Consider the following 239,577-nt stretch of genomic DNA (forward strand, 5'->3'; position numbering starts at 1 on the left):
CATTTTTAAAAATGTTGTAAGCTGCCATGAACATGGTTTGAAGTGTGGAGCCGATGAAAGAAACCTGTTTGTCAGAAGCAACCTAGCAATAAAACCCAATTAACAGAGGCAATAATTCAATCTTGGTTTCAGATTATTACAGCTACAGAACTAAAAAAAACTTGGTTCACTCCATGGGAAGGTGTTGTAAGGCCATAATTAAAACTAAAGGTTACTCAACTAAGTATTGTATATCTCATTTTTTCTATGTGTTTCACGTTTTTTTCTTTATGGCTGCTGTTGTAATAAATAATCCTTCATAAAAGTTATTCCATTACATTCTTCATTAAATTATCTTTCCATTGATATATAATTTTATGGTATTACTCCAAAAAAAGTGGTGTTATGAGCCATCAAACCTCAGAAATACACTTTTCCCAAAAGGTTCCCACAATTTTGGCCACTAGTATATGTATGAATGTACAGATGAAATTATGGGTGCACAAGTAACTAAAAAAAAAGTGAAAGAATTCAAGTTGTTGGGAACATGGATGATGGAATGGGCAGTTAAAGTCTGAACACAACAATGGGGGAACATTGCGGAAGCATTGCAGAACAAATGATAAAGTGAGTTTATGTGTAGGCAATCCAGTATACATCCACTAATACCACACTATTAAGGTATCAACAACATGTTGCTCCACCACTTACCATAAAACAGCAGTCTGAAGCGGCCCTTTCTACATACCATGGGTAATTTTATAGTCTACTTATTCTAAATTAAATATCCCCAAACACCAGAGCTACAAGTGTCCTGAAATCTAACTCAAGTGGGGGCTGCTTGAGTTTTTCAGGGTCTACTTTTAAATTTTTAGTAGAAATGCATGATCTGCTCACATTTTTTTAAATGTACAAATGATATTACTAGCTCTAATTGAATTGTCAGTATCTGTACTTGCATTTTATTTCCCTCAAGAGATGAATGAATGTGTTAGTTTCAGCTCTCTGTTTTTCATTTTTCCATTTTTATTTTTGGTTCACTCTCATTTCCTCATATAACTGCAAACATTTTTAAAGTGTCTACATGACAGTTTGTACACATTTTTGGGTCCTTTTATTTTCTCTTAATACACATATTTTTGTATGCAATTTTGCCTAGAAAATGATTTTTTTACAAGCAATTTCCCCTTCATATAATGCTTTCTTGTACATCCTTTTCACTAATACACTCATCCTATAGGACCCTTTTTACTAATATTGGTTGGCATCCTCTGTCTCGGGAGACAATGGAAGAGTGTGCCTTATATAATTCTATACACATCCTTTGCATAAGGAGTGCACTGCAAAATTCAAATAAGTGCAGTTTTCAAGAGAGCTATGTTTCAGTTCATTTTTGTTTGTTTGTTTGGCACCATGAATTATTAGGTAATTTCACATTTAAAATGCAAACTGAAATAATTTATTTCCCATCCCTATTCAGACCTCACTGTTTATAATCCCACCACCACCAGAGGCAAGTGATGCAAATCTTTTGATAAAAATGAATATTCCCTTTCATCTAGAATGAAGTACTAATAATAGCAGACTAGCAGTTATCGAAGGCTGTACGTGAAGGCAGTGGGAATGACATGTTGTGCCTTAAGTCCCATGCTTGATAGGTATTCCCTTTAAAGGCATCCCATTAAATCCCTTTGATGGGTGTGATGGAATGGCATGCATCACAATTTGTATGTATACACCATTCCTACCTATGTTAATCTGGGCCCTGCTAGGCCTGCAGAGCCCTGGTTGAAGGACCTAATTCACATTGGTGCAATGACCAGGAATTGGCATCGTATGACTTGGCATTGTTTGGATCTCCAGATTAACAACCTAGGTATTTCTTTGCCATGCATTTAGAATTACATGTCCACCAAACAATCCTGAAAGGTCCTTTTTTGCAGCTAATTTCATAGACTTCTGGAATCATAGAATTGTAGAGTTGGAAGGGACCCTGAGAATCAACTAGTCCAACTCCCTGCAGTGCAGGAATATGCAGCTGTCCCGTATGGGGATCGAACCTGCAACCTTGGCATTATCAGCACCATGCTCTAACCAACTGAACTATTCAGGCTTTCCAATTTATTTTTGTTGTTTCTTTTTCCACTCTTGATTTTGCTTTTTCCTCATATTCCATCTCGGCAAGTTCTTAAGGAGCCTTGAGAATTATGAACAGTGCATCCTGCACCAAAACTGTCAAAATGTCTTTGTTCAGCAGGTCCATTAATTCAATCCTAAAGGAGAGCCCAAGGAAAGGATAGGAGCCAATGGGTAGTTGAATCTTCTTTAGCTGATATCATGGCTTCAAAGGTCTACCTTGCCCTGTTTATAATAGCTGTGCTCTCTAAACCAAAATTGCTTCTTCCTTCCTTGGCCTTCTTGAAGACTGGTGACAGTTGTCCGAAAGTCACTAGTAGTTCAACTACTGCAGTGGCTAGAGTACAGAGGCCCTTATAACGTACTTTTATAGAAGGATTGTTTTATTTTTAGAAACACACAGAACCTTTGACCTAAGAATTAAAATTCCAGAAACGTGGGAATCAGAGCTGGAAAAACAGAAGTTGGCATATATTGAGAACCTCACAGCAGGACAACAGTCATATTGTCCTACAGCAATGAGTTTATTATTCAAGAATACAGTCATCACAACTGAATGAAATGCTGCAATCCGTAATGTGTTATCAAAATCTGATGACGTTCTTGGGGAACAAAAGGTGATGATACTACATCAGGGGTCAGCAAGGTTTATCTTGCCTGGACCGGTTCAGTCCCATGGGTGCTGGACCGCGTGTGTGCATGAGCGCGTGCACCCACGATTTTCGGCATCTGCATAGACGCCATTTCCGGCGCAGCGGAAGCAACTCCCTGTGCTGCGCCGGTTTATCACAACATGTGAGTGGGCAGCTCGGTTCGGGGGCGGCTCGGGGGCCAGTCAAACGACCTCTGCGGCCCGCTTCTGGCCCATGGGCCTTAGGTTGGTGACCCCTGTACTACATAATGCAGCACTTCATCCTGTGACCAAACATGTTTTCTGCATGCTGCACAGCTGCATCCATTTCTGAGTTCAGAAGCTCATGCTGTGAGACTCCCATTATTTTCCATAGGAGATTATTTTAAAGACAAATTGAACTTGCGTTACTTCCAGTATCATGTTTTGTTTCCAAGGTTTAGACATCAAAGGGAAGGAATGGGCTGAAGAACTGCCTTTTAACTGAAATCCAGACTATACCTTCCCCAGGAGATACCATAATTTTTAAAAGATTTCAAAGCAGCCACAGGATCCAATTTGGACTGGAGCCATGGCAATGGAGGGGAGAGTTAACCCTCCTCATATCATTTCCCCAATCAAAATCCACACCACTCTACCCTAAAGCTGCTATAAACTGGTTCAGAGAAATCCTCCCCAAAGCAGAAGGGATTACATTTTTTTCACCCCGCCACTAATACGAATTCCACTGCATTCAACTACAACGGTCAGTCTAGTTATTTCAACCCTGAGGCACACTCTATTGTTTCTTGAGAGAGATGGATAACAACTAACTAAAAACCTTGATCTGCCACTCCCATTATATAAATCCTAAGCATGCTAGGAAAACACATCCCTGAATCATGCCAAGTTTCCGCGAAACAAAGGCATTCACTAAGTATCCTGCTGTGAATATAGATCTTCCATCGCTTGTGCTTTGAACAGAAATTTCTGAAATAAGCATGGATCTGATGAGCCCATTTACCGATGGTGGTCTCAGAGTTGTCATACCTGGGCAAATGATAGCACAAATGAAGGCTGGTCAGTTCCAGGCTATGTATTTAGATGGAACCACTTCAGTTTGGTTTTACAGAGAAACTCCTTTGGTTGGCTGGTGGATGAACGGCACTGAGAAATAGGGCAATGTGACTCTGTTTATTCTCCCAGATGTTTCAGTCACCTTTAATATCTTTCCACACCACCAGTCAGGGTTGGCGACTGGAAACCCTCCAACAAGTACTTCCTGCCTAACCAGGGAATTGCAGAAGATAGTGCTGGAAGGATGACTGCTCCACACCTTAGGAATTATCTCATGGGGTGCTACAGAGATTCCTCTTACACTCTGTGCTACTTAACATCTATGTGACGCTGATGGGAGAGATTGTATAGAGATTTGGGTCAGGAATCTACCACGTGCTGATGACACTCAATAGTATCTTGATCTTCTGAGGAAGCTGTGGGTCCCTGAATGTTTGTGTGTTCCTCTGCTTTGAGATGTCTGGGTGATGAGACCTCGATCTTGGACCTCAGCTGTGGCACTCAGCTGGGAATTGAAACCCTGTCAGGTGTCAACCACAATGCCCAGAATTCTTTAAAGGTATACTGGGTCTTGGATGGTGGTATTTGTGTAAGATTCCAGGGACTATTACACAAAGATGACCTTTACAATTATATGACTTCTCAGTTGGATACAGTTAAAATTACATATAATGGACTGACTGGAACAACCCCTTAAGTTAGAAAGGCTGAAGGCCTTTTTTAAAAAAGCAAAGCAAATCATTGGCTGCATCATTGAATCTTCCATGTCTCATAACTCAAGCTGCTGCTACATTGAAGACGATAGTCTGAAGCAAATATGAAACTGTGAGTGACATAAGAAAGACACAGCCACAGACAGGTTGCAAACCAGCATGTTGTGCATTCTTGGCTAACTTATTAATATGCATTTTGGCCCACTTTTAATATTAATCTCCGTACATCTGAAATGCATTGGGCATGCATTTGTGAGTTTCAGGAGGAAGAACATGCACTGGACCCTTAACACAGAGAGCAGAAATATTGTCTAAGAGGCAATGGATAGTGCCCCAGGGCTCCTGCTTCTGCATGTTGAAATTATGGCTGCTTTGCAAGAATGCTTCATTTAGGATTTCACCTTCCTCTCCCTCAAAGTAAAGAGAGAGCGCTTCTAGACTATTTTGGGGTGGGTTTCAATCACATACTTGCAAATTAGGGTCCCACAATTGCAATGGATATGGAGATCCTGTGCTATAATAGGAATGCATTGATAGTTGTCACAGTTGTGTATGAAGGCTTTATGCACACTCCTTGCATTTAATCTTTCAGAAGGGCAGCATTTGCTGTTTCTTTGCAAACTAACAAAAAGTTTGAAAAGTGCGGTATTAAAAACATCACTGCAAAGTCCAACCACAAATTTGCTTGCACGACCCAAAGAGGGAGAATCTTTTTTGTAACTGAAAATGCACCATGTACACATTTATCTGGGAAAGAGATCAATAACTAGCTCAAGTGTTCTAGCTAAATTAATTGGAATGTGGGATCAGATGTGATGATTGCTGCACAATAAGTCTCTCTTGGAAGGCCAAAGAAGCCTGTTGTTGGCTGATAAGACAGCTTGCTTACAACATGCACAGCAGTCTAAAGAAGAGGATCAGACTTAGAAAAACTACAAAGATTTTTTCCATATGGGAAAGTAATCTTTCAAATCAGGGGAATTATAAACTTTAATAATAAGCCAGGAAAATGCCAGGAACCAAACCTGGTACTTTATGTACGCAAAGCATGCACTCTTATCACCAAGGCCCTTCCGCGCAACAAAGGACAGCAAAATAAAAATAGGCTTCCTTTAGTCTGTGTATACATACATTTAAAGCACATTGCTTCCCCCAAGGAATCCTGGGAACTGTAGTTTGCCCCTCACAGAGCTAAAATTATCAGCACTTTTTAAAAAAAACATGAACAGAAGGTAAAATAAATTGAGAAGAGATAAGGGACCAACCTAATGACGATGGTGGAGTGAAAAGAAAAACAGGGGAGAAGAAGCAGGTTTTGAAAGATAGACCTCTGAAAACATATATTCTGCTGCAGTCTAGTAATCCTAGATGCTCACCCAGTGTTCCTTTATGTAGCACTCCCAAGCACACTTCTTACTTACTAACTTTCCTCCCTCAAGTTTAATAGCACAGCAAGGGTGCATCCTGGCTATAATATTACTAGTTCTCAGCTACAGTCAAGTATAAATTCTGGTGACCTGTAAGAACCTCCACAGAATCACTAGTATTGGATTCCAAAGATTTCTTTAATCCCGAAATACAGTTCCTATAGATAAAATCATAACATCAGAAATGTACTACTTGTCTTTGTACCTCAGCCAATCCCTTAAAACCCGATTAGCTGCCTCTTCCACACCACATACTTCATGTAGGCCAGAGGCAGTGCCTGAGATGCCAAGCAAATTATATGGAAGAATCAGAAGCAAACCAATTTGTCTCACCTGTCCCTGTTGACCAAAAATCTGGATACTTCCCAATTTGGGGGAAATGAATACATCTTCCTACCAAGTGGCACCTGTTCTCCCAATGTCTTTGCTGTTTACTCTTAACCTTAACCTAACACTTAGCTTTCTGAGAAGACACGACATGTTCCACTGTGCAATTGTTCTTAAAAATAAGAAGTGCTTCATCTGGTCCTCTGCTGTAACTTGAAGCAACTGCTTCTGATTCCTCTTGGTAAATGATGACTCTTCCCGGTCCCTATGGCAGCTTTCTTTGATACAATTGTTATCATTAGTCATCAGAAAGCCATGGTGTGAGAAATCATCTCAGCTTCTTGAAACAACTATTACTATATCACCATGAAAACCTTTGAATTGAAGGCCCAGTTATAGATACAATTCACTGAAAATAATAATTGAAAATAATAGGCACCGCTTTTTGAATGTGAGATAATTTAAGAAATTAATAAAGGAAAATAAAAACTGCTTCTTGGAAAGAAAGACCATCTTAAAGACCATCTGAAGCCTCAGTCTATACAAACACTCACCTGGGAGTACATTCCATGGAATTAAATAGGACTTATTTCTGACATGCATTAGATTGCACTGCAAGAGTAGTTTTTATTCCACTAGCAAACCAGTGAACAAATTGTTTTTAAAAAAGAATGTTTTGCTCCTTATGATTATTGGGAATGATCCAGCTTTTAAGGATGAATTGGAATGCATTTCAGCTGCCACGGTCTTGGTTTCTTAGTTCATGGATGAAAGCCATAGCAGTTTCACTCTGAAATTGGAAATTCATATACAATCTGTATACTCGCCCCACTTTTGATCCTCCGCAGCTGGTATTTGGAGGCCTACAGCCAATGGAGGTATGACATAGCTATCGTGGCTTGATAGCCTATACAGTGGTACTTCGGGTTACAGACACTTCAGGCTACAGACTCCGCTAATCCAGAAATAGTACCTTGGGTTAAGAACTCCTGCTTCAGGATAGAAATTGTGTGGCGGCAGTGCAGCAGCAGTGGGAGGCCCCATTAGCTAAAGTGGTACCTCAGGTTAAGAACAGTTTCAGTTTAAGAACGGACCTCCAGAATGAATTAAGTTCTTAACCTGAGGTACCACTGAACTCCATTAGCCTAATCCTCTTTCAAGACCATCTAAATTTGTGGACAAGAGTTCCCCTCATCAGATGCAGAACTCTTGCCGAGTGCTACTCAAGCTTTCTGATGTGTTCAACTGGCAATTCTTGCCCCCCAGTGTGCCAGGGACTGGCGCCTTATTTGGTCCCTGAAGTGTCCCATCCAACCTGGACTGCAGTGGAGCCACTGTGGACCAGCAGCCAATGGCTTGTGGACTTGCACTGCTCCATGGATAACCATTTTGAGTATACTTCCAGTCCATGAAAGCTTATGTCCAACAATATCTAATATCAAGCCATTCATTTTCAAACAATAATTCAAGAATACAGTCTCGTCAATTTACAAGGAATGTGATGCAGAACATCTGACTGACCTTTAAAAAGAAAGTAGACTGCTATTGCTAGTGGTGATGTGTTTGAGCTTATTCCATGGTTAGCTTTAAACTTCTGCCTTGCTGGTCTCTAGAAAGGGAGATCAACAAAATGGCTTGGGTTGCTTGGATTCAACACAGATAATGGTAATTTCATCACTTACTTGACACCTGGATTATGGAAGCACTGGACTAGGTAATGCCGATGGTACTTTTGCCTCATCTTTTTGCCTTGTTGTCTCACTGTTCATCATCCCGAAAATTCAACTCACTGATGGAAATGCACCAGTGATGCACCTTACTAAATGCTGGCCAAACTCAATTATTGACAGTATATGGAGAACACTGCCAGGTGTGTCCAAGTGTAAACATGGGAAAATATCAGGTGTTCAACTGATTAAATTATCAAGGCCACATTGCTAGCCTTAAATAATCAGAAATTATATAAAGAAAACAAATACAGGAGGTTGAGACATTAAAAGCTTGCGTGGCTATGTAGACTCAGCTTCCTTTCCTTCCATGCATATTTATGTGAGAAGCAGCATGTCTATCTGTGCCGAAGAGACTTCATTCCTCTGATTTTTACTCAGAAGTGTAGGTGAGTGGTGTTCAACCCAGGGATCAGATCTGAAACCTGGAGGTGCTTATTGAGCCAGGGTTGTCACCAGAAGATCAGGTAGCCTTTGTGGCTTGAAGTACCTTTTGGCCTGGCCATTCCCAAATCGGCTTTGCCTGATAAACCAACTGCAACCATTTGGGAATGGCCAGGCCATAGTTACCCATGCTCTGATAACAACCTCTTTGGACATTTGCAATGAGTTACATGTAAGGTTACCTTTGAAAATGGCTGCAAGATTGCTACCTCAGAGTGAGCATTTCAGTCATATTACACCAGTGCTTAGTCAGATGTTATGGCTCCAAGTCCACTTCTTGTCTTGACCCATTTAAAAAACTTGGCCTTAAAAGTCCTAAAGAGGGTAAGACCATCTTCTACCACAAAAACCAGCCAAATTGTAAGATTTTCTTCAGAAGCCCTACGCCAATGAGCCCCACCAAGCATAGTGAGGTGAATGGCCATGGCCATTATTAGAGGTACTTCAGAGGGCCCTTGCCTCAGGTTTTTCACCAGTGGACTCTGAATATCCTATGCCTTCCTCCTACCTTAAAAAAAAACACACAAAACTTTTATAAACTTGTTTACAGGACAGCTGGGTGCACTGCAAATCACAGTGCTGATGGGACACCCACCATCTTTATTTGCAGAAATCTCAATCCACAACCTGTGTACTAGGCCTGGAAATTTTACATCCAAGTGTGGAACTAGACCACTACAAGTAACTCTGGCGCAGTGTTTCCAACTTTGTAGCTTAACTTTATTTTAGGAAAGTAGGACTCTAGGAAGTTTTTATGGAGCCAGGCCATTGGCCTATCTAACCCTGACTAACAGCAGCTGTCCAAGGTTTGGGACCTTAGGTAGATTCCTGGTCCTACCTTTGTTGAGTTTTGAATCAGGGGCCTTCTGCATGCAACACATAAGCTATGACCCTTCCTTGGTGTGAAACATTGCTTATCTAAATGATAACTCCCCCCAACCTAGAAAATTAAGTTCAGAGCTGAAAACTAACTGCACCAGTGAATGTTACTGGTAAGTGAGGGATTATCCAGTATACCTGAAGGAGCGTCTCCACCCCCATCATTCTGCCCAGACACTGAGGTCCTCCTCCGAGGGCCTTCTGGCGGTTCCTCACTGCAAGAAGCAAAGTTACAGGGAACCAGGCAGAGGACCTTCTCAGTACTGGAACCCTCCCTGTGGAACGCCCTCCTACCAGATGTCAACGGGAAAAACTACCAGAGTTTTAGAAGACATCTGAAGGCAGCCCTGTTTAGGGAAGCTGTTAATATCTGAAGTACTATTGTATTTTAATATTTTGTTGGAAGCCGTCCAGAGTGGCTGGGGAAACCCAGCCAGATGGGCCGGGTATAAATAATAAATTATTATATATTATTATTATTCCAACCTAGAAGCCAAAAAAGGAAAATCCAAAGAAGGCAGCTGCTCAAGAGCTATAATCAATGTGGAAGAGCAACAAAGATCTATTCTGCATGGCTTTCCATAGTTCTGGTGTGTATCTATCTGACAAGAGCATCTAGTGGATTACACACAAAAAAGGACTTATGCCAGGAATGCGATGCTATTGCAAAACAATCAAATGCCATCTTGAGGCTGCAATCATAGAATCGGCCGCAGCATCTTAGTGAAACAAGAAGTGACGGTGCTTCTTTGCTTTGCATTGTTCAGACCACCGCAGGAGAACTTTGTCCTTTCAAGTTGGGTCCTGTGTTTGCTAAAGATACGGGCCACCTGAAGAAGATCCAGAGGAAAGCAATGAAGAGGCAAAAAGGATTAGAGCTGCGATTAAAGGTTCAAGGATCTATCTATCTTTAGCCTAGTGTGACATAGCTGCCATCATATATCACAAGAACTGCTCTTGCAATATATACCAGTGGCTTTATACTATTTGCAGATTATAATACTATTTGAACTATTTGTGGTTTGCTATGGGGGGGGTAGCAGTTATCCCTTGTTTCCCAATGCAGTATACACTCCAACTTTAAAAAAATACTGAAAAAGGAAGAACTATATGTTTATTTGTGGTTGAAAGGACCTATACCGGCTAGGTTTAAAAACTCTGGTCACCTCCACCTCTTGTGTGTAAACCACAGAACCTACCACCCCTGGTGTTGTAAAGGAGGTCGACTGCTGCTATGTATGCATGTACAATTTCCTTTACAGGAACCCTGTCCTACACAAGGTGCCAAGGTAAGGAATGTGTGGCCCTCCAGATATTTGCTGAATTGAAACTCCCCGCATTCCTTGCCACTGGCCATGCTGAATGGGACTGATGGGAATTAGAGTCCAATAGTATTTGAAGGGCCACTGGTAAACCACCATGGGGTAAGTTATCCGTCACATAGTCTTGTCCATCTGGGTGCATGTGGAGAACTGTTGTGTTGTAATGGCTAGAGTGCCAGTTTAAGGCCAGTGAGACCCACCTCTCCACACTTGTGCCAGTCACCATCTTGCAGCCACTGTTGTGAGGATGAAATGGGAATGGGAAGGACCATGTGGGCCACACCTGAACCCCCATGGAGGAAGGTCAGGATAAATGGAATCAATAAACAAGTGTATGTGCAGAGTAGCTGCATCTTCCCTCTTGCTCAGATATTTAACTGCTAGAGACCTAAGGTAGGAAACTAAAATCTGATGAACACTTGTGTACACTGGCAATATTTTCTAAAGGCATTCCAAAAATATTGCTCCCCCGCTGCAAGGGACAAGAGAGATAAAATAAGCAGAGTGGTCTACTAGGAGCAGGGTCAGAAAATAGGAACTATCTCTGGTGAACATGGACTGGTGGGGCATGTTAGTTATGCTCATCCAAGTTCTCTTGAGTGCTGATATGTTCTATGGATGCAGCACTAACCCCACCTTGATTTCCTTTGGAAGGAGGCCACTGGAGGCTTCTTGGTGTTTTGTAATATCTGCATTTATTTCTAAATATACAAGTTGAGCATAGATGGAGGCACAGCTTAAACAACAGGCAGCCCAAGTCCACTGTTTTCCACATCAGATCTCCAATACCCTAAGATGCTTCCAGGATCCAAACTCAATTCTCTGTTTGTTTCCCTCTGTCTCACTCAAACTAGTTTGTTGTTCATTTCATACACAGACACCTAAGACCTCTGCCTGGCTAGACTGTGTATGTGGGGTTTTTTTGGGGGGGTGTCTCTGCAGATTAGTTATCTTTTCTGACCATCACCTAGCCTTTTTAGCTTCCATGGAGACAGAACACTGGGGCAGCATAGGCTATCAACACTCCTCGGTCAAGCCCAGTATTGCCTCATACCAATAGCCCTACTTACAGAAACTGATAGGAGACCCACAACAATCTGAATTAGTATTTGGTAGCTATGCATGAACTGTGCTTCAGGGAAATTTACCTGCTGTTACTAATCTCCTTTGATAAGCTTCCAAGCAACAATGGGGCTTCCCAGAATGCAGTTTGAAAACAACAGACACCTTAAAATTGAATTAGTGGTTGAGATGCAACCTAGACCGCAGCTCATAAAGTCATATATTCTTGACACACAGAAAGGCTTCTGATGGCAGGGGAGCTATGAGCCTGCAGCCACCTGCCAGAGTTTCATTTATTAGTTCTGTAATTGACAAGAGTTTATGGGTGAAAATCTCAAGCATTGCTACTGGGACTGATCATAGTTTGGGTTGATTTAGGATATGAACAATTTGGCAGCACTCAATCATTACTGTTTTTTTCTTTATGCAGGAAGTGGGATAGCAGCTCTGCTCCAAGACTTCTAAAACTCTGTAGCCAAGTGGGCAAGTCCCCTTTCCTCTGCCCCCATTGTAGAAGGGAGTGGTTTTCATTGGGACTGTTGTGTATAGTGAGGAAAGGGTTAAATACTCCCTGCTCTTCACAGCATTCCCGATCATGGTTGTCCCTTTCTACAATGGGGCGGGTATAGAAGCAATGCTATTTGGAAAGGAAAGTGTTAAAGCTTGAAGAAAGCTTCCACTTGGTTCCAATGAGAGAACATTTTCAAGCTAAATTAGTTTCATGTTATTATTACTGAATTTGTATCCCACCCTTCCTCCAAAGGAGCCTAGGGTGGCAAGCATATCAATACTAAAACAATATAATGAAAATGTTTTAAGAAGAGGAGATTGCTGTTGTTGTCTAAATTGCCATGCAGGGCAGGGGACATTTTTGCAGCTGAGAAGGGAAGTGTTAATCCTTCCCTCAAGAATGCATGTGCTTTAAAAAATGTAGATATGTAGGAATGTGTGTGTTTGTGTACAAACAACTGTGTGTGAGGGGGGGAGAGCTTCACCCACATTTTTCATTAGCCCCAGCCAGGGTTTTTTTCTGGGGGGACCCAGGGGGATGCATATCCCTAAACATTTTGTGAATCTAAGTTTGGCCTCATTGAGAGGCAGCATTTCAATACTGAGTAGGAAAATGAGAGTACCCCTAAACATTTTTTCAGAAAAAAGCACTGGCCCTAGCCACCACTGGCACGCATGTCATAAAGCCTTTGTCTCACTGCCCCACAGTCTGGCAGGTGAGGTGGCTCTCAGTTTAATCCCAACGGCATTTTGTGTGTCTCAGTAAAACAACCTCTCTGCTTTCTCCTAAATATTTATCTGCGAGAGTTCGTGCTGTTAGACCCAGGAATGTCTTGAGATGGAAGAGGGATATGGAGCTGGGCCCAGCATTTTTTTCTTCTTCTTCTTCTGGCAGATTACTTCCAAATAAAACATTTGCAGACATAAATATTAGAGAATTGGGAAAGGGAGCCACATCTGTCATCTGCTATACCCAGTTCAGTTTAAAACTCCAAATTATAGAGAGGATTTAAAATAAAAATGAAACAATACAAGAAGCCTGCAAGCTCCAACACAAGCTCAGATCCGCCAGAAAGATGAATGTGAATCACCAAGTAGAAAGATGCTACCTTTTATGGAAGAAAATTTTGCTGTGGTTGGCTTTGTTGAAATGATTTTTTAAAAAAGAAAAGAAAAGAACAACAACTCATATTAGGCCTTTGCTCCTTTGTTAGTGAGCTGGTGGGAAGGTCTCTAGTTGCAAATTACCATAGCTTTGCATTTCCGTCTTCGACCAAAACCACAGTAATGTATGGTGAAGGCTTTCATAGTAGTGCTGGGATTTTCTTTAGATTAAAAAAAAATAACAAGAAAAACTGAAGAAAAAAATTGCCTTGGTAACTTTCAGTTCTGTTTGAAATCACCCTAGCTCATGCTTTTAGTGCTCAGTTTTCAGGCTGAAAGTAGTAGCTCTAAAGAGATTTGGGTTGTTGTTCGGGTTGTTGTTGTTTATCGGAGACTGGATGCTTCTGAGTCATCGGTTTAAATACTGGACAATGGAAAATAACACTGTTATCATTCACTCAAGCAGTTTGTCAGCTGTTTGCAATGCCCTATTAGAGCTCATCCAATTGACCCATATTTTGATGGTATTATGTATCGATTAATTCCACTCGGTCTGAGAGCTTTGCTTGTTGTTCCAGTCTTACCCACTTAAGGGTGGCACCTCAGAAATAAACAGGGTTCACTCAAAACGGCATTAATGCAGAAGGGCACCCATCCCTTTGGTGTTGTCCTCTTTGGGGCAGACATTTCTGGTGTCCCACCACCTGCATCAGGCCTGGGAGAATGTTATGTACTGAGCGGAATAGGATCCAAAATGCAGCAGTCTGATTGGTCCTAGAACAATAGGATTCAGAATGCAGCAGCCTGATTGGTCCTAGAACAATAGGCTCCAGAATGCAGCAGTCTGATTGGTCCACAGGAGCCACCCAATCCAGCTCCAGGTGGAAGTGAATCCACAACCTGATTGGCCTACAGGAGAATCCCGGAATTAGCCAATCACGTGGGACCCATTGTGTAAATAATGTATATAAAGCAGACATTCTGGGGGAACTTCCATTCCTCCTCACCATTATGAGCTGAATAAAGAGCATGAAATCCACTCTCGACTCCGAGTATATTTCAGAGAAATACCACATCGACTCTTAAGATGACTTCAGAGGGGCAGGGTTCTCCCCTCATCCAGCCGTAATAGTGAAATGGAGAGGTTTCATATCACAATGGCAAAGATCAAATACCCCATGCATCACATGTTGCTTCTGAGACATTCATACATTCTTCCTGCTCCTGCCCTTCTATTTGCATCAGTGTTCAAAAGAGCAAGGCTCTCCTGAGTTGCTGCAATGAAGGTTCAATACTTTTGTACTAAAGAAAGTCAAACTGTGGAGTTTGTTTAGGACTCTAGGTCATTGATCAGAATGCTGAGATTACTAGTCAGATAAATTAGTCTGGGAGCAAACTAGAGATTATGTACTAATGAAAACCATCAGCCTGCGTATGCCTCCAGAGAACAGAATAAATATGTTGCTGACAGAGAGTACGGCTAGTGAGTTATGATGGAGATGAAGAAATCACTAAAACTGTTGGCCCAGCTGCAGTAACAAAAGCACAAGCCAGATGTAAAGTATGTTAAAGAAGAAGAGAATAAAAACTGGAGGAGGTTCTGAAAAAGACACCAGAGAACTGACGTCAGTGGGATTCTTCTATTGGCCCTTTCACACATATCAACCAGTTTGTAAAATCCCTCTTCAGAACATTTTTTTTCCAGTTCTAAAAAATAACAGTCAAATATATACATAAATTAACAAAAGTCAGACGTTGAGACACTGGATGGAAGACCTATACAGTGGTACGTCAGGCTACATATGCTTCAGGTTTCAGACGCTTTAGGTTACAGACTCCGCTAACCCAGAAATAGTACCTCAGGTTAAGAACTTTGCTTCAGGATAAGAACAGAAATTGTGCTTCGGCGGCGCAGCAGCAGCGGGAGGCCCCATTAGCTAAAGTGGTGCTTCAGGTTAAGAACAGTTTCATGTTGAGAACGGACCTCCAGAACGAATTAAGTACTTAACCCGAGGTACCACTGTACTCTCTTTGGGAAGGCAAGAGAAGAAGGCAGGAGCACACATCTATAATTTGCTTGTTTCAGGCAGAGCAGGGTGTCGATTGTCTAGAATGACACACCAGGGCATTAATTTGCTCATAGGTCACTATTTCTGTGAGCACATTTGTGCACTTTCACTTGCACATGAACACTTTCAGTTTTAAGTCTCCAGAATCTATCTCAGTGCTTCCCATCCACACTAGTGACCGGCACTTGATGGGATGTTTTCATGTTGTCTGTAGTTGTCCCCATCCCTCAATGATTACTTCCTCACACACCATGAGCTCCAGAAATTTGAGGTCCTTTTAGGTATGCATGTAGCTATTTGTTTGCAGATGTGCACATACCTTTTTTAAAAAAACAATAACCAGCAAACAAATCAGCAGAGTCACTCAATAAAGACTGAATACAGTCTAACCTCATGAATAAAAAAGGTAAAGAACCCCTGACAGTTAAGTCCAACACTGGGGTTGTGGCGCTCATCTTGCTTTACTGGCCAAGGGAGCTGAGGTTTGTCCACAGACAGTTTTTCTGGGTCATGTGGCCAGCATGACTAAGCTGCTTCTGGCAAACCAGAGCAGTGCATGGAAATGCTGTTTACCTTCCCGACGGAGCAGTACCTATTTATCTACTTGCACTTTTTGGTGTGCTTTCAAACTGCTAGGTTGGCAGGAGCAGGGACCGAGCAACGGGAGCTCACCCTGCCACGGGGATTCGAACCGCCAGCCTTCTGATCGGCAAGCCCTAGGCTCTGTGGTTTAGACCACAGTGCCACCCGCGTCCCTATGAAACACAGGTGTTCACAAAATGGTACAGTCATGACTATTTGTGACATCACTAATGATGCCACAGATAATATACAGTAAGTGTCTATGGCCATCCTTCAGACAACAGTGTTCCATACTACAATTGCAATAGCAATGGGTGTGCTGTCTGGAGGAAGCAGTGCTTTTACTACATGCAAAATATAGAAAATATTCTCGAATAATATGTGAATGGTTGCAACAAAAGTATACCCTCAAGGAAATGCATACATACTGCCACTGCACCAAGAAAGCAGCAAGTGCACCTTTGTGGCACTAGAAAGTGATGGTGTAGAAAGCCTCCTATTATTTTTATTGTCACTATCAATTGGCTTTGGACAGCAATTCTGCAGAAAAGCTTCAGACTATTGCAAAAAAGGGGGGGGGGGAGAATAAGCATTAGAGAAGATTTGATCCATTTTCTATTTTGGTTAGAGGTCTTAAGCAAGGCAAACCTTCCGAGCTGGTCATATTGATTCCCACATACCACCTGTCTCTGATTCAGTGGGTACACTCTTCAAAGGATTGTTGTAGTCCCACACAAAATTGCATTCTCTAACCCACATGGCAATTCATTTCATAGCAGAAGCTCAATGGATGACCTACCATGACCCGGGTCAGGTGGAGCATCTCACAGCATAAAGAGATGGGGCCAAATCAGGGCGTGAGATCTTTCCAGATGCATGTCCACAAATAGCCAAAGAGGAAGTCCAGGAAGGCAGCTGGTCCCTGAGTGCCACAGTCCCTGGAGACTTTGGCCATTGGGTCAGAAGACTCAAAGCAGAAGAAGAGTCTTCTATATCCTCCCTGTTTATTGTTCCACCCTAGTCAACTCAGAGTTGCAAAAGTATTCCACTCGCTAGCTTATGGACAGAGAGACAGAGAGACAAAGAGACAGAATAGGTTTGTAACAAGTCACTACAGTTACTACTAAATGAAGATTTTTATTCAACTTAGACCATCCTTCAGGACTATTGGAGGATGAACATCAAAACTAAGATGTTAAGAACAACCAATGAAGAGGGGGGGCTATGGGGGAAGTTGCTTTTTGTAACCATCTGCAAGCCTTCTTTACACGGTTTACACAAAACACTTCTCCTCCGAGCCTGTTACATTAAAAGGGAGCGTGGGCTTTGCCAGAACACCTGGAATGACTCATTATTTAAACAGAGGCATGGCATCTTTTTCAGCATGAAAAGAGTAACATGTCACATCAGGGCATGATTCAGGTCAGAAGGACTTGTGATGCTCAGCTTGGTAAATATTATTGTTATGTGAAGATGAAAAATGTCATTGAAGAAGGGCAAGTTATTATTACAGCCCTGTTTACAAATCCATGAAAAGGACTCTTTCGCTGTGTTTCAAGCCTACAACAGCTTATGCTTTCAAAATGAAAATAAAAGAACGAAGCAAACAAGGAGTAAACAAACAAGGACTCTTTCTTTCTGCTACAGTTGTGCAAAAAGTACAACACTGAATAGCCCCAGAAGGGCATCCAGTGTACATTCCCAGTGCCACATTCGATGACTGGGGCTCAAGACTTTTCTTTTGCTCATGGTGACACTCAGAAGCTGCGTCAGGTTTTTTGGCACTTCCAGTATCCCCCACCAGAGCAAATGGCTCATTTGGCTTAGGGATGACCCTGTACATATCCCACAAAAAATTAGTTTTGCTCATTCCCTCAGCAGAAGAAAGTCCAGGGCAGCTCTCGAGAGGCAATTCCATTGTGAGAACAGAATATTTCCAGAATGTAGTACTTTTGCAATATCAGTGTATGAACAAGCATACAAGTAAAGTAAGCAGGAACGCAGAGTGGAAATGCTAGACCTAACACACCCGCCACCACCAATTAGCCAAAGCCACAGCAACTCCTGGCGGCAGCAGCAGCAGCAGCAGCAGCAGCAGCACCAGACTTTCTTGCTAGCAAGCTCCAGAAACTCACACTTTTTGGCCAAATTAAAACGGTTCCCTTTCTCCGGCTGATCAAATATGATCCTTGGGGTTCTTTTTGCAGACAAACTCAACACCCCTAGTAGCTTGCCCTAGACTTTTTCAAGACCCTGAGAAACCCAGGGTCTGAATGCTTACTTGTGGCCTCCCTTCCTTTGTTTCTTGGTGGGACTGTCCTGTACTGTCAGTGCTGCGATGGGCCCTTCTGTGTGTGAGGCCTGGGGCAACTGCCTCCACTACTTCAAAGGACCTGTAGTGGCTTCTTTTTTTAATTACAAAGTGCAGTTTGATGGCTTGTTACAGACCAGGCCACCCCAAGGCCAAGAAAAGCCACTACAATTATCAAAGAGCATATTTATAACATTGGCAGTCACCATTAATGGTCTGCAATAGTCAGCCGACAGACATGACTGCAAAGACATGAGGGTTCCCTGGACGTTATCGTAAACAAATCTTGAGATAAAGTTGTTGATTCAAGTAAGCACAGGTTAAACAAACTTGATCCAAGGATAATCTCAGCTAGTGGCAGCCATGTGGAAAAGCCAGCTCATGCTGACATTATCACATGGCAGCCTGTGCAGGATTCAGGCCAGCTGGCGCTCACACTGAAAAAAACAAAACCTTGACCCAACTTGATCTGACGTCTTTAGATGCCTGTGGGTTCTTATGGTGTAGCTGATGCATCTGCATGTCCTTGGACCTTGAGTGATTTCTTCCTGTAGCTGCCACAGTTTGAGTTGGTCATCAGAGAAAGACCTTATTCTCAACTACATAGTTCATAGTTAAACATTCAATGTGGTTGGGTTTTTTTTTTACATCTAGATAGAATAGTCAGATTCCACATAGCTCACACCATCCATATAACTTCACCAAACTGCGTATCTGTCTCAAGTGAGGAATTAAAAACTACCAAACTTGCCTTTTTGCTTCCCAGGTGCCAAAGAACACATACATCTATTTGATGCTAGGACTACGCACAACTGCCCTTGGCTCAGAAAGCAGCAGGAAATGGATCTGCGTCACTCTGCACAAGGCAGCTGGTCACTCAGTCCTTCTTCTGCATACAGGGATAGGGAGAAGCAATAATAATCTTTCTGCAGGCCAAGGAAGGGACAGGGAAAGAAATAACATAGAGGGGGGTAAGTATACATTGCAGAGTACATCTGCAAGAAAATGACAAAATAGTGCTGTAATTGCAGTGCGAAGAGATATAATTTTCTCCACCCTGCACCCCTGTTAGTATGTGCTGCACAGCACAGATGTCTCCAAATGGGCCACTTGCCAGCACAGTTTAATTGTGGTAACATCCTGGATGATGGATATCAAATTGGAAGGAATTGATGGCTTTGGTTATAAAAAAATAAATAGATCACAGCTCAAGGATAGCGTTCCTTCTTAGCAAGGAAGATACAGTTTGTTATCTCTTTCATTATCTTCATATAGGGGGCATATTTGAGGAAGGGAACTACAATCTGGATTTCTTTTCAGAGTATAAAATAATAAATCCAAATATTACAAGAAGATAAAGGTTGTGGGGCGAACAGAGGGTTAGCATTCAAGTGGTATTCAGGTGAATATTCTCTTGCTCAGACCCGCAGGAATTCTTGTACTATAGAATAACAGAGAGTTTTGGTTTTTGCTTGTTCTTTAAAAATCCAGTTTCCTTTTTGCCCCTTTAAGTTGTTGTTCCAATGTCTGGGCTGAAAGTTCAGCTTCACTTGGGTTGGAGTCCCCATATTCTCTGGATGAGACTGGGATTTGGAGTTGGAGAAGGAATTGCTCCCAGAGCCAGCTCCAGGAGTAGTAAATGGGAAGCATGTGGGCAAGAGGAGCCCATTGTGCCAGAACCTCTGCAGGTTGAGGAGGTTGTGCTACCTTCCTGTGACTTCAAAGGATCCATCTCAGAAGCCCTACTGGAACCACAGTCTCCCCTACCCTCAGTCAGAGTCAACAAGGCCTAAAGTAAGCAAGACCCCTTTAAATGAAGATGTTTTATTTTTGGAAGACGGAGCTGGTGTCTCAGCGCTGCAGCTGCTACTTAAGGTTCGGTCTGAGAATGCCTCTTGCTGAAACAACATTTGAGCTCTGCTTTTATGTAAATTCTAATTTGAGTCCTGAATGGAGCTGTCCAGGGTACTAACCAAGTCTCGTCTCATCTCCGTATTGAGGCCATTGCTCAAAATGGAACCAAAACTGTCTCCAAGGTGAGAGAGTCCATCAGAAATACACAAGGAGGAACTGTATTTACAAACAAGTGAGCAATTCATATGTGAGGTTATTCCCAGGGAGTTGTTCCAATTAAGGTGATGTAATGCAATTTAATCTGACCTGGATTGTTGTTTATAGGCACTTAATATCAATACAGGTTGGCTTTATGTGACTCCTTGACTAGCACTTTAACACTGGGTAGTCAAGTTTCATGATGGCTGGAGAAGATGGATCAGTCTTATTCCACTTTCTAGCAAGCTAGCCACAAGTGGAAAACAACAGTACCATCTTTGGGAAGACTAGTTGATAACATCCTTTGTGCAAGTTCTTTAAAAGACCTTAAGACCTGTGAGACAGTGAGAGTGAGGCCTTTGTTTTGAAGGCTCTTTGAATTAAGAACATTAGGGGTTCTGGAGATATAATGTAGAATAGTAGATCTGCCTGCTTGTTCAAGTGTCTAAGCTGTGCCTCTACATGTATGCAAGCTGTATATTTAGAAATAAAGTCAAATATTACACAGAGCATCATCAATGTCCAATCAATCAATCTTCTCAACAAAGCCTGCACCCTTGGGGACTTCTTGCTGCTCAGAGAAGAGGGTTGCATGAAACAAAATGTTCATACTAGACTCAGTTGCTATCAGTTCCCTCAAGAGATGACAAAATACAAATAAAAGAGAAAGAGGAATCTTGTGCTTTCTGCAGCTTTCTGTTTTCTGAGGCGTGCTCTGATTATTATCATTCTGCTCAGCTTGTTGATCCAATAAACTTTGCTTTGCCTGGAATCTGTGCAAGGGTTACTGGAATAAGCAGGCAAAAAATAAAACAAATATACAGAAAAATAATGCGCAAGCTCCCTGGAAACCAGACCGAGACATAGTGACCCAAGACTCTTAATGGCAAGGGAACATGGAGGGAAAGGGAAGAGGTGATATATTGTCAGTAGGAAAGATTCTATAAATATTAGGAAAGGCAAAGTACGGAACATAGAGACACAGCATCAAAGATCTTTTGTATCAGGCCCCAGAACTTCGCAAATCACCTCACACAAGTACTCTTAATGAAGCAATTGGTAGAAAAAGCTTCTGCCTGGAAATCCATTTGCTTGACGCAAATGCTTGGAACACAGTTATTGAAAAGGCGTTTGCTACAAGGCCAATCTTTGTGGTGTTGTGTTTTGGAGTTTGTTTTTTAAAAATATTTCCCAAATATGTAGGGTCATGGGAAGATTTACTCAGCTGACTTGAAAAGCACACATCAACATGTTTTCTGCCTATGAAAAAGCAGCTCAGAAAATGCTTCTGGCAAGCACAGAAGAAAAAAAGACGAATAAGAGGGGAATTTTTCATTTAACTATGAGAGCGCCTGCAGATGAGCAAAACTGAATTTTTCTATCTACCTTCTCTAATCACTGAACAACTTGGTGGCCAAGCACTTCATTCTGGTCTGGCTAAAGGCACTGTTATCACCTACAGGTGGAATTGAGTACAAAAGGACACTTTTGGCTGGTGCCTTAATAGTCATGTATGCTAAAAGTGCACTCCATTGCAAAGGCATCCACATACATCCACATTATGAAACAACATCCACCTATAGCATCAGGGGTGCCAACTTGGGCCAGATTGTGGGTGCCCAGTGGCGCATGATGGAATGTGATGGCATGATATCACGTTGCACCGTGATGACATGACGTCACATTGTGTGCGCCACAGTGGTGCCTGGGAACCCCGGAAGTCACATCTGAGCCCCCATGAGACCTCAGACACCTCACAGGGCAAGACACTGGAAGTTGCATTGGAGGCCTCGCAAGGCCTCAGAGCTGGTTTCCGAGGCCTCACAAGCCCTCTGATGTGACTTCCGATGCCACCAGAAGTCACATTGGATGCCCTGTGGTGTGGGTGCTTGGGCCCCCAGGGTTCCCTATAGTTGGTGCCAGTGTATAACATTATACATCACAAATGTAATGATCTCAGACAGGCAAGCAAGCCTCAATAAGAATTAATGACCCTCCAACAGTTTTATGGTACTTTTATTTACAAAAACACATCCAGAGCTCAGCTTCTAGCCTGCTCTCATTGAAGGAGTTGGTCAGTCTCAATCTCCGCCCCTCTCACAGCAGGAAGGACACCAAATTCTGTTGCACTCTGACCTTGTCTAATCTCTGTGACGGGGACTGAGAGGTTGGACTTCCCCCTCCCCACTTCCACTAGACACACTCTCCGTCCTCTGCTGGTTGCCTAGCAACACTCTGACTGCCTCATAACTCTTCCCCTGCTTGAGAGCTATCTGTGTCTGTGACTTCTTCATGAAGGGGGATCGAGCTCCCCCTTCCTGGCTCTGTCAGCCAGCTTTCGTCTGCAGCGCTGGCCTCTCTCTCACTTGGCTCAATTTCTGAGACTGATTCTCCCCTTGCGCTCGGTTGAGCCACATCCCTGAGAACACACATGGCACACAGGTTGGAATCTTGCCAGTTCTCTTCATTGGTCTGGATCTGTAGAACTCCTTGCCAGGGGAGGTCAATTTGCCCTCTCCCCAGACTTTTTCTAATTTAAGGCATTCCCTTCCCAGCAAGCTTTTTCACCTGCCAGTGTGAAGAGTTTTCACTCAACTGCTCTCTTGTTGGCAGCACTTGTATCTCTTCAGTGTTTTAGTAGTTTATTGATTCATGTTTGTGTGCAGGTTGTCTCTATGCGTGTGTATGTGAAGTAGTTTTAAGGCATAATCCTATACTGAAGATACCATAGGATTTTGCACACTCCTGCTGCACTGTTGGAACACTATGTGCCACCATCTTAAAAGATGCTCCAGAAGATCTATTCTGCCATCTCCTGGAGCCTCTTAGCAGATCTCAGGGGGCATGATTTGCAATAGATTTCTTTGTATTCATTTTCTTCAATATGCACAGGTTCTCTTTTCTTGAGACATCCAATATCACTCATGATGTACAGATATAGCCTTTCACCACCATTAGACATGGAGTCTGACAATATGTCATTGTCCCCACCCCCCTAAAAAAAAAGTTCACTTGCAATAAATATGTGGACGAGCCGCCAGTCAAAATGGGCAATGCTGGGCTGGAGAGATAAATAGTCTGCTTTTGTATAAGGCAGCTTAGATGTTCACTTAAGCATGCAAGAGCACAGATGTTTCTTAAGACTTCAAGGAGAAATTAATTTATGAGCATTACCCACAAAGTACAAGTCACCCATTCTACTATGAAAATTATTTTCACAGAATGTTCCTATTTTTTGCAACATTGAACAGAAAAGTACAAAAGTACAGTACATCGTGGGATCAATATGGGAGGCGGGGCATTCAGATTTATTTCCTGCTCTGATTCACAATGGTTTGATGAACAAATACAGCAAAATAGCCAAACAAGTTCCTATACCCGGAACTTGGAGCAGGAAATGTGACAAGTTCTAAACTGAGGACTGACATTTCCTAGCCTGTTGTTGTCGTTGTTTAGTCGTGTCCGACTCTTCGTGACCCCATGGACCAGAGCACGCCAGGCACTCCTGTCTTCCACTGCCTCCCGCAGTTTTCTAGCCTAGCTTTCACCAAACTCACTATTTTTTTCCCAGAGGTTCAAATTCTCCATACCACCAATTTCATGAGGACTTTCCCCAGGAGACTTACTGCTTGATTCTACTGACTATGGGTGCTTCTAGGCAACCTGCTTACTGACCATTCATCCTGATTTGGTTCTAGGGAGAATACACAATGCCAGCTATTTATTGAGCATTCACTCGTATTTATCTGCAGGGAGGTTAGACAACATAGTAGGGGCGCAATCTCCTAGGGGCTGAGCCCCTTTGGGCCCCCCAATATTTTGGGGAGGGGGTCGGGGGGCCCCAAGTCCAAAGGTGGCAGGAAGCAACCCTAGGCCAGTGGCGGCAGCAGCAGCAGCATGGCTTCAAGGGCCGAGCAACCGCGCTTGGCTCCACCCCTGGCTCCTCTGCCAGTGTGGTGTAGTGGTTAAGAGAGGTAGTCTCGTAATCTGGTGAACCGGGTTCGCTTCCCTGCTCCTCCACATGCAGCTGCTGGGTGACCTTGGGCCAGTCACACTTCTCTGAGGTCTCTCAGCCTCACTCACCTCAAAGAGTGTTTGTTGTGGGGGAGGAAGGGAAAGGAGAATGTTAGCCGCTTTGAGACTCCTTCGGGTAGTGATAAAGCAGGATATCAAATCCAAACTCTTCTTCTTCTTCTTCTTCTTCTTCTTCTTCTTCTTCTTCTTCTTCTTCTCCAACGTCCTGACGTCAAGCGCATGACGCCACTCCCTGCACATTGCTGCCCTTCGATTCTTCTTCTGAAGGTGACACCTATGCAACGTTGCATCAGAGCAGGTATTCTCTTACACTTCCCAGTACATGCTTCCTTTACTTTCCTTATTTCAAAAAGAGAAGTGGATTTGTTTTGCAAGACTGCAACTATAATTGCAGGTCCTGAATTTGCTGGTATGTGATTGAATCCCACCTCAGAATAGCAGCAGTCTGTATAAACTACAACTGGGTCTAGGCATATTATGGGTTTCAAAGGTGAGCATGATTTTCATCTCAGAATAAGGCTACAGACCTATGCACATAACCACTGGAATAATACCACTGTATTTAACGAGAATTACTTTTTCGGTGTTGAACTCTTGATCTGTGCAACAAACAGAATTAACATGATCTTTCTCTAACCACTTGAGCTAAAGAAAAATATATAGCTTTTAAACTGATCATGCACAGAGACGACCCTGTACTTCTTCTTTTCTACAGACATGGCAGCATACACACCAGGCAGTTCATTTCTAGTTATTGTCCCATATTACATTTCCTTCTAGCTGAGTCACACTGGATATTTTAAGCAAAGCTCTGTGCTGCAGGCCAACTTGAAAACATTTGAAAAAAAGGCAGTCAGGTCACTCCTGAGGCAGGAGAGCAGCTGGCCCCTTGATGGGAATGGATGTGCAAGAAAGGGATTGTTATGGAAACATCACTTGCACGTTCTGTAACAGCACCAGAGTGATAAAGAGAGAACACATTTTAATTAACTGCCTTCAACATATTCCCGATAACCACTGCTTGTACACACAGTGCAGAACAACATAGCAAGGCTGATGATACTTCAAACTGAGAAACAAAATGTCATAAGATTGGACAAGAAATTAAGTTGTGAGAGGCATCCTTTTCCCAGTGGGCAATCTAGCATCGCACAGGGCACACAACCCCTATGACAGAGCCATGTAGCTGCTCTGGGCATGTGCAGACAATTTGATTCTGCTCTCAGCTGTGCTGGTGTAAATCAGGAGGCATTCAGTGTCTGATGTAGCGTTCCCCATTGTAAATGGATGGGTGTGTGGAGGAATGCATAATGGTAAGGGGGGGGGGAATGACTTCTCTTTTATTTGTTCACACACACACACACACACACATACACACACACACTTTATTGCAACATAATGGTGAAGCATAGGCTCAAATTTAACGAAAGCAATACAGTGAGAAGCTGAAGAAAATGCTGGAAGTGGACAAAATAAATACTTTGTTATAATCCTTTTCAGGTAATTTTACCTGATGGTTTTTTCTGCCCTAGGCTGTGGGGCGGTGTGAAAATAAATGGAACCCAAAGAATTGGGGGCAGGGGCAGGGAAGAGAATTTGGGGGAAATGTTCAGGGCGTTAGAATTTTCCCTCAATAATTTATCGTATGAGGTGGTTAATCTTAGCAAAGTCACTTTACTGAGCAAACCTGAACAAAAGGTGTCTAATTTGAGAAGAAATGTACACAGGTTTGGTTTTGCTTAAGTCGGGTCTTGTACATAGCAGGGAGCAGTTAAACTAACCATACAGGGGGAAAGTTCCCTTAGAACTACACAGCCTATTTAATAAATAAAAGAATAATAAATATTAGGCAATAGAAAACAAGTATGAGGCTGATTTCCACAGATATTAGATTATGCCTGATACAACAAAAGAATACCTTTAGGGTATTATTATTATTATTATTATTATTATTATTATTATTTTATTTCTACCCTACCCATCTGGCTGGGTTTCCCCAGCCACAACTTCTCTCCCTGGCTAATTAACTGATAATGACATGTGTTGGCATGGTAATGCCTTGCATGTTATATGATTTGGTCCTGTTCCAAAGGTACAGTCTTTCAATCATAGGTTAGGCAACCGTCTAAACATGGTCCTGGACATCTCCTTGAGATTTACAGATGCCAAAGTACTATCAAATGATGTCCTAGTCCTTTGGAACTTGACACAGGGACAATATAAGGGCACTCATGGTGGCTACACATCTAGCACTTCAGTACTAGGTCCACCAGCCCCAGCCTCAAATCATACAGTGGGCAGAAGTAATGACTCAGCTAGCAGCCTAGGAGAAGGTGATCTTCTACAAGCACAAGAAAAATGGGACGTTTTCCAATACATAGACACCATATACAGATCTATTTGCATAAGTAAATGAACTTTCGGTTGGTCTGGACCACCAGCTGCATCAGCCATTCCAAATAAATGCACCAAAAATATTGCTTTGTTTTCTTATGTTTTACTTACCTGTATTCCCCTTTGCATTATTTCTCTTCAAAAATCTGTAGAAACCTATAAATAAACAAGTTGCAGGACATTTGTGGGATGGGAAGTCAGCTCCTTTATGCTCCTTCTTTGCTCCCCGCCCCCCCCCCCCCGCTATTCTGGGGTCGTGGAGCCAATTTGGTCAAAGGCAATGTATGTGTTGCTGTTAAGCTCTCTCTGAATGGAGGAATAGAGGTAAATGTGGCAGTGCAAGTTCTTGGCTCAATGGCCCCCAAATTGGTCTAGATCTTTGCAACAGCTGCCTTTGGCACCTGCTAGTGCGAGCCATGCTGTTAACATGTTGTTCTCCCGTTCCAAAACACCATCTTGAATTTTGAGTACTCCCATTCCCTGATGTTTGCTACACAGTGGCGTAGCGTGGGGGTGCAGGGGGGGCGGCTGCACTGGGCGCAACATCTGGGGGGGGCGCGCTCGCACTCGCAGCTCTCTGCCCCTACCTGGCTCACGGGTTAGGGGGCGCAAATTACTTGCCTTGCCCCGGGTGCTGATAACCCACGCTACGCCACTGTTGCTACAGAGTGTGTCTGTAGAGTATTGGGATACAGTTGCTTCTTTCAGGCTGCAAACATACTACGCCTTTAAAGTGCATACAAAACTCATTTCCGCCCCCTCAAAGAATTCTGGGCACAGTAGTTCATCCCTCACAGAGTTACAGTTCCCAGCAACCCTTGACAAACTACAGAGTGCTCATAATTCTTTGATGAAGGAATTGTGCTTCAAACATGCTTTACAATTATGGTGTATATACTTAGGTTCCAAATGAGCTTGCTGTCTTTCCTTTCCTCTTTCTCTCACAGTACCTGGTAAATTTTAAAAATCACTTTTCAGAAGCCTTGCTAACTATAGGAGCAGGATGGCCTGACCACAACTGTCCTATCAGGAGTTTGTCTTTCTGTGCATGGATATCTTGACCTTTTTACATTACACCCAACTGGGGCATCATGACAATGACAGAAAGGATGACTCAGATGCTGTGAAGTGTAGCGTACAATGTACATAACATGTTATGAAAGAACACAGTGTATGTTGTTTCCTTTTACTTCCCTCCCACCTTCAATTTTCTCCTCCTCCCAACCTGTTTGCTTTTGTCTCTGGGAGAGAAGCTGAGTCATTTCCCAGCTGAGCCTCTGCTCACTGATGTGCCTTCTATGATACCAATGCTTTGAATGATGAAGGGCTGAAGGGAAGTATCCAGAGTGTTCTCTCGTCATGTCTCCCATCACAGCTGAAATCAAGCAATTATGTATTCCACCCTTTCTCTGCACAGAAGAAAACGAAAAGCCTGCAGATATCACAGTTTCTGCCTGCAAACGATGTGGGCGTCGAGAAGGAACAAGCAAACAAATCCACATATTGTGGGCAGCGTTATTACAACCGGATCTTTATGCAAGCAAATTATTTCATTGGAAAAACAGATCCTGAACTCTTTTAAGTTTTGGTTCTTTCAAACCCATTCTTAATTGACAAGCAGAAACAGCAATGGGGATGGCAACACATAGGTATGTTTTGATACTCCTCTCTGCAGTTCTACCTTAGGCCAAGAAGCAATGAAAAATTGTTCCCGTACTTTAATGAGCTTCATCAGAAGTAACTTCAGAGAACCAGTTCTTGACAGCGGGGGAAAGTGCTCAACCACAATGAATTGTTGTCTTAAATTTTAGTGCTTAATTAGCAATCTCAGTACAATAATGAAGTCAGGAACTGGAAGCACCTGGGAGGTAAGAGTATTAAGGGTCAAATGACATGTTACATGTGACAATGGATCTCCCATTGTTGTCTGTAAGTGCAAGGAGAGAGTTGTCACCCCTGGATGAGCCATAAGCCTCTGATTCCCAGTTTTCTCTCTTTTTTAAAAAGTCCCTAGCTCTTGCATAGCCTGAGATTTGAGGCAAAGAGTTGCATCCAAAGGACCATTGAGTAACCATCCCGTCACCACAAGTATTTCCACTTGTCCAATGGGACTTTCCCCTTCTTCCTCCCTGTGCCCCCTAAAACCAGTGACGGAGGAGGGGGGGTGCGGTCCGCCCTGGGTGTCATCACTGGGGTATATGTGACAAAATGACAAAAATATGAGTTGTTTTTTTAAAAAAAATTGGGGTTCACGAAACTTTTTAGTTCAGTCAACAAACGTAACGGAGCATGGCTGGCACTGGGCACCACACTGTGGGGGCTGGCACAGCGGGGTCTGCAGTGTGCCCGAGCCACGTGTCTCTCCTGGGAGTGACGTGGCGGCTTGGGTGCCTGCAGGCTCTGTTCTGCTTGAAACGGCAGCATGGGGCTTGCGTCTGCCCACTGCCTCTTCCTCAGCCACCCTACAGCTGAAGGGGAGGCAGCGGAGAGGCTCCAGGCAATGCGCCCCAACCCCATGGCCGGATCACCCTGCCCCCAGCTGCAGGACATGTGTGCCGCACCGGGCAGCTGACCGGCAAGCTACTCCGCTGTCTAAAACTGTTCTAGCAATAGGTGCAGGGGAAGGAGAGGAAATCCTTGCACTGATGGGGCACATTGGTTGGATACCGCCCTAAACATGCAGCTTCTCAGGGGTTGAATAACTCCAAATCCTCCAACATTTCTCCAGTGAAAAGAGGGACAGTGGGACATTCTAGGATCAAATCAGGCCCAGGTGTTTGGTGATTTTTCTCCCTAGTCAGCTGGTAGCTCAAAGTTAAGCATTAAAAGCATTTAAACAACAACAACAGCAGCATATTTCAGAAATTTGGAATAAAGGACTTTTGACGAAGTACATTTCTGCATAAATTGTGTGAAGAGCTTAAATATTGTCTTTCCCTTTTTTTCAGAGAACCAAACCAAATATTTAGAGCTATGATGCCTTGAAGAAGAAGAAAACTATACAGACAAGGGGGGGGGGGCAAGCTAAATAGACTGAATTAAACTTGTTGAAGGAACAGGGCTTCAGCCTTTACATCCCCAGTTGAAATATCTGTGTCGATAGCAGAGGCAAGAAGCTGAGATCAGCATGACTTTATAAACAAGTGTTGTATATTAATCATTCATATAAGTCAGAAGGAGCCTGTTAAAGTTGTAGTGTGATTCAAGTTTTCAGTATTAACTGCCTATATGACACTATTAATGCACAAAGCACTGACGTTTTGCTCATGTTCATATTGGGGGAAAGTAGGAGCTGATGCTTACCCTGCAGGGGGAACAGTGTCAATGTGAACACACACTTCAAAGCACATTTTTAATAAAGCAGCATTTGAAGGTACACTTGTTTCCCCTGACTTTTTAAGAAATTCTCCTTCATTCCTTTCCTGTTACATCGTTTCTTCTTTCCTGTCCTTGTCCGCTAGATGGTAAATCTGACAAAACAATTGCATTGCATTTTAATGATTGCCAGACATCTTGTTTGGGAAATGCTTTGGAAATAACCATTATGGGGATAGTAATGATTAGAATGCCCTGTTGTGCCTTTCTCTGTACCCCAAAGCATTTCAAGTATTACAGGCACGAAGAGAGCATGTCCACTTTCCTCTTCCTGAGCACCTGACTGCCAAGGCATCTCTGTTCCATAAAAATGCATCAAAACCTGGCTTGCCAGGTGAGCTCTAAGTGACATGAACAGCGGGATGTGCTAATAGAAAGTGGATTAAATCCTAAGAAAAAATAATACTGTACTACACTCCCTGCTGCCCCAAAAGAGGAATCCTTTGAGGCACAGGAGCTGCTTTTGTTCCTTTCACCAACTCAGCAAAGGCCCCCTGTGTGTCAGGTAGTTACAAACCAACTCAATTGGCCAATTTATTTCCTCTGAGACTCTGTGGTTTCCATTTGCCATTAAAGAAAATAAAAAGAGAGGGAGGGAATGAGAGAGAGGCAGCGAGCACATGGGGTTGCATGTATGCACTTAAGTGCATAGAGGTATCACATTCTTCACAATCTGCCCCAGAATCTGATGGAGGGATTAAGCTGGTCAGCTGTAAACTCAAGAATGGAGTTTGGATAGACGAACAGGCAAGGTAGAAACAAGTGGATGAAAGAGGGTTCCTATGTCCTGCAACAGGCGTGTGGCACAGGATGGGGGAGAGCTCTTGTGCTCCTCTGGGTTCCCATAGGCATATCTGGCCGCTGTGAGGGCAAGATGTGGGACTAGAGCCAGTGTGGTGTAGTGGTTAAGAGCGGTAGTCTCATAATCTGGGAAACTGGGTTTGCTTCCCTGCTCCTCCACATGCAGCTGCTGGGCCAGTCACACTTCTTTGAAGTCTCTCAGCCCCACTCACCTCACAGAGTGTTTGTTGTGGGAGAAGAAGGAAAAGGATAATGTTAGCGGCTTTGAGACTCCTGAAGGGGGGTGAAAGGCAGGATATCAAATCCAAACTCTTCTTCTTCTTCTTCTAGATGTGCATCCCTCTCTATGAGTTGGGGGCTGAGCTTCTGAAGTGGGGAGGCTGCAAACGCCAGACTAGGACCTGGGAGACCAGAGTCCAAATCTCCACTCAGTTCCCTGAGGGACCTGAGTCTGGTTGCAGTTTCTCAGCCTCACCTACCTCACAGGGTTGCTCTGAGGACAAATTGGGGAGAAGGAGAACCATGTGTGCTACTTGCAGGAAAGGTGGGGTCTAAATGTAGTAATTAAGAAGTAAAAAGATGTAAAGATACAGCTGCAAAGGATCCGTATTTATATCCTGGCAGAGAGCCACTGCTTTCTACAAGATGAGTCAAAACACTTGTCTTGTAGGTGTTTCTTTCCACTTTAAAAAAACCAACTAGAAGCAGAATGTGGTAGTTTGTTTTGTTTTTTACAGTTAATTGCCCTTCCGGAAGACCCGTATTATGTAAACTTGTGTGTACAAATAATGATTAACTGAAGTGTTTACATGTTAACTGTTAATGAAACTTTTAACTGAACATTTCATCACTGGAAGCAAACACTCAAGAGTTGTTTGTCTCTGAAAGCTGCTTTTGCAAAACTGTGCCAAGTGTGAAGGATGCACACGGGAGCCCCCAAAAAACCCAAACACCCCATCTGTTCTGACGGGGTCAGAAAAGGGCAACCAAAATGATCCACAGATGGAGCCATTTCCATGTGGAAATGGTAACAATATTTTTTTACTTAGGCTAAAGGTGGTCAGTGTGTAAGGAGGGGTGTGTGGATCTGAATTTATGATATGGTTTATCTCTGTAGATCATGGCATGAGTATAAGATTGACATAACTCTAACATGACATGAGACCTTCCATGATTAGCTTTGGTGACTATGGAACCATCCAGATCCCAGCCCCCTGCTGGGATATATCCTGAGTTCACCCACATCTGCCCTAAAAGATGAACACATGCAAGTGTAGTTGTCAAGTACAGGATACTCAGCCTCTCAATGGCATCCACCCACACAACGGTAAGGTCATGTAAAGACAAACACAGACAGAGATGGCAGGTTGCTCACTATTGCAAGTCTTTCACCTTTTGTTAAACAAACTGGTTTTGTTAAACTACTGGTATGCCTTGGCAAAATATATAAAAAACCATTAGATGCCAAAGTTAGTTAGCTCTCACACCTCCAACAGGACAGAACTTACCCTCACGGTCCTTCACTTCATCAAATCTTTGAAAAAGGTTTGGACACCACTGCAGTTTAAGGACAGGTACACTTTCTCCCCTCCCCCCTTCTAGTGTAGGTTTCTGGCAAAAGTGTCACGCCCTGCTGCTGTAGGGCTTTCTGAATACATGAGTGCTGGCGGTGCACATGTGAGTCCAAATACACACATCGGGACATGAAAGAGGTATATCAAAATATGCAGAGAAAGATGATAGGGAGGTTCTTCTTTTAATAGCAACAAACTGGGGTTGTCCAATGAAGCTGAATCGTGGAAGATTCAGGGCAGACAAAAGGATGTACTTATTCACACAAAGTTAAGCTACGAAATTTGATACTTCCAAGATGTAGTGATGGCTACAAATTAGGACAGGTTTCAAGGAGGATCAAGCAAACTGAACTACCTTGTGGTTTCCCCCCTACAATCAAGCATTATATACATTTTATTAGATGATAGATAGATGATAGATAGATGATAGATTAGAGATAGAGATAGAGATAGAGATAGAGATAGAGATAGAGATAGAGAGATAGAGAGATAGAGAGATAGAGAGATAGAGAGATAGATAGATAGATAGACAGACAGACAGACAGACAGATAGGTGATGATAGATAGATAGATAGATAGATAGATAGATAGATAGATAGATAGATAGATGATAGATGATAGATAGATAGATAGATAGATAGATAGATGATAGATAGATAGATAGATAGATAGATAGATAGATATAGATATAGATAGATGGGTGAAGAATAAGACTCTCAATGTGTACTAGTCACGATGGACATATATTACTTCTGGGATCAGAGCCAGTATGCCTCTGAATATCTGTTACACAGGTTAGAGTGGGATATGCTTGTGGGCTTCCTATAGGCATCTGCTCTGCTTCTTCTAGGAACAGAATACTGGACTAAATAGGTCTTTAGTCTGATCCAACAGGGCTCTTATGTTCCTATTCACCAAGTCCCAGCTTGCTCGCCTTTATCTGTCAGGTTTGCCAGCCTTAGTATATGGCAAAATGTATTAACCCTCACCCATGTACTACAAGTCCCAGGCTGCAACATGGTAGGGGATAACAGTAAGACTCAGAAGGTCTGAAAAGGTTAAAAACTACTGGATTAGACCCACTCACATGTACAAACATATTGCAAGTCTATGCCTTCCTTTCCCCCAGGCTACTCCCCAAGTGTACATTTATTTGTATGACTTGTGCGAGGCCTAAAATAGCATCTGTACTAAATACCAAAATATGGGGGGGGGGGGGACATACAGTGGTCATGAACGGGTCATCACTTGAGGTAAATCTAGTATGCAAAACCACTGGGAATTATAAGTGCTACTGTTGCAGTTGTTCTCTTTGATTCCAGAGCTTCCAACTGGGAGTGGAAAAAAAGAGTCGAGTTTTCTGGGGAAATTGCTTTGGAATTTCCCATATCTGCTCACAAGACTCACAACAGATATGAACTTACAAGGAGCCTGGGTTTTTTCCCCCTTTACAGTAGAGCCAAACAATTAGGGGAAAACCCAAAACAGTTCCCAAACGTCCCAAATCTTCAAAGTGTGTTAAGATAAAACAAGGAAGGCATTAGTGCAGTGAGTAAATACGGTAGTTCTTCTAACCAGATACAGTGGAACCTCTGTTTTCGAACATAATCCGTTCCAAAACGTTCGGAAACTGAGGCACAAAGAACTGCCAGCAAGTTCAATGGAGAAAATTGAAAAACCCACAGAGAAAGTCATTCGACTTCCGAGGAGCGTTCAAAAATGGAAGCAATTCTGGGTTTTCAGCCTTTGAAAACCAAAATGTTCAGCTTCCAAGACGCTCGAAAACCAAGATTCCACTGTATTGCATCTCAACCACGAATGCTTATATTTCAGGATATTTTAACAGAAGAAACAGCTGGGTTCAAAGAAAATAGCCTCTTCTGTACCATTCCTTATACACCATACATTTCAAAAACATGGATCCTGGGAACTATAACTTACCTCTCACACTGTTTGAGAAACACCCTTTTAACTCCTTAGGTCATTCTCCCTTAATATTTTAGGTTTCATTTCCCCCTCAAGGTTCTGTTTTTCTGGGCTGAACTTTTGAACCTCCTGTAAGCCTTTGAGGTTCTAGGAAGAACAGCCTCAGAAAGCAACCATTTTACAGCACAGGAAAAAAACACAAAATGGCTGGATCGTTTTCATTCCTTGGCAATGATGCATGCTGATAAAGACCAATGATGAATTATGGGAAGAGACATTTTTATCTTTTTGGAGCGTAGTGTGGACTTCAGATAAAGAACTAACTTCCAGCTGATTAGCATGAATGAAAGAACTGGTTGTTCAGAAAATGGAAGCCTGTAACATTTATACGTTAATTGGGAACGGAATAATAAATTATAATTCCTAACCGCAGGATGTTGCGAACAAACTATCCAAAGTCGTTTGCTTGCACTCATTGATAGGCTGACTTAAGAACACACTGAAATAGCAAGGATGTGCTAATGTACGTCTGTCATTCTCACTCAAATATATATACGTAATAACCAGGGCTTTTTTTCCAGCTGGAACTCATTTCCTCTAAGGTGGGTGTGATAGAAAAAGCCAAGGTGAGGGCAGGAGTGGGTTTTTTTATTCCCCCCACAACCCCTGTTTATGAAGCTGCCATCTGTGCACATTTGATAACTGCCCTGAATGTACATGCTATTCTTAAGACTGAAGCAAATGTGGCTTGTTTGTGAAAAAGACTCATCAAACAGCAGTATTCGTTAGGAAACTACAGGATCATATGGATTGTGGCTGACAGCTATGCAAATATGGCTTTAAAAATTGGCAGTGGGAGCACAATGGATGTGGAAGACGCAGTAATGTGAACTTAGTCATGCTCAAACTCTACAGTCTTCTTTGCTCTGTTTCACAGACACACAGAGACCATTCACAACCTCCTTGAGAGGTCCTGTATCAAGGAGCGATCTTTTAACAGCTCCAATGGAGACACATCCCAAGATACTAGCACATCCTAGGATGCCTCCATACATACAGGTGTTTTGGGGTGTTTTGAGGAACCTTGGGGAAGGGCTGTAGCTCAGTGGTAGAGCTTCTATGGTCTGAGCATGCTGAAGGTCCCTGGTTTAACCCTTGGCATCTCCAGGTAGGGCTAGGACAGAACCTGGTCTGAAATCCTGGAAAGTCATTGCTGGTCAGTGACAAATAGGGATGCCAATCATCCGGGTTTCCCCAGACACATCCGGGAATCGGGAGCCTAAAATGGCATCCAGGGGGGATTTTCACAGCCCAGACAAATGTCCAGGAAAACCTGGACATATGGCAACCCCCTTTGGGAAGTAAGTTTTCCCTTCAGAATTGAAGAAAAATGTATTTTTTGCAGATTTTGCTGAAATCGCCGGCTCATCCCCTTTGCCGCCTCCCGCCCACCACACACCGAAACTGCAGCCCACAGCTGCCAATCCCCCACTCCCCCTCCCCCACTCACCCACCGCTGATTGCTGGATCACCAGCCCCACTGCTGATTGCCCCACCAGACAATGACACCTCCTCCACCACCACCTCAGGTCTGGATTTTTCATTTTTAAAATATGGCAACCCTGGTGACTATTCAACCTGGTTTATTCTGCAACATGCAACTGACACAAGGACAGTGCATTAGTGGTAGATTCATACTGAACCACCCACACATCATTCCCCTTGTTTTATGATGCTTCCACAATAACCATGAATGCACATAGAGGTGGTACCCCAGTGTTAGAGCACCTGCTTTGCATACAGAAGGTCTCAGGTTCAATCACCAGGGAGGGCTGGGAAATACTTTCTGTCAATCCGTGTGGGACAATATGGAGCTAGATAGGCCAACTGATCTAATTCAGTATGAGGCAGCTTCCTATGTTCTGAGGTTCCTATTTATGTACAAACAAATATATATATTTGTTGAGAGAGCCAATATGGTGTAGTAGCTACAATTTTGGACTAGGAGCTGGCAAACCAAGGTTCAAAATCCCTGCTCAGCCAGGAAACTCAATGGATGACCTTGGGCCAGTCACTCATTCTCAGGATAACCTACCTCACAGAGTTGTTGTGAGGAGAAAATAGAGAGGAGAACTATGCACACCAGCTTGGAGGAAAGGTGGGGTATAAATGCAATGAATACAGTAAATGAATAATAAAAACGGATGGCTGGATTGGAACTTGTCAGGTTACAAACTCTGCCCAGTTATTGCCTCAGGGAAAGTCACAATGATAGTTCTATTCACACACAAAAACACAACAGCAAAACATGCACTTTGATTATTTGTGAAGCTAATGATGACAGGAATGACTGGAAACAAATATATGACAAGAAAAATACGTGGCTCCAAGCAAACCTCAGTTCCTGGATTTTTATTCCTGGGCTCAGCGTTTCCTACTCTTGCATCTCCTTTTTCTGCTTCCCGTGTCCCTGAGGGAACATGGAGCACAACACAGCTGAAGCCTGTTGTTTCTGAGAAGCATCTACTCTCTGGGCTCTCAGTTCTAAAAAGAACTGGAGAGCAATCCAGGCCTCTTCTGGAAAATGACCTTGGACACTAAACTGGATTAAAATAACTGCTAGCAGTATGCCTGAAATGGAATAAATAGTTTTTTCTTTTCTTCAGAAGTTCCATTAATGGGGTAATGGTGAGCAAAGAAAACCATGTAGAACATTTTAAAAGGACATCAGGAGGCGAGAATAAAAAAGTGAAATGCATTGTTTTGTTTAGTGGAAACTGAACCAGCTGAATAAGTGAGACAAAAGTGTGTTTGTGTGTAGCACCGGGATAGGGGGAACACTTCGGGGATGACAGCTATGCCATGTTTTCAGACCAAGGGAAGTTCAAGGCTGCGGTAACATTTGAACCAGGAACTTTCCATTCTTATCTGCTATGCTTCACCAGCTTTCAAGGTGAGATGAAATAGTTGACTGCAGTAAGCACTTATGTAGCATCAGACAAACCAAACATGCACACGCACACAAAAAGCATTGGTCACATTTCTTTTTCTGCAGAATTCAAAGTATACAGTTAGGACAATCGAAAAATCAATTCCTTGAGCAAGAATGCACAAGTTATGTCTGCTGTCTTGTGCTTCCTACTAACCGAAAACATTAAAATGCCCCATCCTTTGCCTTATTTGGAGTTATTTTCATCTTTTAGCCATGAAGTGGGATTATTTCCCATCATATCAGCATATTACATAATCTCTAACGATCCTTCTTCCCCCAGAAACCTTAGCACCTGTGGAGAAGGGAAGCCTATTGGAGCCCTGGAAGTAATCAGAGACAAATTGAGAGGTAATTTGCTGCACTTATATACACCGCACTACTTATAGTATTATCATATCATCAAGATGTTCCAGCTTGGTAAAAACCAAGTTAGTTGAAGCTGAACAATCTAATTGCAGAATCATCACCACCATCATCAGCCGTCACCATGCAGGTTGGGGTCCCTGCTCTGAAGAGCTAGGAACATATAATTTGACCTAAGAGAAACAACAGGGGAAAGGAACATGTGATTAGGTTTGATTACAGGCTGAGAGCATGTGCCAAATACTTTCCTTTGACACAATAGTATTGCATTAGTGGTAGATTTATTCTGGACCATCCACACACCATTCTGCTTTAACCGTTGATCTTGGATGCTTCCCCGATGTTATAGCATTATTGCCACCTGGAGGGGGAGGAGGAGGAGAAGAAGAAGAAGAAGAGGAGGAGGAGGAGGAGGAGGAGGAGGAGGAGAAAGTTTTGCAGGTACTAAGGAAGGCAGTGGAAGACAGGAGTGCCTGGCATGCTCTGGTCCATGGGGTCACAAAGAGTCGGACACGACTAAACAGCAATAAAGGAAGCCATAGGAACCAAAATGTTTTGGGTATTCTGTGTTAGCAAAATGTTTTGGGTATTCTGTGTTAGCAAAATAGTTGGATATGTGATTTATGGGCACCTTCCTTTTACACCTAAGAAGGGCAGATGAAGAAGTTCAAGGAGAGGGTGGGAGCTCATCCTCAGAGATAGAACTGTTTTTCTGCTTTGCCTTTTCAGTTAAGAACTTTTTAATTTAAGTCTTATTGAGTGCTTTCCTGGAGTGGCCATTAAACCACATAGTCCCCAGGTGTGCCTATCGATTAGGCTCAGTTTACATATTACTTCTTCCACATGTAGGCAATAGGAGAGTCCTTCCTGATAGCAACGCTGCACGCATATAGAGAAATATAGTCACAGCCTCCAGGATGCAATGAAAGCTAAGAGTCCGGGGTGGGGGCTGCTGTCATGGGGCCTGGCACATGTGTACCCCCTGAACCCCTCTGTTGTCAGCCTGGCATGCTGGAATTGAGCATGCAATAAGGCTGGCATGCCTTAAGCATTACTCTCCCTGCGGGTACCCTTGCCATGACTAAGGGCTTTCCTGCGGCCAGTTCTTGGGGTGACTAAACCAGCTCTTTGTGTCTTTGCAGTGAGGCAAGTGCAGTGCAGTGCCATAGTTCCTCAGCAATGGTTTTCTGAGTTCATTGGGGTATCTCTCTGTTTGATAAGGGTGCTTAGGAACAATTTGTTCCCTGGGCAGCAAGTAATTTACTCAGTAATTTAATCAGATAGAAGGTTGCATCTAGAGCTGTTGCAATGGCAACTGTGGCATCATGACCTAGTCACCCCAGAGCAAGATGTTTCTCATAGTAAAGTGTTTTGGTTTTTTTTTCAGAAGGAAGGTGTTACCCCCAAAAGAAAAACAGCTGTCAAAGGCCTGCCAGCCCTGCTTTAGACTTTTTAAAGGCCTTGCATTCTGTCCCCTTCACCCCAAAAAGGCCTCTGTTGACGACAAAGATGAAATTATTTTGCTCCCCAATAATGTAGTTCTTCCCGTCAGACTCATTTACTTTGGTTTCCCTTTGTAGCTTCCTTTTCTCCCGGCTCTGCTTCTTGTCCCTCTTCCTTTGTCCCTATAAATCTTCTCTCGCTTGTCTCCTTTTCTTTGGGGAAGCCACCTGCCTGTCCCCTTTATTACAGGGCTTAAGTAACAGCTGGTGACGCACAGACTCTGCTGCAAAATGGTTCAAACATGCCTTGACTTTTGGAAAATACACAGTAAACAGGGAAATCAACTCCGCACCCCTCCCCGATGTTCTTGTGTTCCTGTTTGTCCAGAACTAGAGCATGAGTCTTTATTACAGTCGTGACTGAGAAACAAATTGCTTGGAGCAGAGCAGGAAAAACGTATTATGCACTCAGCAAGCAAGACTCTGGCAAAGGGATGTTTCTTTTGCTCCAGCTGCTGTATCTTTAGCAATCGTAAACTAGCCAGAATCAACAGGAAAAAAATTAAGTTGGGTCCTGTTTTTTTATGGTGGCGGAAGAAGTTGTGGCCCACTAACATGGCACAGGCATGGCCAAAGGTCTGTGAGGCCATTATCACTAGTTGAGATGCTAGAGAGCAAGAGAAAATTTCAGGTGATGCAGTTTTTCTCATCGGTGCATGAAAACCTGTCCTAACCACTAATTTATTCTGTGTAGTTTTTAAAGGTTCTAGAGGCCAGTCCTGATTTGCATCTGGTCAGAGGTGCCAGCTTGTGAGGGGAACATGATGTTGACATCCCAACATTGCACTTGTATCTTCAGGATGCTGTGAGGAGTTGGGGGAGGGCCAAGTGCAGCCCCCTCCCCCAGCTTCAATGGCCAGCAGTGCCTCCCCCACTGTATATGTGGGGGCTCCCTATGCATCTTGTAAAGAACAGAAACAGGAAGGAGACACCTGCCATCCCAATATCCCCACATCCATCCTTGTATGTTAAATTAACTCCCCCCAATCTCTGAAAAGGGCTAGAAAGAGTGTGTTGAAACCACTTCTATCATACGTACAACGTCTCTCTTTGCCCCTGGGGCATGCATTGACAAATACAGTAAGGACTTGGATTTCTGGTAGAACAATCATACGGAAGAAGTCTGCCTATTGCACTTCTATCTCCAGCCCTTGCCTCAGTCAACAGATCAGTTGACCTCAGTCACTGAGATTATGAAGAATACACACCACAGATCGGGATAACATCCGTGGCCACATACTGATCCATGATAGTCCCCACACCTCCCTGACCCATTATGCTGCCACTCTTCTCTGCCTCTGTCTTGGAAATGCCTTTGCTCCACCAACTGGCTCCTCAAGATTGTTGCCAAAGGTAGATATCTGCCAGGAAACGCATATGGCATTTATTAAATGCCCTCTTTTGTTCCAGTGGTGTTTTTAACCTGTTGAACTGGCCCTCCAGATACATATGCTGGTTCATCCAACTTTCTGAAGATTTTTCAGCATATGGCAAGGTGCATTGTGGTCTAGAATTGCATCAGAGTATGTGCCTCACACACAGACATAAGATGTCAACATGAATGAAATAACTTGAAATGATAAGCACTTTGTACTGACTTAATGTCACAAAACTTGACTGTGTGAATCAGGCCTCAGCCACAACATAATGACTCATGAATATAAACACAAGTGAATAACCTAATGGTGAGTTTGCACACACACACTGCTCACATCATTCACCATGTGGTGAGTCACCAGTGATGGTATATGCGTTCCTTCTGCTAATGTTGCCTTGGCTCCCATTTTGGGTTATTTGCCTCAGGTGGTCAGTGGTGAGTGACTCATCACAAAATTGAGTGATGCTAGTAATTTGAATATGAGTAACTTGGTACAATATTTTTTCATAGGGAAACCACCATGATATTACCCTGTAGCTCTTCCATACTTACGCATGCTTATAAATGTGCACGCAAGTGGAGAAAATAGCCTACAACCATTGGAAAGGTGAGCTTTCAACCTGTGTAGTTGTATGTCAATTTAACATTGCTTATCATTTTCTTTAAACTGACTTAGAGGGAGATGAGAATTGATGATGACATTTGTTATATATTCAGTGGTCTGTGCTTGCCTGACCTTGAGTCTGGACTAAGGATTCTGAACCCCTGTGTTCTGATTCGATACATGATATCCAATCACAGAACATTTCAGGATTCGGCACTTAAACTCTATTGGCTCTTAAACTCTGAGTCATTATTCACAGCTTGGAAGTTTAGACATCCAATCATGTTGGGAGTGGGAGTGGCCCAGGCCTCCAGAAATGTATATAAGCAGTTGCTTTGCCCCTGTTGTCCAGTTATGTTAGTTCAATAAAGGTTCTTGCTGTTATCACTGTGTCTTGCCTCGTGGGAACCCACCTACACTTTAACATTTACCTTTAAAAATTGTTCATTGCAACATGGGAAGCTGTCTTCAACCAAGTCTGACTATTTATGTGATATAACTCAAAATGGCCTGCACCATCTGCCTGCAGTTGATCAGGTGCGGTCTTTTCTAGCTTAACCTACCTCATAGGGTTGTTGCAAGACTAAAATGGAGGAGGAGGAAGTATATACACTACCTTGAGTTCCTAGGAGGAAAGGTTAGATATAGGAAGCAGTCTTATACTGAGACCATTGGTCCATCTAGCTTTCTGCTGTCCACACTGACTGGTAGGGGCTCTCCAGGGTACATTTCTAGCTTTACCTGAAGATGCCAGGGACTGAACCTACCTTCTGCATACATGAAGAATGCCACTTCTTTTCCTTCTTTTCTTTCTGTTCTCCACCATATTTATAACCATACAGCAGAAGATTCATGTCTATTATCCTTTTTTGGTTGTCTTTTAGCAGGAATCTGATGCTGAACTGATGGTTTATGAGCAGGTCTCTTAAGACAAACTGTACAGAGAGCTGTCAGCTCTTAAATAAAGTCACAGGCAGTAAGCTCTCATTCTAAGACACAAGGAGTTTCCTTGCACATACCACTTGCCTCCTGAATTTCACACCCCAGCTAGTAGCTGCAGAAAACAACCCCAGCTATTGATCACTGGTATAATAATAATAATAATAATAATAATAATAATAATAATAATATTCCAAAGATAACATTGAAAAATTTGTCACAAACAAGATGGTCCTGCAGAGAAGTTGCTACACAAACCATTGTCTACTACGACTGTATTTTGGAAACCTTAATAAATATTGTCAATGAATACAAAGGAAGTTAGAAGCAAACTTTCTTTGTCCTTTGACTGACTGCAATGTGAGCGTTAGGCACAGCCGGCATTTAAACTTGCCTGACAGACTGGAGTGATAACGTTCACTCTCAGGTCTGCTGACCAGGCTCTGCCCCCACTGACCCTAATGTCTCAACAAATGAAACTGACCTGTAAAAAATGTTACTTGGGGGGGGGGGGAGACATTGCACATACTTTTGTAAACCAAGAAAATCTTTAATAAAAATACATTAAAAAATAATAATAATTGGGCCATTCAAATTTAGATTATTGGTGAGCTAAACTGCCTGTGAAGTGGCCAGCTGGGAAATTTACCAACTCCTCGTGGCCCTGGAATTGAGGGCAGCTTGCGAGGTGCCTTTAGAAATGGCCTTTAGAAGCAAACCCTTTGGTTAAAAACCGAACAAAGCCCTGAAAACATTTGAAGTATATTTTATGGCAATATTCTGGCATAAAGTCCTTCACAGATTTTAGTTTGTCAACAAAGTCCTGCAAAAAAGCAGACCTTGATGTTATGTCAAGGAAAAAGTCACTTTTTTTGTCCTTGACATGTGGAACAACTCTGAAGAAATGGAAGAACAGAAAAAAAAACAATAAATAAGAATGAGTCATCAAGTGGAAGCCACATATTCCGATGAAAGATAAAGAGCATAGGGACACAAATCTGTTTTCCCAAGTGGAAAAAGTGACAGCAAGCCAACAGGGAAGGACAAATTCAGACTGGAAAAATACTACAGTATTTTGGATAAACTTCCAATGGAACTAGATAGAATATCAACGATGCCGCCATCAAAAGACTGTCATCTTTATCTGTTCCCTTTCTAAAACGAAATCTTGTGACAGAAATGCCATTGGATAATCTCACAAGTGAATCATTGCCAATAAAAATAAGAAGATATAACTTTAACAATAATATAGGTAAAGGTAAAGGTACCCCTGCCCGTACGGGCCAGTCTTGACAGACTCTGGGGTTGTGCACCCATCTCACTCAAGAGGCCAGGGGCCAGCGCTGTCCGGAGACACTTCCGGGTCACGTGGCCAGCGTGACATCGCTGCTCTGGCGAGCCAGAGCCGCACACGGAAACGCCGTTTACCTTCCCGCTGGTAAGCGGTCCCTATTTATCTACTTGCTCCCGGAGGTGCTTTCGAACTGCTAGGTTGGCAGGCGCTGGGACCGAGCAGCGGGAGCGCACCCCGCCGCAGGGATTCGAACCGCCGACCTTTCGATCGGCAAGTCCTAGGCGCTGAGGCTTTAACCCACAGCGCCACCTGCGTCCCTAACAATAATATACACATATACAATAATATATATATTATAATAATATAATATAATAATATAATAATAATATAACTTCTACAATTATCTGAATGTTGTTTGTCATTATGTTTAAGTGTTTGTTTATTTGTTTTTAATTTATCAATATGTGCTATCCACTGCAAGTGAATTCGTTTTCCCCCTTGAAATCTTAGAGCTATAGTATCTTAACATGTTGCTTCTAATGTCAAATACAGGTGGTTGTTTTTTGCCGGGGGGGGCGGGTAAGGACTACATGCATATTTTTACTTCTTTTTTAACCAGGCCTGCTCTTAGTTTGCGTCCTCCTTCTGCTTTGCATCAAAAGCAAATATCTCTTTTGTAAACTTCTTATGCACCAGATTCTTCTTGACCTGGCTCAACCACTCTTTCAGAATGTATTTCATGCTGCATGTCCATCCTGTATCCTTTGCCCCAACAGGTTATAACCCTACCATTTGACCCAGGAGCTCCTGCTCTTGTAACTCATATTGCAATGCCACCATCTCACTCCCCTATAGTTTTTCATCCTTCTTCAAAACAGGCTTCTTCTGCGAATCCAGGCTACTACTGCCCCAATCTTTTTATTTCAGCAAAAGGAATTGTATGTCTCCTATAGTGCTTTGTAATTGCCTGTAACCAATGTCCCTTTGTTCCTTTTTTTGCATCTGTTTTAATGTTTGTCCCTTTTATAAAACAGTAGCCTACAGCTTTGATTTACGTACTTCCTTGGACTCCATCCAGTGGATGATATGTAAGTACCATAAGTAATTTTAAGAATTATGCACCACCTTATGGTGGGGGCTGGTATTGCATTTTGGTGTATTTCTTAGCATTTTCATTTAACTATGGATCACTTCTCGGTAGTGGCACCCACCCTGTGGAACGCCCTTCCAGCAGATGTCAAAGCGATAAACAACTACCTGACATTCAGAAGACATCTTAAGGCAGCCCTGTTCAGGGAAGTTTTTAACGTGTGATATTTTACTGTATTTTTGGTTTTTATGGAAGCCGCCCAGAGTGGCTGGGGAGGCCCAGCCAGATGGGCGGGGTATAAATAATAAATTATTATTATTATTATTATTATTATTATTATTATTATTATTATTATTATTATTATATTACTTCTAATAAATCATATATTATATAGAACTTTTAAACATTGGTGAAGTGCTTTAAAATCTTTACTCTTATAACAATCTTGCAAGCCAGGTCACGTTCACTGTTTTTTTCTTTTTGAAGCTTAGGGCAAGATATAGAGAAGACTGTAGCAATAGAGTGACCTGAACCTACTTATTGATAGTTCTTTCTATTCTTTGGCTCACACTGGCTGTATAATGGCTGTATGCCTTGTTGGGAAAATGCAGGGGAGCAAATCCGTTATAATATAGGACCATGTTTTAGGTTGGAAGTTTAGAATATTTACTTACAGATATGTAATCATTAAGAAAAGGAAATTGACTCTCAGTGTCACCCCCCCCCCATATAATACACTTTCCCAAATTATTCTAGGGCTTATTATACACCCCAGAAATGGAAGCAAGCAACTTCCCCATTTCTCTCAGTTCAAGGTTCTTAATTTATGGAATGTACCAGGTGAAAACGGCCTATGCTCTTAACACAGCAGGAGGGAAACTTTGGCTCCAGAAGTTACTGAACCATAACTCCTATAAGCCCTGGGCATTAGCTATGTTTGCTGAGGCTGATGGGAACTGTACATAGCTGTCAAGCGTCCCTTATTTGGAGGGACAGTCCCTTATCCCAGCGCCATGTCGTGCTGCTGTCCCTTATTGATGGATGTCCCTTAAATTTCCCGGGTTTCAAAGGAAGCAGCTCCTCTCCCTCCCTCCCTGCCGACCAGGGAGGAGGGAAGCTCCAACTGTGTTGCTTGGCTGCCCGCCCCGCCCCCCTCTCACCAGCCTCAGCCCCCGGGAACCCCTCCCCACCGGGACTGGTGGGAGCCTCAGGCCCTTCCACCACCATCCTCCTCGCGGCTCCCGCTCCCGCTAGGCTGTACTGCGGCTATGCCGATGAAGGACCCGAATGAGATGGGCAGCCTGGCATGGTCTATGAATTGATGAGGAGCCTTGAGAGGAGAGCGAGGGCAACCATAGAGAAAGCAGTTCAGAGAGAGGAGGAAGAGGAGGAGGCGGAGGCGCGGGCAAGTTTTCCAAGGGCTACAAGGGAAGGACCGCAAGCGCTTCTCCCATAGATTTGTAGTGGTAGTCTAGCATAGATGGTCTGATCTGCGGGCTTACTTCGGGCGCTATTTCCCCTCCCCCTTCCTCCCGCCCCACCTGATGGAATTGAGAGCTGCAGATGGAGCACGAGAGAAAAGATACAGAACTGCAGCAGCATCTTCATAGCTTGGACTTCGTTTTGCACAAAAAGTGGTTGCTGCTTGTAGTTATTTAATTGCAGTGTTTCATTGGCTGGCGTCTTGAGCAGCAACCTCTGGAAACAAAGGGCTAAAAACCGGCGCTGCCCTCCAAAATTATCTGGTCCCTTTTAACTGGTTGACTAAAATCCCTTATTTTGGCTGCTGGTCCCTTATTTTCAAATCTGTAAGTTGACAGCTATGGAACTGTAGTGTAGCAATGTCCAGATGGCCAAAGGTTTTCCACATCTGCTGTTATGGAATATAGTGAATGTAATGATATAGCTTGTAATTTGTTGACTTTGCAATTTGAGGACTTGCCCTGGAGTCACATGGCCTGGTCAGTTCCTAAGGCCTTGAGTTTCAGTTCTAGCAAAGGGTCTTAGAGGCTCCTTTTAATAAAGCCCCTTTTATAAAACTACTCCTCATTCTTGGTGCCTGTTGTTGGACCCAGAAGCATTACAGTGAAAACTGGGCAGAGTGGGGGATCCAGATAGGGAGCTTAAAGTGTGTTTCCCAGATTATTTTGATTTAGGCAGACTGGTTCCTGTGGTTACAACATTTAGCACAACCATCTGCTGAATTACAGTAATGGTGCCCAAGAGCTCCAGTGCCCACCTTAGAGAGCTTATTTCTAATCTTTTTCACCAGGGCAGGAGGGATGAAATAGCAATGTCTGCTTTCAAATGTGAAATACTTGAACCCAACAAACCCAGCATCCTGCTCTTGAGTGCATCAAGTAAAAAGCGCAGCAGCCAAATGGAAAATGTGAGTCTTCTGGGATTGTGAAAGCAAGGATTATTTTGTTTCTAAACTATAAATCAGGCAATGCACAGAGTGGAGGGGGAAGCAGGCCACTGGAACCATCATCAGGCAGAGTTACAGCTTTCAGTGGTGCTCACTTGAGAGCTTAATGCTGGGTTACGCCTGGATAATGTTCAGTGATGGACACCCAAAAAAATGTAATGGGAAGAAAACTGAATGCTTCACGTGGAATGTGGTTTTTCTCTTATTTCCACCACTGCCCCCCCAGCTGAGTAAGCTATCAGCTCAAAAACAACCCAGCAGAAAATAAAGATTCACTTTTCTGCATAGTAAAATATATAGAATACTTTTCACTAGCAGATCAATGATTGTGAAAACTTGGCTTTGACTCTTATATCTTTTGGTTTCCATACAGATCAATAACAGGAAGTGACATGAATGGCGTGAAGAGGAGATTAACATAAGGTATTTTTTTTTCTTCTTCTTCTTCCATGTAACGTTTTTACAAATCCGTTTCATTTGTTGAGGCATTAGGGGGAGAAGAAAACAGAAAGAAAAAAGAAAGGGGGGTGGGGAGGGGAGAAATGTTCAACTGAATGTTCTTTAATCAGAATACAAAAAATGTTATAATGCTGTTTTGAATGGGTATTTCAGAAACTTATCCAAACTTACCTGAGATATTGGTGCTTAATTTCAGGTTTGTCACTATAATATGCACTTTTCCACCTACAGCCCTCAACTAATTTTCCAGATTAACAGTAGGCCCAACATTGTTTTTCTCCTGTCATCTGGAATTCAAGACCAGACATTCAGGACTTGGATATTCTGTAATTTTGCAAATTCAGATATACCAAATTGGCCCGAATATAAGCCGCACCTGAATATAAGCCACACCTTTAAAGTTCAAGAGTGAAAAAAGACAATACCAGAATATAAGACCTATGAGTGTGTTTAGTATTTGGGAAAGTGGTTCAGGATGAAGTGATTATGGCTATATGAATATCTGACTCCCACACCAAGTAATCTCATCCATGACCCTCACCCTGACTCATCCTTGATGATGTACCATACTTCAGTCCCCACCTGCAGGCGTATACATCCAACTGATGATGCCTACCATTTGTGTCATTCATACCTGGGTATGACTAAACTGAGACCAACTTAGCGGTTGTCACCAAAAGCAGGATTTGAAGCAACTGTCCGAGCTGCATCCTTTGAACGAAACTGGAGCTCAAAATATCAGAGCTCAAATCTCAATAGATCAGTGGTACTGTTATCTTTTCTAACTCCATCAACAATGCTCACCCCATTATACTTCAATACAGATTGACTAGGGGCTTATCCACACACTTACATTTCTTCCACTCTTTCCAGGCACAGTCTGCAATTTAAAGCTCTGTGTCCAAGTGCCTTTATTTTCCTCTTTTAGCTTTCAAGCTTTCCCCATGAAAACCCTCTCTTTAAAGCTCAGTCAGAACAAACTTCAATCCGTGGAAAACTCCAATTGACGTTTGCTCCAATTCAGCTTTAAAGAGTGGGTTTTCATGGGCAAAGCTTGGGACAAAATAAAGCAAAATCCTTGGACATGGAACATTGAAGTGTGGAACTCTGCCTAGAAAGTGCAGAGCAAAGGTACTGGTAAGTGTGGATATGGGTTACTATAATGGGTTACTATAAACCACGGAAAGTGTCTTTGCATGTAGCTAGCAAAGCAGTCAGATGTCTAGGTTTTTGGAGCCAGCTGGCGTTGAGGTGACTTGGGGTTGGTGGAGTGGCACCAAATGTGTGCTGTTGCTTTATGAGGCTTGACGCTGCTTTAAAGACTAGCACTGCCTGTGACGGTGCCTGCTTAATCCCTTCTGTTCAATTTATGGATTTGGAAATAAACAGATGTTACGAAAACACTGTAAGGCGCCAGAACTGTCTCCTTGCAAGGAAACAGAACCCATCAAAGGCAGCCTATGACACTCCCAATTACTCCATGAAATGGGGAGTGCAAAACCAGCCTTTACTGATCTGGTGCAGGGGCTGAATGGAATTTTAGTCCAAAACACATGGAGGGCATCAGGTTGGCAAAGGCTGGCAAAAGAATACAATACTATGCGAAACAAGTTCTTAGGCAGTATGTTTTCGATTGCACCGTGACTTGCTTTTCAATAAACACTTTAGTAAACACACATTTGTGTTAAGTAACTGAACACTAAATAGCAGCATTAATAAGAATTTCACCTTTTCCTGTGGGATGTTCTTTTCAGTCCTGCTTCTCATTTAGCTGAACAACAATTCTATGAATGTAGCATTCTCTCCAGGAGAGCTCAGTAATGGCAAGCCTGTTAGGTATATCAGGATTAGTATTCATTATGATTGTGCCCACCAGGTGGATAGATGCTATGCAAACTACAGGATCAACCATCAGTTCACACCTTAACCCTTAATTACGTATTTTTAAAGCCTACTTGTTAATCTGGAAAGTCACTGGCATCATGGAACAACTTCTTTGTGTAGAACAAAAAGTTTGCATTTTCTAAAGAACAGTAAAATGGAGCTGGGCTGAGGCAACGAGAAACAGTGCGGCCCACCAGGGATGTCTGTGGCCACGGCCATAGCCAGGATTTTTGTTAGGGGGGCAGGACTTTGTTAGGGGCAGGACTTTGTTAGGGGGTGCAGGACTTTTGTTGGGGGGCAGAACTGATGCGATTGGCCTGTTAGTTATTTCTATTGTTGTCCCCCCTGCCTCCCCTTGACTATGCCCATGTCTTTTATGAAAGGATGGTATGCACTGCTGCTAATGCACATCTCTTGATTCTGCCTCAACTACCTTGTGGTTGCCTTTAAAATCATGCCCCAACCCCAAAAACTGGTTAAGAAACCAGCATCTGTTGTCTCTGAAATCTCAGCTTAAATTCACACAACGCAGTAGTGTATTCTTTCTGTCAGAAATGTGATTTTTTAAAAAAAAATATGCTTCTGACAGCACTTCCGATCGTACGTTATGATCCAGCTCTTTCTTCGTCATCTTCTGGCGAACAGGCAGGCACATCTGGTGCAGACTTCTGGCAAGTCAGAGAGCATAGCAGAGAGGCAGTGGATGAGTGCTCAGAGCATATTGGGCATTGCCCAATAGCCATCAATATTTATATGCCTGCTTTTTTTAACAATTGGCAGTTAAAAGCCTCCTCCCAAAAGCCGTGAAGGAACTTCTCTCATGGGAACTGTGTTTTGCTTTGTTTTTAGCTTTCCCACTGGGACGCGGGTGGCACTGTGGTCTAAACCACAGAGCCTAGGGTTGCCGATCAGAAGGTCAGTGGTTCGAAACCCTGCAATGGGGTGAGCTCCTGTTGCTCGGTCCCTGCTCCTGCTAACCTAGCAGTTTGAAAGCACATCAAGTGCAAGTAGATAAATAGGTACCACTCCGGTGGGAAGGTGAACGGTGTTTCCGTGCGCTGCTCTGGTTCGCCAGAAGTGGCTAAGTCATGCTGGCCACATGACCCAGAAAAACTGTCTGTGGACAAACGCTGGCTCCCTCGGCCAGTAAAGCAAGATGAGCGCTGCAACCCCAGAGTCATCCGCGACTGGACCTAACGGTCAGGAGTCCCTTTGCCTTTACCTTTTACTGTGCTAGGTTGTAGGGGTTCCCTACTGCAAAATGTTGCAGTGTGCAGTACTTCAGAAAGTCAGCCAGCCATGCCCTTTCCTAAGATACTCCATCACATTCCCCTCAGTTTTCTACTCCCCTCACCACAGTCTGCATTCTGTACCAACTGAGCATAGTCAATCTTAACTCCTGGTGAATTTTTGTAGAGAAGATCAAGCCAGTTAAGAAACAAATGTTTAGTGTGTGTGGTTTAGTGTCAAATAATGTTAGTTAAAACACAAAATATTAGGTAAAGAAGCTTAAAAATGTTAATCTAGCCACTACAGAATTGCCTTTTATCTTGGGTCTGATGCTGCTGGAACATCTTACTCTTGGCCTTGCCCCCATATCCCATACTGATGAAACCTAAGCATGATTTAAAAAAAGAAAGTTTCAGTCCACAGATTCCCCATGTAGTGCACTATTCAGGGCAGCAGGTGTTTTTTGCAATGCACCTGTTAAACAAACTTGATTTGATTGCCGAGCAGCTTATTCAAGGTCTCTATTTTGAACAACACACCTTTCAATTAACTGGGGAAGGGTTATTCATTCAGTGCACATACCATCACAAGCTCTCTTACCTTTTCCTTTTGTGCTTGTGTAATTTCAGGATCCTGTGTTTTACAGGGTTGCACAATAGCTTCCTAATAGCATTGCCAAGAATGCTAGGTTTCAGAAATTAAAGGCAAGCTGTATCCTCAGAGCCAACGTTACCCTGGATTAAATATCATATACTTGTGTTTCAATGGCAAAATACACAGGCCACACATAAATTGTAAATAGCTGTCTAGCTACATAGATTTCTGTGCATTATATATGTAAACAGGGTGACTGGACCTTATAGGACTATCGGAAGCTTCCTTCTACAAGATAAGACTAGTTGTTCCATCTACTCCAGTACGCTCTACTCTGCCACTAGTTTTCCAGAGCCTTTCCCATCACCTGCTCCCTGACCCCTTTTAACTAGAGTTGCCAAGAACTGAAACTGGGAGCTGAACTGAGTGCATGTCTGAAATTGTGCCCACTTCTACGTACACAAGGCCTTCACATTTGGAAATGGAACCGATTCTGTTTTTCCCCATCAACTCTCTGTAGTCTGATCAGCAAGGCAGGCACATTGTGGTTGTATTCCCCAGGCCAGGTAAAGAGATAACACAATACTCGGTACATGGGTGTGAGTGAAAATAGGTCACAACCTTTTACTGGCTACTGTGTGGTGTAGTGGTTAAGAGCGGTAGATTTGTAATCTGCGGAACCGGGTTCGCGTCTCCGTTCCTCCACAGGCAGCTGCTGGGTGACCTTGGGCCAGTCACACTTCTCTGAAGTCTCTCAGCCCCACTCACCTCACAGAGTGTTTGTTGTGGGGGAGGAAGGGAAAGGAGAATGTTAGACGCTTTGAGACTCCTTCAGGTAATGATAAAGCGGGATATCAAATCCAAACTCTTCTTCTTCTTCTACTGTGAGGAAAGCAGGGTTGCCATGGCATTGAGTCAGGGTCCATTAACCTCCAGTACTTCCTGTCTGAAGCCTGATATGCCATACCAACTGGGGAAAGCCATGGGAGTTGACCAGGGCACAAAGACCCAACGTGGTGCAAACCATGTGACTGGAATCCTGTTGTTCACCTGAGATGAGTTGCACCAGGCCCAGTCCACTCCAAGTTCAGGGCAGGAGCCTGGGCGCCTCTTCAAGGCCCTTCAAGAGGGTTCCCCTATGTGTCAATCCTGCCCAATGCCATTTCCACTCAAGCTGCAACAGTTCCTATGTAGAAGACACCTAACAATCATCTGCTATCAACTGAGAGAGAAAGGCAAAAAAACTCTCAGCGAAAGGCTATGGGTGTCCTTTCAGGCCCTGTCAAATCAGCGGCCACTCAACACCTCAGTGGAAGAATTTAAAACCAAGGGAAGGTTGGGAAAATTCACCTATGAGGTAAGAGAGAAAGAATAGGTATTATTTTCCTCTCTGAATGAAAGGTTTGCGAAGCTGAAAGCTGCAGAAGGGCAGGAACTGAATCATGGCTATTTAAGCAGTACTGTATTCTGTGCCTTAATCATACATCCATATTTGTACCCTTGTAAATAAGCCACAGGGACGCGGGTGGCACTGTAGGGACGCGGGTGGCGCTGTGGGTTAAAGCCTCAGTGCCTAGGACTTGCCGATTGAAAGGTCGGCGGTTCGAATCCCCGCGGCGGGGTGCGCTCCCGTTGTTTGGTCCCAGCGCCTGCCAACCTAGCAGTTCAAAAGCACCTTTGGGTGCAAGTAGATAAATAGGGACCGCTTACCAGCAGGAAGGTAAACGGCGTTCCGTGTGCTGCGCTGGCTCGCCAGATGCAGCTTGTCACGCTGGCCACGTGACCCGGAAGTGTCTGCGGACAGCGCTGGCTCCCGGCCTATAGAGGGAGATGAGCGCACAACCCTAGAGTCTGGCAAGACTGGCCCGTACGGGCAGGGGTACCTTTACCTTTACCTTTACCTTTAAATAAGCCACCACTAAGAGTACATTGGTTTTAAGTTCTCTCTAAGGTTTAGGCCACATTTTTTAAATGACACAACACTATATAATTTGCAGCTGTATTCACAGAATGGTTCTTTTATTATTCAAATGCCAATTTTTCTTCTCAACCTTAATTTTTCACCATCTACTTTTAAAAAATTCTGACCCCGCAATACTGTTCTGGCAGGACTCTTGATTCACAAGACCTTTACTAAACACAGGTCAGTCTATAGCTTTGGTTCCCAGTTTGGTTCCTTGAACTTATGTGGTTTTAAAGGATAGCTTGCCAGTACTGATTTTATTTACCAAAAGATAAAAGTCTTATTGATTTCCTGTTAACTATAACAAATACCTGCCTAATTGGTCTCAAATGTTATAGCCTAGGTTTGCAAACATTTCATCCAGCCTCTGTGGTTCCCTCTTTGATGGCAAGTTTATATGCTGGTGTAACAATGTTATACAGATGTTTCTGCCTCAGCTCTATGTCTGTACAGTTAATATAATGACACTAATGCCACACAGGAACAGTTAAAAAGGACAGGATGAGGTAGAGGCTGCCAATGACTTGGCATACTTCAGAGTGCAGCAGCTATTAAAAATTGAGCAGCAAAATCACTCAGCAGTGGCTGCTTCTTTTCTTTCTTTTTCTTTAAGTATGAAGAAATTGTGTTCTCTTATTACTGAATGTCTCTAGAATTGTGCCAAGGAATATAATCATGCTGCTTGTTCCTGTGCAGCCCTCCTGGAGGATTATGAGCAGTTGAGTTAGGACCTCGTAAAGTTTTCAGCAGCACAATTGCCAGGACCCAGTATCAACAGTAATAGGCAAATAAATAACATCCTCTGAGCCATTTTCAGTAACCCAAGAATCATTTTGCAAGCATGTCGTGCTATCACCTCCCTTTCCTCCTCCACTTTCTCCTTTTTCACTTCCCCCTCAAGAAAGGAACCTTTCTACACAGGTTTTAAGTACAAACAAATAACCTAAGCCTCAAAAATACAAATATTGTGGGAGAGAGAGAGAGAGAGAGAGAGATGATAACCACCCAACTGAAAATAATGCATTATCTAGGAATATTTTAATTTTCTTTGAATCCAGTGTGAAGCCTGCATTTGGGTGAGGGGTGAGAGACTCTGCAGTTGCCATTAGAGGATGGTTGTTTCACCTGAGTTGCCCCACCCTCCAGCCCTCCAGCCCTAGTAACCTTCATAAGGAAGCTGCTGTAATGTGAAAAAAGCCTTCCTCTAGTGGTCAACACACAGCAACTGAAGCAGGGTCTGAACCCACAGTGAAATGGATCTTAATTATCAGTTTCCCCCAGGAATGCCTGCAGCTGCATCACCACAGCCTGAACTCATGCCCCCAGCAGCTAGCTTTCATCAGCCATGGATTTTACTATTTACTACTGAACTGTGGGGGACGCGGGTGTGGGTTAAACCACAGAGCCTAGGACTTGCTGCTCAGAAGGTCGGCGGTGCGAATCCCTGCGACAGGGTGAGTGCCCATTGTTCGGTCCCTGCTCCTGCCAACCTAGCAGTTTGAAAGCACGTCAAAGTGCAAGTAGATAAATAGGTACCGTTCCGGGGGGAAGGTAAACGGTGTTTCCGTGCACTCCTCTGGTTCGCCAGAAGTGGCTTAGTCATGCTGGCCACATGACCCGGAAGCTATCCGCTGGCTCCCTCGGCCAATAAAGCGAGATGAGTGCAGCAACCCCAGAGTCGGTCACAACTGGACCTAATGGTCAGGGGTCCCTTTACCTTTACCTTTACTGAACTGTAATGCCTCAGAACTGTGAGTGGAAAACAACTTCAAACCACAGACTAGGCCAAGAAGTATGGATTATCTCAGCGTCCATAACGAAGCCAAAGATTGCTGTATTACCTCTGGAGCTGTATATTAATTCCTATAGCACTACAGGGTTAAGAACTTAATTTGTTCCGGAGGTCCATTCTTAACCTGAAACTGTTCTTAACCTGAAGCACCACTTTAGCTAATAGGGCCTCCCGCTGCCACTGCGCGATTTCTATTCTTATCGTAAAGCAAAGTTCTTAACCCGAGCTACTATTTCTGGGCTAGTGGAGTCTGTAACCTGAAGCGTCTGTAACCTGAAGTGTTTGTAACCTGAGGTACCACTGTATCTGTACTCAGGGTATTTTAAGAGTTGACATAAAACAGATCCCTTCAAAAAGCTTTCAATTGAAACTGCTACTTGGAAGATGAACAATGAGAAGGGAGAGTATAGAAAACAAAGGCATGTGGGTATAAATCTGTAATATGAATATACTAAGTGAATTTATACCAATATTCCCATACACAGCACCCACAATTAAGTTCAACTTCTCATCCACATCAAGCATTTAACAACAAATAATAACCTCTAAGATACTTGTGAAATGGAGCCTCTTGTGGGTATGCTTTGTCTGAGAGGGAGGGTCAATGCCAGTTTTGACATTTGAGATCGAGATTGAATTGTATATGAAAATCCTCATTGCTCTGCTGATGCCTAAAGGCACCAGTTGTGAACTGGTGGCTCTCCAGATATAAGACTCCCAACTCCTATCAGTCTCAGCCAGCAAGTCCAATTGCCAGGGGTAGATACAGGTATCAGCATGCCTTCCCAGTACAAATGTGCTAATATTCCTGATCAGATTAGCATATCAAAGTGTTTTTCCTAGGGATCATAGCTTAGTGGTAGAGCATCTTCTCTGCATGCAGAAAATCTCTGGTTCAATCCCTGCCATGAAGGCAATTTCCCCCTGCTCTTCAACCAAACAGGCTCTCACAACAACTTACAGAACAATACCAATCAAAATGACCTCTGTACTCAGGCTTATAATCTAAGAGACAAAACAAAAAAGTGGGAGGGAGAGGTGAGGGAGGAAAAAGCAGCAAAGGTAGGTCTTCTCTCTGAGGAAGCAGGGCATTTCAGATCTGCTATCCAGCTTCCACCTACTTTTAATTTCATTACAAGTTTGCATTCTGTTGTATACTATTAAATATTTCCACCTGTTTGTATCCCCTCCCTCCATGGTAGCATTTAGAAAATGGACACAAATATCAGCATAAATGAATTAGGGGAAGAAATAGGCAAACAAATTTGGTGAGTGCAATTATTTCTTTTAAACAAACATGAAGAATCTGGACAATTGTAGCCAGTTACCTGCCTGGCTTAAGGGAAGACTAAGAAAGCATGGCACTAGACGGGAACTAGCTCAGTGGCACAACTCCCACTGTCCTTGCAGAAGGCCCCACGTACATTCCCCAGGGTCTCCAAATAGGGCTGGAGAAATCTCATGTCCAAAACCCTGGAGAGCCACTGCCAGTCAGTATAGAATTGTAGAGTTGGAAGGGACCACTAGGATCATCTAGTCCAACCCCCTGCAATGCAGGAATCTTTTGCCCAGCATGGTACTCAAACCCAGGACCCTGATATTAAGATTCTTGTGCTCTACCAACTGAGCTATTTTTTTAAAAAAAACTTTTTATTGATTTTAATTGACCAACTGAGCTATATGTGCTGCCTCAGCTAGAAAGACCAAGGCAGCTTCCTACTACTGAGGATTTTTCTTCTATACTTCATCAGTAAATACCATAAAGATGTGATGAACTGCCTGCTTTGGTGTTCATGAATGCCACCCAGAGAGCAACAATCAGAACTGATACTAAAGAACTATGCTGAACAATTGATCTAGCTCATAATACACAGTGCATTTCTTTTCTTTTCTTTTCTTTGCAAAATAACAGGAATGATATTACTTCCCCACATACCTGCTAGAATCCTTTGTATATTAAGGCATAATGCTGCATGATAGAACTTTTGGGATTAAGATGGGCGATTGCATTCCTATCGCAGGAATGTCAAACTGCCTGCCAAGCAATGAACGGTGTTCAATAAACTGTCTAGACAGGCCATATCCAGAAAGTTTGTTGAGCTGAATGCCCAGCTCTTCCTTGTTTGTTTGCACAGATTTTAAATAGCTTCACCCCAAAGATGCTCTTCTGTTTGTGAGTTTTTAGAAAAATATGATCACTGGTAAAATGCAATTCCCACTAGGAAGCCCATCTGGGTAATTCTTATGTCATCTCTGATGAAAGCTACATAACCCCTCCATGCTCACACCATGGTGACTGTTTTGGTATTAGTCTCTGGGTTTAACTTGTGGCTTTTACCTGTGCTTTATCTAGAATTTTTGAATGTGCACTGCTCACAGCTTTGTGATTAAGCAGTCTATAAATCTTTCTAAATAAAGGAGATTTATTTGGGGGGGGCTACCTTAAAAAGTAGTCCTGCTTTCCCACTTCAAGGGATCACGGACTTCTTAGCCTAGCAGGCTCTAGGCTCTCTACATCTTAACTACAGTAGCTTCATTCCAAGGGAAAGTTAAGCTGCTGAAATCTCTTTCATCTTAAGGCTGTGTTAATGGGAGATGTTGTGCCTACCAAAGCTCCCCCCCCCCCATGCAGATACTCATAAACACAGCATCTTTCAGAAGGGGACACATAACAAACTTGTTAGACCATCATTTTAAGGGAGACAACCCCTTCCCCATCTTAAACCAGCTGGCTGTGTTACTTTTAATACCAGGACACCTCTTCTTTAAAAATAAATAAATAAAGCAATTACACCTGCATGCAATTAAATGTTAGCATTTGCCACTAAACAACAACCTTGTTTTTATTATGAAATATTCTAATCAGAATAATGAAGCCTTTATAATATTCTCTCCCTCCCTCCTTCTCTCCCCCGCTGATCTGCTCCTGACTAGATTTCCAAATGGAGTTCTTGGAAGTATAAAGCAATGCAAATCCTTTTCCTGCAGATGCTGTTGCTGCCTACTGCTGTGTTGCTGTCTGCAGCCTGGCAGTGCAGCATCGCCTGCCCATTTCTGATGGCATCCCAGCTACATACAAACACAGCCATGGGAAGCATACAGGTAAACAGCCTCCTTAATGCCCACTTGTGTAGAATAGAGCTCCAAGAGGAGAAGTTTTATCGGCAGCCTGAGATTCTTTCTCACTGACTCTACCTTTTAACAGATTTTTTTTTACCTAAACCCTTAACACAAACCTGCAGAGCCATCCTGCTTGAGTCATCCAAGGATGCAGTAGCTTGAATCCTACTAGAGTCACAAAATGCTTTAAGTGAGCATTGCCCTGCTGTAGGGTTACTTAAAAGCTATGGACAAAGGGGCAGTTTTGAGTCTCCAAACGGCCTCACAGTGGGATTTCCAGATCACAAGTAATGCTGGAAATATCTGAGAAGAAATACAGATGACTTTTAAACAATTATTTCTTTTTAAAGTAACTTGGAAGTGGAGCATGCTTGCATTTAGGATGGTTAGCTTCCAAGTTACCGTGATATTTCTGCATTCAGGATGTATAGATTATGAGTGTGTGCATATGTGCATATTAAGAACATAGTTTAGTTGTTTCCTATGGTAAGAGGAACATTTGGCTCGTTCACACATTTCCTTTTCTGGCTTTTGTTGTAGAATAAGCACAGTATCTAGGTGGTAAACTTAACGCATCCATAAAACAGCATAAAATACCTAGTCAACCTCTGGACATAATAACCCATGATATGTAAGCTATACATATCAGCAAAGCCTTCTAAACAGAAGACTCTTAAACCAGCATTTGAAACAAAATACTGATGGTGATTTCAGAGGGTTTTTATTACAGAAACTGATGGGGAATATATCTCACTTCCTTGCCTGTCTGATTATTAATGGATTTTTCTGCATGATGAACTCTAAAAAGTTTCTTGCATTTCATTTTGTTTGTTTGTTTTTTTGTAAAGTGAAAAATGCTGCTCTGCTGACACGCTGTAATCCAGACTAGAAACATTTGTCCTATAACCCAGAAACTCTTGGCTTCCTATATATCTTGCTTTTGTCCTATTCTGCAGTATTTAGTGCTATTCACATCTAGGCTCTAAGTGCATTTTGTTCTGCAGCATCACCTCTTAGCTGACACTACACTCTTCATCTCTGCTAGTGCCTCTTATTCCTGGGGGATTTCTGGCACCAGCTCCCACTTTGATCTTTTCTCAATAACTTGTGTTTTGAGGATCCCCCCCCCCGCCTCTCGGCCCCCCTCCCCAAATCCAAACAAGCAGAGTTAAGGACCAGTCTCATTCATAACAATGGACTTCTGGAGAGAGAGGCCTTTACATGAACGTTCCCTTGGGCTATTAGAAAAATTCCAAAATATAGTGTCAGGACTCCAGGAGCATGTCTGACAAAATGAAAGGCTGACATAGTGCAGCGCTTTGCTGACAGATGGTTAGAAGTATGTGTTGAAGGGAGAACAGACATTAGTATTCTGATGCTTAAGAAACTGGGAGCAGCAGTTCTTACGGGTCTCAGCACTTTTAGAAGCACACTTTCCTGCACAGATGCAGTAGTTTAAAATGAAAGGGAGAAAAACTGCACATGCATGATTGAAGGGAGCAGAGGAAAAGAGAAATATAGGCAATTTCTTAGTTTTTACTAGGATGGGAAGCAAATTAATGCCTCTTCCTAGAGTGCAGGCATCCCTCCCCAAACCTCCTGTCTTGCATAACAAGAACTGCAGCACTGTATCTAGTTTCAAAACTTCACAACCCTTTTGGGTTCCCAGAAGAAAAAACTGCTATCAGGCATCGGTCAATAAACTAATCTCAACATCAAGAACTCACCACTTTAAGTTGTTATCAGAGTCACTCTGCAACATTACATTGCAGGATGTTGTTTTTTTTAAAACTGCATTCCAACTCTCAACTTATTATATCTACAGTATATTAATCATTCCTTCATTTTAAAGCACTGTTGTAAATACACAGCTTTCTGTGTGTTGCTTCTTCAGAAGATAAAAAACAGCATGTACTTATTTATTGTGGCGTATACAACCATGATAATTTATGAGGGGCATGTCTATAAATATTATTACGATGCATAAAGATCAAATGCAATTATCAATCAGTCCCAGGTGCATTGTGCAAATATATCAGTTTTATTTCTCTTCTGTGGAAATAATTACAGACATTCAGGTATAAACATTTTAAGTTAATGCAGTCCAGAGTTTAAATGCAAAAATAAATATAAAGTCCAGCAGCGGATTGCATCCATAAAGCATCTCATATTTTTTTAACAGTTAGAAAAAGATGTGCAATTTTTTATTTATTTCCCCTTCGTTTTCTAAAAAAAGGGGGGCGGGGGGAGGAGAGAGAGAAAAACTCAGTCAAGGTAGAAGCATACATACAAGCACTTTCTTTAAAAAGTTTTTGACCTCACTTGCGAACTGCCCTGGGCATCTACTACATTCACACCGGATCTTTATCAGAGTTTTGAAGAAAAGAAGGGAAAGGAAACGAGGAGGTGGCGACTCGCACGCTCTTCCCAAAGTCTCTTGTCTTGTTACAGGATTTGGATGGGCTGTAGGAGGCAAAACAAGGAGGGGGCGTCCGTTCCCGGCGAGGGAAAAGCCAAACAACCAGAAACCGTCCCTTTCGGGCTTTAGAAAATAGACTCTGCGGAGTTCCTCTCGGTTTCACTTCCTTATGGAGCGCGGCGCCTTGGGGAGCGCGGGGCCAGAGAGGGGCGGCGGGTGTCCCGTCCTGTCCTGCCCGCTTCTCATGCCCCCCTCCCAGGTCCCTCAGAGCGGGGAGTCGGAGTCGCTGGAGTCCAGGCTGTTCCTCAGGCGGCTGCAGCTGCTGAGCTTCTTCTCCCTCTGCTGCAGGCTGAGGTTCTGGGTGCTCCTCCGGAGGCACTCGAGGGACTGCAGGAAGGACTTCTTGGCTTTCTCCTCCTCCATGGGGGAGACCCCTTCCTCCTCCACCTCCTGGATCTCGTCGAAGGTCACTGGCTGCGTCTTGAAGCGCGACTGGCGGGGTCTGCGCAGCTTGCCCCGAGGCAGCTTGGCCGGCCGGGTGGGCTGAGGGAACTCCTCGGCGATGCAGACGAAGTGCGGCATCACCGCCTGGTAGCTCGAGCAGATGCCCATCAGCTCCGCGGGCTTGGCGGCGGCGGCAGCCATCGGGCGGGGGAAAGAGAAAAGCGGCAGAAAAGGGAACGCCGAGAAAGAGAGCGCGCGCGCCAGCAAACGAGCGCCCCGAAGAGCGCCTCGCGCTTGGGTCTCGCTTTGTGCTACTTCTTATTCTTCGCTGCCTTGAGGCGTTTCTCTCTCTCTCTCTCTCTAAGGCGAGGGAGACCCGGGCGAAAAAGGCGGGAAAGCCGCCGGAGGTGGGGCGAGAGGGTGGCTTCTGCCGCTTCGCAGCCGAAAAAGCGCGCTGGGGAGGCGGGTAAATCCTGCTGGTGGCGGCGACTGGCAGAAAGAAGCGCGCGCTCCGCTGGTGTCTCCTCGCCACGCTGCTTCCGCGCCTGGCTGGAGCTCCCCGCCGATATATATATACCCCTCGCCTGCCCACACAGGAGCATGCTCAGATGACAAGCAATGCCATTTAAAGGCGCTGAGGCCGCTTCCCTTCCGCCTGACGACGTCGACGCGCGCTCCCACCGCCCCTCTCCCTCGCCGCCGTGGGGGGATTGCTCTTCCAAGGAACGGCGGAAAGCCCCGCCAGCACCCACCGCAGAAACGGGGAGGGAGCGAGGGAACCCGGAAGGCGAGGCGGAGGTGAGGGGGAGAGGACGAGGGACGCGCCAAAACACGTCGCCCCCGCCTGCTGGGGGAGGGGGGGGTGTTCCTGGAGAAGAAGCGGCCCCTTTTTCGCAGGGGGAGGCGGCGAAGGCAGCCGGGAAAGCAGACGCTGAATAGGCGCGATGGGATCTTCCGACTTTCTTTTTTTAAACTTTGAAGCAGCCGCAGGGGAAGCATGGAATCATAGAAGTCCGACTTCGATCATAGAATTGTGGAGTTGGAAGGGGTCCCAAGGGTCATCTAGTCCAACCCACTGCAATGCTAGGGGATTTTATTAGCAGCGTTTACGGGGGGGGGGGAGGTTTAAGCGTGTGAGTGTGGATTTAAATCCCGCTCCCCACATGGTCCGTTTCCTTCCTCTTTGCAGCCCCAAATTCTGGCTGCTGTTACCACACTTGCACTGGGGACGATTTTCACACACAAACACGACTTAAGACGGCCAAAAAGATCACTGCAGACATACATCGTGTCGCTTGCAAAGCAACGCTTGGTTTTGTCAACCCGATTTGGAAGGCAGAGGGCTTTGGGATGGTTGGTCTGGGGCTCCGTCGCTTCAGCCCGCCTAACCCTTGCCTTGTGCTGCAAAACGGATCCCCACAAATGGCGAAGGGTTGCATTTGGACGGACTGCCGTGTATGTATGGACAACACGCGTTACTCCAAGACACGGATTGGGATCAATAGGGCAATTCCAAAGAAGGCAAATTTCTATGGGGGGCGGGGAGTTTGGGGCCACAGCTCTCTCCCAAGACGTTTGGCTTCTGACAACGTACTTTATTGGTTTTTAGTAAGAATATTGCTAATCTGTCCTTCATCCAGGGCATAATACAATATAGTCCTATACAATATACAGATCTCATAAAATTACATAAAACAGTCATGGAATTTCAGTTGTCTGCAGTGGTAAAATAGACAGAGAGTTGGGAAAGACGTCTGTTTGAGATTTTGGACAGCCTCTGACAGGGGTCAGGCTCATTATAAGACAGTTTGACATGTTCATATAACATCACCTGTAAAAGAGAGTTGCTGCATCTTTCCAGGCCACATTTGCAAATGATGTGAGAGGGGCACATAACATGATCGAGCAAACATGTTTTCAGACCTCAGGCTATGCTTGCCTCTCAAAATCACACTGACACCTTATTTGCTATGTATTCAAACCCCCCGCCCAATGTAATAAGAAAGTTACTTGAGAATAACAGTAGCCGAAGAAATATTTTTTGGCTAAACATGTAACATCAAGATGACATTTTTTAAAATTCATGTCAAAAAGATTGATTTTTAAAAAACACTATATTTGACATCCTCAATGAAAAGTTTATCTTCTAAAACTTAAATTGTTGTTTTAATCAGCTACCTCTCCCCTGGAAAGCTTTACTGCAACCCAAAGACTGCATTAAACTGTGACTGAAGCTATTGCATCACCAGACTTAATTCCTGGCTCCTTTGTGAGCAGAGTATATGGCATCAAATTGCGGGTGGGGGTGGAGAAGGATGCTAACTTGACAGGGCTAACCTTTGGATGTCTGTGTTACAACTGCACTAACATCAGTGAGACTTGCCTGGCTTCTAAAGAGCGAGGCTGGTATGGCATATACTAAGATAGGGACAGGGAAGCCTCGAATATTAGAACACTAAAATAGCATTGATTTTTCTAGATTTTTGTGTGTATATACACAAGTATCGGTGTAGTTGAAAATATATTGAAATTAGCAATTAGCCTGCAGCCCGTGAGGTAGGACATACCCTTTAACAGTGTGGGGCAGCTTGATTCTGTTGATAGGGGAGCCTGAAGTGAATTTGTTGTTATGTACATTTTCTGTTATGATTTGATTGGCCATGACAGTGTCCCCTGTAGGGGTGGAGGACCTATTAAGATGATCTCCCCCCTTTCCAAGAGCAATAGAATCAGAATTATTCCTGAATGGTCTGAGGAAATTTTCTCATGGATAGGGTTGACATTCCTGTCAAGGCACTAGTCTTAGTGTAGAATGGCGAGATGTGCAGGGCTACCAACATCATCACTCTAGCAGGGTTTTCCAAACTTGGGTCTCCAACTGTTTTTGGACTACAATTCCCTTCATCTCTGACCACTGGTCCTTCTAGCTAGGAATGATGGGAGTTGTAGTCCAACAGCAGCTGGAGATAAAAACCACCTCAGTCCAGCCATGAAGCTCGTTCAGAAGGATATCGTGGTCAACAGTCTCAAAAGCTGCAGAGAAGTTGATACAGTATAAAAGAAAAGTAGAAGCTGTGGGCTGTAAGCTTTGTTGGCAGCTCCAGCCCCATCACTTTGGAACCCCGAGGGAATGTTCAGTGGCATGTATTTATTTAATCGATTAATCTTTAAACTCAAGTGAATCAGGCATCAGAGAACTTGAGCAAGTATGCTTGAGCTCATTTGCTCACCTTAAGCTCTGAAGGTGCAGGTTCAGAACAAAGGGCTCTATCCAGTCTTGTGCCATCAGGTTTCTACTGGCACAATGGGATTTTAATCTCTCCTACTCTCATGGTTCCAAAAATCTGCTCCTACCCTAACTCTCTGGAGGTGATTTTGAGGGTGCAGGGGGGTGGGCTGGCAGGGACAAGAGCGGAAGAGGGAGCATGAAATAGAAGACTTGAATGTACAGTCTTCGAGTCCAAAGTTAATTTCAAGGATTCCAAAGTATGTTCCATTAAAGCAGGAACAAATGGCACCATTTTGTCCCTTCTTATGCAAAATCACAGAGTTTTGGAAGACAAAGTGAATGTTTGCTTAGAAGATACCTGGACTGAGAGCAGACAAGAAATAAGCAGGATAAGAAAAGACTTTCAGATTCAAGAAGGGGTGGCATCTACTGGAATCATTATGGCCTTGCAAAAGTAGCAACAAGGCCTTTTGGCAGCCTGTCGAGCTACAATTAACTTATGTGGTGGTGGGTGGGAAGATATATTAGCTGCCAACAGGAGAAGAAATTAATGATTAAAGTTCTTTGCTGCAGCCTCTCAGCTCCTTGGCTTTTAAAAGCATCTTAGGTTCAGGATCAATGGCAAGCTATTTTTGTTGGAAATACAGTTAAGTTAATGAAGCAATGATAGCATTGTTTTTTTTCAAAACGAAATAATTATTTATGCCTTAAATGCATTTCCTCATGAATAAATTCTGTCAATGTCCATGGGATTTAGGAATATAGATGCAGAAACTTAGGCTGCAATCCTATACATACTTAATTGGGAGTATGTTCCATTGAGCTCAATGGGAATACTTCTGAATAGACATATACTGTATATGATTGCACTATTAATCCCTCAGATGAAAGTCCATGAGAAAAACATCTTCAGCTTTGATCTGAAATACAGCATACACTTTTGTTGACATGTACGAAAATTTGCAGCTCATACACGTGAAAATAAATATTCCACAATGGTCCTTACTCTAGATTTTAATGGAAAGCCTTAATTCATTTTGGAATTCAAGATACAGGAACTGATCCGAGTAACTATTATAGGAATGCCCAATGGGATTTTTTGACCTTTCCCTTTTAACTGCAGGCTTTTGCAAGGAACATCACAAACTACTTCGAAACTCCTTTCAGTTTCAGAAGACATATGCTATGCAAAGACGGGGAACTGCTGTTCAGAGATAAGCAGCCAAACCCCACTTTGAGTACATGGCACTAGTCAAGTGACTAGCCAGGTTTCTCAAGCAAATTCACCAGCAGAAGATGCTCATGAACATTATCCATTTCCTGTTGTTTACTTCCAGCATCTAGCAGTTTAAAGCATCTTTGAACAGAGTTTATGGGTTTTTAAAAATCACGGCTAGTAGCTTTATGAAGCTTATGAAAGTTACATCCTTTCCTTTGAAGACAAGAATGAAACATTACTAAGCAAATGCACAGATTTACCAATGTCTGCTTTCTTAGAGCAAACCCTATTATTTAACACTGCTGAGCATTTCTGTCATGTTGGACTGGAGCTGCTACAGAGAAAGGGCTCGACGAGAGCAATTTTCCTCTTATATAAACAGATGTTTGACCTGCCTTAGCAACAGACTTATCAGAAAAGAATTAAATGCTCTGCACAAAGCACATTTGATTTCTAACCCATAATTAAATAATAATCATGTTCATTCTTCCCCTTCTATCCTTCCCTGTTTTCCTCCATCTGGGTTGAGCCTTACCATTGTGATAATAAATGACTTTGGATAATTTTCTGTTGAGTCAGGGTACCATCACCTGTGTGAAAATAAGAGAGATGCAATTCACCAAGCAATGGGACTACAGTCTCTATTTATGTCAGTTTGGCCCATGTGGAAATCCCCTCCGGGCCCCTTTGCAACAGAAGCACACAGCAGTTGGGGCCAGTGGGTTTTGCCCAAGGAAGCCTACATGTTTGATGAGACAATTCAGTGAAAATATGCAATGATGCAATCTTCCAACTTGAGCTTGCAAAGTGCACTAGTGTCTATATTTGTTCCTGTGGCTTAAGTCATTGCTTTAATCTAGATCCATTCTGGTATCTGGAAATGTGACACCTGACATATAGATGACTGATATTTCATGCCATGTGGTTGCTCCAAGCAAGTATATTCCTTGCATAGAACAAATTCAATATAGCATATACATACAGACCGTGCCTGGCCAGGATTGCAGGAGACAAGCATTCGCCCCTTGTCTATATCTGGTAATGTCTGAAGTGCTGCATGTTAAATAAAATTGATAACTGGTGTTAGGGTTTCTGGCTGCTTTGCAGTTTAGAGCTAAGCAAGTGTCTAGTTTGTTAGCTTAGCTATGCAGATTTTGAAGAAGTTTTTAAAAGTACGGAAAGACAGGTTCAATGAGCAAACATAATCTCTCTGAATTCTGTACTCTCCTGAGAGTCTGCAATGGTGTTATTGGACTGAGGAGCTATATTATCAATCTTAATTGTAAGGCTTGTTGCCTTGTGTGTTTAAGATTAACAGTAAACTCCATAATTTTGTATGCAGAAGAGTTGTCAACATTTTAATGAAATGGCACTAGAGAACACATCTGCAAAGCAATTTTATTCAAACAGAGAACTTTATTTGAGGCTATTGAGAAGCAGTTAATGGTAGGTAACTAGGGATGCATCAAATGTTCTCAATTCTTTTTGTTCATCAGATTGAGAGCAATGCTTTAGCGCAACATGTTTTTTAAAAAAAATACTTATTTGCTGTATTTCTACATCACACTTTCTCCAAAAGGAGCCTAGGCTGATGTACAACAAAAGATAACACAAACAATGCACATCAATAGATAAACACATACAAAATACCAAAAGTATCTCTAAAATAACAAAGTCTTTATAAATGACTTGGATGAAGGAATTGAGGGGATGCTCATCAAATTTGCAGATCACACCAAACTGGGAGGGGTAGTTAATGCCGCAGAAGACAGAATCAGAATTCAAAATGACCTTAACAGATAGGAGAACTGGGCGGAAGCTAACAAAATTAATTTCAGTAGGGACAAAGGTAAGGTTCTGCACTTAGGCTGGAAGAACCAGATGCATATATAGGATGAGGGACACCCGGCTTACTAGCAGTACATGTGAAAAGGATCTAGGGCTCTTGGTGGACCATGAGGCTGTATCAACAGAAGTATAATGTCCAGATCAAGAGAAGCAATAGTACCACTCTATTCTGCCTTAGTCAGACCACACTTGGAATACTGTGTCCAATTCTGAGCACCACAATTTAAGGATGTTGACAAACTGGAACGTGTGTAGAGGAAGACAACCAGGATGATCAAGGGTCTGGAAACTCAGCCTTATGAGGAGCACTTGAAGGAGCTGGGTATGTTTAGCTTGGAAAAGAGGAGACTGAGAGGAGATATGATAGCCATCTTCAAATATCTTAAGGGCTGTCACATGGAGGAGGGAGCATGCTGATTTTCTCCTGCTCTGAAGGGTAGGACTCGAACCAATGGCTTCAAGTTGCAAGAAAGGATATTCAGACTAAACATTCGGAAAAAACTTTCTGACAGTAAGAGCCGTTCAGCAGTGGAACAGACTCTCATTAGAGGTGGACAACTCTCCTTCCTTGGAGGTTTTTAAACAGAGGTTGGATGGCCAACTGTCATGGATGCTTTAGCTGACATTCCTGCATTGCAGGGGGTTGGACTAAATGACCCTTGGGGTTCCTTCCAACTCTACGTTTCTATGTTGCAAACAGCAGGAAGGACAAATTCCAGTGGAAGGGCATCAAATAGTCAGGATGCCACCACAGGTTAAAACCCTGCTTTGCATGCCAAAACCATGAATCCTAGTGGGGAAGATATGGAAAACCCCACTCCCATCGATCATAGGGTTTGAGTAAGCTGATATTGGAGGAGGCACTCCTGCAGATACTTGGATTCTAATCTGTTTAGAGCTTTATAAGCCACCATCAAAACCTTGGATCAGGCCAGTTAATAACTGGGCAGCAGCATTCTGCACGAGCTGAAACTTCTGGGCTGTTTTTAAGGATGGTTCCACATCAATAGCCCAAACTGCAGTAGTCCAAACATGAGATCACTACACCATGGTTTAATGATATCCCATTCCAGAAATGGCCATAGCTGTTGTAGCTGGAAATAGGCATGCCTTGCCATCAAGGACACCTGAACGTTCCTTCAGAGGAACGTTCATAACCACTGTGACACAGTAACCCCAACTCACAGAGCGATTCCAGGAGGATACTGTGGTCCATAGCATAAAAAGTCAGAGATAGGTGTACTCTCTCTATCCCTGTTGATGGGTGAATTAGTTGTAATACAGATCTATTTCAATTTGGTTCCAGCAGCACAAACAGCCTCCTCTAATTAGTTCTATTTTTCATAAGCTAATATATCATTTTTTTCTGAAATGGAGCATAATTAGTGATTCCATTTTAGTATCTCAGCATGCCAGTCCAATCCTTTTGTGTACTTCAGCACCAATTAATGGATTTATTCTGGGGGAGAATGTGTCCTGTTTACTTCCGTTGCTATCTGCTTGCAATAAAAAAATTCAAGGTTAATCTGCCCCAGAGGTAACAGGTTTTTGTACACTCTCCTTTCCATCATTCTTAGTTATTCCAGCCTTCTTTCATTTTTACATAAAAACTGATCAATGCCAACAACCCAACTCTGACAGGTTGGCATTAAAATGCACTCAGTTCAGAAAGCTTTCCATCCAATACTGTTAACACTGCAGCAAAGCCGTTCAAAAATGTTCCATCAGACAGAAATAATGTTGTGTTTCCAGGCTACAAAACACTTCACTCTAGTAAAATGTTGTCTCCTTCAAACCTCCAGATCAATCGTGTTTCAATAGCAAACAGGCACACTTTTATGGAATAAATATTTCGTGGCAGTTGGGAGATAGTTGTGTCAAACTATCTACCGCATCTATTTTACCAATCGTCTCTAGGGAAAATTAATTGAATCTAGTGGCAAAGAGAGAAGCTAAAAAAACCCCAAAGTTCAATATGATGGAACATACTCATAGTCCTCCTTTCAGAAAACATCTTAGGATATAGGGTTATATAGTTATGTTTTGAGCCTACCTTTCTCCCCACAAAAAACTGATACATGAGAATGAAAAAGAAATCGCTGTGCATGTTCGAGTGTTTTGAAAAATTGGTGAGAAACAAATGCACCATATAAATAATAATCTATGTCAGGGGTCAGCAAACATTTTCAGCAGGGGGCCGGTCCACTGTCCCTCAGACCCTTTGGGGGGCCGGACTATATTTTTTTGGGGGAAATGAACTAATTCCTATGCCCTACAAATAACCCAGAGATGCATTTTAAATAAAAGGACACATTCTACTCATGTAAAAACATGCTGATTCCCAGACCATCCGCGGGCCTGATTGAGAAGGCGATTGGGCCGGATTCGGCCCCCAGACCTTAAGTTTGCCTACCCATGATCTATTGTATGTCTTCCTTGTGGACACTTCTGGAATGCTGACTCTCACTCATGGTAGCCTGCCGCTTATAGCACCATTTGTATTTTGGATGAATTTCAAAACTGGAATAATCTGTATAGAAATCTTCAATGAGGGACAGTCATGAGATATGGTACAGTGGAGAGGGCTTTAATTTCCTTCCAACTATGATTCTAATCTATATGAAACTCCTTCCACTGAAATGGGGGGGGAGGCAGAAGATGGGCACTAAATGGCATTTGTGTGCTGTTGTAAATAAAAATATGCCCTTTTCCCTTATGGGGTATCCAAGAGCCCATATAGAGTCCTTACATAGGTTCCCTATCGGTAGGAGAAAATAACAGAGGCCAACCAGAGAATATTGAGAAGCAAAGCAGCTAGTAAGCTTGATCTTTATTGATCTGTTGCAACAGGGTGCTCCCCTCACACGCAGGAGAGGAAGAGGACCCCCAAATTTGCTGTGCAAGGGCTTATAAAGACTTTTGAAATTCCCATCCTCTAGATCAAGACCACCCCCAGAAACATTATGCATACATCACAGAAGGGGTGTAACCTAAGACCACCCCTCAGATACATCCCACCTACATCACAGAAATTTAAATGTTTTTCTCTTGTCCTTGTTTATCTCCTGTCTGGCAGGTTACTTGATTGGATTTCCTGGGGAGCCTGGCCATTCTTTTGTAGTTGTAAAATACTTATTTCCTGGGCCAGGTCACAGGCTCACACCTTATTCATATCTTAAATGTGTCCTTAAGACAGGATTTGTGAAGAAAGAGACAATGGGGAGACTTTTCCAGTTTGACCTTGCAGAGAAAACATTGGGCAGTTTAAGAATCAAAACTGTTCCAGGTTGGCCTTCCTGTGTTGACCTATGTATGTGCGGTTATGAACATTGCCATATATCTAAGACCATAAAATTCCTATCTCAGTGCTTAATATATATGGCAGTGAAGTCTCGATTCATATTTTTAAAAAACACCTATTAAAACCAGTAAAGTAAAAGCAGTACATGATTATGCAAGTGGCAGCATCATAGGACGAGTGTTTCCTGTACAGAGACAAAGCTGAGATGTTTGTTTCTGAACAATGAAAATGAAATGTTTCAGTACAGACCCTGCCACAGCAAATTACTGATATATTTCAGTTCATTTTGCTGACAGATGTCAGAGTGAATAGCAGCTCTTCTGCTAAACCATCAATGGCATACTGCATTCTCAATAATTCAGGGCACATGGTACAAGTGTACTTCCAGCAAACAGAAGCAACTGGAACATTTTTTAAAAAAACCAATCATGTTGTATCTGAACATGATTTTAAAATAAAAATTAAAAGGTAACAGCTACATAAAATAGTGCCTTCTGAATCTGGATTCCCTTGCAGCCATGGAGCAAAGCAGTCATTTTCATTCTGATCAGCACTACTCATTCATTTCTAACACTTACAATCACCACCCACTTCCAAAGGCTTGAAGGAGCTTAACATATAGTTTTCAATTAAACTCCCACCTAGGAAACTCCCAGAACCAAATGTGCTTAATTTCAGCAGATCAGCATCATTTGTAATCAAATCATTCTATTAGTCCACATAGTTTCATACTATGCAACTAGCTTCAAGACTGTTCTGTAACAGTCCAAGCATGGCAAGACATTTCTTTTACCCCACTGAAGTGTATGAAGGGGGGAAATGGTGAAAAGGAACTCCAGAAGCAACCATGGATGTCTTTTCCCTCAAAATTCTTGTCTTGATTGTAGCAGAATCCTTTAGTCAACAGTGTGAAATAGGCAGAAACTGACATGCAAGCCCATTAGAGTTATAGGGAAATGTTTCATCCTTGTTCATAACTGAAGTTAGAATCCAAATTTAACTTTACGGCAATTTTAGAATTAGTCAAAAAATAACATTTTTTTTGCATAGGACTGTGCTGTGCACCTTACCTGCACAGCATATCTCTCTCTCTCTCTCTCTCAATTTGATGGTATTAGCAGTAGCAGTCATTCTGATACTGGATTCCAGTAACTTTCCAGGCAACGATACTGCCCCATGACTGGACCTACATGCCTGCTCTTTCTCAGTGTTGCTCTTCAGGCAGGACAGAGTAAAAATGAGCCTTACACTGTCTGGTAGTTTAGGGAAACATCTTTCAAGGACTAAAGTTGAATTACATCCTTTGAAATAGTCTGCTTTAAAAGGGGAAAATAGCTCAGCTCAGTCAAGTACATCCTCAAAGAAAGCTTTATTGCAAAGCTAATGCTGGCCAGCAGGAAAGAAGAAACAAACACAAATGCCAAGCTCAGCTTCAACGTAATCCTTGTAACAAGAGCAAGACATTCTTACTCCAATCAAACAATCGCTCTTATCTCTGTGCTAGCAGAGAGCCAGGAGCCGGCTGGAGATGTGACAGTAGGGGAAGAGCAACGTGTTCAGGTGAACCAGAGCAAATGCCACATTGATCAAGATAGAATCAACCCTCAGCCTTTCTCGTTGGAGCCTGTACAACATGAACTATCCTGATAGGAGGAAACAGCTATCACTGAAGCAATGGACAAGATTTCCCTCGCTCCATACTGGGCTGTTGTGTGGGACCATTTTCTTCCTGCTGCCTTGTCAGCCTGTCTGAGAAAAGCAACTAGCTCCAGCTTTCCAGAACAGGCAGTTCTCACAGCAGGCCATTAAACTGATGCAGAGTTTGACTTGAAAAGGCTACCCAACATGGGTCTCCCAGGACCAGCTTTACCTATAGGCTTCCAGTTCTGAACATGACATTGACCATCCTCCACAAGCTCAAGATACATAGAGCCTGTTCTCTGATGTCCATCACAGACCATAGGGTTGTCTCTTTTATGTTTAGGGAGCCTTCAGCATATGCTTTAACCACTGGTTTATCTCTGCTGTGCATTTCGTGGCTAGGCAATACAGTGGTTTGCTACACTATTAACAACTGGCAAAGTGCCCATTGTTATGATGAGCAGAGGATGAAGGGAAGGTTTATATACTGTGAAGACCTGCAGAGTGAAGAGGGCTGGAAGCCTCTGCAGATAGATATTGCACACTCTTGCACAATCTCTGCCAGCCTGGCCACCTAGCATGAAGAACAGAAAATAGGTTTTGCTCACACAGTGTCTCCCCAAAAAAACAACCCCAAACAGCACATTGTGGGGGGAACCACTTCTCCATATGGGAGTAACCATTCAGTTTTATGGGAGAAAAATAATGGGTTATATTTGGTGTCACTTCTGAAGCAGGTGTGTAATACTTGTAGAAGCAGCTGGTGGGGAAGAATGGCACCAAAGGATTAAGTACCCTCTCTCCAAGCATTACTGCTCAAAAGCAATTTGGGGTAAGTGAAAAGGTAACAGGAGAGCCAGTCCACAGGTCTCCTGCATAAAGTGTAGTTTGACCTCAATATTTTAGATGTCTGCTTGTCCCTTTTTTGTTTTTCTCAGTGGAAAGGTCAAGCCTGAATAACTGTTTATTTAGCAACAAACAAATGCAGCAAAAATCAGCCCCAGCTCATATGAAAAACCTTGGGACACATAAATTCACAGAAGTGGTTTCGGCTTGAGAGGGTGCGGCAGTGGTCCACAATTCAAGCAAACAAAATGTGTTGCTATAGAAACAGGGCATTTAAAAGTAGAACACACACAAAATCACACCAGTAAAAGAGCTTCTATTTCCAAGCTGAAAATGTTTATGACCAGAAAAGGCAAAGTGAGTTATCAACGTGTTCAGTTAAGCAAATGGTGCTAGTACTTGATGAGATATTTTAGGCTGCACAGGTACTCATCATCATCATCATCATCATCATCATCATCATCATCATGTCATCTACCATTCATAGGGGAGGAAACATGCTGCCTTGGGCTAGGCAGTGCTGTGTTTTAGTTAGTTCTAGCGCTCCTTAGCCTCTTTTCTGCCATTTGGTATCTATGGCACTTGCAGTAGCACATCAGGTGACTTGGCCAAATTGATCACTCAGGCTGTTCTCTGAACAAGCTTAACAGGAGTGGATGGAATGGTGCCAGCCTGGCAGTTTGATAAAAACACACGAGTGATTTCAAAGGAATTAATCTGATAACACAAATGCTTGAAAAGCAAGAGGAGCAGTGGAAGTGGTAGAGAAGCTGGAGAACTAGAAAGTCTGGATTTACTACTTAGAACAAAAAAATACCATGAAGCATCCTCACTCACCCACCTCAAAGTGGTTTCCTTTGCTACAGAAGTCATGCCTTAGTATGAAGCCTTAGCAAAGAGCCATTGCTTCTCCTGTGCTTACAATGCCGTTTTCCAATTCCTGACCAGCGGGATATATCCTTATGTGTCTTCTGTTGTTGGCCTTACAACACAGCTTCAACAAGAACAATCCCTGAAAACTGATCAACCACACAAGGAGAATTGTGGGGTCGTTCTGCTAAGTGGGCCACACAAACACATTCAATTCTACAGTTTGAAAAGAAATAGAAGCTATAAACTCTGAACAGATACATCTTGTATCAAAATGTCGTGTTTCAATTTGGGGCAATGAAGAATCATGTTAGCATTCAGAGACAGATGGGTTTTAGAATTTAAAAGAACTAAAAAAAACAACATCATCATGTACAACTTAACTCTTATTCTAAAGCTGAAACAGTCAAGAGCCCTTGACAGATGGCAACGTCTTACAAAGTTCCTTCTAGGAACACATCTTCAGTGGAGTGTTTCTTACAAGTATAACATTTTTATCTCACACAATATGAACAGCATACACAACTCATCCATCAGTTCAATCTTTAATTAATGGAAGGATTCTGTATACCTTCAGTTCCAATAAATTCTTGTTTATAAGCAAATTGCCATAGAAACAGCTGCAAACTATATTTGAAATAAACAACTGGAGTTTTCCCCATTTCATATATAGGTTACACTTCTCATTAAAATAATTAAAATAATAAAGCCTATGTTGATTGCATATCTTCATGCACAGTGCCTCAGTCCAAAGGCAGCATTTGAAGGAAGACTTTTTAAACCCAATATGTGGTACCAATATAGAAAGCAGTGATGGGGGCTATGCCTCTTGATGGTGGCTCAGTTTACAGTGCTCAGAGGATGCTCACTCTAATGGGCAACCTATGACCACTTAGATGCTGTTGGGACTAAAACTCCCATCAGCCAAAGCCAGCATGGCCAATAGTAGTGTAGCCTAACAACATTTGGATGGTTATAGGTTCTCTATCCATGCTATAAGTATGGAAAAGTTGGGACTTAGACATATTCAAGGGTATCCCCCCTATTGCAAAGGGTAGACTTAGGGGACAGAGGACGAGGCTGATTTTGATAAAGCATCTCCTCCTGCCATGTTTTGTATTCCCTCCCCAGGCCCCATTGCTTATTTTAAATTAGCTGGGCCAAACTATGTAACATACATACCATCTAATTTAGCCCCTAGTATGGACGCTAAAGCAATCCTTACACCAGGGTAGTGAGCAAGGTGCTCTCCAAATGTTTTTGGACTGCAACTCCCATTATCTCTGACCCTTGGCCATGCTCGCAGCAGCTCATGGGCATTGTAGTCAAACAACCTTTGAAGGGCACCAAATGGGCAAACCCAGTCCCATAAGAATGTGGGGTGAGGCACAGGGACCATTAGGGGAAAGAAGTGGCACAAACGAGCCTTGGATCCTAAAGCTAATAGTTCACAGAAGGAATGTTTCCTGTCCCAAACATCCCCAGAATCCCATCCAACACTGTTCAGGGGCCCATGAACCTCCTTTTCAAGATTTCCTTCCATAGAACCTTCATTAAGGTAAACTTATCATAGTCATAGATTCTAGCCTACAAGTACTGCTGATTCAATAATTACTGTGGACAGTATTTAGACAGGGGTAATGCACAGCCAATGAACAACTAACACCTATAACCACAAGGCAGTAAGAAAAAAAAAAAGCTGGATAACTTCATTGCTACCATTGAATTGGTAGTGAAACATACCCCTAAGCAGCAGGAATAGATCAAGGCAAGCATAAAGCAGGTTGGAATCTGCAGGCAGATTTCTAGGTAATCCAAAGATCAGCACGGGTTTCTGGCTTGTCATGGTAAAAAACCTTTTTTCCACCCTAAGTGAGGTTACTGAAATCAAGAAAGCTTTGGGAAACAGGAGACAATTTACCTGTGAAAGGGTATGTATGTGAGCGCAGGCACTGAAAACCAATTCCTAGGCTGAGTATGTACTCAGATCACTTTAATCTGCAATTCTATGCCTGGCACCATTTTGCAATTGGTTCTCATTGGTGGCAGTCAGGGTTCTATTGGCAAGCAAAGCAAGATTCTGCAAGAATAAAAGCTACCTACCCTGACATAGACTGGTCTTGGTGGATCATTCCCAAATCTTACAACCTGCCAATTATGTGTTGCCTTTGAAAAGTATACTGAATGGACCCCAAGAACAGGGTGGGAAGCAGTGATTTATAGATAAGCAGTATAAACCCTTGCTTCCCCCAAACCACTATGGAGCTGTGTATACATTCCACTGCTGTGTGAGATGCATTTCAGTGCAATTAGGCAATTCTTGCCACTTATCTGCATCTTCAATGCCAGGGTACTCTGAGACATACAGAGGTGTGTTTTTTTTTGAAGAATGTGCTGCAGGATGCTCCTAGGCGAGGCCAGGACACTCTCCAAATGCAGTAGAATACATTTGAGAATAAAGTTGAGATAGTAGGAATTTTTCAACAATTTATCAATTAACAGCATGGAGAGCACCAGTATGCACAGCACGAGGCTCTGAAGACAGGGATACCATTTCCAAATCCTATTACTGGGGCATTTAATGGTTTCAGGAGACTCAGTTCTTTATACTGTGCTCACATACACTTCAGGTTTTTGGGAGACAGGCCTTATGTGTGCTACTGCAGTACCTCAAGTTGTGATTTGATTATTCCCTCTGGGGTTAACTGAGAAGATTCTTATTCATATAACCATTTTTTTATGTAGCACAGTACAAACAAAAAGCCCAAATATAGTCATTCTCCTCTGTCAGGAAAATCCTCTCTCAGCTTGCCTGAGGGAAAACTTGTTAAAAGTGGTGCTTGCAGATTAGCAAGAGCTCAAGATATTTGATTCAAACCAGTCATACTAAAATTAATGCTCTACAGGGAAATTTGTTTCTCAATAAAACAAAAATAGTTTACCACCAAGCACTACACATTAGCAAACAGTACTAGAAAAAGGCATCACTCATCACTGGGAACTTGCAACTGTTACAGGCTCTCATTATAGCAGCCTCTTTCTTCTCTCCCTTCAAATGCTGGCATCATAATACTGAACTGAAATCAGGCTTCTCTCACCCAAACCAGCAATAATCTCTGGCCTCACAGCAAGAGCACAGTACCACAGAACATTTCATTCATGTGCGCATTGCCTCAGAGTCTGAATACATTGTCCTAAATGTCAGATTTACACGGGCTTCCCTGGAGTGATATTCCTTGGGTACGCGATGCTGAAACAAAGAACCAAAACAAAGTTAATCTGCTATCCATACACAAAACGTTACTCTAAGTATATACAAAAATATTTATATTCTTGTCTATCTCACAACTTCAGTCTGGACTTACTTTTAAGGCTAAATACTTTTTCAAAGCTTTTTTTAAACAATACAAACAACAAAAGCTCAATTTCATTTTGCTTTGCTTTTTGAAAGTTATTTCTCCAATATTAATATTCGTTATTGCCACATGAGATTGCCACGCAGTGCTATTTAAGCAAAGTGTTACAAGGTTTCTATCCCACTCTTACTGGTTTATCAGAAAGGATATTATAAAATTATAAAGTAAGATCTCGGAGTTTTGTGAATTGTTGACTGTTGCACAAGAAGCAGTCCAATTCCATAGGAAACAACTCTCCATAATTCCCACTCCTGAAGATATTTTATTTGTTCGTTCACTTTCAATCTTAGGTTCCCCAATGATTATGCCTTGTAGAAATCCAGGGGGAAGAAATGGCACCCAACCCCGGGGAGTTCAGGGGGGAGGTGAACTATTTCCACTTCTGTTTAAACAGTCTCACCTGCCAGTCTTCTTGAGCTGCTCCTTCCATCATAAGCAGCGTCCCATGATCCAATGGTATATGCACCCTCTGCACATAAGTAAAGTCGTTGTTTTCTTCCTGAGAAGAGAAACATTATGTACAGCCAGTGTATAATTAACAGTTGAGCGATGTTAGCCTGAGAGATAGAAACTTCCCAAGGTGTTCCAGCAAGCTCCATTACTTAGTGGGAATTTGAACCTAATCCATGGTTCCTAATCCAACATGCTAACCGCTATACCACACTAGTGTATCAACTACAGGCAACTCCCAATTTACACGGGGGTTATGTTCTTAGACATCGCACACGTAGATTTGAAACACCATTGGGAAAGCCTGCAAACACCCTCTAATGCCATGGAAACTCTTGAAGAACCCTTGAAAAAACCAGCAGCGCTTACCAGACCACCAAATTCCACCATAATCGCTCCCTCCAAACCTATTTTCTCAAACTCTTAACTCTCCACAAGGCCTCAAAGGTTGGTGGAAAGCATCTCAGGATTGCACTTGCAAAGGCTTTCCTGACTCTTTTAGGGCCATTTCTGCCATTTTTATGTCACTTTGGCACAATGCACACGTCAATTGGATGCACCTACATTGGAGCTGCCTGTATGTATATCAACTCTTGCTGCGTGTGAAGGGGATAACTCCATCTCGTCAGGTGGAATGTGTTAGGCAGAGCTGGAGAAGCTGTGGCCCCCAGGTTTGTTGGTCCACAACCCCCATCAGCTCCACCCAGCATGGCCAACATTCAGATCAATTGTTTAAGGCACTAATACCCCACACTTTCAGTAAAAATTGGTTCTTGGGGCAGTTTACCAAAACCATGATTGAGGTTGTAGCTCAATGACATCTGAAGGAATGCAGGTTTCCCTCCCTGATCTAATTCTCAGCACTGCTATCCACTTTTTTTACAGCTAACCTGCTGTACCTAAATGTATCTGGCCCTGTTTTTGACTTACTATAGTAATCTTTTTCAAGCAAGGTTCTGCTCCAAGGAATCTTGAACATTATCTGGAGCTCTTGAATGGGAAGCTCAGCAATGGGGCTTGGATGTCTGCAGGTTCCCTATTTCTGATCTGTACTAGTCCTTGGGAAACAGCAGGCACAAAACTTGTGTTTTGGAAAAGTATATTTGGGTCAGATGTAGTATGTTTGGCACAAAACCAGATTGTGAGAAGTGGCAAAGACGAAGGTTACCAATTTTTGTTTGACAGAAAATCCCAAGATCAAAGAGTTGAATGTGATGCTGGGAACAAGCAATGGATCACATGTCCCATGAAAAGCTGAAACAGCTGCCTTTCACAAACTGAACTTGGGGGATAAACAATGGCATTAACACAAAGCAGGGCTACAAGTTTACTGGGTAAAATCCAGCAACTGGCCTGGACAGGGGGCAGAAATCAAGGAAACTGAAGGCATTCTTTGAAATTCATGTATTTGTAGCATCCACTTGATGCTTAAAATGCTGTTTCTTACAATGGTTACCCACATCTCCGAGAACCTCAGGAATATATACTTCCACTGTTGAAAGCTGGGAGACCAGGGTTTAATCCCCACATGGCCATGAGCTCCCTGGAGAAAAAGGTGGCATATAAATGTAATGAACAAATAATTAAAACCAACCTGTACAGTGGAGAAATGATGCTGGTGATGGAAAGGGGGGAAACATTGGGGAAAGATATACGGCTCTGTATATCTGTGTTATAAGCAGAGGTATAGGAGCAGGCTAGCACTGCCAATTCTATTGTGCTCCTCCCAACATATATATCTCAGACTATTTTTTTTAAGTTTAGGGTCAGCATAACCCTTAATTGGGGCTAGTGTTGATTAATGAAAGTCAACAATGAAAGAGTCATCTACGATGCATGATCTGGCCCAGAAGAAGGTTGCCAACGTGCTGTGCAGCACAGACTTGGCTGGATGATGTGTCTGAGCAAAACAATTGCCCAGATGGCTTTGGCAGGATATTTTATCAGGCATCAATCGGGGTGGGAGGGAGGCGGAGCAGCAGTCATCTAAGAAAGCAATTTAGCTGACATAGGAAGCACCTAGTGCAGATTTTATCCAAAATGACTGCATCCCTGTAAGAGAGCAAACCAGCCATTCTCTCCATTTTTGCACTGTTATCATGCATGCATTCTATTACTATTAGCCACAAGAAAATCACCATCACCACTACTTATATCCACCACCACTACTTATATCCTGCTTTTCTCCGAAAGTGCTCAGAATGGCAGACATCTTCTAAAGTGGCTTACAGGTATACTTCATCTAAAGCGTGAAGATAATTTTTCCTTAGTGGCTGCTGTGACTAAGAGGGAAGGGAGAGTACTATACTATTGTTAATAAACAATATAAGCGGAGACCGTATGGAGTCAAACCCATTTTTCTTTTTTATTCCTCTTATGACCCTCCAATTCTGAGTTAAGTGTTATATTCCACAGATATTGGGTCCAAGTTTCTGTGTGGAGGAGAGGGGTGGTTTTCCCCCAATTGGAAGTAGCCGCTTGTCTTGCTGCTGTCATAGGAAAGACCATCAACTCTTTATGCTTGACATTTGGATTGATACCATTTTCCACTGATGGCAGGGCTAACATGGGATCGGGCACAAGATGTTGCTCCATAATAGCAGATGACAATGAAAAAAATGCAATTCCAGAAATACTCCATCATTATATTAATTCACCCTAGAAGCCTAGACCCTTCAAACTGCCCCATTTCTTCCTTTACAGGGAACCCACAACAACTTTCCCTTTTAAGGCATCAACCCGGGAGTAAGTTCTAGGGAACACAGTGGAACTTACTTCTGAGGAAACATGTACAGGAGTGCACTATTAATGCTTCATCAGCAAAGCAAGAGCCTTTCTCTACAGTTCCTGCTCTCTGAAATATCTTTTATCTTTTGTAGACAATGAATAATTCTTACAAGCACAGGGGACTGGACCTTGCTCAGTGCCTCATTGTAAGGACAAAGTTAAACAGAGGATGAGTTTCCAACCATGTTTGCTCTTTGTATCCTTAGAGTATCATGGACATTGTTATCTAACACATATATAACCCAACTCCTCCTTCCACCCCCCCCTTGGAGCTGTTTCCTTGGTTACCAGCAAAGCAGCAGAGCTGCTGTCTGCCATCTAGCTATTATAGTTCAGTTTCATAGCTTACACTGCAGTGTAGATTTAAAGCTAGTCGGTTAACTGCATTGGACTAATTCCTTAAGCAAATGCAGGGCTCTGCAGCAAAACTTCCCTACGGAACAGGGAGTTTCTGTAGAACTTAGGACCTACTGCTTAAACCAAAATCTTGGATATACCAGGATCTTTCTAAAATTAAAGGCCTCTTTACAAAATTAGCCACAGTGAACATAATACATGCAATGAATCCACACTAATTTTTAGAACCCTATACTCTGTGTGTGCATAATAGCGCATGTATAGAGACTTTGCAAGGAGCCACAAATGACTCAGTTACATATCTGTGTTAAATAATACTCTGGATCATAAATCCAGCATTTTACAGAAGCATCAATGCCTCAGGCTATTCACCATGCCAACTTGCTTAAGGGGCTTGTGTGTCTGTCACTTCAGTATAGAACAAACATTGATTTCTGGCTTATTGCTCATGGTTAGTTTCAAACAAACAGACCATGATCTTGATTTGGGCCAAACAACAAGCCATACTATGACGTGCTTGAAATATGCAGGTGTTACATGGAAAGACCCAAGCCACTGGAGGAAGCATATTCACTATTAAACCATGGTTTGTTTGTTTGTTTCATTAAATTTATACACCACTTAATTGCAATGATAGAACAACTTTAAAAAGTTTAACTATGGCTCATTGGGCCATGTGAATGGGGCCTTTATAAAAACCAATCAATAAACATTACAAACCAAGCAAGACTGAGAGGAAGACAGCACCCTGGGAAGGAAGGTAGGATCTAACTGGAGAATCACTCTGTCACTATAGAAGACACTATGGAAGTCACCCCAGCCGATGCCACCTCTGTAACAGCTAAAAATTAAAGCCTGTGGGGCTGTAGAGGACGATCCAATGCTTCCTAGAGTGGAGGTGGAAGCATCCACCACTTCGCCCCAACAAGAAAGAAATTGTAGATGGGTGGCAAGCCCTTTGTGCTCACCTCTCAGAAGAGGAGGAAAAGGAGGGAGGAATCTAATCCCCCCTTCTTCTTCTTTTGTATTTCTACAAAGAAAGAACAGTAGAAAGAGTGAAGTAACAGAAGAAGAAAATTGCTAAGCCAAGATGAAGGAGTAAGGCAAGCCAAAGCGGACTGTGACTGCTTGGTGGAGGCAGGAACAAAAAACTGAAGAGGGTCCAGAGTATTTCCTATAAAAACTACTCATGCCTTTGTCCACTAAAGGCGCAAGCTAAATTTTATTTATATATTTAGGTTTTAGTAGTTTTTTATGCTGTTAGTTTTATTCTACTTTTGTAAGTTGCATTTTATGGCTTAAATTATGTATCTTTGGTAAAGTTTATGAGTTGCCTTGAAAACCTTTATTGGCTGAAAGAAAGTATAGAAATAAACTCTAAAGAACCAAACTACAGAGCAAAGTAATTCCAACTAAACATATAATCAGAAATGCCAGTAGTGATTGATAGGACACATCTAGGATGACCACTTTAGTATTCCATCGCCAGTGAAAAAATTATACTTCTTCCAGATTAAGTTTGTTCCCACGGCGCCTTTTACACACAAAACTCCTTGCCCAGACTGAAAGAAACCTAAAACGGTTTTTGCTAGCTGAAAGAGCGACTGTTTCAAGGCAAAATGCAGCTAAACAAGTTTTCCATTAGACTTTATTTCAGGGAGAGACCAAGTAATGCAATGTTTTGAACCAACTTAGTGAGTAAATTTGAAAACATAGCAGAGACCTCTTTTGCATCCATAATTGCAGTATTTACTAATGCAACCCCACTTAAGCAGGGGTTATGTTCCCGGTTACTGTGCGTATACATGAAATTGCATATAGTGGGGAACACCATCTAAAAAGCCTCTAACATCTTCCGAATTTCTGAAAACCCTTTAAAAAACCAGCAGCACTTACTAGCTACTGCTATTTCCCCCACTGTTTTTGTGCCATTTTTGCGCTCTTTTCAGGCTGTTTTTGCCCTTTTAGCGTCCTTTAGCAGTTTAAATCAAATTATTTATTTCCTGGCCCCATTCGTATATGTGGTTGCACGTGAGTCAAGCACGTGTAAGTGGGGAGTTGCCTGTACATAGACAATAATGTACTTATTACATCACTACAGAAACAATCACTACCGTCAGGCAACATCATCACTCCTATACTAGCAAGAGTAATAGATTTGAGGAAGCAGCTGAGACTAGCTTTAAAGAGTTAATGCTCTTTGAGCCCACCCTAGAAGTGTGGTGTAATAGTTATGCATGTTGAACAAAGACCTGGAGACCAGGGTTCAAATCCTCAGCCAGCCATGAAGTTCACTGGGTGACTGTCTCTCAGCCTAACCTACTTCACAGTAAAATGGGGACGAAGAGAATCTTGTATGCCACCAGCAGCAATGGCCCAGGGACTACTGACTACCTGCACAGAAACCATGTTACACTATGCAATTTAGAATAACCAAATACAAGGTCAACTCCGTAAAGGCCTTTCAGCTGGTTTACACAGTTCCCTACAACGTAGAAAAGCCAACACACTTACAGGCAAAGGCTTCTTCCTCATCTCAAACACCCGGGTGGCACCAAGGCTGAGGGAGGCAATGACAGGGTTTCTTCCCAGCTCAGGCTCATCATCACTGTGCCAGTCAACACTGTCCTTCTCATTTCGATATAGGTTGCACAGCAGAGAGTTGAAGGAGTGCTTCGTGAAATCTTCAATGCGATCCTTCAGCATGGTCAATAGTGGGTGCCACTGAAAGTTTGTTCCCACAGAAAAAAATGGACAGGAAAAAACCCGGATTAACATGGGAAGAAGTACAAGTCATATGCAGAGGGAGAGATGGGGGCATGAAAGAAAAATGCAAAGCATCGAAGGGAGATTTCCAGGGCATCGAAAGGCTTGGAACAGCTGGCAAAAGGACCAACTGATCTCAATCCATTGTTAGAGAACACTGAATAATGGATCAACTTCTCCAGAACTTTCCACGCCAACTTGTGCCATGTTCTCAGCAGTTTGTTCATATGCATTAAACTGACATTAAAAGACATGCCTGGGAGCTATGCCATCAGCCAAGGCCTCATAATGCCACTCCAACGCTTCAGCCAATGTGGCCAGATTGGCAGTGAAACAGAGAGCCAAATGCAGCAGGATAGGAAAGGGCATGTGTAACCTGGCACTCTTGTGCACTTCAGTTTTGAAGCTGTGCTGGTATCTGTGCACTTCTCACACAAATACATGCTCCTTGCCAAATAAGTGTTGTATTTTCATTGTGCCAAACACACCTCCAATAATTTTGTTGTATTGTACTGAAAAAGGGGGAAATGGTGAGGAAAATGGTAGAAGATAAGTGGGACTATGAAGGGGCCCAATTAAGCATCTTAACTAGAAAAAGCAGAAAAAGTTAATAAACTGTTAGAGAGTAAGAAATGGGTTTTGCTATGTTTGGGGCATGCACATGTATTACACATTAGATTATCAAAGTGAAATAAAAGTTGCTTAGCCTCTAAGAGTTGTCAAGAACTGAATCCATTACATATTCTTCTTTGGGGCTTACTAGGAACACCCATATATTACCATGCTTATTACGCTATTTTATTCTAATTGCTTCTCAGACATGTTATACCACATTTCTTTATTCCTTTCTTGCTGTATAGTGAGCTCTGCTATTGTTGTCTGTATTTTTAACTTTATTTAAAAATAAAATTCCATGAGCAAGTCACATGTGCAAAGAAAAAAAAAAGCTATTTTCATTTTGATTCAAAACACATATTCATAACCTCTTCCAGTTTAGTTGCTGGGATTTTTTTGTTTTTCACAATCTGAAGAGGTGCTATTCTTAACATACCAGTATAAACTCCTTCATGAAAATCAGAGAGCCTGGCATTATTACACCAATAGTATTTTCCAACCATAGTATTTTTCTTATAATCATGTACCACCTACCTGGAGCCTGTAAATTGCTCATAGAACTCACTGAATGTGTGCACCTGCACTAAAATATTTAAACTAGTTTCAAGCCTATAAAATTTCATGACCCATAACTAATGAACAACTGGAGAAGTTAAGAGATCCCCTAATGAAGAACTTACAGTGCTGTATCAATAGCACAATATCAAGGGTGTACTCTAGGCAAAATGACGTATTTTAAGCCAGCTGAAATTCAAGTGTAGAGGAAATCCTACCTGGGATGGGAGAACTAACCCTGATCTCCCATTCTAACATGTCACCTGACAGCAGGAATACAAAGTGTTTTGATCGCTGTATGATTCTCTCTCCACTTCCCCCTTTCACTGCAGCATTCCAGTTAGTGAGCTCAGTGAACAAAGAATCTCAGAAGGCAACAGGCATTCTTCTGTAGCCAAGGAGTAACTGCTGTCCAGTTGTTATGGAAAAAGTCAGCAGGCTACCATATTATTAAACTTCTATCCTACTCATCCTTCCAAAAGAGCCCAGTGCGGCATCACAACAGCTGTACTGCTCACTTTTAATAGTGAGATTCAGATAAAAATACTGTATTGTATGTAGGCAAAGTTATTTTAACTTCTGCAAGTACACATGTTCAGGCATATATACATACATCAGCATTTGCCTTCATTGTTAGCCTGGAGTAAGTATATGGAAGTTCACCATACCAAGCTGTGAGTCTGGGTTCATCATAAGACAGATCTAGAGAGAAAGAAAGGAAAAACAAAATATCTGTGACCCCCATATAAGTAACCCATATATTGACCAAAGTACAGTTTGGTAAAGATCCTTGGCTTGATAAATGAAGTTTCCTCCTCCCCAGTTCCATCTGCAATTACTCTCTCTGCATTTACTCAAAGATCAGTAAAAACACTCCTTACACAGAGAAAGAAAGCCTATCGATCCACTTAGCCGAATATGGTCTACATCAAGGGCAGCCATCATAGTTCACTCAAGATGTTTGTTGGACTACAATCCCCATCATCCCCAGCCAGCATGGCCAATGGTAAGGGATGACGGGAATTGAAGTCCAGCAACAACTGGAGGACATCACATTGGCTGGCCTACAATAACTGGCAGCAGTTATCTAGGGTTTCAAAAAGAGGCATTTCCAGCCCTACCTGAAGATGCCAGTGATTGAATCAAGCAGGCACTTCAGGACATGTTTGATGTGGCTGAGGGAGAGATTTTGTAGGCTGTTCATTTTATCTGCTGTGTCATCTTGCTTGCAATACAAGACTATAAAAAGATACAACACAACTGCCCCCAAGTGGACAAAACTAACATACTTCTGCCTGCAGTAATAATAATATATATTGGTACACCACAGCTGCAACTAGGAGATGTATTTGAAGGTTTTCCTTTAGGGAAAGCCTATCAAACTCTATGAGCCACTGTTGACCCTTGGTGATAAGCACAAATTATGGCCTTGGTGTCAAACCCAAAATCTCATTGTCAGGCCCTGTTCAAGGGGCAGCTAACTGTAGGACACGCTTTTGCTACAGATTGTGGTTAACTGTGATCCTAAGCTATTAGAAAACCATTGGCTCAGCAGTCACACTGTGCTGAAAGCACCAGGGAGGAACAAAGCAGGTTCAAGCTGCTCTCTGGGAGACAGCATGTCTGAGCAGCCCCAGTAAGCCATCGTTTGACTTACTGTGACATGCGAACAAAGCCATGATGAATAGAAGGAGCATTCTAATATTTTTCAAAATATGCAGGAAAGCATCCTTAGAATGCCCACATGAGGACTAGGAAAGGACAGCGAGAATGGTCTTGGTGCTCCTTGACCTGTTCCAAATGGTACCACTCTCAGTGACTGCCACTGCTTGGGACCCTTCACAGCTGCATGGCCTCAGCCACCAGCTTTCTACTCCAGAAGCAGGCAGTTGTAATGGGCCGGGAGCGACAATATTTTCTCTCCCACATCATCCACCACCAGGTAAGCTCGTCCAGGGGTGCATGGGCTTCCAACAACTCCAAAACTGCTACAGCCAGCAGTGACAATGCAAAAAAGGGGTTGGGGCTAAAGCAATGTGTCAGCCTAGTGGGTCCTGGCAGACGCCACGGTAACAGCAGGCCTGGCCACAGTAAAAGTGGGCAGTTAAACGAGAACGACTGTACCATTACCCTGCCTGATGTGCGTTCTCTGCCTCCAGGGGATCTCTTGGAGGAGTTGTTCAAACATCCAGTCTGCTTCGTTTAAGTCAATGAAGCCAGGAATCAAATGAATCCTAGCACAGGAAAAACTGGATTATACAGGAGCATTGCGAGATCCGTCTCCCAAGCATTTTAACGTACAAATGCATTTCAGTTTAAGTGCAAGTGCTAACTTTGACACATGGCTGTCATTCAAAGCTAGTTAGCAGTTTATGATTTTTTTAACTCTCTTTACCAAAAAACTTTATTAAGACATCTTCAACAGACCAGCTTGCTATCAGTGTTTTTTTCCGTAGGAACCTGGAAAAGTACCTCTAACATTAGATACCGAAAATGAAGCTTTTATGGCATATCCAAAGAATATTTTTGAAAATGTTTCTATGCTGCCAAGCGTATGCAGGCAATTAAAAAAGAAAGCTCCTTTCATTAACAGTTAGCTGATGATCTCTGATTTTAGCTTTCACGTTGTTTTTATTGTATATAGACATTGTTATAAACCACTTCGATATTTTTAATAAAATAGCGGTAGATAGTTTTATAAATGAATATATAGATAAAAAGTGACCATATTTTGAAGAGAAAATAAGGAAAATACAGTGATTCACAGGAAGATCAGTGGAGTAGCTAGCTCAGAGATTTTCCAGCCATTTCTGCTTCCAGTCATTCAGGTAATATGCAAGTAAAACTTGGGAAGCAAGAGCCTTTCCCTCTATTACTGTCTAGCATAGTCCACATTCAGTGCACTGAAGTACACGCTTTCTGTAGCACCAATGCGCCAGCCAATTCAGTACTGGCCAGAATCCAACTGCATTATTCTGCAATAATAACAAAGGAGAGTTTTTATCTGCTTACCGAGATATTCCTGATGGCGATGTGCTGATCTCATACACACCCTGATTCCTAAGAACAAGGAGGAAGAGAAAATCAGACAGGTATGGTTGAGCAGGCATACGTGATTCAGGGAAAGGGCTAGGGAAAGAAAGTCTACTAAATGACCACTGAGGCCATTCTTTTGCCGTGGAAAAGCTAATATGAAAGAGAAGGTGTTGTCCATATCACTATATGTCAGAAGAGCACCTTATTCTACAATGAATTCAAGTTGTACTTACTCTATTCTTTTGGGCTCTGGGGGTCTACGCACCACCTAAGGGGGAAAAACAACAACATTCTGTACAGCAGGCACATTCAAGTAAGTCAGCTAAAAAGGGGTAATTTGGTAACCCAGTAATAATCCTGCATGTGTTTTCATGGATTGGTTACTGTAAGCAGCATTGCCAGCCTTTGAGCTGGACAGTATATGTTATTTATTTAAAATATTTCTAGCTCGTCCTTCATCCAAGGTACTCAGGCAGGAAACGGTAAAACCGCAGTTAGAAATAACAATCCATAGCAAACATGAACAGAATAAAATTCACAGTACAATTCATCATTAAATGGTAGACTACAAAATCCAACTGAGTATTAACAACCTCCCAAGGCCTAAGTGAACAACCATGTTTTAAGCTGGAGTCTAAATGGAAAAAAAGGAGTAAGACCATGCTGAAATTCAGAGGGGAGTTCCACAACCAAGGTGCCACCACTGAGAAGGCCCTTTGCGACATCAATGCTTAACGTATGATTCCGGCAGTGGCTTGCTAAGGAAGAGCTTCCTGGTAGATCTTAACACCAAGGCAGAACTATATAGGGAGAGGCTATACTTCAAGTATGCCAGCCCCAAGTTACTTAAGGCACTGTAAGTCATCAGCAGTATCTTGAACTCAGACCAGAAAAGTATAGGCAGTCAATGTAATTGTTTAAGAACAAAATTAAATTTGGATCCAACTGATTACTTCACTCAGCAACTGAGCAGCTGTATCTTGTGCTAGCTGCGGTTTCTGAGGAGTCTTCAAGGGCAACCCTATGAGATTGTAGATTACATTAAAGGTAAAGGTACCCCTGCCCGTACGGGCCAGTCTTGACAGACTCTGGGGTTGTGCGCCCATCTCACTTAAGAGGCCAGGGGCCAGCGCTGTCCGGAGACACTTCCGGGTCACGTGGCCAGCGCGACATCGCTGCTCTGGCGAGCCAGAGCCGCACACGGAAACGCCGTTTACCTTCCCGCTGGTAAGCGGTCCCTATTTATCTACTTGCACCCGGAGGTGCTTTCGAACTGCTAGGTTGGCAGGCGCTAGGACCGAGCAGCGGAAGCGCACTCCGCCGCAGGGATTCGAACCGCCGACCTTTCGATCGGCAAGTCCTAGGCGCTGAGGCTTTAACCCACAGCGCCACCTGCGTCCCTGTAGATTACATTACAGTAATCTAACTGGGAGGTTATCAGAGCACGGATTATTGTGGCCAGAAGCTTTCCCCATCCACTAAGGACACCTGAGCCTCTGGTGACAATGCCAAATATATGAGCAGACCCAGAAAACAAGCCTGCTCCTTCAAGAGGGGTACAACCCCTTCAAGAACAGATTGAATACCTTATACCCAGACCCTAGCACAGCATTTCTGTCTTGTCAGGATTCAGCTATTTAATCTCTACCTCTTCTGGGGCTTTAAAAACAAACTGCCTTTCAGATGGAAGCTGCTCCTCTCTTCTCACCCGGGACTGTGTTGTGCTTGCAAAGGCTTGGTTCCTACGGCTGGAAGTTCCAGAAGCTAAGATAGAAAGAGAAAGAACCAGCCAAATCAGTTAATACACATTACTTGGTATTTCTGGTACACTTTTAAACAGACCGTCAGAAATGTAGCTTTGAGAGTGATTCCCAAAGCCAAAGATCCTAAATCCCTTCACAAAGAACATACCATTTTTTTGAGAACTGTATGTGAAATAATAATAAAAAATCCACTGCACAAGTGCCATGTATCTAGATCTTCAAAGCCTGCCCATGTAAATAACTACAAGATGAAGCTTTCCTTCTATACCCTTTAGGTATAATACAAGCAGAGACATGAAAGCCTAGCAAACATTTGGGCGGAGGAACTATCACCCCCCTTTCCCCCCTAAAGCATCCATACCCCCCACAAAATGGAGATAAAATTGGATTATGAAATATTTTCTTTTACAACGTTGAACAAAATGTTTGAGACAATGTGTTTATATATTTCTTTGCCGAAATTATTTCTAAAACTGTAACAGAAAAGACTTTTATATAAGCGTATGTTCAATATTTGATCATTACAATTCCATTATTTGATCAGAGTACAACTTTCAAATGCAACAATAAGACATGTTTCTGCCACTTATGGGGAACCTTCATTGTCACAAGCCTCCTTTGTTTGTGGCCCTCTTCTAGCTAGCATAGTTGGTGAATCTCTTTTTGTCTTCCTGAATATGTCTTACAAGAACTGGGGGTGGGACAACATACAGGGCAACCTAATTTTGTTACCAATTCAAGCTGTCACAAATCTGTTGAATCCAAGATGCAAAGGCAGAAATGTAAGTGATGATAGCACTACTTCTGAATTTGACAAAACAAGCAGCACACTTAGGACTTGATATTGGAAAGGTGCTTTCAAATGTTGCAGAATACCTTCAGGTATCTAGCCAAGGAAGGAAATCTGGAATTCTACCAAGCATATACTTCCTGCAACGCTGTGGCAAAGCCTTTTCACAACATAGCCTCTTCCTTCTTACCTACTTCAGATTTCTCCATCTTCTGCAGCATGTGAAAGAAACTGGGAAATGTTTGGAAATACGTGTATCAAATCAAGAAATAAGCTGGCATGTGAAAGAGTAGAAGCTGGTTTCAGTCTGGGCAAACCTTGTTTTTAGAAGTGCATGGTAAATTTGACAAATATGAAGAAAATGAAACTGATAGCTTATAAAGAAAGCCTAATTAAATTTTATGCAGTATTTCATGTACCTGAATAAACTGTACTTTTAATATAACAGACAAATAGTAATTCTATGGTAAACCAAGTTATACATAATGCAAAAGAAAGAATGAAAGGTTACTCTGGGTACCTTGAATGCATATACTATTCAAACCTGAAATCAGTCTTGTAATTGTCTTTTTACTTCAGATGTTTATCCCTAGGAAGCATAAAGGTTTATGCACACATATCTTCAGGCAGACCTAAATCAGTGTGCTTACTAACTTTAGGCAGTTAATATACTAACTTATGCTATTTACCTCAGGAAAACTTCTTAGGAAAAATTGGAGCAGCATCTATTAAGCAGAACCCCAGATATTGGAATGGCAGAGGAAAATGTTAGATCCACTGACTTTTTGAACAGCAAGTTCTCTCTCATACACACAGAGCACACCCTATGCCAACCACCCAGTCAAACTCTACTCATTTTTGGACAGAAATTCAGCAGAATGATCACCACATATTGTGCTGTAGGTGGAACTTGTAGTCCTATTTGAAAAGCAGGAAGAGATGCCACCAAACCAAGCATACAGACCTGTTGGGGCCCAAGGCCCGAAGAACAAAGAAGATTATTCCATTCTCTTTCTTTCATCTGGTTTGGAATGGTGCATGCTTTCTTATACAAGGAGCAGGATAGAGGATACAACATGCCTTTTGGTAATAGTCTACAAAGTTGTATTAATAAGGATTATCCCCTAAGGTTAAGGGGCTTAAGAACATTATACAGATCCAAGCTTAGGACTAGTAAAGAAAACCAGACACTTTTAATTTTGTTCAATTATATACATCTATATAAAAACAAAAACATGATCTTGCCTGCACGAGAAGCTGCTCTGTTATTAACTGGTCCAGCCCAGCCCCCCTGCACTCTGGCTCTTTGCCTTTTATCTTCCATTATCCTTTAGAGTATCTTCCAGACCCTGTTGCAAAGGATTTAGTTTTCTTTTCTGTTTTAAAATATAAAGGAATGATAATTAAGCACATTAAGATATCCACGAATTCTAGAGAGGTGATAGAACATAGCAGATAATAGCCTGTCTATAAGCCACAGGACCCCAGTTCAAATGTTAACTTGGGCCACATTCAAATCATACATATAAAGCTCTTTGATACGATTTTAAGCAATCATGGTTCCCCTCCTAAAAAAAATAATTCTGGGAGCTGTAGTTTGCTAAGGGTTTTGTTAGGAGACCCCTATTCCCCCCCAGAACTACAATTCCCATAGTTCCCTGTGAAGAGGGACTGATTACTAAACCACTCTGCGAACTGTAGCTCAATGAGAAAAATAGGGCTCCACTAACAATTCACAGCACATATAACAAACAGCTCTGAGAATTCTTTGGGGGAAGCCGTGACTGTTTAAAGGAGTATCATAGTGCTTAAGATGTATGATGTGAATGTGGCAGCCTTAAGACTTTACTTACCTGGAAAGTAAGCACTATTAAACTCAAGGGTAAATTACTTCTGGGCAGATATATGTAGGTTCATTCATGAACACGCTGCACGGCCTCAGGCAACCTACTCTCAGTTCCCAATGTGTGATGGTTACTGTGTCGAACTCAGACCTGGAAGATCAGGATTCATATCCAGCCCATGGAGCTCACTGGGTGACCTTGGGCCAGTGAAAATAAATGGGAGAGGGAAAGAAGCGTGCACGCCACACCTTGAGCTCCTGGAGGGAGTGAAGGCAATATATAAATCTAGCTACAAACAACAACAAAAATACTCGGGGAGAACTATTGCTTTGGAAGATGCAGTAGTAGCAGCAGCAGCACAGCTACGGAGCCGACAACCTGGAAGTGATCTCCCATTGAATCCAGTGGGACTTCCTGCACTGTCAGCGGCCTGGCCTCGAAGACGCAGGACCCCCCCCCCCTTTAAATCTCTTCAGAAGAGGCGAAACATACACCGGAGCGAAACCCGTGCACGCTCGGAACTACGCTGCAGCCTGAGGAAGGGAGGCAGAGAACGCGGTCGGGGTCTCTGTGTGTGTATAAATAAACACACACGCGCGCGCGCATAGATTTATGTATGTATGTATGGCGTCTCCCCTTCCTGAAGCAAAATTCAGGGCATAAGCAGCGGCAGCAAGGCCGCCTTTCTTTTATTTCCTCACAACTCGGCCTACCTAAAGCCCACCCACCGAACCTCCGCGCTCTTCCGACCTCTCCTTTCTTCCCGCCCTCCTTTTAACTACCATCCCTCCCGCCCCCCGCCGTCACCGGAGCTCCCACTCACCGGCGGCACAAAACACAGCAGCTCCCTCCTCCTCCGCCAGACACCTGCGGTAAAAGAGGCAGCCCCCCCCCCGCCTGCGCGCGCATGCTCAGGAAAGCCCCCGCCCCCTTCTGCCCCGCTGCGCGAATGGGAACCGTCAGGCGCCTCCCCCCCCCCCGCGCACGCCAGACCATTCCTTGCGTAGGCCCCGCCCCCTCTGCTGACACCGGGACCTCCGAGTAAGGTCCGGATGGGCGAAGGAGCCCTGCCGCAGAAAGCCCGCCGGCCTACCTAGCCTAGCATAGCATAGCATAGGGGAAGCCCCAGCAAGCAACAGCCTTCTCCCATCCCTGACCCCCAAGCAGCTGGCATCAGGGCCGTAGCTAGGGGGTAGTGAGGTGGGTCCATAAATATGTCTATAAATAAAAATATCTATTATTGCCTCATAAGAAAAGGTTTAAATAGAGGGTGAATGGAATGGGGGGCAGGGGCGGAAAGGCAGAAAGAAGAGCTAATTTGTCTGTGACTAGGGGGTGAAATGGAGGGACGCGGGTGGCGCTGTGGGTTAAATCACAGAGCCTAGGATTTGCCGATCAGGTTGGCAGTTCGAATCCCTACGATGCGGTGAGCTCCCGTTGCTTGGTCCCTGCTCCTGCCAACCTAGCAGTTTGAAAGCACGTTGAAGTGCAAGTAGATAAATAGGTACCACTCCGGCGGGAAGGTAAACGGCGTTTCCGTGTGCTGCTCTGGTTCGCCAGAAGTGGCTTAGTCATGCTGGCCACATGACCTGGAAGCTGTCTGCAGACAAATGCCGGCTCCCTTGGCCAGTAAAGCGAGATGAGCGCCGCAACCCGAGACATCCGCAACTGGACCTAACGGTCAAGGGTCCCTTTACCCTTTACCTAGGGGGCGGAATCTGGACAGTTCTGCCAGGGGCACAGGATCACCTAGCTACGGCTCTGGTTGGCATTGGGGTCCCATACTGCCTCTGATCCCGGAGGTGGTGGAATAGGACATATTGTGACATTTGATTGTGTATTCCCCCCCCCCCCCCCCCGCATAGAATCAGTATTGAAAGAGACCCTGGAAGTTATTTAGTCCAACCCACCCCCCTCTGCCCCCACTTAATGCAGGATATGGCTACAGCATTCCTGGCAGGCAGCCTTCCAGTCTCTTGTAATTACCTTCAGTGGAGCGAGGGCCTGCCTATTGCTGAGATTGTCTGCTCCACTGATTTACGCTGGGAAGAAACAAGAGTTCCGAATGTGTTTTCCACTGTAATAGGAGTGGAAGATAGGAGTGCCTGGTGTGCTCTGGTCTATGGGGTCACGAAGAGTCAGACACGACTAAACAGGCAAGATTGGCTAAATAAATGAATCCCCATTAAACATCATGAGAAATATTGTTTTATTTTAAATCGAAAGTTTTACAGAACAGGTTAGAAAAAAAGCAGTCAAGCTACATAGGCAAGCCAGCAATCTCAAATACACTCTTAATTTTCCAATACCTGCAGCACACAAGGTGGGGCACCACCACTCCACCACCCTCTTGGCTCCAATGGCACTGCTGCTTGCTGGACCAGGCTGAGCAAGGTGGGTAGTAGGTGCACAAAAGGATAAAATGCTCAAAAATGAGCTACAAACAAATGGATATTTAATATTCCATAAAATATCTATTTGTATGTTTGCATGGTTGAGCACTTTTTCTTTAACCCTGTCTTCTCTATGGTTGTTGTTTTTTGTTTAGAAAAGCACAACTTTTCCTTGTGTTAGTGGGTGCACGTGTGTCTGCTTCTATGCCTGCTGCCACCAACCCATTGCTTCCCCTGCCCTACCCCATTGAGCAATCTTGCGGCAGGGATAGCACAGCAGCAGTGCTTCACCTCATGCATTGCAACTGCCTTACTAATGGTTGTAAGAGAAGCTTTATATAGCCAAAATCCATCTTCTTTCAAATAACTATTTAGAAAATTCAAGCACATTCTGGGACAAAACTTGTTGCTCAATCCTTATCAGCACCATTGCATCGGTTTTCATTTATTTTCTATGTACAGTATCATTTAACACACATTTACTTTCAAACCAGAGCCTTAAATTGCTTCTCCATTGGTAGTAGATGAAACAGAATGCAGATTTTCTACCATCAATAAATGTGCTCAAACACACACAAGTGATTCTTCAGAACAAGATCCATCATTTAAGGGCAACGGTAGTGGCCAATTTTTGCTTTTCTGATTCACCTTATAGGTAGGGTTCTTCAGCTACCACTAGCCACCGTTAGTTCAGCACCCTTAGGATTCTTTGCTCTCTATACAGAGCTCATGTGCTATGGTGATAAAACTGTCCTCTGTACGCCATGAAAGCATCTAAATGCAGGAAATTGCCAGACTGCTGCACCTTTGGATCTGGTCCCCCAGTCTCCCCTCCTCAATCCCATCCAGCAGTTAAGAAGGGATGGGGGAGGGTCCCATTTGCTTGGGGAAGAGAATAAAGGGGGGAGTAGCAGAAATAAGATGAGTGGCCTATTGCTATCTCTGGTCAATGCCATTGCTAACTTCAGGCCCCCACACTGCGTCTTCCCAATGTACAGCCCCCAAAAGATTTTGTGGTTCTCAGTATCAGAAAGGTTCCTCTTATCTGATCTAAAGACACAGCATTTTAATTTTACTTGAGTAAAACACATACATCTGGTAATGCTTGAGCAGAGAAAGTCTAGGACGTTAGCACTGAAATCTTAATTTGCATGTAAAGGCAGCCAATTTTTTTAAATGTAGTTTCTACGCTGTACATTCTCAGTTCATTGGGTCTGTAGCATAGGGCCAATATATACACATCAAATACTATTTCTATCAGTATCTAATTTCAAACACTGTGTGTTAAGCAACAGCATAGCCTTGGATCCAAGAGTTCTGGTGCAAGAGGAGAGCATGTCGGTTTCCACAAGATTCCCCTTTCCCCCAATTTTCCCTTCCTATTGTAGCCTTCTGTGACACTCTATACTATTCTAAAGGGTTTCCTCAATCCTCAGAGGTAGCTTTGGGAGGGGTGGTGCAAGAAAGCCGTTTGTACAAGCACATCTTTCAATCCAGGGTACGAGTAATTTAAGGATTTTTTTTTCATAGAATTGGAAGAGACCACAAGGATCATGTAGTCCAACTCCCTGCAGTGCAGGAATCTTTCATCCAAGGTGTGGGTTGAACCCAAAACCCTGGGATTAAGAGTCTCATTGCTCTACCAACTGAGCTAAATCACTATCAGTAACTGGCAAGATTTGTTATTGTAATCTGTAGCATTTGTCTTCCAACAGTTTGATAAAGCCCACCTCTCTTAATATACTATTTTAGTAAAAGGACTAGCATCAGTAAACAAAAGTATTGCCAATGGATAAAATCTATACAGCTATCACATTAAGCCCTTTCACTTCAATCTGATCATGTAGACAACAATTTCACATTTACAGTGTCTTAGGTGGGGAGATCATGTAGAAGGGAGTGAAATGCCTAAAGAAGTCTATGCTGACAAGGCAAGGATCTTGTGGCCCATGTGTGATGGAGGGGAAACTTGTCCAATTTCATTCATAATAAAGACCATTGTGTGACTTCTTGCAAAGTAAAAATAAATGACAACAAATATTTAATGAAAGAAATACTGCATTGACCAGTTCAATACCAATATTAGTGTTGTTCTGTATCAACACCAACAATGTTCCACATCAAATTCTGTCAAATTTATCATATTGACATCATTTCACAAACCAAACATCTGTTGGTGTTAAGTGCATTTTAGTAAAGCTAGTAACTACAAGTACCCGTTACTGTTCCAAGTCAAGTCACATCAAAAAAGCACATTCTAAAACAATGATGCAGAAGAACAACAAACAAAATCAACAAGTTGCTGGTTGCCTTTTCCATGCTCCTCAGTTTTCTCTTTGTTCACGCTGGACTGTGGTCCCAAAAGAAAATCCCATTCGAAAGAACTTTAAGATATGACCAGTATTTCGCTCCACAGAACTACCAACAAATTGGTCATGATGATGCAACTCAATTCTCCTTTAATTTCTTCAAATAATAAGCTCTCAGTTTTAGGTTCGTGTCAAGGGCCAGCTTTGTGAAATACCACTTGGGCACAAACTTGCTAAACCAGGCCTAGGAAATGGAGGAAGAAAAAGGTTCATTATCAAATCTCTGAAGACCAGAATTTAATGTGACTATAAGGGAAACCAAATTATAACAGTGACACTCAGATATTAACAAGATACAAGAGCCCTGCTGGATCAGGTCAAAGGACTCTCAGGGGTGGAAAATCTTTGGTCCTTCAGATGTTGAAGAATGACAACTGCCATCAGCCCCAGCAAAAATAGACAATGGCCAGGAATGATGGAAGCAACCTGTTCTTACAGTGGCAACCAGATGCCTATAGGAAGCCCACAAACAGCACTGGATATTCTAAAACAGGAGGGGAGCCTCCAGTTCATTGACCAAACAGCCTGCTGGGGGGTTCAAATTTATTGTCATATATGATGTCAGGTGTGGGGCAAATAAAGACATGGCACAAATGGGAGCCTTAAAAGTGCAATCCTTGTAGTGCATCGGCAAGGGAAAGCATTTGGTTCAAGGAGCCAAAGCACCAAGGCCTGCAAAAAATATTTCAGCTAAAGCCTTCTGTATCAGCTGTGCAGGGCTTTGCATAGTGGTTCCCAAGTGCCCAGCAGCCAGCTGGTGGGCAGGACAACTCACTTGTGAGCTATCTGGTGTCATCATGACATCATGTGAATGACAGGTAGGTTGTCCCACCCATCTGTCAAAGTAGACCTGCAATGGGAGTCAAAAAGGTTCTCCACCCCCATTTTCTTTCCACAAATAGGAAATGTACTAAGAGCAATAAACTGACTAATACATACCACCAATGAATGAGTTGCGCATCCAGAAGTTTGTGTCTCAAGACCAACGGTGTTGAGGGCATTTTTTACATAGGCTTCAGGAGTAGGTTTAAAGGCTGATGGTTTACGGATTTTGGTCATTTTTGTAGCTACAAAATATGGCCGAACGCTCTGAAAAGGAAAGGAATAGCAGAATGTTTTTCTGGTTCTTAAAATATGCCTTCATGGATAATTATTATGCCAAGAAACAAGTATCATGATGAATACGAAGTGATTCAACATGCAAACAGCTTTCACTATATCATATGCAACTATGTTTTCACATTCAACCATTTATTATTAAATATTTGTTGCTTTTCAGGTAGACTTCACAAAGCAATTTATAGAAAATCGTTAAAACGTCAGTAATTTATGGTGTGCAAATTCTTCTCCAAACGCAACTAGTTCACTTTTGATGTTCTATTCCACCCCAATAGCCATTATCTCTACTAAAATGGCCATCAGAAGACCTTGCATCAGGTAACTGCTGACAGGGATATGGTGCTTCTCTTCCACATATGTGCTCCCACCTGCTCTCTCCTTTCCCTGCCCTGCTGCTGTCACCAATCCAGTGATTCCAAATCAGCAGAAAGGGCTAGGGAAGGGGTGGCACAAGGGAGTAGCAAACTTTGCCTAACTCAGGTATGCTGGTTCTTAAGGATGTGGCAGGCCTGATGTAAATATCCCCTTGTGGAAATAAAACCATTTGGGTAGTTAAAAACTATAGTCACTGTTGATTTCCAGAGTATTTATTTAAATAATAGTAATATGCATCATTTTGATACTGATTATAGGTGCCAATAAGACTACGATCTGCAATGGAAATAGAAGATGGGTAGCTCATATCAAGTCACATCTCACTGTATAGCTCTCATTGTACCATACCTCTGGGTAGCATCCTGCATAAACAAACCAATCTATTCTAGATTTTAAGTGAACTTTTATCACAGTTTATAAGACCAAAATGCAAGATATAAGTGAATTAACTGTAAGTCTTGAAAAGTCCCACTTTCACCCAACACCAAACCATGGCTTAATACTGTGAGCTTGAGTTGGAACAATCCCAAGTGAAGCATTAGGCTTGCATGTTAAGCCCCGTCCCCAATCCATCAGCTGCAGAGCCAGGACAATGGCTTTGGCTTGTTGTGCTGTCCAAACTTGGGGTCGTAGTTTATGCTAACTCTGATCAACCTTTAACAACAGGTTGTGAAATGGGTTTGTTTAATTAACCAGAGTTCGTGATAAACCAGGGGTGGGTAACCTTTTTCAGACCAAGGGCTGTGTTCCTTTCTGGGCAGCTCTTCAAGAACTACCTGCCACTGGTGGGCAGGAGGCAAAAGTGGATACAGCAATGAATACAATTTTTTACCTTTGTAGTTTCTACACCCACCTAATACATGCCTCTCTATCCTGCATCCAGGCAATATAGGTGAATTATTAGAGTTAAGGGAGAGATTCCAGCCAGGTAAACATACTTAAAGAAGGGGGGGCAGTGGAGGGTGTGGCCTTGGGAGACAGTGTGGCCTTGAGAGAGTCCTTAGGGCTGGGCAGAGAAGCCAGGGATGGGGGACCATATTCCTTTGTGTCCTACCTATGTGCTAAACCACAATCTTGATTGGATGGGATGACTGAAAGGAAACACGGCCAAAGTCCTTTTCCCAGCTGCATGGAAAAAGCTGAGAAAAAGAGCTCAACATGCGAGCATGAGTCTTTGCTTGGGATTGTTTTCGCTCATGTATGTGGTGCTAAACCATGGTTTAATATTACGTGCAAACTTGCCTAGTATCTAAAGTTGTGTTGCTCAGCTACAGCACTGGGTGGCGCCAAAGGATGGACTACTGGCAACTAAACTAAATGTAGCAGTCATAGCATTATACAGTTTTTGGTCTAAGAGCTGGTCTATTCATCTCCGTCATTCTTTAAATACACATTTAGTACTGTAATACCTTTCCACATTGCCTTTTCTCAATTAAATATTTTATTCATTCACCTTCTAAGATAGCTTACATAGTTGTTCCATTTCCCCAAAGTAAAGTTACAGAAAAACAGCTAAGGATCTTACAACCACAATCAATGAAGTTAAATCCATTTATTTCAATGAGTCTACTCCTAAGTAAGGAATGTCACCCACTGAATGTTATTGTTTTAAATAGATATATTTGAAACTGCCCTAGGTTCTTAATTTATGAAGAGCAGTTTAAAAATGGACTAAATAAATAAAACATAAAGTTACACGTTAAACCTTGTAAGTACCAATTAGCATACAAAAATTGGTCATGAAGAGCAGCAGCAGCAGTAAAAGCAACTCAATATAAGCCTAGGTCAGCACTGGGACTCCAAGCAAAGCCTCAGATGTTGCCACACTTTGGAATGAGGTCAGCATCTTAACTGGTAACAACCAGTTAAACAACAGTAGAGGTATTAACAACAGAACAGTTCACCTCACCTGCAGAATGACACCTTTATTTTTGTACTCTGCACTGAGACCTTCAGAGAAGTAATCAACAAAAGCCTAAATAAATGCAATGGGAAAGTATGTTAGGAATGTACTATATATGTATGAACTGATAGCATAATTTATATATTTTCCTCATGAAAGACAAACCCTGCCTATTTCTACAAATATAGCCTTCGGCGGAAGGTGGTATTCCAAGCCAAAAGCTGTGTGTATGTGACGGAAGTTATACAAGGGGACTGCAACCAAACCATGCTTGATCAGGATGAGAATGCTAATCTCGATGCTCTCCTTTCTCCAGAGTTTCTAGAATCACATGCTTAGCTCAGTTTTTTAAAAGTACTTCATCTTCACCAACTAAAATACGTTCATAACCACCACTTTGTGTTCAAACTACCTTAAACAGATGAATTAGAAATGGCAAAGGTGAGTCCCATATATACATACAACATACATACCACACTTCCCTAGAAATGCAACATTCAATTTTCTAAGAATCTCAGCCTTTAGAGATTACGGTGTGGCTTGTAACATAATGCCAAACGATGGTTTAACGTGACGAGGGTGAGTCACAGCCTCACATTCTCCCCTCAACTCTGTCTTTCTTCAGAGAAGCCACAAGGCAACAGGAAGTTTCCCACTTCCATTTCAGATTAACTACAGGTTAGTATGTTGTCAAGATTTCTCAGCTGTAATTAACCTTAACTAAGGGTAGTTGGAAAAACTCACTTTCTTAAACTGTTTTAAAATTAATTTGTTTCAACCAAACTTAGTCAAGAATAGCCACAACTTGTGCTGCATAAGACAGCAAGCTGTGGTTAATCTAAACTGGAAACAAAAGCTCCTCAGCTCCTCACAGATGCGCTGGAGGAGGGAGAGAGCTACATGAGCCCAAACCTCACAGTGGTTTATATTCATAATGCTAAATGGTGGTTTAGTATTATATCCAACCAACCTCAATAGTGAACAAGGCTGGCTTAAATCTCATGAGAAGGAGCTAACTAAGGTCTGATATGGGAGTTTTGCATCCGGCAAACTCAGAAGGACAAATAATCTCATAATTACTTGTAACCTCATAATTAGATTACTGTAATGAGCTTTATGTGGGGCTACCCTTGGGCTTAGTTTGGAAGCTGCAACTAGAGCAGAATGCAGCAGTTAGGGTGCTTAGGAGGGTACCTAGCTATACACATAATACACCTTTTGTAAAGTGCTTTGGGATGCCTCATAGGAAGTGACTCATAAATGAAATAAATACATAGCACACATGCACTAAAAGAGTAAACAGAATAGCTGCCTATTTACTATCAAATCATGCTCAGTGCTATGTTTTTAACATATAAAGCCCTGAACAACTTGGGACTGGGATACCTGGTAGACTCCCTTCCCCTAGATAGACCTCATCAATCTTTACCATCACTGGAGGCAGTCCAGCTGGTTGTGCCATCATGGCTGGTGGATTGCCACCTCGTGACAACTTTTCCATCGTGACATTGGTTCTCTTGTATATCCTCCCTCTGTGCAATTCTAGAGGCGTCAACTTTGATGTGTGCTATCCCCTGCTCTAAACGTTGCTTGAAATATGAACAAGTTCATTTGCTAAATATGCTTACAAATTAGTGACTGCCCACCAGAAAGCACTTGGTTAATTTTTTTATTCCTGATAGGAGGTGCAGTTCACAACATCTGGGGGGAAAGCATGAGCAGAGACATCATCATGTCATCTCTTAACTAGAATGTCACACAAGATTTTAAGACGTGAAATATATATATAACACCTATGCTCACTTTTTGCTGGGCTTTCTTCTTTGTGACTTAGTTTACAATTTTAATTTTAAAGGATTTTATTGTGAATTATATTCTACTGTATACCATCCAGATAACTTGGTAGGATGCGCAGTACATAAATGCAATAAAGGGATAAATAAATTTACCTTGGTTGAAGAATACACAGTCAGCAATGGAGTTGGGTTAATCGCAGTAAAAGAGGAAATGTTTAATATAACTCCCTTGGACCTGAAGAGGTAAACATAACATATCAAATGAACCATTAGAAACAGAAGAACTGAAACAGGTTATTACAGAAACCAAAGTCTGGTTTACAACTATTTTTTCCATGGCCAGTTCCCTAAGTGACAGTTTAGGTCTCTGTGGGTGCATATACCTGTGTATATGGATATGTGATAACAATGTGTTGTTGTGAAATGATAATTTAATGCCTCTTAAGAGCTTAGCTTCTCTCTGGCTCCTGCTTTGGTGCTTACTTTTCTTCCAAGAGAAATGTCCAACCTCACAATCCTCTGGTGCCAACCCACAATCTCAGGTCATGCTTCTGCTATAAAATGAAAGTCAACACACCTATGTGTGCATTCAGAGAGACCTCTTCAGATGCCAATTAAAAGAAAAGCAGCATGAGTTTATAGGGACAAATAATTCTGATTCCGCACACTGTACAGGTTTTACAGGAGACAAATGTTGTTGTCAATGATTGTTTTAAACAAACAAAGGAATGTTTCTTCAAGTATTTGCTACTTTGCAGCTGAAATCCTGATGATCCTTTCTACAGCATGGCATATAAGGGTCTGGTGACTTCTGTTTCAGTGTATCTGAGGAAGTGTGCATGCAGATGAAAGCTTATACCCAAAACAAACTTAGTTGGTCTCTAAGGTGCTCCTAGACAATTTGTTAATTTATTTCTACAGCATGGCAGTTTCCCACAAGCTAAGAAGAAGGGGAAGTCTATGCATGACTAATGAACGTGGTTACTTGTAAACACTGAAAATGCTGCATCTACTGCTATTCCAAGAAGTACAAAACTTTAACCTTCTAATGTAAAGATCCATTTTATCACCAACATGGCTGTCAGGAAGTGCTGGATCTGTATGCAGCTGCCTTGCCCTATGTCACTGAATTGGCCTTCTCAGCAAAGAACTTTCTTGCCTGATTCCACCCACCCACTGATTCCTTCTGGGTAGGAAGAAGCAGAAAGGTCTTCCTGAACCTTCATGTTCGTGAATTCAGTCTTGGGGGTGTTTTTTTTGTTTTGTTTTTTGTCCAACTTATTCCTGCTTCTTATTTAATAATAATAATAATTTTATTTATACCCCCTCTCCCCGGCCAAGACCGGGCTCAGGGCAGCTAACACCGAATACAAAAACAGTAAAAACATAAAAAAACAACTCCCAAACAAATAGTTAATTCAAATGTAAGTTAGAATATAGTTTAAAATGCAGCTTAAAATGGAGCCTCGTTTTAGTGGTAGCCCATAGATCAAAGCCACAAGAGGAGAAAACGTCAAATATTCACCAGGGCCAACTAGCCATGCTGGTCCCACATGGGCCAGCAAAAAGGGTAGAGGCAAAATTTATGTACAAAATCCCATATAAGGCGTACCATGATTTATTAATTTTTTTAAAAAAAATGAGAGTGGGGTTAGACTGAGTCCAGCCCAAAGGCCAGGTGGAACAGCTCCGTCCTGCAGGCCCTGTGGAAAGATGTCAAATCTCCTGCAGTAGGGCATTCCACCAGGCCAGGGCCAGAGCTGAAAAGGCCCTGGCCCTGGCTGAGGCCAATCTAACCTCCTTGGGGCTCGGGACTTCCAAAGTGTCATTATTTATGGACCTTAAGGTCCTCCGCGGGGCATAACAGGAGAGGTGGTCCCGTAGGTACAAGGGTCCTAGGTAACATAGGGCTTTAAAGGTCAAAACCAGCACCTTAAACCTGAGCCTGTACTTCACCAGGAGCCAGTGCAGCTGGTAAAGCACTGGATGAATGTGATTCCCACGGTGAGAACCCTGTAAGGAGTCTCGCCGTGGCATTCTGCACCAGATCATGAGTGGAAGATTGCTACTGTGCTCATGTCCTGCTTGTGTGCTTCCCACAGGAATCTGGTTGGCCATTGTAAAAATAGAACGCTGGACTAGATGCTGGGTAGAATGCTGAAGTTTTTACCAGTACCTGAACAAAATAGTACAGCAAATTATTATATTTCTTGCCCAATTTTGGGCTCTTTTGTGTTTCTTTGGTTCCAACTCCTAGCTTGTGCCCTGACCCTGTTTGACCTTTGGCCCTACCTCTTTCATCAGGTCTGATCCCTAGACTATCTTACTCACTCTACACTCATCTCAAAATGCTGCCCATGGTCCACCCCTAACAACTGGATTTGCCTTTTGCAGGTATCATTTCAAACAAAATGCAATTCCAGCTTTACACAACGTAGTAGTAAAAAAACCCATCAAGGTCAATTATATTTTACTAGATCAAACTACTCATTTAGAGAATGTTCTTTGCAAACAATTTTGGAGTTTTTGTTTCAGTTGCCAGTAAGCCAAAAGCAAAACTTTCGGACCTCTTCTATTGTAAATGAAATATGGTAATTTGGGTAAGATGTTTTAAAGCAAAATTGTAGTTAGCCGGTTGCCTGAGGAGGGAAAGAATTACTTCCATGCAACTCACAGCAGGGGAATTCACTTGGTTTTCTAAAATCCTCCATTCTAACTTTTAAAGTCACCATCATGTGATTGAGGACAGTTATTTCATGCATTCAAGCCATCACAACATAGCTACAATTAATATGTTAATGTTATATGGAAGGGGAGTGATAATTAGCACAGAGCAGGGAAGTTAAGACTTCCTGTGCATTAGGAACATGACTTTGTGGAATACCGAAGAGCATGGATAATGGAAAGATATTGCAATAAGTACGCAACACTATCTACACAGTGTTGGTGGATCAATTTCAAAAATAGCTGCTCCTAGAAATCTTAATTGCATTAATTCAATGAGCTGGATAATAGAATAAGAATCCAAGTAAGCATGCATGCATTCAAGAAAACTGTAAGAAAGTAAATGCTCTAAAAACCAAGTATATGCCTTTTCCTTTATACTAAGCAAGCATGTTTTGCAACAGGCATAATTCAGAACGGGCATTCTTCATTCTCTCACACACAAAAAGTGAATGCTTTTTTTAACATGGTGGTTTCCATCTGCAGTTTTTACCAGTACTAAATAAGAAGTACAACAAATTTAAAAATCTCTTACCCAATTTGCAGTTGATTAAAAATGTTTTTTAAAATATGAAGAAGTAAAAGAATATGTATATGATTGGTTGCATTATTTCCAGATAAATGAAATGTTCAAAAAAGACTTTAAAGAATATGGATTTGCAGAGAAAGATTCAAAATTTCAAACAGAAATATTAAATAATGAATATAAAATCTTATCTAAAATGTATAGAATACTGCTGGAATGGCACACAAAGGATGAAGAAGTTAAATCAGTTATGATACAATGGGCCAGAGATTTTGGATATAATATACAATTTAATGATTGGTTAAAATTATGGAATGAAAATATTAAATTTACTGCATGTACTATGTTAAAGGAAAATGTCATGAAAATGGTTTATAGATGGTATATTACACCTGTAAAACTTGCAAAAATGTATAAAACATGTAAGAAGTGTTGGAAATGTAAAGAAAAGGATGGTACATTTTATCATATGTGGTGGGAATGTAAGAAAGTGAAGAGCTTCTGGGAGCTGATATATAATGAATTGAAAAAGATGTTGAAATATACATTTGTTAAGAAACCAGAGGCTTTTCTTTTAGGAATAGGAAATGAAATAAAAAGAAAGGACTGTAAACTTTTCCAATATGCATTAACAGCGGCAAGAATATTACTGGCCCAAAAATGGAAACAGGAATAATTACCAACATTGGAGGAATGGAGAATGAAGCTGATGGACCATGCAGAACCTGATAAATTAACTGGGAAGATCGGATATCTACGAGATCAAAAGTTCATCGAGGATTGGCGAAAGTTTGTAGATTATTTGGAATGTATAAGTGAGGAGAGAATAACGCTAGTGGCATTTCAAGAAGCTCTGTAAAAGTTTGATAAGTATTGTAAAAAAGAAAAGCAAATTTGGAAGGATATGCTAAAAGGCAATAGCAAATTTAGGAAATGTGTAATTAAAAAAGATAAATTTGGATGATTGTCAGAGAGGCTGAAGGAAGTCCAAAAAGGAAAATCTGTGAAAGTTTTAATGTGGTGTTATATGCATTTTTTCTTGTTTTTTGATGGAAAATTAATAAAAATATTATGGAAAAAAATAAAATAAAATGGAGCAATCCAAATATTTTAATGCTACAGTCCTAGTGGCTACAAGATTTCCCTGAAGTCCAGGGCACTAAGGTTATCTCTTTGTAGGTACAACACATGATAAAGTGGGGCACTAGCCGGAACAGATTCAATGACAAAACAAAACGTTTCCTGTTCAACAATGGTTCCATCCAAGCATTTTTCCTTTGTGAAAGTCATGGCTACATATTAACCCAAAGATAGGTTAGAGGATAAGAATTATAAAACCAACAGCAATTATGGAGACTTTGCTCAGATACCAAGATCGTGGCGGGGTGGGGGGTAGAAGGTGTGAGAGAGACCGGACAATAGCTTGGCAAGCTGGAACTGAGCCAATGGATCTCTTTATATATAAAATTTTACTACACATTCTCTAGCTCTCTCTAATCAGATTTGTCTAACATGAATGCACAAAGTGACTGACTGAACACACCCTAATACCTCATCAGCATTCTACCTTAAGCAAAATTGTAGAAAAACATGCTATATTTAGCTCTCCCATTGTTGTTATGGCAACCCTCGTCTGCCCCAGCTCTATGTAAAGTGGTAAAAAGCAAGCTGCCTCTGTAATACAATTAACTTCTAGAGGCGGCCGGGGGGGGGGGGGGAGCCAACAATTTAATGTTTGTCGTGATTTGAATTGCGCACCACTGCTCTAGGCAAAGATTGTGCTGTTGTGCTGCACAGTGTACCACTTATCTTTGTGCAGTATGGTTATGGATAGAATATACATAACAGGTGATGAATTTGGCTTTATGCAGAATGTAAGTAACCTTACCACAGAATGTGGATCTTTTTCTTAAGAGGGTTGGAACAATTTCTAGCACCTCGAGAAAGACTGCATAGCATTTGCTTCTCAGGGAGTGTCAGTCTGTTCTAACAACCATCTACTTGCACAAGATGCTGCTCGCGAGTGGTCAGAATGGTCTGCATTGACCTTTAAGCAGACTATGAAGACATTTTTATTTCAGTGCACTTTCTGGTGAAGTGTGGTGTGCTGCTATTTTTAGATAGGAAACGGAGTAGCTATGTATTTAATTGCTTTGTGTTGCTTTAGTTCTGTGAACTGCCTTGCAACTATTAATTATTTTTAATAATCAATTTCTGTCTATTTTATAGAAGGCATCAATTTCATACTACTATGGTTTTATTATACTGCACAGAGTGGGCTGAGGCAGGGGATTAGTTTCTATTTGTATATGTGAAATCATGATCGTTGCAGTACTAAGCCACCAATTTATGGTTGCAATGCATTTGATGTTTAATGCTTTTTGTTCTCAATTCCTGTGGCTATAAAATATGTTTTATAAAGTCAAAGTGCACATTTATTATGATCATTACTGTCATCATCAGCGTCATCCTAAGATAGTATACAAATATTATACACCAAACATGGTGGTGGATTCTTTGCATGAATTACTTATGCCAAGCCCATCTTCTCCAGGTTTGGTCACAGATGGATTATCAGTTGAAGATGACAAAACACAAGTTAGCAACCACCAATTGAGCATCCATGAAAAGTGATGAATCAAGGAATACCCCCACCCAAGTTACATACCTACTACTTAAAGAACAGTGTAACCCCAACCAGGACAGATTGAACTATCTTATCTAGGTCTCCAGTACTCATAACCAATAATAACTCTGCTTTGTGGAATTAAGTTTCAGCTTGTTAACCTTTATTCACCCTGCACTGACTCTAGACACTGGTTCATCACCTCCACTGCTTCCCTGAGATCAGACAATGGAATCAAGAGGAAAAGCTGTGTGTCATCTGTATCCTGGTAACATCTCAGCTCAAAAACGCCAGATGATCTCATCCAAAGGTTTAATAACAATAATAATTTATTATTTATACCCCGCCCATCTGGCTGGGTCCCCCCAGCCACTCTGGGCAGCTTCCAATAAAAGACTAAAATACAATAACCTATTAATCATGAAAAGCTTCCCTAAACAGGCCTGCCTTTGGATGTCTTCTAAAAGTTTAGTAGTTATTTTTCTCTTTGACATCTGGTGGGAGGGCGTTCCACAGGGCAGGTGCCACTACCGAGAACGCCCTCTGCCTGGTTCCCTGTAACTTGGCTTCTCGCAGTGAGGGAACCGCCAGAAGGCCCTCGGTGCTGGACCTCAGTGTCCAGGCAGAACGATGGAGGTGGAGACGCTCCTTCAGGTATACTGGACTGAGGCCATTTAGGGCTTTAAAGGTCAGACCAACACTTTGAATTGTGCTCGGAAACTTACTGGGAGCCAGTGTAGCTCTTTCAAGACCGGTGTTATATGGGCTTGGCGGCCACTCCCAGTCACCAGTCTAGCTGCCACATTCTGGATTAATTGTAGTTTCCAGGTCACCTTCAAAGGTAGTCCCACATAGAGCGCACTGCAGTAGTCTAAGCAAGAGATAACCAGAATGCAAGAGATAACCAGAATGCTGGTGAGACAGTCCGTGGGCAGGTAGGGTCTAAGCCTGCATACCAGATGGAGCTGATAAAAAGCTGCCCTGGACACAGAATTGACCTGTGCCTCCATGGACAGCTGTGAGTCCAGAATGACTCCCAGCTGCGCACCTGGTCCTTGAGGGGCACAGTTACCCCATTCAGGACCAGGGAGTCTTCCACACCTGTCCGCCTCCTGTCCCCCCAAAACAGTACTTCTGTCTTGTCAGGATTCAACCTCAATCTGTTAGCCGCTATCTATCCTCCAACCGCCTCCAGACACTCACACAGGACCTTCACTCCCTTCACTGGTTCCGATTTGAAAGAGAGGTAGAGCTGGGTATCAACCTCATTCTGATGAACACCCAGCCCAAACCCCCTGATGATCACTCCCAGCGGCTGCATGTAGATGTTGAAAAGTATGGGGGAGAGGACAGAACCCTGAGGCACCCCACAAATGAGAGCCCAGGGGTCTGAACACTCATCCCCCACCACCACTTTCTGAACACGGCCCAGGAGGAAGGAGCGGATTTGATGTAAATACTCAAAAGCACGAGGAAAAAATGGAACTTTGTGGTACACCATAGGTCAAAGCCCAAAGGGTAAGACAGCGGTCTCCAATCACCACTTTCTGAGTACAGACATCTGTATGGTAATGGAACTGCTGGAAGAATGGTATCACATACACTCATCCCAGCAAGATGGCCCAGAAGCATATAACAGTTGATAGTTCTGAAAACTACTGACAGATCCAAAAGAAACAGCAGGCTGGCACTTCAGGTAATGATAAAGCGGGATATCAAATCCAAACTCTTCTTCTTCTTCGCTTGCCCATCTCCCAGATATGTTATCTACCACAGCTGTTTATGCCAAAACAAGGCCTAAAACCAGCCTAGAACAGATCCAAATAATTTGTTTTATTCAGAAAACTCTGGAGTGGAGATGCAACTGCATATTTGAACCTGTAGCTAAAAAGTATGAAAGACTGGATACAAAACTATAGTTAATAACATGGCCTTTCACCATCCAGAAGAGTTCCTCTGGACAACAATGAGCAAATGCAATGGTGGCAGAGGTAAGAGTCTTTACAATCATCACAACCCCAGAGTTGCCTACTTCCAACTCTTCCTGGTCATCCTAAACTCCGGAGAAGGATAGTGTGCCATCATCCACAGGGAGTGAACAGATGATCTCCACTGTATTATGCTCAAGAACTAGAGCAAGTGGTATGGCAGGATTAATTGGATGCTAAAGACTACTACGGTCTCAGAGAAGTTCTGAGCAAGTCTCAGATATGTGAGGAACACATATAAGAGGAAATTTATAAAAGGGAATTGAACTGTCTGCATCAACATTGTTACGGTTGAAGTCAAGAAATTCAGAAGCTTGTGAAATATACATTTGCAATTATTTGATCTCTAGACTGAGTCACCGCAAGTCAGTAAAAGTGGGTGGGCAGAATTCTTATGGAGGCAAGCGGGAACTCTACCAAGAATGAAGAGATTGGAATAGATCACCTGCAGCGAGACTAGTTTTCCAGCTACCTTAGTTTGTGTCTCCACTGAGCAAGAGGGAATTGATTCCTGCAGAAGAAGGGTGGGAAACCTATGGCTCTCGAGATGCTGTTGACCTCCCATCTCCCATCACTCAGCTAGCATGACCAGTCATCTGAGATGACGTGATCAATAGCTCGGCAACATCTGGAATACCACACATTCCCTTCTGCGATAGAACAATCCTGAAAGGATGGAAGACCATTTGTAATGTTGAACAAGAACACAGTGCTGAAAATTACACTTATACCAGTCTGAAGCAGGATGAGAAAGATACCAATGGCAGGGTGTCTTTTTGCATCCAATCTTTCTTTCTTTCTAATTCATGTGGGAGGAATGGAGGAAGTGGGGAGTTTTATACTTTCAGAAGGACTATCTGCGTCATGCAGCAGTCAAGTGACTGGGAAACCCCAACACAAGCTCTATAGGACTTAGTGTGATAGCCTTACAGGCAGGAAGCTTACAGGAGACAAGCACCAAAAGGTTGTATATATTACAGCACCATGTTATTCCAGGAGCTTCCTGCTTTTGTTTGCACACTTCCCTCAATCTGCCACCTGCAATACAACAAGAGCTTATTCTCTATACCCATTTTGCTTCTCGTGCCTCTCAGAAATTGCTTTAAAAAGGTTATTCCCGGGAACATCCCAGTAACCACAGCCACCCCCACAGAACTGCAGGTTGTTGAGTTCACACCGATGAGTCAGAAGGGTTTTTTAAAATTCCATTTTAAAAGAAATCACCACAACAGTGAAGGGAAAAGGGAAAATAAAAAAGGGAATCAAGTGGAGATAGGCTTCCACGTCTGATGATTCATGCACCCAGAACCATGACTCACACGGCATTACTTTGCCACTGAAACATGGAGGCCAGGCTGATTAGTCATAGTAATGAATTTTTCAAAGAAAGGATTCTCCCCTATAAATAATGATGACTGTCTGGATAGTATTTGTGTGACTCACCTTTCCAGCATGCTGGGCAGCACCAATTGTGTCATCTGAAAAAATAAATAAGAAACAAAAACCTGGTGATTGAGTGGGATGCAGACACCAGATTGAGGGAAGCCTCTCTGCCTCCTTATAAAGAAACCAACACCTCTTCACCTCAAAATAGTCTAGGAGAATTGAAGGCCTTCATTTGTGGAAGCAGCATATTTTTATTCTATTGGTGTCACTTGGTTCTTGCACAAAGCATGTGCAGTGAATCAGATGAACTCATTTGTACTTGTTACAGTACACACCGGTAGTCTGCTCTTCTTTCTTGTTTGTACTGCTACAGCACCACTGATTAGGGGCTTCTAAATACCATCTTGGTGAAATTACAGTCACATACCTCATAATACTGATTCTAGGCACTGATTTCTGGTAGACGTACAAGAATTCTAGTTATGCCACCACCATACCACAAAGTTCAAATGATGGCATAAGGACAGTGGAAGCTTTGTGAAGATTATCATGAAGTTTGTATGGCACTGTGATTTAAGGTAGAAAGAGAAATAGATGCTCTTTTGGCTCCATTCTACCTTAGATTCTATGATTCTTCTTAATAGGCACCAACCAATTCTAAAATCCAGCATCACAGTATGCTAAAGTGTGAGAACAGGACAAGCAATCCACAATACGGCCTCTATCATCATCTTTAATGGCTGTGAGCCATGGCCAAATCTTGCTGACATGAACTGAAGTGGTCTGGCTACAATGCTTCTTTTTAATGGATTGCACCAGGTCAAAACAAATCATTGGTGTCATAATTGAAGCAGAATGGGGACAGCCATTTTGTACACATTTTGCATAATGTCCTATCCTACACAATTCCTTTGCCAAGAGATGGCCTTGGAGGATGCAGATGTCCTGGGTCCGTCATGGAGTAAATTGGTGACTTTTGCTGAGTCACACTCATCATGATGTGTTAAGCCGGAATGAAAAACGACCTATGCCAGACAGAAGTTGCAACAATGTACAAACTTGTATAGCAATTTACATTTTGGGAGCGCTATTCCTAATGTCATCTTTTATAATTGCTATGATAACTTCTTTTTTTAAAAAAGTTGTCATCTCTATACCATTGTCTTTGGAGATAGAGGAAAGGATAACCATGCAAACATAACAGAAACAGGGACCTTGGAGAATTAAATCCAAGCTAAATATGACAAATATAAAGGTATTTCCTGCTTTTATTAACTATCACTTACAGTCTTTCAGTTAAGCATTTTCATGTGGTAATGGGACAAACCATGTAATCATAGTGATTGCAAGGGCAATCAAGAGCTCATGACCACTTCACATGCAGTGTCCACCTGAAAAATCTCAGAAAGGCCACATGCTTGAAGCTCTTTGAATACAAGAACAGTCAGTAGATGTGAGAATTTGCACTGGTGTGATGTGCTTATGTGAATCAGTGGGGCTCCTTCCCCACATCATATTCTATGGAGGCGAGGGAGATGCCAGGAAGAGTGCTTTAGAAATTATAACTAATTTTCAGAACTCCAAGATTATTTTAAAAATGAGCATTGTGGGTAACAAAAGAATAGTTTTGGACCAGAGCAGGCTACAGAGAACAAAATGCTCTCTGGTGGATTCCCTCTGATGAACCCTTATGGGCAGGCAGCAGTAACACACTGAGTGTACCATTGATTACAGCCACCACTGGTGTTTCCCTATAGCGTCCCAGAGCATTCTGAGAGAGAAAGTTGTGTTATTATCAGCTGCAGAGTCACTTCCAGAGGCTACTAAAGAAAACAGACTTATGTGGAAGCTATTGCTCCAGGCAAGCAATTGTAACAACTTGACAAAACAGGAGTGTGAAACTGCACCTACAATAGGCAGACTGCATGGGTGAATACGATATTTATGACAAACAACTGAATTACTTGATACTGACAAATAGAAAAAAGGTGCCATATCCTCTCCCCCCACATCTACACAAGGTGGCACTTACCTTGCACACAGATATGATATTAATATTCACCAGCTTGTCAATTGTCTATAAGGAAAAAAAACCCAATGAAATACGGCACTATAGCAGGATACCATAAATTCCTGATTTAAACAAAAACGGCAGCAATTGAGATGTATGACGTGCTTATTTACTTAAGCCAGGTAAGGAAGCAGTTGTTAAATTTTAAAAATAACACAAAAGTTTCCCACTATCACATCAACTATACTCAGTACAGAACACTTCACAGGTATACAGAATAAGTACCTTTGCTCTGGTAATAAATGCTATAATAATAATAATAATAATAATAAATTTTATTTATATCCCGCCCTCCCCAGCCGAAGCCGGGCTCAGGGCGGCTAACAACACTAAAACAGTACAACATTATAAAACATTATAAAAATGAATTAAAATCAAAATTAATGGCAACCATAAACTAAAGTCTTGTAAGGTTGCCAAAGGAGGGAGTCAGGCTGCGCCCTGACCAAAGGCCAGGTGGAACAGCTCTGTCTTGCAGGCCCTGCGGAAAGATGTCAAGTCCTGCAGGGCCCTTGTCTCTTGTGACAGAGCGTTCCACCAGGTTGGAGCCGCAGCCGAAAAAGCCCTGGCTCTAGTTGAGGCCAGCCTAACCTCTCTGTGGCTTGGGACCTTCAAGGTGTTTTTATTTGAAGACCGTAAGTTCCTCTGTGGGGCATACCAAGAGAGGCGGTCCCGTAGGTACGAGGGCCCTAGGCCGTATAGGGCTTTGAAGGTTAAAACCAGCACCTTAAACCTGATCCTGTACTCCACCGGGAGCCAGTGCAGCTTATATAGCACCGGATGAATGTGATCTCTAAGCGAAGACCCCGTAAGGAGTCTCACTGCGGCATTCTGCACCCGCTGGAGTTTCTGGGTCAGTCTCAAGGGCAGCCCCACGTAGAGCGAGTTACAATAATCCAGTCTGGAGGTGACCGTCGCGTGGATCACAGTGGCTAGGTCAGGGCGAGAGAGGTAAGGAGCCAACTGCTTAGCTTGGCGGAGATGAAAAAATGCCGCCTTTGTTATAGCTGCAATCTGCGCCTCCACGGAGAGGGAGGTATCGAAGATTACACCCAAACTCTTAACGGACGGTGCTGGCACTAATTGCACCCCCGCAAGAGATGGGAGTTGCCCCCTCAGTCCCATGTCGTCCCGTCCCAGCCAGAGGACCTCTGTCTTCGAAGGATTTAACTTCAACCGGCTCCCACGAAACCATCCAGCCACAGCCTCCAAGCATCTGATCAGTGTGTCTGGGGCCAAGTCTGGGTGGCCGTCCATCAACAGATAGAGTTGGGTGTCATCAGCATACTGATGGCAGCCCAGCCCAAAACTCCGGACAAGCTGGGCGAGGGGGCGCATAAAGATGTTAAAAAGCATCGGGGAGAGTATTGCACCCTGGGGCACACCACACACCAAGGAGTGACGGGATGACAATTCCCCCCCAAGCGCCACCCTCTGTCCCCGACCAGAGAGAAACGAGTGCAGCCATTGAAGGACTGTGCCCTGGATCCCCACGTCGGCAAGGCGGTGGTCCAGGAGTTCGTGATCGACCATGTCGAAGGCTGCTGACAGGTCTAGAAGAATCAGCAGCCCCGACCCGCCTCGATCCAGCTGCCTGCGGAGATCATCTGTTAGGGCGACCAGAGCCGTCTCGGTCCCATGACCAGCACGGAAGCCGGACTGGAATGGATCCAGAGCTGATGTTTCATCCAGAAACCTACCAAGCTGTTCAGCAACCGCTCTCTCAATCACCTTACCCAGGAATGGAAGATTCGAAACTGGGCAGTAATTAGATAGATCTAAAGGATCTAATAATGTTTTCTTTAAGAGCGGGCGCACCACTGCCTCCTTCAGTTCCCCTGGGAATGTCCCGGTGCCAAGGGACAGATTGATGATATCCCCCAGGGGGGCCCGCACCTCGTCTGGACACGCTCTAATCAGCCAGGACGGGCACGGGTCGAGAGGACAGGTGGTGGGCTTTCCAGCTTGGAGGAGTCTGTCCACATCGGCTGGGGATATCCAGTCAAAGTGGTCTAATACTGAACCCGAAGACAGTCGAGGGGCCTCCAGTTCCTTTATTGTATCCAAATTGGCAGGGAGGTCATGGCGGAGCAACAAGACCTTCTCCGCAAAAAAGCTCGCGAATGCCTCACAGCTGTGTGTCAAATTGTTATTTAAATTTGGCTGTCCTTCAAGGGACGTTAAAGACCGAATTATACTAAATAATTGCGCCGGGCGAGAGCTAGCGGATGCAATGGAGGCCGAGAAGTAGGACTTCTTAGCGGCCTTCACTGCCATCTCGTAGGTTTTCATAAAAACCCTATAAGATGTTCTTGAAGCTCCGTCACGGGCACCCCGCCATACTCGCTCTAGCCGTCTGAGGTCCCGCTTCATTTTCCGGAGCTCCTCGGTAAACCAGGGAGCCCGGTTTCTGCGGGGTCGCAGAGGGCGCTTAGGTGCGATCTCATTGATGGCTGCTAGGAGCTGGGTATTCCAGGCCTCAACAAGCTCAGTCAATGAGTCGCCAGGGGGAGAAAGGTCCCGCAAGACTTGACGGAATCTATCAGGGTCCATCAGCCTCTGCGGGCGAGCCCAAATTGGCTCGCCACCCAAGCAGGGTGGGGGTGGAACGTCAATCCTGGCTTTCAGAGCATGGCACCTTCATCGAAGGAAACATGATCACATCTATACCGATGCCAAAGATCAAATCCAGCGTGTGGCCTGCTTGATGTGTGGGGCCCGAAACAAACTGGGAGAGCCCTAGTGTCGCCATGGAAGACACCAGGTCCAGAGCCTGTGAGGAGGGAGTGGCATCAGCATGGATGTTGAAGTCCCCCAATACCAATAGGTTAGGGAACTCCAAGGCCCAGCCGGCCACCGCCTCCAGCAGGCCTGACAGGGTGGCTGCTGGTGCGCTAGGTGGCCGGTACACCAGCCAGACAGCCAAGCTCACCTCGGAGACCCACACTAGGCCAACACATTCAATGCCGGGGATCGATGGCGATGGTAGAGCCCTGAAAGAACAATCTTCCCGGATTAATAACGCCACCCCTCCCCCCCCGGCCCACAGTCTGCGACTGGTGAAGGACGGAGAAACCCGGGGGCACCATCTCTCGTAAGGTAACAGTATCCCCTTCGCGCACCCAGGTCTCAGTCACACATGCCAGGTCAACCCCCTGCGAGGTGAAGAAATCTCGCAGGGTGGCGGTTTTGTTGCCTATAGACCTGGCATTGCACAACACCAGTGACGGAGGTGAGTAATCCTTGCTCACCCTACCCTCGTCTCTCGGGATGGGGCGCAGATTGGAAGGGGTACGAGCATATCCGTATCTCGATCCCCTTCGCCTATGACATCTGCCCCCACCGCCATACCTCCCTCGCCCCTCCACAGTAGGAATCCCAAGCCTAATATTCGCCTCCATTTACAGAATATAAAAGCAAACAAATAAAAAACAATTACATGAAAACAAAACCAATCCCCACCCCACTCCACAACCACCCAACCCCAACCCAAAATAAACCAAACCAAAATAAAAATACATAGATAAAAGCCACCGCTTATGGTGGTACAACAAAGCAAAAATAAAAACAGTTTAAAACATATAAAAACACTTCAAACAACCGCTGCAGCAGCACTAGTGTCCCCAAAGCTGCGGCAGTGGTGAGCGTGGGCCCCGCCCCCTGGCCTGATGGAGAGTGGGCCTGCAGGGGGAAGAGCCCTCCCCACAAACACACGGCAAAGCGGCTATTGAATAACTTACACTGTTTCATGTGATAAGGAAGAGAACTGGACAAGAGATTGTGACAGAGATGCTCCTTAGCTTCATAATTTCTTGGCTGATAATACAAATCTCAGCAAACTCTGATTTACCTCTGAGTGGCTAGAAATAAACCTGTATTTTCTCAAGTTTTGAGAAAATATTTTGGCTTATTGCTAGTCAAACCAAGCCAAGGAAAACCCAAGTGGGTGGAAATAGGTTTTATCAACTTGATAGCATGGTGCAGTAAAACCCATTCAGCACTATGGTTAACCCAGAACTGCTCACTTATGTGAAATGCATGGCACTAATATTCTAAATTTTATGAGCAGTTAAAACAGTCAAGATAATTTAAACATGAAGTAGTTGCAAAACACAAAATCGGTCAATTTTTGGTCTTAGTGACTAGCATGGTAGCCTCAATTGTTGATTCCTCTGTATCAAAATAAATAGCTTAATAAAATTGAGAGGAAACCTGCCTAACCAGCTTAAGAAAAAGATATGCAAAAGTAAGTTTAACTTAAAGCCATCTTATCAGTATTTAGGAGATGGGACTGGGTTGTGACAACAACCTAAATCCTTGTATTTGGATTACATGATCACTGTGAACCTCAATTTTAGTATTCAATTATTTATGAGACTGCATAGAAAACTCTTTGTTCTTTTTGCTACCATATTCTACCTTATTTTTATCATGTTTATAGAAATACATCCAAAGTTGTGCTTATTTTTTTACAAGTCTATCTTAAAAAATTAAAAGAGGGGCAAGAGTAGAAGACAATACTTACTTTATCTAGGTCTGGAATGTCAAGGAAGAATTCAGGATAAGTATATGACATACCCACATTATTTACTGGGGGGGGAATAGAAGGAAAAGTTCACACAAGGTATTACATTCTGAAATGAAATGTGTACATCACTATATTCAGCTTTTAAATAATCTGAATTCACTTGATGCCTAGACTCTCAGTTCCTGGTGGGAAAACTCTTTATAGTTCAGATTATAAATTCATCTGCGTTTCTTACAATATCAACAATGTGGACACAGAAGATCACTGAACAACGGCAAAGGAGAGGCAACATAACTTATTCCAGGGGTCAGCAAGGTTTATCTTGCCTGGGCCAGATCAGTCCCACTGAGATCCCTCCAAGGGCCAGATTGCGTGAGCGCCTGTGTTTTTTGGCATCTGTGCAGATGCGATTTTCGGCGCCATGGAAATGAGTCCCCGCGCAGCGCTGGTTTAACGCAGTGCGCAAGAGGGTAGCTTGGTTTGGGGGGTGGCTTGTGGGCCGGTCAAACGATCTCCGTGGGTCACTTCCAGCCCATGGGCCTTAGGTTGCTGACCCCTAACTTATTCTGTTAAAGGCAACTCCAGTATGCTGGTGACATACTTCTCCATAACATCTGAATCAGGAGGGGCTGTGAAAGCTTTTAATTGGTGTCTAGATGCAGTGATGGACTGGATAAGGGCCAATAAACTGTGTTTGAATCCTGGAAAGACAGATGCTAAAGAGGACTCAGAAACTTCAACTGGTCCAAAATGCAAAGCCAGATTACTGGCTGGGGTTCGATTTAGAACTCATATAATCCTTATTTTAGATCAGCTGCATTGACTACCAGACATTTTGGAACCCATTTCAAGGTGCTCATTTTAGTATTCAAAACCCCTAAACAACATGTTCCAAATATCTCAAAGACTACCTCCTTCCCTACAGGCCCTCTTGGATGTTGAGCAGGAAATGGGCCCTTCTTGGTAATTCCAGTGCCCTCAGCGGTTCAGGATGGCGGTGGCTCGGGAGAGGGAAGGAATTCTGTGTGGCTAAGTTGTGGAATTCCCCACAGAGATGCATCTATTTTATAGTTATTATATAGTTCCCATTGACTGCTGAAGATGCACCTTTGGCACTCAATATAGATATTTTCAGCACCCACCGTACTCCTGTGAGTGCAATTTTTTAGAATGTTTTTATGATGGAGGGTAAGAGATTTAAATATTATTAATAATAGGCTGTCAGAAGAGTTGATCTCTACTTTTTTGACTCCATTTTGCAAAGTTTTCTTCATAGAATACCTTTATCTTTGTTTTGCCTTTTTGTGTGCATTACGTCCAATGCCAATAAACTTTCCACTCGACACTTGCAAGGATACCAAGCGATAGTTTATTTCATTATCAGAAATTAACATTCCAAGTTTCTGATCATAAACTGTATCACAGCATCCACTGTGATTCTGTTCATTAGAAATGACTGCGGAAGAGTAGGTATTTATGACACAGTGAGTCATTTCGGGAAGAAAGTAACCTGCAAAGGGACAGTATTCTTACATCAGTCCCAAGTCAGATCATCATCAGTACATTAGATGGCAGTATAAACCAACACACCACACTAGTTCTTTGAAAACCGTTCATAAAGAATTTTGGGGGGTAGATGAAGAGGTAGAGTGAAAGAATAATGCAGGAGAAACCTCATTAATGGCGTTCTTATTACATTAAGCATTCTACGTTTTCAGCAACAATTACTGGCTTTTTGAATAGGTTTGCTTGCTCCTGTGCTATTTCGAGGTACATTATACACAGATTCAACAAATGAAAGCATTCCATAAAGCTGCTTTCATACCCTTCATATCTGTGAAATTGTACCCCTCCTTCCACCCCCAATCAATTGGCAGCATATGAAATTTACTGAGCATAGTTTAAATCTAATTTTTCAATGGCACAGTATAGTGTCCCCAGGTTTTATTATCAGACTTACTGCTTACACTAAAGTAGACACTCCAATGTATCAGGGAAAACCTCCCATCATCTCCCAAAGTGCAGAGAGAATTGGTAAAATCTAAATTAATTTTAATTGCTAGTGTGAGCTTCTCTTGCTTCGTTTACTGGTGCTTTATTCCTAAATTCAATATGCATATACTGTCTGACAGTATGGTATAGGACCACTCCATGTGGCGTTGCACTTAACTTTGTGTGAAGCAACTGAAATCTGTACTGGTCTGCTATGGCTTCCATTTGCCATGCAGTCAAGTGGGGGACCAGTTTGGGCATTGCAGGAGAAAGTTGCATGGTATGAATACAATGAATCGCTCAGAAAAATAGTCTTATGAATACACATCCTCAAAGAGGAGATCCTGCACTTGGCGAGTCCTGGTTTAAGCTGATAATCCTACTGAATTGAAAGTATCCCCCAAACAGTTGCCATTTGCTCCTGGTATGTTCTCACACTGTAGGTGGGCAAGTTAATCTTTAATGATCTCAGAGCAACATGTGGGGCATTATCCCATTTTAATGTCCCTATGACATAGGCTGGGCTCAGAAGAAGTGTCTTGGAAGTAGTCCAAGTCTAGAACTCCAGTCAATATGGCATAGCAACTTTCCAGCGTATTACGATGAACTATTTAAGTAGCCAAATGTCAGCAAAACAAATGAGTGGAAGATATGGAAATTGATTTCAGCTAGTGTAAGCAGGGCACTTCTCACTTCAGGCACCTTGTGGTGGCAGGGCAGAAACAGATCAATCAATGCCCAAAGGAAGAGGAGTACCAACTTATTTTTCCCCAGTCTTTCCTCCAGTTGGTGAACAATATAAACTAGTTTGCTGTTCCTCAGTAATATTATTTCTGCAGTTGCAGTCTCCAATGCAACAAATTAATAACTTATGAATCTGGGATCACCTATATTTGACCATACTCTGCAAAATGCTTCATTTCCAGAAGCAAAAATCTAGCCTATAACACTGAGTGAATACGTGGGTGCAGATTTACATATATTCTACCACTCATACAACCACTGGATAACTCAGTTGGTTTTAGAGCGTGGTGCTGATAATACCAAGGTCACAGGTTCGATCCCCATAAGGGATTCCTGCACAGCAGGAGGTTAGACTAGATGATCCTCGGTGTCCCTTTCCAGTTCTAAAATTCTATAATTCTATGATATATTCTAGTCAGAAAGGAGATGCAACACATTACTGGAATTCAAATGTATCTGAAGAGATTTCCTTAATATGGCTGAGAATAAAGAGTACAAGACAAGCAGGAGCCTGAACAATAAGAAAGACTTCTTTGAAAGTCCTCCAAATCCTAAAGGAACCATCTAACCCACTAAACAAGAATACTAATCTCTGACTGAGGAGGTGAAAAAAATGTCTGGGGCCTAAACTCTATATTATTAGACATATTTAAGCAATCACACATGCAGTAGAAGGAAGGGGCAAAATGGAAGAGGTTAAGCTTTGAAGCTGCTTTAGCCTCAATACTTGAACTTCACCACGCTGGAAAATACAAGAAAACTACTACAAAGGTATCTAGATAGATGTCTGAAGCATGAAGGACATAAGAGAAGAGGTGACCTTTTTCGTAGGATAAGCTACTCTTGATAACAGTGCAAATTCTTCCACTTCTGAACAACTGTTTTATGAAGCACAGAGGCTTCAAAGTTTATTCCAAAATGACTTGTTGCTATGAACTGAGTAATTTTATCTACTTTCCTTGGGAGCAAAGATTCCCAGAACATAGCAAATAACATGGAAATAAGAGTAAGATACAAACCTAGGACACCAATCTCAAGACCTTCCAGGCCTGCTTTTATGTTTCTGTAAATAGATTCACGATCTTCAAAGTCAGCAGGAATGGTTTTCGTTTCCACCTTGAACCGCTCTCCTGAAATAAAGCACACACACAAATATAAGCATGGATTCTTTTACAACAAACATGGAAAACTTTAAAATCCCAATACAAACCTCTTCTGTTAAGTCCTAATGGGTCAAATAAACTAATCATCAACACATGGCATGCATTTAAAGTTGTTCTTACCAGAATGAAACCACCAGTCTTTTGCCATTAAGACCAATTTTAAATGATCCATCTGACATACTGGATCAAACGAAGTTCCAACATGAGTATCCTTGTGAAGGAATAGTTTGTCCTGTCCAATGGGAGCAAAATACTGTCCAATGGGAGCAAAATATTCAGCTGCTTGGGACACTGAAAGTAGTTTCCTAGTGTTTGTTAGTGACAGGAATAAGAGTATGTCACTCTTAAGTATGTTCACACAATCCAAAGCTCCTCCAAACAACATGGCTTAAGCATTCTGAAGGACTTAAGTGTATGTAAGGAGAGATCCAACACATTGTTACAGAAAGCTGTACCTTATCACAGTCATTTCAACTTGGGGAGGATCAAAAATGTTAAGTGTTGATTACAGAAACTGCTTGCAAGAAGGTGCAACCTTATTTGGAGGACATACTGCATCGTATGCCAAATCTTCCATACAACCGCAGTCTTATGAAGACCTAAGACATATCGCATAGAAAAGCTTTATGCATGGGGTGGGTTTTTTTTTTTTAATGTTAAGGGCCGCATTCCCTTGGAAGTAATCTGTCAAGAGCTACATGCTGGCGATAGACTGAGTCAAAGTCATAAACGAGAAAGACCATCATTTTTCGCTCCCAGCCCCCACCCCTCAGCAAAGTCTGAACTAAGGGCTTCCTCCTTTTCCTATCACTCCACCCATTTCAACTCCACCTGCTCAGCTTCTCTGGCTCCTCACACCTCAATGAAATTAAATTTGTTAGTAACTTTATCTTGTCCACGGCAACCCAAAGACACTTAGAACCAACCAACCAACCAAACAGACTTGTCAGACCACCTTATGAAATAAATGAATCTCTCCATTTTGTAGACTGAACAAAATGGTACAAAATTGAGACAGCTGTCCACAATTCTTATAAGTAGAATGTAATTCTTGCCTTGTTTTCTTGGGTCTCAACTGAACAGTCTGAATCAATTCTGAAACTGAAGGGACGAAAATCTAAACTTCTCCTTTATGGTGTAGGCCACTGAGAAACTGTGCTTAGCGGGTTCTCTTCCTCCCTGTGTCACTATTCATTCATGTATCCATCATCTAACCAAGAAAAAAGTTTTATCTGCTTTCCTCCCTGCCTCAGTTGCAGCCACAAAAGACAACGATTCTGTGTTTTCTGTGGCTGCCACTGAAAGACTAGCAAATTCTTTGACTTTCGGTACCACTAATACACAGGTCACCAAGTTCTGCTTCTATCCCATACTTTCCCCCACTCAACCCTTCTTCATGGACAGATGGATGGCTCACTATTGCCTCAAACACAAAATAATCCATCACTGAACTTATTTTCTTCTAAGTATTCCTCTCACTCTGTATCCTCCATATTCTCTGGTACCACCATTGTTTTATTGCTGACACCCCCCTTTGTTTCCTCTATTCAGGAAGCTGAGTTATTCCTCACTGAAACATTTTTAGGCATTGAAGAAACTATGGTATTACCTTCATACAACAGTAGGGTATGTATTTTAGTTTTTCAGGTGTTACACACCTCATGTTTTTGTTGCAAACATACTAGTTTCCTGTAGTATAAATATGTGGCCCAGAGCACACTATATCATGGTTTGTTTGAAGAGAAAAAGTTGTGAGTGCTAGTTCTTTTTTAACAAAGGATTGTAGTTTATTGCTCCCACAGATGCTAGGGGGAAAGTGCAGCCGGAGCAATTCAGCAGTGTGCACTAACAAGTTGCTCTTTTATGGTAAGCCCTGGTTTATGGCTTACTAAGTTGTCAGCGTGTGGCCTTTGTCAAATGATGCATGCTCTAGAAATCATCCGATTTGACCGCAAGCTTATTCTCTATCATTTTCACTTCAGTCTTTTCACCTTGATCCAGACCTCTGCTGATAAAATAACCCACCTCTCTCATTGTACAGACCATGCAACACCCCTTTAATCATTATGCACTCTTCTTGTCCACACTCTCTCTCCCAACAAACTCACTGTTCTTGCCTTCAGTGCCTCCATGGTCTTTCCCCCTCCAATTTCCCCCACCACTCAACTCCAAAGGGGTTTTTTAGAGGCACATGGGGGCAGTGGCAGATCAGTTATGCAAACTGTTGAATGGAATTCATAGTATTATAAAATCATAAAAGATGCAATAACCCTACACATTACTTCATTCTAAGTTATTGTTTTAACAGACACTGGTAAGGTAAAATACTTCAAGTAATTCATAAAAATAGTTGTGAGTTTAAAGGACAAAGTCATTCCTAGGTTTTTCCCGAGAAAAACAATTGCTTATGCATTCATGCAGACTTGTGAGCCTAATTGTATTCCATTGCTTGCTTCCCCCTCCCCCTCCTAATATCCCTAATGGCAGATGCAACTGTTTGCTTCCTACTTCATCTTTCAGAACAGCTGCATTGTTTATAAATCCCCAGGGATATGCTGCTATGCAAAATAACGACGTAAATAGCATTAAGTCCCTACTGCAGCAGTGGTCTTGTGATCACGTCAGAAGAAAATCAAGTTCAACATCTCTGTGAAGGGAGGTGGAGGCTTGCTATTTTTAGCAACATCTGCTCGATCACTACACATTCATGTTTGAAATCTTGCGGTCAGGGTATTTGCAGATAAATGTATCAATGGACACTACCCATTCTCCTTTCTTTGTTATGAAATACTTGAGGTTTTTACTGCTAGCAAAAGTAATAACCAAAGATTTAGAAATAATCCAGGATTTAGAAAAAGAGTAACATTAATATGCACTGCTACATAGCTGTTTCTGCCATGAATGCACAATTTATCAATGGCTTGGTTAAAAAATCCCACATGTACTGCAGTGAGGAAAGTTGCCAAGTTGAGTGAGAGAAACAAATATTTCATATCATTTACTGGGATGATCAGCCCAAAGGAGCTACACAATGGACATTGGGCATGCTCAGGATTTAACATATTCCTATTTATCTACTTGCACTGGTGTGCTTTTGAATTGCTAGGTTGGCAAAAGCTGGGACAGAGCAATGGAACTCACTCCGTCATGGGGATTTGAACCGCCGACCTTCCTATCAGCACACCCAAGACGCTCAGTGGTTTAGACCACAGCACCATCCACTCAGTAGCTGGAGCAGGGAGCTCCACCAGTCATGTGACAAAGGTGTCACTCTGTGGGCAAGAGCCAGTGGAAAGTTGAGAGGCCTAAGCGTAGGTACGCCTCTGTCCAATCCAGCACCCACTCCAGCAAATATACTCCTAGACTAGCAACTCTTTAAAAACTCAATAGCACCGCATATGTATTATGCTGTGTTTTATCATACCTGACAGGATACAACTGCTTCAATTCTACAGACTTGGAATGGGGTAAGCAGAGAGAAGGAATCACCCTCCCTTCAATCCACTGAAAACATGGCAAAAACCTTGATTTTGACAGGTGGGAAAATTAATTTCATTCAAGTAGTTTACACCAGTTTGAATGATTTGGCACTGGAAAGAAAAATACTGTGTTCATTTCCAAGTTCTCCCACAAGGTTATCGTGATGCTGCTCATGTCTGAGTGTGTTCCTCATGCTTATGGTAATGAATGCTATTTTTAGCCTTGTTGAAAGGCAAACACCTGCCCAGAGGTTCCTGCACAGATTGCACCATATATACAATCTAGTGGATTGCTAAACTCAGTTTTAAACCTGGATACTTTATTCAAACACTGCATTTTAAAATCATCATTACTTATAGCAACAGTTGTTGAAACTGTCCATTAGTAGCTAGACAAGCTCTTTTTATAATAAAAATTCAAACTATGGTATGAATAAATGTGCACCCATTTACTAGCACTTAATAAGACTTAGGGGATATATTTACTACAACAATGACAGACCCAATGCAAACCAAGTTCCCTTTAGTAAACATGTTGAACTCTTAAGTAATACCACATTAAACAGATTTGTTACCACCACTATAATTATACTAATGTTGTTTTGTAATATTTTGTCTGATTCTGTTCTGATCATAATCTCCAATCTGTTTTGTTACTTGATTTCATTGTTTTATTGGTTTCTACTGTTGTTAAGACTTAAACAAGATATGGGATATGTATCAATAAAGTGTGAGGTCTCATCATATTTTTCAAGAAATTGCATACTCTTGATGGTTCACACAATTTAGGAAAAGCACGAACTACAAGACATCTCCTACTTCTATTCTATCACTTGCAAACATGACAGAAAATTTCTTCCTGAACCCAAATTTATACAATTTTGACATGAAATAAAATACTAATCTACTCAGAGTAGATTTTTTTGTTTAAAAAAATCTGCCAGCAGGGCCTTTCTCTATTTCAGCCACCACCTCTCACCATGGAAATAGTACACGGCAGAGGGGAAAGGGTGGCTACAAAGCTTTGCAGCATCAATAGGCGACAATGATGGTTTCAGATCTTTCATAAATGTAGACATTGCTGCTTGTAAAACAGAGTTCTCCATCCCCAAACCTGTTTATAGTATTCCAGAATTGTAAAACTCTTATTCTGGGTTGTTTTTAAAGGTTGGCCAGCTCATAGATATTAATGCTTATATATTTGAAACACACACACACACACAGCTTGAGTGCGGTCCATAGACCCAAAATACACAGTACAACAATACTTAAGCTCTTTAACAACTTTCCCCGCTCTATTTCAAAAAGCTCTCATGATATGAATTTGATGTGAATGCATCCCTTTTCACCTTCTGCCTAGAATTATCAAGCGTGGGTCCCCCATTTCCTATTATAAATACAAATTATACGCATAATAAATTATCACAGAGAATTCAAGCCGGTCTTCCCTGAATAGCTGTAGGATAAGATGTAAGAATTTCTGGACATCCAAAGAAAACAAATACTGGAAGATTCAAAACAGACAAAAGAAAAGCTGTTCTTCACGCAACACATAAGTTAAATTCTGGAATTCACTCCCACAAGAAATAATGATGATCACCAACTTGGATGGTTAAAAAGAAAGTAGACAAATTCATGAAGGCTAAGGCTATCAATAGCTAGTAGCCAGACTGGCTATGTTCTCCTCCTACTGTCAGACATAGTATGCCTCTGAATGCCAGGTGCTGGGAACACCATCTTCCAATATCGTTTTCGTTTTTTTGTTTTTACAAAGAAATCAACAACTACTTCCAAACTCAACAACATGCTAATTAGTTTATTCTATTTCAGAAGCTTTTAATTCTTGTCAATTTATGTTTTTAACTTTGTTTTATGGTTTGCATTATGTTTTCTATTGTATTTTGTACACTGCTTGGGTATTTTTTTAAAATTTAGAATGGTTACAAATCGGGGAGGGGGGGGGGATTCCAAGCACCCAGGTTCTTGGTAGTTCTAGAAAACGTGTTGATCATAGTATATATAACAGTATGTGTGATTTGAGTATTTGATCGTTTTAACATTGCTATTTAACCTTTATTTAACTGCTGTTTTATTAAAGCTGGCAAACTGATTATTCCTGCAGAGTAAAAGTGTTTCCTGGTGGTGTGTCAAGTATGTTTTGAATATAATTTTGGAAATAAACTTAACCTGCCATAAACTAGCTAATATTTTCTACCACCTTATTTCTGGCACTGGTCTCCTGCCAACTACATTCTAGGGGAGACTGTAACTTATATTCATTTTCAGCTACTTACAATGATGATTACATGGTATTTTTACTGTGCTTTTAGGTTTTAGCGTATTTATGGAGAAGGAACAAAAGCAGAGCACTTGTGACATGTACATGCGAAAACTGATGAAAAATATATACAGGTGCAATACTGTTCAATTCTTAAATTTTCCAGTAGGACCTTCTACTAGTTCTAAGGTCCATCCACAAATGGGCAGCTTTAAATGCAAAACTATATTTTCAATTAGTCTTATTCAACTCTATCATGTGCTCTCTTTCTTTCAATTAAAACGCTGAAGCCTTTCTTCATAGGGGAATTGCTCCAGCTCCCTATTGTTGCCCCTTTCTACATTTTTTCCAGCTCCACAATATAATTTTTGAGGTGTGGTGTCCAGAACTGCCAACCCTGCATTATATAACTCCACTGGGAGAACTGTCAATTTATATCTACTCTCTGCTTTAACCAGTTTTTACTTCATAAGAGGACCTGAGCTGTGAAAAGGCTTTTTGGAAGCTTGTGCTTGCACGATGTCTACTAGATCCACCCGATGTAAATGCTGACTAACCTCCTTTCAAATGTTTGAAAGCCTCCAGCTTTCAAATGTTGCTTAACCTTTAACTCCCATAATCCCATTGACCATAATAGTTAAGTTCAGCAACATCTGGAGGGGCAGATGAAAGGCAGGGAAGCCATGAATAGGACTTCTGCTGATGAGGCTCATTGGTTGAATCCCATCATCCCTTGTTTTAGCTCTCAATAATCTAGTTGAGAAAAGACCAGAAAACTACTTACTTATTTCCTTGGCAACCTGATCCAATTTTTCCTGAGATCTGCTGATAAGAACCACCTTCATTCCACGCCTTGCTAACTGAAAAAATAAGGGCAAAGGTCTAAGAGTGCTAGTTACAACTCTATGGTAGCATTTTATTGATCAACACCACTATTTATACAAGAAATTCAATTACAGAATTAGATCTAAAGATATCTCCTCTCCATCAGGAGGAAGTATTTGGCTCAAATTGGATTAACAAATAACAGAAAAAAGGAATTACAAATATAGATTTGACAAAGAGTAGGAAATTAGTAATCTATGGTAACTGAGCAAAGATTCATAATTAAGATGGACACTGAGCTAGATCTCTTCAAAGACACCAATCCACTGATCTAACCAGATCACTTGTGAATGTGTGAGCCAGGATAGGGAAACTGAACTGGCCAATCGAGCAAATCCTTATCTCACAAGGACCAAACTGGTCAGGTTGGAAGGGCCACCCATCTACCATCAGGTGTCAACTGTTAGAACTTTTTACAAAGAACCCTCCTTAGTGCTTCGAATTGCTGCTGATCAGCAGGCTTGAAATTACTACCTATCAGTTGATAGTGACTTCAAGCCTACTTTCTGCTGGGATTAGGGAACTCCAACATGAGTTCCACAGGGAACCTGGTGGTGCAGCAGATCCTTCTGCATCTCTACCTGCCCCACATCTGACATCACATATATCAGATCGGCCTTGGGGGCCAAACTGGGACCAGTGCTTAGTCAAATGTGGCCATTGGGCCAGGAGTTCTCCACTCCTAGTGTAAACACAGGCATTAATCCTCAGATGAGGTGTTAGGTATCCAGAGGTACAAATATTACCTGACTTGGCTGCCAAACCTTAACACTGAATCCAAAGTACTATGTGTAAGCAGACACTGTGCCTAGCACAAATGAAGACATTGGAAAGGATGTCAAACTGTTAATGGGTCATGTTTTAAGGATCAAAGTTCTTTTTTTCTTTCGCTTTATGCAATATGCTTGTCTTGCAAATATGGGTGGAATCATACACAGTCATACCTCGGGTTACAAGTGCTTCAGGTTGCGTTTTTTCAGGTTGCGGACCACCGAAACCCGGAAGTACTGGAACGGGTTACTTCCGGGTTTCAGTGGTCATGCATGCACAGAAGTGCTAAACTGTGCTTTGCGCATAAGCACTGAATCGCAACCCACGCGTGCACAGTCGCGGGTTGCGAACGTGCATCCCACACGGATCAAGCATCCACTGTATTCATATGATAGCCAGACAACAAGGCAGGAGTCTTCGTAGAGCAAACTATAACGCACATTATATATAATCAGGGCTTTTTTCAGCCAGAATTCACCAGAACTCAGTTCTGGTACCTCTCAGGTGGGCACCCTTGTCATTATAAGAGAACAAGGGAGGAGTTCATAGTGAGTTGTGGCACCTTTTGTTTTATAGAAGAATAGCACTGTAATGAACTATAATACACATCTGACCAGAATAACGGATACTGTAACATGCACCAGAGCCATCTCAGAATTCATTTAGATTGTTAGACTGCCATGCTAAGTTAGCTCTCTTACAAAACAGTATTTCCATGCAGGTTATACTTTGCCACATTATCCCTGTTAAACAACAATTTGCCTTATCATTCAGGCAAAACAAGAACATGACATACATACAGCACAGGATACAGACTCCAATTTGTTGTATGCATGTCAAAATGCACAAAGGTACAATATGTTACATGAATCACAACTTACCTCTTCTGCATATGCCTTTCCAATTCCATCAGTAGCTCCCGTGATAACTATAAAACATGAAAGGCAGAAGAACAGAGATGTTATTGTGTTTCCAAAGCTTATGTCATAATGTCATAAATTCTTCGTCTTCTAGAAGTGATATAAATTTTCTGGAAAAGTTGACTTAGGATTTTTTTTTAATGTTGTCTATCAATTCAAATCCAATTTAGCATGTATGTCTTATGAACAATTAATGAAAGCTTTACAACACACAACGTTAATTTTACTTGTTATGTTGTAATGGCACCTCCAATTCGCTCCTTCAATCCAAGCATTATACTGATTCAGCATTTCTTCATCTGAAAAATAATGCTTGCCTCCTTTGGATTAGGATTCACGACTACTGTGAATAAATTAGTATTTTTATAGTATTGAACAGGAAGAAAACAGCACAAAGGAGAGTGATGTAAGAATAAATAAGACAGTATTCGATAGAAGCAATTCAGCTATGTCACCACTCAAATATGAAGACTGCAGAGTAGTCTTGGGTAAACTGCTTTCATGAAAATTATCAGTGCTGCTTTATTCAGGGAGAGGCTGTTCCAGCTATATATTTGAATCCACACCCTGCCCTCTATTCCCCAGATGGAGAAGTAGACAGAAAACTCTAAGTGACGTTTCGTTTTGGGATTGAGAGGGTGAAATCTTATAATATGTGAAGAAAAATGCAGGGCAAGATTTCTGGAAAAGTTGATAAATCTAGTGTTGGAAGAATAGCAGTAGTCTTGCAGAAGTCACATGGTTTTACATGTAATCAAAATTTCAACAATACTTCCACTCACTTTCTTGTGAAATAACTGCTAATAAATAGATAACTAACAGATTATGTTGCAAATGTGGGAAATCAGCATTTCTCTTCTCAGTTATAAGTAGCTGCAAGTAATATTCCAATATTACTTAATGAGAATCTATATTAAATGCAGCTTTTAGCAAGAGTTAACAAAACAGTCTTCCAAATCAAGGCATGTAACAGAAAATGGTAACACTGAATAGGTGTGAATTATGTAAAACGGGGGGGGGGGGGCGCTGCTATTTCCACTACATTACAAGAAGCTTATGAAAGGCAAACAAGTCATACTAGCCCTTCAACACAACAAAAACTGGAAAGAATAAAGACAAGTCCTGGTTGGCATCAAATAATGCCTCATTTAACAGAGATTATATAAACACTGGCGTCTGACCAACACTTTCTTCCAAGATTATCTGCAGCCCACTAAAGAATTTTAGTTTGTGTTAGTTAAAAACATTTTACTATGTGTGTGTGTGTGCATGTGTTGCTAGCCTGGAAGAAACTTATTTTTAGTAAGAGCCCAATCAACCTTATCAAAATCAAGTATCAAAAATAGACTGGAGGAACACTTGAAGCAAATACTATTTTTAGATGCTCTGCCTATTACCTGCCGTTACCCACCAAAGAGAATGCTTAGTTATTCCAGACAGGTTCTCCCCATGACCCGTTTTCCCCTCAGAACACCTGAATGCAGAAAACACTCAATTGATTAAAGATTAATACTGCCGCAAACTGTGACAGCTGCCTTTTGTCTGAGGGTTTTTGAGGAGGGGCGAGTATATGCAATGACAGAGAGCTTGCATCAGTATTCCTCTTGGGATCTATTGCATGGAAAGAAAATTGCTATTTCAATTCCCCTTTGTTACTAAAAATAGCTACCCCAATTGATTCAAGCAAACAGGGCACCAGCTTAGCAATGCCAAATTTAGAAGGCACTGAAGTCCCTAGAAGTGAACGCTAATGCAGTCTAACACATGCCAGCTCATATTTTAACAAGAACAAAGAAGATAAGCATGCAGACTCCGCAAGTTAATAAGACAGCAGCAACACAATACATTTACTGAACGGAAAATCTGGTGCCGAAAATGAGACAAATGTGTGCTTCTAAACCTCCTATTTCTCACTCAAATTGCAACCACAAATGTTCAGATTTTGCATATTCTCACTTCTCTTTGGCACCCACAGTGCATTTCATATGATAGATTATAAGCATGATAATATGTGGAAGTCAGATCTTGTGGCAAGCCACTGAAGGTTCAGGAACTGTCTAGAATAGTGTGGGTTGGGGCACTGGGAACTATAATGAAAGGGGATCCTTGGCATGAGAAACTTTGCAAGAGAACCCTTATGCTCACTTTTCTTCGGATTCGGAGCACACTGTTTTTAAAAAAAATGAACGGTGATAGAATATGTACAATCATGTTGGAGTGCTGTGGGTTAGAGTCGTAGAGTTGGAAGAGATCCTGAGGGTCATCTAATCCAATCCCCTGCAATGAAAGAATCTCAACCAGAGCATCCATGGCAGATGGCCATCCAACTTCTGCTTAAAAACCTCTAATGAAGGAGAGTCCACAGCCTCCCAAGGGAGTCAATTATGGAAAGAATAAGAAAGCAGTGTTAAGGAGTGGAATTTGCCACCACAAGATGAGGTGATGACCACCAACCTGGAGGGCTCTAAAAGGGGTTTAAACATATTCATGGATCCATGGCTACTGGTCATCTACAGCTACTACCTCAATTATTTGAGGCAGTATACTTCTGAAGACCAGTTGCTGGAGAAAAAGTGAGGGCTAATGCTGTAATCCTCATGTCGTGCTTACAGGCTTTCCACAGGCACCTGATTGGCCAGAGGGTGAAAAGGATGCTGAATGAAATTGGTCTTTAATTTGAACCAGCTGAGCTTCTTTGAGGTTCTTATGTACACTCGCCCCTTGGTGAAAGATCAGAGAATTGTAGAATTGGAAGGGACAGAAAGGTCATCTAATCCCCCTACAATGCAGGAATCTCAACTAAAGCATCCATGACAGATGGTCATCCAACCTCTGCTTAAAAACCTCCAAGAAAGAAGAGTCCACCACCTTCTGAGGGAGTGTGGTCCACTGTTGAAAAGCTCTTACTGTCAGAAAATTCTTACAGATGTTTAGTTGGAATCTCCTTTCTTGTACAGTGGTACCAAGGGTTACAGACGCTTCAGGTTACAGACTCCGCTAACCCAGAAATAGTACTTTGTTAAGAACTTTGCTTCAGGATGAGAACAGAAATCGTGCGGCGGCAGCAGCAGGAGGCCCCATTAGCTAAAGTGGTGCTTCAGGTTAAGAACAGTTTCAGGTTTAGAATGGACCTCCAGAACGAATTAAGTTCTTAACCAGAGGTACCACTGTAACTTGAAGCCGTTGGTTTGAGTCCTACCCTCCAGAGCAGGAGAACACAAGCTTACTTCATCTTCCATGTGATAGCCCTTTATATATTTGGCTATTATATCTCCTCTCAGTCTTCTCTTCTCCTGGCTAAACATACCCAACTCCCTCAACCATTCCTCATATGGCTTGTTTTCCAGACCGTTGATCATCTTGGTTGACCTCCTCTGCACACGTTACAGCTTGTCAATATCTTTCTTAACTGTGGTTCCCAGGAACTGAAAGCAGTACTTTAGGGGGAGTTTGACAGAATAGAGCAGTACTATTATATCCCTTGATCTGGACACTATACTTCTGTTGATGCAGCCTAAACTAGCATTAGTTGGTTTTGTTTGTTTGTTTGTTTTTGCTACTGCATCACTCTGGCATGAGCCAGGAAACATTTTATTTGGAGATTCCATGTCACAAAGGCAAGAAATAAACAAAAGGAAGTTAAATAGATTCTTTTTTAGTTTTTCATAGGAAGTAAATAGATTTTTTTAAAAAAATTCAGAACTAAGTCTTCGAATTTGACTGAGTTCACCAGTAACCGTATTTTTTGCTCTATAAGACTCACTTTTTCCCTCCTAAAAAGTAAGGGGAAATGTGTGTGCGTCTTATGGAGCGAATGCAGGCTGCGCAGCTATCCCAGAAGCCAGAACAGCAAGAGGGATTGCTGCTTTCACTGCGCAGCGATCCCTCTTGCTGTTCTGGCTTCTGAGATTCAGATTTTTTTTCCTCTTGTTTTCCTCCTCCAAAAACTAGGCGCATCTTGTGGTCTGGTGCGTCTTATAGAGCGAAAAATACGGTAATTACAACTGCCCGTACCCATGTTCAACTCCCAAGTATTACAACTATTACAATTCTTTGTTCAGTACCCAAGTGTTGCATTGTCTTTCTCTCTGCGTGTCACAATATACTGCAGAAATGCAAAATGATGAGATGAGTACGAACACACAAGTATTAAGGAGGTTCTTTAGTACTATACAAATGGGGTTAGGGTTATATTTAACATGCAACATGACTAGATTTTGAGAATTTGAGTATCTACGACCGGCCATTGTAAAACTCCAGTGTGCCAAGGTAACAAGCCTATAAAAATGCAAGTAACCTCCTCTCTCAATTATGTTCATTTATTAAGTTACATTTATCCAGCAAGTGATTAAAACACATTTCTATAAATTACTGCCCACTGTTCTTAGAGTTGGGGTTCAATCAACCTACCTATACATTTCAATGTACATCTGTTTGTATGGTTTTTGAGGAAAAATGTAGACTGATCTATTGCTCTACAAGCTACATTACGTGATACATAACTTTTGTCTGCCCTTTGTCAGAGAAGGGACAGAAACCACAAAACAAGCATCAGGTGTGTCTTGACTACCATGCCTTTGTTGGTTGCAGATCTCCTCAAAGGAAACCCTGAGGATTGTTATCAATCACTCTGAAAACGTCTTTCTGCATGCTAAGTATACATTAAACTGCACAATCAACTTGTGTATTAGGTCAATAAGATTGTAAAAACTTAAAAAATGAGGGCATGACTTGCTCAAGGCTACTGAGAATTTTCATTCCCAAACAGGAACTGGAACTTGGGACTCATTGCTGAAGCACAACCAATCTAATACAACCCACCAACCCATATTGATTTCAGGAGAATCTCCCCATACTACTGTATTTGCTCTGAGAAAAAGAGAATACCTTACCCACAGTACCAATGTGGTTTTAAATTTAGTGCTTTGTGGCTGCAGTTGAAGAATGTCAGGAGAGAGACTAGATTGGAAATTATAGAAAGGCATCTAAATCCATTAATCCCCCCCCCCAGCACGCTTACTTTTGTGCACTGTAACAGTTCAGCCATAATAGACAATAAGCAGAGATGCGTAAGCAGCTGTGTATAGAAAAAGATGAATGAAGTGCATGACGTTAAAGATCTGTGAACTGAGGAGTTTAATGCATGAATTGAAATCCAAAGTAACCACCTCCCCCTACTCCAAACTACACACTGCAAAGCATAAAACAGAGAAGATAGGTAGAAGGGGAAATGTGGTCTCTACCACATTTACAAAAACTGATGGCCTGTCACCCAGACACTGATGAATATTTTTACAGGATAAAAATGGCAACCTAAAGTCTAAAAATAGACCAGTGTGCTGCAGACCTGTCTGGTTTGGCAATGCTTCTAGAATACCAATGCAATTCCTTGCTGATATGCTGCCACCATTTCACAATGCAAGAAGAGGGGAAATGGTTATTGAAAACATTCTATTTGCAAGAAAGAGGAACATACAGAAATCTAGATTTATGATGTGCATTTACTTTCAAATTTGTAGACTGCAGAAATGCCAATTTCTGTAAAGGAATATTCCTCTTTACACTGTAGGCAACAGATCAATGTCCTTAATTTTTAATATCTGCAACTCATGACAGAATGCTCTCATTATTTAAAAATTAAGATATAATGTAGCCTATTGCAACCTCCATGAAAACAATTTTTGTCTATGTCTATTTGGGATGCAAGTAAGCTATTTTATACATCACAACATCTATTCTTAGCTAAAATGATGTAACATCCATAAAGTCTTTCCGAAAAGCTGCCTTATAGCACCTTATAAGAAAGTACATAAGCCCGTTAAAAGATGACTTGCCACCTCTCTATTTTATACTATGGTGTCAGAAAGGAGATACACTAAAGCTGATTGTATGTACAATGGGAAAACTAAAATTTCCATGTTTTATTTCCTCTTCCATCTTGGAGACACACACACACACACACACACACACACACACACACACATTTTGCTTGATATATATATTTGCTTTGCATATTCATCAAATATAAATTTCAATATGGTGGAATGCTAAACATTATATTTACATTTAACATGTCTTCATTTTGGTTCACATTTCTACCCTCTCGCATTATTTTTATCAGGGGTGGGGAAATTCTGGCCAGGGGGTCAAATTTGGCCCAGCCCAGGTCTCAGTTTTGCCCACATGTTAATTTCCCCAAACCTGCCCCACACCTGATGTCACTTGTGATGTACACCTGTGTGAAAGGTAGGGATTAGACAATGAACATCTAGTGAGCTACATGGCTAAGCGAGATCTGAAGTCAGATCTCCTTAGTACCATTCCAACAACCTATTGGCGTTATGAAAAACAGCCTGGAATGAGCACTGGCCTCTCATACTTTCTCCTACCCTCACATGATAAGATTCTCTCCACTCTTGGTTCACAGCAAACCACCATTTGCCATCATGAACCTAATAGCAAACCAGGAAGGGGAAACTGCAGAACACCAGATAGAGAACATAAAAGTCTATTTAGCCTAGGCTTCTACACCATGGTTTGCCATTATGTATGAACTTAACCATTAGGATAAATACTTATTTGATTTATCTGAGACTTTCTTGGAGGAAGTTCTGCAATTGTTCATTTGTGGCTGAGTAAGTGTAAGTTACTTTTGTTTCGAAATGCCATGAAGGAAGCCAAAATGCTTTCTTAAAATACTATTCAATACTGAGCATTAATAGGAAGGCTGTTTTAGTTACAGAATAGTTACAGAAGTGTAACTATCCAGCTTCTTTAAGCATTTGTTACAGTTTGTTTGATGTATCTTATTTTCCCTGAAAGAACAAAAAGGACACTATATAGGCATCAGAATGCTATGCTCAGCACCATAGCAATCCCTCACCCCAGATAAGAACACATGGATTTTGAGCATGTCCTTGTCACATGGCATTTCTCCCCTTTGGGGTTCAGTCACACCTATTCACCAAACAAGCAGTTGAGTCCCACTGCTCACTGGGAACACAGCACATTCATGTGACAGCATAAGATGATGAAAGGTGCAACTGAATACAAAGACTGGTCATTCACAATGTTCAGTTTACTGAAGAAGTTAAACACAATATATGTTGTGTTCCAACACCAATAATTCAGTCTCCCTCACAAGTTAAAAGAGAGATCTATTTCCTTGTTTCCACAATTCAGTGTCCTTTCTGTACAGACATTCACATGTCAGCGAATACACTATAAATACGCTATTAGGAGCCCTACTCAATCATGAGTTCCAGAGGTTCACACTGCATGTTTGAAAGCATGCAGGAAAGGAGTGCCAAAAGATAAAAAAGATCCACAGCAGAAATGTGGGGAAAGCAACCCTTAAATTGGCTTAAACATAGCTTCCGGAGCTTAAAGGATGTGTACATCAAATTTCTGTATAGGAAAGGAAGCAATGTATAACCCTATGTGTTGTTTACCACATACAGTTATCTACAAGCATGAGGAGTGCTAGAGCAAATGCTTTCCATCAAGAAGGTCTGAGGTTCAAATCCCAAATCTTCACTGAAAAGATCAGGTAATAAATAGGTGATGGAAGAGACCTCTGTCCACGATCCCAAAGAGCTGCTGACATTCAAAATAGACAATCTTGGACTAAATGGACCAATGATGTGATAATAGAACGGCTTCATATGTAATAATAATAATTTTTTATTTGTATCCCGCCCTCCCCAGCCAAAGAGCGGCTAACAACAGGTAAAAATAGCACAGTGTACCTAAAATCGCAGTCAATTAATTAAAATACATTCTAGAATCAATTCAGAATCAAATTAATGGCAACCATTGGATTAGAGTTCTATGAATTTTACAGAGGGGGGTGGGTCAGACTGTGCCTTTGCCAAAGGCCTGGTGGAACAGCTCTGTCTTGCAGGCCCTGCAGTAATAATAATAAATAAACTGCATTTTATTGCTTACACGAGAGTATTTCTCATGTATACAAGGTATGAAGTAGTCCAAGTTATGGTGGAAGATGAACTTAACATAAGACACTGAATTTTCCTTTCTATACAAGAAACAGTTCAAACTGACTACATCTGATTTCATGAACTAACAAACGTAACAGGCCAAAATACAGAAAACTAGACAGCAAAATCTGTTGATGGATCTCAACCAAAACTCTTGCTACCAGCTGCCAAATCGTACAATTCTAGGATGACGGACAGGAACGGAACTTGCTTGACTAGTAACTTGATTTTTAGTTAGCTTTATTATATACAGCAGAGTAAAGCACAGCTTTGTACAAGTTACCATATACAGTGGTGAAGCTAATGCATTTTAGCTAATGAATCCTTGAGGAAAGAATTTGGGACGTTTGGGGGCCCGGTTTGGGTAACTACTGGATAGTCAGGTTTGGGTAACCTGTTCCTTGAGCGGTACCTCGGGTTAAGTACTTAATTTGTTCTGGAGGTCCATTCTTAACCTGAAACTGTTCTTAACCCGAGGTACCACTTTAGCTAATGGGGCCTCCTGCTGCCGCCGCTGCACAATTTCTGTTCACATCCTGAAGCAAAGTTCTTAACCCGAGGTACTCAAACTTCTTTCCAAACTTCAGCACTCCAATACTCCAACAAGAAAACTGCTTTGTCATTCTGCTTATAAGAACTTAGTCAATCACCACCTGCTGCTAGGCTTCCTTATCTCCAAGCAGACTTTCTCACTACTCCATTTAACTTGGCTTGTTACCAACCCACTAACTGTTCACTCCAAAAGCTACTAGAAAACCAAAGTCTCAACAAAATCATGCAACATATTCCCCACACATAAGAGCACCAATACCTGCATCTGTGTGGAGGGCTTGTCATTCTGGTGGCAACTGGCTGAGGTGCCCTGCTGACTCTGCCACCCACTGCTAAAATGGCTAGCCCCTATCTCCTTGCCCCAAACTAGGTGGGGAGTGCAAAAATAATTATGTTAGCACAAACATGCAAGAGGACATTTTCAGAATTAAATCAAAGTGGTATTACCCAAACCCCATCCCTCATTAATTTCAAACAGGGCTTAAGACTTGTTTTACCATGGCCTTTGCGATCTGTAAGTTGTATGCTGTGTTTTTACATCGTTATATTATTTCTTTTCTTTTATGGTATTCTGCTTTATATTTGGATGGACCGTGGATGTTTTAAATGTTAATGGTTTGATGATATTTTTAATGGGAAATTTAACATGGTTGTAAACCACTTTGGGAGGCATTTCACAGATATTAAGGGATGAACAGGAAAAGTTGGGAATGCTTTCCAACTCAGATCAAAAACCAAGCTCTAAGAGGACTCAGGGATTTGAAAGCTTGCTTCTTGCTTGAGGTGGTCTTCTATGAGCCTGCCTCAGGAGAACTTTGTTGACATCTTTGCCTGCATGTGCAATAACTCTTAACAAAGAAAGCCACCCCACAGTAAGTATTTCCTTCTATAGGTGGAGTGCCTGACTCTCCATCAAGGAAGTACATTCAAGATCTGAGTAAATCTGAAATTATATACGAGCCAAATAGGGTTAATTTAGTTGGGACACCAGTGGAAACACAAGCAAGGAGCAGCATAGATGTTTATTACAATACATTTTAAACTAATGCATCAACATTGTTCAGTGGAGGTTCCTACATTAGAGATATATATGATACACATGCCAGCCTTCAATGTTGTGTTGAACTGTTTGGCAGTACAGTAATTACATAACTGAAGAGAATGCTGTATTTTTAAAGGAATGCTACAGTTGTAGGCATAAAAATAGGAAGGTCGATTCACAAGTTAGCCAACAGAGGATGCTGTGTAGCAATATATAAAAAACTTCATTCTACAGCTAAAACACTCTCAAAGGCACAATCAATTTCAAACCAAAATGTTTTCCCAACAAACATGACCATGAAGCAACTTCTTCATTACACTACTCACTCTTCAAGTTCCTTTAGAAAACTGCCAGAGGGGTTTACTTGAACAGTTAAGTAAGAAGCAACTGCATATAACTCAACATTTTACATGCTTTAAAAATTGCACAGGATCTCTATTAATTGTATGGCTTATATGCATCAGATCTGCATTTACTGGACAGCTTTAAAAAATCATTGTTCCTTCTGGTTAAGTAAAGGGCAACAACAATTATGAGAACATGCAATGTAAAGGTAAACACTTCTAACTTCACCAAGAAACTTCCTTCTGACTAAAGAAGGAGCTGAGCAACAATGTGCTCACTTTTGCATGTGCCAAATATCAAGTCAGGTCTGTCCCAGCAAAACCAGAATGGATGGTTTGCTTTTATTTTTAAAAAGCTGTCCAAGATTCTTAATAAAAGAAAGAAAAAAACCCAGTAAGTACAAGTTTACAAGGTGGTCCAAGGACTGAAATTTAAGTGAAGTACCGTATTTTTCGCTCTATAACACGCACCTGACCATAACACGCACATCGTTTTTAGGAAAACAAGGGGGGGGGGGAATTCTGAATGAAACAATGGATGTATCATTTTTGTGCTTCATGCTGTGGCCACAGACATGTGATCTGATGGTGAATTTGGGGTGACCCAATGCAAAACTCCTGAGAATCCCTGTGGATCCATGCTTTGTAACCACGTTTTTGCACCATTGTGGCCCCAGGCAACAGTGGGTGCGTGATTTTTTTGGTGCAGGCTGTAGCCATGGACATGCTATGTGATCTGATGGTGAATTTGGGGTGACCCAATGCAAAGATCCTGAGGATCCATGTGGATCCATGCTTTGTAACTACATTTTAAGTGGGAAGGGAAGGAAAAACACAGAAGGGACAAGGAGCATGAGAGGGGTGTGCAGAGAAGCAGCTGGCTAAGAATGCAGGAGAGGGATTTAACAGGAGGGAGGAAAGAAAGGCAAAAGTTCCCCTCCACACACACCCAAGCCAGCCCTCTCTCTCTCTCTCCCTCTCTCCCACCTGCATGTTTTCTGGCTGCCTGCGAGGAGCAGGGAGAGGAATTAGAAGGAAGGATGCTCTGCTTGCCTGGAGGGGATTTGCCTGCTCTTTGTTCCGTTTGAGCAAACACAGCAACGAAACACAAGTGGGTGGGCAGTAAGACCCTGAGGCAGAATGCAGGAAAGCAGCAACTTCCTCTTTTCATGTTTCCCTTCTCCAACACGCAATTTGATTTTTGCCTGATTTTTGTTCCTGCGCTTGCCCTAGTCGGCTCCAGGGACCACACATTCGCTCAATAACACGCACAGACATTTCCCCTTCCTTTTTAGGAGAAAAAAATCTGCGTGTTATAGAGAGAAAAATATGGTAAGTCCCTGCATCCCTTCCTTCATTGTCTCCCCTCCTTTCTTTAGCAGCACAATGGAAAGCATGGAATCTGCCTTGCAGGTTTCAAAGGGGGCCAAATACCCCCAGAAAGGATGGTACACGATGAACTACCAATCCTTACAGAACACTTATGCAGGAGTCAGCAAACTTACCGTGCCTTGGGCCAGTGTCTCCAGCGCCAAACGAGCGGCGGGCCGGAGGAGTGCGTGCCCTCATGCGTGTGCACATACTATTTCTGGTGCACTTCCGGGTCGGAAGAGCACCGGAAATAGCTTGTGCACATGCCTCCTCCGACCCAGATGTGCACCAGAAAGAACGCTTGTGCATACGCAAATAACGCTTGCACATGCGCACAAGCTATTTCCGGTGCTCCTCCGACCCGGAAGTGGGCAGCCACGCAGCGCAGTGCCATATAAACGAGTCCCTCGGGCCTTACCCAGCCCACAGGCCTTAGTTTGGGGACCCTGCACTTATGCAATAAATAGGACAACTATTTTTCCTACTTGCTATCCTCTAAGGTTCAGGCTGGAGCTTGAGGGTGCTGTTAGAGCTGGCCCCATCTGTGGAAACCCAAGTGGATTCTGTCGCTGAAATTATGTTCCACCAACAACAGCTGTTGCACTAGTTCCAACCCCATAGAGAAAGTTTTGCCAGTTATTCATGTACTAGTGGCAATCCATTTAGACTATTTTAATGAGCCAGTGTGCATTTGAAGACTACAAGGAAACTTCAACTAAAACAACAAACAGCAGCTAGATTTCTAACTGGGATTCGTCAAATGGAATCCCTCTCAAAACTATGAAACTTCACTGGCTACTAGTACATTTACAGACACAAGTTAACGAGCTGGTCCTCATATTTAAAGCCTCAAATGGCTTAAGATCCAGATACTTAGCGGACTGCCTCCCCCACATGAACTTGCCAATCTAAACACCATCTTTGTAGGCCCTTTGAGGCTTCTCCCTGCCTTCTAAGGTAAGTGATGATCACAAAGGGGACCTTCTGTTGTGCATACCTATTGAGGAATGTTCTTCCCCAGGGAGATCTGACTGTCCTCAATTATGATGTGTTTTCACTGCAACACAAATAGATTAAATTTACCCAAAAATTTTGTTTTGCGTTTTTCTGGTTTGTTTGTTTTTGTTTACTTAGATTATGTCGAAGCAGCCCTTAATTATCTGGTTTTATACTTTTATCCTCTTAAATGCTAAGCCACTCTTAAACACTACAATGGAAGAGCAGAATAATATTGTAAGTATTGATTAATAACTATCAAACAAAAAGTATGGATGAGGGTGAAAGGCATCTGGGAAAATTTACAGGCACTGTGAGACATGGAAGTGTCAGGCCTGCTGGTCCATCCTACATCTCTATCTCAGTTGTGTCTGTGTGGCTTCTTCTCATCCTGAAGCAAAGTTCTTAATCCGAGGTACTATCTCTTGGTTAGCGGAGTCTGTAACCCAAAGTGTATGTAACCCAAGGTACCACTGTATAGGTACAACTTGGCAACCCTAACACTTGTTTTTATAAGTTTGTTATTTTTTAATTTCTAATATGAAGAATAAAAATCCATTTCCAATATATATTTATAGATTGCACAAGTCAGAGGAAATAGTGGTAAGTTCTTGCAAGATAAGCTTTGTAAGAAAAACATTACAAAACTAATACTTAGGCTTGTAAAAAATATTTTAACTAGTTGCAGAATCCTCCATTATTCTCTCAGCTGCTCTACTACCCCACCTATGTAAACAACAGAATATGTGCAAATAAGTTCTACAAGGATGGCAACAGAGAGGTTACTCCAGACTCCCTGTCTGGACAGGGGGGGGGGGATATTTGCCTTCTACATCACAGCCTTTCAGGTATTTGAAGAGGGCTATACTGTCTCCTTATAGGTCCGTATAGTTAAAGCTATGTTTTTCCCAGTAGTGATGTATGGAAGTGAGAGCTGGACCATAAAGAAGGCTGATCGCCGAAGAATTGATGCTTTTGAATTATGGTGCTAGAGGAGTCTCTTGAGAGTCCCATGGACTGCTAGAAGATCACACCTATCCATTCTTTTCAGGAAATCAGCCCTGAGTGCTCACTGGAAGGACAGATCATGAAGCTGAGGCTCCAATACTCTGGCCACCTCATGCAGAAGAGAAGACTACCTGGAAAAGACCTCTTCTCATGAGAAGAGAAGACTACCTGGAAAAGACCCTGATGTTGGGAAAGATTGAGGGCACAAGGAGAAGGGGACGACAGAGGATGAGATGGTTGGACAGTGTTCTCGAAGCTACCAGCATGAGTTTGACCAAACTACAGGAGGCTATAGAAGACAGGAGTGCCTGGCGTGCTCTGGTCCATGGGGTCATGAAGAGTCAGACACGACTAAACAACAACATACTCTCTCCTAGGGATGCGGGTGGTGCTGTGGATTAAACTACAGAGCCTAGGACTTGCCGAACAGAAGGTTGGTGGTTCGAATCCCCATGACAGGGTGAGCTCCTGTTGCTCACCCTGCTCCTGCCAACCTAGCAGTTCAAAAGCACGTCCCAGCGGGAAGGTAAACGCTGTTTCCGTGCGCTGTTCTGGTTCGCCATAAGTGGCTTAGTCATGCTGGCCACATGACCCAGAAGCTGTACGCCGGCTCCCTCGGCCAATAAAGCAAGATGAGCACCGCAAACCCAGAGTCGGCCACGACTGGACCTAATGGTCAGGGGTCCCTTTACCTTTATACTTTCTCTCCCCACCCCACTCTTTTCCAGACAAAACATACCCAGCTCCTTCTTCAACCTTTCCTCACAGGACTTCTTTCCCATGTTATAAACCTCATTGAAAGCATATTTTGCCTCGAAAGGGTATTTCCATGTATAACCACGCACAAAAGCTTCAATCTATTCAGGCCATACTTCATATTCTGGCCCAGCATCATGTGACAATTGCTATGGCGAGACTGGAACAACTGATGACCTATGCCAGTGGTTTTCAATCAGTGTGCCATGGCACCCTGGGGTGCCTTGAATGATGGTCAGGGGTACCACGGGCAACACTTGCCTCTGTCCCTCTTTCCTTCCCTCCCTCCTCTGATGCCCTCTCATGTCTCTGCCTCCCAAAGGCTTGCACAGCTTTTTATTACAGCCCTGGCTGTAAACTCTGCAGGCAAAAGGTGCCTCTGGGAGCCACCTTTCTTTGGGGCAGAGAGTGGGGCAGCTCAGAGACCAGGGGCAGCAGCAGGACTCCCATGGAGAGGGGAGAGGAGAAGAGGCTGAGGGAACACTCCACAAGGGAGGGTGTTTACAAAAAGGTGAGAGGAAGCCAGCTCTGCAGGCAAGGGGTGACATAACTGGGTTCCTGAGCCCCACAGGGGTGCCACAGAAAGAGTGTACGGTAGTTGGTTAAAGGAGTTGTGGACTGAAAAGGTTGGAAACCTCTGCCTTATGCTGTGGGATGAATATCTCCTAAAGGTAAAGGTAAAGGTACCCCTGCCCGTACGGGCCAGTCTTGACAGACTCTGGGGTTGTGCGCCCATCTCACTTAAGAGGCCAGGGGCCAGCGCTGTCCGGAGACACTTCCGGGTCACGTGGCCAGCGTGACATCGCTGCTCTGGCGAGCCAGAGCCGCACACGGAAACGCCGTTTACCTTCCCGCTGGTAAGCGGTCCCTATTTAACTACTTGCACCCGGAGGTGCTTTCGAACTGCTAGGTTGGCAGGCGCTGGGACCGAGCAGCGGGTACACATCTCCTAGAGGTACACAATTTGTGTATTTTGTGCATGGGTGTAGACAGATTGGGGATTTTATTTATTATTACATTTATAGCCCACCTTTTATTCCCAAAGAGCTAAAGAATAGAAAACACTTCTTCCCCTCTCTATTTTATCCTCACAATAACCATGTGACGTATGTTAGGCTAAGAGACAATGACTAGCCTAAAGTCTCACCCAGTAGGCTTCAAAGCTGAGTAGGGACCTGAATCCTGGCCTCCTAGGTCCTAGCTCAACACTCCAACAACTTCTTCACAATGGCTTTGTGCTGTCCAGCACTCCTGATTGAGGAACAAGAGACAGCTGTGTAGAGGAAAACTACATTGTTTTTTCCAGGATAGTAAGATTTTATCTGGATTAACATGTCCAGTTCCCAAATGTTAAAACTGAGAGGTACTTTTCTGTAAGACAGGTACAGGTACAAGTTTCCAAACTAGCTGTGTTTCAACACACAGGAACCACCTCAAAGCATGTATTAAAGGAGTGGAATTTTGACTTACCTATATGGACAAACCACAATGTTATTGGAAACAAAGATGGTTTTATTTATCTATCTTAAATAATGAGAGAGGTATATGGATAGGCTATCTCAGGCTGAAGTAATTCTTACAAGTTTTAATTTTAATATACAGTGGTACCTCGGGTTACATACACTTCAGGTTACATATGCTTCAGGTTACAGACTCCGCAAACCCAGAAATAGTGCTTCAGGTTAAGAACTTTGCTTCAGGATGAGAACAGAAATCGGGCTCCAGCGGTGGACCTCTGGAACGAATTAAGTACTTAACCCGAGGTACCACTGTAGTTGCCTGATGTTTTTTGTTAATGTAAATATAACCCCGAGGACCTTTAGTGGCCAATATGAGCAAGATCAAATCATAGTGCAAGCAGACATCCTGCACATCTGGGCTTCGTCTTCCTCTCCACACACCCATGTGCCCCTAAAATCTGTTCAGGAAGGGAAAATAGAAGACAGAAGATCTGCTGGGCAAACTGGTGGACATCACTAGATGTTACTTTTACATACAGCAGGCTAGTAGTAAGGAGGTAAAGAAACTAAAGGTGGTATTCAGCTATTTTTTATGCAGAGAAGACTCATAAAAATGAAAGTGACAAAAATAGGTTGATTAATTTCTCTGGGTTTACTCGGAGTAAACCTTAGTTGAATACCACCCTTGGTTAACTTGGAAAAGTGCTCTGTTTTACTCTAGGTTGCTCTCAACTATAATCTCAAGTATGTGGCTACATGTGTAGAATGAGCAATTTGCCTAAGGCACTAAACATGTCACATTATCTGAGAAAGTGAGAAGCAGCTTGTGGACTGTCAACAGCATGAGCAAAGTCCAGAAATAATGTCTGTAGCGTATCTCTTAAGCCCATGGACAATATGCCCATGTTTCAGTACTCTCTGATAATCATTTACCTAGACTGGGGGTTCCCAAACGGTGGTCCACAGACCATCAGCTTTGTTTGTGTGGTCCACAGCATGCCTGTGAAGAACGCTTACAATTTGAATTCTGCAGAATTCTGTGGAATTCAAATTGTACTACAATAAAATAGCGTGTAAGATATAAAAAGCCATTTTTTTTTTAATCTTAAGGCTTATAGCACAGTGCATTACCACTGCTATAAAAGGCAAAAGAAAAAAGGAGCAAAGAGTGCTCTGCCAATTCCCTAAGCATTTTTAAAGAGGGGGTGGGATTTGGGAACAACTGATCAAGATTATGCAGTTTTCACAAGATGTAATCTCCTAGGTAGAGCTACAGACAGGCACATCCACACATTATCTGACAGGTTGATGGAATTATCAGGTCAGTGATAATCAGGATGAAGGTTGTTTTGGTGTGGCAGAAAAGAACTAATGGAAAAATATTATGTAATTTGATTGCAAAAGTTGGAAAGTCTTGGGAGCTGTCCAATGGAACTGATTATAAAATTAAATTAGTATGTCTATACTCAGCCATCAAGCTGTATGTTTTTTCCTCAGAAACTTATATTTAAATTTTTAAGAATGGATTAAAAAGTGGTTCATCTGATTCCTAGAGTTGTATTAAGACAATTAACATAACACCGTTTGTGAACTGTTTAAAATTTTGCACTTTTGTACAAGTATCTAAGCGTCTTTTTAGCACACAACATGCTTGTGTTCCCAAAATGTTATCTATGAAAAAAATACGTAAAACATATTTTTATTTGGACCTTTTACTGTATGAAAACAAAAACATTACATTAGCACAAGCCTGTTCAAGGTAAGGCCCAAGCGCAGACCATTGTCCTCTTCCTAACTATGTGCAGCTTCAGCCATACATAGCCTTTTCCTATCTCTCTCTCTGCAAATCTGCAGGCCAAACAGGTTTCCCAGTATTGGGGGATGAAGGGATGGGAGCTTATCTAGTACGTTCTGTCACTGCTTCTTACCATGAGGATCTGATGGAGTTAGAACTAGTTTTTCCAGTCTGTTGGAACCTGACTAATCTGATTGAGACAGTGAGAATTACTAATTAATAATGAAAACTAGTTGTGAAACTCCAGCTACTGAACTCAGAAGAAATAAAGATGGGGTGGGGATGAGAAAGAGACAAGAAAAAAGGGGAAAGATAGGGATACAGAATATGTACTACTGCAGAAAGACAAGAATGAATATTATGGGATACAGAGAGGGGTAAAGAGTTGTGGAGAGTGGTGTGAACTTAGGGTTCTTGTTCCTTTTGCATTTTACACACTGACCGCATCAACCATTTTGGAATGATTCTTTTGGAATATCACACTTCTATATCTTCCACAAGTGATACTAGGCAAAGATACACTCTGGGACAAAACAAGAATTTCAGTTAACATAAATGAGTATGGTCGTAATGCATGCATCACTGCACAAAGAGCATGGGGTTGCGTACTGAAATTCCCAGTGCCAGTAAAACTTCTCCTCTTATCTTACTGTTGCACACCACCCCAATCTCCACAGCAGTGCCAGATTTCAGGGGTCAGGCACTTACCCAGGGTTTGTGTTTCCTTTTGGAAATAAGGCACAGTAGAGACTGTGGTGTCTTTAAGATACATGGTTTATTTATACATACTGTATATACAACCTAAACCTTCCAGGATTACAGTCCCAAGAGGGTTTCATTTCTTCCATTTCTGCAGCCTTGGAGTCACACTGTCTGCCCCCATTGTGCTCTCTCCCCACTTTCACCAGCCTGCTGCAACTTACAACTATGTTCCCTCCAGTTTACATCATTTCCCACTGCAATCCTGAAACTCCCTTCTAAAAACTCTGGCAATGTCGTCTGGTAACTACCCACAGCTCAGAGTGAAGCTCCACCCATTTGCTGTCCAGCACAGAGAGTCTCTGTTAATGGCTCATATTCCCTGCCTTTGTTTGCTTAACAAACCAGCCATTATCAGGCTGGCCTGTATTTTTACACAGCTAAATGCAGCAAAGCACTGATGAAATTATAGCACTTAAGGGGGCCACTAGGGGCGCATCAGAAGATGGCTGACAATAACATCTCTCTGACCCACACGAGGTAATTTGGAGGCTGTGATGGGAGTAAATAGCCTCCCTACCCCCCCCAGGATTGTGGGGGAGGACTGCCCTTGCCTGCTGTGCCCTATACCACCCCCGAATTTGTGGGGATGGGGGCACTAGTCACAATGCCCTCCTGTGGGATTTCGGCGCTCCTGGACGCCGTCTCTGATCCGCGCCACTAGCTGCAAGAACTTCAAAAGAAACAATTTGGATGAAGCGAATGCACATATTTCAAGGAAGGAGGGGGAGTAAAGACTGCTAACAGAAGAGATCTCTGATAAAACAAGACGAGTAGGAGGAACAAGTATAAATCATGAGAAGATATGCCAAGACTCGGTATGGCAAGGGGACTGATGGGGGAGGGGGGGAAACTTTCCTTTCTTTCCTTTATGTGATTAAACAAGAATCGGCCCCCCTCACAAGTCAGAAATGTCGTTTTAAGGACTTAAGCTGTGGATTTAAAGCTGTGTGGAGATAAACTTTCGAACCAAAGCATGTTTTAAGAAGAGCGTGGAATGCATAAGGGCTTTGGAATGACGCAGTTAAAAGTGCCGTCGCCATATTGGGAAGTTCTGTCAGAGGACTTAAGTCTGGGAGGAGAAATAGAGAAATAGAGCTGTTTTTATATTGTGGGTGAAACTCCTCAGAGGGACTTAAGAGCGACAGTTCTGTAATTAATGATGGAAAGAGCGATGTTATCTATGAAGGTGATGATATATGGAAACCATCTCGATTTGAGGATTGGAAGAATGGAAAAATTCACACAGGATTATTATTGGTGTTTATTGGCTTAAGGAGACTATCAGAAGAGATCATAAACAAAAAAGAGAAAATATATGAACAAGATGTGATGTGGAAACAACAAGATAAGACTGGATAGAATTATGAACTTTGTTTGGACTGATTTGGACATTAACGCAGCAGCAAGAAGATGATCAGAACCCCCCCTTCGGATCTTGAAATATGGGTCCCCTCAACAAAATTTAAAATTCGGCTTTGTAATTCGGAATTTATGTGATGTGATTTGATTTGATTGGCTGGTTAATAAAAATTATTTTTAAAAAAATTATAGCACTTAATTTACGGCACCCAAAACCCCATAAAATCACAATATAAACTGCCCCAGGCCACTACACAAGTCAGTACTGCCATCAGGATTTCTGTGTCAGCACTACAGAACAACGTGCCCATAATATGAAAGTGTATCACAAGAGTACTATAGAAGAGCAAGAAAGACAAGGCTAGGAATATCTTAAATGAAACCAGAGCAAAATATGCCAACAAAAGTGTATATCAAGGGCACTTGGAGTTGTTACTAGAAGCATATGTGGCAGAGTTAAACAAGTAATGCCTATTTGCCTCCACAGGATGCTATTTTAGCTATTGTGGGAGATGAATCTGTGCATAGTTCAGCGAATGGGATGGAGATGTAGGATTAATTAAATTTTAAAGGTACTATTGGTGAAGAATTCCAAATAAATCAAGAGCTACTAGCTGGCATATACTGACATGAACAGAAGCTGGTTTAATAAAAGCAATTCTACATGGCTTTTTAATTTCTTAAGGGGAAAATCTACGTTATTCATGACCCAAGATGCATATATTATAATACACTGGCAGTTCACTAGGGCCAAGAATTAAATCTATTGATTACATTAACATAAAAGAGAGCATGTTTCAAAAACTTATACAGGTCAGTTGCAGAGCAATCAAACAAAAGCATAACTTATTTTTTTTACTTAGCTCCTAATGAGATCCTTTACATTATACAAAAGCTCTAAAAACTTTCTGCTTTATGTTCTTTTAATTCTGCTTTAAATTTCCATTTCTGAAGCTTTAGCTTTATTATTGCTTTTTCCTTTAAAAAAAATCTTGTAAGCTATGTCAGGTTGTAGAAAATTTGTAGAAATTGTAGAAAATTGGGGTACATATAAGATAACCTCGGTATACCATAGGCATCCTAACCCTTAAGGGATCCAAGCACAGGATAAAACTATTCTAGTAAGCTCCATTCTACCAGTAAGATGTCTTACATGAATTTAATAATGACCCTAAATAAATATTTATTGGGAGAAAGGGCCAAAAAGCAGACAGATACAAAGGATTATCCCCACTTTCCTTGGATCAAAAAAATCTATAATGACTACCAATTCCTGCTTCTGAACTCTCAATCTCTATGATTGAACCGAAGCACAACACTTAACAAGATAATGTCTCCCCCCACTCCAATGCATGTGGCCAGAAAACCATCCACATCAATAACCAACATCACTAAAAACATTACCTCTAGAAGTATACATCAGGAAAGAGGTTTTTTTAAAACCCTGACTACAACTATAAAAGAAAGAACTACCGGTAATCTTATCAATCTTACTGCGCAGCTGAAGCTTTCGCTGGGCAGAGAAATTTAAATAATTCAAGTACAGCCTTACTCTCCCCGCCCCAAATCTGCCACAGCGCCGATTACAGAAAAGCAGCATCAGCAGAATGTGAAGTGATAGGCTAATCCGTGGCGAGCGACCTTGAGTGTGTACCGCACTTTATTCCCATCCAATACCCGTTAAGGAGGAGGGGTGAGCCAGGAGGGCTCCTTTCAAAACAAGGGGAAACGCTCGAAAGTTATCACCCGCCAACATAAAAGGGGAAGACACAAACACACTTGCGCAGGAGGGAAAAGGCGTGCGCGAGTTTGACGAAGTGGGGAGAAGAAGCGAAGGCAGCCGAGAACTGCTGGGGCTGAACAGAGGCCTAGCAGGGGAAGGCACCGGCCGGACTGAGCGGAGGGAGCAAGAGAGGAAAACGGGGGCTGGCTGCCAAGGCCACCACTGGAGAATTCCGAGCCAAGGGGCACCGGCGCGGCGGAGGGCGGGTAGACTCACCTGCCCACGCGCCCAGGTGCGGGCCCACCGCCGCCGGGTTGCCCAGCACCCACAGGCGGACGGCATAAACTACGCGCTGAAGCTGCAGCCACACGAAGTAGGCGACGCTCGACACCCCGACCCAGTAGAAGAGGCCGGCGTAGGAAGACAAGAAAGAATCTGAGGCCCCCATAGCGCCGCCGCAGCTCCTGCGACCACAGCGACGAGACGGCTGAGGCGAGAATGAGCCCGCCCGGTTTCCGCCGGGCCTGTCCCATGGAACAGCCCCGCCCCCGCGGCGTAGCCATTGGCTGGCCGCTTCCCCCGCGCGCCCTCCCATTGGACGTTTTGCAGCTCGCGGGGAGTTCACGCTCGCAGAGGCCTACTCAAGTCATTCTTTCTCCCCGAAACCGCCCTCTTCCACACAGAGGAGCCTGTCCCTTCGCGCGTGCGCACTCAGGGGTGGAGTGGGGTGGAGCTTATTCCTTTGCCTCTTATTGGCCGAGGCCGCCTTCATTCATGTGGTGGCCACGCAGTGAACAGGTGGGCGGTTTTTTCCCCGGCCGGTAAATTGAAGGCGGGGAGCAATCGGGCGGCTCGCGCGTGGAGTCCAACGTCCACGCTCAAGGCCGGCCCACCCATGAGGCAAAGGTGAGGCGACTGCATCGGGAAGCAAGATCCACAGGGGCAGCAGATCCCAATGTAGATATTTACGTGCTGGATGAAAAGAGGCTCGTGGGACCTTCATGCCTGAAGTCTTGCTACTGCTGAGATGTTGCCCCGCTGAGTTCTTCTTCCACTCTTAGAGATATTTGTGTGTGGTTGTCCTCCACAGTGTTTTTCCCTCTTTGGGGCATAACTCAGGAAATGAGACAGTAGCTCGTAATAAAACTAATCTTCCCTCCCCCGTAGATGGTTGTGCAAGCAGGCTCTGTGCCCTAGTGGGGAAATCTATGCTCCCCAGGAGGAGGTATCTCTTCAGAAATGATGTTATCAGCAAGCAACAAGTGCCTTGCAAGGCAGACGGTATCTGTTTAAGATCTGTACGGGCATGTTCGCAACTTTTCATGTGCATTGGCAAATACTTTTGAACCACCCAAATTTCTTGCAGGCATGCAGCCAGCTATGTGACTTTTCCTGCATGGTGTATCTGCTATAGGTCCCAAGACATTTCACTTCATCTCTTTGTTCATGTGTCTATAAATCATTTGGCTGAAGGTTGCATTGGATCTTTCAGCTTTTTGCATATAAGGGGGAAAGCCCCATTTTATAGCTTTGGGCACCAGGCAAAAGCCTTTCTCTATAACCAGGGCTTTGGCTGATTGACATTCTTAGGCCTTTAAAATGTGTTTGTGGAAAGAGGCTTATTGGTTTTGTTTCTGTTTTATTAAGTATTTTGTGTTCTCATTTTGGTTTTTTGTGTGTGTTGTGAACTACCTGTGATCTTCGGATGAAAGGCAGCATACAAATTTAATAAAATAAATAAGATACTGTCTGTTCTTTCTTGAGAAAGTTATTAGTATACACAAATACCTTCTTGTCATGAGGTCTGTTCCATATGATAGAGAAATTGGGATCTTAGCTTCACTTTGAAGCTAACTTCTGTTACTTTTGCTGTTCCTTTTCCAGCAACACTTTTAATTGGATATATTTATCCCAGTTTGTATCTGTAGTGGACTTCTAATTGCTTTTAAATACACTTTTATTGTTGGCGATTGACTACTTAGAGTAAGCATTTGATTGCAGATATTTTGGTTATAGGCACATTTGACTTGATTTCTTTATAGAAAACTTCTATACCCAGCTATCATCTTTGGATGTCCATCTCTTACAGCACCTTCATATTGTATCAGTGCACATTCAGTTTATCCAGTGTAAGAGATGGTGGGTAGGCTTTCACCATAAGAAAATGTACACAAGGAGGTTTGTGAGGTATCCTGCGACTCAAGGAATAAACCTATAGGATTATAGAGGATTATCTCAACCATTACACACTATATGAAATTACAGGACTTGGTAATGCCCAGTTGTGTGGGAGTTAAACTTTAGCAATGATTGAAAAAGCAGGATTATCTCATTGTTTCATCATTGTTATCATCATTGTTTGGAGTGTCAGTTGTAGCAATGAACACATTACGTGCCACCCCAGTCACTTGGAGAGACTATCTGGAAAAAATTAAGAGGCCAACTGGATCAGGCTCATCTAAGTCCAGCATCCTGTTCTCACAGTAGCCAGCTGGATGGCAATGGGAAGCCTGCAGCAGGACACGAGCACCATCCTTACTTGCAGCCCTGGTATTGACACATACCGTATTGACTTCAACAATGGAGGATGTACTGTAACATCAAGTAAACACCATTGATAGCTTTATCATCTGTGAATTTGTCTAATTTTTTCAAGTCTTCCAAGCTGGTGGCTATCACTACTTCTTGTAGGAGCAGGATAAATACTCTGTACTTTCGCCTGTCCTGAATCTTCCAACTTTCAGCTTTATTGCATTGCCCCAGGTTCTAACATGGAGAGGGAGAGAAACTACTCTCTATCCACTCTCCACACCGTGTATAATTTTATATATTTGTCATGTCCCGTGTGCCTTTTCGCTGAAGTAAAATAAAAAATCCAAATGCTGTAACCTTTCCTCATAGGGAAGTCACTTTGTCCCCTTTGATCATTTTGGTTGCCCTTTTTCAGTTATACAATACAGTGGTACCTCATGTTACAGACGCTTCAGGTTACAGACTCCGCTAACCCCGAAATAGTACCTCAGGTTAAGAACTTTGCTTCAGGATGAGAACAGAAATTACACGGAGGCGGAGTGGCGGCAGCGGGAGGCTCCATTAGCTAAAGTGGTACCTCAGGTTAAGAACAGACCTCCAGAATGAATTAAATTCTTAATTCGAGGTACCACTGTATCCATTTTGGAGTGGGGCTACAAGAACTTTACGCAAATTTCCAATCATGGTTAATCCATAGATTTGTTGAATGGCAGGAGATTGGCAGTTTTATTTTCAATCCTTTTCCTAATGATCCCTTACATGAAATTTGTCTTTATCATAGCTGCCACATGCTGGGTCACCACCTTACTGAGCTATTAACCACAAACTCAAGGTTTCCTTCTTGGTCTGTCACCACCAGCTCAGACTCCATTAGCAATTGTTTTGCCCCAATGTGTATCACTTCATTTGTGACCTGTAGCTTTGGTGCAAATGAATGGATAGTTTTCATCTTGCTGTCTTTCTGACAATTTTCTACTCTCTTTTAAGCTCTTATCTGCATTGCTCCATTTGTTAACTAGCAAGTAGGAATGTCAAAAAAAATTAAAAATCATTTTAAACACCTTGCTCTCATTTCACCTACTTTTATATCTCTCATAATTAATGCCAGTGTATGATAGTGGTGTTTGATACCTTGGTTGTTTTCATGTCTTAAAGTACCAGCTCCAGTTTGCTTTTTTTATTGTCCTATTCAGAAGAATTAGGGAGCCTTGGTTTATAATCTGAAAATGGCTATTACTTGTCTGAACAAATATCTATTGCTTACTTAAAAGTAAAAGCCTTTATCCACATGTTTTGGACAGGAGCCAGGACATAACCTATAGATGTGGCAACAACACAAAAGGTAAATTTGTGTAGGGCACCCTGTGGACTAAAATACTGTTGACTACCCCAATTTCTGAGCAAGCTTCCAGGGATTCCAGGGACTCACTCAGGGTCCATGTTTCCTTTTGGAATTGAGGGACAGCAGAGACTGTGGTGTCTTTCTGATATATAGTTCATTTACAACCAGAACCTACAGCATCAGCACCCTAAAAGGGTCTTGTTTCTCTAATAGCTGCAGCCTTAGATTCAATCAGAAATCAAAATTGCTCTCTGATGCTCTGCTTGCTGCTTTTTTCCAGCTTCTAGCTCACATAACACAAACTCTGCTTTCAAACTGAGGCTTTTGTCCTTCTCTACCAGAGAGCTGGAAGAGGGCCCCCACACATTTGCCATCTGGCACAGAACCCCATTTCCTCTGTTCTCTTAATGACCCATTGTCTTTTGTTCTTAATAGCCCACCATCCCAGGCGATGACCTCTTGAGGAAGCTAGCCTGCCTTATAGGATTGATTAGAAAGGATGGTTTAGGAAACTGGTGTCAAGAACTCTCTCTGTGCAATACTAATGTGTGGGCAGCTTTCCCAGCCCCACCAGGTGAAGCCATATGCCTCTAGTGTCGCAATTGCATAATAGAGTTTCTACAGGTGTTGTCAGTTTGTTCACATTCCCTTCCTTCCTTAGGCAAAAACTTTCTAAATGCCAAACTAGTAAAGCAGGATGAACTTAGGACTTATTGTGTTGAGTAGGCCATTTTGAAAGTCGTTCTTTTAACACAGAGGTGAGGAACTGCTGGAATGAGCTGGAACTGACCTGACAACCTTTGCTATTTGGCCTGTCAGTCTCTTGCTAAATTTGTCATGACATTATGCTGAAGATGGGAAAAACCCTGTGAACCACTCTGAATCATGTGGGATCAGTAGTCGCAGTAGTCCTGGTAGAACTGGTGATACAGCTGCTGAAGAAGAAAAACCAAATCGAGCCACAAGAAGTCTGGAATCCACAGGCGCTCTCTGGGGTATTGAGGAGTGGTGGTCATCTGTGTGATAGCACCCACACCCACACCTGAGTGCTGGGAGTGCCGGAGTGTGCAGAGATCACTAGAGAAGCATCTGAACAAATTGGCAGTGATGACTTTCCTACATTTCCCTTCCAGGTGCCCCATCTAAGAGATGCTCCTCCTATCCGAAGTCTTTCTTCCCAGCAGCTACATACAGTACTCACAGTGAAATTGAAAAGTGCATCACTTGAAAAGCGCTGCCTTGAAACCAACTTTAAAAGAGCATTACTGTATTAGTTTTCAGCGAACAGCTTCATTTGCATTAATAAGGGAGATGTCCCTATTCTCGACTGCTGCTCTGAAACTAGACCCCTGCCTATGCATCTGCTTCTGACCGCTTTGACAGACAGACAGCTTCCTCTAGTTCCCAGAACCCAACTATTTGGATGCAGACTTTTGTCAACGCCTGATATTTATTTATTTGGTGCATTTATATACCACTTGGGACGCGGGTGGCACTGTGGGTTAAACCACAGAGCCTAGGACTTGCTAATCAGAAGGTCGGCAGTTCGAATCCCCGCGATGGGGTGAGCTCCCGTTGCTCGGTCCCTGCTCCTGCCCACCTAGCAGTTCAAAAGCACGTCAAAGTGCAAGTAGATAAATAGGTACCGCTCCGGCGGGAAGGTGTACGGTGTTTCTGTGCGCTGCTCTGGTTCACCAGAAGCGGCTTAGTCATGCTGGCCACATGACCCGGAAGCTGTACGCCAGCTCCTTCGGCCAATAAAGCGAGATGAGCACCGCAATCCCAGAGTCGGCCACAACTGGACCTAATGGTCAGGGGTCGCTTTACTTTACCTTTATATAACAATCATTAGCAATTTGGTGTGCATAAAAATAAACCACACAGAGAATAAAACAGTAAGAATTCATCATTAAACCAAACAGAAACCCAAACACTACCATAAAATGGCTGCTGGAATAAGAAAATACTGGTCATGCACCTGAGGTTCAACAAGGATGGTGCCAGTGTCTCATCACAGCTGGGAGGACATTCCACAGGCTGGGGAGCACAGCAACGAATGCATGGATTCTAGTAGTAATGAGCTGTGCAGCTGAGTCATGAAGGACCACCAACAAAGACTCCCCTAAGGATCTCGGTGATTGGGTAATGACAGAAGGGATCAGGCAGTCCTTAAAATATCTTGGATCCAAATGGTTACGGAGTTTGCAAATTAACACAAGAACTTTGAATCTAGCCTGGTAACCAACGGGCAGCCAGTGTAAGCTTTTAAAACCCACCCACACAAGGCACTTCAGTATGTCCACAGCTGGGTAACATGCAATTTTATGTTGGATTTCCCCATTCCCCCTTACCTCATTAGCTGTTTCTCTTTATTTAATATGGGGTTTACTGATAAAGTGTGGGCTGCTGGACTACCATCTCACTTGGATGAGTACAACATTATGTGGACAACATGAAAACATACCCACGAGTGATGCATGAAATCCTCTTTAAACTGGCATGTGTACAAAGCCTTGGTTGCCACAACTATTGTAGGGATTATTCAACTGCGAGAAGCTGTTCTTGTGAGTGCTTATTTGGCAAGATGAAATCAATTTAGAAATAGTGCATCAATTCCCAGGCTTGCTGTTAATTAGTTACTATATGAAGTGGCTCCTGCTTGTCAGCAGGAAGGTACAATATGCATGTGTGGATTTAAATTGCCCAGAATTTGTTAATTAGAAGTGCACCAACATACCACTATTACTTACCCTTGTTGTTTGTGCCAAGTAATTTTGTTAGTTACCATTTTTTAATTATAACTTTATGCCTAGTTATAGTGTCCTGATCAAGGGAAGTAATAGTAGACCACAGCTGAGTACTGTGTCCAGCTCTGGGCACTGCAATTTAAGAAGGATACAGTGGTACCTTGGGTTAAATACTTAATTCGTTCCAGAGGTCCGTTCTTAACCTGAAACTGTTCTTAACCTGAAGCACCACTTTAGCTAATGGGGCCTCCCGCTGCTGCTGCACCACCGAAGCACGATTTCTGTTCTCATCCTGAAGCAAAGTTCTTAACCCAAGGTACTATTTCTGGGTTAGCGGAGTCTGTAACCTGAAGTGTATGTAACCCGAGGTACCACTGTATTTACAAGCTGGAATGTGTGCAGAGGAAGGCAACCAAGATGATTAACAGTCTGGAAACCAACCTATGAGGAATAGTTGAGGGAGTTGGGTGTGGAGCAAGCTTGTTTTCTCCTGCTCCAGAGAGCAGGACCCAAACCAATGGCTTCAAGTTACAAGAAATGAGATTCTGACATCAGGAAGAACTTTCTGAAAGTAAGAGCTGTTTGACAGTGAAACAGACTTCCTTGGAAGGTGGCGGGCTCTCCTTTTTTGGAGGTTTTCAAGCAGAGGTTGGATGGCCATCTGCCATGGATGCTTTAATTGAGAAACCTGCATTGCAGGGGGTTGGACTAGTTCTGTGGTTCTATGTCAAAGTTTATTTAAACTCGGAAGCACTACTTCTGTTCCAAATGATTTGCAGTCTAGCAGCACATTCCTAACCGTGTTTACTCAGATGTAAGTCCAATTGAGTTCAAGGGTGCTCGCTCCCAGGTAAATGGCAGTGGAATGAGAGAAAATCAAGCTGCTCCAAGCCCATTTGTATATCTTAGACTGGAAAGCATAGAAGAAACATGGAATAGAGCAGAATGTGAATGGCATGCCCACTTGTAGGGATTTACTAGGATACCCCCATAAATTTTTACATAGGATTTGCTACAATTCATGTAAGTTATGCTGCACTTTTAAGGAGATTCCAACCTGCTAGACTGCCAAAACCAGATGGTGGCTTGCTGAATTCACGAGCACCTGAGTAGTTCTGCCTTCCCCTCTGGCAACATCCCTGCCTGTACATGACTTATGTAACCCATTCTCAGAGCAATACTTAATGAGGGAGGCTCACCCTGACTTCAGGAATAGTATAAATGGTCTACTTATTACCAGCTTAGCAATGCTACTCTCATAAATCAAAATCAGGTGACTACAGAACTGCAGTACAGCAGACTACATATAAGAGCAGAGAAAGAACACTTCCCTCCCTGACACCTCCAAACAAAGCCTGGTCAGAGGGCTTAGGGACTGCAGGGTGAATAAGGATGCTCATTTTAAAGCATCACATAGCACAGTAACGAGGGGGAGTTGTGCCCAGTCACAAGGGGATTGCAACAAAATGGTCAGGTGGAACCAAATGCCCAAATATGGCTGGTGGGCTACAGCTTTTGACAAGAGTCTGTCCTTTTATTCTGCGACTACAACTGGATACAGAAAAGGAGAGGCAGAGAAGGAAGACCTCTAGGCTACCAAACCAGAAGTAACAATCAAATAATTGTTGTAGAATATAATTGCATATACTGTAGTGCTGTTTCAGGCCAGAAAATAAATCAACAAAAAACAAATACCAGGAAACTGATATATTGGATGAAATAAAGCTGGAGGTAGACAGAATGTGTGTTTTTTTAAAAATGTGAAGTTGAATGTGTGAGTAGCCATGATTAGGAGTGAGACTGTAAGACCTGCCTGGCCAGTCTTGTAGGAGTTCGACAAAAATACACATTCAAGCAAAATGACTGCCAAACCTTTATTGAAGATACAGTGTACGGTAAGAAGGCAATGCAAAATTACATTTTCAGGTCATAAAATTACCCTGTGCACCCACACCCAGTGCTATTTCTGTTTATGCCTGACAGTTGGGCTGAATCTTTTAGAATTCAGACCATAGCAAACCACCCCAATAGGTGTGTTGCTATCTTTTCTCTTGCAACTTGAGATTCTACATATGTAAGTTCAGTAATTTAACTGAGTTATGTGGGTCTTCTAGATGAATGTGCACAGAAAAATAACAAAAGGAACGTAAGGGGCCCAGTTTGAAAGTTCTAGTGCAAACCAGACCTCTTTCTGCTCATTGCTACCAGTAAAGAGCATACCACTATCTAATCTTGGCTAGTCTTTGCTGGATTGCATACCCCTTAACTGTCCCAATTAAATCAGGACATCCTGTTTTTTTTGGGGGGGGGCATGTTCTCATGTGGGTCACATGATTCACACAACAACATGGATCCAGAAGGCATCATCCTGGTTTTCTGCTGCATCATAGAGGGTATGGGCTTGGCATTTTTGAGACAAAATAATGTGCTACTCCACAAGCACAGGGAAACAGAGTACTCAGAAAATAGAAGCTACTTACACTTAGTTTCTTCAGGTCCACAGTCCTTGATTAGAAATGATATCTGTTTAAAAGAAGAGACCAGCAGTGTTAAACATTTGGATCAAAGAAAGGTAGGCTGGGGTGGGGACATGCTAACACACATAAAAATACTTTTAAATCTACCATTTATTTGGATAGACTGGGAAGAGGTACTGGGAGGCAGGTAATCTAAATTAAGAGTTTAAGAGGATTAAGTAAATGTAGGTAATGTATAAACAAAGAAACAGTATTCTAAAGGAAGTGTAGGGAAAGGAAAAGAGCCGATAAAAGAATTGAGGAATGTGGATAGCCCTGCTTTTTGCAGGATTCCCATTTATGTACACAATGTGTACATAGAGATGTGGGTGGCACTGTGGTCTAAACCACTGAGCCTCTTGGGCTTGCCAACTGGACGGTCAGCGGTTCGAATCCATGCAACAGGGTGAGCTTCCATTGCTCTGTCCAAGCTTCTACCAACCTAGCAGTTCAAAAGCACACTAGAGCAAGTAGATAAATAGGTACCGCTGCAGTGAAAAGGTAAACGGCGTTTCCGTGTGTTCTGGCTTCCCTCACGGTGTCCTGTTGCACCACAAGCAGTTTAGTCATGCTGGCCACATGACCTGGAAAGCTGTCTGTGGTCAAATGCCGGCTCCCTCAGCCTGAAGTGAGATGAGTGCCGTCCCCTATAGTCGCTTTTGACTGGACTTAACCGACCAGGGGTCATTTACCTTTACCTTTTATTTTTACACAAATTGTGCAAACACTGGTCTGAATGCATTATGGTTGAGAGTGGGGCTGGACGTCATGCAAAACCTGAGCAGTTGCACTATGCTACGGCTCCTGTAACCCATATGTCACTGTATAGGTTTACTGCTTGATGGAAGACAAATGTTCCATATGCCTGATTTCTATCTGCTGCTGTGGCTGAGTGGGTAAGAAACTGCTCTGTGGGCTGAAATATCTTCAGATTTATTTACAGACCATTCTCAACTTACACAGGGGTTACGTTCTGGGGATAGTGCATAAAGCCAAAACAGCATATCGTCAAAATATGGTGGGTGGGATTACCAAAGTCTCCCCCCAGACAATCACCCCCTTTCTAACTTGTTTTGCCAACCATGTAAAGCTGAATGCACTAAAGTTAAATGTGCATAAGCTGCAAGTTACCCGTATTTTTAAAGTAAAAAATGGCACAAGGCCCTTACATCCCTAACCATCATGGCCCCCTGGTGCTGGATAGAGGCTAACAGAAGTACAGAAGTAAGCAGATTCTTTAATTTTTTGTATGTGTTATTACCTCAAAAAGCCCTTAAGGGTTTGACTGAATGTAAAAAGTAGCATTTCTGAATTTTTCAAATAATTTATCCATATATTTAACAATTGTTAGAATTTTCCTAAAATAATGAATTTATACAATATTCAGTGTGTCTTGATGTACTTCACATTTTAATTCCATTCCAATATAATACAAAAGGTATCCAATTGTTTACCCGTGTGGATTTTTATCCGTGTGAAGTTGAATCCTGACAAGACAGAAGTACTGTTTTTGGGGGACAGGGGGCGGGCTGGTGTGGAGGACTCCCTGGTCCTGAATAGGGTAACTGTGCCCCTGAAGGACCAGGTGTGCAGCCTAGGAGTCATTTTGGATCCACAGCTGTCCATGGAGGCGCAGGTCAATTCTGTATCCAGGGCAGCTGTCTACCAACTCCAACTGGTACGCAGGCTGAGACCCTACCTGCCCGCGGACTGTCTCGCCAGAGTGGTGCATGCTCTAGTTATCTCCCGCTTGGACTACTGCAATGTGCTCTACGTGGGGCTACCTTTGAAGGTGACTCAGAAACTACAACTAATCCAGAATGCGGCAGCTAGACTGGTGACTAGGGGTGGCCGCCGAGACCACATAACACCGGTCTTGAAAGACCTACATTGGCTCCCAGTACGTTTCCGAGCACAATTCAAAGTGCTGGTGTTGACCTTTAAAGCCCTAAACGGCCTCTGCCCAGTATACCTGAAGGAGCATCTCCACCCCCATCGTTCTGCCTGGACGCTGAGGTCCAGCGCCGAGGGCCTTCTGGCGGTTCCCTCATTGCGAGAAGCAAAGCTACAGGGAACCAGGCAGAGGGCCTTCTCGGTAGTGGCGCCTGCCCTGTGGAACGCCCTCCCATAAATGTCAAAGCGATAAATAACTACCTGACATTCAGAACAAAAAAAAAATTCCTTCCAGTAGCACCTTAAAGACCAACTAAGTCAGTTCTTGGTATGAGCTTTCGTGTGCATGCACACTTCTTCAGATATTCTTCAGATACTTCATTAAGGTGAACTTGATTCCTTTCTTTGACCCCTTAGCTGTTGAGGTACCAAATAACATTAGTTAGTTAGTTAGTTAGTTAGTTAGTTAGTTAGTTAGTTAGTTATGATGTATACTGTCATCAATTTAGTTTGGTTCTTTATATCAGCTGTTATTATATGAACACATTTAAATGGCATTGGCCAATTTTCTCCAATTTTTTAATGTGTCTCATCTGCAGAAGGGTTTGCAATTTCCTTTCTATGGAGGATGAACAAATTCCCTCTCTTCTAAAGCTTTCCAAGTTCTTTGGCAACTTGCAAATGCTATGTTGATAATGTAGCCTTATGTTTCAGATAAAGTGGGATCCAGCATGCATAATTATATGGTCAAATGCAAAAACAAAAAACGGTATATGTGTGAGAGAGTTACATTAACGCATCCAGATACACAAAGAAACATTCTCACAGAAAGTGCATGTAGACTTATGCCAAGCACAGTATTTTTGCCATCACAATTGCCCAGTATTGAAACCAATGGCTACTATGTCTTCGGTCTTCAAAACATGCTTGAAACCTCAAAGTAGCTAATTTCCTGTTTCTTAAAGTTACCATAGGCAGGGTGCAACAGCATGTATAAAATTGCCACTGGGATTTAGGGTGGTATTCTTATGCATGCTACATGGGCTGTTTGGGAAAATAAGCTTGCATTTCCTACTGTTGCTATTCCTTGTACCAAGGCCTGGGTCCAACCACCTTCCCAACCATGATCACAAATTCATCTTCATACTTCCTAGGCAACGTCCATCTAATCTAAGCTGGTGTTTGTCTCAACTTCAGATATACAGCAATACTTTTCAATGTATTCGTTGTGTATCAGATCATAGCTACTGTGTGGGCCTTATGATGAAACTATTGAAGAATGGCAGTACACTTGGGACTCTCTATCACGTGAAATTTCAAGAATGTGTCTTGTACCTGCCACTCCTCCCCCACTTTTTGTCCAAATTCGTCCTGTTCATAGATGTTACACATTAAGGGGACAAAGATAAGTCTTTGACATTAGAGGCAACCTGTCTACGAGGCCTTTCTTACAGGGTTGTGCAGGCAACATCAGTCCAATTGGAACAGACATCTCCCAAGCAGCATGTGTATCCATGTGTTTGTGACTGTTGCACCTGTTCATTCGTTTGGTTGTTGATGCTGTGGCCTCCTAAAACCACGTTAGCTAGAACCAGCTAACCATCCACATCACAAATGCAGGTTACAACAGAGTCTCTTTGGAAATGGACCCAAGACTTCACAGTCCCATTAGAATACCCATAACAACAAACTCATACATGTAACTGAACAGCGTTTCTGCCTAAGAACATGACAGAAATGAAACTGGATGGACCGACCTCAATAAACAAAACAATTCAGAGGTAGCACACAGCCAGTTACATGGTAGAGAAATCCAGGCATGAAGAGTCCATGAATAAAGGCAGGATAAACAAATCATGCCTCCCTAACTTGCTCTGATCTGCTCCCTTGTGGCTGTGGGAAAGAATGTCAGAAGTGCAACAAGGCTAACCTTCCATGCACTGCTCTGTGCTCTGATGAGAAAGCTCCAGCAACAATCTTACTCAGAAGAGATGTTCATTAAATCAAAAACTATCCACTTTTTAACAGCCCATGGCCCAATTTCCGCTTGATTTCTAAGCAATTTTGTATGTGGCTAACATGTTGTTGTTTAGTCATTTAGTCGTGTGGCTCTTCGTGATCCTATGGACCAGAGCATGCCAGGCACTTCTGTCTTCCACTGCCTCCCGCAGTTTGGTCAAACTCATGCTAGTAGCTTCAAGAACACTGTCCAACCATCTCGTCCCCTGTCGTCTCCTTCTCCTTGTGCCCTCATTCTTTCCCAACATCAGGGTCTTTTCCAGGGCGTCTTCTCTTCTCATGAGGTGGCCAAAGTATTGGAGCCTCAGCTTCACGATCTGTCCTTCCAGTGAGCACTCAGGGCTGATTTCCTTAAGAATGGAGAGGTTTGATTTTCTTGCAGTCCATGGGACTCTCAAGAGTCTCCTCCAACACCATAATTCAAAAGCATCAATTCTTCGGCGATCAGCCTTCTTTATGGTCCAGCTCTCACTTCCATACATCACTACTGGGAAAACCATAGCTTTAACTATACGGACCTTTGTTGGCAAGGTGATGTCTCTGCTTTTAAAGATGCTGTCTAGGTTTGTCATTGCTTTCCTCCCAAGAAGCAGGCGTCTTTTAATTTCGTGACTGCTGTCACCATCTGCAGTGATCATGGAGCCCAAGAAAGTAAAATCTCTCACTGCCTCCATTTCTTCCCCTTCTATTTGCCAGGAGATGATGAAGTTGTTCCTTTTTACTCTAGTTGAATTTGCTTATCTGTGATGCATTTTAAGATCAAGGTATAAAAGAAAGAGCATCCATATAATGTGACCTGATGGTAGGCCTAAAACTGGGCAGATTTCACCTCTGGTCAGCTGCAATTTTAATAGTGATTGATTTCTATTGGGCAGCATTTCCCAATCCTGAAAGCCCTTTGATAGCGGAAGCCACATCCAAGTGAGGAGGAATAAAGCTCCAGTAAATAACATTTATCACTAGAACCTAAATTTGTTAGCAGCGTAAGTTTGATTCAACAAGGACTTGATCGTGTATTCTGCACCGCACAGGATGTGCTTGATGAATAACCAATTTTACTTTCTCACTTTACATATTCTAGGAGAAAATAACTCTTAACTATTGGTGGTCACATACAAAAATCTGATGAAGCACAGCATTTAAGAATCCCTGCCTTTTGCTTGTGCTCACAATCCAGTGTCTGAACCCACACTTCCTGGATTTCATAGTCACATTTTTGTCTATTTGAAACACGAAACAGTACCCACCTCTTGAATCACAATCTCTGATTTTGCAAGCAACAGTGACTTGTCTCTCCCCTGAGGTATCCTCAAAGTTGTTGTTGTTGGTTTTTTTAAAAAAGACTTTCTGCCAGTGTTGAGATAGGCAGAGACAAACCCACATCATCATGGATCCCAATTTTCCCTACAGAGAAGGAACTTATCATGGTTAAGTAGCAACATTCACTCCTCCAATCTGTTAAGGTCATTTTGAATTCTGAGTCTGTCTTCTGCGGCCACCAGGAAAAGGACCTTCCAGCTCAAAAACCCTAGGGGGACAGAGTGCAGCTGCGTGAAGAGATGTCCTGTGAGTGCCTTCAGTACCCTGTGGAGGTTCCAAGAGGGGAACCTGTGTACCATGGGTGGTTTTAGCTGCGCTGCTCCCTTCAGAAAGCGTCTTACCGATTAAATTTAATTTAATCATTACAGACAACCAGTGATATGAGGAATAAAGATCCACATGGAGTTAGTTGGAAGTCACTTTTTTTCTTTTTCTGGTTGTAGTTTATGTTATTGTTTATATCCTTGTAATTTTTTTTTGAATTTTCTTGTGTTTTTGTATTATTTGTTCATTTTATTCAATGTCTGTATGATGTACAAGTATAAATATTCTTTTAAAAAACAACAGAAAGCGTCTTACCAGGGAGAGGGACCCCAGAGGAGTTCCTGCTGATCTGAGAACTGATCCCAAGGCTGCCACCTGCCTGCGGAGGGTGTTTGGTCGTAGCCCATTCCAAGCCCTCCTGTAGGAAAGCTAGAATGTCTGGTACCTGTCCTTCTAGGGGATCCAACTTATTTCTACGTGCCCACCTGACAAAGACCCGCCAGGTGAATTTGTAGATTCGCTGAGTGGACTCTGCCAGAAGCTAGGATGGTGGAGGTTACTAGTCAGTCAACCCCAACTTCCTTAGGCATTCCCTCTCAACAGCTAAGCATGAAGTTGTAGCCAATCTGAGTCTGGGTGGTGGACCTCTCCCGACAACAGACTGCTCCTTTGAGGTAGGGGCCAAGGGTCTGTTACTGATGAGGCCCTCAGATCTGCAAATCAAGGCCTCCTTGGCCAAAAGGGAGCCACAACAATGATCTCTCCAGGCTGGACCTGACCCACCTGAGCAGTCTCTGGATCAGGGCCATTGGAGGGAAGACATATAGAAGTCCCCCTGGCCGCTGGTCAAGGCATCCATGCCCATTGCTCCCCTCATCATGAACCGGGAGAAGAGCCCCACCTTTCAGTTCTCTGAACTTGCAAACAGGTCCACCCTAGGGAAGCCGAAGCGGTCCACTATTTGTTGGAACACCTGTGGATGAAGGCTCCATTCTGCTTGAGATACCTGGTGATGGAGCACAATACGTGCTCTGCCAATAGGGATTCTAGATGTCGTTCTGCCCAAGACAGGAGAATGGTGGCCTCCTACATGAGGGCCTGGGATCTGGCCCTCCATGCATATATATGATTTGGTAGCCAGGTTGTCTGAATGCATCAGCACGTTTCCCCTCCACCAACTTCTTGAAGCAGAGGAGGGCCAGTCTGACTGCTCTGAGCTCCAAACAGTTTATCGGTTGGTATGCTTTCTCCTTGGACCAGGTCTCTTGGGCATAATGATCACCTGTGTGTGTTCCCCACCCCGAAAGACTTGTGTCCGTGGTTATCTGGACCTGTGGCTGCTCCCTGAAAGAACACCCCTTCTCTAAAACTGGGGAAAGCCAGCTCTAGGGACCTCCTGGTCTCCCTGCTCAACTGCAGCCTGACATGCCTCCGCTGTATGATGTCCATCTGATAGGGATGGAGAGCCCACTGCAGGGGTCTGGCATGAAATCACGCCCATGGCACACAGGTCATGGAGGCGATCGTGTGCCCCTGCAGTTTGGCCAGCTGGAAGGTGTCTGCCCTCTTTGCCCCCAGGACCTGGCGGACCGAGGTCCGAATCTTGTCCACACGCTCTGAGGAGAGGCTCACCAAGCCCTGCTTGGTGTCTTTCAAGTTTCCTAGGGTAACATGACCTGCACTGGAAACAGCTTGCTTTTCTCCATGTTCACTAAGAATCTGTGCTGCTGCAGGCAGTCTAGGGTCTCTGCTACATCGCTCCTGGCTTGATGGAGTGAGTCTGACCTGATCAGAATATTGCCCAAGTATGGAAAAAGATGAATGGCCTTCTTCTGTAGATGGACCACCAGTTATCAACACCTTTGAAAACATTCTCGGACTTTGGGCCAAGCCAAAAGCCAAACAGGTGTACTGATAATGATTTTTCTGGAATGCAAAATGCAGAAACTGGTTATGTCCTGGGTAAACTAGGCTGTGGAGGTAAGCATCCATCAGGTCTAGAGAAGCCATGAAGTCTCCAGGCCTGAGACCCTTTAGAATGGTCTTCAAGGTTTCCATTCTGAATTTATTTCAGGTCAGGTACTGATAGACCCTCTTGAGATCTAGAATGACCCTTCATTTTCCTGATTGCTTTCGGACCATAAAGAGACTAGAGTAGCAGCCAAATCCCTGCTGTGGTTTTGGCACAGGCTCTATCGCTCTGATCTCCAGTGGATGCTGGATTGCTTGAAGCATGGGGAGGTGTTTCTGTGTTTTTTTGGAGCATGGGGAGGAAATGAATTTGGCGGGGGGGGGGGGGACTGGTCAAACTCTATCTTGTAACTCTCCTGGATAATGCTGAGCACCCACTGTTCTGTGATCAAGGCTTCCCGCTGCCGCCGCCTCTTGCCTCCCCTGTAATTGCTGCCTTGAGGCTGCTTGAGGGAGCTCTGGCTACATGAGGATCTATTTGGGAAACCCTGCCCTCCCCAGGAGGGTTTGTAGCTCTTGAAATCTCTAGCGCTGAATAAGCCCCTGTTGGAACGAAAGGAAGAATAATTTCCCTTCCCTTCCTGTGCACTGACACGACTGCTGCCACGGCCCTTGCTGCAAATTGCAAGGCATCCGGCTGGACATGGACAAACCCTGGTGGGACCTCTGAAAGGCCTGAGCCCAGATGAAGGAAGCTGCAGCTGAGACCTTAATGCCTAGTGTGACCTGTATAACAGAACCTCTGCCCTTTTGTACTCAGGGTTCCTGGGGTAATCCTGCCATCCTGGATCCATGAGTAAGGGAACATACGGGGGGCATCTCAGAAATCCCACTCTATACTTATCAAATGGATATCCAGTGGTACCTCAGGTTACATACGCTTCAGGTTACATACACTTCAAGTTACAGATTCCGCTAACCCAGAAATAGTGCTTCAGGTTAAGAACTCTGCTTCAGGATGAACAGAAATCGTGCTCTGGCAGTGCAGCGGCAGCAGAAGGCCCCATGAGCTAAAGTGGTGCTTCAGGTTAAGAACAGTTTCAGGTTAAGAACGGACCTCTGGAACAAATTAAGTACTTAACCCAAGGTACCTCTGTAGCCAATTTACGAGAGAGTTTGTTGCCTTGGAGGCCCCAGATGTCTGCCATTCCTGCAAGATGCTCTCAAACTCTACTGGAAAGGGGAAAGCCCTCTTGGGGGCCTTGCGCTTGGGGGAGGTCTTGGAGGCATTGCTGGCTGCCTGGGGTTGCTTCTTGGCTTGCCGGGCTTCCTCAGGGAGAATGACTGCCTTCACAGCCTTTCCCAAGAGCTGCTTGATGTCTGGGCTCATAAAGAGGGGGGGGATGCTCCCCCTCCTCCTCATCTGGGGAAAGCTCACCCTCCTCCCTGTCTGAAGAGGTGCATGTAAGCCTGGATGATGAAGGCTTGAGGGCATGAGGCATCCTCTGAACTGGCTGCCCATGGGGAAAGGGAAGGTTCAGTTCTCCTGTAGGTCCTTCTGCCAGGGCCCCTTTCTCCCTGCTCAGCACCCAGCATCACTTGTGCTGGGGCCCCTTTGAGGGGACAAGGAGCTGCTCCAAGAAGAGTAGTATTCTGAGGGGGAAGGGGAGGGATCAGCTCTCCTCCTCCTGGCACCCTGCCAGTTCCCAGCCCTGCTTGAACCATGGGTGCTTTCCTGAGGCCCACCCCCTAGTGCTGCCCTTGGCTGAAGGGACCCTGATGGGTCTGTGGCAAGTGGGGATGGGGGTGGAGCATGGAAGCCGCAGGTAGGCCCAAAGCCTGTCCTAGCCAGGCAATCCACTCATGGGTAACTGGAGGCCCAACTCCCCTTCTTACCAGAACCTCCAGAATTGCTGGAGCTGATGGATCAGGCCTTTGCAGGTCGCCCAAAACTTCCTCAGCCTGGGCTGCTGCTAAATTCAAGGGAATTCCAGGCCCCTTTGCGCAGGCAGCTTGGGTTCCCACAGATCCTGCTGATGAATTCGGAGAAAGCTCCATCTCACAGAAAAGAAAGTCTCCTCCTGAGAAGGAAAACCCCTTCTGCTGGGTTTCAGTCCTTTCCTTTTTTGTTTTCAATGCATGATTTTGGGTTTCAGTCCTTTCCTAGCCTTCCTTCCCAGGTCCAGAGGCCTCCAAAGACTGTAGGCCCAAAGGGAGGCCTAGTCAAAAGTACGGTAGATCCGAGAGAAGAAAAACCTGGTATGGATAACAGAAGGGAGCTGAAAGAGTGGATCCAAGAAATGAAGATAAAGAAAGAACAAAGGAAAGAAAAATCCCTTCCAAGATGGCATTCCCATCTTTTTCTTTTACCGGGCCTAGAGCAGGTAAGAGACCTCCTACCAGCGGTGAAGGCAGGAAATGGAACTGGAGCAAGAGGCTTGTCTCTTGTAACTATGATGCAGAAGACAGACTCAGAATTCAAAATGGCCTTAACAAATTGAAGAACGGGGCCAAAACAAAATGAATCTCAGTAGGGACAAATGTAAGGTTCTACACTTTAGGCAGGAATAACCAGGTGCAAAAACGTAAGATGGAGGACACCGGGCTTGCCAGTAGTACATGTGAAACAGATCTAGAGGTCTTAGTAGACCACAAGCTTAACATGAGTCAGCAATGTGGTGCATCAACAGAAAAGCTCATACTATTCTAGGCTGCATCAACAGAAGCAGAGTGTCCCAAATCAAAGGAAGTAATAGTACAGTACTGCTCTATTCTGGCTTGTGAGACCATACTTAGAGTACTGTGTCCAGTTCTGGAGCCATAATTTAAGAAGTATATTGACAAGCTGGAGCATGTACAGAGGGCAACCAAGATGATCAAGGGTCTGGAAACCAAGCCTTATGAGGAATGATTGAGGTTGCTGGGTAAGCCTGGATAAGAGGAAACTGAGAGGAGGTATGATAGCCATTCCTCATGGAATATGGAGTAAGCTTATTTTCTCCTGCTCCAGAGGTTAGGACCCAAATCATGGCTAGGACCCTAACCAATGGACTCTCTTGGAAGGTGGTAGATAGACTCTCCTTTCTTGGGAGGTTAAAAGCAGTGGTTACATGGCCATCTGTCATGGACACTTTAGTTGAGATTCCTACATTGCAAGGGGTTGGACTGAATAACCCTAGGGGTCCCTTCCAACTCTACAATTCTATGGTATCCTGCCTGCCTTTAATCATGGAACTCAAGGCAACATACATGTGTCCAGGCTCTCACCCATCCAGACACTGATCAAATCCAGACATGCACAGATTCAGCAAGGTGGTAGCCTCATGCGCCTTCAGACCATACCCCATATTTATAGAGGTTTGTAGAAAACTGTTATCAAACCAGATGGACAGGGTATACATAATAAAATTATTATTATTAAACAGGAGTGGTCAGAAAAATAATGATTTTGACATTTCAATTTATTTTCTGCTTTTACCAATTCCCAAATGTTAACATACACTTAACCCTTTTTGATAAAGTTTAATGCAATTCATGCACAAATTTGCCTATACAACTGCCTATAATGAACAGTAAAAAATTTAAATCAAAGAAATTACTGTTTGGACATTGCTAAACTGGCTTCCACAGAATGATTCTGTTAAACCTTGTCTTCTTTTATGCCATGTCATTACCTATTCTAACCAAAATCACATAATATTCTAAAAGGGTAACTTAGCTTTTACCACATTCTCTCATCTCAAGTAAGCTTCCTTCTGCCTTAGATATAATATCTGAACAGTTTATGTGCCATAAGAAAATTCCTAACTGAATTTAAATGTAACACACACACACAGTTTTTGCTGCGCAATTGCTTATTAAGTCATTGTGATTGTATAGGAAGGTTTTAAGCAGCAATGTCAGAAAATCGGCCATTGCCTGGTATCTCTCTACCGGCACAAAAAAGGTGTCATGTATTAAAGGAAAGCGCAAACATGAAATCACATAGGCAAAAGACGTGGAATAACACAAGGCTAATAATTCCACCCTCCCAGCAGCAAGCTGTTTAGCTAATGCGCCCGAATCCTAGCAAGTCAGATTTAACAACCTGTTTATTTCAAGCAAAACCTGTTGCAGCAATGCAGAATTCCTCCCCCACCCCATCCCCCGAGGAGAAGCACAAACACACAGAGAGAGCCTCAGTCAGCAGAAACTGAAACGGCGCTGTGACACGCAGCCAACGAAGCGACCGGAATCACGACATTTTCATCAATACTGGAGACAACGATCAAGAGGCCCCTAAAGCAAGCAATCTTCTCCGCCTTCGGACATTCTTGGGCACTTAATCAGCCGCTGCATATCCCGAGACACCCATAATTTGGGCGAGCTCCGCATTTGCATTCGGATCGGTGAAAATCGGGCTTTTGCCGGAGATGAAAAACCCCTCTGCAGCATCCCTGAAATCGGCCATTACAGGAAGAAGCCGGAGCGGGTTTTACGACATCTCCCAGCATCCTTACTGCCTACAATTCCCACACTGCACATGCCCAGCAACTCCAGAGTTAACCCCTTGGTTGCCCAGAGGCAACAACTTTGTGTCATCGGGCTCGACTCTTGTTTCCTCGACTTTCCCCTCACATCCCTGTTCACAAAAAATAGGCAACACACGCGACGCGTTAAAAACACTCAGAGTGTCAAGAGAAAGTGAAAAGGGGAGACCACACGCGGAGAGCTTCTAAAGGGAAGCCTGGAATATTTTTTTTAGCATAAGAATATTCTTTTAAAATTCTCCATAACAGTAACAAATCTGCATCTGCAGTCATCCTCAGGTGTTTACTATAAACGTTTTCGGTTTAAAGTCTACTGTTCTTTGTTTTCCTGCACGCTTCTAGAGACTACAGTTTCTTTGTATCAATAATAATCAATATTTTTGCTTTGTACCTTAGACAGCAGGTGGAATTTATTCTCCCATCTGAGTACCTCTTAATTTTTTTTTAATGAATGCACTATTTGTTCTTAAAATCCCCAGGTCTCTTCCCAAGATCTCAGAATACATATAGACATACAGATAGATAAACAGATAAGAAAAATAAAGCAGATTTAGAAAACCCTTGCTATTCTACTTTTCTCCTTACAAATATGCATTCAGGTATATATCAGTATTACTATACTACGCTCCAGCTTTTCAGTTCCTATAGTCTTTCAAGAGCCAACAAACTACATCTATAAACAAAACCAACCACAATTTAAAACAGATTAAACAGTATCTAATTTGAAAGAGGAAAACAAAGCCTCATGGCAAGCCTTCCTAGACTTAACTGAAATGGGCATTGTGTGTACACACTTCTTACTATTTATTATTAATTGCATTTGAAATAACTGCCCTCAAAAATAATTGCCAAAGAAAAATCAGTCTAATTATTCTAATTTGTACTGCCATGTTAATTGTTACATGGCTAGGAATTCTAGAGACCATCTGCTTCCCAGACAACACAGAAACCTAGCTGGTGCTACAACCCCTAAAAGAAATCCAAATCTCTCAGAAATCTGTTACACATAATAAAAAAACAGACAAAATATGGTCACTTACAGTCATGTTGTCGCTGTAATCCCCCCTCCTTTATAATTTATTTTAGACCATGGAAACAGCAGAAAAAGTGGTCATGCTTCTTTCAAAGAAGCTGACCTATAACGTACTCCCACACATTTTTACAAAGTTTAATTCCCAACAAAATATTTTGAACATCAAAGCGGTTTTCAAAGTGATACCTGGCTAAAACAATGACAGAAAAAACTTCCCTTTGTGACTTTACAGACACACTTTGTATATCTCCCAAGCCAATACAAGCCAAAGTCATTTCAAATAATGCCCATACGCTTATTTACAATTTATTTTTTGGTGCATTGATTTTTGCTAGTTTTTCACCCCAGAAAATTCTACAGGAATCTCAACTCTTTAACAGCCAGCACTACATAATTGTCCATCAACATTTCCATTGAAAAACCAAATCCTTCAACAGTCAGGCGTGCAGAGCTCTACCTTTTTCATTTACAAACAAGCCACAATCATTTTACAAGCATTTTAATACATAGATTAAAGCCACAACGGACAACATGGGACAAAGACTGTGTGAAAAGAAACGTGAAATATAACAGGCCTCCCCTAATAACCCATATTTAACTATAGAACTGCTCAGCTGTATATATTTCTATGTCTCAAAGAAAAGATGGACAGTTTATGTAGTTTGCACTATTTGAATTAAAGTTTATAAAGCTGGCCTATTTAAAAGGCCTTGTTTTTAGGATTTCAATTAATTTTTACATTTTTGTCTTATTAAGATTATTTATCTATTTCAAGTCAATGAAGAATTTCAGAGTAACATTATTAAGTAATTTTAACCCTGGTACAGAAAGCTTTATTTAATAATAAAAGTTGCATGAGTAATGGAATGTTGACTTATTGCATACATTTCTAGATATTAACAAAAGCACTTGAGGAAAAATACGCCTCAGGTGCTTTAAAATATTGACAATTTTTCTGGCAATAGTTTAAATCTGAAATTAAGAAGTAGAAATATTTTGACAGGATCCAACCATACCATTTCAGAATGGTATATGTCTTTCTGGCTTCAAGCAGAACTATTTCTCTGTCTCCTCACAAAGGCAAAACACACACACAAACTGTAAACCTTCATTACTTTTTTATAGGTATTTTTTTTTATCATAGGGAACTGCAGACAGAATCACTTTTCTGCAGCTTTCAGTCAGTGTGCAATTATTTTACCAAAAGGTAAGAAGGCTTTGCTTTTGCCTTTAAAAGATTTCACAATAGCATGGAGCTTTTACTGTCCTAAACCTTTGTTGTTGTTTTTAAACATTACCATGAACATCAAATTTTAGTAACCAGAATTTAATAATGAGTAATAGAAGTGAAATATACAACTGATTTGGAGCAGGTGTGTGTTTTACAACAGCATACCTTACACTTTTAACAGGTCTTATCCCACAATGTTAGCTATTACATGAAATTATCTAAGGTACAGATTAGGTCAGAAAAATAATATCCCCAATGCCGTCCCCCTCACTCCACCCTGCCACCTCCACACACAGCTCTTTATGTCCTCTAAATCACATAACTTTTTTAAATTGACAATTTGGTCTTAAGAAACACCATTGCAACCAAAGCCAGTAAACCCAAAATTTTATTACACAACAGCCTATTTTTAATTAACTAGCCTTTTTAAAAAATCGTACTTTGGGGCTCAGTCCACTGGGAGCTTTCCAAGCACATGTCCAAAGAAAAGAATGACATTTGCAGCAAAGGCCTTCTACGACTACCATTTCAGCAGGGGTTGTTTGGCAAATATATCTTGTGGGACAGTCCTGCTTATTAAGACAGACTGCTTTATTTTTAAAATGTTTACCAAATCACTCTGGTTGAGAAATACTGTTTTTAGAATTTAATTATTGCATAACCAAAATAAAACCACCTTTCACCTGGAATTGTGTTTTTGCATTTTCTCATATGGATCTGGCTCACATACATACTAAGCATTACATACTGAATGTTACGTTATTCTTAGGCTTTTCATGGGGTAACTCAATGTCTGCTTAACCATCCTTTCACACTTTGCTAGATGCTAGAACAACCTTAACTCGTTTTTTTCTGTATACAATACCTTACACAAAAATAACAGTCAGGGTTTACATGGTTTATTAGTCTAAAGGCCAAATAATATATTATGGAACTATGGTGTAACTATTTTCTTATCCCATCAAAAAAATTAGGTAATAAACCAATGCCTTACCAGTAAAAGGAGGCTCATTTCTTTAATCCATCACTGGCATTTACTGAAACAAGGATTTCCCAACAGTCTCTGTAAAACTAAAGAGAGAGAAAAATAAATCTACCAGACAATCAGTTGCAATTACAAAAACTACTTTTTGTATTTTTAAAAACAGTCAGGACCCTTGAACTACAAAAGTTTGTATTACTATACCTGAAATATATATTTTTTGAAATGTGGGGCCTATGTTCTTCATCACTATAATCTGTGGGGGGGGGGTTGTTTAAACTATATACACTGCACTTTCCTCCTTTTTTGAAAAATAGAAAAATTGAAATCCTATATAATCTTTGTGTCTAGAAAATAAAAATAATATGAGTTGTAAGTAGTGGTTTGTTTTGAGGGGAGAGGAAATTGGAAGATACTGCTCCTTATTGCCTTTCCTATATCCTATTATAAGCATTCATTTCAAAATAAAACAGTTTTACTCTTATTTTTCCTTTGATTTATAATACTGTATATGTTATACAATAATACTGCTTGAATGCTTACATATATAGTGCATAATTTGTTCCTGCAAGGTGTTCGCATTTTTTCTTGTACCCCTCTTTTGTCCGCAAGGTATTTCACAAATAAAATATCTGCAGATCCACTATTTTCATGGTTTGTTCATTTTTAATTTTTTTCCCCATTCACCATCTCAAACACATCCGTTATTAAGGCAATGAATGTGCACTGTATCCAGAATAAGACCCTTTAAAGGCTTTCATTTTATGGAGAATAAGTGGCATCCTTTTTAGTTTTCAAATGGAAAACTTAGGATGTAAGCTAAACCAGTTACTTGAAATCACTTTTTTCGGACTTTAATCTTCCAGAATTAATGTTGGTATAAATGTTGCCTAACACCCGCCCTTCCAATGGAGCTTCAGCTCCGTCAAACTGTTGCAATTCACATGCTCCTCCCTGATTTCGAAGGTGATCTCAAAGGTAGTGAGAACGAAGGAAACAGTTGGACATAACACTAACTAGGAAACACTTCCCATCAGTTTTTTGTTTCTACTTTTGCTGTGTATACTTTGGGCTAGTTATTAGCATTTTATATATAAAAACTATTTCCTGCCTAATTTTATTTTGTATCTTTAACTCGTCCTATGAAGAAAAAACCAGAATGAACTGAATGAGTAGTGCTCACAGATTTTGTACAATATCTCAGGCGGGGGTGTTTAATAGGAAAATTGTAACCCTTGAAAATTGATTCAATATGTATCCCTTGATTCAAAAAACAAACCAACACAATTTCTGTAACAACCTGTTGGTCTACAAAAACCTATCTATTGGCACAAAACAAGCATAGGCTCCAATAATGCACTCCCCCCCCCCGATTTATATTATTGTATACAGCAGAAATTTGGGGTACAGCCATTTCCTAGAAGCAGCAGACTAAGAATAACTGAAAATGCCTTTTGAAGATTATAGCATGGTGCTCAAAGAGCCTGATGTTTTACAAAAACCTCTTTGCTTGGGACTCCTACTAACACTTTTCAGGCTTCTTAAAAACATAGAGGATTTTGAAAATCTGCTTTAATACCTACAAAGTATTTTGTTTTCCCCATCTTAAGTCTGTGAGAGTACCTGCATTGGTTTCACTTTTGCTCCTGCCACTTTTGTCCTTGTTCCTTAATGGCCCAGAGTCTCTTAGGGCTTTGTGGGGTGGGGTGGGGTAGGGTGTTCACCTACTCTTACAGGTGCACACTTTAAAAATAAATTATTCTAAAGATATAAATGATGCTGATACATGTATATAATGACATTTTATTGGCCGCTCACTAATATAGTTAACTGGGTAGCTCACAAATATGAAACAATAAAATACAATATGTAAAATAGCATAAAAAGAATCAGAGCATTAAAAATCCAGTTTTTAAGAAAACATAATTTTGGGGATGAGATGAGCTTAAAGAAATTGAAAGAATAATTACGTCATGTAAATCTAAAGCTATTGCATGTACACCTAAACTGAAGGGCATGTTTCATAACTAAAACCCAGTGACAGTTACCAAATATCACTTTAAATATATCCACTTTATCCATTATATAATTGAATATTGCTTTTAAAATAGTGTCCTAGCCTTTTATTATTCTGACTGTAATAAAATATTTTTATGATTCTATGAAAATTAATAAATGCAACTTCATTTTTCTGTAAACTTCTAATTCCTAATTGTCTATCCTATCTCTCACCAAGACAATGTGAAATTAGGGGAAACTGATACTATCTTTCACCACCTTATAGTTGAGCCAAATCTCTCTTTCTATAATTTAGGTAAACGGCCTCTCACGCAACCGCAATCACTTGCTTCGGCTATCAAAGAGAGAGAGAGAGAACTGATATTTTTCTGTATCCCTCTTTTTCCCTCTTCCTATTGTGTCCTTGGCCATAAAACATTCTGGGCCTCAAAATGCTTTGTAAAATATTCTGATAAATTACATGCTTACCAGACCTACGTATAGGAAGCATAGCTGTTTAAAGCACATGGTTTGAGGCTCTGGTAAACACTCATTGCCAAAACAATTCCTTAACTAGCATTGCAGTCCAACCCTCCCCCCCCCCCTTGTGCTGGGCTAGGGTGTTGGTGCTTGGCTTCTGCCATCATCACTTCTCTGGTGTGGAGCTCCTCATTCAGCCCAAACTGAACATGTGTGAGTGAGTGCTGCCAGTGGGATCTCTGGCAAAAGCAGCCTGGCAAAAGCAGTCTCCAAACAGGGCATTTCAAAGAGGAGCTGAGCCAGCCTCAAATCTACTGGATCCTGAACCAGACTCACTGATGTCATATCTGGGCTCGATTGCTGTGCCAGCTTCAGGCTGACGCAGCTATTTCCCTAGCCCCTGCCTTCTCCCTTTGCCATTTTGAGTGTATCCAAGCTGGTAATGCTCTAGACCCACCGAAATCTGTCGACTTCATTTATTTCAGTGAGTCTACTCTTGAGTATGACTAATCTTGGTTACCACCCTATATTTGTCTATTTACAGGTTAGTGTCCCACATGGGAACTGAATGAAGAAGAAGAAAATCCAAATTCTTCTTCTTGTTCCTACTTCAGAACCTACTTGTTCTGAACAGGCCAATTAGCTAGTTAAAAAAATATATTGTCTGCCTGCCTGCATAATTTTGTGTCATAAAAACTGAACTATGCCATACATTTAAAGCACATTTAACACACATTTAAAATTCACGGCTTCCCTCAAAGAAACATTAGAACTGTAGTTTGTTAAGGGTGCTGGGAATTATAACTTGGTGAGGGGTCTACCCCCGTTCCCTGGATTCTTTGGGGATGCCATGGGCTTTCAATGTATGGTATGGACCCTTAACACTGAACACCACTCAAGATTCCTGCAAACAGAGAGCTACCAACTCATCCACCCAGTTCCTTCCTGTTGCTCCTCCTCTGTCGAGTTGTCAGGTATAGGGGCTATCCTATATATTCTCATAATTTATTTTCTGAATAACCTCTGGGAAATAGTTATTGCTTTTGTGTTCCTCTCTAGAACTGTGTGGGATAGTAATGCTGACTGGTGTATGGAGAAGGGTTTTTGATGCAGAATGGGAGCAAAAGAGAAGTCTAGCCTTTTCATTTTTTGTGCAGGTTACTTCATTTTCTTGTCAAATATCTTACTCTATGGTACTCTAATTCTAAGTAATTCTAAGTAAGTCCCTCACAAAATGTAAAAGAATAGGCCCAAGTCAAACACCCAAGTACAGAAGGTAAGTATCAGAATTAAAGACAAAATCAGTTTCCTTACTTCTTGCTTTGGAAATACTGTATTTAACAGTAATAAACACCAATTTTTTAAAAAATGCCTTGGACCCAACATCTGCTGCACCTTTACAGTGACAACAATCCAGACTGTAATTTGTCTAATCAGGAGCCAGAAATAATACACACAAGAGGTAGGAGAATAATGGGAAATTTGCTATATGGTGCAGAGTCCCAGGAAAGTTGGAACCACTCTCCTTGGTAATAAATTGCTGTTACACAGCAGTAAGAGTTGTGGATTATTTATTTTTACTTTTTATTTGATTAACTCTGGACAATTTGCAGCCACATTAAGAGAAGCAGGAAAGAAACTAAAAGTCAGCTATCAAATTTTCCAGAAATATTGTATCCTATCCCTTGCTATAAAATATCTGTCCATATAGAAGAATCTTCTGTGAGACCTAGGAGAGCCTAGAGCAGCCTTCCCTGACTATTCTGGCATGGGCTGATGGGAACTGTAGTCCAAAACATCTATGACAGCATCAAGTTGGGGAGGGCTGGGCTAGAGTGTTAGGCTTGGAGGTAGGAAATCACAGGCCAGTTTGCCAAACCTACTGGATGATATTGGACATGATACTACCTTTCATCCTAGTCTACGTCATGGATGGTTGTGAGGTTAAACTGTGGATTTGGGCTCTTTTTATAGGAATGATCAGTTACAAATACAAAACAATGTCTAAAGCAGAAAGGTTCGGACTCAGCCATGAATGAATTCTATAATGGGAGGGCAGAGAAGGTACATGGTAGCACTTATGGTCCTTGAAACAGTGAAGCAAGCACCTATATACCGGTAAATGTTTAAGGCAGCACATTTAGCAGGGATTAAATATCATTAAACTTTGTGTGGCATACTTCTGAATAAACACGCTTAGCATTGCATTACATGGAATGATGGATAACTTTGATTCAGGTCTCATTTGCAAACCAAAACACAGCTGTCCTTCGAAATTTGTATTTATCTAAATTTTGCTATGTAGTTCACCAACCAATGTTTAGAAAAAAAAATGCAAATATTAAGGGAAAGTGTGGATAAAAATGAATACATTGGTGAAATTAACACACAAAATGCATTATAGCAGGAGGAAATTGCTTCCAAAAATGTGCGAGTTAGGCTAAACTGCATATAAATTTTTTTGGGGGGGTATTACACAAAAATGTTGAATTTTCACCAGGATTTTAAAAACAAGTGACATGTTGCTGTAGATATGGAAAACTGAATTTAATATTGGAAAAATGAGAGCAGTGCCATAGCTACTGGGGGGGGGGGGGTCGGGGCTAGCTGGGGCTAGCTGGGGTTTTTTGCCCTGGGTGAAGCTTGTGTGTGTGTGTGTGTGTGTGTGTGTGTGTACAGAAATGTGCATGGGGTGTCTGCCAAACAGGGTCTTTGACCAGGGTGAAATAAAGCCTAGTTTCAGCTCTGCTGAGAGAACTGAAATTGACAGATTATGTCATCCTAAACAACAACACATTTTAACCAGGCCATAGACTATCTAACTTTCCCTGAGCCTACCCAGCCCTCCAAAAGAAAGTATAAAAATATTTATACTTACTTGTGTATGCATTCAATGAACTGCTTTTGCCAGGGTCTCCTCTAGTAGTGACTGCTTTAAACTCATCTCTCTAGCAAGAGATTTTAAATGACTAGACTGAAGCAGGGGGGATTCGATTAACAGCTGAACTGGTGGTGACAGAATAACCACCACTCTCAAAGCGGGTAAGAGGGTGGGTTCTTTTTCTTACTCCTGTCTTTGTAGTTCTTTGTGTTTTGAAAATTTGAAATTTTGGTTTCAAAGGGGGCATTATTTACGGCATCTCGGGCTGACATAATTGTTGGGCCTCTTCCTGGACCCTCTCAGCAGAATGGAGGGGTGTTAGTTCCAATAAATCCAAGCTATCTCCATCCCTGCCCCATCTTTGGAATGTCCCATTTTGTGGTCTACTGTCTCTAAAACGCTAGACTTATGGGGGCTGCCAGGGCATAGATACCAGCCACCATTGGAGGGACACTTTTGTCTCATCCTTATATTCTCCAACCAGTGGATCTGGGAGTTAGGGATGCCTTGGAAGACAAATTTCACTACACCTTGGGTTTCCATGTTTTATAGAGTCTGTAATTGATTCCATGATGCATGAAGATCACTGACATCTTGAACCTGCCTAATCAGCCTTATATAGGTATTACCTGTTGAGCCTATAAAAATATTTCTGACATGTTCAAAAAGGGGATCTTCCCAAGTTTTGAACAGTTCAATTAAAAGATTCATATTTTTGATAACCTGTCTGAAACTTAAATTCAAGTGCGTAGTTCATGTTCCCTCCCTCACTATTCTGATTTCTCGTTGTGTGCCTTTTGATGGTTTGGTCAAGTTATTAAGGGTAAAAGGAAGGGTAGAATGAAAATGAATAGGACAGTTGATATGCTGGTTTTTTTGTTTTTTTAATAAACAAACTCAAAAGACTGTATTGTAAAAAATGTTGACTGGAGTGCTCACAATTACCAAAAGTACTATTACAAGTCTTCTAAATGAGTAAATATAAAATATACCACTATTATACCAATATACCAATATACTCTATTTTTTATTTGTGTGCTGGCAAACAAGTGGCATGAACAAGACAAGCACAACTAGATTGGGGGTGGGGGGAGTTACCTGACACAAGCTGTATGAACTCAGGCACACCATTTTGAGGAAAAGCTAGCCTGTAAAATCTTATCCTTCTTAAACCTCTGTTTCCTACCACTCGTAACAATAAAGCAACAGTCTGCTTCATGTTAATATAGCATAGCACAATTTTCCAGTTGGTTGAGGAAATGAAATATTCCCCTCTTAATAACAAATTAGGAAACTCCCTGAGTAATGTTTTTAAATGTCTTAACCAAACATTTTAATAATAAACAGTTCTGTCATAAACTAGAAAAAAGGTAAATTTACAAGCTTTTAATGCAGGACTGGATTATGACTGTTTGAGGCCCTAAGCACGTAAAAGATTTTGGTGTCCCCCTATATATTTAATTCAAAATATAAACAATAATAAACCATAAAATACGGGACAGCCAACATGACCAAGACTTGAGCGTCAGTGGACAGAGTGGCAGCTTACCAGTTACTAAATTCTAATGTTGTATGCCCAAAATTAATGTATATCATTAATCTCTATCATTACTATTTTATTCCTATTTTTATTATTGTATCTATATATATACTTATGCATGTCTTTTATTTATTTATTGTGGGTGCCTTTTTGTAGAACCCGGTTCAGCTGCAGCATATGGTCCATGGTAAATTCAGCAATGGAAAATTTCTGTGGTGACCCCCTTCCCTTGATGCCCTAAGCACATGCTTATTTTGCTTAACAGTTAATCCAGCCCTGCTTAAATGCTTCACTGGTACCTACAAAGTGGAGTGAAGTCAATAGCCTCCACTGAAGGTCCCGACATGCGTGATGTGTAACTATAACTATGTGAGCCAGGTCTGTCGACTTATGCCTCTGTCGTGACACAGGGTTCTGGAAAAAGATGAAACTGATTTTGGTAGAATTTACTTTAGTCAGTGTTCCTTAAACGCTTTTAGGCCATGAAAGTGTTATGCTGTAATGGTCTGAGGAGGAGAGTGGGGTATTACAGACTGGCTTCTGTTAGAGCCTTGAGGGGGGATTTTTACTTGAAAAAATTCTGAACCACAGTATATCTAAACTCAACTCATGGTTTTAATGATATAATGATATGAGTTCAGTAACACTGGGAACAAGGCTATCCCAAGCAAACTGCAAAATTTCACTTGTTAGATGGAACCTGCCTACCACATATATAAATATTATGTTGTTTAGCAGCAAACCAAATACATCTATATCGCCCTTCAGATGTTGTTGGACTCCATCAGCCCCAGCTAGCATAGTCAGGGAAGGTGGGAGTTGTAGTCCAGCAACATTTGGAGGGCCATAGGTTAGCCACCTGTACATAATACATCACAGTGTGCTCCCAGTACATACTGGGAAATGTTCTAGAGTTATCTTGGAGCTGCATGTGGTGGTGATATGGCTCTAATGGGGTCCTCAATATTCAAAGCTACCATACTTTGTTATCATTTGCCTGTTCCTGGCACTGTGATTTGAAATAAATGACTGGGATGCAAGTCCTATTGATCAGCAAAAATGGAACTTTGTTTCTGTGTTTGAGGACTGAATATATTTAGAAAGACAGACTTAAAGAAATAGATTAGACATTCATGATATGGGCTTGTTCAGGGTTAATTTATTTCAGCAGAACTCCTCCCCAAATAGCTAGCTATCTATCATCTATCTATCTATCTATCTATCTATCTATCTATCTATCTATCTATCTATCTATCTATCTACCTATCTATCTATCTATCTATCTCTATCTATCATCTATCTATCTATCATCTATCTATACATATCTGTAGACAGAAAGCTACAGATGATTGCGTCTTAGGTGGTACAAACACATAAAATGGTGCATGCATTTCACTTTTGCATAGCTAATGTGGTGCCTCCATATGCTGTGGGTTATAACTCCCATAATCCTTGAGCTTTGACCATGTCAGCTGGGGTTGATGGGAGTCCAAAGTCCACAACATCTAGAGGACTTTCTGGTCCAGTGATGGCCAAACTTGGCCTGCCAGCTGTTTTGCGACTACAACTCCCATCATCCCTAGCTAACAGGACCAGTGGTCAGGGATGATGGGAATTGTAGTCCCAAAACAGCTGGAGGGCTAAGTTTGGCCATCACTATTAAATCTGGTCTAATCTGATTATACTGCCAACCACAGACCAGAGCCATGCTGGCTAGGCCTGATGGGAGTTGGACTCCATCTAGACAGTCCCAGGTTCCTCAGCTCTGGCCTAAGGGAAATTTGGGCTTATATTTTTTGAAAACCATTCCTGAAATGGAGATAAATATAAAAAGCAAATGCTGATATGGTGTGAAGATCTTTCATCTAAAGAGGACCTGTCCTGTTCCATGCCCAAAGAAGCTCTTGGATTCCTGGCCCATGACTACAACAGAAATTGGCTTCATAAACCTTAAGAGGCAGGAGTAACTTAAATTTATTTTCCCCTCAATTTTCCCCTTAAGGCGTGTTTATGTAATCAGGAGCTTATCATATTACAATCTGAGCATATCCTACAACCCTGCCTGTAAGTTTATACAGTATGTACATCATTCCTAGTTCATTCAAAACCAAATATTAAACATTTTTAACCTTTGCTGTTGAAAAATAATTCTTAAAATTGCTTGGGTTGATTTATATAGACTCCAGTAAATATTGACATTTTGTCAAGGAGTTATACACAAGGTGAATTTTAATGAATTATTTTATTATTAATATTTTTCCTTATTCAAAAAGGCTTTTAATTTGTCCTAGAAACAATAACACAAGGGCTATTATATTATTCTTTGCTTCCTTGCAATATGATAGCATGGTGCTATAACAGAACATGCAAGTTGCTCTTTTTAAATTGGTAAAGAGTAAGGCCCAGATATTGAGACAGTACTTCAGATACATTTACAAATGTTTCCAGCTTATGTAAGCTTAAGTGATCACCAAGGCAGCGTTTGATAATATAAAGTGCTAGAATGTCGTTATATAAGTCATAAAGTCCCTTCTACAGAAAGTTTTGTTTTTCACATGGATTTAATAACAATTAAGATTTCAGTAACAGAGTATCAATGCTACAACATAGATTTGTAGAAATTAATATTTCATGGATATATGATAAAATGTTTGTAAGCAGTCTATTTTTTCTTCTTTGCTAATTAATCTGTGACAGTGTATATGTGTTCTAATCCTGGATAAATATATACTTTAAAATAGGATATAATTTTCAGAAACTAGACAATAAAATGGATTTGGGGTGTTTGGGGTGTTTGCATGTTTGGTTGTCATGTTAAGAATTGCCTAATAGATTTAATATATTATATAGCATAATACAAGATTTCTATGTAGATCAACAAACAATCATGGTTTAAATTACACTGTTTGAAAATTCTTTCAATTTACCTTACAAATGTATTATACGAGAGAATCTTATTAGTAGGCAGCCAGAAATTAAGCACATTTACTTAGAAACAAGATTAATTTGTGTTCTTGACTACTGTTTTAAAAAATCTATATACATTTTTAAAAAGGCATGAGCAGCCCCACAACTATAGTTTACATTAAAAAAAAAAAATCAAGACCCCTCGAAATATTTGTAAAAGAGCATTTACAGAAAATTCCTTTAACTAATGCCAACACTGAAATCAAATGTATTTTTGGTAATTTTCATTGTTCACATTTTCAATTCTGTTTCTCATATTAGCTTTTTAAAAAGGTAAGTCAATGAATCAGTTTGGAATATTTGCAGCAGATACACCTGCTATTCGAGCTACAAACTGGATAACTGCCAAATTTTAAAAATTTCCTCCCCAAAAACAATCCTCAATATATAATTAAATATACTAAGGGTATTTAATTATTAGGTGTAACATTTTAGAATTTGTAAGTTTTAACATTTACCATATATATAAATTAAGGAAATTGATATAAATGTTATTTGAATTTTCAAGTGATTTTTCATAGGCGGAGAGACAATATTCCTACATAAGTGCAACTCTATCTATCTATCTATAGATGCACATGTCTTTTTTGGGGGGAATCTTTTAATTAGCCATATGAACTTAAAATATATAACCTTATAACATATGAGTTGATTATTAATGCTTTATAGGAGCCAGTCCTGCAATATGTTTTTAGTTGCATATATAGGTGTATGTATTTTTTAAAAAAATTAAGGAACTATCAACAGTGGGGGTTTTTCTTTAGAACCTTTTGTTTATTTTTTAAAGAACGTTCTTCCTAGTTAAATGCTGAAGTAAACTAGAACTCTATAAAGTTACCTAGGAAAACAGTTCTTTTATTGCTTGTTGCTGGAAATTTTCCTTGTTTTTTTAAAAAACAAACAGACAATTTGTTTTGAAAATACTAGCATATTTTATTGTATTCATCGGGACTTATTCACAGGAAAGTAAGCATAGGGCTTGCAGCCTTACACCACAGTCCTGTTTATGTTGGTTCAAAAAAATAAATCTTGTTAAGTTCAGTTAAGTACTCCCTTCAGAGAACTTTGTCCGGAAAGGTGGTCTACAAATATAAAGAATAAATACATTTAAATAAAAAGTGGGTATAGGATTGCAATCGAACAATGCAATCCTATACATGTTTACTCAGAAGTAAACACTACTCAGAGTTCACTGGGACTTACTCTCAGGTCAGTGTGTATAGAACTGCAGTCTTCGTCTGCCAAAAACAATGGCCTTCCAGTCATTACACAACCAGAACAGATGAGTTATTTGGTCTTCAGTGCAATCCTATGCAAGTTCTCACAGCAAGGCCCACTGTTTCCATTTAAGGTTCCTCTCAGGAAAGTAGGCACAGGTTTGTAGCATCAGGTGCAGTTCATTCAAAAGAACTGCAGTTTAACTATTATTTACTTTTTTTAAAAAAAATGGACTAAGTAAAAGGAGCTATGCATTAATTAATTGTAAGAAGCTTTGATACACGTAAGTCTCATTCAAGTTCAGTATTGCATCTTACTAAGCTTCTTTTAACTGTTTAAAAGTTACAAATATCTGAACAAGTTTTGCTGATCTCAACAACAAGGGTTTAACAACACTGGAAGAACCAGACGGCTCTCCCCATCGCTCAACCTTTCCTCTCTTGCAGCGTATGAAAAGGCTGCTTTTGCCTGAAGGAGCACAATTATTCTGAGATCTTCAGAGCTATTATGCAATGTGTACGTCCTATGGGCACTGCCAAGGCCCCCATCCCTCTCTCTATCCAATCCCCCACACTTCTCCCTTTTTCTTCTATTATTTTTGGTTTTAACCACTTAGGCATGGCCTTGTAAACTGGCACTGTGAATTGCAAAGCTTTAATGATGATTTCCCCCCCACCTCCATTGTTTGTACTTGTTACATGTTTTCCCCCCCCCGAATGTTTTTTTTTTTCTAAAAGCCAATAAAAACCAGTGCATCTTTTTTCTGATGGCAACTAACTTGCTTTTAAAATTACTGTCTTTTTGTTTTCAGTACTATTCAGGGCTGTATTAAATTACTGAAAAAATATTTATGCAGCAGTAATCAAACCCCTGGTTATAAAATAAAGTTGAATAGGATTACTTTAGAGCAAAATAATCTTTTAAAACCTACCTTTAAATGCCAGTTGTTTTTAACAGAGTAGAATTTTATATCTCAAAACAGTATATATGGGCTATGTTGGAATTCTCTAAACTTTATAATTTAAGAAAATGAATGTAACACAATTCAGATATTAATGTAGGAAATTTAAGCTTTCCAACTTTTATGTTATCTCCCTTATTCCACATTACAAAAATCTACTTGCACATGAGGCTTAAAAACATACCTGATTACTTAGGTTTGTCCTTGTCCAATTTATTTTGTCTTTAAACTAATTGCAAACTTTGTTGTTACAATCAGCAGGGAACAGCAATTTTGCATCATCTGCTTAAAACCCTGCACCCAGCCGTCACAACTAAAGCTAGGGGAGTTAAGATAAACATGTATTATGTCTGAAAGGAGGTTTCAGAACCCTACACTTTAAAAAGATATGCAAGTAATTACTGGGTCACAATCTCCAAGGCTGATTCCGTCACTTGGACCTGTGGATAAGGAGAAACCTCTTGAGATTTCAGTCTCTCAAAGCCCCAGACTCAGCTGGTTTGAGCGTACCATTATCAGGAGAGGGCTGATGGGCAGAAGCTCAGAGCTCCACTCGGCAGAACAAGCACACCTCCCCCCCCCCCAAAAAAAAAACACCATAGCGGAGCTGGCTTGCCACTTTGTTAAGCAATTTAAGTAGTGCACACTACTGTCTTGGGAAGCAGGGACATAATAAGACCATAGTCTTAGGGCTATGACTTCTAAAGCACATGACTTTGCCCAACGTATCCTAGGAACTTCACTTTGTCAAGAGTGCTGAGAATTGCAGCTCTGTCAGGGATAAACTACAGTTCCCAGGATTCCTTGGGAGAAGTCATATGCTTTAAGTGTGCTTTAAATGTATGGTGTGTATACAGGCTTTAATTAGCTGCCAGTAGATAACTGGTGGGATGAGGTGAAGCTGCCTTCACTTCGGCTTACCTGGGCAGGGCAGTGGTGAGGTTGTGGCTATGCAGATGCCCCAGTGGAGCCAATCTCACACTCTGGCATATCCACACAACCCTGACTTCATCGCAGCCCTGCCTGTATCAGGTGAGCTTCTGTAACACCAGTGCTGGGGAGGCAGCACTGCTAATTGCATCCCTGCATGGCTTTCTATTGCCAGGGATAGTCCTTCACTGCTTGAAGCACCCATGGAAGTGCAACTCTTAACCCTAACAGCATGATGGATTAGGAGGAGACTGTTCTAACTGCTGTATTCTTGCAAATGCGGGGTCTGTATCAGTGGGAGAAACCCTTTACCTAGTTAGGTATAGTGGCTGCCCAAGGTATAGTGCAGCTCTCAAAACACAAAAAATGACCTGACTTCTAATCTATTTCTGCATAATTTATTTTTCAACTATTTTTTTAAAAGTTAACATTTTTAGTTGTCTGTGTTAAGATATGTGCCCTTGTACCAGAGAAAATTCTGAAACATTTACTTTCAAAATCTATAATACAGGACTACAGAAGATAGTGTAATCCACAGCCCACAATATGAGGAACAGTTGAGGGACTTGGATATGTTTAACCTGGATAAGAGGAGACTGAGAGGAGATATGATAGCTTGTTTTCCGCTGCTCCAGAAGCTATGGACCATGCCTAGGACTCTAACCAATGGACTCTCACAGAAGGTGGGGGCCTCTCCTTCCTTGGAGGTTTTTAAGCAGAGGTTGAATGGCCATCTGTCATGGATGCTTTAGTTGATATTCCTGCATTGCAGGGGGTTGGACTAGATCAGTGTTTCCCAACCTTGATGCTCCAGCTGTTTTTGAACTACAACTCCCATAATCCCTAGCTAGCAGAACCAGTGGTCAGGGATGATGGAAAGTGTAGTCCGAAAACAGCTGGAGACTCAAGGTTGGGGAACACTGGACTAGATGACCCTTGGGATCCCTTCCAACTGCTGTTCCATGATTCTCTGACTCCTATAGGACTAAACCAACATGCATTTCAACATTACAGCATTATAGTTGTGCATAAAATTGCAAGTCAATAGGAAAATTACATTGTTTTTATTAATGACTATGCATTCTTCACTGTCTAGATATATCTGACAATTTCACTGAGATATGAACTATAGAATAAGACTTTGGCTAGTATACAATGATAACATATTTCTATGTTTTCTTCAATGTAACACTCACTTTCAACAGAAACTAGAAATGTTTTGTCTTAATATTTTGCTGCACTTGCAACTTCCACAAAGTTTTCCTCTAAGAGTGAGCAAAACAAAGTCCTTATGTCCGTTTCTCTGTGGCATAAAATGTTACTTATACATGTGAGGGGCAAAGTTGCTTTTATAAGTCCATGAAATAAATATATCCAGTTACCTTCCCTTAATCTTCAGCCTAGTTCTGGTTATCTCTCATCTGGAAGAGGAGGATGGGAGCCTGCTTTGGGAGTTAGATGAGCAAGGTATTATTTTCAGTTTACAAATCCATTTATTAGAGCACTGCGAAAAAGATGGTTTTGATGAATTTCCATATAATAAATGAGCTTTCCTTCCTGATTTTTAATTTAACTCAACTTATTTAGGTTCTAAACCTGCGAAAAAATAGTGTTATTGTTTTAGAAGATTTACAAATGGATTTTCTAAACTAGGTGTATGATGCATTCAAGACTGCCTATTCAGTGACACCAGTGCCAGATTTAGGGCAGTACAGATTGTTCCCCTGCATAGGACGCTGAGCTGAGGAGGCACCAAATAATTATAATATGAGTACCTACTGAGAAGAAGATGCATAAAAAGCAATTGTACCAAAAGGAATTATTGTGAAAATAAAAATATTTTGGGTGGCAGCGCCAAAAGTTGTCCTTGCTCAGGGCACCGTATTACCAAAGTCCACCACTGGTAAAACAAAAAAATCTGAGTGTTAACAGTCAGTTATCACTAGAATAACTATCTAGAATTATATCTGGCTAAATCCACTGACATTCTAGGAGGCTGAGCTCTGTTATCTTTTGCCCATAGAACTCACCAATGCTTATGAAGATCCCACTGACATTCATGGAGTGTTGTTTTTTTAAAAAAAGTGTGAGAGGGTGCTGGGGAGGGAGAGGAGGAATTGAGGGCAGTGGGGGAAGGGGAACGAGGACAGAGGTGCTGCTACCAACACAGTGACAGCAGGAAGAAGAAAGACAGCTGCAGAGCTGCCACCTGCCTCAAAATTCTCCTTTGAATTTTGCAATGCAGTTTACCAGCCAAGTGAAGTGTATGACAGCATCTATACTAGGATAAAATACATATATAAATGAAAATAACAGACAAGAATGAAGTATATTATATAAAATTGCATACAAAATGTATTAGAATAAATTTGCACTAAAATGCTGGTGAATTTTCACGGTGACTTTTTTATTTTTCAAAAAACCACAAACTGGAGAACTAAACGTATGACTAGAAAAATGAGAAACTGAGAGAAACAAAAATTGTCAGATTTGCCCATCCCACAACTTTGGAATATGAATACATAGTACCTTTGGTTGGATGGGCAGTATAATTGAACAGTATACTGTTCAGGGAAGTTTTTAATATTTAATGCTGTACTGTTTTTAACACTTGATTGGGAGCCGCCCAAAATGGCTGAGGAAACTCAGCCAGATGGGTGGGGTATAAATAATAAATTACTATTATTATTATTATTATATTATTATTATTAGGATCAAAACACCATTACATCTCTCTCTCTCTCTCTCTCTCTCTCTCTCTCTCTCTCTCTCTCTCTCTCCTATTACATATCAGACAGACTTCAACTTTACTGTCTTTTGAGTAGGGCTTACTGCCAAGCAGCCATTAGCAGACCAGTCTTCCCTGACCTTTTTCAAGTTGCAAGAAAGGAGATTCCGACTAAACATTTGGAATAACTTTCTGACAGTAAGAGCTGTACAGCAGTGGAACAGACTCCCACAAGAGGTGGTGGACTCTCCTTCCTTGGAGGTTTTTAAGCAGAGGTTGGATGGCCATCTGTCATGGATCCATTAGTGGAGATTCCTGCATTGAATGGCTTTAGACTAGATGACCCTTGGGGTCCCTTCCAACTCTTAAGATTCTGTGTTTCTGTGACCTGTCTCTTTGCCACTCCTTTTTGTTTTGTCACGTCCCTGAACATTCATATTCCAGGTCAATCAGCTCTATAGATTAACGATGTAATAAATAAATAAATAATTGATATTGTATAAATGGTTTTGTTTAAATAAATATATATTTGCCCATCCCTATTCATAACATGAAGTGTTATCCACAGTTGGCAGAATTATATACACATGGATATAGAGGTAGGAAATTTGAAACAGTGGGACCATAGACATTTGACTTCATTGTTTACTTTCTCCCTCTTAGGCATGCTGCCAACTGAGAATAACATTTTATGCATTTGATAAAGTGGAGCCTGGTTGACCAAATGTGACACGGTAATAAATTGGTTTGTCTAATTTAAAGTGCTACAAGACTCCCTGTTGTATGTGTTGAACGGAGCAGACAGATAACTGGACCAAAGTCATCCAGGTTTATATTATTGACAGTGTTGTTGTTGCTTTATGCAAATCTGAACCCAGGTCTTCTGGTCCTAACCCAACACTCAAACACATAAATAGCACAAGAGAGGTTCAAAGGCAATTGAATCCTCACAATCACAAGTGAAATTGACCTCTGAATGCTGGCTTTCATTCTGTTCTATGTGGCTGAATTATTTGGTCATTGTAGACAGGTTGTTTCTCCAATCCTTGTAGCACAGCCCTGGGAAGAGGATTTGTCATCTGTTGAAAGAATGACACACACTGTGCCACAATTATCAGTGCTGGATGCACTCATCATATTAAAATCAATATATGAAGAATAGAATCAGAAAAAATGGGACAAAGTGTTTAAAATGTTATAACTGGTCCAGACATGGAAAGTGCTTGCATGTGGGATTAGACTCAATTTGATTAAAATAATCAATAATTTTGCAAGGCTGCAGTAAAGCTAATAAAAGTTGCTTTTATAACGCTCTTTTCTTAGACAATATGTCTTGGTTTAGCATGTCAATATGCCACATCTCTGTGAAACAATTTAGTTGTAAAGCTCCTGTTAGCATATCTTAGCTTCTTTGTAAATCATGTAATTCTACATCCCAATCCAAAGCATTTACTTGAATTAAGTCCCATTTATTTCAGCAGGCAGCAAGTATGTATGTCTAGGATCATAGAATTTGTGATAGAAATGAATGCTGAGACTACAGTCAACCGAGCCCCAATGCTGCACAGTCTCAATTCATTTAAATAGGGAATGTGCAGAACAACATGATGGCACTTAACAAATGAAATTATCTAAGCCAGGGGTGAAGAATCTGTGGCCCTCCCATTATTGTTAGAGTCCAGCTTCCATCAGCCCTACAAAGCATGGTCAGTAGGCAGCGATAATAGGAATTATAGTCTCGATGGCCACTACATTTATTGCATAGGGTTTTAATGCAAGCCATCTGCTTGCCGAACACCAGCCCTACATTTGTCCTTTTTAAAGGCTGTTGTAGATAGTTTGGACCAGATTAAATGCCTTCTCAGTAGTCCCTCACAAGAGAAATTTCATCTGGAGTTAATGTAAAAATGAGATTCTTTCATGCCACACTTTTTCTGTTCAGATTTACATTGCAACAGCCCCCAATGCCTGCTTTCACATCCCTTGATCGCTGTGCTATATATTTTGTAAATAAAAAAACACTTTCAGAGAAGGAGAACTCAGATTTAGTCAATAATTCAGTTGGTTATTTTGGCCAAGTCCTACCTATCTACTGGCGTCAGTTCCTCATCTTCTCTCTCTCTCCCCGCACCCCCCAGATAGATAGATAGTTAAACTGATGAAGAAAGACAGTGTGAACTGGACAGTTCTTGAATGCAGAGCACAAACCCAGTGATAGGTCACAGGAGGAGATGCTACATTACCTGGTAAATGACATCAGTTCCTTATTCCCCATCTCCATAGTGATGATGCAGCTTTAGCATTCCCTAACACTAATCAATATACCTCTGCACAAGGAGCACATTGCTCGCTCAACCTGCTGGATCATAACTATCGTCCATAATGCGCTTTGATAGAATATGACAGGCATTCCGGCAGCCATCTTGTGCACTCATATATTTCTCCCAGTGATGTCAAGGAGCTGTGACAGTAGCAGCATTTTAGATTGTGTCTGTATAAAGCCAGAGGCATACCTAGGGGTTGGCAAAAGTGGCCTCTGCCAGGGGCGCAGGCCCAGGGGGCTCGCAAAAATCACCTATCATACTATGAAGTGTATGGCGGTTATGTATGTGAAAATAATAAACTCTTTGGAAAACCAAGGAAATCAAAAAAATCTGAGCTTGGTCATGATGCAGCATTGCTGCTGAAACAACAGGACCGGCCATTTAACTCAGAAAACTGCCTGGATGAGATACCACTGAAAATATATTGAAAATAAGGACTTATTTAAAATGTAGGTGTTTAATATTTTTTAAAAATATATATATTTCTTACTGCCCTGTTTTTGTTCAGTTTTGGCTTAGAGGCTTGTTTAATTTTGGGGGACTTAGACTTAAGGAGAGAGAGAGAGAGAGAGAGAGAGCGCGAGCGAGCGCCCTGGTGTTAACTCAGAACAAAGCAGTTAGAAGCCTAGTTCTGTAATACGCTGGGAGCATCAAACACCTGCCATAACAGACTTAGACATGTGGTTCCAAAAATATAGGATAGAGGGATAAAGGTGTGATATAAGGGTAGAAAAAGTAGACAAAAGAGAAGCTTCCTCCCCATGTCACGTGAAAGCTGAGTGACAGAAGTTTCAGGATAGACCAAATGAAGCACTTCTTGACACAGCCCGGAAGTTAAATTATGGAATTTGCTACACAAGATGTAGTGGTGGCCGTCAGATTGGATGGATTTAAAAGGGGATTCATGGACAATAAGGCTATCAATTGCTATAGCTATATATTAACTCCAGTATTCCCCCGAGTACCAGTTGCTGGGGACCTTGAACAGAAGAGTTACTGTGCTCTTCTCCGGCTTGTGAGCTTCCCAAAGACATTAGTTGGTCACTGTTGGAACAGTGACGACAGACCTTTGGTTTGATCCAGCAGGGCTCTTCTGTAAAAATGGACAGACATTATCACAGGCACAGGGATTTGATCGCAAACCTGTCATGGCATTTCTGACCCTTAGATGTTGGATTGCAGTGTTTTCCAGAGATAATTGCAGTAACCTATGGGAAAGCAACTAAGGACCTAAATGTAATATGTGTAAAACAAAAACAAAAAACCACACCACTCACACAGCACTGTTGCTAGGCAGATGTAAAACCAGTTCAAAGAACCATTGCCACCAAACCACCTCAAACAATCCTTTCTTTCTTCCATTACTTATCATGCATTAGGAATCAAATGACTTCAACCCATTATTAATTCCTTGATGGCCAAGGTTTAGACAAAGAAATCTAACTCACCCAAGTGAGGTAGGAGCAAAATCAATCATGTTTTGGGTCCCTCTGACTAAGATTGCCTTTTTTTCTAGCTAAGGAAAGACAGAAATTCTTTTGCCAACGTGAATGTTAAGTACAAAACCCCAAATTACTGTCCATCATGTAGCTATAAAATAAGAATAAAACTTGCATGTATGTTGAGAATATTTTGTGTATATTGTTTTGGCCATCTTTATTACAGTCTTGTGTTAGTATCATTCCTATGCTGCGGAACTTTTCCTGAGAAAGAGTAGTTTGCTGAACACCATCTAAGAAGTTTGTGGATGAAGCAAGATTAGAGTGGGGGTTGTCTGCTTAACAGCTCACACTATGAATATATTTCACCATCTCCTAAAGCACAAGTTCTGGTTTGCCAAGCTGAGAGTGCACCATCCTGACAACAAGCTTTTATTATGCAGTGGTTTTTAATGTCTCCAGTATGCTTGGTCACTCATTATCAACTCATCCAATTTAAGGTTTTGTTTCATTGATAAATATTACAAAACCAGAGTAATGAACAACTGTATAAATTCATTAATGGCTGTGTAGGGGAAATATAAAAAATGATGTATCTCCTCAGAAGCACTGCTTTTTAGTGGGGTCAACTCACATGTCTAGCATTGAGTCATCATGCACAGAGAAATTGTATAGATGTGTGAACCAGCTGCTTGTTCAAAGGTTTCTACCTACCTCTGTACAGTTTTCTCGTGTGCTATGCTTTAGCATATGCCCCTCTTAAAAGCAGAGAAAACTGAATTGTAAAATTTGGTATACATTCTAGAAGTACCCTAGAAATCTATTTGAAGTGCATCTGAAGTTAGTTTATTAAATTTGTGGTGCTAAGTCATTTAAATCAACATGGACTTGCTGGCCTTCATTGACTGCTTCATTGCCAGCAAATCAATCCAGTTAAATATATACTAAAGCAGTACTGTACTATGTGTTGTCCAGATACCCATGTGTTTTTAGTGTAGATGCCACTGGACAAGTCCTAATAAATCATCTTCAGCACAACACTATTGCACAGTGATCTGGTAGTAGCATAGACAAATCTACAATCTTGATTACATTTGCAGGACAAACAGAAGCATATCCAGTAAACATGAGCTTGCGCAAACAGAAGGTTATCCATGAAGGACATGAAGCAAAAAACCGAGGATATGCGAATAATGATCACTGAGCACAATATATCTTAATTTTGTGTTGCTGTTTTTTTACTCTGCTCTTTTATTGCTTACTACTGATTTATTGTGTATGTATTTCTATTCAAACGGGCCTGCAAATACTTTTTGAAGTGTGGTATGTAAATCTATTAAACAAACATATATGCCTGGGCAAATGCCTTTTGATAGATGCAGGAATATACATTGTCTGGTGCATTTAGACAGACAACATATCTTAACAGGTTTATGGAAAGTAGCACATGAACTAGTGCACAAATATAACATAGACCACTGTTACACAAACACTTAACACTTGAAGCACAGTTTTCTCAATTAAAACATTTCTTCATCAGTGCCATGGATAATGGACAAACATCATCCCAACTGGGCTGGGGAATAGATATTATTTCTTGGTGCCAAATCCTAAGCCTGTGCTTCCAGGCCAATGTTAATGTTTCTGGGGTTCCCCCTGCCCATCAGCTGTAGTGTGAACTGCATCAGGAAATCCTGGTGGTGGCATTTCCCCTCCCCCCAGGATGATGTCACCACCCAAAAATTGGCAGAGAGAGGAGAGAGTAAATACTGCATGGGGCATACTTGCTCTGACAGGCAGAGGATGTTAGCTAAATCCTACAGAGGGGCTTAATTTTCCAAAGCACATTTCAATTTCTCAGACAGCACAGTTTGGAAATCACTGGCAAACTTACACAGATGCAGGCTTGGGTTACTGTATACACATTTCCCCGTGTCTCTTTTTTCTGAACTAAATGTTCAGGCACCTTATCTCGATCAAGAAATAGGGCTGGTGTACAGTAACAGCAACCACAAAACGAACAATTAACATGCATACATACAATATTCACACAGACATACCTAAAATAGGTCTCTTCTTTCCAGAAGGTTGTCTGATGGTTTTCATTTTCAGAATATGTATCCTTTTTCCCCCTGAAGGACACAGATGAGCACACTGAGAACAAAGCACAAAAACAACAGGAACAGAAATATAGTAGATGCTAACTTGTGCTTATAAAAAATTCCTTCTTTCACTTTTATTCAAGGAAGGAACAACCAGCAATGTTCTCTTCATAAGTTATTTTATCTGAAGGAAATCTGGAATTTGGTATGGGAATAAGAGTGTAGTTGCCATCAGGGCTAACCTGCCCATTAGCTATGCTGAGACCTTTGCTCAGTTTTGCCGTACAGATTTATTTATTACTTCTTCACCAAAGATTCCTAAGCAAACTCAGCAGTCATGGGATAAGAAAATTGGGGGGGGGGTCTCTTATGGATCAGGAAGCAAAGAATGAAGGGGCCAACATGGCATGTATCACTGAGACTTGGGCAGAGGAGTGGGGTGGACCTGACTAAATTTGGCTGCGCTCAGTACAGCAGAGGGCCAGATTGAAGGACAGTGGGGGGAGTGGGGTTGCCATTGTCAATAAAAGTGTCATCTCTTTCCCCAGGAGATATATTGATATTTGGATGATACTAGATATTGGTCTTGCATCTTGAAAAATGATCTTAGTTAAGCACAGTTCATGATGGAGACCTGGACATGATGGAGAGTGGTTTTAGATATATGCAGGAAACCATACATATCCCAAAGAAGGGCAGTGCCAAAGAATGCTCCAACTGCCGCACAATTGCGTTCATTTCACACACTAGCAAGGTTATGCTTAAAATTCTACAATGCAGGCTTAAGTGGTATGTGGATCGAGAACTCCCAGAAGTGCAAGCTGGATTTCGAAGGGGCAGAGGAACAAGAGACCAAATTGCAAACACCCGCTGGATTCTGGAGAAAGCTAGAGAGTTCCAGAAAAACATCTACTTCTGCTTCATTGGCTACGCAAAAGCCTTTGACTGTTTTGACCACAGCAAACTATGGCAAGTTCTTAAAGAAATGGGAGTACCTGATCACCTCATCTGTCTCCTGAGAAATCTCTATGTGGGACAAGAAGCTACAGTTAGAACTGGATATGGAACGACTGATGGTTCAAAATTGGGAAAGGAGTACGACAAGCTGTATATTGTCTCCCTGCTTATTTAACTTATATGCAGAATTCATTATGTGAAAGGCTGGAGAGGAATCCCAAGCCAGAATTAAGATTGCCGGAAGAAATATCAACAACCTCAGATATGCAGATGACACAACTTTGATGGCAGAAAGTGAGGAGGAATTAAGCAACCTCTTAATGAGGGTGAAAGAGGAGAGCGCAAAATATGGTCTGAAGCTCAACATCAAAAAAAACCCTAAGATCATGGCCACTGGTCCCATCACCTCCTGGCAAACAGAAGGGGAAGAAATGGAGGCAGTGAGAGATTTTACTTTCTTGGGCTCCATGATCACTGCAGATGGTGACAGTAGTCACGAAATTAAAAGACGCCTGCTTCTTGGGAGAAAAGCGATGACAAACCTAGACAGCATCTTAAAAAGCAGAGACATCACCTTGCCAACAAAGGTCTGTATAGTTAAAGATATGGTTTTCCCAGTAGTGATGTATGGAAGTGAGAGCTGGCCAAAAAGAAGGCTGATTGCCAAAGAGTTGATGCTTTTGAATTATGGTGTTGGAGGAGACTCTTGAGAGTCCCATGGACTGTAAGAAGATCAAACGTATCCATTCTTCAGGAAATCAGCCCTGAGTGCTTACTGGAAGGACAAATCCTGAAGCTGAGGCTCCAATACTTGGGCCACCTCATGAGAAGAGAAGACTCCCTGGAAAAGACCCTGATGTTGGGAAAGATTGAGGGCACAAGGAGAAGGGGACGACAGAGGACGAGATGGTTGGACAGTGTTCTCAAAGCTAACATGAGTTTGACCAAACTGTGGGAGTGGAAGACAGGAGTGCCTGGCATGCTCTGGTCCATGGGGTCACAAAGGGTTGGACACGACTAAGCGACTAAACAACAACAACAAGGTAAGCATACAGGTTTCACGATCCTCAGCCTGATACTATTGCCTGCTCTGAACTTGTAGGCTAATTTGCACATAAAGCTCTGCCTTCCCCAGTCCTGCTCCAAACACCTTCCTAGACAGATCAAACCATGTTTCTTTCCCTCCACATATTGAACTGGCTGCCTTTTAAGATGGATAGGAATGTCTGTGTGTTCCAGAGACTGGCCTACACACCACTATGAAGTCACACCCACACCATACTTTTAAAGCGCATTTAAAGCACGTGGCTTCCCCCAAAGTATCATGAGAACTGTAGTTTACACCTCACAGAGCTACAATTCCAAGCACAATGGTAACAAATGGTTTCCCTTATTTGACATAAGCACAAATAACGTCCATCGTCATACTTCAGTGTACAATGGTGCCTCGCAAGACGAAATTAATTCGTTCTGTGAGTTTCTTCGTCTTGCGTATTTTTCGTCTTGCGAAGCACGGATGCACCCTGGTATTAACGGTTTTAAGAAAACGGAAACAAACTCGCAAGACGTTTTGTCTTGCGAAACAAGCCCATAAGGAAAATCGTCTTGCGAAGCAACTCAAAAAACGAAAAACCCTTTTGTCTTGCGCGTTTTTCGTCTTGCGAGGCTTTCGTCTTGCAAGGCATTCGTCTTGCGAGGTACCACTGTACTTATAAATTTTAGCTATGTTGCAAGATGCTATGATGTTAATATGTAAAATGTCAGAACACTGCGAGCTTATCTGGCACTGTTAAGTGGATACCACTAGAGCAGTAGCAGTAAGACTAACGCATTGAACAGGAAGTTGGATTAAATGGTCTCCAAGACCCCTCCGATACACGATTCTGTAATTCAGTGTTACCAGAAAGGAGCAGAAGACATAACATGGATCTGTTTTAACCTCTGTTGCAAGGCATGAGAATAGTGGAGTACAGACCAGACAGTTTGAGATAATAGGATATATAACTGGCCTTGAATGAATGACCTGAAGTTGGAGTCTCTATTTCTTAACTTATCTAGATCACAGGTAAAAATATGCCAAAGGCAGAAATCAGGGTCAGTTTGCATAGACAGTATAATAGAAGTCTGCTGTCAGTTTCTGCAATGGATCCATAAACTGTACATTTGCCAGACAATGGGACTAGAAAATTGGAATGTGACTTAAGAGTAATTCACTCCACCATCTCTGTAATAGAAGAATTCTATAAACTTAAAATCATCCCCAGAGAAGCAGCATAGCCATTTTAGGGCAATACAGTTTGTTAACCTATTATCCTTCCAGTTAGGCAGTAATTTCTGATATTCCACATTCAGTTTTCTTTGCTGCATCTTTTTTGGTGAGGATCTAAACATCCTGTGAATAGAGTTCCGTTCATGGCATGCTTCTGTTGAAGGAAAGGAGGCAGTAATTTTGCTGATCTCCCCTCCCCACAGCAACCCCCTATATCCCCCAAAATCTGCTCTAGTGGAGTTTTGGAGGATTGGAGGTTGCTCCTGGGTGGGACGAAATGGATGAAAGTTGTCTCTCATCCCTTCTAACAGCAGGAGTTCCCTTCTGAATCAAAGACACATCCACAAATGGATGAAGCCCCTCCATTTCTGGAAAAGCAAGTCCACATACAAGCCATTTTTTCCTGCCCTGCCTCAAGTCTCATTGTGATTAGTTGCCCTCTCTCTACTTTATGAAAGAAAGGCTTTATGGAAGATCTCAATGTATTGCATAAAATTTTAATGTCCCCCCCCCATCATCTTTTGATAAGTATACAGGCGATAGCTCATCTCTTTAGTATATCAACCACTTTTCATGTGTGAATGATCCAGCTAAAAAGCCATCAAACACAACTTCAGCTTAGAGACAATGCTTTTCAATAAAGCCAATTGATCAGGTGCAAGTGGTGAGGTTTCAAGCATTTTACTTTTGTGATACTTTCCCAGTTCTTTCTGCCTTTTACACATGTCATGTATATGTCTGTATCTTGCTGCTTTTCTTCTCTGAATCCTAAACTCCTTCTCTAAATGCTACCCCAAGTGGATGGCATTAATTTTACAGAGGCATTTTTTTGTTTTATTTTTTGTGGCACACTGTTGAGATACTGTAATCTCATAGTCTTCTCAAAGTTGCTGTAGCCTAAATAGTTTTCCACTGATTTCCACTCCCCATCTATATACGTTTAATACTTGGATTGTGCAATGGTGCAATTGCAAAGATGCAGATGGCTAAGCCTGCCAGGAGAACCTCCTATTATTGCTACAAGGAAAGCCATTTGTGTAATGCTGCTTTAATGTCATTTAGTGTGGTTAGCCAGGTTCCTAACAGTTTTATTCCCAGCACTGCCCAATGTCTTGAGGGGAGAAAATTGTTTAAGACCACAGAGTAGAGCTGGGACAGGCATGCAAGCAGCAGTGAGGAAGGGATAGCTTCTGCTGCTTTGCAGGATCCTAAGGTGTCACAAGAGTGCCAACTGTGGCCTCCTGCCAGTGCTGGGACCTGATTGTAGCAGCTCAGGCACACAGCAGCTCAGAGGATTAGCGACAAGTCATTAATGAAAATGTTGAACACCACTAGATCCTGGACAGATCCTGCTAAACCCCACTTGTTAGCCACCTTCCATTGATTCTTTCATTCCTCCTGGTAGTGTTAAGTTTAGCGTTGCCGCATTTCGAAAAGTGAAAATCCAAACACAAAATTTGTTGCGTTTTTTGGCATATATATTTTTTGCAAAATCTTTTTTCAAAAACGTTTTTGAGCTATTTTTAAGGAAAGTTGCCAAAATCTACACTTTCGACACTGATTGCCATACATCTGTATTTTCCCAGAAATTCAAGTGATTTCCGCCCTAACATGGTTTTTGACAGCCAAATCCCGGTTATGTCTGGGAAATTCTGGACATATGGCAACCCTATGTTAAGCAAATACAGATTTTCAGACAGCTGGACCTGAACATACAGGTTTTCAAGCAGCTGGGTGATGTAATACAGCATAGTCTAAGCCACATTTTTGCAATTTGCCATTATTGAAGGCCTTGCTGAAACTGGTATGTGTATTTGTAAATTTGGCCCTCTTGATTGTAGCCACCTGGTAGGTATTCGCCCACAATCACCGTACCCAATGACATGGAACCTTGCCATTGCATGTATGTTGCAGGTGTATGTTTCAGCAGGCAGATGGCAAGGGTGAAGCTTGCCTCTACCTGCCTTCTACATGCTCGTTAAACATGTTGAGAGCAGCTGGGAACAGTTTGGAGTACGTCATTTGAATTGAGGAGCAAGAGAGCTATGTTGTGTCTGAAACTGCAGGACCTTGAGATATAGGAGTTCTCTCTGATGCAGGGCTGGTGGAATTGCTGCCTCTTGTTGGAAAGTCTGCTTACCTCTAATCACTCAGCTTTTATATTGGTAAATGAAATCACTATTACAAGCAAAAGAAACTCAACCATAGATGGACAGAGAAAAATATCTGACACATTCCAAATTGTGCTGACAGATAAGGAAATTAGTTTGGCTCTTCAATATTTGCTGTTAACATACCCATGCTTGCTTCTGCTAATCATTCTGTTTTATTGTACCTCTGCTGTTCTCAGTGTAGAAGCCAGACTACCTAGTGGTACAGGTATTTATTATACCCTGGCCCTTCTCTAAGAATTTCAGAGTGGCTTACACATGGTTCCCAAGATGTATCCTACCCAGATACCTTACAAGTCCAGACTTGCTCAGCTTCAACAGTAGGACTACATCATCATGAGCCTTCAGGAGACAGGAACTCCCTATTGAACAACGAATAGAGGTTTTATATGTTAATACTAGAAGCCTCTGAGCCAAGATGGGGGAACCTGGAGTGCTTGGTGCTAAACAACAACATAGTGGGCATATCAGAAACCTGATGGAATGGAGAAAAACAGTGAGACACAGTTGTCTGTGGGTATGAACTCTGTTGAAAGGGCAGAAAAGGGCACATTAGAGACTGTGTCAAACAGGGAATACAGTTCAACAAAGTGGAAGAAACTCTTCCACAGAATTGCTGCGGGTAACAATACCAGGCATGAAAAGTAATTTAGAACAAGGGATGTACTATGGCTATTTGATCAAAATGATGACTGTGAGATGGAGAAATAAATCAGGGAGGTGGCTAAAGAGAAAGTGTTGTAAGAATGGGCGACTTCACCTACTTTCAGATCAATTGGGCAAATGCATGTTCAGGTCACAACAAAGACAGTTACTATTATTTATGTAGTACAGTACCATCCATCTGCATGGCATTTTACAGAGTAGAACAGGATAGGTCACTTTTTCAGAGGGCTTACAATCTATAATCTGACAAGGGAGACAACAGAGAAGAAGGTGGTAAATGGGAGTAGAGATAAACAAGGAACAAATATGTACAATTTCAGTTACAGTGAATTAGGCTCAGTTGCAGCAGGGAGAGGAGGGGACTGTGTCAAAGGATTCACCGAAAAGGTGGGTTTTGAAGAGGAAATTAGCATCACATAGATGTTCTAGGTTATGTTCCAAGATTAAGGGGCAGGAAGAGAGAAAGAGTGGTGTTATTTGGGAGAGAAGGGTAAGCTGCATAGCCAAGGGTGGTTGAGCTGGAAGAGCAATGGTGATAGGCAGGGATGGTTAAGAGCAGAGAGATGGGGATGAGATTCTACTGGAACTGTGAATGGAAAAGTTATTAGCATGGGGACATAAGGAAGGATGTAACATGATCAGGGCAGTAAAAGAGCTTCGTTTACTTCAGCAGTAGACTCCTATACAAAGGTGAGACAGTACAACCCAGAGAGAATACAGTGACAATAGACGAAGTGTGAGATTACTAGCACTAGAGATGATGTAAAGAGAGACGCTAGATGACTTGGGCATGGACTAAATATCATTCATATATATACATATATATGTGTGTGTATGTATATATGTGTGTGTGTGTGTATACCACTTGATTATAAGTAAACCTCTCTCTCTCTCTCTCTCTCTCTCTCTCTCTCTCTCTGTGTGTGTGTGTGTGTGTGTGTGTGTGTGTTAGGAGAGAGAAAAGGCAAAGAGAGAACAAAGACTCCTTCCTGTCTTACAGGGTAGATTAGTGACATTGTCAATGGATATTGAGAATGAACTAGGACAAGGGGAGGAAAGTAAAGGGCCGAGGAAGGGGAAGGAAGAACTGGAATAAAAAGGAAGAGGCGGGAGTGAGAAAAAGTCAGTTCAGAATGGATGGGTTCCATTCAGTCAAATTATTTCACAAGAATTTGTTTAAAATAAGTTGTTTAAAACTCAGCCTGGTAATAAGATAGTTTGTTTACTACTCTCACTCTAAATACTAAATACCAAGTAATAAAAATATTTCCTGCTTTGGGGAGCCTGTTTCAGGACTAACCATCTATTTCTGGAATCTTATGCCTATATCTGTGCAACATCCTTAAGTCAAATTATTTTGTTTACCAAAACATCAAGCTGCTTAAAACTCAACCTGTTAATAAAATAGCTTGATTATGTGCATGGAAAGCTCCTTCAGAGTAATTAATGTTATGCATATACCAGGTTGGCAGCCAAATTTGGCTAAAAAAAAATAAAATTACAAAAGGAGTTAATTTGGAATTCGTTTATGGGAAGAAAATATGAAAATATTTTTAATATCATATCAAATCATAAAATTTGATATGGAAAACCAGAGTGTATAACTTGAAATTTCAATATAGGACAAAATAAAGATGAAAGCCCACTCTGGGTGGCTCCCAGCAGAATAGTAAATATACACGATATACACATATTAATGATACAGGTGTTAATAGAAAGCTCAGTTGTTTAAGTGGCTTTGAAAATCCAAGCACCATTCAAACCATCAAATATTTAGCTATCTACATTATATAAATTGCAGAGCCAAATTCTGTGCATCTTGCATATGTTCAGAATCCTATTGGCATCAACACAACCAATCAGCTTGCCAAAATGTATGTAGTTGGTCCACAATCCCATGTGATCAAATGTTATTATAACAGAGACCATATTAGCTGTCTCTTAGTGCAGACCCTATCAGCCTGAGCTTCCACAGCCACAGCCTGCCATGAAACCCTATTGGCAGGATTGGCAGCAACAACAGCAGATATGTTCTATGATAATATCTTATTCTCTTGTTAATTATGTTGTTTTAAGTGTGCATTTTTATTTGGCCTCTTTTGGTAATGTTTTCTTTTGAACTCTTTAAGATAAAATTTTCATTGTTCACTAACTTTACTGAATTAAATGTCCGTCCTGTAGTTGGCCACCTTTGTAATGTTTTAATTTTGAAGTCTTTTAAGATAATATTTTAGTTTTCTGTTAATTATGTTGCATTGAATGTCTACTTTATATTTGACTTTCTTCAGTAATGTTTTATTCTGGATTGTTTTATTTTATGCTTTGAGATTCTTTTCTTAAAAATACAAAGTGGTATAGAAATTAAATTATTATTAATAATAATAGAAAATCTTTTGAGAGAATACACACACACTGTATATACACACAATAAGTGCAAAATCATTCCTACTTAAGGATATACTTTAGGCTCTTCTTTTATTTTCCTCAAATGAGCATGAAAAGTGTGTGGATCATGTTGTTATATGATTTAGTCCAGGGGTCGGCAAACTCTGGCCCCTGGGCTGGATCATGCCCACCAGGGTCCTAAATCCAGCCCGCGCCGCGAAGCCGAAACCTGCCGCAAAGCCGAGACTCCCGGCAATGGCAACGGGAGGAATAGGCTGAGTGGCGACAGCTCTGCCAATCAAACACCGCACCTGGTTTACCTCAGTGCGGCGTGTGGACATCTCTGTCAATCAAATGCCGCTGAGGTAAACCAGGCACGACATTTGATTGACAGAGCTGCCACTACTTGGGCTCTTCCTCCCGCCGCCACCGCCACCGCCCTGGTGCTCCTGTGGGCCAGAGAGCAGCACAGACAAGCTCTCTCTGCCTACCCGCTTCATGAGAAGGAGTGGCGGTGGTGGCAGCCCCTGGCAAAGTAAGCTGAGCGCCTTCTTTCTCTAGGCAGGGAGGAAGCCAGTTTTGTGCCACCGCTGCCAGCCCTTTGGCAAATGAGGCAGGCGGCAAACCAAGAAGGCGGCTGGGGGGGGGACTACTTGCCCCCCTCGCAGTGTGCATAGGAGTTCATTTTTTTATAAAAAAAATAGTCCGGCCCTCCACAAGGTCTGAAGGACAGTGGACCGGCCCCCTGCGGAAAAAGTTTGCTGACCCCTGATTTAGTCACTAGGTTATGTGCTAGATTGTAGGAAACAGTAACTTTCTTGTCTAGCTTTCTAGTGGTATGAAAGCCTTGGTGTCAGAAGTAAAGTTTATAAAGCTACAAATTCCTAACGTGACAAAGAAAAGGGCACAGTTCCCTGCATCTGAAACCTTCACCTTTAGTAGTACTTTCAAAATGGAAGGAAATAATTGCTTGCTTCTGCCAGGCCATAAACCTCCACAAGGAAAAATGAATAATGCAGGTAAGCTTGGCACTTTATGTCATGAGAAAGTAGCAGAAGAGGACCACAAGCACAACTCCGAGAGAGTTTGTGTCAAGTCTGAGGCCCATTTCATCTCCAGGGGGGAATGTGGTTTATGAGAGGATCTGCTTCTATCAAAGAGCTCAGAAGCCAAGGGATATCTTATTGAGTCATTTGTTAGGGCCAGCCTTGTATGAACACTGTGAGTTTTCTGATAAAAAGAAGCATCTTAGAGAAAGAACAGTTCTTGGAATTCTAGACAAAGGGTGCTCTAGAAAAAAAATGCAGCTAATAAAGAACTCTTAGCTCTTCACAAAGCCACAGTGGTGGCAAGGCAATCAGTGTTGATAAAAACCCAGAACAGGGAGCAAAGACAACGTCAGAGTGACTTGGAAGATGCAATTTCTACACCACAAAATCCTAGAAGCAGTAGTAGCCATTTTGAAAAGGACAAATTAATTCCTCAAGTCTCTCTGCAGGGCCATCACAAAAGAAAGCCCAGAAAAGAAAATCCAGCAATTTGAAAAGCACTCTGCATGCTGTTTTCAGATAGCATGCACAATATATGAAACATTGGAGGGGCCCTGTAAAGGGGCACAGGGCAGCAAATGTTGCTTTTTTTTAAAAAAAAAGTAGTTTTGTTAACATATATCATACCAGATACTAACCCAACTGTTTTATGAGGAATGGGGAACTACCTTGGTCAGTGGTTCGTCACACAAACCACTTGAAAACTGCTGAGGGTCTTGGTGGACCACTTAATAATTTCTTTGCCTGATGTAGCAATTGCAATTCCAAAGAATTCAAATTGTAATGCAATCATATACAATATAAGAAATAAAGGAAGCAATAAAATACAATTAAAAATCAATATGAGTAATCTATGTGATGGGTATGCCATTGCCTGTCTTCAGCCACAGCTCTGCAGACAGGCTGCTGACAACCTGAATGACGCTTGGAGTCCACCGGTGGGAACCCTTGATCTAAGTCTAGGTTGATATTTTCAAGATATATTAACAAAAGTGCAATCAATAAACCCATTGCAATATCCACCATGGCCTGGCTTTGAGGACCAGATAAGACATTGGCTTTACAAAGATAAATGGCATTATCATCAATGGCCCAATCATATAGTTTAATGATGCCAATAAGGTCCCATTAAGTTAGCACTGATAGAAGGAGCCATGCAATAGGTGAAGTGCTACTACAGCTGCATGGTTCAGAATGGATGCCAATCACAATCTGCTCCAGAACTCCTACCAAAGCAGAAAAACACTATGCACAACTCACAAAGGAGTGTGTTATTAGCATTTAGGCATGTAGAACTGTCTGCTACTGCCACTAGCCCTCGTTACTATCTTCAAGTAAGCGATGAGGCAGAGAGCAGAAGAACATATTTATACAGAATGAGCTACCCACTGTTCTTTTAAGCTACATGTCAACACCGGTGATTAGCCCAGCAAAGCTGCTAATGGGAAGACAAATCAGAAAACCTATTCTAGCCCTAGGGAAGAATCTCATTCCAAAGTAGCCTGGTGTAAAAAAGGTTGCTGCTTTCATATTACGAAGTCCATAGAGGTTATGAACAGTGCTGGCCCGCCCATGAGCCAGACTGAGGCAGCCACCTAAAGCTGCTTTTTGAGAAACACAAATGCAGCACACAAATATTGGGAGGTATCTGCTATGTTTTACTCACAGTAGACCCATGCCTAAATTAGGGCCATTACTTTCAACAGGTCTACTCTGAGTAAAACTGAGGAAAACTTAGTTGAATACCAATTTTTTTGTTCCTGAGCACTAACTATGGGAATTATGACTGGAACTATTTGCTATTTCATGCAAAATAACTGGACCATTTAGTGTCATTCAGGCAAATGAAGTTATGAAGTTTATAAGTTCAAATTATTCAGGCTAAGCTGAGTTGCTGGCTGTGTTATTAACCAGTAAAATAAGGTAAATGAAATTCAAATTTAAAGGAAGGCTGCAATTTTGTATTGGGTTAATGCTTCCAAAAACTGTATTTTAAATAAAAACAATAGCAAAGATGCTATAGATCGTGGTTCCATTTGAGTTTAACTCCTGGGATCTTCCTCTGATGATTTCTATGCTCATACACCAGGTCCACTGTCATATCAGAAGAGGCATATCCAGCCATTGTGGTTTATTTCAAAGATGGAAACTTGCATCTGATTCTTGCCCTTCCCCATTAATAAAAGCACACAAAGGCTTTTATTCTCTAGGTCCTGTTAGAAAATCTACTGCTCTTTCTCCTCGGTCCATCTTTTCTCATTCCTGTCCACTTTTTCACTTTCTAATAATCGGTTTACCATGGCTTATTAATCTGAATTGCTTGTCATATTTTTTTACACAAAATGCCCTGGGCACCAATTAGCAGATTAAAAAATGGTTGTTGTTGTTGTTAGTGGCCGCCTTTTTCAGAAATCCTGGGTGGGTCTATCAAGGACAGGTAGAAAGCACTGAAAGTCAGTTTATGATCACTCCATACAATCCAGTAGTTACAAACAGAATCCAAATGCAGATTGGACGGTGAGGAAGATGTGATTCAACCGCAGGGCTGTTGAAATCAGTGTTGTGCTGGGTAATTATTATTTACACAATGCCCCAGAAGCCAGTAGTTCTGTTTATAAAAAACAGTAAACATGGGAGAGAATCCCTCTGTGAAGCTGGCAGAAGGACTAATGGCCCCCTATGTGTACCTTTATTGATTATTCTCTCACATTCTAAAAGCGCTGAATAAAATTAAATAATGAGAATACGTTTCTAATTATTTTACAAAATTTCTAGACTGCATTCCTTCTAAAAGTACTGATGTTAGTTTATGACTAAATACTTATAAAATCAGCACATAAAACAAGCAAGCGATAAAACACAATTATTGATATCAAGAACAGAACAGAAGTAGAGAGAATGACTCAACGCTTAATTGTGAAAAAGCCAACAGCCTGGGCAAATAACTATGTTGATACTTTAGATAAAGTTAAGATGGAAGGTAGCCTCACAGGCCTTCCTGGGAAATGTGCTCTCTGACTATAACATGCCCTCCAAGATTTCTCTGATGAAAATAGGGATGTCCCATTCCATAATGATAGTTTGACTATTTATACCCCACGCATCTTACTGGGTTGCCCCAGCAACTTCCAACATATATAAAAACATAATAAAACAGTAAACATTTTAAAAAACTTCCCTATACAGAATTGCCTTCAGACAGCTCGGGAGTTGAATAACTCCATACCAGCCAACATTTCTCCAATGAAAATAGGGATGTCCTAAGGAAAGGTGGGACATTCCGGGATCAAATCAGGGACGTCCCTGAAAATAGGGACACTTGGAGGTTCTGCTGTAACACTACTATGCAGTTGAACTACTAGAAGATCAAAAAGAAAGGCAAACTTTTTTTGTTTTGCCCATCAGGAAGACAAGGGAGGTGACCTGTCACCATATTCAGAGTTGCCACCCAACCAGAAAATCAACAAAACCCTTCCAAACTTTGCCTTATATTTATTTTTTGCTTTGACACCAATTGCCAGAAAAGCAAGGGTTGGCCTTTCTCTTTCAGCTGTTCTGTTTTAGCTTACCTTACATGAATGTCCTGTTTTTGTGTTAGACTCTGCTTGCCCCTTGCCCCACCACAAGATCTGCTCTGCGCTCTGCATGTGATCAGAGGACTGTCTCCAGCCCCTGTCCAAGAGGCAGCATTGGCAATTCCAACATAATATTATTTATGTTGTTTTATTATTAATATTTAAATAATTGCATTTTAGGAGGCACAACACATGCATGTCAATAATCCCCCCCTTTTTTTTACATTGAGGTTTGTGAGAGCTCTGTGAGGAGGATTTCAATAACAGGCCCTTAGGTAAGACGCCTCTGTGTGATCCCTACAAAGCCAACTTGTTAAGTCTACAGGGACATTCCTACCACCACCACCACCACTGTGCATAGATGACACTAATGGTGCCTTTTGAATCTCCTGGGTCTTGTATGTTAATTAAAAACCTACATTCATTAAAGCATGCTTCCAGTTTAAAAATACTTATTCAGGGATAGCCCTGGCCATTTTGTGGGCTGAGGCAAAGGACAAGATGGTGTCACCTAATTTCCAGAAGCTGGCTTGCGCATGCGCAGGAGGGGGTTGAATTTTACACCAAAATTCTTCCACAGTATCAAAGGTCCTCGGGATAGCTTTAGAATGGGCCCTGGTTAGGTTGCATAACATGCATAGCTCTGTTCCCACCACCCCACCCCATTTCCCCTCCTCCCCTAGTAACTGCCACCTGAGACAGTCGTCTCATTCTTCCTAACGGCAGGGCCAGCTTTCGTTATGCTTTTTATCTTGCGTTGACATATTTAAGTGCACACAGCTGTGAGAGGTTTTTTACCATATTGTTATTTATTTATTTATTTATTTGTCAATTTGCGTGCAATCCTTTTATCTCACTCTTCTTCTTCAAAAATAAAACAAACCCCACAACAAACCAGAATAGTTCATGTGGGCTTCTAGCAAACCTTCACTGAGACACTGATTATACACAAGGCCCATAAACAGGCAAGCATTGTGAACAAGCCACTTCATAAAGTCTCCAAGTCCCACTAAATTCTTTTGGGAAACTCCTTCCCAAATACAAAACACATGTTTATATCTAGATGAGCACAGTGTGTATGTGTGTAAGGAATACTGATATATTGCAAGTAGTCCTATGCTTGCTGTGATAAGTCTACTTGGTATCTGTGAAGGGGGTGTAAATTAAGAACACGGCACCTAGGAAGGGGATGTTAGTGATCTGCTGGCGGTTGTTTCTTTTATGAGTAATCTCACAACCATCTCCTTTATGGCAGCTGGTATCCCTTTTTAAGGAGGTATTTTCTACCTTCTGGACCCAGCCATTTCCTCCTTTCTCAATGTTATAAGCCAAGGTGGATAAAGTTGAGGTGACCCTCACATTTCTTAGCATCCTAAGGTTGCAGGAATTGAAATTCAACCAATAGACTGATGATGCTCTGTGTACATTTGTTTCAATAGTGGCATCTAAGTTAAGTGGGGGGAAAACAATGATTTTGCTCTCAAAAACATTTCACAGCGAGCCTCTGGAGGTTCCTATAAGTCTCTTAGTTGGTCAAGTCAGCGATGGACCCAAACCAGTTGAAACTCCAAACCAGCTCTGATTATAGTGTGGAAGAGGTTTTTCCTAATATTTAGTCAAAACCCTCTTTTGCGTAATTTGAACTTGTTGCATTGTGTCTTACCCTGGGCAGAAACAAATTTTCTCCATCATCTATGTGACAGTCCTTCAAATATCTGAAAATGGCTATTGGAGCATCTGTTGTACAAACTAAACATATCCAGCTTTTTCAACCCTTCCTCGTAGGACTTCGTCTATTCCTCAAGTCATTTCTGAGCAACTAGAGCATCAACAAAGCACCAGCTGTCCCAAAGGACTCAAGAATCCTCAGATTCCATTAGGTTTCAGGGATGGGACCATTTTAATAGGTCCACTATGGCTGTGTATAGAAATATCTATGAAATCTCATCAGGAAGTGAGCTGATCATTGCAGGGGAGTTTAAAACAACCCACAATCAGGCAACCCACAATCCTTCTTCCAAGTTGACAATACCAAGTTGAGAGTACTACATGTATTGGTGGCATATTGGGACTGCCTCATGTTGTGTCAGGGCAGTTGTGAAGGTCTAGGCTCTCTCAAACAAGGCAGCCTTGGCATTGATATAGAAGTCCCTCAAGTCTCACCATCCCAGAGGTCCTTAAAATGGGGTTTGGGGCACTATCAAAATTCCCAGTCTCTTTTGTTAGCCAACTTCAGGTACACACATTCAAAATTGGAACCTGTTCAGATAAAACCCTGTAAAAGGAAATATTATCCCGGTAAACCACAACAACTTCCCTTTCTTGGTCCTCAAGCCTGTTTTATGATAGACTAACCCATACACATATTCGCACATATAACACTATGAGAGCAGTGTGTGGAGGAAGTTTTTGTATATTGATGCAGTGTAGAGACATCTTCCCTCCCTCTTCTCAGTTATTGCCAGCTCAGTTATTGCCATATAGTGTCATGAGTGAAATATACGTTTTGCTCTTATTGAAGCAATGTTGCAAATATAGCATTTTCTCCTTTTACACAGGAGATAACAGGAACCATTCATTGGGGGGAACGACAAGAGGGGCAGTCAGGAAAAACCTATCAATGGGGAGTGAGCGTGCCATTGGCTCCCCAGGACCCCCAGTTAGTGAGAATCAATCCTACACCTATTGGCATAGTTCTATATTGTATTCTGTTCCTTAGTCACACCAGAGCATGACTGTGCAGGGAACTGGCCTTTTGACTGTTTTTTTCCTAGATAGATAGATATTACATATTTGTATATTTTCAGTGTTTACATATAAACCTTGTTCACAGCTACTAGGATGTTCAATAATTGAACCAATTCAATTTGGTTGTAAATTGCTTTGGATAGTCTCGGACAATATAAAGTGATCAACAAATTTAATAAATAAAAATAAAAATCGTCGTTAGATCTGGTACCAAAGCAAGTAATCAGATACATTGCAATTCAAAAAGATGTCATGCTCCATTGCTACTTGAACATTCAGTATTCCCCACTAAGTACTACAAATAGTAAGAAAGTAAACAGTGTATCTAACAAACATAACAGGAGGGCAGAAGCTTAAGACAATTCCTGAAGAATAGATAATCTGCAACAATTTATCTCTGCCCACTCTAATATTGAGCAGGGCTTTTTTGGAGCCATAACTTATCAGAACTGAGTTCTGGTACCTGTTTGGTGCGTTCTGTCACCTCTGTAGCGTGGCAGTGCCATTCCCTGACACATCACTTGCGGTTGTGGGACAGAGGTAGGGGCTGGCATGGTGCTCTCCAATGTATATTTTTTGGGTGTGGCGGTGTGGTGAGCGGGTAAAGAAGAGAAGTCCTCTCCCTTAAAAAAGCTTAATAACTTTGGGTGGGTGCTCCCCCTAAAAAAGGGTCAAGAAGTTCCAGCACCTCTTTTTCTAGGGGAGGGGGGAGCCTTTTTCATCTTTTGAGAATATAACTCCACAGATGTTTCCTTCCATTTGGGGAATTTATGATGAGTGTGAAGTAGGCAAGTTTGAACCCTACTCTTACTTAAATAATTATGAAAGTACAAGCACTTTCCAAATTAGACATATATTGGAACATTCAGTGCACATCAATACTTAAAAAAGTAGATTAAGCCTATACTTTCCTACATGCATTCATACTAGACAAACATGCATATGCATACACATTTTTTCTCTTGGTATGCCTTAATAAATGTCTTTCAGGGCTTACACTGCAAAGCACAGGAGGCAGTAAAATTATCCTGAGAGAGCATAGATGACTGAAACAGCCGAAAATGTTATCACAGCAGATGTTATATCATGTGGCACAGCCCTTTGTGGCCAGTGTCACTGACTACAGATGGTGGACAATTTGGTCAAAAGCTCTGCCATCTTAATATATCTCAGCACGCTGCAGAGAAAAGTTCTGGCTCAAACCTTTTGTTGATGTACCAAATTTCTATGGATATGGAGAGTTTTTTCTCCTTCCCCCCTTTTTTCTCTTTTCTTTTTTTTACACAGAAAGCACTCAGGCATGAGTTATCTACTTGCTTGATGCATTTCCAATAGTGCTGCATCATGCAACTATTTTGAATGTTCAGATTGGCTGGTTAAGTATTCTAGACAACCTCAGAGTTTTGAGAGAATAAATGATAAAGTAATCAGATTATAATGGCATACCAAGTAGGCCCAAAGTAAAAGAATTGTCACAGGGAATGTCATTGTCACGGGTTATCAGCATTCCACTTGTCTCCTCAGAGGTAGCACAGTCCATGGTGTAAAACATGATCCATGAGGAGAAAAGGAAGGGCTATCAAGAGCCATCTGGATGAAAATGGGGTGCATTGGCACCAGAGGGGCTTTTATTGCCACCAATGCATCACTTGGGGGCTGACTGATTATCATTTAGCCATGAGATGAATTGGTCTCACCATCTCTAGCAATATAATAGGTACAAAAAAGATGTCTTGAAGCAGTTTTGTCCTCTAAAGTTTTATCATAATGTACTCCTGTGGTGGTAATAACATCATAATTTCCACCAATCTTTGTTGCTATCACATGGAGATCGCTTTGGGGTTTTAACGTATTGCAAGAACAGCTAATTCCCAGTCAAAGAGCCAGTGCTTTTTTTCTTTAAAAAATGTTTAGGGGTACTCTCATTTTCCTACTCTCACTGAAATACTGCCCCTCAATGAGGCCAAACTTAGATTTACAAAATGTTTAGGGGTATGCGTCCCCCCACGTCCCTCCAGAAAAAAGCACTGAAAAGAGCCATATGAGATATGCATTCTGCAGATAGCAAAACATATGTGGCCTATTACACAATACACATTAACACGGCACATTCTTATTTTTCTTGGTTACATGGAAAACAAAGCTTTGGTTATTTCACTGGGACCTGAGCAGTTATTAAGGGATACGTAGGCAAGCCCAGTCCAGTAAGCAACAGTATGTGTACAACGCTATAGGCCAAAGTGTGGATAGGGGTTGGGGCAGGCATGCTAAGCAAGCACCATTCCTGATGTCCCTGCATGCATTGTGCAGGAAGTCCCAAAGTGTTGGCTCTGCTACACCAAATGATTGAGTTCTTAAAATTCAGAGCAGGTATCATATGCCTCCCGCAGTAGTGCCAATACTGCTGACCGAAGTGGTTGGGTAGGCACATGTAGGGGCTTTATATACGATATTGTAGGGGCTTTATATACGAATAGTAATATCAGGGTGGCAAACAAAAAGAAAAACTAATGTTTGCTTATTTTAAAAAAACAAATTAATAATTTCAAAGTTTCCAGAAACAATGTCTTTCAACTACCAAATGCCTGTGTAAACGCTAATGTTTTTAGATTCTGACTAAAATAAATAATGAGGGAGACAGGCACGTCTCACCAGGGAGGGAATTCCAAATGCATTGTTCTATTTTTACTGCCAGGAGAAGAACAAGGAACTTGTGGCATTTTCTACCTAAGATGCTAAAATAACATGATCAGTCTTGGATACTATGCACCTTAGGGATGCGGGTGGCCCTGTGGTCTGAACCACTGAGCCTCTTGGGCTTGCTGATCAGAAGGCTTTGCTTTGCAGAAACATCTCCTCCACTGATTTAAAACCCAAGAGGATGTTTGTTCTACAGTATATTATCAACTAGAAGGATGCGGGTGGCGCTGTGGGTTAAATCACAGAGCCTAGGACTTGCCAATCAGAAGGTTGACGGTTCGAATCCCCGCGGCGGTGTGAGCTCCCGTTGCTCGGTCCCTGCTCCTGCCAACCTAGCAGTTTGAAAGCACGTCAAAGTGCAAGTAGATAAATAGGGACCGCTCCAGCGGGAAGGTAAACGGCGTTTCCGTGCGCTGCTCTGGTTTGCCAGAAGCGGCTTAGTCATGCTGGCCACATGACCCAGAAGCTGTATGTCGGCTCCCTCAGCCAGTAAAGCGAGATGAGCACCGCAACCCCAGATTCGGCCACGACTGGACCTAATGGTCAGGAGTCCCTTTACCTTTTATATTATCAACTATTCAAAATAAATTCAGGAGCCACAGTGTGTGAAATGTCATGCTATTCACTATATTGTACCCTAGTGTTCAAACACATGTTTTACATGGATGCGCACTAGAGACAATACACCATTACTCACTACAATCTGATTTATTTCTGAGTAGAATGATGCTTTCAGACACAGCTGCTAGATACTGTACTTTGAGCTAAACTGAGAAGAACTGCAACACTAGCAAGTAACACTACACTGACAACATTTTAACAAAGCATTTCCCCAAAGGCAGAAATAGGGGCAGGGATTTGCAGAGATGCATACCTGGAACAAGAACCATGTAAGAAGTGGGAACAGCCATTGCTTCATTATCCCAAAATTCTAGGTATGTAAACTGATATCTGTAGCACCTAAGAAAGATGTGTTCAACCTGCAATCTCCATCTTGGAACTGAGTTTACAAGCTGACCTTATGGCTACAACTTCCAACTTATTTTTAGTACTTTTTATTTTTAACTCCCCCCCATTCATTTCATATAATGTCTTGCCTGATGAAGAGAAGTAGAAAGCATGCCACAAAATTTGTGTGCGCGCATGCACATGCGTTTTAATAAAGATACTGCCCAACTGTGCGGTTTGGAGCTTTTTAAACTTATGGATCAACACAGCTACCTTTGATTTTTATGTACATTGATATTACCTTTCTATGAATGGCATCTCAAGTTTGAAGCTAGTTTTACCTTATATAACAACTACAAAAATCCAAATAAAGCAAGCTTAAGATGCATATCGTCTATGCAAAGCAAACAGACAATTTCTCAAGATAGACAGCTGTAAAACCTGCCCATTTGTCCATACATCTGAAAGAAAAATTAATGCTCTGAAGCCCTGCTCATCCCTTTTCCTGTCTGACATTAGGCCCCACAACACATTCTTACTAGGCCCGCCTCTCACACTTGCATTGCATACACTACGTATCTTTCACCCCCAATTACAGCTGTGCACTTATAATCTCACTTCTGAGATTCACCAAAATTGAATAAATTTTTGTTCTCAAGAACTGACAATGTTAAGTAATGTGAAGCTGTGCGTTGGGAGCATTTTTACAGAGCATTTTATTTCTGTGCCAGTTTTGAGCCATGCTAAGACAATTGGTTGGAAGAGGAACAGATAAATTGAGGCAAAGTTGGGGACAACTTGCAATAGAGTTTTTCATCTGGTGACACTGCATATATGGAACTCCCAGGCCAAAGAGGTATTTTCAAGCAAAGTTTTGATTCTGTTGCTGCTCAGTGTGCATTGCTTATGCTGCTTTTTCTGTTTTTGTGTTTGCTTTCTTTTGGTGCTGCTTGAATCACTTGCTTTTTAATTGCAAGCCACTTTGAGCAACTCCTTTATATGGAGGGGGAAAGTGGAGTATGTTTTTAAAAAACAAACTAAATACTATGGCGGTAAGTTCTAAATATAAATTTTGCAAATTATAAATCATGAGAAATCTATAGCTGACTGCTAAAAGGAAAGAAATTCTCACTGTTACCAGCACAACGTCTTCATGATGAAATTCAGAAACCATGTGATTTGTATTTTTAAAAAAAGGAAAAAAGGAGAGTTTCAGTGCAAATCTATACGTGTTTACTCAGAAGAAAGCCCCATGAGTTAAATGAAAGAGCATGCAGGACTGCAGCCATAATTAACTTTTCTAATATTAACAGTTGGCACAGTGATAAAAAATGGTCGCCTGACCTGATACTTTGATTAAATGTCTCCTATTCATTGTTATATATCATTATGACCCTGATTATAAATACATCTATCCCTTCATTTAAATGGGATGTTTTTCAAAATACATAGGGTTTTGTTTGTTGTTTACTTTAAATTTCGTTGCATTTAATGAACGTGCTAGCCTTGATGCCTGAAACGGTGTTTAGATGAGCTGCTGCCATATGTGCAAACAGTTGTTGCAAGGGTACAAGCATCCCACATCCAGGCAATGTGACCAGTCACTAATAATTTGTTAAACAGTGGGCTACAGGTGCTATTGTAGGGCTGCCATACATTTGGGCGGAATTTCCAGAATATGTAAAAATGTCCATGAAAACTCAGGTGTATGGCAACCCATGTCGGAAGTGTTTATTTTTTGGTGAGTTTCCTTAAAAAACAACAACCCAGTTTTTAAAAAATAGATTTTGCAGCAACTTTTGTGTCTGGATTTTCACTTTTTGAAATATGGCAACCCTAGCTATTACTAGCTATTGCACTTGGACCTATGGATCTGGGTGATTGACAATATCATGTCTGCAGTTAGATTTGGGATTGCTTTAAGAAGTGGAACATTTGCTGATTCTATTTATAAAATTATCCTGCTGAACGGTTTTGGTTTGGAAAAGAAGAAAGAAAAATATGACCATTTTGCTTTTCTATCATTCAAACAGATAGTCCCTAGAAAGGCCCTGATTTTTGTTTGGTTGAAATGAATGGCACTGCACACACATAAATAAATTAGTTGGGCTCACCTGGGGGCAGAGGAGGGAGGAAGCGAGCATTTGAAATTGTTTTAATGATTTCATAGATGACCATGGTCACTCACCGCTTTCCCAAGGGGCGACATTTGAGGTCCCCTGTGCTCTGGCCTTGATCCCTGCCACTTGGCTGCTTGTGGGGAATTTCCCATGGTTTAGGATAACAGGGAGGATTTCCGCACCAAAAGGACAATTCAAACAGGCCAATCAGTGGCTGCACTGGGCAGCAACACCTTAAAAGGTCAACCATGCAGTGGTTACAATAATCATGCCATTTCTTTCAGGAATCTACAAGCTATTGTACTGTTGAGCACAGCACAGGAAGAGAGGTCCTGACATGAAAGAATCCCCCTCTTTTTTCCCTCTTTTTATCACATGGAATTCAGAATAATTTGGCTTGTCAGTTATCTAGCTTGTGTTTTTAGTCCTCCTATTATTATTATTATTATTATTATTATTATTATTATTATTATTTACCTGCCCTTCATGCTAAGGTCCCAGAGTGCTTACAACTTTAAAACACAACATTAAAAACAGTTTAAAACATCTTACAATCACAAAAATAAGGTGGGGCCTAGCAATCTACACCTCAAGTGCTGAAAGCCAGAGAAAAGTGGTGCATCTTCAGCAATTGCCGGAAGCTGTAAAATGAAAGTGCCAGATACACTTCTGTGGAGAGGGAGTGCCACAGCTTAGTTTACACCTCCAAATTTGCAGTTTGTTCAAATGGAGTGGCTTTTCCTGTGACTTACCAGGGACTAATTTAATGTTGCAGAGGATGTGTGGTATTTGCTGACTAGCGTTTCTATGTCCTTGCTTGATAATGTCCAAATAAAATAAATGTGTGATATGACTACGTTGTGCTCGGCATTTCTGCAATCCCATTCCAATTCAATGGCTACAGATTGTCTAAGGGAGGAAAGCTCCAAACTTCATGCCATGTTGTGCATTTCACGTCAGGTAAAGAGCGGCATAATCTGGTAGCAGTCACTTCTTCCCCATGTTTGTTGGTTGCAACTGCACCTGCTGTTAACATTTGTAACCCATCATTCCCCCACTTACAAAGGATGGCATACATGTATGCAGGTTACTCCAGTTACTCCTCACAACAGCCCCGTGAAATAGGTTAGACTAGGGGTCAGAACCTTTTTTCAGCCATGGGCCGGTCCACCGTCCCTCAGACCTTGTGGTGGGTCAGACTATTTGGGGGGGGGGGGAATGAGCAAATTCTTATGCCCCACAAATAACCCAGAGATGCATTTTAAATAACAGGACACATTCTACTCATGTAAAAACACGCTGAATCCCAGACTGTCTGCAGGCTGGATTGAAAAGGCGATTGGGTTGCATCCGGCCCCCGGGCCTTAGGTTAGGCTGACACAAAGTGATCAGCCCAAGGTCACCCCATGAGCTTTACGGCTGGATTTGGATTCTCTGCTCCACAGTCAAAGCCCAGCATTCTGACAATTCCTAGGAAGCTGGCTACTCATTGCAATCAAGATTTGGAAAAACCAGATCATTTATCAACAGAAGCAACAGGTCATGCCTCTGGCACAATTCTTTTCCCCAAAGGCACTGTAATGCTGGCACCAGGTCACTTTTCCAAGTTAGTTTGTGATGATATCAACTTCATCTACTACAAAAATTAAGCATTACCAGGCTATAATCCAAACCCCATTTCACTAGGAATATGCCCCAGTGAATTCAATAAGACTTGCTTCTGAGTTGACATGGTTAGGAGGATTCCACTGCAAATAAGAATTGTTCTTGGTGCTATTTGCATTGTCCCCACCTGAATCTGGATGCTGGTGGTTTTACTAATGCAGACCGAACTTAAATGCCCAAGAAACACAAAGAAAGGATGCCTTTGGTCAAGACTTATAGCACTCTTGCTTGGCCCTATGAAGGGAAATGAAAGCTCCCAACCCAGTTTCTTCATAAACCCAAGATGGGAAGGGAAGAATATTTTAACTAAACTCTTTGTAACTGGAAATAAATGAAATTTAATTTTCCATAAGAAGTGATTGCAACATATAACCCATTTTGCTCTATTAGAGGTCTACAGAACCCGAGTTTCAAAACATGAAATAAGGTGTATTGGTCCTGAACAACATGTGAGGTTAAAATGCACGTATTATGCATAGAGATATACCGTAGCATGTTGCAGGAGGTTTAGTGCTCACATCTGTTAGGGTATCCATGACAGACCCTGGTTTCCAAAGGATTATTACAGCTCAGCCATATTAATTTTCCTGAGTGCTGAAACATAATGTCTCAGCTTCAGAGATGCTTTTTAAATACAAAAACAAAGCAACCCCCTCCCCAGTCTCTATGTTATTGTATCTCTGAAGAGGTCATATTCCTAAGATTGTTCAGTGGAAATCTGATTTTCTGTTGACTGAGCAGCAGTCAGAAAATAATACTAACAGTAATAACATCATCATCATCATTATTATTATACCCCAACTTTTTCTGTGACAGGGACTCAAGGAACCTTACAGATAAAATAAGAACACCTAAAACCATAGGGAGGGAAACAGTCATTAAAAACAATGAAACATTAATAGAATTAAAACTGTCCCTGTGTGTGTTTGTTTGTATGTGTGTGTGTGTGTGTGTGTGTGTGTGTGTGCATGTATAGACAATCACAACAAAAACAGCATGGCACCAGCCCCCTCATTAAAAACAGTCATTTCCCCAGAGCCTGTTGGAACAAGGAGGTCTTCAACTGCCAGTGGGAGGACAAGAAGGAGCATGCCAGTCTAACTTCTCTAGGGAGGGAGTTCCAAAGAGTTCCACATTATTTGAAATATAATCCTTAAATATATGACTCTGCACATATATTGTCTGGAACAATTTTGTCTACGATAACTACACTTCTTCAGAGTTCAACACCAATCAAAACCCTTTCAAACACAAATAAATGGCATCTCATACAGTAACTGAATATTGTTTTCACGTTGAAAATAAAATTTGGAGACTCCTGGGACTAAAGTATGGTAGGTCTCAGGCCTACCCTGGAGATGAAGATGTGTCACGTTAAATAATAGCAACCAGGTGTGGTAATTAATAAAGGAGGGGTTTTGTTTTTTTAAAAAATGGGGTGTCCAGTGTTCACATTGATCTGAATTTCTTCCAAGCACTTTTCAGATGTTATGTGTATCAAGAATGAAGGCACACGTGGATTTGTGATATAGTGAAGATTCCACCTCCAGCCTATACGTGTTCCTTAGGATGTCTGAAGAAAGCCCTTGGGTGTACAGGATGGGCTCTGCTCATGCTTTCTAATGAAGACCCATTGTTGAGGGGACAATGCCACCACACACTCACATGCTACACAACTCGTATGCTTCTGAATAACAGAAACCACAAATAGGAAGAAGTGGTTGGCCACTGTGAGTTGGCCACTGTGAGATCAGGATGCTGGAGCAGATGGGCCATTGGTCTGATCCCGCAGGGATCTTCTTATGTTCTTACAGACATATAACATGTGGAAAGGGCTTCAGATTAGGGACGTTATCATAAGCATATTTTTAAAAGTTCTTTAGTTAGTATGCCATTCTTAAGACCTATACCATTGCATACCACACATTTACCTTTTTATAAAAATAATGAATGAATTGCATGTCGCATTCACTCTTCATGAGGAGCTATATAATTATTGATGCGTGCGAATCTCCCATCTAGGGCTACTAATATCTGATTCTTAAAAATACAAGTCTCCTGAGTGAACCTGTCGATCCAGAGAAGGAAGAGGGAGATCAGACCTTGATAGATTATAGCTAGACACAGGGCATAGCCCAGTAGGTCATCCTAGAAAATATGGCTGGTAAGTACTGTATAGAATTTTCCAGATCAAGGTCAAAGCTAAAACTAAGAGCTAAGCTGGACAAGACACGAAATGCATGTAGATATTTAATACGCCTTCTGCATTGCATCGGGGTTGGTCTAGACGACGCTCAGCATACCGTCCAACTCTACAAATCTCTACAAAACTTTTTTCTTTAATAATAATAGCCTGAGGGTTGGGGGGGGGAGGGTATTTGGAACTGAGTATGGCAAATGGGTGAGGTCTTAAAAGCTTTTTTTTTTTAAAAAAAAAAAACCCACACTTTTGGTGACTCCACCCCAAGCTGTGATTCCCCACTGAAGGTAAGCTGCTACTGGTACTAACAACAGCTTAGCTGCTCAGCCAAGGAACAAAACTGACATTATGTCAATGGGGTGGATCCCATATTCAGGCGAGTGGGTGTATTTTTGCCAAGATCACAGTGCTGCAGGGCTAAAAAATGCAGGCCATGTGTCAGGCTCCTCCTAGGGGCTGCTATGCTTAAGGTAAATAAAGTGCACTGCTTAGAAATATTAAGTGGTTTATAAATACATATAAGTAAATAAATAAGGTTAACTTAATGTTACCAAACAACAACAAATAACAGATCAGGGATGAAATCAGAGTGGAACCTGGTGGGTAAACCTGGCAGAATCTGATTCCATTTTTTAGGTCTTATCTGGCAGGGCAGTTTTAATTGTCCCTTAGATACTCTGTTCCCTCCAAGGCAGCATATAGGTCCAAACTAGTTTAGTTTCAGCAGGAAAACTGTTTCCTGTGTCCTTCTCAGACCCTATTCTCTCAGCTCGCTTTCTTGTAAATGTAGTACAGCAATACTCAAAATAAGGTTTGTTATGTTGGGGGGGGGAGGGGATAACAGTCCAACAACTTTCAGGGACAACGTGGAAATACATCTGGTCCAAAGACCCAGCAGCACCTTGCTGTGCTAATATTTTTTTTTAAATGCTACAAAATCGCATACAATATATTTAATCTGATATAGTTGGATGATATCTGAAACAGAGACCTGATAGAGATGTAGAAGCCCGAAAGCCAATTATTGTGATATCTGGTAGCAAGCCTATCTGATTCATCATTTTTGGTCAAAAGTGCTTGTATATTAATAAAATAATGACTGGGTCTGTGGTCCCTATGGGCACCCCAAAAATCTTTATTGAATAGAAGTATTGAAAACTTATATTGGCTGTTACGGCTTATGCAAGACTAATGGGAGGAAATTTGTGGGGGTTTTTTTACATGGATTAAATCTTGAGTTCCATGTTCTTTTTGATACAGGGCTGGAATGGTAAAACTAACAGACAGTATCAGGATCAGGGAAAATGAATTAGATTTAAAAGTAAATGGACTGTTGTTACGGTGACAAGAATGGAAAATTTAGCAGTATAGTGAAGTGTAATGTTGTTTTTTGATAGTGATATTTTTATTTATCAACATAATTTGTAATTGCTATATTTGAATAAATGCTGGGAAACTTTTTAGAGAACACCCCCCCCCCACCAGCTAGCTTTCTCTTCTTTCAGTGCTTTGTCACCTCCTTTTACATTGTTATTACAAACATATTATACATTAATTGCATGGAAAGACACAACAAAATCCAAACTAAGGGGTAGAACCAAACCTAATTCTCTAACCTAAGCCTCCATTCCTAATCCAGTTTGCTTAAAATGAATCTGAATGACTATTCTTTCCTTGCTGAAACAATGCAAACTGAATCAGTCTTCAGGGCAGGGGAGACAATTCAGATATTGAGACAGGGCTTAAATACTATTTTGTAACAGGGCAGCAGCAGTGGCTATCACGAGAATCACAGCGGGAATCACAGATACAAGTAACGTGCAGGTGGCTTGACAGAGAAGGGCGGTTCCAGGCCAGTTTCAGAAATTTGCATGTTGCCTATTCTGCTTTGTTAACATATTGCCACATTTTAAATATCTTTGCTGTACGGTAATATTGATGTTTGCGTTTTGCTGCTCTTGTGAGCTCCTTTGGGGGCATTATGGATAGAAAAGTGGCATATAAATAAACTTAAAAACAACTCATTAGGTTCTCTCAGCAGTTCGGCTCCGTGAAGCTGCCTTCTCAACTGCAGAGCCAGTCCCTTCTGGAACTCGCCGGGGTTCAGATACACTGCCAAGGGGGCAGCCAGGCACAAAGAAGTTTGCTTTCTTTTTCCTGCTGCAGAGTAGCTAAAAGAATTACCTAGCTTGGTGGTCTCAGTCTGATGCTTGTCTCTAGCCCTGAGAAATCTCGAAATTTTCTGAATATCAGTAGATAGCTACGTACATAATACCGGTGTATGTATATAATGAACATTAATTCTATTTGGCATTTTTTAAAATGAGAGGGCTGATGTTGTTCAAATAATACAGTGTTCGGGTCTCGTGAGCCTAAATATTGGTTAAGCCACAGAATAATTGTTTTGTCAGTTTCCTGAGCATGTAACCGTCCCGCTCTGTAAAGATATTTATATCATAGCATAAGCTGCCTTTCCTAGAAGGGATGAGGATAGGTTATAATGGTATAAGCAGAAAAGATTGCTAATTAAATCTATATCATTCAGCTATGTTGCAAGAAGAAAAGGTAATAACATATGTTGAAATTAAATAACAAAAAATAAACTAATAAGATTAATATTTACCTGTCACTAACAATTCATTTTTTGCCTGACCTTAGAACAAGGGTCTGGGCGATCTTTTGCTTTAGAGAACCTTATGAAGAAGGGAATTCCACAGCAGGAGGGAGACACAACCACTTAGCATGTCTCTAGGCCCTCTTGCTATTTTGCTCATGAGAAATGATGTACATAGACGCTTTCTCAGCTGAATCTAAGTTTGCAATAGGATATAGTGGAAGAGAAGTCCCTTAAGAATATAGTAGCCAGTGCCACCAAGCTAATTTGGCGGCAAGAATGAGCAAGTCTTTATTTATTTGCATTTATATAGCCACCCCATAACAAAAGTTCCTTGGAAGGCAACTACATATAAGCTTTCATCTCCCATCTCTACAACTTTATAATAGCATATGACCAAAAAAATAAAATAAGTCTCTTGATGTATGAGGGGTAAAAAGAACAAGAAAGACTGTAAGGGTTGAGATCCAAAGAACCACACCACTTGTTCCACATTTCCAAGGCCATCTTGACACTCCATGCCACATGGCAAATCAATTGTGAAACAGGACGGGACCTTCCAGATCTGTTTGTGAGGTGGCATGGTGGCCTGCTGTAAAATATGCAAAATATGCTACTGTATATATCCTATGCCCTTTTAAAATGTGGGAGGGTTTTTTTAGTGGGAGGATTATTGGGTTGTTACTTGTATTTTGATTATGTATTTTGTGGTTTTATATTTTGATTTTATTCTGTGAACCACCCTGAGACCTCTGGGTATAGGGAGGTATATAAATTCTAATAATAATAATAATAATAATAATAATAATAATAATAATAATATGTGCCTACTGTATGGCTCTCTAGCATTTATTAGGAAGTAATCCCCCCCCCCCCCCAAAAGGAAGTTAATAGCTCTGGATAAACATGGTTAAGCTCAGCTCAGATGTCATGGTTCTGCAAGTGTATATGGCTGCTGATTTGTATGTGCTATTGGCATATTGGTAACTAAGATATTCATCAGCAAGCCTTAAATTATTTAGGCTTCAATCTTACACATACTTACTGGGGAGTAAGTCCCACTGAATGCAGAGGGACTTGCTCACAAGTAAATGTGGCCAGGGTTGCACTGCCAGGCTCCAGCCCTTCTCATGCTTTCCTGAGAGAGTATCCCATAGAATACAGTTGGACTAACGTCTGAATGGAAATGCAGAGGATTGCAGCATTAATCAACATTAATCAACTGTAGTGTTAATCTCTTATCAAGATTTTCACCTTTGATTAATCTGTGCGGCTAAAATGGAAGACTGCTCCAAATTAGAAGACTTTTCTCCTTTTATACTGATTCCTCAGTATCATTCCAGCATTAAAGCAAAAGCAGCTGAAGCGGACAGTGCACAACTGAAATCCAATACAATTGTGTGTGTGTGTGTGTGTGTGTGTGTGTGTGTGTGTGTGTAAATGATGATGAGATTTGAACCTGTTCATTTTAAGACTTTTGGTTCTAGTGTCCTATTTTAGCTGTCCTGGGGCTTATTTATATTGAAGGGGCAGCAAAGAAATTTTAGAAATAAATGTATAGAGATAAAAGTCAATATCTTATATTCCAAATTCCCCGCTCAAGTTAAACAAAAGATTAAAGATAGATATGCCTTCTAATAATATATGCTTTAATTGTGTGTGTGTGTATATATAATATTGTGAATTATCCTATATTAACAAAAAGTAGGCCCCAACTTTAGTATCCCTCAATTGCATCTGCAATGAGATTTTAGTATTATGCAAATATGTTTTAATATATATATCATTCATTAACTTTTTAAAATACATATGTCCCATGAAATGAAATAGTTCCATTGGCTCACTAAATAGTTCCATTCCTCACTAAACGTATATATTAGGGCATTCCCACAAAATAATACTGAACATGTTCAAAATTCAAAGTTGCCTACTTAGGAGATCACCATAATTTTTCTGCGTACTCCAGGGAGCTGAAACAATAACGTACATATATTCCTCCAGCACCCCCATTTTTAAACCTACCAGAGAGAATTATGTTTTTCATAACCATGTTCATGTAGGCATATATGTACCTGAATTTGCTTAATTTTGTGCCCACTTTTATTTCTTTGTTGTGTTGTGTTGTGTTGTGTTGTGTTGTGTTGTGTTGTGTGTAAACTATTCTGAAAGACTTGTCACTCTGGGTTTTTTTGCATGCCATTAAGCAAAATTGATGCGCCATTATTATTATTATTATTAGGTATACTTTAAATAGGCCTGATTTTAACATTATGATGAGCATTATGATATACATAGATAAAATATGGCAAAAATATGACCATGACCAGAATACGAAATGGAAGAATGGTATAAAGAGGTGTGGAATATAGCTATTCATGATAAATTAACATGTGCCATTAAGGTAAGACGGGGAATATTCAGGAGGAATGATTTTGAGGAGATATGGAGGGTGTTTGTAGAATTTGTACTGTTAGAATGGAAAGGGGTCAAACCATTGTGAGAGGTGTTGAAATTTTGAGAGGCTGGATAGTTACAATGGAATAGTCTTGGTGGTGGAGTGCACATTTTTATTCTTATTTTTTTGTGATTATTACTTCGTCAAAATAAAAAAAATGTATAAAATGTAAATAAATGTATAATATATAAATAAAATAAGGGGGCAGGGGGAGAGAGAGACTATGACCACAATCTAGGAGAGAGTTAGCTATGTTTAACTCTCTCTCTTGGATATCGGCTCATGGCTAGAACATGAAGATGCTTCAACTCCTTGTGCCCTAACAGGCTATGGTTGGTGCAATCAGTTCCATCCCTATTTTCTACAGTAGGAGAGCAGCATGGCTTAGGAAAAATGCCTCTTCACTCCTCCAACACATACTGTCACTATTGGAACTGAACAACCATCTACTGAGGGATGTGAGAGCATGAATCTACTTACTGTATTTTTTGCACCATAACACTCACTTTTTTCCTCCTAAAAAGTAAGGGGAAATGTCTGTGCGTGTTATGGAGGGAATGCCTACGGGTGGCATGCCTACGGATTTTCCTCCTCTAAAAACTATGTGCGTGTTATGGTCGGGTGTGTGTTATAGAGCAAAAAATACGGTAGCTGTTATGGGAAGTTTTTAATGTTTGAAGTTTTATTCTGTTTTTAGTCCTCAATTGGGAGCCACCCAGAGTGGCTGGGGAGACCCAGCCAGATGGGCAGGGTATAAATAATAAAGTTGTTGTTGTTGTTGTTGTTGTTGTTGTTGTTGTTGTTGTTGTTGTTAAGCTCATCATGTGCACAGGCCCGGATGCTGAATTGTGGTTTTTTTTAAAACAAACCAACAAACAAGCATTCCCCCCGCCCAGCACCTGTTTGCACGTACAGCACACATCTAACAAATATCTGTGAAACCTTTAGCCAGGAGCCTACTTTTACATATGGAAACCTTTCCTGGATTAAAGAAACAATCATTCTAAAATTCCTGTCACTGCAGTGATGTCATATGGTATCCCCCGTTTGTAATGCAAAGGCTCCTCGTACAGTTCTTTTCTCTTTCATTGAGGCTTGAACCACAGAAGTGGTTGCACAATCAAGTTTAGCCTCCTGTTTCATAGTTTCAAAGTCTAGTCACTTACTGTATAGCTGTGACCCATTAGCAGCTCTCCCTTATTATCCAGATTAGATTATTATAACATATATTTATGAATGGTAGATGTGTTGTAATTGGGCTGATAGAGAAATAGTTATATAATCTTGCCCTTGAGAATAACAGAAAACTAATGTGTGAATTGTGTATGGAGAGAGAGAGATAATTAAAAAGTAAGAAAGGAAAACAGAGGGACATTTCTGGTGAATTTTGTCCATTATGTACATTTACAATAGGTAAGCAAATCTTATGTATTCAGCCAGCATTTTGATTCTTGTTCTTTCTTTCTTCCTTTCTCTCTCTCTCTGCTTGCCCAGTGAATGTTTTTGTGGTTTTTTTGTTTTTGCTTCTTGATTTTACTTTTGTTCACTTCTCTTTCTCTTTTTTCCAATGGAAAGTGAATGCATGCTATCAAATTGGGCAAATTGTTAATGAGAAAAGAAAATGGTTTTAATGTCAGCATTTTAAAAGAGCCCAAAGAGTTTCTTTTGTTGGATAGTACATATAGCTTGCTTGCCCTTTTTCAGGAGAATGAAAATAAAACAAAAAGAAGCATACCAAGTTGTATATGTTTTGCATATAGGTTGATTGTGCTAAGTGCTGGTCTTAGTTTCTGCAGATTTGCTTGAGCTGAAAACTAGGATGACATGACATCCAGTATAAAAGTTTGGTCCTTCATATCTATCTATTGATGCTAGTAAGGAGGGGAACTTGGAAACATTTTTGCAATAAATAAACTGAATTCAAATAAATATACCTGCAGGTACAAATGAGCAGCTTTATTCTGAGTGCTATACTTTTGTCTATAAATAATTTATCTGTATATTATATTATAAACATGTGCATATCTGTGTATGTTACTTCATCATGACGGGTAGCAATTTTGGGCAGCAATCCAGGCAAGGAACATGTGTTTAACCATCATATTTTTAGGCCCAGTTTTGCTTTTCTAATTGTAAGTTGCTTTTATCTCTTTTTAATATTGTGCTGTAATGTTGTGCTGTAATGTCGTTACCTGCCTCAGGACCTAAGGGGGGAAGAGTAGGTAATAAATAAAATGATGATGATGATGATGATGATGATGAATGGTATTTGCTCCCTGTTTTGACCCAAGCTATATTTTCAAGGGCAGGCTCCCACACTACAACACCTAAGACTGATCCAAAAAGCCACTGTTTAATACAGGGCACAATGAAGAGGGAAGTTGCCTTGTGCAGGCATCAATGAGATGAACAGCAACCATGCAGAATTTGCCCAGCTCCTATTCCCTTCAGAGGCACTTGCATGAGAGAACTTCCCTGACAGATTGTGTCCCGTGTGCTCGAACAATCTACCACCCATTCTGCTGCCTTACTGTCTTGGAGGTGGCTGCCTCATTTTCCCTTGCGACAGGGCCACCTCTGAAGGTTGAGCTCTTGTATTGTTATCATGCATCATGTTATCTACATATCTGTATCTGTTTAAAAGGCAGTTCCCAAAGTTCAATCGCATTCTACTCAAACACAACAGAGGATGAAACTATACAGTTGTTTGGCAGTGGAGCCGACTGCCACAAAAGGTGGTGGCCTCTCCTTCCTTGGATTTTTTAAGCGGATATTGGGTGGCCACCTGTCATGTGTGATCCAGTTGAGATTCCTGCATTGCAGGAGCTGGACTAGATGGCCATAATGATCCCTTCCAACTCTATGGTTTATGAACTCAGTTCTTCTTGGCTATGATGACTGTGTTATCAAAACAATGGCCCTCACAGGGAAGCAGGATTCTTTCCATAAATATTTTGCATTCCAGCGCAAATCCTCCCAATTTCCTACTCCAATATGAGACAATATGGGGGTAGGGAGAAGCTTTAGCTCCATTAAAACCATGTCCCCAAATGTAGTATGGAACAGTAACTTGATACTTGTGTTGTAGGCAAAAGCTTCCTTCCATCCTGACACTGGGCTGCCCTGGCCCTCACAAGGAGTTCATCTTGTGCGCACAGACCACACTAAGACGTGCTGCACCCCCAGGAGTCCTTGCAATATACAAGTCTTTCTTCCATATACACATTAAGCACAATGATGGGCATTTTGCTGGTCCAACATCAGTACCAGGTCTCAAGCTACAACAGCCTGGAATAATTTGTTAATCTATCACAAGTTTGGTCACAGAACTTTCATCTTATTTGTCTATATTGTTGCATAGATAGACTTTAGCTGACATCAGTACATTGTTTAAAGGAAGGGGAGACAACAGCAATGTTGTAAGGATTTAAAGGCAGTCAGAAGGCAACAGGACTGACACCACAGGTGATAATTTTAGCATGCCAATAAAGCATGTTGGTATTTGCACATATTCTGGGTGTTGTGGGGAAATAACAGGTTGGCTGCTTAATTGGTCTCATTTTCCATTGCTTCCCCAGATGTTGCAATCACTTCAATAGGGGCTCTCAGTACTATTGAATGAAGGATCATGCACCTAATGCTTCAAAGGACACTTCCTTTCTATAAGATAAAAACAAACTTCTATGCTCTTGTTGTTTAGCTTTCTATGCTATGTCATAACCAGACTCATGCTCTGAATGACTCTCTATCAAAATGTTCCCATAGCAAGAAGGTTGTTTAAAATGTAACGTTCTTTTATCCAGCGGCCCCAGGACTGTATACTGAGAGCAGGCATGGAGTAGTGGTTAGAGTATCAGATTGCTGAGCTGCAGCCTACCTCAAAGGAATAAAACTGGCTATACACTTTTTGAGCAGATTAAGTAGAACTCCTCATACCTGGATTTGCCTTTAAGCAGGATATGGGAGCAGGATGATTGTGCGTAAAGAGATGCAACTAATTTCGGCTTGGGGGGGAATCCTTGTTGTGCAAAGGAACAACACAAATACAGACAAAGCACACTCCCACACTTTTGCATAATTAAACTCCTGAAAAAAGAAAGCTCTAAGCAGTGTAAAACCTGTCACCACCACCACATATATGGTCACATGTTTTTTTTCGTGTTGCAGAATCTAGGCAATTTCTCCCATCTCACCACAATCCTGTAACTACTAAAGTTACTTGGTCCTGCTGCTCAGAAAAGAAACTTGTGGTGTGCTTTTTTAACCTCAAGAAAAGAGAGAGCATGCTCACCAATTGTTTTTCCCTTCTGTGTCTTGAGAAAGGCCTTCTACATCCATTTCCATGCCAGTCTCAAGTACACAAAGAGACTAGCAGCAAAGTATGACTTGCGTGTGGAAAGCGATTATGCCTCTTCATGGGAGAAAGTTTCTCTCTCCACATTGGTTGAAACAGAAATAATGAAGAGAACAATGAGTTCTTCAAAACTACGGAAACACTGTGAAGCTCTGGATGAAGTGAAAAGCTGGAACGTAAATTTAAGGCAAAAAACAAAAGGAAATCTCATTCGCCAGATATCGGGGAAATGGGGGGTGCAACAGTTTCTAATGATGTTGCACAATTATCGCTGTGTGTGGAAATGTGGATACAGATTAACATGACCCTTAAAGTTTTTCTGACGGCACAGAAATCTGATGGCCATTTTAGAGCAATGATATGATCTCAGCCTATGTCCATCCTAAAACCATGTGAAAAGAGCAAAGTTGTGCCAGGCTACTAGATCACCTTCTTCAAGAATATTAATATGAAATTAAATATATAAACAAGGCTTCCAGAATGCAAGGGCAGTGACCCTAAAATATATAACTGAAATTTCTATTTATCTCTGGAGTGCCTTGCATTAGCCAACTTTGAGAGGCTGATGTTGAGACAAGTTACTGAAATGATCTCAACAATATTTATTTAATCAACAAGCCCTGCTGTGTATATGTCTGTCTGTCTACCCAGATTGGAACAAGGCTATTGTTTCCTTTAATTAATATGTTGTACAATTTCCTCACTTTGACTCTAGGTTACATTTGCGCAAGAGGCCCTAGGTCTCTCCTATCTCAGGCAGGGCTATGGTCTCCATATAAAAATGTAAAATAAAAAGCCAACGTAAGATATCTTTGTAGACCTGCAGTCTCTTGTCTAGGATATGCTCAGCCCATTTTCCAACCTTCTGTAGCCAGGTATTAAGCTACCTGCAGCAAAAAAAATGGCATTTAAAGATGTCTCATATCTGTGACCATTAGTTGAAACCAATAAGTGGCCTCTGCAGTACTGGCCCTAGAATAGATGTGGTATTTAAAACATGATGATTTGCAGTAATAACAGAAACAGAAGACCCTCTTTCAATGCTGGCAACCGTTGGATGCCGCTAGCGATAGCTAAATAGGATTTTTGTTGTCGTTGTTGTTTCATCTCATTTTGCAGAAAGCTTTGTTCGTCCCTCTTCCCCAAGTGAGTCAGCAGAATAGCATGACGTTCCATATGATGGGAATCACCGGCTCGGAAACGGAGACCCACCGTTCACAAAGTGGCAATTGGGCTTCCCTAAGGAGGCAGTATTAGTTACTGGAAGGAGCCTGAGCTCCTCTCTGACTCCTCCCAGGTCACGATTCTGCTATAACAAAATGGAGGGGGTCTAGAACTTCCTTCCTAACCTATGCAGTGACCTCTACATAAAGAGCAACAGTTTTTGCTCTTGATACAGGGAGGGTCCCTGTTTGACAGGCAGTTGCAAACCTGTCGAATTACACTTTTGTATAGACAACAAATATATTTGTAATGTGCACACATACAAACACCAAAAATAATTAGCTTTTATATGATAAAGGCAGGGCCAGATTTAGGTTTGATGAGGCCCTAAGCTACTGAAGGTAATGGGGCCCTTTATGTGTCCAGCTGTCCTTTGTCAATGACAAATTGTTGCTGTTTTTTGTGCTGAATATATGGTTTCTATATATGCTATAGATATCTAAAGCCATTTGCCACTGGTGCTGTATGTAAGTTTTATTTTATTTGTTTTTTATCTTATATTTTGGAAATGTACATCCAGGGTTTTTTTCCTTTAATTTTTTTTTTGGGGGGGACCCCCAAGAGAGTGGATCCCTAAACTATAGCTTGTTTAGCTTATATGTAAATCCGGCACTGGATGAGGGGGGATGTAAGTGAGATATCCTACTTGCAATTTAACAGCCCCCAAATTTACTACTCTTTGGGTTTTTCTGAAATTGGTGGAGTGGGGTGGGAAGGCATAGTTGTTTTGTTAACTATTCAGCAGGGATGCAAAGATGCTGAAAATGACCAAAGAGCAAAATGACCTCCCAACCAATTCCCATAATTTAAATAATAAATAGTAATTTATGAATGCCTATAATCAACGTGTTTCCATGTGAGACATAGGGCACAACAGTGCAATGTGGGAAAACTTTAATCTCTAGATGGAGATTGTTTTAAGGTGATTGCTAGTGAACTCCTACCTATAACAAGGGTATGATTTAGGCCTGACCTATAGAAAATATTTGGACTAATGAAATAGGAACTAAACAAGATATGGGTGGTTGAGGAGGGCTGTGACAAACTGGGATGCAAAGATTCATGGGCAATGATGACAGCATTGTATCTGTCGCTGATATGCATATTTGAAACAGAGTATCTACTGTAGAAGGACACTTAATTATATTTGGGAGACACACAACCCACCCAGTTCAAAATCAAGAGAATCTTGTTCTTCGAATGTACAGAACTCTGATGACCAGTCACAAAGCTTCAAAGTCTCCCCAGCCAACTTGCTTTCTTAAACAGTTTTTTCAAGCGTTAGAAAAACCCAAAATCATGTTATGGTTTTCAAAAACTAAGGAAATAAAATGATGGACAGTCTGTCAGATAAAAAACCACAAGGGGGTGGGGAGAAATGAAGGAAGGTGGGTTGGTACACCAAAGAGAGTGAAGCACCGAAAGGGGGAAAGGGAAAGGGGAAAAAAGGCAACCGTCATTTGATTTTGAGGCCTTGTGTATGTCATTTGAAGGATACATTGGAGTAGTGGAGCTCACTCCACAGCAGCAGAAAGACTCACATCCATTCATATTTGCAGGTATGCCTATATGCAGACTCAATGAGTACAAACACAGACAAAATAACTCATATACTGCCAGCTTGGGTAGCTCATCCGGAACAGCATGAGACTCTTAACCTCAGGGTTGTGGGTTCGATCCCCACGTTGGGCAAAAGATTCATATATTGCAGGGGGTTGGACTACATGACCCTTATGGACCCTTCCAACTCTACAGTTCTATGATCCTAGTATGATAATAATAATTTATTATTTATACCCCGCCCATCTGGCTGGTTTTCCCCAGCTACCCTGGGCAGCTTCCAACAAAAGATTAAAAATACATTAAAACATCAGTCATGAAAAACTTCCCTAAACAGGGCTGCCTTCAGTATATCTTATGGATGCTTACTCAGAAGTAAATTCTACTGTGTCCAGTGGGGTTTCCTCACTAGAGAGTGTGTTCATGTTTGCAGCTTTAATGATATTCACTATTTAGACATTACTTCTGTTGTCAAACCCCAGTATATTAACACTTTAAAACTGTTTATGCCCAACTTGGGCAGAAGGATGAACTAAATATATTTATTTACTGCAGTTTACACCCCATTCCTATCCTTAGGACCCCTCCTGGCTGAGAGATGTTGCCTTTCTGTCTCATACTAAGGTTGCAGCCCTGCACACATGTACTTGAGATTGTTCGCCTCATTCAGATCAGTAGGGAATTTTTCCAAACAGACATGCACAGGACTGATATGGTATGATATTGAACCCTTCCAGCATTTCTGTACCTAAATATTTATTTAAAACACAATGAGGGATGATGTAAGAGCTGTAAGGCAATGTGTGGCATAAAGAAAGGCCTGGCCCAAGACAATGGAAAAAACAGCACCCTGTCTGTGATGCCACCAAATCGTACTAGCACCTTTCTGAAGAACATTCTCGCACTTACAAAAAAGTGTGCATTATAGGATAATGGCTTCCTATGCAATTACAGGCCAAAATTGTCTTCCAGAAATGGTCTTCTAATAGAAAGAGATCTTGAAAACGCTTACTTAAAGACATAAAACGTAGCTGGCTGGAATACATTTTTTGGGGGGGGGGCAGCTTTTCAACTATGGACTTTTATAAATCCATAATGAGCTTGTTGTTTCTCATTCTGTTTATTTTAGATTGATGGACAGGATGGAATCGAATGCTTAAATTTCTCAGTCACCAGAGAATGTGAAAACAGGCCTGAATCTCCTCTCTGGATATATCCTTCCTATGAATCCATACATAAACAACAACCCAACCTTCTCAGGAATTTAAGACAAACGGTAGATTGTTTTTGTGGTCTTCATTTGCTTCTTGGTCACACTAGGGCAAAGTCAACCCTGTTGACCTTTCTTCTTGCCTTAAGTGAATCACCTCTAACCACTGCTTAATGGTAGACTTGAAGCTACATAAAGGTCAGCAGATAAAGGAGGCACCGCTTAGTGCAGCAACCTTCATGGCTGCTGTCTCGTCCACGGGTACATCACATTTGTTTAATTGAGAAGTATCAATATAACTGTGGGCCAGAGAGGTCTGCAGCCCGTACACACGAGCTCTGGGTTAATGCAAAAGGTAAACGGGAAAGAAAAGAACTGCATGTTATGGACCAAACCACTTTCTAAGTGATGACAAATTAAAATTCGTTAGGCTGGTAAGGACGAGCAGCATTTTTAGTATTGGCTGGAATTTTATGAAATCATAGCTTGCTCTATGGCCATTGTGGGGGTGCCAGTTGCTGACTCAATTTATATCTGAGATTTCTCCCTTTATGGTTGCCTTAACCTAAGCCTATCCAGTGAGCATGTGTCTGCTCATCCTTGTCAACGCATTCAAAAAACCCTCCTCCACCAGATGTGAACCGTCTTCCTGCAGTATAAGAACATGAAGCAGCATTATAAGTACGTAATTGCGAGGTGGGGAGCCAAACCGTTCATACCAGCCCAGTTAAACTGCAGTCCTAGGACTATAGTTGGGCTGAATCATCTTTCATTGTCTTATCTGAGTTGTGGGTCACAGTCTTCAACTGCACTTCTTACATACAATGAAGGGAAATCTGGGTTTATTTCAGATATGTAACAAGTCGTTGGTACTGAAATTGACGCTTTAAAGTTGCACGCAAAGCTGAGAAAGGGTAAAACAGTATAATTTGGTTTGGATATCTTCTGTTTCAAAGGGAGAAGCCTTAGCAGCTAATTGAGTGGCTAGTTTCGTTTCCATTTCAACCAGGGGGGGAAATACAGCATAAACTCCCTTACCTGCCTGATTTTTAAAATGTTGTCATTCCCTTTGAGAAACCCCTTTGACCTACCCCACTCCCAAACATTAGCCAAAGGCCTTTAGAAACTGCCTAGAGGCAAGAAATTCCTTTGGGCCAAAGATGGAAGAGTGGGGAGAACACCCAGGTCTCTGCTGAGGGTTATTCTTTTTAAATTCGGCTATACTTCAATGAAACAGGAAGCAGTGCTAAAGATTATCACATCTCAGTCGAGCTTTACAGACCCCTTTGATTTCTGCAGGGTGAGGGGAGAACGTGACTCGGCCTGCCTCTTTTTTACTTCACCTTTCTTCCTCCTTTTCTTGAAAGGGCGCCTATGAAATTATATGGTCACATGCTGCCCCGCGCTAAGAAGTGATATCGACCAGCAAGTTACCTCAGCCTGGAGTTTCCTTCCCTTCCCTTCCTTCTCAAAAAGACGTATGCAGCCCCAGCCTTGGGAAAGCGCTGCACTACAGGCCCTACAAACGACGTGACTGTTTTCTGCTCTGGTCAAGAGAGGGAAGGGAAACTGCACTGGTTTCCAGGGTCGGCGGGACGGATCTCAAGGGCGCGCGTTGTTTAGTCTCTTTGCATTCTTTTGTTTAGTCTCTCCAGACCGCTGTGACCTTTCGCGCTAACCCTGCTGCTCACGCGGTTGTGGGGTTTCTTTTCCGTGTGCGTTTACGTGTTTCTCACCTGCAGCTCCCAACTAGGCGAGTCCTCTTCTCCGTCCTCTCCCTCGGAATCCGATCTCTTCCAGATCTCTTCCACAGTGAGGCCTTCCCCTCAGACCGCCAGCCCGGCCACCACCTGCAAAGGAGCACAGCGTTCTCGACGTTAGCGCTTCCCAGGGCAAACGGGATTCTTGTTGCATGGAAGGGGGGACGACACGGAGGCTGCTTCTGTGGGAAAGAGGCGAGGGAGGGAGGGAGGGACGCAACAACCTCCAGTCGAAATAGCATCTGGCCTCTGCTTACATCGGACGTCCTTGAAACTTCTTGGGAGCCACGTCGCATGGATAAGGGTGGAGGGCACGCAGAAATGGGAGCCTAAGTGGGCTAAAGGCTCCTTTAGAAAGAAAGGGAAGGTGAGTGGCTGGCTATACATTTGATTTTTTTAAAAAAAACCTTTCTCCCAAAGATCATTTTTTCATAATATCCCTTGCCTTTTCCGACGGGCGTTGGTTTGGCTCTTCCACCTGACTCAGCTCGTCTCGTCTTTTCAGACAGCTGTAGTCTCGGCTTTGGGCCATTCCTAGCGTGCCCTCGAAATTTAAAGGTGGGGGCATTTCAAGTATTTCGGGGATGGTGGCGTGGGGGAGTTTCTTGGAGAGGACAGATAGAACTTTTCTGCATCTTTCGAGAACGATCTCTGCTCACAAATAAGAAAGGGTAGCATAAAAGCGAGGCGTGCGGAACAGAAAAAAGGTTAGCCATTCACCTCCCCCTTTCCTGGGCAGGGGGAGGGGGACGAAAGCAAGTACCCCCAGCTTCCCCGCAGCCTTTGCCTGCAAGGACGTGAGGATTTTTCATTGGGAGAGAAGGAAACGGAGGATGAGGCCTTGCTCGTGTTTTAGACGTGGTCTCTAGATCCTTAGGAAAGATCTCATTGCCTTCACTGAGAAGAACGCCATTGATCCCCCAACCTCCCCCCAATGAGCAGACAATCTTTCAGACTGAGTGGATCACGCCCAAATCATTGAGATTTGGAAGGTGCAAGGGCTGTTGTCGCCCGCCACTTCGGGCAAGAGAGCCTGTCGCGGTTTTGCAGAGCAGAGCTGACGGAGCTTCCCTCTAGTCGAAAGCCACCCCCTCAAAATGTCCCCTCCCGCCTAAAAAAAAATTAAAGATACCAGTCATACGCAGTAGTGGTGGTGAGGCAAGGGGGAGACAGGCGCTATGGTTTGCTTTTGCCCTTTTAACCCGCATTGAAGAGCACGGCTTGGAAGTGAGAGAAGGAGCTCAGATTCCCGCAACTACAGCAGTTTCCCCCAGACTGGTAGCAACAGTTGGCTGCCAATGCAAAGAGCCGAAAGGAAGGGAGCTAACCCACGGTGGCTTGGTTTTTCCAAGCGTTCCTCCTCAGACACCCCTCCCCTCCCAGATTGCTTAGGTTGGGATTCTCCTGCGACAGGGATGGGCAAGACACACGCACAGCAAAGGAGAGGCTCTGGTCGTGGCTGCTCCATCCGTGCACTTCCCTCCCTTTCAAGCGCCCCTCTCTGCCCTGTGTGCGCCTTTCCCTTCAGAGATGCTCCCCAGACTCAGAGGGCTTGCTGGAGACTGGGAGGATGGGCAGAGAGGGGGGGATTCGGG

At 41.8% G+C, this 239,577-nt stretch overlaps 4 protein-coding genes and 2 long non-coding RNA genes across 10 annotated transcripts; 2 read left to right on the forward strand and 4 right to left on the reverse strand.

The window, feature by feature from the left end:
* The first annotated feature begins 7,038 nt into the window (after nucleotides 1-7,038).
* On the forward strand, nucleotides 7,039-30,136 carry LOC310851087 (uncharacterized protein). 2 transcript variants are annotated; one of them, XR_014567559.1, is made up of 4 exons: nucleotides 7,039-7,147; nucleotides 9,810-10,209; nucleotides 19,046-19,250; nucleotides 29,709-30,136. XR_014567559.1 is itself a non-coding variant. In XM_083753209.1 (4 exons), exons 1-4 carry the CDS (start codon nucleotides 7,142-7,144, stop codon nucleotides 29,735-29,737), a joined length of 363 nt encoding a protein of 120 aa, XP_083609335.1. In that variant the 5' UTR covers nucleotides 7,039-7,141; the 3' UTR covers nucleotides 29,738-30,136. The 2 variants fall into 2 exon arrangements, 1 of the variants encoding a protein (XP_083609335.1); XM_083753209.1 differs by having other exon boundaries at nucleotides 10,087-10,209.
* Nucleotides 30,137-60,088: 29,952 nt separating this feature from the next.
* On the reverse strand, nucleotides 60,089-61,691 carry LOC310851078 (uncharacterized protein C11orf96 homolog). The gene has a single exon (XM_083753176.1). It carries the CDS (start codon nucleotides 61,130-61,132, stop codon nucleotides 60,752-60,754), a length of 381 nt encoding a protein of 126 aa, XP_083609302.1. The 5' UTR covers nucleotides 61,133-61,691; the 3' UTR covers nucleotides 60,089-60,751.
* A 12,456-nt stretch (nucleotides 61,692-74,147) lies between these two features.
* Nucleotides 74,148-93,189, reverse strand: ALKBH3 (alkB homolog 3, alpha-ketoglutarate dependent dioxygenase). Its single transcript, XM_083752674.1, has 10 exons — nucleotides 93,088-93,189; nucleotides 91,666-91,796; nucleotides 89,516-89,631; nucleotides 88,101-88,135; nucleotides 87,844-87,891; nucleotides 86,962-87,065; nucleotides 85,445-85,533; nucleotides 83,410-83,619; nucleotides 77,702-77,800; nucleotides 74,148-77,135 (listed from the first exon to the last, which is right to left on the reverse strand). The coding sequence occupies exons 2-10, from the start codon at nucleotides 91,742-91,744 to the stop codon at nucleotides 77,043-77,045; spliced, it is 873 nt and encodes a 290-aa protein (XP_083608800.1). The 5' UTR covers nucleotides 91,745-91,796; nucleotides 93,088-93,189; the 3' UTR covers nucleotides 74,148-77,042.
* A 1,269-nt stretch (nucleotides 93,190-94,458) lies between these two features.
* Nucleotides 94,459-152,170, reverse strand: HSD17B12 (hydroxysteroid 17-beta dehydrogenase 12). The gene is made up of 11 exons (XM_083752208.1): nucleotides 151,742-152,170; nucleotides 130,262-130,308; nucleotides 128,509-128,584; nucleotides 121,824-121,934; nucleotides 118,066-118,130; nucleotides 113,502-113,546; nucleotides 111,527-111,561; nucleotides 102,373-102,454; nucleotides 100,430-100,495; nucleotides 97,966-98,115; nucleotides 94,459-97,210 (listed from the first exon to the last, which is right to left on the reverse strand). Exons 1-11 carry the CDS (start codon nucleotides 152,058-152,060, stop codon nucleotides 97,106-97,108), a joined length of 1,101 nt encoding a protein of 366 aa, XP_083608334.1. The 5' UTR covers nucleotides 152,061-152,170; the 3' UTR covers nucleotides 94,459-97,105.
* Nucleotides 152,171-152,295: 125 nt separating this feature from the next.
* Nucleotides 152,296-166,253, forward strand: LOC310851186. Of its 2 annotated transcripts, XR_014567612.1 has the most exons (3): nucleotides 152,296-152,847; nucleotides 165,876-165,941; nucleotides 166,017-166,253. It is a non-coding gene; the product is annotated as an uncharacterized lncRNA (long non-coding RNA). The 2 variants fall into 2 exon arrangements; XR_014567611.1 differs by having other exon boundaries at nucleotides 165,876-166,253.
* On the reverse strand, nucleotides 157,189-238,023 carry LOC310851340. 3 transcript variants are annotated; one of them, XR_014567716.1, is made up of 4 exons: nucleotides 237,959-238,023; nucleotides 197,311-197,404; nucleotides 175,797-175,873; nucleotides 157,189-160,609 (listed from the first exon to the last, which is right to left on the reverse strand). It is a non-coding gene; the product is annotated as an uncharacterized lncRNA (long non-coding RNA). The 3 variants fall into 3 exon arrangements; XR_014567717.1 differs by lacking the exons at nucleotides 197,311-197,404; nucleotides 237,959-238,023 and adding exons at nucleotides 190,142-190,201; nucleotides 192,458-192,757; XR_014567718.1 differs by lacking the exons at nucleotides 197,311-197,404; nucleotides 237,959-238,023 and adding an exon at nucleotides 190,142-190,855.
* Nucleotides 238,024-239,577: the final 1,554 nt, after the last annotated feature.

This window comes from Podarcis gaigeae (genome assembly GCF_964106915.1).
Source record: "Podarcis gaigeae genome assembly, chromosome: 1".
Classification (NCBI taxonomy): domain Eukaryota; kingdom Metazoa; phylum Chordata; class Lepidosauria; order Squamata; family Lacertidae; genus Podarcis; species Podarcis gaigeae.

Bases quoted from the DNA above. Each gene is read 5' to 3' on its own strand.
- LOC310851087 (XM_083753209.1), top strand. The intron at 10,210-19,045 runs GTTCAAGGATCT...TTTGCTTCCCAG, and splicing joins GATTAGAGCTGCGATTAAAG to GTGCCAAAGAACACATACAT. The intron at 19,251-29,708 runs GTAAGTATACAT...CCTTTTTTTCAG, and splicing joins AAGAAATAACATAGAGGGGG to AGAACCAAACCAAATATTTA.
- LOC310851078 (XM_083753176.1), bottom strand. From the start codon at position 61,132: ATGGCTGCCGCCGCCGCCAAGCCCGCGGAGCTGATGGGCATCTGCTCG.
- ALKBH3 (XM_083752674.1), bottom strand. From the start codon at position 91,744: ATGGAAGATAAAAGGCAAAGAGCCAGAGTGCAGGGGGGCTGGGCTGGA. The intron at 87,066-87,843 runs GTAAGCAGATAA...TTCCTGTGCTAG, and splicing joins TCGCCATCAGGAATATCTCG to GATTCATTTGATTCCTGGCT. The intron at 85,534-86,961 runs GTAATGGTACAG...CTTTCTCTCTAG, and splicing joins GAGAACGCACATCAGGCAGG to ATCTGTCTTATGATGAACCC.
- HSD17B12 (XM_083752208.1), bottom strand. From the start codon at position 152,060: ATGGGAGGGCGCGCGGGGGAAGCGGCCAGCCAATGGCTACGCCGCGGG. The intron at 130,309-151,741 runs GTGAGTCTACCC...CATGTTTTATAG, and splicing joins GCACCTGGGCGCGTGGGCAG to TTATCACGGGAGCTACTGAT. The intron at 128,585-130,261 runs GTAAGTTGTGAT...TTATTTTTTCAG, and splicing joins GAAAGGCATATGCAGAAGAG to TTAGCAAGGCGTGGAATGAA.